A 288,358-nucleotide genomic window follows, 5' to 3' on the forward strand; every position below is an offset into this window, starting at 1 on the left:
TTTCTAGAGATGGGGTTTCATGATGTTGCTTAGGCTGGTTTCAAACTCCCGAGCTCAAGCGATCCACCCATCTTAGCCTCCCAAAGTGCTGGGATTGTAGGTGTGAGCCACTGTGCCCAGCAGGTTGAAGTTTTGAGGAGGAACAGGATATTTACACAGGCTCAAAGCATTTCTCCACAAATCACTTACACATCACTTATAAATTGCAAACGGGAAAATGATAACTTTAGAGTGGAGAAATGTGGTGAACATTACCTTAACCAAGTAATCAAAGTTAATATCCTCAATGATGGGACAAAGTGACATCGTGCATGTGCTGATGTGATGCACTGAGAATGATGCAGCATCACTTCTGTGTTGCCAAAAAAGTATAACCTGAGTGACGAGGAAACCTTAGAGAAACCCAAATTGAGGGATATTCTATAAAATAGCCAGCCTGTATGCTTCAAAAATGTCAATGTTATTTAAGTCAAAGAAAGGCTGAGGAACATTTCTAGATTAAAGGAGACTGAAAAACCGTGACAACTAAAAGCAGGATCTACATTAGATCCTGGATCAGAAGGGAACATTCAATAAAGGACATTAGTGAGACAGCTGTCTAAATATGAATGTGGACTGTATATGAAGTAGTAATGCATTAATGTAAATTTCCTTATTTTGATAGTTGTTATTTAAGAAACTACTCTTGTTCTCAGGAAAATGCCTGCTAAAGTGTTTGGAATGAAGGGACGGGATGTCTCCAAGTTACACTCAAATGCTTCAAAAATATATGTAAGGAGAAATAAGGCAAATGTGGCAAAATGTTAACAATTTGCAGAATCTGGACGAAGGATAAATGAGAGTTCTTTGTACTATTCTTACAACACTTCTGTAAGTTTGATGCTATTTCAAAATAAGTTTTTTAAAACCCTGCAATGGCTCCCTGTTCTCCAGAGTAAAACCAAAATTCTTAAAACAGCCTGCAAGCCCCTGTGTGATTTGGCTTTTTATCACCTCTCTCACATCTTCGCTCACCGTTTTCCCCTTAGCTTGCTCTGCTTCTGGCACATTGACCTCAATACTGCCCTTAGAAAGGCTCCAAGCACCCTGAAGTGCTCAGGTTATATCCTCCTGCCCAGAACACTCTTTCTTCAAGTATCCCCATGGCTGATTCCCTCATTTCCTTCAGGTCTTTGTTCAAACGTCACTTTTCAGTGAGGACATCATGGATCACCCTATTTAAAGTTGCATTCCCGGCTGGACGCAGTGGCTCATGCCTGTAATCCCAGCACCTTGGGAGGATGAGATGGGTGGATCACCTGAGGTCAGGAGTTCAAGACCAGCAAGGCCAACATGGTGAAACCCCATCTCTATTAAAAATACAAAAATTAGCCAGATGTGGTGGTGCATGCCTGTAATCCCAGCTACTCGGGAGGCTGAGGCAGGAAAATCACTTGAACTCAGGAGGCAGAGGTTGCAACGAGCCGAGATCATGCTGCTGCACTCCAGCCTGGGCCACAGATCGAAAATAAATATAAAATTGCATTCCCCACCCTCCTTCCAGAAATCTCTATATCCCTTTCCCACTTTGCTTTCCTCTGTGGCTTTTTTTCACCTTCTAATATGTTATATGCTTTATCTTTTTTTTGTTTGTTTATTGTCTGTCTACATCCAGTAGAACATAATTTCTAAAAATTGGTTAGTTAATTAATTTTAATTTTATGAACCAAAACCAAATAGAAACAGAAAAACCCCAAAACTGTTAGAGACTTTTCTTTACATTTTTTTTTTTTTTTGGCCTGTCAAATATTTACTCCACTGACATTATCTACAGAAGCACTTGGCCAGTTTTTACACAGTGATTCCTTATGCACACTGAAAGGGTCTCTGCAAAAATGACACTATATACAAATCTGTACACCCATCCTCCAGAGCAACTCCCCAGCTCCCAGAGGGAGTTATCAACTTAAAGCAGGATACCTGAGGTTTCATGTCTTTAGTTGCCTTATCATGATCCCAAATATACATTTCAGGGTTTGTTTTAGTTTTTAAAGACACTTTCCTTGAATATGTGCACTATGGTTAAAATTAAAAACAAAAGTAATAAAATAAAACTATCGCTGGAAGGAACTGACGCTCCCCACCCATCTGGAAGACTTCATCTGGCTGCGGCACAGCGAGGACTGTGTGTGTACCTGGACAGGCGACCGGCATTGGGGTGGCCCCCGGTGGCGCACCTCTTCAGTGGAGTCAGCGAAGGCTCTTGCTGACTTTTAAAAAGGAGGAGGATGAAGAAGAAAAAAAGGAAAAACAAAACCCCAAATGCCAAAGGAATTTCAGTGGGGTGGTTTCTCCACCACTTAGAGAATATTTGTGGAGCCGCTGCACGAGCTGGGTCACCATGGTGTCGGAGATGCCGGGGCACACCTCCTCCACCGGGTAGATGGCCCCTCGCAGCTCTTCAGTGGACCCCAAGTTCCCTCCGCACGCCTGGCTCTTCTTCAACTCTGCAAACAGAGGAGAAAAAATTGTAGATAAACACTGAGAGAAAGGCCTCTTTGGGAGTGCCTTATTGCGGCACTATTCACAATAGCAAAGACTTGCAACCAACCCAAATGTCCATCAATGATAGACTGAATTAAGAAAATGTGGCACATATACACCATGGAATACTATGCAGCCATAAAAAATGATGAGTTCGTGTCCTTTGCAGGGACATGGATGAAGCTGGAAACCATCACTCTCAGCAAACTATCGCAGGGATGTAAAACCAAACACTGCATGTTCTCACTCATAGGTGGGAATTGAACAAGGAGAACACTTGGACACAGGAAGGGGAACATCACACACCGGGGTCTGTTGTGGGGTGGTGGGAGGGGGGAGGGATAGCATTAGGAGATATACCTAATGTAAATAACAAGTTAATGGGTGCAGCACACCAACATGGCACATGTATACATATGTAACAAACCTGCACATTGTGCACATGTACCCTAAAATTAAAGTATAATAATAAAAAACAAAAAAGAAAAAACACCACAAAGCAGAATTCATAATATAACTATGGTTATATATATATATTTTAGGGCTCTTCCTTGAAATAATTAAGAAAGTATTGATACAACCTTTTGAAGAGAGTTTTAAATTTCATTTATTGAATATATATTCCTCTAGGTAATAACAAGAATACATGAAAGAAAAATTCATGTATTTTGGTCATTACTGCAAGAATTAAAGAAAGAGGAAAGAAATATGAAAGGTGGCTTGCCAGTTAAGACAGGTTTATTTTAAAGAAAACAAACCCGAGAGGAGCCTTTTGGCTGAGTTAGGTTAGAGGCACACTTTTTTACAGACTAAGAGTTTTTAAGGATTCAGGGTAGGAGAGTTTATTAGAGGCTTGGACTGCTTCTGTGTTTCTTTGTTGTGTTTATTTGGGAGGGAGAGTTGTGTGTTTGTTCCCATACATATTTTTTTGCAGCTGCAAGCATACACCCCAAGTCTGCTTTTAGCTTCCCTATCTTAGTGCACCTGAAGGGAGAGGGAAAAAAACCAAAAACAAAAAAAAACCTTTCTGGATCTGCCTTTAGGTTCTGCATGCCGGGCAGGCCCGACTGCACAGGGAGTGAGCCGTGACGCTCAGGACGTCCACTTCCTGGGACAGGACGGCCGGGTCAGGGATCCGCGGGAGCCGGGAGGCTCGCGGGCCACGCGCAGCCCTCGGGCGGCCAGGCAGGCCAGAGCCTGAGGCCACTCCGGGCTCAGAGGCGAGCGGCTGGCCGGGTCTCCATGCACCACGCCAGGGAGGGGCTGCGGGGGGCGCCGGGCCTCCAGCGAACTGCCGCCGCCGCTGCCCTGCCACTGCTGCTGGGCTGCAGCTGCTATGCCTGGGCCCGCCTAAAGCCTTTTCTTTTCTTTCTTTCTTTTTTTTTATTGTTATACTTTAAGTTCTATGGTACATGTGCACAACGTGCAGGTTTGTTACATATGTATACATGTGCCATGTTGGTGTGCTACAACCCATTAACTTGTTATTTACATTAGGTATATCTCCTAATGCTATCCCTCCCCCCTCCCACCACCCCACAACAGACTCCGGTGTGTGATGTTCTCCTTCCTGTGTCCAAGCGTTCTCCTTGTTCAATTCCCACCTATGAGTGAGAACATGCAGTGTTTGGTTTTACATCCCTGCGATAGTTTGCTGAGAGTGATGGTTTCCAGCTTCATCCATGTCCCTGCAAAGGACATGAACTCATCATTTTTTACGGCTGCATAGTATTCCATGGTGTATATGTGCCACATTTTCTTAATTCAGTCTATCATTGATGGACATTTGGGTTGGTTCCAAGTCTTTGCTATTGTGAATAGTGCCACAATAAACATACGTGTGCATGTGTCTTTATAGCAGCGTGATTTATAATCCTTTGGGTATAGACCCAGTAATGGGATGGCTGGGTCAAATGGTATTTCTAGTTCTAGATCCCTGAGGAATCGCCACACTGACTTCCACAATGGTTGAACCAGTTTACAGTCCCACCAACAGTGTAAAAGTGTTCCTATTTCTCCACATCCTCTCCAGCACCTGTTGTTTCCTGACTTTTTAATGATCGCCATTCTAACTGGTGTGAGATGGTATCTCATTGTGGTTTTGATTTGCATTTCTCTGATGGCCAGTGATGATGAGCATTTTTTCATGTATCTTTTGGCTGCATAAATGTCTTCTTTTGAGAAATGTCTGTTTATATCCTTTGCCCACTTTTTGATGAGGTTGTTTGTTTTTTTCTTGTAAGTTTGTTGGAGTTCATTGTAGATTCTGGATATTAGCCCTTTGTCAGATGGGTAGATTGCAAAAATTTTCTCCCATTCTGTAAGTTGCCTGTTTACTCTGGTGGTAGTTTCTTTTGCTGTGCAGAAGCTCTTTAGTTTAATTAGATCCCATTTGTCAATTTTGGCTTTTGTTGCCATTGCTTTTGGTGTTTTAGACATGAAGTCCTTACCCATGCCTATGTCCTGAATGGTATTGCCTAGGTTTTCTTCTAGGGTTTTTATGGTTTTAGGTCTAACATTTAAGTCTTCAATCCATCTCGAATTAATTTTTGTATAAGGTGTAAGGAAGGGATCCCCTTTCAGCTTTCTACATATGGCTAGCCAGTTTTCCCAGCACCATTTATTAAATAGGGAATCCTTTCCCCATTGCTTGTTTTTGTCAGGTTTGTCAAAGATCAGATAGTTGTAGTTATGTGGCATTATCTCTGAGGGCCCTGTTCTGTTCCATTGGTCTATATCTCTGTTTTGGTACCAGTACCATGCTGTTTTGGTTACTGTAGCCTTGTAGTATAGTTTGAAGTCAGGTAGCATGATGCCTCCAGCTTTGTTCTTTTGGCTTAGGATTGTCTTGGCAATGTGGGCTCTTTTTTGGTTCCATATGAACTTTAAAGTAGTTTTTTCCAATTCTGTGAAGAAAGTCATTGGTAGCTTGATGGGGATGGCATTAAATCTATAAATTACCTTGGGCAGTATGGCCATTTTCACGATATTGATTCTTCCTACCCATGAGCATGGAATGTTCTTCCATTTGTTTGTGTCCTCTTTTATTTCACTGAGCAGTGGTTTGCAGTTCTCCTTGAAGAGGTCCTTCACATTCCTTGTAAGTTGGATTCCTAGGTATTTTATTCTCTTTGAAGCAATTGTGAATGGGATTTCACTCATAATTTGGCCCAAATCTCCTTAAGCTGATAAGCAACTTCAGCAAAGTCTCAGGATACAAAATCAATGTGCAAAAATCACAAGCATTGTTATACACCAATAATGGACAAACAGAGAGCCAAATCATGAGTGAACGCCTAGAGCCTTTTCTACCTCCCCCAGCTGCAACATTAAATGCAGAATCTTTGCTTACTGGGCTCATATCTATTAATGTGACCTGTTCCAACTTTAAAACAGAAACTTTTTGAGGGGAGATAGAGTTATCTGTTTTGTTTGCTGCTGAATCCTTAGCATCTCAGAATGTTGCCTGTACACAGTGGGCACTCAAATGATTGCGGATTGTATGAATACTGTTATGCTTGAAAAATAAGTTGCAGAAGAATAGGTAATAATAGCTAATACTTAATAAAGCATTTATTACGTACCAGGTAGTGTTTTAAGTGCTTTACATATATTATCTCATTGATTTTATACAAATAATAGAGGTGGATACCATCATCACAATTAAATCATCATCATCATCATCATCATCATTTCCATGTTGCAGATGAGGAAGCTGAGGCAGTGAGACGTTAGGAAAACCATGTAGTCTGGCTTCAGAGTCTGTTTTATTAGCTACTATGGTGTACTGTATCTCTTGTGGTATGACCCCTTTTATAGTATGTTTAAAAACATGAGCCTGGTGCAGTGGCTGACACCTGTTATTCTGGCACTTTGAGAGGCCAAGGTGAGAGGGTTGCTTGAGGCCAGGAATTTGAAACCATATGGGCAATATATCAAGATGCCATCTCTACAAAAAATACAACAATTAGCAAGGTGTGGTGGTGGATGCCTGTGGTCCCAGCTACTCTGGAGGCTGAGGTGGGAGGATTGCTTGAGCCAGGAATTTGAGACCATATGGGCAATATAGCAAGATGCTATCTCTACAAAAAATACAAAAATTAGCCAGGTGTGGTGGTGGATGCCTGTGGTCCCAGCTACTCTGGAGGCTGAGGTGGGAGGATTGCTCGAGCCTGGGAGATGGAGGCTGCAGTGAACCTTGATTGTGCCAATGTGTTCCAGAATGGGCAACAGCCAGACTCTGTCTCGAAGGAAAGACAGACAGACAGACGGACAGAAAGAAAGAAAGAAAGGAGGGAGGGAGGCAAATTTATGTGATGTTTAAAAACATGTAGTATCACTATGCAAAATAGTACTACAGACTGTTAAGGAATGCCCACATATGTAGTGAAAGTATAAAGGAATGCATGGGAATGACAATGAGCAGGCAATCATTGGTAGTTGGGTGGTAGTTTTTAAGTTGGCAATCAAGTATAAGTAAAATTGTCCTTCAAAGTCTCTTAAGGAGTTGTCAGCATAGATGATTTTTCCTCCAGCATTGGACCCTTTTGCTGTTTCTATGGTTGAGCCCCAAATTCAATAGCTGGCTTGCTATTCCCCACCAACTGTCCTGGTGGGATGCTCACACCAGGAAAGGGAGAGGGAATGAAGAAGGCTTGGACCTTCAACAGATTAAGGGTCTGTTCTAGTGTTAGAAACAGGGACAGAGTTGCAACAAGTCAATCAGCTCAGCCCTCTCTGTGGGAGGACAAGTAAATCAGCAGAGCCATATGGCTATCTAGGCCTTTGAGTTTCCAGGCATGGATGGCTCATAACATCCTGTGATAGCCTTTTTTGGTGCTTATCAATTCCTATTGTCAATAATGACTTATTTATATCTAACTCACATCTCCCACTGCAATTTCAGCCAATTTCCTACTTCTCTGTAGATATGGAGAGCAGATGGTCAACATTCTCTTTATAACCTTCCAGGGAATGGAAGATACCCATTGAAGCCCTCCCAGGTGACAATTGTTTTCCTGACAAAAGAGTTCCAATTTCTTTTTTTTTGTACAAATTTAATTTTCTAGTCAATTATTTCATTTGTGCTATGTTGGATTTTTAACAAAACATAGCGTTTTTCTTTGAGAAAAAATAACTCATGCAAATGATTACAATTCTTACAGTACAAAAGCATGTTCAGTGAAAACTGAGGTTTCCTCCCACCCAAAACTCCTCAGTTTCCATCTCTAGAAGCAACTATTCTTACCAGGGTCCTTTTCCAGAGATATTTGATGACATATCTAAGTATATATAAATAATTCTCCTCTAAATTCTTTTCTTCATTTCAGCAAACATTAATTAAGCACCTACTATGTGTCAGGCACTGTGCTAACTCCTGGGGCAGGGCACAGAAAGAACAGGATGTGTTTCCCTGTCCTCAGGAAGCTTACACTCTAGTAGAGGAGAAAGGCATAGTTTATGAAGTATTGATTGAGCGCCCTCTATGTGCCAGGCAGCATGCGAACCACTGGAGAACTGGAGTTCCTGCCCTACCAGAGCTTAGTGTTGTGAGGGAGACAGATCAATGAGCAGGCATGGTGTGAAATATAAACACATGCCAGGCAAGTGTCAATATGTTTCTTGGTAATGGCTCCACATCTTCTTGTAGGCTGTGTGACCCCACGTTGGGGACAGGTCACAAAACCTAAGCCTTGTGCCTACTGGAAAGGAGAAGCAGTGGAGTCTTAGACAGGAGCAGTGGTGCTGGAACCTGGTGCTAGGCGCTGGGCCAAGCACTTTACATACTGTGTGTTATGTAATCTTCACAGCAATATGAGGTGAGTTCCACGGTCAGTATTTTACAAATGAGGACACTGGGGGCTCCAGAGAAGTTAGGGAACTGGCCACAAGTCACACAGGTGGGACTCAAACTCAAGCCTGTCTTTCCGCAGAGCCTGGGTTCTTATTCACTACTCTGATCACAATTTGTGGGTTTTGGGGTGAATCATGGATAATTCCAATACACCTCCTCCTTCTCCGTTCCCCTGTGAAGAATCCTGGCCTTAAGCTGGGTCGACTCAGCCTCCTATTAGACTGAATTTTCTGTTGAAGATATGAGATGAAGAGGAAAATGCACTGGTTTGGTAGTCAGGACACCTTGGTTCTAGCTCCTGCTTTACCTTTCACAAGCTCTATGACTTTGGATGAGTCATTCTACCCTTGGGACCCCAGGGGCCTCACCTGTGAAGTTCAGAGGCTGACAAGGATCATCTCTGAATCCTCCATGGGATTTGGTGGTATTTCTGTCACCCCTAAGGGGCTGTAATGACACCTTCTGGGACAAAAACAACATCCCCTTCTTGAGATGAACATAAAGCCAGTTCAATAAATCTATTTACTTTCGAGACGACTTGAAGAATAAATGTCCAGTGAGGGTAAATAGCTGGCTTCACCTTACTGATGGAGTAAGACGTGAATATGTTCATGCCTCTTTGGCCTTTGCTTTCTGCTCATAGTTCTGAACACTACACCTCCTCCTCCCCACTTTCTCAGTAAAGTGAAATGAGCCTTAGTCAAGTAAACAAGTACCCTTTTAATATATCCAATTTAATTAAAGCAATAATCAACTGGGAACTGAAGATAATCCTTAGTGAAAACTGGGAAAGAGCCCTCAAATTAATGGGTTATTGCAGGGTTGTAATAATCTGAGAACTTTGCCCATGCTGATTTTATGCTCAGGAGAGCAGCCCCATGACGTGCTACAAGCCGCAAAAAGAGGATCTACCCGGATCAATAAGCCCCATAAAGCTAAGAGCAGAGAGGCTGGTTTGATGCAGAAAAGAAGGTGACTGAGGCATGGACAGCAGAAAATGAGTCTCCTGTTTTGTGCTTCTTTCATTTCACATCAAACATAGGAATTTAGAGACAATATCTGGTCATTTGGGGGTGGGAAGTTAAAAGAGTCCAGTTCTCAGGTAAGTGTCTCTCTTCTTCCCTTCCTCCTTCCCTCCCTCTTTCCTTTCCTTCCTTCTTTCCCTCTTTCCCCCTCTCTCCTTCTTTCCCTTAAATTTTTCTGAACCACAAAATTAAGAAATACGCATCATGAAATAACCAAATTGCTTGAAATTGTGTGAGGTATAAAATTCAAGTCTTTAATCCTCACCCTTTCTTTCTCTTTTCCTTCCTCTTTCTTTACTTTTCCTCCTTCCTTCCTTTTATGTTTTTTCAAAATTGTGAAAGTAATGTATGCTCATTGTAAAAGCAAACAGTACAGAATCACAGGAAGTATAAAGGAAACATTTAATTCCCATTTTTCCTTCCTATCTCTTTCCTCCCCTTCCTATCTTCCTTACCTTCCTCTCTCTCTCCCTTTCTTCCTTTCTCCTTTCCTTTGATTTTTAAAATTATGTAACTAATTTATAATCTTTGTAAAATAACCAAACAGTACAGAACAGTATGGAAAAGTCGTCATGCCCCACTCCCTTTCCTCAACCCACCTTTTCTTGCCTTATATATAGACTTACCTTATTCCTTTTTTTTTTTTTTGGAGACAGAATCTCGCTCTGTCGCCCCGGCTGGAGTGCAGTGGCATGAACACAGCTCACTGCATTGTTTGTCTCCCAAATTCAAGTGATTCTCATACCTCAGCCTCTCAAGTAGCTAGAATTATAGGCATGCACCACCATGCCTGGCTAATTTTGTATTTTTAGTAGAGACAGGGTTTCACCATGTTGCCTAGGCTGGTTTCGAACTCCTGGCCTCAAGTGACCCAGCCGCCTCAGCCTCTGAAAGTGCTGTGATTACAGGCATGAGCCACCACGCCCAGCCTTTATTCCTTTTAATGGTTGCATAGTATTCTGTTGTGTAAATGTCCCATGATTTATTTATTGGGCACCAGGTAAGTTTCTGAAACATACCTTGAAGTTGTTATAAAAGTTTAGAGGAAATGGAAGAAAAATATAAATTGGATTACTTGCTGTTGAAAATCCCATTTTATAGATAGCAATCATATCCATTTCTATAGCACTTTATGCTTTGAAAATTGCCTTCGAAGTATCATCTCATTTGATCCTCTTCAGGAGCAGCTCTGAGAAATATGCAGATTATTATCTCCATTTTTACAGATAAGGAAACTGAGGCCCAGGGAAATTAAGGAACAGAAATATGTATGGCCTCACAGCCAGTTACTGATTCTTAGCCTAGTCCTCTTATAGCACTATAAATTTAAGCTGCATTTCATTTTGCAAGTCGTAAAAGATTTAGACACCCCCTTACTTCTAAGCTCATAGTTTAGAAAATCCATCCAACTCATACAAATTCTCTTATTATTCTAATGAGAATGGTGGTAGAATCCTTGGTAAATATGAAGAGCCTGATTAATGGCTGGCGTTCATAGCAAGCTCAAGATTCATTTGACTTCCTAATTGGCTTCTCTTACATTAAATGTAAAGTGGGTCTATTCATTCCAAATCCCACTTGGAGGTAGAAAGAAATACAATATGTTGCATTATCTTATAGAAAAGGAAATGTTTAAATCAGTAGTAAATCATTCAGAAGTATATTTTATTTAAAATCAGAAATGCCCATCAGCACCTTACTGCCAATTTTCTGTAACATGTTTCAGTAGGATTTGCAGTTTTAACACCATTTTGTTTGGAGAAAAGAGGGTTTTCAGTGCAATTTCCACATAAGACACTATAGTTACAATTAATTAAGGAGAGAAGCTGGGTGAACGTAATGAAATGGTGATTAGATTTCTCTAAACAGATCTGCCTTAAAAATACAAATGATTTGATGAGTTACTTTTGTCAACAAGGTCTTCTTGCATAACATTTCTTCAAGAAATTTAGGATCATTACAACTACAAGTAGTTGAATTGAAGTTTGTGCACTAGGGTTGAATGTATCACATTTTGGTTTTTTGTTTGTTTGTTTGTTTTTGAGACAGAGTTTTCACTTGTTGCCCAGGTTGGAGCTCAGTGGCGCAATCTCGGCTCACTGCAACCTCCGCCTCCCGGGTCCAAGCAATTCTCCTGCCTCAGCCTCCCGAGTAGCTGGGATTACAGGTGCCTGCCAGCATGCCTGGCTAATTTTTTTTTTTTTTTTTTTTTTTTTTTTTTTGTAGAGATGGGGTTTCATCATGTTGGCCAGGCTGCTTGCAAACTCCTGACTTCAGGTGACCGACCCGCTTCAGCCTCCCAAAGTGCTGGGATTACAGGCGTGAGCCACAGCTCCTGGCCTCACATTTTGTAATTATGCATTTAATGTCTGTCCTCCCCACAGGGCTAACTGTCCTATGATGGCAGATATCTGTGTCTTGTCTTCTCAGCACTGTATTCCCAGGGAGCAACACAGTGTCCAGCACATAGAAGGGATTCAATAAAATTTATTGAGCTAGTATATAGATAAATCCATCAGTGAGGTTTCAGCCAGGCTGGGTATCTCTGGTAAATGCCTATCATGTGGTTGGCTGACATGACTTTAAGCAATAGGAAAAACACCTTAGGTGGTATGCAAAGGAGAAGTGTGGTCACATACGCTTAGAAATTGTCTTTTCTGAATATCTGAGCTGGGAATATTTTTGACTTTTTAAACACAGACTTAGACAATGAAAGAACACATCATATATCAGAAGCTTTATGGATTGATTCTCATGTCGAGTTTTATCTTTCTCTCAGGTAAGAAAATGTATTCTTATTATCTCTTTCAATGTCTCATATATAGTAGGTTATAGAAATAAATCATTTGAAAAATACTACCAGTGGAGATTTGCTGGGCTGCCTCTTAATGGTCACCTTTTGGTCAATATGTCTACAGAAGAAGCTGAAGCATCAGTAAGTGAATTCATTCATTCAGTGTTCTGTTCTACTGATAGAGAGCTGGCCTCAAGCAGGCAGTAGCTTGGACTACTGCCTTTGACATTTCTTAAAGCAACTCTGAAATGCCATTTGGGGCTAATGCACACCTAACAGAAGATTTGGGTTTACTTTTGGGCTGTTTCTTCTCCTCCAAAATGCTTTATTTAAAGCTGTCTGAAGCATTGTGATATCATCTTTCTGTCTCCATTATATGTATATGGCAAGAATCATAGAATACAGATGGGGAAACTGAGGCATGCAAACAGCTGGTAACAGATTCATAAAGCAATGGGCATATATTCTGGAAGCACCCAGACCTTCCCTAGACTCTATGACAGGAATGAAGATAATTTGTCTCTATTTTGCAGTAGATAATTAAGACAATTCACTGAAGTAGCTGGTAATTTAGAGACTTCAGGAGAAAGTCTTGGTAAACTGCAATCTTGTCCATATTAAGTAAATTCAGTTGGTAACATTGCTTATTTAGCACGTAAGTACTTAGCTAAAAGGTCATAAATGCCAGTGAGTGACAACGCCTGATGAAATTGACCTGGGTTTAATTTGAACGGTCCTCAAGTATAAGAGCTAATCTGCAAAAATACCAAATCATCATCGCCATCAAGAGCAAACACTGGCTTCTTGCTGCATGCAGAGCCTGATGGGAAGCCATGTTTCTCATAATAGAGATTGAAATGGGGCCTGCGGGGTACAGTGGCAACTTTGTCACCTGGCCTGGCCTACCTGCTAAAAAGTTGATTTATTTTTCCTCTACCTGTTTCCTCAAGGGCAAGAAACTGTATTTTCCCAATTTCTTCGTCCAAAGCATCCAACACAGGCCTTGACACACAGTTTAGGTACTTGGTTCATATGTGCTGATTTAATGAATTCATGAAATTTGAAATGATGAAAACTTTCAACATCTGTATGGTGGTGGGGTATATGACACAAACTCCATTGGGTTTTTGTGAAGGGCTACAGGGCGTGGTATAGAGCAATCTAGAATAGTGGAATATGGGAATCTAGTGTAGTCATGGAATAAAAAGTGAAGAGTGTGTGGTACTGAAAAGTTTGCATGGGTTTGCCAGAAACGTCACCGGTCAGTGAAAATTATTATTATTATTATTATTATTATTATTATTTTGAGACAGAGTCTCGCTCTGTTGCCCAGGCTGGAGTGCAGTGACACAATCTTGGCTCACTGCAACTTCTGCCTCCCAGATTCAAGCAATTCTCCTGCCTCAGCCTCCTGAGTAGCTGGGATTACAGGCATCTGCCACCATGCCCGGCTAATTTTTATAATGGTCAGTGAAAATTATGATAGATGTGCAGGTCCTCAACCTGCAGAGGTCAATTTAAAGCAGTCACAAGGTTTTCCAGACTGTTTAAGTCTCAAATTCATGAGTCAAACAAGTTTTTTTGGTAGGTTATCAAACATTTAATTATAATTGTTCTTTGACTGCTGAGAAATTCATTACTTTTTTCTTGGAAAAAAAAGACCCTGTCCTTGGAAACAACAGCATAACTAAGGTTCAGTTCCCTTCAGGCTCCAGATGAGTCGCCAGCCTCCTAACTGTGAGGGTCATTATTGGGGAGAGATTAAGGCCAGATTAAGCGGAGGGTGACTCAGAGATGCTCTAACTGGGAGGAGCCAGAGTGTGGAGAAAAACTGTCTCCATAGAAGAATATCAAGGGTTGAGAAGGAGAAACCAAATCTGTATTAAAGTCTATGGGGTGAGAGCAGTGCCAGAAAGAAGAGATGAAGACTGAGGTCAAGAGTTAAATAGTTGCAGAATGGAGCAGGAGGTAAAAAACAAGGCATAAATGAGAGAAGAGGGCCTAGGACTTAGGCTGTATGTGGGACTCGGTTTCCTAGTGCTCTGTCTTAGTCTGCTCAGGATGCCATAACAAAATACTATAGATTGGATGATTTAAACCATGGGCATTTATTTCTCATGTTTCTGGAGGCTGAGGGTTCAAGATCAAGGTGCCAGATGATTCAATTCTTGGTGAGGGTCCTCTCCCTGGCTTGTAGACAGCTGCCTTCTCTCTGTGTCCTCCCAAGGCTGAGAGAGAGAGAGAGAGCTCTGCTTTCTTCCTCTTCTATAAGGGCACTAATCCCACCATAGGGGCTCCACCTTCATGCCCTCATGTAAACCTAATTACTTTCCAAAGGCCACACCTCCAAATACCAACACATTAGAGGTTGGGGCTTCAGCACAGGATTTTAGGGGAGGGGGAAACAAACATTCAGTCCATAACATGATTTTCCTCTTAATGGTGCTGGCTATTGGCTGTGTAATGGGTATGGGTAAGTTTGGGTTGAAGACATAGGGCTATAGTAGTTGTCGTAAGGTCTTGCTCATACCATGTATACACACACACACACACACAGACACACACACACACTCATACCCCAAGTGGAGTAGGACAGGCTTTGCTGGCTGAAAGAGTGTAAAATGTGTTCTGGAGCATTCTTGAGGTGGGAAGCTGGGGTTTTGTGACATTCTTGAGGTGGGAGGCTGGGTTTTTGAGGCACTTAGCCTCTACAGTCAGTAACTTTTGCTCCTATATTGGATAGGCAATTAGTCAATCTGGGCCAGAATCAACTTTCCTGAGAAGTTGTCACATATGCAGAGACAACCTGACCAGGAATTCTTTTGACACAGGAGAGCCCCAGAGCCATGTCAGAAAATCAGTCCTTATGCTGTAGAGACAAACTAGGCCAGGGCAGTCAGGACACAGCAGGAGTGTAGAGGTAAAGAAATTCTTCTTCTGGAAGGTGTTTGTGTAGCCAGGGTTCAGGAAAAGCCCTATCTTTTCTTTTTTAAAAAAATTTTATTTTTTAAATTGTAAATAGACACAGGATCTTACTGTGTTGCCCGGACTGGTCTTCAACTCCTGAGCTCAAGTGGTCCTCCCACCTCAGCCTCCCAAAGTGCTGGGATTACAGGCGTGTCCCACCCTGCCTGGTCTATCTTTTCTTGAGAAACTAATTCCATGAGAAAGGAGAAGTGGAGGATAAACTTTGAGCAGAAACTAAATTTCTGTATGAATTCAAGAGTTGAGCTGTCCAATACGGTAATTACTTGCAACATGTGGCTAGGTTTTAATTAATTAAAATTAAGTTAAAAATTCAGTTCTTAGTAATACAAGCCAGGTTTTAAGTGCTTAATAGCTACAGGTGGCTGGTTGCTACCATATTAGGCATTGCAGATACAGAACATTTCCATATCACAGAAGGTTTTATTAGACAGCACTGTTCTAGAAGGTTGTAGAGACTGGCATTTGAGAAAAGACATTTGTTTTAAACAGCTTTATTGGGCTGGGTGTTGTGGCTCATGCCTGTAATCCCAGCACTTTGGGAAGCCAAGGCAGGTGGATCACTTGAGCTCAGGAGTTTGAGACAGCCTTGGCAATATGGCGAAACCCCGTCTTTACTAAAAATACAAAAATGAGCTGGGCATGGTGGTATGCACCTGTAATTCCAGCTACTCGGGAGACTGAGGCGCAAGAATCACTTGAACCCAGGAAGTGGAAGTTGCAGTGAGTCAAGATTGCGTCATTGCACTCCAGCCTGGGCAACCGGAGTGAAACCCTGTCCCAAAAATAAAATAAAATAAAATAAAATAAAATAAAACAAAACAAAACTAAAATAAAACAAACATCTTTATTGAAATATAACTTACATACCATACAGTTCACCCATTTAAAGTATACAATCAATGGTTTTCAGTATAGAGTGGTGCAACCATCACTACTATCTAATTCCAGAGCATTTTTATAACCCCCAAAAGAAATACTATACTCTCCATTCCTCCCCCAGCACTCCAGGCCTTGGCAATCAGTAATCTGTTTTCTGCCTCCATGAATTTGCCTATTCTGGACATTTCAAGTAAATGGAATCATACGATATGCAGCCTTTTGTGACTGGCTTGTTCCACTTTACACAATGTTTTCAAGGTTCATCCATGTGTAGCATGCATCAGCAGTTCATTTATTTTTATTGCTGAACAATATTCAATGGTATGGATATACCTCATATTTTTTTCCATTCACCAGTTGATGGACATTTAAATTGTTTCTACATTTTGACTATTATGACTAATGCTGTATGAACATTTGTGTACAAGTTTTGTGTGGACATACACTTTCATTTCTTTTGTGGATATACCTAGGAGTGGAATGGCAGAGTCAAATGTAACTTTATGATTAACATTTTGAGGAGTTCACAGACCATTTTCCAAAGAGGCTGCATCATTTTACATCCCCACTAGCAGTGTATGAAGGTTCTAATTTCTCCACATCCTCACCAACACTTGTTATTGTCTATCTTTTTGATCATAGCCATCCTATTGGAAATGAAGTGATACTCCACTGTGGTTTTGATGTGCATTTCCCTATGACTATTAAGCATTTTTTCATGTGTAAAAACAGACATTTTGTCTAACAATACTCAAAGCCTTTCACCTGGGAAACTATGCATTCTAGACTCTGAAGCATAAGTTCTTTCTTTTTAATTTTTTCAGATACATATTTCCTTGAGTTGGCACAGGCATAGCACATTTGTCCAGCATAGGACAGATGAAAAAGGCTCATATGATAGCCTGTTTGAGCTTGAGCATGTCACTTAGGAGGGTGACTGACCACCATATTCTGTCTCAGGCTAGTAAGTTGTACAAATTTTCTTCAACAGTAAAAATATTGACAGGGAATTGCATAGGCTGAAAAGTACGTCTGAAACAGTTTTTCCCATGTTGTTCATTGCCCAGAGGTGGATGGGCTTCTAGGATCCTTGGCTTGGATTTTTGTTACCTAGGTACTTTTGAGTTGGTCTATCAAGGTAGGGCTTATGGGAGCTGTTAGCATCACAACATAGAGACCTCAGTAGAGGGCCCTGTAATTCCGCTGCCAGGTAATGATCAGTAGTCTTTCCTCTTCTGGAAATGGCTCCTCTGCACACACCATTATGCAAACTTAGGGGCTATGTTTCATTCTTCCCTTTCTCTGACCCTCCACATCTAATCCATTGAGTCTTGTTCATGCCACCTCAAAAATACATCCTAAATCTGACCGTTTTCTTTTCTTTTCTTCTCTCTCTCTCTTTTTAAACCATTTTAACTGCTTCCGCTATGGGCTGAGCCACCATCATTTTCTCTTGGTTGACTTCAGTAGCCTCCTAACGTTCTCCCTGCTTTCACTCTTGCTCTGCTACAGTCTATTCTCCACACAGCAGCCAGAATGATCCTTTAATGCATCAAGTCAGATCATACCTCTCTTTCACTCAAAACTTGCCAATAAGTTCCTATCAAAATTAGAATATAATTCAAACTCTTTAATGAGACCTAAAAAGCACTACATGATCTGATCTCTCACTGCCTCTTGGGCTTCACTTACTACATGCATCCTCTTTCTCCCTCTGCTCCAGACACACTGGCTTCCTACTATTCCATAAACACACCAAGCACAGTCCCACCAAAAGGCCTTTGCACGTACTGTTAGCCATGTCTGGGTCACTCTTATTCCACATCTTTGTACCCTGGCTCTTTTTTCATCCCTCAGGACTAAGCTAAAATGACTCTTTCTCAGAGAGGCCTTTCTTAACTATCCTACATAATGTAGACATTTCCTTTCCCCTCATCTCTGCTTTTCCCATTACCTAACTCATCAACTTGTCAATTTCCTTCAGAGTACTGTATGTAATTTGTGTTTTTTCCTTTACTTGTTTATTGACTGCATCTGTCCCTGGAATGTAAGCTGACGAGCTCAGGGACCTTGTATGTTATGTTTACTCTATTACTGCACTCTAACACTGACACATAGTCAATGCTCAGTGACCATCACTGTTGAGTAAATAATTTTTTTCAGGGAGCTTCTGGCTTTATGAGTAAGGACATCTATTTTTTTGGGTGAGACATGGGCCTTGAATCCAAGATTTGAAGGAACAATCACATGACCTATGTGAGGATAATTCCTCTGTCTCCTATGCCAAGAACTCTTGGCAGGCCACATATGGAGTCAGCAGCCTAGGTACTAGAGGAAGGGATGTGTTGGATAACCCTGTGGCTGGCGATTGGTGACAGAAATGAGGATCAGGGTTGGACGCCTCTATATCTGGTAGGCCTGGTTTATCTGAGGATTAGCCTGGTTACAAGACCAGTGGAAAGTGTGGGCAGTGGGTGGCAGATAGTAACTCTGATTCTCTGTGGTTGTGCACACTATGGCCATAGTGATGTGGGTAATGGAGCTCCCCAGTATCAGGCACCTATTGATTATATCTACTCAGACAGTCATGGGGCTGCTAGACCAGGGCCTCGTCTACAAAGTTTTTCAGTGCTCCTGGACGTTGAATTCCAAGAATTTGTGATTCTAAGAGCCAGAAGACTCCCTGCTCAGGTGAGTATATGCTCACCTGCCCTTTTATGAGTGGGTAGTAACACTTCCAAGATAAGGCAGGCATGGAGTAGCCTTGGTAGAATGCTCACTCTCAGAGTGGCCAGATTCTTCAAAGTATAAACACAACTGATGCCTCTGCTGGGCCCCTTTCCTCAAATCTGCTCTACAGCCTCACCTTGCTCTCATAGGTATTACCAGGTGGTTATCTGGGTTCTGAGCCCTACACAGTGTTGAGTCAAGTTGTGTCTTCCCAGCATTCATATGTTGAAGTCCTAACCCTCAGTACCTCAGAATATGATCTTCTTTGGAAATAGAGTCATTGAAAATATAATTAGTTAAGATAAAGTCATACTGCAGTAGGGTGGGCCCCTAATCCAATATTATTGGTATCTTTATAAGAAGAAAAAGTGTGGACACAGACATGCACACAGGGAGATCACCATGTAAAGATGAAGGCAGATATCGGGGTCATGTGCTTATAGGCCAAATAACACCAAATATTGCCACAAAACCACCAGAAACTAGGAAAAAGGCATAGAACAGATTCTCTCTCACAGCTCTCAGAAGGAACCAACCCTGCTGACACCTTGACCTTGGACTTCTAGCCTCCAAAACTGTGAGATGATACATTTCTGTTGTTTAAACCACCCAGTATATGGTATGTTGTTATGGCAGCCCTGGCAAACTAGTGACACAGACACTGATGCTCTGGCAGGCTCACCGGGTTAGAATTAAAAAGAGGAAAGCAGGTTACCTCATGGGGAAGAAACAGTGACCAGATCATGCTCAGAGTACCTGAGCATGGAAGAACCTCATTTGTCCTTTGCCCTGAAGGTAGTGCAGGACAGTGGATCTGGAATCACAGTCCCCCAAACTTTGAAACACTTGAACATTTTAAGGAGAAACTTTGCCTTCTAAGAAAGGGTAGAAAAACCTGTATAGGATATGTCTGATGTTACTTAATGGTGTCATAAGCAGAAAACAAAGGGATTTTGCTGAAAAAAAAAAAACATTCAGATTGTCTATCTCTTAGAGATTTAAACCATTTACTCTCTGACTTTTTATTTTATTTGTTTATCTATTTTTGAGACAGAGTTTTGCTCTTGTCACCCAGGCTGGAGTACAGTGGCGTGATCTCAGCTCACTGCAACCACTTCCTCCCAGGTTCAAGTAATCTCCTGCCTCAGCCTCCCGAGTAGCTGGGATTAAAGGCATCCGCCACCACGCCTGGCTAATTTTTTTATATTTTTAGTAGAGATGGGGTTTCGCCATGTTGGCCAGGCTGGTCTCAAACTCCTGACCTCAGGTGATCTGCCCGCCTCAGCCTCCCAAAGTGCTGGGATTACAGGCATGAGCCACCACACCTGGCCTTACTCACTGACTTTTAAAATGAATGTATTTACTACTTTTGGGGTCTGACAGGAACAGAGAATTCTCCCTTGATCTTTTGCTAAAAGTTCCCTAAAACAGAGGACAGAGCATGAGTTCAGTATACAGTTCAGAACTTCCTCATTCTATGCCAGATGCTTCGTCCCTGATACCTTTGCACAAGGGACAGCACTCCATCTGCCCACCCATTAGCCTCCAACTCAGTGCCCTAATACAGGATACAACTATTTATTCAGTAAACAGCTATAAAGGACCTACTCTGTGTCAATGAAGTTGGATCTCCCCATCTCACACTGTACATGAAAATTAACTTGAAATGGATGAAAGACTTAAATGTAAGAACTAAAACTGTAACATTCTTAGAGGAAAGCATAAGGGAGAATCTTCACGACCTTTGGTTTGGCAATGGATTCTTAGAAATGACACCAAAAGCGGCCGGGCACGGTGTCTCACGCCTGTAATCCCAGCACTTTGGGAGGCCGAGGCGGGTGGATCATGAGGTCAGGAGATCGAGACCATCCTGGCTAACATGGTGAAACCCCACCTCTACCAAAAATACAAAAAATTATCTGGGCGTGGTGGCACATGCCTGTATTCCCAGCTACTCGGGAGGCTGAGGCAGGAGAATTGCTTGAACCCAGGAAGCGGAGGTTGCAGTGAGCAAAGATTGCACCACTGCACTCCAGCCTGGGTGACAGAGCAAGACTCCATCTCAAAAAAAAAAAAGAAAGAAAAAGAAAGAAAGGAAATGAAATGAAATGACACCAAAAGCATGAGCAATAAAAGAAAAGAAAAATTCGATACATTGAATTTCATTAAAATTAAAAACTTTTACACATCAAAAGGCACTATCAAGAAAGTGAAAAGACAATACAGAATGGGAGAAAATATTTGCAGGTTATATATCTGATAAGGTTCTAGTATCCAGAATTAAAAATGGGCAAAAGACTTGAATATGTATTTCTCCAAAGAGTCTATGCAAATGGCAACAAACATATTTAAAAAAGTGCTCAATGTCATCAGCCATTAGGGAAATACAAATAGAAACCACAATGAGATACCACTCCATAACCTCTAGGATGACAATAATAATAGTAAGTGGAAAACAGCAAGTGTTGGCTAAGACGTGGAGAAATTGGAGCCCTCATACATTGCTGGTAGGAATATAAAATGGCACAGCTACTGTGAAAAATAGTTTGGCTGTTACTCAATAAGTAAAACATAGAGTTACTATATGGCCTAGCAATTCTACTCTTACGTTTATACCCCAAATAAATGAAAACATGTGTTCAAACAAAACAAATGACATGCATGTTCATAGCAGCACTATTCGTAATAGCCAAAAGATAGAAACAATCCAAACGTCTATTAACGTGAATCAATAAACAGAATGTGATATATCCATATAATGAATCTTATTAAGCCATGGAAAAGGATGAAGTACTTATACATGGTACAACATGGATGAACATTATGCTAAATGAAAGAAGCCAGACATGAAAGGACACATATTGTCTAACTCCCTTTATATAAAATGTCCTGAACAGGCAAATCCAGAGACAAAAAGCAGATTAGTAGTTGCCAGGGGCTGGAGGGGAGGGACAAATTGAGAGTGAGTGCTTAATGGGTACAGGGTTTCCTTTTTGGATGATGAAAATGTTCTGGAATTAGATAATGGCAATGGTTGCACAACATTATGAATATGCTAAATACCACTGAATAGTAGACTTTAAAATAGTTAAAACTGTAAATTTTATGTTATATGAAATTTCCCAGTACAAATAAAATGGTGCTTGGCACTCCTAGGGCAGTAACAGCCATTTAAGTGAGATTTATGATGAGTTTTTCCTAACACGGAAAACACTTAGGCTATGAGTGAGAAAAGCAGGGGACCCAATTTTCCTTACAATATGATCTCAGCCTCACAAAAACAAGCAAAGCCTGTGCACAGAGAAAAACTGAGGAAATATACCAAAATGTTAATGGTGATTATCTCTGGGTGGTGGGACTCTCTGGCTGGCTTTGTTTTCATCTTTTTACTTTCTAATACTTTTCAGTTTTTCTTTAAGAAAACATGTACAGTATCACTTTTATAATGGAAAAAACACCTTAAAAACAGTAAGGAAGACAATAAATGTCATTTAAAATAAAAGGAAACAGTGGATAGAGGCGAAGAGACACAGAGGAGCCAAATCAAGAGAGAACACGCTTCAGGGGAGCAATCATGCAATTTGGACTTGAAAATTGCCAGGGAACAGATGGCAGCATCTAAGCAGACATCTGCAATGGATAGTGAAATCATATGCAAAGACACAAGTGGCCTTTGAAGCAGGCCCTTGAGAGGCCCGGCAGAGAATGCTGCTTGCCTGTCCAAACAGAAAGGCAAAGCCCCTCTCTACCTTGTCACAGTCTGGCCTCCTCAGAACCCTGCTGGAGGCCCAGAGGCTGCGGCGGGGCTCAGCTCAGTTGGGCTTCCATGTGTGAGGGTGCAAAAGAAGTTGTGGAGGAAGGAAGAGGCTTCTGATAGTGACCTTGGCAAACATTGCAGCTGACATTTACATGGGGTTGCACAGTGTATAAACATTCTCACAAACATAACCTAAATGTTAGTCATGATTGCATCATCTTTTATCATGGCCCTATGAGGTAGGCAGTTATTATTCCCATCTTACTATGGAAGAATGAGGCATGGAGAAGGGATATGAGCTATTCACTTAACTTTTATGTAGTGTTCTCTATGTGCCAGACACTGTGCTGAGAGCTTTCACGGGCATCTGTTGCCTATGTTCACACAGCTAGTAAGAGACAGAACTGGGACTCAAATTTGGCTCTTTAGACTGCACTACACCACACTTCTGCTTATGTCTAAGCAGAATTTACCTATATCTGCAGAATCTTAAGTAAGGCCACAGTGATTCTATCTATCTATCTATCTGTCTGTCTATCTATCTATCTATCATCTGTCTATCTATCTATCTATCTATCATCTATCTATTATCTATCTGTCTACCTATCCATTCATCCATACATCTCTCCATCCATTCATCCATTTATCCATCTACCCATCCATCTTTATTTTTCTGATTATAGGTGTAATACATGATTGTTTAAAACATGCAAATATGCTGAAATAAGTAACATAGGAAGTAAAAAATTTCCTTAATCTCACACATAAAGATAACCATTCTTAACTGTTTAATATGTGCTCTTCCAGACTTTTTTCTATGGGCATACTACCTGCATATTTTTCTTTTACTTTTTAATAGGATAATACTGCACCTGCACTTAATGTAACTCCCATTTCACATAATAGTAAGCCTTGAAAAACTCTCCATGACTATAGAGGCCTATCTTGTTTGTTTCATTATTCTATTGTATAGAGGTAGCAATTTTCCTAAATAGTCACTTATTGATAGACATACAGGTTCGTCAATTGTTCTTGATTATAAACAATGCGGCAATAAATATCATTGTACTCTCATCTTTGTCTATCTGTATATTTGTCTAAAATGAATTGATAGAAATGAAATTGCTGGGTCAAAGGATACACACAATTATATACAATTAAGATTGCCATAGATAATGGCAAATTGCCCTTCAGAAAAATAATACTTAATTGGCACTCCCACTAGCAGCGTGTAAGAGTGGCTCATTTCCCCACAGGCTTGCCAACGCTGGATATTCTGTCTTCTAAAATTCTGTCAACCAAGTAGGCAAAAATGGCATCTCCTTATTGTTTTAATTTGTGCTTAAAAATAGTAAGGTGGCATCTTTTTATAGTATTGGCCCTTATATTTCTGCTTTTGTAAATTGCTTTTTCCCATCTTTTGGCAACTGGTTTTAAATTAGTATACTGCAGGCTGGGCATGATGTCTCACACTTGTAATCCCAGCACTTTGGGAGACCGAGGTGGGAGGATTGCTTGAGCCCAGGAGTCTGAGATCAGACCAGCCTAGGCAACATAGTAAGATATCATCTCTAAAAAGAATTCAAAAATTTGCCAGGCATGGTGGCATGCACCTGTGGTTCCAGCTAATTGGAAGGCTGAGGTGGGAGGATTGCTTTAGCCTGGGGGGTCAAGGCTGCAGTGAACCATGTTCATGCCACTGCACTCCAGCCTGGGCAAGAGAGTGAGACCCCCTCTTAAAATAAAAAATCAAAAACTAAATTAGTATACTGCAGAGAGGAGAGGCCCTTGTAGACCATATGAGATTATGATATATTCTCTTTTAAGGTGCAACTAAGCCCTGGAGATTTATGCTCACCGTAAAACCAGTTCTTAAATGTATTTGACGTCATTTCAGAGGGCTGAACAGAAAGGCAGTTAACCAACAATAATTGAGACTTGGGTTTCATATCACTTATTGTCTTGTGGGATTAACTCTTGATTTATTAGCCACACGAAAGATGATAAAGTAATATAATCACAGAAGCCAGGGACACAAATAAGCATTTGCTCATTCATCAATGGATAGTTCAGAAATAACTCCCTGGCGGGTGGATAGTATGAGTTCCTGCACATGGGAGTGTGTGATGCAGGTGGAATGTATATGAGTGTGGGGTGGGGGCAGGCATATGTATGTTATTGTTTGCTTTTGGAGAATGTCCACTAGAGGAACGGAGGGAGAGAATACTATATGGTCAGAAAATATCTGGAAGCTTTCATTTGGCGGCATCTCCCAGAAGCAGGGAAGTATTTACTTCCTGCTAGCCTCTGTAGTGTTCTGTTATGGCTGTCACTGTTTTAGAGTGGTGGTCCCAACGTTACAACTCTAATTCAGGGAGTGGTTACAATTCCAATTCTGCCACAGAGCTCTTTATCTTCTGGCTTAGGCTGTACTGGCACTGGAATTAGGTTGATAATTAGATAATCCTCAGATATTTACCTAGCAGACTGGGGGTGTAAGATTTGTAGTGGTGATAGTATCATCACTCATCTGTAGCTTCTTGTGAGACAAAGGGCATATCCAATGTAAAGTTTCAAAGATACTGCCGAACTACTTACCAAAAGACCGCACCCAATGGATATGTCCTTCAGCAATGTTTGACAAGGTTTTGCATACATCATCTCACTTAATCTTCAAATAATCTTGTAAAGTCATCAGGGAGAGGCTATTATCTGACATAGACTATAATGTGAATGGTGGCCTTTAAAGTTGAACGGGCATACAACGCTGTGGCCCCAAATCTCCATTTTACTGAAGCAAACATTGAGGTATCAGGAGGATAAGTTACTTGCTCAAAATTCCACAGCTGATGAGTGTCAGGGGATGGATTTCAACCCAGGCTGTCTGACTCCAGAGCCAATGGTAACTGGGGTCTATGGCCATCTTGAAACCACTGCAGCGCCCTTGGTGAGGAGACAGAAGGAGGCCATCAGGATGCACTCAGGGCAGTGCCATGTCTTCCATTCCCGAGTACAAACAAGTCCCAGGGTTTCAGTATCGTCCAGCTGGTCATTCTTCAGGCCTCTGTCAGTGCCTTTCAGTGAGAAGCAGTCCCCAGAGACAGAATAAATCAGATCATTTGGCTCAGGAAAAGGCATTGGAGAAACAAATTGCTGTTGCACCATGAATATAATAAGGCAGTTAGGTGGGCAGAAATAGTTCTCTTTTGATTATATGAGTGAGGATTATGTGTAGCAAATTTGAATTCCAAGCTGCCGTTTCCTTGGCCTCTTCCCTACCCTTTCACTAACCATACACTTCTAACTGCCTCTCCAAGCTGTCCAGCTGGTATGTGCTCTGGGAACACTAATCTAACTTTTCATATTAGTCCAGGCAAAATATAATTAGGAAGAAACTCTTCTGCCAAAACAAAAATCACATGCTAATGTCAAATAGAGATGATTTTCTACATCTACTATTTTTGTTTATTTGCACCAGTATTGACTCATAATTATATTGTATAATCCAGATTTGACTATATTGCCAAATACAATAAAACAATTTTTAACAGAAATTTCATTTGTTTTCTCTTTCCCCTCCCCCAAATTTGGACAGATACACTTTCACTAAAAGGAAAAAAGCTGGATTTTTTTGGAAGAGGTGACACATATGTAAGCCTGATAGATACCATTCCTGAACTCAGCCGATTCACAGCATGCATTGATCTGGTATTCATGGATGACAACTCAAGGTATTGGATGGCCTTCTCCTATATTACTAATAATGCCCTCCTGGGAAGAGAAGACATAGACCTTGGACTTGCAGGAGACCATCAGCAGCTAATACTATACAAATTGGGAAAGACCTTTTCTATCCGTCACCACCTGGCTTCATTTCAATGGCATACAATATGCTTGATTTGGGATGGTGTGAAGGGCAAATTAGAACTCTTCTTGAATAAAGAAAGGATACTGGAAGTAACGGATCAACCACACAACCTGACACCTCATGGGACTCTGTTCCTAGGGCACTTTCTCAAGAATGGGAGCAGCGAGTTTAAAAGCAGGATGCATAGCTTTCCTGGCAGCTTGTACTACTTTCAACTCTGGGACCACATCCTTGAAAACGAAGAGTTTATGAAGTGTTTAGATGGAAATGTCGTTAGTTGGGAAGAAGACGTTTGGCTTGTCAACAAGATCATCCCAACTGTTGACAGGACACTGCGCTGCTGTGAGTAACTTATCAACTTTTTTCCTTAGCAAGGGTAGTGTTGACACAGTACTCCTCTGCTCGCAGTGGCCCCAGGTTGCTAGTTTTGTCATCACTTTTTAGTGAGGAGCACATACTGTTTTCTTTTATCTTTATTTTGATATGATTTCAAACTTATAGAAAGATTGGAAGAATAGGATAGAAGAACACACACACACACACACAAACACACCACTTGTTTGTTTCTAAGTCATTTGAGAGTAAGTTGCAGGCATAATTCTTTGTTACCCCTAAATATCTCAGTGTGTATTTCCTAAGAATAAGGAATTCTCTTACTTAACCACGCTATAATGATCAAAATCAGAAAAGTTGATGTTGATACAATACTAACATCTAATTCACATTTCACATTCATATTTAGCCAATTATCCTAGTAATTTCCTTTATAACTATTTTTTGCTTGGCCCAGGATCCAGCTCAGGCTCACACATTACATTTAGTTGTCATGTCTCTTTAGACTAATTTGGAATACATTCTCAGCCTTTCTTTGTCTTTCATGACCTAGACATTTTTAGCATACAGTCCAGTTATTTTGTCTCTCAATTTATGTTTGTCTAATATTTCCTCATAATTAGATTCAGGCTATGAATTTTTGGTAAGAATACCACAGAAATGATGTTATATTCTTAGTGCATCACATCAGTAGACACACGGTGACAATTTGTCTCATTATTCATAATAACTTTGATCACTTGATTTTGGTGATGTCTGTCAGATTTCTGCACCATAAAGTTATTATTTTTTCCTTTGTAATTGTTGAGTAATTTCTGGGGAGATATTTGGAGGTTATGTAACTATCCCCTTCTTACCATACTTTCACCCAATAGGTTTTACACCTATTCATGATTCTTGCCTGATTCACTAATCACTATGATGTTTGCAAAATAATGATGTTTAAAATTCCATTTTTTTACATTTATTAGTTGGCATTCTATTGTAAGAAAGAGCTTTTTCTTCCTCCATATTTATGTGTTTATTTATTTAAGACACAGGGTCTCACTCTAGCCAAGGCTAGAGTGAAGTGGCATGATCATAGCTCACTGTAACCTCTAACTTCTGGGTAGGCTCAAGTGGGTTTCCTGCCTCATCCTCCCAAAGTGTTGGGATAACAGGTGTAAGCCACCACACCCAACCTTATTTATGTGTTTATTTATTTGAACATGAACTCATGGATTCTCATTTTATTCAATGGGTTACAATCTGTTACTATCATTTATTTTGATGTTCAAATTGGCCCAGGGTTGGTCAGTGAGAGTTTTTCAATCTGGCTCTTGTGTCCTTTTGACATGTTCCCCATCATTCTTTGAGCATTTTCTTACTCTCTGGCACAACAAGATGTTCCAGGCTCTTCTTGTATGTTTTCTGGTCAGCCCAAGGAGCAGTCATTTTACTAAGGCGTCCCTATTCCTTTTAGTGGGGAATGATATTTATAAACCAATTCGTTTTTTCTTCTGAGAGCAATTATGATATTGGAGAACTCTTTGGAATGGAGTTCTTGTAAGGAAACTGGCTTCTTGGAATTACACTTGTATTTGTGTCCTCTCGAGTTTGGGGAAGGAAAGATGAGATTGCTTTTCTCTGCATAATACCACTCTGCTCTCAAATCCAGTCCTCTCCACTATCAGCAGCAGCAGTCTTTAGCACAGGTAGTCAGTGATAATAGCATCAAGACAAGATTTTTTTTTGCATTTCCCGAAATATTCACTTATTCTTGAAGGAGTATTATTGACTGTTCTTATGGGTTTTTTCTTTCCAGGAGGAAGCTGTTAGGAAAGGAATAGGGGCTAGATCCATGCCTAAAAGGGCTCTCTCAGACTAAGGGGATATGTTTTCACCAACAGTCTGGATGCTGTTTGAGTTAACGGCAGAGGCACATTCCAGGGGATTTCTGTTTCTCTGAGATTAGACCAATGCAAAGGAACAGGAAAGCTATTCCTTTGTGCTACTACCCAAAGATATTTGGTTTTTCTCTTTTCTGGGGCCTTAAAAACAAAAGAGAATATTCCTAGCTGGCTCTGATTACAAAACTGAGATAGAGACTAGTAGATTAAGCCTGAACAGCTCACCCAAAGCAGTTTAAAGTAACTTTATCTTTGATCTAAGGAACCGGAAGTATGGCCTTATATCCATGTGCTCAGCAGTGGTCTTTTAAAACCACATCTGGCCAGCGAATGGCCATGAGTTTTCCTACCACTTTGTGGATAGATAGCTAAATCTAAATGCTGTGTTAAAGTACTAGACAACCCTCTTTTATTTTGCTCTTTTGTACACTTTTTTTTTTTTTTTTTTTTTTTTTTTTTTGAGATGGAGTCTCACTGCGACACCCAGGCTGGAGTGCAATGGTGCCATCTCATCTCACTGCAACTTCTGCTTCCTGAGTTCAAGCAATTCTCCTACCTCAGCCTCCCGAGTAGCTGGGACTACAGGCGCGTGCCACCACGTCTGGCTAATTTTTGTATTTTTAGTAGAGACAGGGTTTCACCATATTGGCCAGGCTGGTCTCGAACTCCTAACCTCAAGTGGTCTGCCTGCCTCGCCCTCCCAGAGTGTTGGGATTACAGGCGTGAGCCACTGCACCCGGCCTCTTTCATACACTTTTTAATGGACGACCATCCTCTGGGTCTGATTGAATCATGGTGGGCATAATGCACAATCTAACATAACAAACAAGGAAATTATCACCTCAAACAAACAAAAAAGGTAGTAAATGTTCTCTCTACTATTCAGATCTCTTCAAGTGTTCTTTCCAAACCTTGGACCCAAGAGTTCCTAATCTAGGGGCCGGAATGGCCTTGAAGGAGTTGACAAAGCCCCTGAAATTACAACACCCTAAAAATACAGGGCAGATTTTTTTTCAGAGGGTGCAGTCTATAGTTTCCATCACAAGCTAACATATTATGGTAATCGGTGCCTTTTACTAAGTTCTTACCGTGTGCCAGGCATTTTATAAAAAGGAAATAGGGGCTCAGAGAGGTTGAGTAAATTGCCTAATGTCACCAATCAAATAAGTAGTGTAGCTGGGATTTGAACAGATTGGTCTGGTTGCAAAGCACGTGTTCTTTTCACCTCCCACCATACAGGACTATCTCAAGTGAGTCTGTGGCCCCCAAAATGTTATGCTATATTACTATGTCTGGAAGCTTCCTTTGGAGGTGATGGCTGGTTTGATAATTCACCTGGGGAAATTAGGCTACTAGCTGCAGTCATTGCCTGCCTCACCACTGAAGGATCTGTAAAATACCATAGAATTTCACCTGTTTCGATTTTGGCTGTATGATATCTGGGACAAAGGGGGCAATATGTGAATAAATATGAGTGATTGCAACATGTCTAGCTTCAGCTTTTGCCTAATAAATTGATATTTATGGTCCATAGCAGGATTATGACCTTTAAAAAATAAATTTTAATGAGTACATTGCTAGGTTACAAATCTCAATAAATCTATTTACACATAAATTATATATATATATATATTTATATATTCATGAGAACAAGGCTTTTGGGGAACATTGCCTGAAAAACATGAACCCTACCTGGGTTTAATAAACAAGTATTCACTATAGTTGGAAATGTCTTGGAATATTAAACAACATGGTGATAAATAATAACTGAAATTTCTAGTCATTAGAAATTTAGTTTTCAAGTAGTTTTAAGCACCTTTTACTTATTTTTAAAAATTACAAATGTAATACATGTGTTTGTGAATAAAATATATTTAAACAATACAAAAGCATATGAAATATCAAGTAAAACCTACCCTTCACTATCCTCTTCACAGAGGTGTCTGTTAAAAAATTTTTTCCATGGGTTTGTAATACGTGTGTGCATGTATGTGCATGAGTGTGTACAGTTTTTAAAAAGAGATGGCATTGGGAGATATACCTAGTGTTAGATGACGAGTTGATGGGTGTAGCACACCAACATGGCACATGTATGCATGTGTAACAGACCTGCAAGTTGTGCACATGTACCCTGGAACTTAAAGTATAATAAAATAACATAAAATAAAATAAAATAAAATAAAATAAAAAGGACAGAGTGGGAAATAAAATGATAATAATAATAATAATAATAATAATAATAATATATACATACATGTTATTCTGCAACTTGATTTATTTTAACTTAATACTATCATGGACAGACACATAGGTATATTTAGATCTGTTTTTAGGGCTACATATATTCCATGCAACATAATTTACATGTAACATAATTTATTTAACTAGCCCATCATTGATGGCCATTTAAGTTGCTTTCAATTTTTTGCAATTACAAATAATGCTACAGTAAATTTCCTTATACACACATCTTGGTACATTTAGGTTTGCAATTTTGTAAGACGCGTTCCTAAGGGTAGAATTTCTCAGTAAAAGCCTATAAGCTGTTACAATTTAAACAGATTTATCATTTTTACTAGTTATTTTATTAATGTAACTATTCACTAAAAATTAATTGACCTCTAAAAGTAAAATTACTAGATATATACGGTAAAAGATTTAAAAATACATAAAAGTATAAATCTGAAGTCTCCTTTCACTTCAGTCTTTTACTCTATATGTCTCTCCTCAAAAGCAATGATTGTTAATAATTTCTTATATATCCTTGAGGAAAAAATGTAAAACTTGAATTTCCATGTAAATATATATTTTTTTCTTTTTCACAGTTGGGTTCATCATTATATGCATCCTTTTCTGCATCTTTTAAAAATTTAATAATATTTTTGGAGGCATTTTTTTGACCTGTGAATGTATGAAGAAAAAGAGTCTTCCAAAGACATGCAGATTAAATTCCTTTTAGATCTGCATTTAAGAAATCCCTTCTATTGAAAAGAATGAAATAACCTGAACTGAGTTCATCCTGGGAAATCTACACTGTATCAAAGCATAGCATCCCTATATCTGCGGGGTCATTGATTTGCTGAGGTTTGTTAATTGGTCTAATGCTCCAGCTTCTTTGAATTAGTTTATGAATTGACTATTCTTAAAATATGCAGAGATGGATTATATGGTCTATGTCCTTTATAAAGGACTTTGTTTGGCTCACTATTAATTCCTCTATCCAATTATCAGCTCTGATAGGAAAAGTTCATGGTGATGGGCTCTACTAGCTAAAAGGCAATTTGGTCTTGCCCTCATACATCAATTCTCTGTGCTACCCTCCTTCCTCATCACGAAAGGTAAGCATGAGCTGTTTGTAGTTCACTCAAAGCCTTCTTATTTGTATTCTCCTTCACAGGATGACATTCTCTATAGACTCAGAGATAGAAGCTCTAGCCTGTCTGTCTATTGCAGCATTCGTTTTTCATGCTTTTGCCTGGAAACTGAATGCAGACACCACTTTGAAAAAAAAAAGTTTCCTTTTCACCTTAAAGATACTCATTTCATATTTTTCTACCCCACAGGCAGATCTGTCTGTGGCAGTTTCTGGTCACCATTATCTCTCACAAATCTAATCAACATGCTGAATTATATTTATAGAGGTCCTGACTGAAAGAAAAACCAGATGTGATATGTGGGCTAGAACGACACATAGATTTAATATGAGGTGATATACCCAAATCACAACCAGAATTTGGTGCCTTAGAAAATGTTCTACTTAACATTCTGTTGGCAGGTACATCTGCAACAAAATGCCTCATAAATATTCAGCTACTCTATACCTCTGTTCTCCAGCTCCCAATGATTACAATAATACAATTTTGTGTAGAGTGAAAGAGCAAATGGCAATTAAGCCCACAGACCCCTGTGAATTAGCATGGATTATCTCCACTTTAAAATACAGAGACAGCAAGGCTTATGCAAATTATTTGTGCAAGTGATCACTTCTTCACAAACAGGAACAAAGTGAATATGGCAAATCATGTTTGTGAGCCCTCCAAGGATGGAGGCCTGATCTCACGGCTTCTGTCCAGTGTGAATAGATGGATATTCAGTCATTGCTCAAGCACAGTACCGGCTTTTGCATTTGATTTTTTTTTTTTTGAGATAAGGTCTCACTCTGTCACCCAGGATGTAGTGCAGTGGTGCAATCAGAGCTCACTGCAGCCTTGACCTCCTGGGCTCAAACCATCCCCCTGCTTCAGCCACCCCCCCCCCCCAGTAGCTAGGACTACAGATGTGTACCGCCGTACCTGGCTAATTTTAATTTATTTTTTATTATTTTATTTTATTTTACTTTTTGGTAGAGACAGGGTCTTGCTATGTTGCCTAGGCTGGGCATTTACTTTTTATTAACTGAATTTTTTATTGAGAGATAATTGTAGATTCACATGCAGTTGGAAATTCTTGTACACTTTGTCTAGTTTCCTCTAATGGTGACATTTTGCAAAGCTATAGCATAACAAACAGAACATTGACATTGATACAACCCACCAATCTTATTCAGATTTCTCTAGCTTTTATTATATTCATTTATGTCTGTGTATTAAGTTCTATACAATTTTATCAACTGGGTAAACTTGTGTATCTACCAGCATACTGATGCTGAGCAGTTCTAATACTAGTAGGATCCCTCATGCTGACCTTTTATAACCACACCTACTTCCTTCCCACCCTTTCCCCCTACCCTGCTTCATACCTAACCCCTGACAACACTAATCTGTTCCCCATTTCTAAAATTATGTCATTTCAACAATATTATATAAATGGAATCACACATTATGTAAACTTTTAGGATTACCTTTTTTTTTAAAAACTCAGCATAATTCTCTGAAGAGCCGTCCGGGTTGTTGAGTGTGTCAATAGTTTACTCATCTCCATTGCTGAGTAGTATTCCATTGTATGGATATGTTACAGTTTATTCAATTATTCACCTGTTGAAAGACACTTGGGCTGATTCCAATTTTTTGCTGTTATAAAAAAAATCCCTGCTATGGACATCTGTGTACAGGATTTTTTGTGAACATAAGTTTTTATTTCTCTGGGAAAAATGCCATGGTTTGGCTGTATGGTAGTTGCATGTTTAGTTTTTTTCTTAATTTTAAAAATAATTAAATTTCTGTGGGTACATATTAGGTGTACATATTTGTGTAGTATATGAGATGTTTTGATACAGGCATGGAATGTGAAATAATCATATCATGGTACCCATCCCCTCAAGTATTTATCCTGTATATTATAAACAATCCAATTATACTCGTTTAGTTATTTTTAAATAAACAATTAAGTTATTATTGACTATAGTCACCCTGTTGTGCAATCTAATAGTAGGTCTTAATAGTAGGTCTTATTCTTTCTAACTTTTTTTTGTTCACATTAATCCCCTCCTTCCCCTCCCCCAAGTCCCCCTCTACCCTTCCCAGCCTCTGGTAACCATCCTTCTACTCTCTATATCCATGAGTTCAATTGTTTTAATTTTTGTAGCCCACAAACAAATGAGAACATGTGATGTTTGTTTTTCTGTGCTTGGCTTATTTCACTTAACATAATGACTCCCCATTCCATCCATGTTGTTGCAAATGACTGGATCTCATTTTTTTGTGGCTGAATAGTACTCCGTTGTGTATATGTACCACATATTCTTTATCTGTTCATCTGTTGATGGACACTTAGGTTGCTTCCAAATCTTAGCTATTGTGAACAGTGCTGCAATAAATATGTGAGTGCAGATATCTCTTTGAAATACTTATTCCCTCTCTTTTGGGTATATACCCAGCAATGGGATTGCTGGATCATATGGTAGCTCTATTTTTAGTTTTTTGAGGAACCTCCAAACTGTTTGCACATTTAGCTTTATAAGAAACTGTCAGACTGTTTACAAACTGTCAGACTATTTTACAAAACTGTTTTGCAGTTTTACAAAGTAGCTCTATCACTTTATATTCCACCAGCAATGTATAAGGGATGTAGTTTCTCAGCATCCTTGCCAGCATTTGGTGTTGCCACTATTTTTCATTTTAGTCATTCTTGTAAATTTGTAGTGATATTTTATTGTGCTTTCAATTTGCATTACCCTGATGCTTCATGATGTTGAACATCTTTTCCTGTGCTTATGTGCCATCTTCATGTCTTCATCAGTGAAATGTCTGTTCATGTGTTTTGCCCTTTTTTAAAAACTGGGTTGTTTGTTCATTTTATTGTTGAGTTTTGAAAGTTAAAAAATATATTCTAATTTTTTTTTTTTTTTTTTTTGAGACGGAGTCCGGCTCTGTCGCCCAGGCTGGAGTGCAGTGGCGCGATCTCGGCTCACTGCAAGCTCCGCCTCCTGGGTTCACACCATTCTCCTGCCTCAGCCTCCCAAGTAGCTGGAACTACAGGTGCCCGCCAACACGCCCGGCTAATTTTTTGTATTTTTTTTTAGTAGAGACGGGGTTTCACCCTGTTAGCCAGTATGGTCTCGATCTCCTGACCTTCTGATCCACCCGCCTCGGCCTCACAAAGTGCTGGGATTACAGGCGTGAGCCACCGCACCCAGCCCTAATATATTCTAATTTTTTGTTGGGTATATCTTTTGCAAATATTTCCTTCTAGTCTGTAGATTTTTAGAAATTCTTTTTGTATTTATTTATTTATCTATTTATTTATTTATTTATTTGAGACAGAGTCTTGCTCTGTCGCCCAGGCTGGAGTGCGCTGGCACGATCTCAGCTCACTGCAACCTCCACCTCCTGGATTCAAGTGATTCATGTGCCTCAGCCTCCTGAGTAGCTGGGACTACAGGCACATGCCACCACGCCCGGCTAATTTTTGTATTTTTAGTAGAGATGAGGTCTCACCATGCTGGCCAGGCTGGTCTCGAACTCTTGACCTCAAATAATCCACCTGCCTCGGCCTCCCAAAGTGCTAGGATTACAGCATGAGCCACCACACTCGGCCTAAAAATTCTTTTTATATGGGCTTTCACAGAACAAAAGCTTTTAATTTTGTTAAAGTCTAGTTTATTAATTAACTTTTTTGATGAGTCATGCTTTCGGTGCTCAAGTTTAAGAACTCTTTGCTTAGCCCTAGATCCCAAAGATTTTCTCCTATATTTTTTCTAAATATTCCATAGCTTTGTACTTTATATTTAAGTCTGTGGTCCATTTTGAGTCAATTTTTGCATAAGATGTGTGAGGTGTAGGTTGAGGTTCATTTTCTTTCTTTCTTTCTCTTTCTTTCTTTCTTTCTTTCTTTTCTTTCTTTCTTTCTTTTTTGGTCTATCGATGTCCAGTTGCTTCAGTAATATTTGTTGAAAAGGTTATCCTTGCTTTATTGAGTTGATTTTGTACCTTTGTCAAAAATCAGTTGAGCAAATTTTTATGTGTCTATTTCTGAGTTTTCCATCTGTTCCAATCATCTACGTATCTATCCCTCTGCCAATACCACACTATTTTGATTGCTGTAACTTTACATAAAGCCTTAATATTGGGTAGAGTGATTCCTCTAACCTTATTCTTCTTTTCAAAAATTGGTTTAGTTATTCCAGGACTTGTGCATTTCCGTAAAAATTTTAGACTAAGCTTGTCTGTTTGCATATAACCTTGATGGAATATTGATAGGAATTGGATTATATCTGTATATCAATTTGAAGAGAGCTGACATCTTTACTATGTTGAATCTTCCAATCCGTGAACACAGTTTGCTTCTCCATTTTTTAAAGTTTTCTTTGATTTGTTTCATTAGCATTTTGTGATACATACACATGCTTTGTTAAGTGTATACCTAAGTATTTCATTTTCATTGGAGCAATTATAAATAGCTTTGTGCTTTTGATTTCAGTTTCTGTGTGTTCATTTTTAGGACATAGAAATGTGATTGCTTTTTGTGTGTTGATTTTGTATTCTGAACTCATTTATAAATTCTGGTAGATTTTTTTCTTGAAGATTGCTTGAGGTTTTCTATCTGGACTACTGCATAATCTGCAATGCCTTAAAAAATTTTTTTTTGCCTTGTTGGAGTGCCTCTAACTTCCAGTACCAGGTTGAATCACACTGGTGAGAGTGGACATCCTTGCCTTGTTCCTGATCTTAGCTGGAAAACATTCAATCTTTCACCATTACAGTTGGTGTTAGCTGTAGGTTTCTTGATGATGCCCCTTACCATGTTGCTAAAAATCCCCTCTATTCTTAACTTGCCCAGAGATTGTATCATGAAGGGATATGAGTTTTTGTCAAATGCCGTTTTTGGATCAGTTGATATAATTTTTCTTCCTTATCTTCTTGATATTGTGGGTTATACTGATAGATTTTCAAAGGTTTAGCCAGCTTTGCATATTTGGAATAGATCCCACTTGGTCATGGTATATAATTATTTTTATATATTGTTTCATTTAGTTTGCTCATATATTGTTGAGGATTTTTGTATTTAATTTCAGGAGAGATATTGGTCTGTGGTTTCTTTTTTTTTTTTTTTACTGTCTCTGTCTGATTTCAGTATCAGGATGACACTGGCCTTATAAAATGTGTAGGAAAGTGTTTGTTCCTCTTTTCTGGAAGAGATTCTATAAAATTGGTATTAATTCTTCCTTGGCAGCAAACTCCAGTGAAATCATGTGGGCCTGGAGATTCTTTTGTGAAGGCTTTTAAATTAGTAGTTCAATTTCTTTAATAGCTATAGGGCTGTTCAGATTGTCTATTTCCTCTTGATGGAGCTTTGGTAAATTATGGGTTTTGAGGAGTTGTCTATTTCTTCTAAGTTGTCGAATTTGTGAACATAAAGTTATTCATAATATTCTCTTATTATGTTTTTAATTGCTGCAGAATAAGTAGTGATATTCTCTGTTTCATTTATGATATTGGTGACCGACTTGTGCTTTTCTCTTTTTACTTTTATCAGTCTTGCTATAGGCTTATCAATTTTATTGATTTTAAAAAATCATATTTGCTCCACTGATTTTTCTCTATTGTTTTCTTATTTTTAATTTCATTGAGTTCTTTTATGATCTTGATTATTTTTTTCTTCTTCCTGCTTTGGATTTATCTTGGGTTTTTTTTTAGGCTCTTGAGGTGGGAGCTGAGATTATTGTTTTGAGATCTTTCCTCTTCTTAAATGTATGCATTTAGTGCTATAATCTTCCCTCTCAGCACTGTTTTAGTTGCATCTCCCAAATTTTTAAAATTAAATTTAATTTGATTAAAATAGTTTTATTTAATTCAATGTTTTAATTTTTTTTGTTAAAATGTCTTCTTTGATTCATGGGTTATGCAGAAGTGTGTTGTTTAGAACTTTTCTATGGTCTTTCTGTAATTGATTTCTAGTTTGATTTCATAATAATCAGAGAAAACGGTCTTATAAATTCAGTTCCTTTAAATGAGGTTTGTTTTATGGCCCAGTATATGGTCTATGTTGGTGAATATTCCATGAGTGCTTCAAAAATATATATATTCTGCTATTGTTGAGTGGAGTGCTCTATATCAACTAAAGTCTGTTGATTGTGTTGTTCAGAACTTCTATATACCTGCTGATTTTCTGTTTAGTAGCTTTATCACTTGTTGAGACAGGGGTGTTAAAATTCCCAACTGTAATTATGGATTTACTATTTTTCCTTTCAGCTCCGTCAGTTTTGCTTCATGTATTTTGAGGCTCTGTTGTTTGATATGTATGCATTTAGGATCACCATGTCTTCCTGGTGAAGCAATGCATTTATTATTATGTAGTGTCCTTTCTTGAGTCCAGTAATTTTCCTTGCTCTGTACTCTAGTGAATATTATTATAGCCATTTTTACTTTCCTTAAACTTACTGCTTGCATGGTATAATTTTTCCATTCTTCTACTTTCAACCTACCTATATGATGATATTCAAAGTACATTCTTTTGTAAATAGAAACATATGGGTTACTTGAGCATACTTTATTTTTATTTTTTTCATGATTTATTTATTTATTTATTTATTTATTCTTATACTTTAGGTTTTAGAGTACATGTGCGCAATGTGCAGGTTAGTTACATATGTATACATGTGCCATGCTGGTGCGCTGCACCCACTAACTCGTCATCTAGCATTAGGTATATCTTCCAATGCTATCCCTCCCCCCTCCCCCCACCCCACAACAGTCCCCAGAGTGTGATGTTCCCCTTCCTGTGTCCATGTGTTCTCATTGTTCAGTTCCCACCTATGAGTGAGAATATGCGGTGAGCATACTTTAATATTCCATCTTGATTTATTTATGGGGTTTTGAGTTTCTCTTTGCATGGTTTTCCTAGTGGTTGGACTTGGTATTACAATATGAAAATGTGATTACCATAGCCTACTGTTGTCAACATTTTATCAGTTTGAGTGAAGTATGGAAACCTCACTTCCATTTTGGTCCTTTGACCTTCCTCACTTTTCAGATTTTTTTTTGAAGGGATCTCGTTCTGTCATCCAGACTGGAGAGCAGTGGAGTGCAGTGGTATGATCATAGCTCACAGCAACCTCAAACTCCTGGGCTCAAGCAATCCTCCTGTCTCAGTTTCCCAAGTAGCTGGGACTATAGGTGTGCACCACCACACCCAGTTATTTTTTTAAAAAATTTTTTATAGAAATAGGGTCTCACTTTGCTGCCCAGGCTGGTCTTGAACTCCTGGCTTCAAGCAATCTTCCTGCTTTGACCTCCCAAATTTCTGGGATTACAGACATGAGCTGCCATATCCAGCCACTTTTAAATTTTGTTGTTTTAAATATCAGATGATGTTACAATTTTTGTCTCAATCATCAAATATGATTTATAAAGCTCATGAGGAAAAGGATCATCTATTTTTTGTACCCATATTTTTGTTCTTTCCTTTGCTCGTTTTTTCTTTCTCATTCTCCAAGATTCTTTAAAAAAAAAAATTCTTTCTGTTTGAAGTAATTCCTTTAGCTAATCTTTTAAAGATAGGTCTGCTAGTGACAAGGTATCTTAATTTTCCTTCATCAGAGAATGTTTTCATTTCCATTTTATTCCTGTAAGATAGCTTTGCTGTATATAGAATTCGTGGTTAACAATTCTTTTCTGTCAGCTTTTGAAAAATATTATGACAGCTTCTTCTGGCCTCCTTAGTTCTCTGGATGAGATATCTGTCATTTAAGTTGTTGCTCTTCTATAAGCAATGTTTGTTTCTTTCTGTCCACTTTCAAAATTTTTTGTCTTTTAGTTTTCAAAAGTTCAATTATGATGTGCCTTGCCACAGATTTCTTTGGCTTTTATCCTTCTTAGAATTTGTTTAGCTTTTTGAATCTCTAGGTTTGTGTCTTTTGTCAAATTTGGGAAGCTTTTAGTCTTTATTTATTTATTTTTTTTAATATACATTCAGCCCCATTGTCTTTCTCCTCTCTTTTAAGGCTATGGTAATATGAATGTTGGATATTTTGTTATTGTCCCACAGGTCCTAGTGGCTATCTTCATTTTTCTTTTCAATGCATTTTCTCTATTGTTTAGATTGGGTGAATTCTATTATTTTATCATTATGTTTACCTGTTCTATCTTCTATCATCTCTACTCTACTATTAAGTCCATCCAGCTCATCTTAAAAATTTGGTTTTGTTTTCTTTCATTCTATAATTTGCATTTGGTCCCTTTTTTTTTTCAATACAGAGTCTCTTTCTGTTGCCCAGGCTGGAGTGCAGTGGTGCGATCTTGGCTCACTGCAACCTCCATCTCCCGGATTCAAGGGATTCTCATGCCTCAGCCTCCTGAGTATCTGGCACTCAACACCACGTCTGGCTAATTTTTGTATTTTTAGTAGAAACAGGGTTTCATCATGTTGGCCAGGCTGGTCTCAAACTCCTGGACTCAGATGATACGTCTGCCTTTCCTCCCAAAGTGCTGGAATTACAGGCATGAGCCACCATGCCTGGCCCCATTTTTTTTTTCAAATAATTTCAAAAATTTTAAGTTCAGGATTTGCAGGTTTGTTACCTAGGTAAATGTGTGCCATGGTAGTTTGCTGCACCAATGAACCCATCACCTTGATTCTTTCTTAACAATTTTTATTTCTTTTCTGAGATCCTATTTTTTGCATTTCAAGATAATTTGTAATTGCTTGCAGAATTATTTATATGATGATTGCTTTAATATCATTTTCAGATAATTCCAGTGTCTGATTCATCTCGGTTTTAGCATCAGTTGATTATCTTTTCTTACTCAAGTTGTGATTTTGTTGCTTCTAAATATGACAGATAATTTAAAAAATTGTATCCTGGACATTTTGTGAATTAGGAGATTCTGGGTCTTATTTAAATCTTTTATTTTAGCAGTCAGTCATTCTGTTTAGGCTTACCACACAGGTCTTGGTCCATTTTTGTGAGCTGTGCTTCCAAATACCACTTAATTTTTAGAGTCTTTGTGATGTTACTTCATCTTGCTTGGTTTATCTCGTACCCCTGAGGCTTCCACCTGTCTCTGCTGGTGCTTCTTGGGTGGGGAGCAGAAGGCATCTCCTTAGGCCAGGCCTCCAGCTGTCTCTCAGAGGAGGATGGATGTGGGGGCATCCCCCTACCAATGCCTCTTGACTTCCGCTAGTCTCTGGACAGGAAAGGAAAATCTTGGGCTAGTTTTTGTAGACTTGGCCACCTGCTGCTGGAGAGTCCCTTTTTCTTGTTTCCCCTGCCTGCCTTGGTGTCTCTGGGTGAGGGAGGAGAATCTCAGTACTGCAGGGACAAAGAGACTTCCTAGATCAGGCCACTTGCTATTACTGGCTCCCTTTTTCCTCTTATGTCTGCCTGCCTTGGTTTTTCTGAGTGGGCGAGGAAAACCTTGGGTTGGCAAAAACAGTAGTCTTCCCAGACTGGGTTATGTTCAGCCAGTGTTTTTTGGTGGAGAGGGGAGATTCAGGCCTGGTAGGGAAGGAGAGTGCTTCTCTTGGTTGCTTATTGTTAGCAAGGTGCCCAGTCAGTCCCCCTTGCTGGAGTATCCAACTTGCCTGAAGTTGTCAGAGGGACTCCCATTTGATCCAGAAGGGGAATGAGCCTACTTGGACTGACTTCTGTTGCTAGGTTGGAGATTAGGAAGCATAGGTCCTGGGCCGCATTTTTATGTTGGGTTTGGTGAGGGGGAGAAGATAACTGCTACTATGTTGTTCCTTTACTCTTGGGGTCCCAAACCAGTTTGTTTTATTCTTAGCACCTTTCATAGTTCTCCTTTGGTTGTCTCTTACACCATTTCCAGGATTTATAGTTGTACCTTTTGGGGAGGAGCAGGGAAAAGTGGATCTATGCCATCTTGTTCAGTTGAGAAGTCTGCATTTGCTTTTAACATCAGTTCTCGGGCAGTAAAAGCTCTTGAGTGTGTATGCGTAGACAGATAGGGTGCGACAAAATGACAGAGATAATATCACTGGCATTGTAACTACCTTACTCACTTACAACATTTTCTTTTCTGAGAAGGACAGGCATTAAATTCAATGGAGATAAGTGTGCCATTTAGGATAAAAAAAAAATCCCTACCACATATAGGGAAAAGAGAAAGATTGATGAAGCAGAAGTAAAGTGAACCTCACTCATTAGAAATGATAGGTGCACAGAAAGTCTGAATTACTGAATTTAAGAAAAACAAAAGTATGTACAGATTAAGACAATAGGGTCACCAATAAACAAATTAAGTTATAAAAGAAATTTATATTCAGTAGCAGCCTACATTATACAAAATGATCTTGAATGTTCCAGATCATTACCCACTGTAATTAATTTCTAGACTTAAGGTTTATAGGAATCTTTAATTCCAATGGATCCTGATTCTAAAAAGCTACTGATTGTTTGATTGAATTGTCTTTATCTAGGATATGAATGATTATTCAAGGCAGATATTATATCAGGGAATGTCCATAATTTGGGATCCCCACTGAGTTTTGATTCCTGGGCCAGCAAAGTCACCTTGATGTTTTAGTTTAGCATTGCAATGCTGTCCTCTAAAGTTTGTTTCACTGTTTTGGGTGATTGCTGTTTCTTGCAGTGTTCAGCACTTGCAGAACTTGGCATTTAGTATCTAACTTTGTTTCTCCTTGGTACCTTCCGAAAGAGTCTCTTTCTTTCTTTGTTTCTCCTCGGATTGGGGTGTTTCCATGTAAATTGAGAGCATACATTTATGAGTGCTGGATAATGGAGGCATTTCTATATACTGTCTAACTTCTCCTCTAAATCTTTCATCTGTGAAAATCTCATCTCAACACTGCACTTCTCTGGGCCTCATCTGTAAATGAAAGGATTGAATATAATCTCCAAGTCCTGGCTCTAAAATTCTGGGATTTTAATGAATGAAGACTTTAGTCTTTATTAATACAGACTTTAGAGGAAAAATTTGATACAGCAGTCCCTCTGGAAGAAACCTTGCATCTGAAAGATTTAATGGAAGGTTTGCTGAAATATACAAACCCAGGCTTTAGGTTAAAACAGAGCAATGTAACATGCATTATTTCTTGAGATCTCTGGTACTTAAAATGCCACCTGCTTGGCAATTTGGCTCAACTCATTTGTTTTTATCTTTCTAAATCTTATATTCCTTCTTGAGATGCTTACTGGAAGTGTTAATAACAATTGCTACATTTATGGCTCAGCCCTCTCTGATAAAAATACCATGTCTAACTCCCATTCCCTGTCTTCTGAAAGAGTTTTCCACTACTTATGGATTACTCCAATAGTGCTCTTTGAATGCTGCATCAAAGAAGATAACTTAGACTTTTATGGTATTTAGTGTTTTATTGTTTTCCTAAAAAGTGAATGCAGTTCAATCATTAATCTTTTGTAAAGGAGAGGGAATTGTGAACTCTTCTCTCAACAATTAGTGCATTCATAGAGTGATTTCAGGCTCTAGGATGCCACACTCCTCAAATGTGCTAGAAGTGACACTTTCACGGAGGTTTGCCAAGCCAGTTGGCTGGTGTAAACCCACCTACAAAATTGGAAATGAAGATCCTGACAATTCTCCTTTCACGTGAAGTTATGGACAAATTTGAAAGCATAAAGCTTGAAATACACATTTGGCTGCTGAAATATACCAGTTTCTTGATAAGGCCTAACATAATGTGCATCTGTGGTAATTGGAAAAATGTCATAAAATTAAGTGGAAAAGTACTTTTTATATAGCTTTGACTTTTCCCCCTTAAAAACGTGTGTACTTTTATCAACTCATCTATACAGTCAGTTGGAGGATTGTTATTCATTCTACTTGCTAATGACCACAAAATCCTGAAGAACATCCTACACACACCTCAAAATTTCTGGATATGCAAATTATAAGTAATTTTAATGCTCAAGACAGTGAAACAAATCAGTAGATTGTCTACTATCACAATTATTCCTACATCATAGGTAATATGCTTCTCAGATGGATAAACTCAAAATACTAATTTCCCTAAAGTAAATATGGATGTTTTGGTGATTTCAATTGGAGAAAGATCATGACTCAGTCTTGAATTTTACTATGTACCATTTTCACTTGGATATTCACTATCATCCTAAATTCCACTTATCCACGTCTTAACTGGGTGTTTTTCTTCTGAGTGAGGCTTCTTCCCAATTTTTCTGTTTTTATGAAGATTACCGCTATTCTCCGAGTTGCCCAGAAGCAAACTTTGAGTTCTCTGAGATTTCTCTCTCTTCTTTATCTCTTAAACCTCTTTGTTATCATATCCTGTTAATTCTTACTTTCCAGTAGATATAGGGATAGGAATCTTCACATTGCTCTCACATCATTCCAAGCCTTTTTCTGTTATTCTATTAGCTTACAAATAGATACTAAACATCTACCATGTGCCAGGCACTGGGATAGACACTAAAGATACAATGGTGGGCAACAAAAGATGAGGACTCTGTCCATGTGGTCTAGCAAGGAAGAGAGACATTAAAAATCACATGCAAACAAAGGTAAATCTCCAACTATGATGCATTACATGAAGAAGAGGTATGAGGTGTCATAAGAGTCTGAAATAGATTGGTGTGAGCTAGTCATGGAAGTCAGGGAACGTAGGCTTCCCTGAAGAGGTGATGCATGAGCTGAGAACTGAAGGATTGGCAGAAGTTAATCAGATGAGGAAGGATGGGAAGAACATTCTAAGTAGAGGTTACAGCAAATGCAATGGTCTTGTAGTGGGAAAGAGCATGCCAAGTATTAGAGAACTAAAAAGAGGAAGACTAAAAAAAAACAGAGGGGACTTAGCACAAATTGAGACTGAAGAGATAGAGAGGGACCAAATCATGCATAGCTTTACATGCTTTATCAAGAAAAAATTTTCTTTTTATCCTATGAGCAATAGAAAGCAACTAAAGAGAGCTCAGTGTGTGTATGTGTGTGTGTGTATGTGTGTGTGTGTGTGTGTGTGTGTGTGTGTGTGTGTGTCAGAGAGAGAGAGAGAGGAAGGGGATCAGATTGGCACTTAAAAAGATCATTTTGGTTGTATTATTGAACAGATTAGAGAGGGTCCAAGAGTAGTGGCAGACAGTTCAGTTGGGAGGCTACTGCAGTAGTCCAAGTGAAAGATGATGGTGACCGGTTAGTGTGGTAAGTGATGGAGATAGAGATAAACTGGGGTGAGCCAAGAGATATTTAGGAGCTATGATCAATAGGACAAGATTATGGATTGGCTATGGCAGGTGAGAGAGAGAATGAAGGAGACAGAGGGAGAGAGAGAGAGTTGGAGCTTGCATAATTTAATGTATGATAGTGTAGGGCCGGTCACTAAAGGAATACCAGAAGAGGACCCAGTTTGGAGAGAAGCTAATGAGTTCAAGTTGGAGAATGTTGAGTTTGAGGTGTTAATGAGATATCCAAGAAATGATATCAAGTAAACAATTGGTTATATAAACGTGGAGCTCAAAATAGAGATCTGGTCAAGAGATATAACTTTGAGATTTGTCTGTGTATAGGTGTAAATTGAAATCCTAGGTGTAGAGAAACTATACAGCCAAATGAGAAGAGGTCCTGGGACAAAGCTTTGGTCAGGTAAAACAGGATGAGTCTAAAAATGAGTGGACAGAGAAGTAGGAGAAAACGCAGGAGTGTGTTGTGTAATGGAAAGCAATGAAAATAGTATTTTCAACTCATTACTTCTACTAAATAAATGTTAATTTGGGAGTTCCAGATTAAAACATTTTCAATCTAGTGTTTAAATGACTGATAGAAGTTTGACCAAGTGAAAGTCAACTGTTTTTTGAGCACTTACTCTATATAGGAAGCTATGCTAAGTGTTTTATGCACAGTAACTCAATCTCATAACGATTTTATAGGATAGGTGTTATTATAATCCTCATATTATAGAGGAGGAAACTGAAGCACAGAGAGGTTAAGCAACTAGTCCAAGGTTATGTAATGGGTGTGAAAGTGATGGAGCCAGAACTTAAAACTAATCCATTTGAATCTAAGGTTGATGTTTCTTTTTGGAATATTTTAAACTACACAATTCAATTTCTTTAATAGATATAGGACTATTCAAGTTATCTGTTTCTTCTTAACTGAGTTCTTATAGCTGTATCTTTCAAGGAATTGGATCCTTTCCCAAAGCTAATCTTCTTCTTAATCAATGCACTACTGTGGCATGCATCCCTTTTTCAGGAATGTTTATATATTTCATGAAGATACTACAAAATGGATGTCTTCCTACCAGTTACTTAACCAGGGTGTTATGAGTGCCATATAGAGATCTTAGAGAGTAGAAAATTATCTTAAGGAAAATCAAGTGATCTGATTATATCTGTGATACTTTCTTACAAAATGAAAAGAAATTATAGAGCTGTTTCTAGTTGTCTCTAATTTCCAAAGCTGAATCCAAAATAACACATTCTTTCTTATTTTTTTAGTTGTTCCTGAAAATATGACAATTCAAGAAAAAAGTACAACTGTTTCACAACAGATAGATACGACCACTCCATCCCAAATTACTGGAGTAAAACCACAAAAGACTGCACATTCCTCTACACTGTTGTTTCAAAGCATACCTATATTTGCAACTGATTACACAAACACAACCATATCATATTCCAATACAACATCTCCACCTCTGGCAACAATGACTGCACAAAAAGTCTTAAAGACACCGGTAGATGAGACAGCTACATTCGCAATGAATGTTTTATCAACTTCATCAGCCATCTCTCTGCCTACCCAGAGTATATCCATAGACAATACTACCAATTCCATGAAAAAAACGAAATCTCCATCTTCAGAAAGCACTAAGACAACAAAAATGGCTGAAGCCATGACTACTGAAATCTTTCAACCACCTACACCTTCTAATTTCCTATCCACATCCAGATTTACCAAGAATTCAGTTGTATCTACAACTTCAGCAATTAAATCTCAGTTGGCTGTTACGAAAACAACGTCTTTATTTTCAACTATTGAGTCAACATCTATGTCTACAACACCTTGTCTCAAACAAAAATCCACAAATACTGGGGCACTCCCTATCTCCACAGCTGGCCAGGAGTTCATTGAATCTACAGCTGCCAAAACTGTACCTTGGTATACAGTGGAAAAGACTTCACCTGCATCTACTCATGTTGGGACTGCATCAGCATTCCCACCTGAGCCTGTGCTCATCTCCACAGCTGCTCCAGTAGATTCTGTATTTCCTAGAAACGAGACAGAATTTCCACTGGCAACAACTGATATGAAAATAGCATTTACAGTCCATTCATTGACTCTCCCAACCAGGCTTATTCAGACCACACCTGCCCCAAGGACAGCTGAAACAGAATTGACATCTACAAATTTTCAGGATGTCTCTTTACCCAGAGTGGAAGATGTCATGTCTACTTCCATGTCTAAAGAGACCTCCTCTAAGACCCTTTCCTTCTTAACATCCTTTTCATTTACTGGGACTGAGAGTGTACAGACAGTTGTTGATGCTGAAGCTACACGTACAGCCTTAACTTCTGAAATCACACTTGCATCTACAGTGGCTGAAGCTATGCTTTCCTCCACAATCACAGGACGAGTTTACACCCAGAATACACCTACAGCTGATGGACACGTGCTTACTTTGATGTCCACTAGATCAGCTTCCACATCCAAGGCACCTGAGTCAGGTCCCACATCCACAACCGATGAAGCTGCCCATCTGTTCTCCAGCAATGAGACCATTTGGACTTCCAGGCCAGACCAGACCCTGCTGACATCTATGAACACAACCACCATACTCACATTTGTGCCTAATGAAAATTTTACATCAGCATTTCGTGAGAGTACTACTCATACAGAACATTTATCCGCAACTACCAATATCACCCCACTGAAAGCATCTCCAGATGGCAAAGGTACCACTACCAATGATGCTACTACAGCCAGATATACAACAGCTGTATCCAAATTGACATCACCATGGTTTGCTAATTTCTCCATAGTTTCTGGAACCACATCCATAACCAATATGCCTGAATTTAAATTTACCACTTTACTACTAAAAACAATACCTATATCTACAAAACCTGCAAATGAACTTCCTTTGACACCAAGGGAGACTGTTGTTCCATCAGTAGATATAGTATCTACTCTTGCTTGCATTCAACCAAATTTTTCTACTGAGGAAAGTGCTTCTGAGACCACACAAACAGAAATAAATGGTGCAATTGTATTTGGAGATACAACGACCCCTGTACCAAGGTCAGCAACAACACAAAGATTAAATGCCACTGTGACAAGAAAAGAAGCAACTTCCAATTATCTTGTGGGAAAATCAACTATAGCAGCAGTGGCTGAGGTTTCTCCATTTTCAACAATGCTGGAAGTGACAGATGAATCAGCACAAATGGTGACAGCTTCTGTCACTGTTTCCTCTTTTCCTGATATAGAAAAGCTAAGTACCCCATTGGATAATAAAACTGCAACAACTGAGGTGAGAGAAAGTTGGCTTTTGACAAAATTGGTGAAAACCACACCTAGGAGTTCATACAATGAAATGACAGAAATGTTTAATTTTAACCACACCTATGTAGCACATTGGACTTCAGAGACATCTGAGGGAATTTCAGCTGGATCTCCCACTTCTGGGAGCACACATATATTCAGTGAACCACTGGGTGCTTCTACCACAAGGATATCAGAAACCAGTTTCTCCACTAACCCTACAGACAGGACAGCTACGTCCTTGTCTGATGGTATCTTACCTCCACAGCCTACAGCTGCTCATTCCTCAGTAACCCCTATGCCTGTTACTCATATGTTCTCATTGCCAGTTAATGGCAGTTCTGTGGTGGCTGAGGAGACTGAGGTTACCATGTCTGAGCCTTCTACACTGGCCAGGGCTTTTTCTACATCTGTGCTCTCACATGTCTCAAATCTATCATCAACTACAATGACCACAGCACTGGTACCACCTTTGGATCAGACTGCTTCCACAAGCAGTGATATTGTGACTACCCATGGAGACTTGATTCGTACCACTTCAGAGGCCACGGTAATCTCTGTCAGGAAGACATCCATGGAAGTTCCTTCTCTGACAGAAACACCATTTCCTTCACTGAGACTCTCCACTCCTGTGACAGCTAAGGCTGAGACCACCCTTTTCTCTACCTCAGTTGATACAATAACCCCATCTACACACACACTCGTCTGCTCAAAACCTCCCCCTGACAACATTCTTCCTGCATCTTCCACTCATGTGATCTCAACTACGTCTACACCAGAAGCAACTCAACCCATATCTCAAGTAGAAGAGACTTCTGCCTATGCTGTCAGCTTCCCACATACTTTCAGTGGTGGTGAAGATGTTGCCAGCTTGGCTACTGGCACCACAGAGACCTCTGTTGTTGATGAGACCACACCCTCACACATCTCTGCCAATAAGTTTACTACTTCAGTAAACAGTCACATTTCTCCGTCTGCCACACATCGTGTACACACACCAGTGTCCATCCAATTGGTGACTAGCACCTCTATTTTATCTTCCGACAAAGACCAGATGACCATATCCCTGGGAAAAACCCCTAGAACTATGGAGGTGACAGAAATGTCCCCATCAAAGAATTATTTTATTTCATACTCCCGGGGTACTCCATCTTTGGAAATGACAGATACAGGATTTCCTGAGACCACAAAAACTTCCAGTCACCAAACACATTCGCCTTCAGAGATTCCACTTGGGACTCCCTCTGATGGAAACTTGGCTTCATCTCCCACTTCTGGAAGCACACAGATTACACCTACCTTGACCTCAAGTAACACAGTAGGTGTTCACATTCCAGAAATGTCTACCAGTCTTGGGAAAACAGCTCTCCCCTCACAAGCACTGACAATCACCACTTTTTTGTCTCCTGAAAAGGAAAGCACGAGTGCCTTTCCAGCATATACTCCCAGGACCGTGGAAATGATAGTAAACTCCACCTATATGACTCACTCTGTCTCATATGGCCAGGATACTTCATTTGTAGATACCACAACTTCCAGCTCAGCAAGAATATCAAATCCTGTGGACATCAATACAACTTTTTCACACTTGCATTCACTTAGGACACAACCTGAGGTGACTTCAGTTGCCTCTTTCATTTCTGAAAGCACACAGACTTTCCCTGAGTCCTTGTCTCTTTCCACAGCTGGACTATATAATGATGGTTTTACAGTTCTCTCCGACAGGATCACTACAGCTTTTTCTGTTCCAAATGTACCTACAATGCTTCCTAGAGAATCCTCTATGGCAACGTCCACTCCTATTTACCAGATGTCCTCATTGCCAGTTAATGTAACTGCCTTCATCTCCAAAAAAGTTTCTGACACTACCCCAATAGTGATAACTAAATCTTCTAAAACAATGCATCCAGGTTGTTTGAAAAGTCCCTGTACAGCCACTTCTGGGCCTATGTCTGAGATGTCCTCAATGCCAGTTAATAACTCTGCTTTCACACCTGCAACAGTCTCTTCTGACACTTCCACAACAGTTGGGTTATTCTCTACTTTATTGTCTTCAGTTACCCCCAGGACTACTATGACCATGCAAGCATCTACATTGGATGTTACACCTGTGACATATGCTGGGCCTACTTCAAAAAACAAAATGGTTTCCTCTGCTTTCACTACAGAAATGATAGAGGCACCTTCCAGGATCACACCTACAACCTTTCTCTCTCCAACAGAGCCAACTTTGCCCTTTGTAAAAACCGTTCCCACCACCATTATGGCTGGGATAGTGACTCCATTTGTAGGCACCACTGCCTTCTCTCTACTCAGTTCTAAGAACACTGGAGCTATTTCCTCCATTCCAAAGACCACATTTTCACCATTTCTATCAGCAACTCAACAGTCATCACAAGCAGATGAGGCTACAACTTTGGGCATATTATCTGGGATTACTAACAGGTCCCTATCTACTGTGAATAGTGGTACGGGGGTAGCTCTCACAGATACTTATTCCAGAATCACTGTTCCTGAAAATATGCTTTCACCTACTCATGCAGATAGTCTCCATACTTCCTTCAATATTCAGGTTTCCCCATCTCTGACTAGCTTTAAGAGTGCTTCTGGACCCACAAAAAATGTTAAAACAACCACCGATTACCTTTCTTCTAATACTAGAAAGATGACTTCCTTGTTAGAAAAGACTTCCTTAACAAACTATGCCACATCTTTGAATACCCCTGTTTCATACCCTCCATGGACCCCATCCAGTGCAACTCCACCCTCTTTGACATCATTTCTTTATTCACCTCATAGTACTGAAGCTGAGATCTCTACTCCAAAGACCTCTCCTCCTCCTACATCCCAAATGGTTGAATTTCCAGTTCTGGGAACAAGAATGACATCTAGTAATACCCAACCTCTGCTTATGACTTCCTGGAACATGCCCACAGCTGAAGGTTCTCAGTTTCCAATTTCTACCACTATTCATGTACCTACATCCAATGAGATGGAAACAGAGACTCTACACCTTGTTCCTCGGCCTTTGTCAACAATCACAGCCTCTCAGACTGGTCTAGTATCTAAAGATGTCATGGCAATGTCATCAGTTCCTATGTCAGGAATTCTTCCTAACCATGGGCTTTCTGAGAACCCTTCATTATCAACATCTTTAAGAGCTATCACTACCACATTGGCTGACGTTAAGCACACATTTCAGAAAATGACCACATCTGTAACTCCTGGGACCACACTCCCATCAATTCTTTCTGGTGCCACTTCAGGATCTGTAATTTCAAAGTCACCCATTCTGACATGGCTCTTATCTAGTCTCCCTTCTGGCTCCCCTCCAGCAACTGTATCTAATGCCCCTCATGTTATGACTTCCTCTACAGTAGAGGTGTCAAAATCAACATTTCTGACATCTGACATGATATCAGCGCACCCATTCACTAACTTGACAACACTACCCTCTGCTACTATGAGCACTATACTCACCCAAACCATTCCTACACCTACACTGGGTGGTATCACTACTGGCTTCCCAACTTCTCTCCCTATGTCTATAAATGTCACACATGACATTGTGTACATTTCCACACACCCTGAGGCATCCTCCAGAACCACAATAACTGCCAACCCCAGGACTGTGCCTCATCCTTCATCCTTCAGCAGAAAGACTATATCACCTTCTACAACTGACCACACTCTATCTGTTGGTGCCATGACTCTGCCTAGCTCTACAATAACATCTTCATGGAGCAGAATTCCAGCCGCATCATCACACTCTACTTTAATTATTCCTAAGCCCACACTGGACTCCATTCTAAATATAATGACTACTACATCCACTGTTCCTGGAGCCTCATTTCCACTTATATCCACTGGGGTGACATATCCTTTTACAGCAACTGTGTCTTCACCAATATCATCCTTTTTTGAAACAACTTGGCTGGACTCCACACCTTCCTTTCTATCTACGGAAGCATCGACTTCGCCTATTGCCACCAAGTCCACAGGTACTGCTCCATAATGCATGTGGTAGCCCCAACAGAATTCATGCACTATGGGTCATGTGTTCTCCAAAGTGGCCCATTCTTGGAAGGCAGAAAAGAATGAAGAAGGGTGCAGGTGTTTCTTATCTCCTTTAGACAATGGGTACAGTGAGTACCTTGTCCAAATACAAAATTCTCTAGCCATCTTTCTTGTCTTTGCTTTATTGAAATATAATGTAAATGTATATTTTCACTCATCATGACAATTTCTAAGCCTACTTTCCACCTGTTTTGTTCTTGACGGTCTGACTCTTATTCTGCCAATGTGCACATGGACTAGGAACCTCATCCCTTCCCAGTAAGAGAATCATATGGCCTTAGGTCTGAGCATGCTGACCACACACCAGAAAACACCAGAAAAAAACACCAGAATATATCTTATCTTGCCTTTTGAATTCCTTTTATGCAGGTCTCAGCCTTCTCCAATCCCTTCCTGCAGCTGACTAGGAGTGCTTGTCCAAGGCCAGGGAGTATTTGGCTTCCATATTGTTCAAATTTTGAATGTTCCTGCAACTTTTAACATTCTACAATAGAAATTTGATAGGATACACAAGAGCAAAAGGGAAAAAAGGAGAGAAAAACCTAAAGCAGAAAACAAGGCACAGGAGGAAAAAACAGTTATTTTCTCAGGGAAAATGATCTTCTGAGATAATGTTCAGTTTGGCCGTTGAGTGGACTGAAAGTCTGTTGGCCAATGAGAGTGGAGAATTGGTGGGATTTGTGGAGTGTCTGTCAACTAGAAATCAAGGAAGTGCCCAAATAATTAAAGCAAAATTGGGATGGTAACATCCTGTTCTGCTTTTTGATATGGAGCCAAAAGTGTTGGTTCTTGACCTTGGAGTTGAACTAAGCTAAGTTTAGGCATGAGACATTATTATTTGGTTTACTTTAAAACAGAGAACACTTTTCGCCAAATTTACAGAAGTCAAATTTCTTGAACTAAATGAATAAAATTAACCTCATTTTTAATTACAGTTTCCTTCTACAATGTTGAAATGAGCTTCTCTGTCTTTGTTGAAGAGCCAAGGATCCCTATTACCAGTGTTATAAATGAATTTACGGAAAATTGGGTAAAATAATATTTTGCATATTTATGGCATATATAAATATATGTGAATATATACATGTATATATATGACAGAGTATATTAAAACTAGGCTTTACTTTTTTCTTCCAATAATAAGTTTCACAGCTAAGTAGTTTTGATTTTTTTTTTTTTTTGCTGCAAATCTGTCTACTCTGTAAGCAACCTCATGAGAATGTATGCAATCTCTCTTTCATAGTGCCAATGTTGAAAGCTTTTATGGAACGTTATTATTTTCATTTGTTGAGATCTGTACATTTCCCTTTAGCGACACAAATTCTGAGTCTTTGCCAAATTTTCCTATTTAGGGGAAGTGGGAGAGCAGTGATAACAAAATGTATACTTAAATACAATGGTATTTAAGTATTATTGTTTTCTGCATTTTATTTTTTTCTTTTTCCAACACAATGCATGTTTTACTTATCCTTAATTTTTTCTTGATATGACTAATACATACTCTCTGTAACAAAATCAGACATTGACATCGAAAACCCAGAAAGTAAATGTCCTCTCTAATACTGCTCTGTGCATTAACTCCTCTTAATAGTTTAAGGTACATTCTTTAAGATTTTTTTTCTGTGCATATTATAACATTCATGCATGTGTGTTCTTTTACAAAATAATTGTAATTGTACTAGTTATGCTATTTTTCAACTTGCTGTCCCTCCTCTGCACTTAACCATGTATCTTTGCACATATTCATGCTGGTAAATATAAATCGTACACTTTAACAGATGCATAGGATTTCACTACATGGTTGTAGTATAGTTTTTTTTTTTTAATCCATTGGTGGACATTTAAGTTATTTCTATCTTTTTCTGTATTTAGAAACAATGCCGGGCTGGGCACTGTGGCTCATGCCTGTAATCCTAGCACTTTGAGAGGCTGAGGCAAAAGGATTGCGTGAGCCAAGGAGTTCGAGACTAGCCTGGGCAACATGGCGAGAACTTGTCTTCTTTTAAAAAAAAAAAAAAAAAAAAGTTTAAGAAAGAAACAATGCTGAAAACAATTCCCTAGAAGTAAATTTTAGGGCACTTAAGTATTTTTATAGGATAAATTCCTAGAATTGGAATTAGTAGATGAAAAGATGTGAACATTTCACATTTAAATAGCTGTCACTAAATGGCCTCCCAGATAGGTGACACCAACTTGCACCATCTCCCAACAGCAAATAATCATATCTGTTTCCCTTCTTTCCCTGTCAGCACTTAAGTGTCTATGGCTTGGTTATAAATCCTTGAAAATGGGTGGGTGTATTAGTCTACTCAGGCTACCATAACAAGATACCACAGACTGGGTGGCTTAAACAACAGACGTTTATTTTCTCACAGTTCTGGAATCTGGAAGTCTAAGATTAAGGTGCTGGCAGAGTTGGTTTCTGGTGAGGCCTCTCTCCTTGGTTTGCAGATGGCCATCTTCTTAACTGTGTCCTCACTTGGTCTTTCCTCTGTGCATACGCATCCCTGGTCTCTCTTTTTCTTCTTATAAGGACACTGGTCCTATTGGAGTAGGGCTCCACTTTTATGATCTTATTTAACCTTACATCCCCAAAGGCCTTATCTCTGAATATAACCACATTCAGGGTTAGGGCTTCAACATTTGAGTTTTGGAAAGACACAATTCAGCCCATAACAGTAGGTAAAATATAAATGGAAAAACTTAATGGAGCAGATGGAAATGTTGAGCCAGCTGAAATAATGAGTGCAGCTTAATGATCACACCATCCCAGGTGATTTTGCTGAGTTAAACAAGAGGAGCAGAATACTAAAACTGATTTTTTTTTGTCTTGTACAGTTGAATTCTATATTTCAGAATAGTGAATTTTCTCTTGCTAATCTGGAAACCCAAATTAAAAGCAGGTACGTGAATGACATTTACTGTGGGTGAAAGGGCAATTTGAGGGCATTTTGGGTCTGTTCCTATCTGGAGGGGATGTCCTATGTTTATATCTGAGATTTAGGGCTGCCACATTTTTAGTTGCATCTTCCTTCCTGAGTAGGTTCTTTTTGGCATGAGGAAAAAAAATGTATTACTATTGTAGGGTATAAAGCCAATGGTAGAACAAAACAAAAGAAAATCAATAGGGGAAGTAGTGCAGTTAGACTGAGTTACCTCTAATACCCTTTTCATCTCTAAGTTTCTATGAATCTGTGATTTATACAAAAATCATGCCTTGAAGTGCTATGTATGGACAATGCACGAGGATTTATAAGACCTTTTATTTTGGAATGATTCACTTTCAGAAAAGAGAAATTCCAAGGTGAACTTGAAATGTCTAAAGCAAGAATGTTGACTAATCCAAGATTTGCTTGGGGCACAAATTTCGAAAGGTGATTGCAGTGAAATGGGCAGGCACTGAGTAGTATCATGGAAACTATGGCAAAGGCAATTACTCACCTGAGAAGTATTTCCTGTATTCTTTCCCTGCACATATACTAGTCCTCTGTTAAGGGACACCCCCCAGAAGCTCTTTGAAAAATAGGCATGGCTCTGTTAAGCCATGGCAAACTGATTTTTAAAACACAAAATGCTACTGCCTGTCTTCTGTACACTGGGACTTTGGTTTCTCTTACATATCCAAGTATTAATTATTAATCAAGTATTAATTCATATAAGTATTAATAGGTTCAAGAAAATTCATATGAATGAATGGAGGTAAATCTATGGTAGGTTATTGTCTTAGTCAGTTTTGAGTTACTATAACAAAAATGCTATAGACTAGGTGGCTTAAGCCACAGAAATTTATTGCTCACAGTTCCGGAGGCTGGGAAGTCCAAGATCAAGGTGTTGGCAGGTTCATTGTCTGGTGATGGCCCTCTTCTTGCTGTGTCCTCAAGTGGGAGAAAGCAGAGAGACAGAAAGCTCTCCTGTCTCTTCTTATAAGGGTACTGCTTCAAAAAAAATCAAACTGTTTTTTTTCCTCTGTTGTCATACCAACACAACAATCAATATAGAAGACTTCTACGACCAAACGTGTGGGGATTTTCCCCCAACACACCAAGCAGCTGACACCAGCTGGTTGTTCTCTACTTCAATTCTATTCTGGTGCTATCCTCTCAAAAATAGCTTCAGATCTCATAGGTCCCCAAGACTGCCCCTCACCCCAGACAGTAGTCAAAAGTCCAGGCCTCCAGAACTTCTGACTAACTGACTTCAACTTGGGATTCCCATGACCCACTCTTTGAGCTTGATTAATTTGCTAGAGTGGCTCACAGAACTCAGGGAAATACTTATGTGTATTGGTTTATTATAAAGGATACTGCAGAAGATATGAATGAAGAGATGCGTAAGGCGAGGTAAGGGACAAGAGGAATGGAGCTTCTGTGATCTCCCTGGGTGCACCACCCTCCAGGAACCTCCATGTATTCAGCTCTTGGGAAGCTCTCCAAACCCAGTCTTCTTGGGATTTTATGGAAACATCATTATGTCAGCATTCCTTTCCCAAGTCTCATATGAGGCAAGACTCTTTCTGGAGAGGGTCTTAAGACTCACAATCAGAAAGGTGAAGAAAGATTAGAGTTCCGCCTTGGGGCAGGTGAAAGGAGGGTGGGAGAAGATCAGAGAGATTCTGTTTGCTGAAGCCAGCTTCTGAGGACTGGCACACCTAACATTGTAACAAAAGACTGTAACATGGGCTATGGGAGTTATGAGCCAAGAACTGTGGATGAAAACATATGTGTACACACACACACACACACACACACACATACACACACACACGTATAACACTCCAGGCACCGATCCCATTCATGAGAGTTCCACCTTCATGATCTAATTATCCCTCAAAGGCCCCGCCTCCTAATATAATCACACTGGGGATTGGACTTCAACATTGAATTTTGGGAGGACACAAACATTCACAACATTTAACCCACTAAACCAAAACTAGAGATGTCTGGGAGTATACAACATTCTTTTTAAAAACTGTGCCTATTATTTTTCCTCATTGCAAAAGTCATATGTGACCACTGTAAAATCTTAGAGCTTTACAGAAATATATATATATATATATAACATGGACGGTAAAAATCTCTGAATACTTGCCTTCCCCCACCCCTCCAAGAACTCCTGTTAACAGCTTATTTTATTGATTTTTCAAGATTTGTTTTCACGCATTTACTAAGAGAATAAGATTCTCCTCTACATACTGTTTGACAACTTTCTTTTCATGCTTTATAATATATCATGTATGCCTTTTCAGGCCAATACATGCAGATATAGCTCATTTGTTTTAATAATTGTACAGGATTATTTTATATGGTATGCCATGATGTTTTCCTCCAATTATCTAATGATGGACACTTGAGTAATTTCCACTTGTATGTCTATTTTTATGCACTTTTGCTGGTACCATTATGGAATAGATTCCTGGATGCAAGGTTAATAAGTCAAAGGCTTGCCACCATTTTGGTATGCATATAATAAGCAAGCCCATTGGAAGCGTTCCTCTGGAGCCTCAGCATTATTTGAATTCCAGGCTGGGAGAAGTCTACTGTTCTGCCTCAGTGTCGCCTTTCTCCTGATCTCGTGCCCTGTATACTTGTTACTATATTTCATTTTCCTATAATTTTGTAATGCTTTTGATACAGGGACATTTCTAAGGAAGAGATGGTCATGGATCGAGCTATTGTAAGTAATTTTTCAAAATGAATCTACTTGTGACCTATCCTATGCCTGATTAGATGTAAGTCAATAGCTCTTCCACCCAAGTGTGTATTATCAGGAGAAGCTCTGTTGTGACAATTGGGGGTCAAATTACATTACTTCCTTTGGGATTGGTACAAAAAGCCATCAAGAAAACCATCCCCTGCTTTTTTGAACTATCCATGTGGCAGCTTTTTGAGGCACATTTTCTGGTCTACAGGGATTGTAAATGGTAAGTGAATTTCTTCGTTATAGATGTCTTGCAAAAAAAAAAAAAAAAAAACCTAGCTCTTCCAAGAGTGACACAATTGTTTGCAAGACTGGCATTCACACAATAAATCCACCCTCTATTTGTCCAGATTTGAAGCCAGAGTGTGATAAAACTATCTCCCATCATCCTTGCCCCAATTCTCAGTTCTTGTTCCATTGCCTCAAAGCTTTACAATAGCACACTCTAAAATGAGTAGCAAGCACACAGCTTTCCAGGTATTTAAGTGTGAGGTAAGTATTTGATGATACAGAATACAATCAAGCCCACAGTACAGGGGCCAGAAGCAGTGACTCACACCTGTAATCCCAGAGATTTGGGAGGCTGAGGTGGGAGGATTGCTTGAGGCCAGGAGTTCAAGACCAGTCTGAGCAACATGAGGAGACCCCATCTCTACAAAAAATAATTTAAAAATATTAGCTGGGCACGGTGGTGCATTCCTGTAGTCCCAGCTACTGAGGAGGCTGAGGTGGGGGGATCACATGAGCCCAGATTTCAAGGCTGCACTACAATATGATTGCACCACTGCACTCCAGCCTAGGTGATAGAGCAAGGCTCTGTCTCAAAAAACAAACAAACAAACAAACAAACAAAAACCTATAGTGCATAGTGCATTCCAAATTATCCACTATCATTAAAAATATTTTCTGTAAATAGCTGAGTCAGAAGTTTTGATGTATACACATTATAGCATGATATAACTAAAATTCCTGTCAATAACAGGTATAAAATCCTTTTGGTGATAATGTGGTCAAGCTGCCTGGGTTGGAACCCCTGCTTTTCCACTTCCTGACTACGAGACCTTGGGCAACTTAATTAACCTCTCTGTGCTGGAGTTTCCTCATCTGTAAGATGAGGACTGTTGGAAGGATAAAATGAGATAATCTATGTTAAGTGTTTAACATTGAGCTTAGAACATAGTGAATGTTTGATAGTGTCTACAATTGTCAACAGCATGTTAATATCTAGATCCAGAAGGCTTAGATTCTGCTCCTAGTTCTGTGACTTGTCAACTGTGTGATACTGGGCAGACCATTTAACTTCTCTGTGACTCAGATTCCTCATGTAACAAACAGGGTGACAATCCCTGTGTTGCCCACCCTACAGGGTTGGTGTGAGGAGTAAATGCATTGATGTTTTTGAGGGTAGTTTGTAGATGGCAATGAATTACATAAATGTAAAGCATAATTATATAATTGTTATTAACAATAAGCCCTGTACTCAGTTATGACATTTGTTTAAAGATTTCAGTGACTATGTACTTTTCTTTTGCATTAGTTGGAACAGAGAGAAGGACAAGAAATGGCTACAATTTCCTATGTACCATACAGGTAGGAAGTAGGAACTGAGTTTATTAATAGCTGGCACATTTAGTTCTGATTTTCCTTCCATTTAATTCCGTATGTGTGGCCAGTTGGCCAGAGTTGTCAGAAGAAGATCAAAGTACCCAGTGATTATTTCACATATGCTGTAATTAGGTCCTTGCCTTCATGAAATATGATGTTTCGGTTGGTCATGGCACAGGCTAGCGGCCAGCCTGCTGCCTCTTTGCAGTGAAGAGAAAAAGGGGTGGTCATAATCTGGGACGGGGGAGTGAAGTGTTTGTTTTGGTCAAAAAGGTCCACGAAATACTTGGCAGGGAAATTGGAAACAACAACAACAACATGGAAAGTAGCTTCAGTTCTGTTCAGACTCGTAGTCCAGCTCCTCCTGGAATGCTGGCTATTGTTGATCTGTTCGATGCACATATATGATCAGGAAGAACACATAGTCAAAAAAGGCCCTTGAAGAGGTCTTTGAAATGGAGTAGATGGTCTGTTGCAAGCAGGAGGAGAGGTTTATAATGAAGACTCCTCTTCGGACTGGAAAGATGAAAGCTGAGAAGAGCTAGGCTCCAAAGGAAGGAGACAGGATGAGCAGGGACTTCACCAAATATAGATCAAGAGAGGGGCAGATATCACTTAGATTAGACATGGAGATAAGTTTTGAGCAAGTACACGTATGTCTAACTTGCAACAACTGGCAGGAAACTTAGCAAATATCTTCTTCAAAAAGCCGTGTCTACAAATGGAAATGGAAAAAAGATATAGGTAAGTTTTTGTATCTGAAATGTGCTTCCTAATGGAATATTAGAGGAATTCAGAATATTTGAGGATCTTGCTGTAGAGGATAGAGGATGAAGTCAAGGGCAGCTCTATCCTTTCATCAGTGATCTTTTAGTGGACATAAATACTGAGTGAGTCTTTGTGACCATGGGAAACATTATTTCCCTGAGGCTGAGTTCCATCATCTGTATTATGGGAATAATAATAGCATTACCTCATACGGTCGTTGTGAGAATAAAGTGAATCAGAACATGTGGAGGAAGGGTTTCACAAATGTTAGCTACTATCATTATCATTATCATCATTATTACTTATTATAGAAATGAGCCTTCTTCAGAACACTTCTTTATAGACTAACTGAGCATCATATGCCTATTTGCCTGATTTCAGTAATGATGGGTAAATTGGAGACCAGAAGAATAAAAGGTTCTCTCTGAAATAATAAATCCTGAAAACTCCATCTTCTCTATTAATTATTACAAACTCTTAGAGAAATCTCAAGGCTAGCAATTTCAACACAATGCATATGTTACTGACCATTCTTTTGAAAATAGGTTTTGCATTGTCTGTTTTGGATAAGAGAAAATTTATCAGAACATTTCAATATGCTGTCTTCCATCACTTCTTAAGATTGGCTGCTTAATAGCTGTAAAATGTTTGACATTTATGAACTACCAATTAAATCAGCTGTACAGAATTTCTGCAGTGCAGGCCAAGTTGCACTCCCTTGACATAACTGCAACAATCTTTCTTTTTTATTCTGCTTTGTAGTTGTGTTTGTCAGGTCATCATAAAAGCCAGCTCTTCCTCAGCATCCTCTGAATTGATGAGCAAAATCAAAAGTAAAATACATGGCAACTTCACACATGGAAACTTCACACAAGATCAATTGACGTTATTAGTAAACTGTGAACACGTTGCAGTGAAAAAACTAGGTAATTTTTCGGGGGGTGGATATTGCAGTATGAACTTACTTCCTTTATTATAAAACTCATAATGCATACTTGGTTAAGGATTCTGAGTTCAGAAAGGAGAGAAGTCATCTTTATGTTTTTATTTTCCATATTCTTGGTACCCACTTGATCTGATGACCTTTCTACCTTTAAGAACTTATGGAAGAACAGAATGCTGGAGGAGTTACCAGAGACTGCTGGTCAGCTCTGGATATTAGCAATGGTCAATCCGTCAATGGAATGGGAGGATTTTCTCTCTTGCATAAATACCCAGAGACCTGAAGAACTTCCTCATTAACACACAATAAATGCCTAATAGACACTTGCTAATTTATTGATTGATTCAGCCATCTTATTCATCTTGGCAAGTGATCAGGGAACTGTCCCAGATTTCTCTCATGGGGGCATTCTCTAATTAGCAAAGCTTTATTGGTAGAAATGCAAGGCTACCAGGCCACTCCACCTCCTTCCCAGTGCAGCTTTGTTCCTTTTCCCCAATAGACTGCTGTAGAAATCATTGAGCTCACACAGCTCTAATGCCAGATAACACACACAGGCATTAGAACGCACAATCCTTGGCAACACACTAATTAAGTATCAGAGGGCAGCCTGTGACGGTGCAGGGGTGTGAGTGAAATGGAGGTCAGAAACGTGTTGAAGCCACAGGCAGAGCCCAACATGTAAATGACACTAATGAATGTGTCCTAAGAATGAGAGGAAGGCACCTTTCACCCACACTCAGAATGGAGGCTGGGATAGCTGAGCAAAGCTGGCTGGGCCACTTCTCATAGCATTCTTTCAACACCTGAGGGAAATATTTCCAGAATCAGGGTCATGAAACCCAGTAAGTGCTCAGAAAAAAATGGGAACTTATCATATAGACTTAGCCCATGTCACATCTCCCTTCATGTGACAGCAAAACCTTGCCTTAACAGCCCTATGTGGAAGTTTGCCCTGTCCCTCAGCACCAACATCAAAAACAGAGCCCTAGACTGTGTACAGTGGCTTACGCCTATAATCCCAGAACTTTGGGAGGGTGAGGCAGGAGGATAACTTAAGGTCAAGAGTTTGAGACCAGCCTGGGCAACAAAGCAAGACTCTGTCTCTACAAAAAATAAAAAATTAGCTGGACATGGTGATGCATGCCTGTAGTGCCAGCTATTCAAGAGGCTGAGGCAAGGGGATCACTTGAGGCCAGGAGGTTGAGGCTGCAGTGAGCCATGATCAGACCATTGCGCTCCAGACTGGGTGACAGAGTAAGACCTCATATAACAAACAAACAAACAAAACAGAGCTCCCCTGTCTACATTGATCATGTCAGATACACTGAGTTTACTAAAATAAAATCCATCCCAGAGTCCATTAAGAAGGGGGCCATTCCAGAGAGAGAAGTTGGTCTATAGTCTCCTGTCTTTGGATATAAAACTGCTAACAGTGGGTATCTCAGAAGCTGGGCAACTGGTAGGTGGGAACTTTTGACTTTTGACTCTGCATTCCACCATGTGGCTTGAAATTTTTCAATTCATATATATTGTTTTAAAAACAAGACAGAACAATGTCAGGTGAGGTGGCTAATGCTTATAATCCCAGATCTTTGGGTGGCTGAGGTGGGAGGATTGCTTGAGGCCAGGAGTTTGAGACCAGCCTCTATAACATAGCAAGACGCTGTCTGTACAAAATTTTAGAAAAACCTATCTCATCAATTGGTTGTTTTAATGAAAAGGACTAAATATGTGGTTATACTGGGTGGTTTATTATTTAAAAAAAAAAAACACTCCATATAATGATATTTTCAATAAGGCCTGGTCCAAATGGCTAGGTAGAAAAAGTTTTCTTTTTTATTTGCTGATCTTTACGTGCAGCGTAATAATAACGTTCATAATAATATATAATATTATATTATTATATAGTAATAATAATAATGGATGTTCGTAATACTTTTAAGTGCCTCTTGCCCTTTAAAACGTGCATACATTTTCTCTGTAGAGCCTGGAAATTGCAAAGCCGATGAAACAGCCTCTAAATACAAAGGGACCTATAAGTGGCTATTAACCAACCCTACGGAGACAGCCCGAACTAGATGCATAAAAAATGAGGATGGAAATGCCACAAGATTCTGGTATGTACAGGCCAAGTTCTAATCGCTGATTCAGATATACAAAGATCTGCCTAATTGGGGACATGTTTCTATGTCATTTGTCTGAGCGTGCTCCCTTCCTCCACCTCTAGTGCCAGTCTTTCTTTCTATTACCTTTTATACCTGTTTAAACATACGCATGCAACATAACAAGAAAAATTTTCAAGGAGACAAAAGATAAAAGTTACCCATCATCCCATAAGAAAATTCAATAAGACAAAAGAGAAAAAAGTCACTCATAACCCCACTGCCTGAACACAGCTGTTTTTAGGTTGGCATATATTTTTCTCATCTAACCTTTCTCTGTATGTATGTAGCAGTAATCACTATTCTTGTATCAATAATGTAATTTACCATTTCATTCAATGGTTTATCAAACATTTTCCATGTTTTACATTTATTATCTTAATGTTCATTTCAAAAAACGACCTTGGAAACTATCTAGTTGATGGGCTATAGTAATTTACTAAATCACTCTTCTATTGTTGACTTTATCATTTTCCTTTTTAAAATAATCAGCCCTCTTTTCTTACTCTCTGCTGTTCATGGTTTATGCCATTAACTTAAGTGGCAAAACCAGAGGGGCAGTAGGTTTTGACAGAGGCTTAAAAGCACTCTTTTAGAAAGCAACATTAGGGGCTTTCCTTTTCCTCCCTGTGTCTAATCAGTCGGCAAGTCCTGCAGCTTTGACGGTCATAGTCAGAGCCCACATCCAGCCTTTCCTTTCCAACCCCACTGCCACTACCCTGGTGCAAGCCCTTATTGCCCACTATTAGAGCGGTCTCCTTTCCATCTAACTTAACAGTACCCCTTACCTGCCTCCGCCAACTATATTCTACACTGCTGCCAGCATGATTTTCCTGAAGTATGGCTGCTATCATGCCACCGTCGTGCTCCAGCTCCATATTGCCTCAAGAATTAAGTCCAAACCCCTAAATATAGTCCAGACCGTAGGCTTCCTCTCCTGCTGTCTCACTCAGCATTCTCCCCCGCTTTATCATATGCTCCAGTCAAAATGACCATTTGCTGTTCTGGGCTCAATGGGCGCTTCCTAGTGTCTCTTTCTCTGCCTGTGCTGTTTGCTCTTCTTGGGGTTGGGGGGAGAGATTTTTCTCTACCTCTGTCCTTTCAGCACACAGCTCAGCTCAAATGCTGAAAGTAACGTCTCTTTCCTTGGTAGTTTGATAGATTCAGTTTTGTTTATACAGCTTTTCATCTTATATTTGCCCTAAGTTTCGAGTAGTTACACTTAGAGTTTTTTTTTTCATTTATAATACATTTTATTTATTTTATTTTTAAATTATTATTATACTTTAAGTTTTAGGGTACATGTGCACAATGTGCAGGTTAGTTACATATGTATACATGTGCCATGCTGGTGTGCTGCACCCATTAACTCGCCATTTAGCATTAGGTATATCTCCCCCCTCCCCCCACCCCACAACAGTCCCCAGAGTGTGATGTTCCCCTTCCTGTGTCCATGTGTTCTCATTGTTCAATTGCCACCTATGAGTGAGAACATGCAGTGTTTGGTTTTTTGTCCTTGAACCAACCCAAATGTCCAACAATGATAGACTGGATTAAGAAAATGTGGCACATATACACCATGGAATACTATGCAGCCATAAAAAATGATGAGTTCATGTCCTTTGTAGGGGCATGGATGAAATTGGAAATCATCATTCTCAGTAAACACTTAGAGTTTTAAAGCCCCTAATTACAAGTTCCTTGAGGGAGGGATGAAGCTCTGCCCTGTTTGTCTGTGCTACCTATTACCATTCCTAGAATGGAGTGGGTGCTCAATAAATGTGTTAGCTGACTTGAAATGAACTGGTTTGAATTGGGTGAGGCACAGGGGAGGGTGGATGATGAGGGCCAATGGGCTATCGAGGGCTCCATATTAATTGTCTTAAGTTAATATGCTGAGATAGAGACCACATTCCAACAGGAATTTCCCCTTAAAAGAGGAGTAAGAAGGGACAGTGAGAGGAAAGAGTCATGTCTAGAGGGCCAGAATCTCTGTCTTGACGTTTCGTCAGCAGGACATTGCCATGCCCCATTCCCAGCTCGCTTACCTGTTTATCCACTCTCCTTCCCCCTTCCCACATGTTGACCCTAGATTCACTTGCTCCCTAAGAGCAAAATTTCTTCATTTCACAAAGAAGTACTGGGCTCCCACCTTTGCTATCTATGTCAGGAGGCTTGGGGCAGGCGAGGAGAAGGCATGCTAAGGATACACCCACCATTTGCTTTAAGACTATCTTTGCCTCATCCTCTGATGAGAAAGCTCTTTCCTCTCTTTTTCAGTTCAATCAGCATCAACACGGGCAAATCTCAGTGGGAAAAGCCAAAGTTTAAACAATGCAAATTGCTTCAAGAACTTCCTGACAAGATTGTGGATCTTGCTAATATTACCATAAGTGATGGTAAGATTGTTTTGTACATATAAGACAAATTATGGAACTTCAATTACTTTGCCTACTTGACCCCAAACCAGAGAGAGTATAGGCAAACCCCACTTAGGAAAATCCACCTTACGACAATCCAACTTCAGAACAAAGGTAATTAATGTTGGTGGAGGTGGTGGTGGGGCATGAGATGTTAGGACTATCAGTGTTTCAGTGATTTTTGTTTGTTTTTGCTACATATATGTATTTGAGATGGAGTTTCGCTCTTGTTGCCAAGGCTGGAGTGCAACGGTGCAATCTTGGCTCACTGCAACCTCTGCCTCCTAGGTTCAAACAATTCTCCTGCCTCAGCCTCCCGAGTAGCTGGGATTACAGGCGCCCACCACCACGCCCGGATGATTTTTTCTATTTTTAGCAGAGGCGGGGTTTCACCATGTTGGCCAGGCTGGTCTCAAACTCCTAACCTCAAGTGATCCACCTGCCTCAGCCTCCCAAAGTACTGGGATTACAGGTGTGAGGCACCGCGCCCGGCCTTATTTTACTTTCTTGGCTAATTATTGTTTTTATTTTATTTAAATTTTTAAAAAGTTTTAATAGGTAATACTTCACCGACTTCAATATTCAAAAAACAAAAAGGGTATATGTAAAACATCTCCCTCCCCACTGCTGACCTCAGTCATTCAGTTACTATCCACAGAGGTATTTTATGGATCCATAATGAAATGTGTATACACATTTGTGTATGTGTATATTGTATACACACATATACTCGCCCTCACTTTTTGTACGCAAAGTGGAGCATGCTATACACACTATTCTTTACGTTGCTTTTTTCTCTTAACAATATATTGCAGAGATTATTATATCAGCATATAAAGAATTTTCTCTTTCTTTTTTCCCCCTCTGCATTGTATTATATATACCACAATAAATGTGCCACAATTTATTTAACCTGTTTCTTATGGATGAGTATTTAGGTTGTCAGCACATTTTTCTTTGAAAACAAGACTGTACAACTATTTTTGTGTTTTTTTCATTGTAGGGAAAATACTATAATATATTTTTTAAAATACTCACATTTTTGATAGTGTATAAGATGTTTTAGAGTTGGTATTGTTTAAGCAGCTGATATAGAAGGTTGCATTTCTTTCAAAAATACATTTGTAGACCATATTAGCTTTTATTTTTGTTTGTGACACTATTAGCATAATTCATATTATTAGGTAAAAGAGATTCAAAATAAAGAGTATCTCTTTTAAAAAACCACTGCTTCGATGAATATTACATATATGTCAGAATTTTGAGAAAGTAGGGGTATACCTAAAGCATAAATCCTTGAATGTGGAATTGCTGGGTCAATCATACTTTTGATGGTGTCAAAATGCTCTCTGTAATAGTTACAGCAATTTAGATTCCCACTTGCAAGTTATGAAAAGCACCTTTTTCGCAACTCCTTCATCAACACAGCATGTTTGTTATCAGACTTCTGGATCTTTTTGCAATATGATAAGCAGAAATTGATACCTCAGTGTAGTTTACAAACTTTTTAATGGAGATATTTACATATCATAAAACTCGCTCATTTAATGTGTACAATTTAGTGGGTTTTTAAAAGCATATTCACTAGATTGTGCAACCATCATCACTAATTCCAGAATATTTCATCACCCCAAAAAGAAACCCTGTACCCATTAGCAGTCTCTCCATTTCTCCCCCACCCCAGCTCCTGGCACCCACTAATCTACTTTTTTGTGTCTATGAATTTTGCCAATTTGGGGCATTTCATGTTTCTGAGGTTCATCCAATGTTGTAGCATGTATCATTGCTTCATTCCTTTTTATGGATGCATTATATTCCATTATGTAGATATACCACATTTTGCTTATTAATTCATCAGTTGACGGATATTTCTTTTCCATCTTTTGGCTATTATTAAAAATCTAGCTGTGCACATTTATGTACAGATTTTATGTAGACATATGTTTTCAATTTTCTCAGGTATACATTGAAGAGTAGAATTGCTAGGTCATATAGTAACCCTATGATTAGCTTTTTGAGGAACTTCAAAACTGTTTTCCACAGCAGTTGTGCCATTCTACATCCCTGCCAACTCTGTATGAAGGTTCCAATTTCTTCACATCCTTGTAAACACTTATTACTATTGTCTGTCTTTTAGATTATGGCTGGTAGTAATGCCCCCCAACACACCTTTATTCCTAATTTTAGTAATTTGTGTCTTCACTTTTTTTTTGTCTTTGTCAGTCTAGCTAAAAGTTTTTAAATTTTGTTAATGTTTATAGACTTTATTTTTTAGAGCAGTTTTAGATTCACAGCAAAATTGAGTGGAAAGTACAGAGCTCCAGCATGTGCCCTCCCCCAACCACATGCAGACTCCCCCACCATCAACATCCCCCACCAAAGTGGTATGTTTGTTACAATTGAATGTACACTGACACATCGTTATCACCAATAGTTCATAGTTTTACATTAGCGTTCACTCTTGCTGTTGTACATTCTGTGGGTTTGGACAAATGTATAATGACATGAATCCACCATTACAGTATCATATGGGATATTTTCACTGCTCTAAAAGTCCTCTATGCTCCACTTATTCATCCCTCCTTCCTCTCAACCCCTGGCAATCACTGATCTTTTTACTATCTCTGTGTTTTTGCTCTTTCCAGAAGGCCGTATAGTTGGAATCTTACAATATGCAGCCTTTTCAGATTGGCTTCTGTCACTTAGTTATGTGCATTTAAATTTCTTCCATGTGTCTTTTCATGGCTTGGCAGCTCATTTCTTTTGGGCACTGGATAATATTCCATTGTCTGGATGTACCACAGTTTATTTATTCATTCACCTAATGAAGGACATCTTGGTTGCTTCCAAGTTCTGTTAACTACAAATACAGCTACTATAAACACCTGTGTGCAGGTTTTTGTATAGATGTTAAGTGTTCAACTCATTTGGGTAAAGAACAAAAGGTGTGGTTGTTGGATTGTGTGATAAGAGTATGTTTAGTTTTGTAAGAAGCTGACAAATTGCCTTCCAAAGTGGCTGTACCATTTTGCATTCTCATCAGCAATGAGAGTTCCCGTTGTTTCACATTCTTTCCAGCATTTAGTGTTGTCAGTGTTTTAGATTTTGGCTATTCTAATAGGTGTGTAGTGGTATCTCATTGTTGTTTTAATTTGCAATTCCTTAATGACATATGATGATGAATAGCTTTTCATATGCATATTTTCCATATTTATGTCTCCTTTCGTGAGGTGTATTCTATAGGCTGAATGTTTGTGTGCCCCCAAAATTCATACGTTGAAATTCTAACCCCAGTGTGATGGTATTTGGAGATGAGGCCTTTGGGAGGGGATTAGGTCATGAGGGTGGAACCTTCATGAATGAGATTAGCACCCTTATAAAAGAGGCCCCAGAGAGCTTCTTTGCCCCTTTCACCATGTGAGGTTATAGCGAAAAAATGGCGGTCTATGAGCCAGGAAATGAGTTCTCACCAGACATTGAATCTGTTCTTCATAGACAACTTGCCAGACATAGTTCTACTGCATAAAGTGGGTCCCTCCAATAGTGAAATGTCAGAAATTGAGGCACAGGCATTCCAGTGCCTCGCAGAAGGGCCAGGGAACTGGCCTTGAAGCAGTGAACTTCTCAGACCTGTTTTCCTTGCAGATGATGCAAGTTTGAGATCCTTGCTGAGGACTATCTAGAAGAATTAGGAAAGCAAGCACAGTTCTGATTATTTCTAGATCAGAAACCAAGAGTGAGGGCAATAGGAAATGTTACAGCTTGAAGTGAGTGGGCGAAAAGTTAGAGGGTTTGTGTTTCACACTGGCCTCCCTCCTTCTGAGTGACACATTTTCTTTAGACATGCTAATAGAATTTTCTCTTGTGGAAGAAAAAGTTAATAAACAGTCATAACGACAACAAAAACACTGCACTGGGTTGGGATTTTTAGAAAATTGACTGTGAGAAGTCATTTTATATATATAAAAAATCTACCGTGGAGTAAAGGAACAGTTGGATGATGATTGTAATGTATATAACTGAAAAGTAAACTATCAAGTTTATTATCTTAGGAAGAATCCTTCTATTCTACTTGTAAATTAGGGGCTTAATGAACAATGAATACAATATAAAGGAAAGAAAAATGTATTCACGTTGAAACAATTTATTTTCTTTTGCTTTCAATCTTGCTGACAAGCATTAGATATCTCGGTTGAAGAAAAACTCTTCAGCTCTCTCACTTAAATGCTCCTTTTTCTTAACTCTTTAATATCACAGAGTTAGAAAAGGTACTTTTATTTCAAAGCTCTTTGGGTTCTCTTCTATGCTCAATGTTTGTTACCCCATGATATTAAAGATGCATCAGGCTATAGTGAAGTTGACTAGAACTTTTCAGAAAACTTTTTCCTGTCTGTGTCAATTCCACCATCAGGGCAGGATAGTGAGTGCTTAAGAGAAAACAGTGGTATTCCCAGGAAGTCAGGTAGAAAGACTGCAAAGCACAGCTGTTCCAACCCCCAACACGGTGGAGAAAACGGCCAAAGGCACAGATGCTGTAAAAAGTGATATTGAATTTGTTCTTGCGATAGTTTACTGAGAATGATGATTTCCAATTTCATCCATGTCCCTACAAAGGACGTGAACTCATCATTTTTTATGGCTGCATAGTATTCCATGGTGTATATGTGCCACATTTTCTTAATCCAGTCTATCATTGTTGGACATTTGGGTTGGTTCCAAGTCTTTGCTATTGTGAAAAACCAAACACCGCATATTCTCACTCATAGGTGGGAATTGAACAATGAGAGCACATGGACACAGGAAGGGGAACATCACACTCTGGGGACTGTTGTGGGGTGGGGGGAGGGGGGAGGGATAGCATTGGGAGATATACCTAATGCTAGATGACGAGTTGGTGGGTGCAGCGCACCAGCATGGCACATGTATACATATGTAACTTACCTGCACATTGCGCACATGTACCATAAAACCTAAAGTATAATAATAATAATAATAATAATAATAATAATAATAAAAGAAAAAAAAAGTGATATTGAAGACCTCAAGCTTTGGAGTCAGCACTGGGTTAGAATATTTCAATGTTTTAACTTCTTAATCTATATAAAGGGGATAATGTGAGTACTTTCATGACTAATACAAAGGTTATTGTGATGAATAGATGAGAAAATGCACATATAATGCCTTGCTGTTGTTGTATCCTACCTCCAAAATGCCCACCGACTCATTCCCTCTTTGTCAATTGGGAATTGAATCAGGGCTGGCTTGTGACTGCTTAGCCAAGTAGAATTTGGGAGAAGTGGCTTTGCCAATGATGGGACTAATTTTTAAGGGGACTGGAAGTTTCTGCATCTTTTCTCTTGGTACACTCTCATTTGAGATGCTTCCTCAGAGCCAGACACCATGCTGTAAGAAGTCCAAACAATGGTGTGCTGAAAAATATTTAAAAACCAGCTCTACCCAAAGAAGGTGCTGATTTGTAGCTTTTGCCAATTTTCATGATATAATACCCTCTCCTCCAAGGCTGAATACAAACTACAATGTAATGTATAGTGACTGAACTACAAACTTGGCAAGAGATGCATGCACAGATATATTAGATATGTAAATAATCACAAAAATATAGATTAGTAAAATGTAGCAAAATAATTAGAAAGTGAAGAGGTTTCAGTATCATTTTAAAATATAATTTATGCAATTGTAAGTTTATATAATTTAATTTTTAATAATGGCCATGTTTAACAACTCGTTCACAGAATTCCTGAAAATTTAACAATTGGTTCTCACCAGCTGGTAAAAGTTGGCTCCAGCACATCACAAGCCAGACCCAGCACACTACTGAGCCCACACCACTGGGGGAGGCCATGTGTAGGGAGTACAGCCAACAGCCTCAACTGACCAGTCAGCATCAATTGACTGCCATGAGAGTGAGCCCTCTTGGACATCCAGCCCAGATTAGCCTTCTGATGTATTCAGCCTCAGCTGCTATCTGACTTCAAGTGTATGAGACAATCCAAGTGAGAACACTCAACTGAGCCTAGTTAACACACAGAACCATGAAGGATAATAATACATTGTTGCTTTAAGCCAGTAAGTTTTAGGGTGATTTGCTGTGCAGCAATAGATAACCTGGAACACTGGCTCATAGAAATTGCTCAGTTAATAGCAGATATTATTATTTTGAATGTTGCAATTACTGGCAGATTAACTGTAACAGTATTTTAAGGAATGAGGATCAATTTATTCTGCAACAAATAAAGGAGAAGTCCCTTTATTACTTTTGCTTGAGGACCAGGAATTTTTACACGATAAGTGTAATTTAGCTTGAATTTTCCTTAAAAACTATACAACTCCAGAGAAAAAGTCTGTAATTACTTTCCACAGTATAGTTAGTCTCCCATTGGCCTGCTGTTTACTTTCATTCTGCCACAGCAGGGACTACGTGAAAGTGAAATTGCACCACTGAAGCCCAAAGAATCATGACTAGGCAGCTCTTGCTATTCCATTTTCAACAAAGTCTGAGCGATTTAATAAGAGCAGTAGAAAGGTCCGTGAATGAGCTTACTATCTTTTTCTATCATGCCTAGTCTTAATATTTTCTCAGCTTCTTTAACTTACCAGAAGATAGATGTTAACTGTGACAAAATGTTAATTGAGAAACAACTACAACCTTGTTTAATCTCCTCTCCTCCTCCCATCTCCTCAGGAGAACTCTGTCTTTGCTAATTCAGTTCCTATGTGAGCCATTGTTGGACAAATTGGGGTAATGGTTGGGGAGGAATTGAGAGGATCTCAGTTATGATTGCTTAATTTACATTGATGAGAACAGAAAGTTGTTTGCAGGAAAAAAAAAAGAAAGAAAATAAAGAGGAAAAGGAGAAAGCAAAAAGTAGCCTGTGTAGGCTTTTGAAGGTGTTAAGTTGTGGGGAGCTTGGGGTAGGAGAAAGATTTGAGGAGATGCTGATAACTATGGAGGTCATTGAAAGAGAGGGAGGAAGAGAAATACAGACAGAGAGAGGGGGGATGAATTTTATGCTGAATTATTTTGTTTTCTGAAACAGAGTTGACTATTTGTAGTATAACCTGGGTTAAGTGTGTTATGAGTGTTAGCTCTCTCTGGAATTTTTCTTAACAAATGGTATTTTTTATTATTTTCCTTTATATTTTAGTTATTGGACTTGAATGTGAGTGCTTTAAGCTAGGAAGACACCACAAGAAAGCTCAGCTTTATATGTGTTATATTCAACTAAAATAGAATTTGTGCTGTATTCGTTTAACAAAGCTCTTCACTTTAAAAGTGAGTCGTGATTCAAACAAAACAACTATTTAGAAGAAGCATTTATGAGATAAGAACTTTTGGGCACTGACAGAATATTTGATGATTTTGAATATAATTGCTAATTTTTAAATTTAATTTGTTATTGTGGTTGTGACATGTAAAAATCATTTATTTTAGAGATACATACTAAAGTATTTATGGATAAAATGATATCATATTCAGGACTCGCTTTGAAATAATATGGAGTTGGGGAAAAGGTGAGTGGAAGTGTAGAGAAAATGAGATTAGCCATTCATTGACACTTGTTGAAGTTGGGTTATTCATGAGGAACATGGAGATTCATTATACAATTCTTTCTACTTTTGTGTATGCTTGCAAATTTCCATAATAAAAAGTGAAGAAAAAAGTGGGCGAGTTAATATCTATTGTTCTTACTCTCTGGAAAATCTAAATTAACTGCTTTTTATTATGACGTAGTCCATATTTGCTTTTTTTTTTTCCTGTGGTTTGATGGTTCTTGACAGGAAAATGTAACCATCACCCTTAATTATGAAAACATAGACTGAGTGTTTGCTGATATTTGAGTATAAGGTGGGATCTACTTAACACAATTCAGTACTCAAAAGTCTCAGTTTAATTAGAATCAAATTTCAAGATAATTCTTCAGGGACAAAACGATTTCCCTGGTGCATTTGAAAAAGGATTTAATGAATGAAAACTTTTTATGAATAAAAACTTGACTTATGTTCTACTTTCTGGGACTACACCTATTGTAGAAACAAAGGGCCAATATTTTCCTTCTGTAAACATGTTACCTTGGTAGGTATTCTCATCTCACCCTCTTTACTCTTTAAAGAGAAAGAAACACACCAGAATGGCAGAAGACTAAGTCATGCAGCTTTTATGTCTCAAATTTCCTTCCCCAGAGAATGCTGAGGATGTTGCAGAGCATATTTTAAATTTGATAAATGAATCCCCAGCCCTGGGTAAAGAAGAGACAAAGATTATTGTTTCTAAAATATCAGATATTTCACAATGTGATGAGATAAGTATGAACCTAACTCATGTTATATTACAAATAATCAACGTTGTTTTGGAAAAGCAAAACAATTCCGCCTCTGACCTGCATGAAGTAAGCAATGAGTAAGTACTAATACTTTGGTGACAGACATTATTTTTAAAAAATTTAAAATGCAGTCGGCCCTCTGTATCTGTGCATTCTGCATTTGTGAATTCAAACAACCACAGATTGAAAATATCCTTAAAAAAATCTTGCATCGTTACTGAACAAGTACAGATTTTTTTCTCATTATTCCTAAACAATACAGCATAACAACAATTTACATAGCATTTACATTGTATTAGGCATTATAAGTAATCTAGAGATGATTTAAAATATACATTGATGTGCATAGGCTATACAAAAATACGACCCTATTTTATATCAGGGACTTGAGCATCCTTGGATTTTTGTATTCATGGGAGTCCTGGAACAAGGTCCCTCAAGGATACGAACGGACGACTGTATATATTATCAATTTCTTGGCATGTAGTCATCATAAATTTTAAAAGTCAGGTAGTTACACATTGAAAGCTCAGTTAGTACAATGCAATGGCGTCACTTTACTCGAATGTTCATTGTGAAAGGATATATTCGAATTTGAATGGAATCTTAGTGATAGCAAGCTTTCAAGTACACAGTTACCCCAAACCAAACCCCGAGTCTATTCCCCCAACTTTTGTGCTCCTTCAGTGTTCTTAATGTCTATAAAATGTATCCAACCAGTGCTAAAGTGGAAAACTCGAGAACAGTACTAGTTAACTCCCTCTAACTCACAGCCAATTAATAACTAACTCTTGTATGCGGCACTGTACATCCATTTTTAAAATCCCTTAAATATTTCGGTGGACTTCATTTACTTCTGTCCATCTCCACCACTACCATCCTATTCCTAGCCCCATTTCTCTCACCAGACTGTCTATAATAACCTCCTAAAAGGTCTCTCTGCCTCCGTTCTTGACCCTCTACGTAGCACCCAGAGTAATCTTTTAATGTATATATCAGATCATGTCCTTACTTTGCTTTTAAAACCACTCGGTGGCTTTCCATTACACGTAGAATAAAATCCAAATGTCTTATAAAGTCCTATGAGGCCCTGCAGGGTCTGGCTTACATGTAACAATTTCATTGATTTTCACGACAATCTTTAGAGATGAGTGTAATATTACTTTTGACTTTGCAGGTGAGGAAACTGAAGCTAAGTGAGATTACTTCATTTGCCCACACAGTTAGAAATTAGAGGAGCTAAGATTTAGGTGTCAACTTGTCTGATTCCAAAGCCAGTGCTCTTATTTAATAATTCCTAAATGATATAAAGATAGTGATTAAAACTCAAAGAAAAGTCTTGCAATGAGGAAATCTTGCAAGGAGGATGGGTTTTCTTTTAAAAGGTAGGATGCTCTTCTCCATCTGTGGTTTCTTGCAGAATTCTGAGGATAATTGAGCGTACCGGTCACAAGATGGAGTTTTCTGGGCAGATAGCAAATCTGACGGTGGCCGGGCTGGCTTTGGCTGTGCTGCGGGTGGACCACACGTTTGATGGCATGGCTTTCAGCATTCACTCCTATGAAGAAGGCACAGACCCTGAGGTGAGTGCAGCTCAGGGAACTGAGAGCCAATCAGCCAAGCACTGTTTCAAGTCTTCATTCATTTACTCCTTGGGAGAGAGAGGGCACTCTGTTATGGTTTTAAGGGGACCTTATGGAAATACAGACATCCCAGGGAAGATTCGTATATAATCTTTAGTAGGCTAACGTCTTGGTTGGAATGGTGTCTGGGAATTGTGCAATGATACCACCTTTGGCCCTGTGACCCCAAATTATCTCAAATGTCAGTTTATTATTGGCCACCATTTAAGGAACACATTATATGTTGGACATGGTGCTACTGTCTCCTTTGCACAGATAAGGAAACAGAGAAGTAATTTGCCCAAGAACACATAGCCTAATGACTAAGCCAGGATTGAAACCTATGTCTGTCTGGCTTTAAAGCCTGGGCCCCTTCCACCATATCATACTACCTTAGCCTTTGGCATGTTATAGGCTGCCAACCCTACTCAAAACAATTTCAGAGGTTAGATTTTTTTTACAATTAAAAAGTAATAAAATGTACATATAAGAAAATGCACAAATGCTAAGTATACACCCTCTGAATTTTGACAAATGCATGCATCTATGTAATCCAAACCCCTATTAAGATATAGAATGTTGGCCAGGTGCAGTGCCACACCTGTAATCCCAGCACTTTGGAAGGTCAAGGTGGGAGGATCACTTGAACTCAGGAGTTTGAGACCAGCCTGGGCAATATAGTGAAACCCCATCTCTACAAAAAAGTTAAAAAATTAGCCAGGCATGGTAGTGTGTGCCTGTGGTCCAGTTACATGAGAGGCTTAGGTGGGAGGATCGCTTGAGACCAGAAGATCAAGGATGCAGTGAGCCCTGACTGCACCACTGCATTCCAGCCTAGGCAACAGAGTGAGATTCTGTATTTTTAAAGAAGATACAGAATACTACTATCACCTCTGAAAGCCCCCTTGTGCCCTTTGCAAGTAAAGCTCTGAAACTACTACCTGCAGCGGCAATCACTGTTCTTATATTTTTCTGCGATAGTTTTTCCTGTTCTACAACATTATATAAATGAACTCTTATAATATGTACTGTTTTGTATAAGGCTTCTTGTATAAGCATAATTTTTTTTTTAGTCATCCTTTTGTTTCAGTAGTTTGTTCCTTTTTATTGCTGAATAATATTCCAATGACTGGGTACACAACAGATTCCTTGTCTGTTCTCCTCTTGATGGACATTTGGATTGTTTCCAGTTTGGCTATTATGAATAATCCTGCTATGAACCTTTGTGTATAAGTCTTTATGTGATCATATTATTTTTATGTCTTGGATAAATACCTAGGAATGGAATTGCAGGCTCATAGGTACATGTTTATTATTTATTTATTTATTATTTATTTTTTGAGATGGAGTCTCGCTCTGCCGCCCAGGCTGGAGTGCAGTGGCACTGTATCTGCTCACCGCAAACTCTGCCTCCCAGATTCAAGCAATTCTCCTGCCTCAGCCTCCCATATAGCTGGGATTACAGGCACCCACCACAATATCCAGCTAATTTTTGTATTTTTAGTAGAGACGGGGTTTAGCCATGTTGGCCAGGCCGGTCTCAAACTCCTGGCCTCAAGTTATCCACCCACCTCAGACTTCCAAAATGCTGGGATTACAGGCATGAGCTACCTCACCTGGCCTATAGGTATATGTTTAAATGTATTAGAAACTGTCATAGTGTTTTCTAGAGTGGCAAATGATGTGGAGTAATTTTTCATGTTCATATTTGTTATTTGTATGTCTTTGGTGAAATATCTGTTAAAATCTTTTGCCCATTTTTAAATTGGGTAGTTTTCTTTCTTTATTGCAATAGTTTTTGGGATACATGTGGTTTGGGGTTACATGAATAATTTGTTTAGTAGTGATTTCTGAGATTTTAGTGTACTCGTCACCTGAGCAGCATACACTCCGTCCCCAATATGTAGTCTTTTATCCTTCACCACCCCCACCACTCTTTCCCTTGAGTCCCCAAAGTCCATTACATCATTCTTATGGCTTTGTGTCCCCATAGTCTATCTCCTACTTATAAGTGAGAACATATGATATTTGGTTTTCCATTCCTGAGTTACTTCACTTAGAATAACAGCCTCTAGTTCCATCCAAGTTACTGCAAAAGACATGATTTCGTTCCTTTTTATGGCTGAGTAGTATTCCATGGTGTATATATACCACATTTTCTTTATCCACTTGTTTGGTTGATGGACACTTAGATTGGTTCCCTATCTTTGCAACTGTGAATTGTGCTGCTTTAAACATGTGTGTGCATGTGCCTTTTTCATATAATGACTTCTTTTCCTTTGAGTAGATACCCAGTAGTGGGATTGCTAGATGGAATGGTAGTTCTCAGGTTAGTTCTTTAAGGGATCTCCATACTGTTTTCCACAGTGGTTGTATTAATTTACATTCCCACCAGCTGTATAAAAGTGTTTCCTTTTCACCACATCCATGCCAACCTCTATTGTTTTTTGACTTTTTAATTATGGCCATTCTTGCAGGAGTAAGGTGGTATCTCATGGTGGTTTTAATTTGCATTTCCCTGATGGTTAGTGATATTGAGCATTTTTTCATATGTTTGTTGGGTGTTTGTATATCTTCTTTTGAGAATTGTCTATTCATGTCCTTTGCCCACTTTTTGATAGGATCATTTGATTTTTTCTTGCTGATTTGTTTGAATTCCTTGTAGATTCTGGATACTAGTCCTTTGTTGGATGCATAGTTTGCAAATGTTTTCTCCCACTCTGTGGATTGTCTGTTGACTCTGCTGATTATTTCTTTTGTTGTGCAGAAGCTTTTTAGTTTAATTTGATCCCATTTATTTGTTTCTGTTTGTGCATTTGCTTTTGGGGTCTTAGTCATGAATTCTTTGCCTAGGCCAATGTTCAGAAGAGTTTTTTTCCAATGTTCTAGAATTTTTATGATTTCAGGTCTTATATTTAAGACTCTTACATTTAAGACCTTGATCCATCTTGCATTAATTTTTGTATAATGCGAGGGATGGGGATCCAGTTTCATTTTTCTCCATGTGGCTTACCAATTATCCCAGCACCATTTGTGGAACAGGGTGTCCCTTCTCCACTTTATGTTTTCACTTGCTTTGTCAAAGATTAGTTGGCTGTAAGTATTTGGCTTTATTTCTGAGTTTTCTATCCTGTTCTATTGGTCTACATACCTATTTTTATACCAATACCATGCTGTTTTGGTAACTATAGCCTTGTAGTATAATTTGAAGTTGGGTAATATGATGCCTCCAGATTTGTTCTTTTTGCTTTGAATTGCCTTGGCTATGTAGACCTTTTTTGATTCCATATGAATTTTAGAATTTTTTTCTAGTTCTGTAAGAATGATGATGATATTTTGGTGGGAATTGCATTATCTATAGATTGCTTTTGGCAGTATGGCCATTTTCACAGTATTGATTCTTTCCATCATGAGCAAGGGATGTGTTTCCATTTGTTTGTGTCATCTATGATTTCTTTCAACAGTGTTTTGTAGTTTTCCTTGTAGAGATCTTTCACCTCCTTGATTAAGTATATTCCTGGGTATTGTATTGTATTGTATTGTATTGTATTGTATTTTGCAGCTGTTGTAAAAAAGATTGAGTTTTTTATTTGATTCACAGCTTGGTCGCTGTTGGTGTATAGCAGTGCTGCTGATTTGTGTACATTGATTTTGTAACCTGAGACTTTACTGAATTCGTTTATCAGATGTAGGAGCTTTTTGAATGAGTCGTTATGGTTTTCTACGTATACGTTCACATCACTGGTGAACAGCAACAGCTTGACTTCCTGTTTTCCGATTTGGATGCCCTTTATTTCTTACTCATGTCTGATTGCTATGACTAGGACTTCCAGTACTATGTTGAACAGAAATGGTAAAAGTGGGCATCCCTCTTATTACTGAGTTGTAAGTGTTCTTTACACATTCTGGATACAAGCAATTTATCAGATGTATGTTTTGAAAATGTTTTCCGTATGACTTGCCTACCTATTTTCTCAATAATGTCTTTCGATGAGCAGTTTTTCACTTTCTTATTTTCTTTCCTTTTTTTTTTTTTTTTTTGTTGTAGTTGTTGTTTGAGAGTGGGTCTCGCTCTTTCACCCAGACTGAAATGCTGTGGCTTGAACACAGATCACTGCAGCCTTGACCTCCTGGGCTCAAGCAATCCTCCTGCCTCAACCTCACATGTAGCTGGGGCCACAGGCACACAACACCATGCCTGACTAATTTTTTAATTTTTTGTAGAGATGGGGCTCTCACTTTGTTGCCCAGACTGATCTCGAACTCCTGGGCTCAGGCAATCCTCCCACCTTGGCCTACCAAAGTGCTGGGATTACAGGCGTGTGCCACTGTGCTCACCAAAAGTTTTAAATTTTCATGAAGTCTAATTTATAGTTCTGTTTTCTTTTATGAATAACCATATATGACTTGTCTACGATACCTTTGTCTATCAGGAAGCCATGAAGACATTCTCTTATGCTTTTCTTTAAAAGCTTTATGATTTTAGCTTTTATGTTTAGAACTCAATTAATTAATTTGTGTATTGCATGAGGTAGGAGTTGAGGATCATTTTGTTTTACGTGGATATCCAGTATTTCTAGCACCATTTGTTGAAAAGACTTTTCCTTCCACATTGGCTGGCTTTGGTACCTTTGACAAAAAGTCAAATAGTTGTATAAACGTAAGGCTATTTCTGGACTTTCCTATACTGTTTTAAAAAAAAAAAAAAAAAAACTCGTATGTTATTACCAGGTCGTCTTGGTTCCTGAAGTGTTGAAGTCAGGTAATATGAATATTTCAACATTGTTGCTTTTCAAGATTGCTTTGGTTATTCTAAGCCTTTTGCATGTCCATATAAATTTTCAAATCTGCTGATCAATTTGTGTAAAAAACTTGCTGAGATTATGATTTGGATTGAGTTGAAGTTATTGGTCAATTTTGGGAGAATTTATTTCTTAGTAATACTGAGTCTTCTAATCTAGGAACATTTATTTAATTCTATTTACATTTCTCTGAGCAATGTTTTGTAGTTTAGGTGGGGAGATATTGCATGTCTTTTGATAAATTTGTTCGTAAGTATTTTGATTTTTGATACTGTTGAAAATGGAATAGTTTTAAAACTAGATATTCCAATTATTTGCTGCTAGTATATGAAATGCAATTGATTATATATGAAATATTATTTATATTATATGCTATATATATATATACACATTTTGTTTCTTATGCACTTGCTAAATTCACTTATTGCTTCTAGTAATTGTTTTAGAGATTCCTTAGAACTTTCCATGTAAGCCAACATCATGTGACAATAGAGAGTTTTATGTATTCTTTACTGATCTTTATTCCTTTTATTTCTTTTTGGCGGCCTATTCTGATGTTTAATACTTCCAATAAAATGTTGAATAGAAGTGGTTGAAGTGGGCATCCTTGTCTTATTTTTAATATTAGGAGAAAAGTATTCACTGTTTTCCCATTACTGTGATGTTACCCGTTTTTGTTTTGTTTTTTTAAAAGATGTTCTTTATTTGATTGAGGTAGTTACCGTCTATTCTTGGTTTCCTGAAAAAATTTATCATAAATTGTTGTTGAATTTTGTCAAAAGCTTTTTCTGTATCTCTCGAAGTAATCTTTTGGCTTTCCTCTTTATTCTTTTAATATGGTAAATTATATTGATTTTAAAATATTAAGCCAATCTTGAATTCCTGGAAGAAACCCTACTGGTCGTGATGCATCATCGTGTTTATGTATTGCTATTTTCTAAGTGCTTATGTTTTGTGAAGTATTTTTGCCCTTACATTCATGAAGAGTATTGGTCTGAAATTTTCTTTTTTTTTGTGATTTCTTTGTCAGGCTTTAGAAAGATTTTGGCAACATTCTAAAAGTGAGTTGGGAAACGGTCCCTCTTCTACTTTCAGAAAGAGTTTGTGTAACATTGCTGTCATTTCATTAAATGCTTGATAGGGTTCACTAGGAAACCCTCTGGGTCTGAAATATCTTTGTGGGAAGTTTTTTGATATCAAACTAGATTTATTTAGTGGATAGAGAGCCATTCAGATTTTCTGATTCATCTTGTGTCAGTTTTTGGATAGTTGTATTTTTCTAAGAGTTTATTTCATCTAACTTGTCAAGCTTATTGGCAATAATTTATAATATTTTCCTATTTTTTTAACATCTGTAGGATTTATAGCAGGAGTCAGCAAAGTTTCTGTAAAGGGCAGATAATAAATATTTTAGGCTTTGCAACCCACAGGTGGTCTCTGTCTGCTGAATGTTCTTACATGTTTGTTTTTGTTCTACTCTCTGTTCCTCTTGCCCCCTGCCCTCTCCTCCCCTTCTTTCTCTTCTCTCTTCTCCTTCCCTCCGTTCTCCTGTCTTCTCCTCTCCTCTCCCTCCCTCTCTTCTCCTCTCCTTTCCAGCCGTCTCTATTCCTCTCCTCTTCTTCCCTTGCTTTCATCTCTTTTCCTTCCCTCTCTTATTCTCTTCTCTCCCTCTGCTTCTTTCTTTGTGCAACCTTTTAAAAATGAAATGTATGTTGTGCAACTGTCACCACCATATGTCTGCAGAACGTTGTTCATCTTCCCAAAGCCACTGGGGAGGTCAGCCTCCTCAGTAGCTGACCCGTTGAATAACAAGTCCCCATTCGTCCCTTTCCTAGCCCTTGACAACCACAATTCTTCCGATCTCTGTGATTTTGACTACTCTAGGTACCTCATGTAAATGGACTCATACCATATTTGTCCTTTGTGACTGGCTTTTTTCACTTTGCAAAATGTCTTCAAGGTTCATCTATGTTGTAGCATGTTAGAATTTGCTAATTTTTTAAGGCTGGATAATGTTCCATTGTATGTATTTACCACACTTTGTCCATCCATTCATACAGGGGTTCTTTTTGAAGTGATGGAAATATTCTAAAATTGATTGTAGTGATAGTTGCACAACTCTGAATGTGGTGAAAGCCAATGAACTGTACACTTTAAATGGGTGAAGTATATGGTATGTGAGTAAAGTCTCAATAAAGCTGTTACCAAAAAACAAACAAACAAACAAACAAAAAAAACCGAAACCTAAAAGTGACATGTAAAATCTATTCTTAGCTCAGGGTAATATAAAAACAAGCCTTAGGAAGGATTTGGCTTGCTGATTCATTTGTCAACCTCTGATTTATAGTAATAAATCCTCTTTCATTTCTGATATTGGTAATTTCTTTTTTTGCTCCTTTATTTTTGATAGTATAGGGATTTTTCCATTTTGTTGATCCTTTTAAACAACCTTTGGCCTTGTTAATTTTCCCTATTACTTGTTTTCTACTTTTTGATATCTGATTTTATGTTTATTACTTCCTTTCTTGTACTTATTTTGGTTTTACTTTTATCTTCTTTACATAGCTGCTGCTGCTCCTGCTGCCTCCTCCTCCTCCTGCTCCTCCTCCTCCTCCTCTTCTTCTTCTTCCTTCTCCTCCTCCTCCTTCTTCTTCTCCTTCTCCTTCTTCTTCTTTTTCTTCTTCTTTTAAAATGAAGTCTGTCACCCAGGCTGGAGCACAGTGGTGTGACCGTAGCTCACAGCAGCTTCAAACTCCTGGACTCAAGCAATCCTCCCACCTCAGCCTCCCCAGTAGCTGGGACTACAGGCACATACCACCACACGTGGCTAATTTTTAGATTTTTTATTTGTGTTAAGATAGGGTCTTTCTTTGTTGCCTGCGGTGGTCTCGAACTCCTAACTTCAAGCAATCCTCCTGCCTCAGCCTCCCAAAGTGCTGGGGTTACAGGTGTGAGCTACCACCCCCGGCCTGTCTAGCTTCTTAATGTGGATCTATATATCATTCATTTTAGACCTTTCTTCTTTTCTAACATAATCCTAAAAAGCTGTAAATATCTTTCTAAGCACTGCTTTAGCTGTAGTCTACAAATTTTTATATGTTGTATTTTATTATGTCAGTTCAAAATATTTTCTATTTTTTTAGTCTGTGGATTATTTAGGAGTGTATTGTTTAAATTACAAGTATTTGGGGCTATCTAAGATATCGTATTATTATTTTTTCAGACAGGGCCTCACTCTGTCACCTAGGCTGGAGTGCAGTGGCACAATCACGACTCACTGTAGCCTCAGCCTCCTGGGCTCAGATGATCCTCCCACCTCAGCCTCTCGAGTAGCTGGGACCACAGGTGCATGTCACCACACCTGGCTACTTTTTAAAACATTATTTGTAAAGATGAGATCTCTCCATGCTGCCCAGGCTGGTCTCAAACTCAGCTTCTCAAAGTGTTGAGATTGCAGGCATGAGCCACCCCACCAAGCCTAAGATATCTTATTGTTATTGATTTCTTGTTTATTTCATTTTGGTCACAGAATATACTTAGTATAATTTCAATCCATTTACATTTGTTGAAACTTATTGTATTAGTCAGAGTTCTCTAGAGGGACAGAACTAGTAGGATATATATGTATGTATATATATATGTATATAAATACACACACACACACACACATATATATATGAGAGTTTATTAAGTATTAACTTACATGATCACAGGGTCCCACAATAGGCTTGAGGAGCAAGGAGAGCCAGTCCGAGTCTCAAAATTGAAGAATTTGGAGTCTGATGTTCTAAGGCAGGAAGCGTCTAGCACAGGAGAAAGATGTAGGCTGGGAGGCTAAGCCAGTCTCTCCTTTTCATGTTTTTCTGCCGGCTTTATATTTGCTGGAAGCTGATTAGATGGTGTCCATCCAATTAAGGGTAGGTCTGCCTTTCCCAGCCCACTGACTCAAATGTTAATCTCCTTTGGCAACACCCCCACAGACACACCCAGGATCAATACTCTGTATCCTTCAATTCAATCAAGTTGACACTCAGTATTAACAATTACGAGTCCATCCCTTTTCAAGTTGAACCCATACACATTTCCTGAGATCATACATAATCTTCAAATAAAGACAACAATAAGGTCATAATTATGCCTAACATAATACAACTATCCTTTGTACAACTGGAAATGCACAAATCCCCAACACAAATACTATTACATAAAATTAACAATACTTAAATGCTGATATGAAGTCAGTAAATCCTGTCACATGATAAAGGAAAAAAGAAATAAAATGAAGATATTTTCTTAGTACAAGTGTATACATGCACAAACATGTTTTCAACAAAAGAAGGAGGAAATATTCATGACAATTACGGTCTCCGTTTTTGTAGCTGGTCATGTGGTCGTAGCTGGTATTGATGACTACCTTCTTCTGCTACCCATTCTCTATTCCCTTTGCCTTCAGCAAGCACCTCTGCAGGACGTGGTTTTTTTCCTGGTGGAGTGACCCAAGCCTTCATTTTTGAAGAGTCTAGGCCATTTGTAGTCCTGCCTGGATTGGGCTGTTGTAGTTTCCCATTGACCTTAATCACAGGGCATGGTAATTCTGAGATGCCCTAGTGGATCTCCTGAATACCATGCATACCTTACCTCCGTTGTGGAGTAGTAGACTGATTTCATCTTGATAGTCCGGATCAATCACCCCAGCCAACACTGTAACTCCCTTCTTAGCCTATTGACTTAAAGGTAGGAGGAACACAAAGTGTCCAGGTGGCAATCTTAACTTCCAGTTTAAGGAGATCAATGTTGTGTCTCCTGGTGGCAGCGTTCCTCCCTCTGGAACTAAGACCTCTAGGCCAGCAGAATGTAATGTCGTGGGAACAGGAAGCAAAAATTTTGCTAGTGGATCATTAGGGTGATGGCGAGTGGTGCCACTTCCACTTCCAACTCTTGATTCCTGGAACTGTGAATCCTGGCTATGGGAAAAACAGTACCATATATTGGACGCTGATTTAGAGCACTTATTTTATATCTCAGTGTGTGATTTATTTTGGTGAATGTTTCACATGGACTTCAAAAAAAATGTGCATTCTACAGTTGTTGGATATAAATAGCAATTAGGTCAAGGTGCCAGCAGTGTTGTTCCAATCATCTTTGTTCTATCCTAGTTGTTCTCTAATTGAGAAGGGTGTTAAAATCTCTAACTTTGTGCAACTGTCTATTTCTCCTTTAGTCCTTTCAAATTTTGCTTTGTTTATTTTGGGGCTCTTTTATTAAGCACATATATATTTGTGTTGGTTTGTCTTTCTAATACTAATCCTACCCCTAAACATATTTATCATTATTAAATACCCCTCTTTATCTCTGTCTTGAAGTTATTTTATCTGGTTTTAATATAAAAAACCAAGTCATCCAAGCCTTCTTATAGTTACTCTAAAAGGTATATATGTATATTTTATATTCATTTGCTTCCTAGCTGTCTTTATATTTAAAGTGTACCTGTTGTAGATAGCATATAGTTTGTGTTTTATTTTTTATCCATCCTGATAATATCTGACTTTTATTTATTTTTTTTATTTTTATTTTTTTTTCTTTTTCCTTTATTATTATTATTATTATTATTATTTTACTTTAGGTTTTATGGTACATGTGCGCAATGTGCAGGTAAGTTACATATGTATACATGTGCCATGCTGGTGCGCTGCACCCACCAACTCGTCATCTAGCATTAGGTATATCTCCCAATGCTATCCCTCCCCCCTCCCCCCACCCCACAACAGTCCCCAGAGTGTGATGTTCCCCTTCCTGTGTCCATGTGTTCTCATTGTTCAATTCCCACCTATGAGTGAGAATATGCGGTGTTTGGTTTTTTGTTCTTGCGATAGTTTACTGAGAATGATGATTTCCAATTTCATCCATGTCCCTACAAAGGACGTGAACTCATCATTTTTTATGGCTGCATAGTATTCCATGGTGTATATGTGCCACATTTTCTTAATCCAGTCTATCATTGTTGGACATTTGGGTTGGTTCCAAGTCTTTGCTATTGTGAATAATGCCGCAATAAACATACGTGTGCATGTGTCTTTATAGCAGCATGATTTATAGTCCTTTGGGTATATACCCAGTAATGGGATGGCTGGGTCGAATGGAATTTCTAGTTCTAGATCCCTGAGGAATCGCCACACTGACTTCCACAAGGGTTGAACTAGTTTACAGTCCCACCAACAGTGTAAAAGTGTTCCTATTTCTCCACATCCTCTCCAGCACCTGTTGTTTCCTGACTTTTTAATGATTGCCATTCTAACTGGTGTGAGATGGTATCTCATTGTGGTTTTGATTTGCATTTCTCTGATGGCCAGTGATGGTGAGCATTTTTTCATGTGTTTTTTGGCTGCATAAATGTCTTCTTTTGAGAAGTGTCTGTTCATGTCCTTTGCCCACTTTTTGATGGGGTTGTTTGTTTTTTTCTTGTAAATTTGTTGGAGTTCATTGTAGATTCTGGATATTAGCCCTTTGTCAGATGAGTAGGTTGCGAAAATTTTCTCCCATTTTGTAGGTTGCCTGTTCACTCTGATGGTAGTTTCTTTTGCTGTGCAGAAGCTCTTGAGTTTAATTAGATCCCATTTGTCAATTTTGGCTTTTGTTGCCATTGCTTTTGGTGTTTTAGACATGAAGTCCTTGCCCATGCCTATGTCCTGAATGGTAATGCCTAGGTTTTCTTCTAGGGTTTTTATGGTTTTAGGTCTAACATTTAAGTCTTTAATCCATCTTGAATTGATTTTTGTATAAGGTGTAAGGAAGGGATCCAGTATCAGCTTTCTACATATGGCTAGCCAGTTTTCCCAGCACCATTTATTAAATAGGGAATCCTTTCCCCATTTCTTGTTTTTGTCAGGTTTGTCAAAGATCAGATACTTGTAGATATGTGGCATTATTTCTGATGGCTCTGTTCTGTTCCATTGATCTATATCTCTGTTTTGGTACCAGTACCATGCTGTTTTGGTTACTGTAGGCTTGTAGTATAGTTTGAAGTCAGGTAGTGTGATGCCTCCAGCTTTGTTCTTTTGGCTTAGGATTGACTTGGCGATGCGGGCTCTTTTTTGGTTCCATATGAACTTTAAAGTAGTTTTTTCCAATTCTGTGAAGAAAGTCATTGGTAGCTTGATGGGGATGGCATTGAATCTGTAAATTACCTTGGGAAGGATGGCCATTTTCATGATATTGATTCTTCCTACCCATGAGCATGGAATGTTCTTCCATTTGTTTGTATCCTCTTTTATTTCCTTGAGCAGTGGTTTGTAGTTGTCCTTGAAGAGGTCTTTCACATCCCTTGTAAGTTGGATTCCTAGGTATTTGATTCTCTTTGAAGCAATTGTGAATGGGAGTTCACTCATGATTTGGCTCTCTGTTTGTCTGTTATTGATGTCTAAGAATGCTTGTGATTTTTGCACATTGATTTTGTATCCTGAGACTTTGCTGAAGTTGCTTATCAGCTTAAGGAGATTTTGGGCTGAGACAATGGGGTTTTCTAGATATACTATCATGTCATCTGCAAACAGAGACAATTTGACTTCCTCTTTTCCTAATTGAATACCCTTGATTTCCTTCTCCTGCCTAATTGCCCTGGCCAGAACTTCCAACACTATGTTGAATAGAAGTGGTGAGAGAGGGCATCCCTGTCTTGTGCCAGTTTTCAAAGGGAATGCTTCCAGTTTTTGCCCATTCAGTATGACATTGGCTGTGGGTTTGTCATAAATAGCTCTTATTATTTTGAGATACATCCCATCAATTCCTAATTTATTGAGAGTTTTTAGCATGAAGGGTTGTTGAATTTTGTCAAAGGCCTTTTCTGCATCTATTGAGATAATCATGTGGTTTTTGTCTTTGGTTCTGTTTATATGCTGGATTACATTTATTGATTTGCGTATATTGAACCAGCCTTGCATCCCAGGGATGAAGCCCACTTGATCATGGTGGATAAGCTTTTTGATGTGCTGCTGGATTCTGTTTGCCAGTATTTTATTGAGGATTTTTGCATCAATGTTCATCAAGGATATTGGTCTAAAATTCTCTTTTTTTGTTGTGTCTCTGCCAGGCTTTGGTATCAGGATGATGCTGGCCTCATAAAATGAGTTAGGGAGGATTCCCTCTTTTTCTATTGATTGGAATAGTTTCAGAAGGAATGGTACCAGCTCCTCCTTGTACCTCTGGTAGAATTCGGCTGTGAATCCATCTGGACCTGGACTTTTATTGGTTGGTAAGCTATTGATTATTGCCACAATTTCAGCTCCTGTTATTGGTCTATTCAGAGATTCAACTTCTTCCTGGTTTAGTCTTGGGAGGGTGTATGTGTTGAGGAATTTATCCATTTCTTCTAGATTTTCTAGTTTATTTGCATAGAGGTGTTTGTAATATTCTCTGATGGTAGTTTGTATTTCTGTGGGATCGGTGGTGATATCCCCTTTATCATTTTTTATTGCATCTATTTGATTCTTCTCTCTTTTTTTCTTTATTAATCTTGCTAGCGGTCTATCAATTTTGTTGATCCTTTCAAAAAACCAGCTCCTGGATTCATTTATTTTTTGAAGGGTTTTTTGTGTCTCTATTTCCTTCTGTTCTGCTCTGATTTTAGTTATTTCTTGCCTTCTGCTAGCTTTTGAATGTGTTTGCTCTTGCTTTTCTAGTTCTTTTAATTGTGATGTTAGGGTGTCAATTTTGGATCTTTCCTGCTTTCTCTTGTGGGCATTTAGTGCTATAAATTTCCCTCTACACACTGCTTTGAATGCATCCCAGAGATTCTGGTATGTTGTGTCTTGGTTCTCGTTGGTTTCAAAGAACATCTTTATTTCTGCCTTCATTTCGTTATGTACCCAGTAGTCATTCAGGAGCAGGTTGTTCAGTTTCCATGTAGTTGAGCGGTTTTGAGTGAGATTCTTAATCCTGAGTTCTAGCTTGATTGCACTGTGATCTGAGAGACAGTTTGTTACAATTTCTGTTCTTTTACATTTATTGAGGAGAGCTTTACTTCCAAGTATATGGTCAATTTTGGAATAGGTGTGGTGTGGTGCTGAAAAAAATGTATATTCTGTTGATTTGGGGTGGAGAGTTCTGTAGATGTCTATTAGGTCCGCTTGGTGCAGAGCTGAGTTCAATTCCTGGGTATCCTTGTTGACTTTCTGTCTCGTTGATCTGTCTAATGTTGATAGTGGGGTGTTAAAGTCTCCCATTATTAATGTGTGGGAGTCTAAGTCTCTTTGTAGGTCACTCAGGACTTGCTTTATGAAACTGGGTGCTCCTGTATTGGGTGCATATATATTTAGGATAGTTAGCTCTTCTTGTTGAATTAATCCCTTTACCATTATGTAATGGCCTTCTTTGTCTCTTTTGATCTTTGTTGGTTTAAAGTCTGTTTTATCAGAGACTAGGATTGCAACCCCTGCCTTTTTTTGTTTTCCATTTGCTTGGTAGATCTTCCTCCATCCTTTTATTTTGAGCCTATGTGTGTCTCTGCACGTGAGATGGGTTTCCTGAATACAGCACACTGATGGGTCTTGAGTCTTTATCCAGTTTGCCAGTCTGTGTCTTTTAATTGGAGCATTTAGTCCATTTACATTTAAAGTTAATATTGTTATGTGTGAATTTGATCCTGTCATTATGATGTTAGCTGGATATTTTGCTCATTAGTTGATGCAGTCTCTTCCTAGTCTCGATGTTCTTTACATTTCGGTATGATTTTGCAGTGGCTGGTATCGGTTGTGCCTTTCCATGTTTAGCGCTTCCTTCAGGAGCTCTTTTAGGGCAGGCCTGGTGGTGACAAAATCTCTCAGCATTTGCTTGTCTGTAAAGTATTTTATTTCTCCTTCACTTATGAAGCTTAGTTTGGCAGGATATGAAATTCTGGGTTGAAAATTCTTTTCTTTAAGAATGTTGAATATTGGCCCCCACTCTCTTCTGGCTTGTAGGGTTTCTGCCGAGAGATCCGCTGTTAGTCTGATGGGCTTCCCTTTGATGGTAACCCGACCTTTCTCTCTGGCTGCCCTTAACATTTTTTCCTTCATTTCAACTTTGGTGAATCTGAAAATTATGTGTCTTGGAGTTGCTCTTCTCGAGGAGTATCTTTGTGGCGTTCTCTGTATTTCCTGAATCTGAATGTTGGCCTGCCTTGCTAGATTGGGGAAGTTCTCCTGGATAATATCCTGCAGAGTGTTTTCCAACTTGTTTCCATTCTCCCTGTCACTTTCAGGTACACCAATCAGACGTAGATTTGGTCTTTTCACATAGTCCCACATTTCTTGGAGGCTTTGCTCGTTTCTTTTTATTCTTTTTTCTCTAAACTTCCCTTCTCGCTTCATTTCATTCATTTCATCTTCCAGGGCTGATACCCTTTCTTCCATTTGATAGCATTGGCTCCTGAGGCTTCTGCATTCTTCACGTAGTTCTCGAGCCTTGGTTTTCAGCTCCATCAGCTCCTTTAAGCACTTCTCTGTATTGGTTATTCTAGTTATACATTCTTCTAAATTTTTTTCAAAGTTTTCAACTTCTTTGCCTTTGGTTTGAATATCCTCCCGTAGCTCGGAGTAATTTGATCGTCTGAAGCCTTCTTCTCTCAGCTCGTCAAAGTCATTTTCCGTCCAGCTTTGTTCCGTTGCTGGTGAGGAACTGCGTTCCTTTGGAGGAGGAGAGGTACTCTGCTTTTTAGAGTTTCCAGTTTTTCTGCTCTGTTTTTTCCCCATCTTTGTGGTTTTATCTACTTTTGGTCTTTGATGATGGTGATGTACAGATGGGTTTTTGGTGTGGATGTCCTTTCTGTTAGTTTTCCTTCTAACAGACAGGACCCTCAGCTGCAGGTCTGTTGGAGTACCTGGCTGGCCGTGTGAGGTGTCAGTCTGCCCCTGCTGGGGGGTGCCTCCCAGTTAGGCTGCTCGGGGGTCAGGGGTCAGGGACCTACTTGAGGAGGCAGTCAGCCCGTTCTCAGATCTCCAGCTGCGTGCTGGGAGAAACACTGCTCTCCTCACAGCTGTCAGACAGGGACATTTAAGTCTGCAGAGGTTACTGCTGTCTTTTTGTTTGTCTGTGTCCTGCCCCCAGAGGTGGAGCCTACAGAGGCAGGCAGGCCTCCTTGAGCTGTGGTGGGCTCCACCCAGTTCAAGCTTCCAGGCTGCTTTGTTTACCTAAGCGAGCCTGGGCAATGGCGGGCGCCCCTCCCCCAGCCTCGCTGCCGACTTGCTGTTTGATCTCAGACTGCTGTGCTAGCAATCAGCGAGACTCCGTGGGCGTAGGACCCTCTGAGCCAGGTGCGGGCTATACTCTCCTGGGGCACCGTTTCCTAAGCCCGTCGGAAAAGCACAGTATTCGGGTGGGAGTGGCCCGATTTTCCAGGTGCCGTCTGTCACCCCTGGAAGGGGAACTCCCTGACCCCTTGCACTTCCCGAGTGAGGCAATGCCTCGCCCCTGCTTCGGCTGGCGCACGGTGTGCTCACCCACTGACCTGCGCCCACTGTCTGGCACTCCCTAGTGAGATGAACACGGTACCTCAGATGGAAATGCAGAAATCACCCGTCTTCTGCGTCGCTCGCGCTGGGAGCTGTAGACCGGAGCTGTTCCTATTCGGCCATCTTGGCTCCTCCCCTAATATCTGACTTTTAATTGGAGTGTGTAGTTTTTTAACATTTAATGTAATTATTTATGTGGTTGGATTTGAGCTATCATTTTATTTTAATTTCTGTCTATCCCTCTGGCTTTTGTTCCTCTGTTCCTTCTTTCCTGTTGTCTCTTGCTTTATTTTAATATTTATTATAGTTGCTTTTTAATTGTTTACTGACTCTTTAATTATATATATTTGCCTTTCTTTCTTTCTTTCTTTCTTTCTTTCCTTTCTTTCTTGCTTGCTTTCCTTCCTTCCTTCCTTCCTTCCTTCCTTCCTTCCTTCCTTCCTTCCTTCCTTCCTTCGTTCCTTCCTTCCTTTCTTCCTTCCTTCCTTCCTTCCTTTCTTTCTTTCTTTCTTTCTTTCTTTCTTTCTTTCTTTCTTTCTTTCTTTCTTTCTTTCTTTCCTTTCTTTCTTCCTTCCTTCCTTTCCTTTCATTTCCTTCCCTTTCTTTTTGGAGTCCCTCTCTGTCACCCAGGTTGGAGTGCAGTGGCACGATCTGGGCTCAGTGCAACCTCTGCCTCTCGGGTTCAAGCAGTTCTCGTGCCTCAGCCTCCGGAGTAGTGGGGACTACAGGCATGTGCCACCACGCATGGGCTTTTTTTTTTTTTTGTATTTTTAGTAGAGACAGGGTTTCACCATGTTGGTCAGGCTGGTTTCAAACTCCTGACCTGAAGTGATCCACCAGCCTCGGCCTCCCAAAGTGCTGGAATTACAGGTGTGAGCCACCATGCCTGGCCTGCATTGTTTTCTTAATGATTGCTCTAGAGATTATAATATACACTTGTATTTTTTTTACAGTCTACTTAGAGTTAATATTTTACTGCTTCATGTAAAATGTAGAAACTTTAAACCAGACATGTCAATTTATACCCCCTGTTTTTTATGCTATAATTGTCACACACATATTTTACACAAGAAGATTATAAACTTCACAAGACAATGTTATAGTCATTACTTTAAAAAGTCCTATGTTACTTAAAAAATTGAGAGAAAAAATGGTTTTTTACATTTACCTAGATATGTATTATTTTTGATGCTCTTCACTCCTTCCTGAAGGTCAGAGTTCTATTTGGTATCACTTCCCTTCAGCTCAAAAAAATTCACTTAGGATTTATTGTAGTGCAGGTCTGATGATGATAAATTTTCTAAGTTTTTAATTTATCTGAAAATGTCTTTATTTTATCTTTATGCTTGAAGGATATTTTTGTTTGCTATAGGATTCAGGATTGGCAAGTCCTTCCCCCAGCCCCCGGCATTTTAAAGATGTCATTTCACTCTCTTCTGGCCTTTATGTTTTCTGAAGAGAAATCAGTAATCATTTGAGTTCTTGTTTCTCTACATAATGTGTAATTTTTCTCTGGCTTTTTAAAATATTTTCTTTGATATTCTGCAGTTTGACTATTATATGCCTGGGCATTTTTTTTCTTTGTACTTATCCTGCTAAGGGTTTGCTGAGCTTCTTGAATATGTAAATTTATACCTTTTACAGAATTTGGGGAAATTTTCACTGTTATTCCTTCAAATACTGTTTCCTCACCATTTTCTCTTTCCTCTCCTTTTGAGACTCCAATTATTTGTATGTAAGACCTTTTGATACTCCCCCACATATCCCTGAGACTGTTCATGTTTTTAATCATTTCACTATCTATTCTTCCGAAAGGATCATTTCTATTGATCTACCTTTAAATTTGCAGACATCTGTTGTTTTCGTGTTACTATTGGACCCATCCTGTGCAATTTTTAAAATTGTACTGTTTTTAGAATTCATGCTAAATGAATAGATTTTAGCTACTCTTGCCACAAAAACAACAAAAAAAGAGGTAACTATGTGAGACCATGGATATGTTAATTTGCTTCACTATAGTAACTTTTTACTCTCTATATGTATCCCATAATATCATGTTATATACCTTAAATACACACAATAAAATTTACTTTTTAAAAATTCCAATATTATACTCAAAGTTTAGAATTTCTATTTTGTTGTTTCTGTTTCTTTTTAACCATTATTTCCTCTCTCCATTAATTGTGAACATATTATTTTTTAAATACCTCAGTATAGTTATACTAGCTGCTTTAAAATCCTTGTCTGCTAATTCTGATATCTGGATAATCTCAAGGTTTAACTCCATTGATTGTCTTTTAAAAATGGGTCACATTTTTTCTTCATATATTGAGTAATTTTGAACTATGTCCTGGGTTTTATAAATGTTATATATGAACACTCTAGATTCTACTCTATTCTTTTGTAGATTATAGATTTTTGCCATAACAGGCAATTAACTTGGTTGGACTATACTGTAGACACCATCTCTTGATTGGCAGTTCAAATCTCAGTTAATTCCTTTATTCTTAGTGGAAGTATGTCCTGTACATATGTGGTCCAGAGGTCAGGCATATATTTGGGCAGAATTTATACTTAGAATTTTGGATCCCGCTTTCCATTCCAGATGTCCACCACAACCCCCATCACCTCCCAGTGGCTATGGTTGCCCTGGCTTTTGCTTCTGGTTCTTCATTCCACAAAGACTGCAATTAAAAAAAAAATCAAAGTTTTAGATGTCCTTCACAGCATTAGTTTTAGCCTGCCATCAGGCTACAAGATGTAAAAACGTACCCCACCTTGTGATGTTACCTTTTTCCAAGTGTTTACTCTTCTCCAGAAACTGTCTGCTTTTGGTAATTTTCCAGTGCCTTCAAGTCGTTGTTACTTTGTATTGTTGTTATATGCAGGAGGGTTGAGTTTATTAGGAGCTACTTAGCCATATTGAAACAGATTTTGAATTCTCAGTGTATTTTGTTTACAATGGGGTTTTCTATCATAAATCTTGGTGGAGAGACAAACCAAACAACACCAGTTGTATTCTTGGTACCAAACTGCTTACATATTGAAGCTAAATCATGACCTCTCCATGGTACTTGATTGCCCTAGCAGAGTTCATTTCTGCTTAGCAAAGAGCCATATGGGTTTTGAGACTACAAGTCATTTTTAGAAATATGATTCACTTTTAACCCCCATTATACACCCAGCTAGATAATAGCAATTTGAGAGACAGCATAGATAATTTTAAAAAGTGGGCCAAAATCACATATATCTTTGTTCACCCACATCCCAGTTGTGTGATCCTAAGCAATTCACTTCATCTTTCTACGCCATTTCCTGTTGCCATAATACAATGTACCTCTCAGAGTTGATAGAGAGATTAAATGGGAGAATGCAGGTAAGTGTGTCCACATATTCTGTTTTGTATGGGAGAATCCAGATTTACGGCTGTGGACTTAGTGTAATTATTAACAAAGCCTTTTTGACTCTTAAAAATGTTCCAGTACTTGTCAAATACTATTACCAATCAACTCAGCAAATACTTCTGATAGTGGATGTCTTATTCCATTTTGTGCTGCTATAACAGAATACCACAGAATGGATAATTTCTGATGAACAGAAATTTATTGGTTCACAGTTCTGGCGGCTGGGAAGTCGAAGATCAAGGGGCCATCTGCAGTGAGAGCCTTCTTGCTGTGTCATCCAATGGCAGATGTGCAAAGAGAGGGAGAGAGAGAACAAAAGATTGAACTCACAGCCTCAAGCCCTTTTATAATTGGCATTAATCCATTCAACAGGGTGGAGCCTTCATGACCTAAACATATCCCATTGTGCCTCAGCCCCCATTATTATCACATTGGGGATTAAGTTTCCAGTACATGCTTTCTGGGGGACATATTCAAACCATAGCTGTGAGCATGCAGCCGAATTGCTAAGTGCTAATACCTCACTTCCCTGCTTCACTTTTTAACCAAAACATTGCTCCATAGACTATGAGGAAAGTGTCTAATATCATTGTATTGTGTTTTTTGTTGTTGTTTTGTTTTTTCCTTTTAACATATGGAGGAAGGTAGCCTGATTTCCAAGACTGGTCTTTATTTCTGATAATCAGGGCAAATGACCTAATTTGTCATTTCCCTCTCATCTCTATTATTACCCAGGTGAAAGGAGATCAAAGGGAGAGAACCTCAGGAACAGGCTTAGAAAGGAAAAGATGATGTGTGTTTGTGTCTATGTCTGTGTGTACCAGGATCATGTCTTGGCCTGTGATTGTGTGTGTGTGTGTGTGTGTGTGTGTGTGTGTGTGTGTGTGTGTGTGTGAAAAGTATATCATCGCTTATGGAGCTAGTTCCTACCTTTCAGTCCTTTGAGTGATGTTCTGAGGCTGAGCTGGGGTGGGAGGTGGGCAGGACTTCACTATGATGAATGAAGACTCCAATTTTCATTTTTTGGCTTTTCTTGGCAGATTTTCCTAGGCAATGTCCCTGTGGGAGGGATTTTGGCTTCCATATATTTGCCTAAATCACTGACGGAGAGAATTCCTCTTAGCAACTTACAAACGATCTTGTTTAATTTCTTTGGCCAAACTTCACTCTTTAAGGTAAATTCTTGCCTGTGGTAACTGTGATGAACTGGCATATGGTGACTCATTGTAATTATGAACTCTTGCTATTTTCATGATGTTCTGCTTATTTTAGAATATGCTGATTGATTCCACAAGTCTTCCAACACAACCCCTGCCCCTTAACATGGATCAACATCTACTTTAATGATGTTCTACAGTTTTTAATTTTCACAATATCTCAGCTTTGGAAGGAAATTTAAGGATTATCTGGTGGCTAAACAGAGGCCTCAAGATGTTTCAAAGCCAAAAAAGAACAGCGAGTTCTCCTGATGAAATGATGTTTCGGCTTATCAGTGCTTTCCTCCCAAATCTCCCCTGGCTCCTCAAAGCCAACAAGACCACTATTGTTGGCCAATTCCTTTGAAGTTGGGTGGTATCCAGAAGGACATTTGCCTGCAGGCATTTGTTGCTACTTCCCACAGCCCTCACAGAACTTTCTCTGAAGGCTGCAGTCCTCACCCACTAGAAAACAGAGGCAGCATGATGTGATGCTGAAGAGTGTGGACTCAGGGGCAGGCTGGTTGAATTAAAAGCTGGCAATGCCATATTCTGCCTGTATGTCCTCAAGCAAGTTACTCAACCTTCATGTGCCTTAATTTCCTTCTCTGTAGTATAGAGTAATAAGAATTCCTTATAGAGCTATTGAAGGATTAAAGGAATTGGTGTATTTAAAGTGCTTACAATACTGCTTGGCACATAAGTACCATGTTAAGTATTTGCTCTACTATTATTATTATTTTCCTGTCTTAGGTCTCTGCCTAACAAAACGCTCATTCGTTTAGACCACTCTGTCTAATCTAGCTATTGGGAAGACAGTAATCAGAGTTTGCATGAATTTGAAGATAATGAACACTATTAATTGTTAATATTTACATTTATTATTTCATCTACTTCTCATGAGAAGCTGATACTCAAAAAGGTTAAGTAATTTTTCCCAAGGCCACATACCTAAAAAGTGGCATAGCTAGGAATCAAACCCAGGCTATCTGACTTCAAAGTTCATATATTTAAGAGGTCAATACAATAATTTTCCCAGATGTGTTTGTATTTCTAAAGAGGTTATCCAAAGTAATGAATTTCTAATGGTCAAATATTCACATTTCTTTTGAGGGAGCTTGCACTGGGCCAACTCAAAATATAGCACATACCCATACCACACGACACCTCAAATATACCATGTCACCTCCAGCTATGTCTGTAAGACTTTCTGTTCCCCTGGAGTTCTCTAGCCACTCCTTTCTCTGTCTAAATTCTATTTGTTCCTGTGGGCTTAGCTCAAATCCCACCCAGGATGGCTGCCTGGAGTAAGTGAGTCTCTGCTCTCCTTCCTACCTCCTGGGCAAAATATTTAATGGGCAAAACATTTTAATAAAAATTAAAAATATGGTCCATAACACTTTGACCCTTTTGGTAGGCTTACAATTTCTGTTTGTCACCTGAGATGCCATTATTTTGGTCTTAATTTCTCTCCTTTCTTCAGAGGGCTGTGCTTGTCTCATAGAATAAGAGATAAACTTGTTTTGCATAGATTTCACACTTAATAAGTCATTTTTATTCACTAACACTTTCTACTGGAAGAGATTAAAGATCTTTGCCAAAATTAAACTGCAAACGTCATAGTACCAGACGAAGAAGGATTAGAACTAGCCTGCTTCAAATTCAGAGTTGAAAGGGTCCTCCTAACTCATATCATCCCATCTATTCATTTTACCATTGGTAAAAGTAAAATGGATATTGAGGACCTCGAGACTCAGAGAGGGGTAGAAATCTGCTGAAGGTGCCACAATTTATTCATTCATTCACTCAATCATTTATTCATTCAGCAAATATTTATTTAATTCCTACTGTGTGTCTTATATGGTGCTGAATGCTGAGGATGCAATGCTAAGCAAGATACATAGTGCCTGCTCTCATGGAACTTCCAGTCTGCTGGAGGAGAAAAGAAACCTAAATGTTCTAACATTGAAGGGGTAACCCTAGGCTTGGATCTGTGCCACTGGTTATTGGGGAAAGAGTACTTACAAAAATGCTGCTCTTTAATTCTGTTTTTCTTGAATCCCCAAGTATCACAGCCTTGCTTTCACACTACTTTCTCTAACATTTTTTGATCAAAATCTTAAGTCATTATGACATATAACCTTAGACATTTGTTTGTTTGTTTGTGTCTTTTAAAGATGGGATCTCGCTCTGCCACCCAGGCTGGAGTGTAGTGGTGCAATCACAGCTCACTGCAACCTCGAACTCCTGGGTTCAAGAGATCCTCCTGGCTCAGCCTCCCAAGTAGCTGGGAATATAGGTGCTCACGACTGTGCCTGGTTAATTTTTGTATTTTTTTGTAGAGATGGGGTCTCACTTTGTTGCCCAAGCTGGTCTCAAACTCCTGGCCTCAAGCCATCCTCCTGTCTCTGTCTCCCAAAGCATTAGGATTACAGGCGTGAGCCACCATGCCTGGTCCACAGAAACTGTTGATAAGGCACCACTCTTGGATAATGTGTCTCCTCCTGCACGCCTCCACTAGCTGTGATTCTCAGGGAGAGGGACAGGTGCTAGGCAGTTACAATATGGCACAGGGGCTCTGGGTGCATAGAAGAGGGAATCTACCACTCATCTGGAAGATCAGGAAAGTGCAGTGAGAGAAAGGTCTCAGCGGAGCCCTGAAGTTGAGTAGGAGCTCAAAGATGAAATAGGGCAAAGAGAAGGAGGGAAGAGAGTTTCAGAGAGAGGGAATAGCTTGTCTAAAAGTTCAGAGGTGTAACAGATAAAACTTGAGCCTAATCCTTGATCTGCGTTTAGAATTCATAAAATTTATGGTTGAAAAAGCAGACCCACATGCCGAGGCTGTTCTAAACATACTTAAAAGCATTTCAGTGTTTAAGGTTATGCTTTATTAATTAAAATAAAAAATGGACTTTCTGAGTAAAAAAAAAAAAAACAAAAACTTGAGCCTACAGTGCAAAGGGTGGAAGGATGAGGAAGTTTCTGTTCCTTTCCTGGCATGGCTACCATTTTGTAGTAAGGGAAATGAAACCAGAGAAAAGGCTAATTAAGTTTTGGATCATAGTGTGTGTCTCCTCCTTTGGCCTTTTCACTACAGAAAACTGTGTCTCTTAGACTAAGTTGGGAGGATCATTGAATAACATCTAGTCTGCCATCTTTCCTAGTGTCACCAATAGACCAGGAAGGGGTAATAGGGCTTAGGAGGAACAAGAGAGCTAGGGTTAGCACTTGGCCTTTTGAGTGTCAGCAGGGCCCTTCCCATTATATCTTGCTGCTGGCCATCTCTAAATCAGGTTGCCCCAGGCTGGCTTTGAATGAACAGAACAGATCAGAAACAGGAAGTAAGCAGAGTCCTAGCAGAGCCCCAGGCTGAATTTGCAACTACCCAGGCTGCAGGGCTCAGGTGTGTAGGGTAGGTAGTAGGGACTGCACACTGTTTCTTCAGAAATATGAAGCCTTGGCATCTTCTAAAAGTGGCCCAGCAGGATCTCCAAGGAATATCATCTGGGTTCACGTCCTCTAGGCTTTTGTGGGGAAGTCCTCAGAGATTTTTCTTCATCTCCTTCTTGTTTGGTATCACCAGCCCTACCTGTGGCCACTTCACATGTGCCTGTGCCCCAGAACAGGCAGCATCTCAGCTGACTTGCATCCTGGAGCCTTGGCCTGGGGTACTTTGACACTGTCAGTTAGCAAGCCCCACTTCTCAACAGATACATTCTAGTTTGTTGCCTTTAAACCAACATTTATTAAGCATTCCTGCCCTGTCACCCACTAGCTGAGTGACCTTTATCCATTTAGGCACTGAGCCACTCAAGCCTCAGTTTATCTGAAAAATGCTTATATGGCTTCAATGAGGACTGCAAATGGCATGTGCATGAAAAGCACATAATAAGTGGCTCACTGTGGGCACAAGACACCTGCTGTGTGCTAGGATATGTGAGGAACACCAGGCTATACAATGCCTGGGCTCTGGCCTCAGAACTCACAGTCCCCTAAGAAGGCGATGACTGTCCTCTGAAATTTGTTTCAAACTGGGTGTTGATCAACCTGCTTCCATCTCTGTCAGAATAGAACAAGAAGTGGTTTATAACTTACACATGATAGATTTAGGTTTCTTATAGAGGAGCTCCCTAAAAGTAAGCAAGGATGGTTGAGAGTTAGAACTGGGATAAGTTGTGAAGTGTCAAGGTCCAGAAAGTTACCAAAATAGAGAATAGTTTCATTTTGTTGCTAGTGCAGTACTGAGTAGCAGGTGCAAAACGAATGCGTGCTAGATACACATTTGGTTGGATGATGGATGGATTAATGAATTGTTCTAGCTTGGTATAATGGAGACCTTATGTGAAGACAGGAGATGAGCTGAATAACCTTTGACCTTAGCTTGCAATTTTATTTTCCACATTTCTGTACCTAATGTTGTATGTAGCACTTCAAAATTCCAGATTGATTATTAACATGTAAGTAATTAGAAATTTAGGTCCTGAACTCCTCTTTTGTTTCATCTGCAGACCAAAAATGTCACTAAAGCATTAACCACATATGTTGTGAGTGCCAGCATTTCAGATATGTTCATTCAAAACTTAGCTGACCCAGTGGTTATCACTCTGCAGCATATTGGAGGAAACAAGGTAATATATCCATTTTCAGCTCAGAATCAAATGGCCTCAGGAACTCTTCATGATTTTTCTGTTAAAAGTAATTTGTTAATTAATAGATGTGATTCTAACACTTAATGAGGAATGTCCTATTCCAGGTAGCAAAAGTGTGTTATAATTGGAACCTTCTAGAAATAATGCCTTATCCTAAAGTGATAGGGAATGATGGGCATTCCAGCACTGTGACAGATTGGTGGGGCAGTGACTGGATCTTTTGGATGTCCCATCACACTAAATGACATGTGATTCCATTTATTTTTGAGTGAGACAAGCAACTTCACTCAAAATAATTGAATATTTGTATTACTTGAATTTCCATAAATTAAAATGTGTATGAATTATCACCAAAGAACTAAAAGCATAGTCATATGGCATAACATAAGGTATATATTACTAAATAATCAAATTTAGCCTAAGTACAAGTATGAATGACTATTCCATTATTTGACGTTAATGTATGGCCAGTGTGACATCTCAATATATTTCTCAGTTCCCAGTCTAAAAGACCGTGTAGTTCAGCATACTTTTCACTGGTCTTGATTCTAGAAGGGAAGAAGAGAAGGAAGAGAGGGAAAGGAAATTTAAAGAAGCAAATACCAAATGAAACATGTTAGATAGGTAAGATCTCTCAATTTGGTCTGGGCTACAGCACTTCAATTATCCCCAGTAACTAATTGCTCCTTGCCTGCAGTTTCCTGGAGACTACAGGAGCTGGTGAAGTCTTAGGAATGTTCTGTAGGCCTAATGATGGGGCAGATCAAATTTCTGTCCATAAGGCTTAATCTCAGCGGTGAGCCCCAAATTCCAAAGCTCTGGAAGGAACACATCAGCCCTGCATTGACTATCCATAGCCTTGTACCAGAAGGGCATGACAATTTTTAATACTACCAAATATTTTAAAGGGCATATCAGATCACCAGCCAGTGACATGCTGTTTTCTCACTTGTAAATCCAGAGTTAGATGGAGTTAGTTGAAAAGCCAATTCACAAATGGCCCAAATGTGTATATGTATGTGTGTGTGCATGTGAGTGTGTGCATGTCTACCATGGGAAAAAATATTGAGAAGAAAACACTTGTGTGTATATGTTACTATATAGTAAATATCACAAGGCAAGATGTTTACCTCTGATTTCTTTTTTTCCAGAATTATGGTCAAGTTCACTGTGCCTTTTGGGATTTTGAGAATAATAGTAAGTATTTTTGTTAGCAACTTTGGCTTTGCCCCAGACGATTTTCCCACTTGGCAGTTAAATAGCAGGGGGTTGTGCTGAAACTACTGTCTTATCAGACCCTACAGAGCATTCTGAATGACCAAGATACAGGATATGATTTTTATATCAAATCAGGGCATGGGAATTAAGACAACTTTCCTTTTTGATAGGTAACATCTCTCAATTTGTGCTGGGGCTACAGTGCTCCAGTCATGCCCAATAACTAATTGCTCCTTACCTGCAGTTTCCTGAAGATTATAGGAGCTTATTATAATCTTAGGCCCCAGAGATAATTATTTGGGAAATCAGAAAAATTACACAACTCGAGGGTAAGCAAAGTTGGAAGAAAGAAATTTGGAAGGCCCAGTGCAGAGTAGCCTTGAGCTGTTTGAAGAAAGATGAGGAAGGAATACCTGGTTCTTTATCTGTGCTTTCCCACAGGGTTTTGCAAGATCTATGATCTCCTTCCCTTTTTTTTTCCTCACCTCTTTTAGACTGACTGTGTGACCTTGGGTAGATAATTTACGCCCTCTGAGCCCCAGTCTTTTTATCTTTTCATTGAGGAGATGAAACTTCTTGGTTGGTCTCTAAGGACCCTACTTGCTTGAATAAGCATGAGTCTTTGGAGACAGACAGTAGAAGACTGGGAATGGTCATTACTGACTGGGTTGTTCTTAGGATTGCCATCTTCACTGGAAATATCCAGGGTTATCACCAAATCTCAGAGAATTTCCACACAGAATAAATTTCCCTAAGAACGCCAGGAGTGGCTAAGTGAGGAGTCCTTCTGCCTGTGGAAACTCTGCCTGGAACCTTTCCCTTTTTCACTATCCTTGGAATTCTGGGACAAAATGGAAATTCTCTTCCCATTCGGCTCCCTAGAGTATAAGAATACTACTTCTTTCTGACAAACAAAAATAACACTGCCCTTTCCTGATCCCCTCCAAGTCTCTTAGGATAAAACTCCTATAAAGTGATGAGCTTTGTCCCCTACAACCTCAATATGTTGATCTCTATGTTCATTAACGCAAATTGCTGGGGTACTCCCAGGTCACCCTTTGCCCCTGCACCTCTGCCTCGTGGATCTAGAACCTCTGGAATCTATGGCATTATCCCAGATGGACAAATGTTGACCAAACTTAGCTGCCTGCCCGGGGATAACCCCTTTGGTCTAGTGCCACTCAGGAAGTTCTACTTTCAATCTGATCTAGTACCTGAGATCTACAGGTTATGGAGGTATGAGTGTTAGTTCTAAACCCTGAGTGTGCTCAGAGGAAACTAGCCAGATGTCCAGTAGAGCAGAGGCTCTAACTGGCCCTGCAGCGCTCCAGACCACGATCTGACTTTGATTGAAAGCACTTGAGACCCTTTGAATTGCGGGTTCAGCTGGGTGTTCAGATGTCTATTCCAGTCCCTCTGAGTAAGGTCAAGTGCCAGCTTATATTCCATACGTCCATATCCTTAAAAAGATTCTAGATCTGCTTGCTTCCTATTTATTGGCTACTTAAAAAAAAGTTCATGGTGAGAGTCTGTCCTAATTTGTAGAGGTATGGTACAAGAACAGGAAAAGGGAGAGCTGAAGAAGTTATGCCATTTACGAAGTCCCCAAAAAGTCAATTTAGTCTATTAGACTTAATTTAATTTCAATGTTCAATTATACCCCTAATCTTGCTGTCTTAGCAAATAATATTAATTATAACACACGTTTGGATAGTGAATATAATGAAAAGTTAAACATTTCTGAGAAAAACAAAATTGCTTTGAAATTTCCTTCTGTCTCCTACAGATGGGCTGGGTGGATGGAATTCGTCAGGCTGTAAAGTAAAGGAAACAAACGTAAATTACACAATCTGTCAGTGTGACCACCTCACCCATTTTGGAGTCTTAATGGTGAGTTGTCGCTTAGTCACTCCTCGATGGAAGTCTGACAATTTTTATTAGACCAGTAATATATGTGTGAACTGTTATTAAAAAATGGTATGCATTTGGAAAAAAAAGCCCCCTTCAAATTTGTTCATCCAAAGTAGATCAGATTGAGACAAATATTTATTTATTTTTTCTCCTTATAAAATTAATGCTTGCTTCTCAAATTTCAAACAGTACAGAAAAGATCCCTGTAACCTCCCTCCCAAGTGATCACCACCTTTAACAGGCTAACATGTATATTCATTTAGGTTCTTTTCCTGTGTATATAGGAATGTATGTTTTTGTTTTATAAACATGGTATCAAATTATTCATACTGTTTTTACCAATTGCTTTTTTCATTTAACAATATATATTGCACAACTTTCAGGCAAATGTGTATGTATCTATTATACTTCAATTTTTAAAATATCTTTATAGTATACCATTGCTTGGGTTTAACACAATAAATTTAACTAATCCCTGACTGGTGGACATTGTAGCTGTTGCTGTTTTTCTCATTATAAATATTGCTGTATCTTCATGTATCTTCAAACATTGGCGTAAGCATTTTTGCAGGATAGGTTGACAGAAGTAGAATTGCTGGATTAAAAGGTCTGGTCATTAAAATATTTAAATTTAAGAAGGATCATAAGTATTTGCTGAGTTTTTCTTCCAAATGACTCTCAAATGTATTCCTTTTTCTCTACCCACATCAGAATACTTTCCTGGATTTCTTAGGTAACTTTATTACATACTGTTATCTGAATGTGTCATACGTTACTTGTTCCTACAAAGAATGGTTAGCTTTTTGAGGGCTGTGGGTCTGTTTTATATTTATTTATTTTACATATATATATATATATATATATATATATATATATATTTTTTTTTTTTTTTTTGAGACGGAGTCTTGCTCTGTCGCCCAGGCTGGAGTGCAGTGGTTCGATCTTGGCTCACTGCAAGCTCCGCTTCCCTGGCAGAAGTGGGAAGAATCACCTGAGTCCAGGGAGGTTGAGGCTGCAGTAGGCCATGGTCAGGCCACTGCACTCCAGCCTGGGCAAAAGAGTGAGACCCTGTCTCAACAACAAAAAAAAAAAAAAAAAGAGAGAGAGAAAGAGCAGCGTTCTTGTTCCAGCTCTGTCTGTAACTAGCTATGTGATCTTGGTAAGGTTGTTTCCCTCTTTTGGATCTTAGATTTTCTTCTGAAATGTGAATGACTGGAGTACACCAGGGTTTCTCAATCTTGGCACTACTGATATTCTGGCCAAATAGTTCTGTCTTTTTTTTTTTTTTTTTTTTTTTTAACAGAGGCTTGCTCTGTCACCAGGCTAGAGTGCAGTGGCGCAATCTCGGGTCACTGCAACTTCTGCCTCCTGGTTTCAAGTGATACTCTCGCCTCAGCCTCCCCAGTAGCTGGGATTACAGGTGCCCGCCACCACACCCAGCTAACTTTTGTATTTTTTAAGTAGGGACAGGGTTTCACCATTTTGGTCAGGATGGTCTCGATCTCCTGACCTCATGATCTGTCCACCTCAGCCTCCCAAGGTGCTGAGATTACAGGCGTGAGCCACCCCACCCGGCCCCAAATAATTCTTTGTCGTGGGGGGTTGTTCTGTGCATTATGAGAAGTTTGGCAGCATCCTTGGTCTTTCCCCACTAGATGCCAGTAGCACCCTCCCCAGCTGTGACAACCAAAAATGTCTCCAGATACTGCCAAATGTCCCTGGGAGAGGGGTAAAATCACTCCTGGTTGAGAACTACCAAAGTAAACACTGCTTCTTAACCTTTTATGAGTCATGAATCTCTAATCATCTGATGAAAGCTACGGACTTTGTTCTTAGACCAGTGCACACATATATTCAAATAATTTTACATGTCTTTTCAGATCTTTAATGGTAATTAATAAATCACTGAACCTTGTGATCTCTAAGGTCCATTTTGTTTTTTAATTTTGTGAAGGCTATTTAAGGTCTAAGGAAAAGGACCTTTTTTTTTCTTTGCTGTTCTGTGTAGTGTTTTGAGATGCTCAGTTCAGATAATTATTCACTTTGCATCCCAAATTCACATCTCTCAGCTTGGTTATATTTTAAATGTAGAACATGTTAATGATGATGAAACCAAGGACCAAATGTTCTTCCAATGCTATAGATGGCTCCCCATGCCCTGTACACAGTCAGTTGGACTAGGCATACTCAACAAACAATATTTGGTCTTATCATACATCCATTCACATAATCTGGTTTTAGAAGAGCTATGGCAGAAATGTTATACATCCTGGGAACTTCCTATTAGTGAACACTGGAAGCATTTTGCCATAAACTTGCTCTGGTGTATGTGTAAAACACAACACATTGTGTTCCTTAGGATTTATCCAGGTCTACAGTGGATACAGTGAATGAACAGATATTAGCGCTTATAACATACACCGGATGTGGAATCTCCTCCATTTTCCTGGGAGTTGCAGTGGTGACATACATAGCTTTTCAGTAAGTTGATACAGCCTTGCTCTGAGCACATTTAATTTGGTTTGATGGATGCTATTACCATTGTAACTTTGTTAATTTCATGAACACATCACAATAGGAAGAAGTCATATCCATTAGATTATGAAGTGGACAGGTTAAAAACAAAACGTCAAGGCTCCTCTAAAAATATTTTAATTGGATTTTTGTAAAACAAGGGAGTTGGGATAGGAAAAGATTTCTCTGTAGGATATAAGAGCTCCAACCCTAAAAGAAAATTTGATAAAGTAGACTTTATTAAGAACTTCTTTAATCAAAAGACACAATTCAGATAGTGAAAGGCAAACCTTACATAGAGAGAAGATATTCACAATGCATATATCAGATAAAAGACTTGTATGCAGAATGTATAAATAACTCTCACAAATCTAAAAGCAAAAGACAATAAAGTTTATAAATGGACAAAAGACTTGAACAGGCACCTCACAAAAGAGAATATCCATGCCTAAGCCTAACCTTTACCAAATGGCCAATAAGCATATGACAAAGTTCTTTACATCATTACTCATCAAAGAAATCCTAATTACAACCACAGTTATGTACTTCTCTGCACCCAACAGAATGGCTAAAATTAAAAATAATGACAATAGCAAGTGTCAACAAGCATGTGGAACAACTGGAACTCATACATTTGCTAGTGGGAATGTAAAATGGTTCGGACACTTTGGAAAATTCTTTGGCAATACCTGTTAAATATAAATATACATCTCGCTGTTGACCCAGAAATTTCACTCTTAGATATATACTCAAGACAAATGAGTACATATGTCCACTGAAAGATATGTACAATAATATTTATAGCAGCTTCAGTCACAGTAGCTTCAAATTAGAAACAACTCCAATTTACATTAACAGTTGACTGGATGAATAAATTGTGATATATTTGTAAAATGCAATGCTACACAGCAGTAAAAAATGAATTACTTCTATGCAATGCAACATAATATCTAAATCTCATAGACATAGAATTGAGCAAAGGAAGCCAGAAAAATAAGACAATGTACTGTGTGGTTCCATTTACAAAAAGTTCCAAACACAGGTGAAATCTATGGGGTTAGAAGTGAGAGTATTGGTTACCTCTGTTGGGTGATATTGAATGCAAGAAGCATGAAGGAGCCTTCTGGGATGTTGAAAATATTCTACTTCTTGATCTGTGTCGAAGTTCCACAGGTATATGCATATGTAAAGATCCATCAAGTTATATTGTTAACACTTGTGCACTTTAATATTTACCTCAGAAAAAAATTCACACAAAATGAAAACAGCAAAATTTAAATCAATAAATATTTAATAACAGTGTAAAATAATCAAAGGGGGTAATACATATTTTTTTATTTTGAAAAATACTGGGTGAGTTTCTGCAAAGTAAAGTTGCAATCACTTAATAAAACTTAAGACCATATTTCCATGAGGCCATATGTCGGGATCTTTAGAACTATCCAAGTAGCTCTACTTGGAATGGTTTCCATAGTCATCCTGCTATTTGGTAATATGTAGCTCCAGCCTGCTGAAGCAGTGGTGATAGACTTATAATACCCAGGAAACTCCTTCCTTCCTTCTAAAAGATAAAAAGAAAAATAATAGCCTCTCTCAACCGCATAGTTGAGAAAGGCTATTATTATTTCTGTTAGTTAAGGTCACTATATTTATTATGCTTTGACTCTACCTGGAAAGAGAATGAGGGACTTCAAAGTATAAGCAAAGATGAGTAATTCTTTTATTCTTTCACTTATTATGTAGATAAGATGTGGCGATGTTTAATTAAAAAAAAAACAGACTTTACCTAACAATATTGTACTTTCTCTTTTAGCAAACTTCGAAAAGATTATCCTGCCAAAATTCTGATCAACCTGTGCACAGCACTACTGATGCTAAACCTGGTATTTCTGATCAATTCTTGGTTGTCATCATTTCAGAAAGCGGGAGTTTGTATCACAGCTGCAGTGGCACTTCATTACTTCCTGCTTGTTTCTTTTACTTGGATGGGCCTGGAGGCAGTCCACATGTATTTGGCTCTAGTCAAAGTCTTCAACATATACATTCCAAATTATATCCTTAAATTTTGTCTAGTTGGTTGGGGTAAGTATATCTGCCATTGTTTTTGATATTTATGTCTTAAGCCTGTCTTTCTAATTCTAGCTCTGTTAGATTCTGTTAATATCATAGGTAAAAAATTAAGGATCGCCTTGCTGGTGTTTGGGCATGCATCTTTTTTTTTTTCTGCCTGTATTGCTCTATAAATTCAATTTTAACCTTTAGGGCGAGGAGTTGGTGCACAAATATTTATTGAGCACTTATTGTGTGTTGTGCTAAGTGCTGGCTCTACAGTAGTGAACAGATTTTATCTCTTCCTTTACAGAAGTTACAGTCACAACAAATACTGATAAAACAGCTAACACCTAGGTAGCACTTACATGTGCCAGATGCTATTCTAAGTGCTTTACATACGCATTTAATCCTCATAATATCTCCACGGGATAGATTCCATCATTATTCCCATTTAATAGATGAGGAGACTGAGGCACACAGAAAGATGAGGTAATTTGCCAAAACTCACACAGGTAGTAGGCAAGAGAGCTGGGATTTGAGCCAGGAAGTTTGTCTCCATAGTTTGGACTTCTAACCTCTATGATCTTGCCATATTGTTTAAAGAACAGGGAAAAGACTTGAAATGGGTGAAAGAGTGCCGGGTCAGCCAGAACCTGATTCTCATCACACCTCATGACTGTGATGATCACTGCTGGCCTTGGAAGAAGCCAGGAATGGTCCTCAGCATAGATCTTTCTGAATACAAATGTCATTTCATTGGCTTGCTTTCCTTTATTTCTAATTGACATGGTCAGCTCGGCTCCCTTGCTCGCTCTCTCTTGTGTATTCAAGGCAGATTTTGGGTTCAGAAAATGTATTAGATGTGTAGGAGATGTATATTAAGTAGCATACCTTAGGTACATAGGAACACAGATTTTATCTTCCACTGCCTTTGTGAAGACAATACCCTCCTAATTAGCTACTCATCCCTTTAATGAGTTCATTAACATAGTACATGCTTTCACTGGATACACAGTCAGTGCTATTATCTATGCTAATATGGGGAGCAGAGACAGGCAAATACTGAACAGATCATAATCTAAAAGCTTGCTTTAGTACACTTTGGAATCTATCAGAAACACAGAGACAAAAGCAGTCGATACACTCCCCTTAGTGCCTTGTGTCCCTCATCTTGATTCAATCAGAGGATTGAAAAATGTGGAAGAGGCTTCATGAATAATCCAAAAAGCAGATAACCCACATATGGCTAATTGTGAAAGGGCTGTAAATATCACTTCATCCTGGCTTTCTTTCTCCCTCATCATCACTCGTTCCCAGCTTCCTTTTTAAACTCTTCCTCCAGGACTCACTTCTTATCTCTTTGATCTTCTAATTTCATACACATTTCTTGGGTTACAAGGAGAGGCAGGAAAGGCTAAAGTTTGGTACTTGGAAGCAGGAAAACTTTAGTTATACACACAAGCTGAGAAGTCTGACTGGCTCAATCAGTAAAGAAAGATACAATAAGCCACTCTTACGTTCAGTTTATTACTTACATAAACTGTGAAAGGAAGAGTACCTAAAAGTGCCAGCTTTCACATTCTTGTCCCCCACACTAAAAAGAGCAACCCCAAAACAAAGGGAATGGATGACTGCCACGTGAGTTGTAGGATTCCCGGTGGCTGAGGAGCTAGTTTTAAATGGAAGTGATGCTGTTTCCTATTCTGCAGCCCTATTCTAAGGGGGCAGGGTACAAAGGCCCACACCTCTGCAGAACCCTGAGAGATGATGAGAAGCTGTCTCCTGACAGCCTCCTGGAGGAGATAGGGAGGTGAGTAGGAGATGGCCCCAGAGCACCTCCTCACAGGCCTCCCATCTTCTCGAATTTGTGGAGGCCCGCAGGGCACACCGCCCAAATTCAGATAAGCCTTTACCTGTGTAGTCTATGTGGATACATGCAAGGTCACCAGGGAGCCACAGCTGAGCTGTCCCACTACAGGGAGTTTTCGAGCATTTCAATATTAGACAAAAGCAATCAACTTTAAGGAAAATAGATATTAATATCTGTTTATGTTTGAAGCTCTGCCTTATGAATACCAAAGCAACCTGTTGGAAAAGTTTATTACTTTTAATGACAAAAACCACAATTACTTTTGCACCAACTTAATGAATCCCTGTCCAAGACAGTAGATTTGTTTATATTTTTAAAATAACAATAGAAGGGATCTTTTTTTTTTATTTTCAATATGTAAACACAGCTTGAAGACTGCCGCACAACTTCCATCCTAAATATGAGGACTTCCCCTGTCTCTCCCTTCCAGCCTTCTATTTTAAAAAACATCTGCAGCATTCTAGGTGCTGTGCTTGGGGTGGGCTATACAGACTTGAAGTCATCATCATGTTTATCATAGAATGGGACAGTGGAGGATTTTTCAAGATACTTGGCATTCTGGGCTTTGGAACAGCTTTGGAAAGCATGTAACAAAACCCCTAAAATGTATGTAGGTGCATGCGCTTAGTCTAGGAGAAATACAATTGAGAGATAAAGAAATCATATATTTTTTTTTTTTTGCAAATGTACAAGAAATTGGATTTTTAAACCCTGTGTCTACACTCTCCTCACGTTTGGCCATTTTGACTGAACTGATTGCTTTATTATAGTCTGACTGAATTGAGTGGTTGTTAACTGGTCGATCTAGTCAAAATGTCAAACTAGTAACGAGTGTGGAAACAGTTTCCCTGTCAAAAAAGCACTGAAGGCTGCAGCTGATTGCCTGTGCCCTTCTCCTAAGGTGACCTAGACAAAAAGCTATTGGGAACGAAGAGGTGATGTGAAAGGGAATAAAAATTAGGGGCTCATCATCTAAGAAGAAATGCTTGATGCGAACTTGCATTCCAATCAACTAGATACTTCTTTTGCCAAGTTGATTTTCTGGCACTTGAGCTATTTTTAATAACTAGTGGGCATTGTATTGGAGCCATTGGCATGCTGTCTACTTTAGCAGATTGGAGAACTCCTTGAAATGTTTAACTTGGAAGAATTCACAAACATTTTGCAAACAATAGTATTTTGATGCCCGCACATCTGTGGCTCATTTAAACAGTGTCTTAATGTATCATCACCCACAGTCATTGATTAGGTTGCCTCTCTGCTACCTGATGAAATGCCTTTGACTTGCTTTCCCACTGCAGGAATCCCAGCTATCATGGTGGCGATCACAGTCAGTGTGAAAAAAGATCTGTATGGAGCTCTGAGCTCAGCGACTCCATTGTAAGTACCAGCATCTCTGTTTCTCTGGTGGTGGGGCTCTGGCCCAGCAGGGTATGGTAAAGTGTTCTTGGCCTGGGATTGGTCTTGACCCTTGGCTTCAGGAAGAAATCAACCTAAGTCCTTTTGCCCTAAACATAGGCCACATTTATGTGATGGTTAGTTGCCCGGGTCCTCTATGACCTTGGGCAAGTTACCTTACCTTTTAGTTCAATTTCCTCTTCTGGAAAATGGGGATAATAATGTTTTCTCTTAATGTCCTGTGCAAATTAAAATGATATCATGTATGTAATGTGCTCAGCATATTGGCTGTTCTATGGCAAATGCTGTGTAACTGGCAGGTATTATGATTACAAAGCTCACACATCAGGTCATTGCAAAGAGTTAGTGGCCACTACAAGGAAATTCTGAGATGGTTTGGAAAACATTTTTTACCTTTCAACAACAAAGGTCTTCCCTGAAGAATGCTCAACAGCTTTCCTTTGTAAACAGCCTCGGCTTGGTTGTTCTCTTGTTTCTTTTCATTTTTTTCCTTTTCTCCCATTTGATGTATAAGCTCTTCTCTTTAGTTCTCTCAACCACAATCACATGAGAGTAGCAATTCACTTCACCCCACCTCTCCAGAACCTTCTTTTACAGGCGTGTAGGCGTGTAGATAGTTGCCCTGTGGTCCTTTAGGCTGCACAATCTCATTTTACACTTCTGATTGTTCCATTCTTTTTATCATTGCCTCTCAAGTTCTATTCCACTATAGATTTCCTCTCCCACTGGACTGGAATTAAATGTAGAAGGTCCTGCTCCAAGACTCCCCCATCTTTCATATTGAGATGACAGTTTCCATGGGGTCAAAATTATTTTGCCCTTTGCAGCAGATGCTTTCTAATTAAAATTCCTTGTTATGTTTTCTTTCTCTTCCATTTTCTCTTCCCTTCCTTCTCATCTCCCCCTCCATCCTCCCCCTTTGCCTGTTTTGTGACTTAAAAAGTCCCCAGTGTCTACCTAATGGTGACCCTTCTTGAACCATCAAAAGCAAGAGCAAAAGCAAAACCAGAACAAAATCAACTCCACTTTTTCCCAAAAGAGACTTTTCAGATGTGACTTGGTTAGTAAGAGGCCGACTGCTCTAACAGTTTTTTTTCAAATTATATTTTGAAGAAGTAATTCATGCACATGGAACAAAATCCAAACGTACAACAGGGTAGAGGATGAAAAGTAAGCCCTGCTTCCAACCCCTAGATACCCAGTTTCCCTCCTGAGGTAACTCTTATTGCCAATTTATTACCAACAATCAAATTTGTATGGATATTCTCTTGCACACTTTGTTACCCAAGTGGTAGATATACACCATTTGGCACCTTGGTCTTTCCACTTAACAATGTATCTTGGAGGTGATTCTTTACCCAAACATATAACACTATCTCATTTTAACAGTTTTCTATGGCATCCTTTAAGGATGCTGATGATATTCAGGGACCTCTAGGTGTCAGAATCTATTAGGAAAATTAAATGTTTTTTAACACGTTTGCAACACACACACACAAACTCACACATATGTGAAAGTATCCATGCCAAAATAAACAACATGACCAAAAGAGATTTTCCTGGTTTTAGAAAAGAGAGCTCAGCTAAGTTGACACACAGTTAAATTAGTCAAGCTTCTCTGTGTTCAAAAATCAGGGAAAATGCCTCCAGTAATTGCAAATGTTATTAAATGGAATATCTGTTCATATGAATCACTGCATATTTTTTCTTTAATAAAAACTGTAGAGTCGTTAATCAATCCAGTAACCAGTGTTGCCTTTGTCATCCAAATACATCATATTTTAAAGCAGTACACCTAGAGTTCTTCTCTTTTTGTAGCATTTTCATTAACTTTCATAATTTCAGCATTGTTTGATGTAGCTTTCAGAAAATCCATTCATTGCTCACATCCTTTCACTGTGATATTTATCATGTAAAGTAGAATTAATCCTGCAAATAAGAGCTTAGGTGTAAGGTGGTGGCGGGGGGGCAGGGCGTGCGGGGGCGGTGTGGGGAGCATGGCGACAGAGAGCCACTTTTGGGGAAAATGTATCATTCATTTTTCTGCTGTTAACGAAGAGAACCGTTTCCTAGGGAATTGGACTGACAGGTTTCTGCATATGTAGGGCAGAAACATCCTCTAGGATTTCTGACTTAGTCTTGGAAAGAACCCTGAACTGGGGCTCAGGAGATTGAGGTTCTTGTCCCAGCTCTGCCTCCAGTTGGTATGAGTGAACTCTGTCCAGTTCATTTCTCTAGGGCAGATGCCCTTAGGGTGAAATAAAATTGACTAGATGATCTTCAGTCTCTGAGAAATAGGACTTTATGTTTCCCTATCTCATGATAGTCTTTTTTGTTTCTTACAGTTGTTGGATTAAAGATGATTCTATCTTTTACATCTCAGTGGTGGCTTATTTTTGCCTCATATTTCTCATGAATCTCTCCATGTTCTTCACTGTTCTTGTTCAACTGAATTCGGTGAAATCCCAAAGCCAGAAGACTCGGCGGAAGATGATCCTGCATGACCTCAAAGGCACAACGAGCCTGACATTCTTACTTGGCCTCACCTGGGGGTTTGCCTTTTTTGCTTGGGGACCCGTGAGGAACTTTTTCTTGTATTCGTTTGCCATTTTTAACACTTTGCAAGGTAACTGCTGCTTTTTCGCCTTTTCCGTGGCCAGCTACACATCCAGCAAAGCTTTTGTTGCTTTGGAAAATAATCTCACCTGTTGGAAACATTAACTAGATGTTAGTCTTCATTAAATGCACACACAGCCCACTCTCTCTTGCTCAGTGGTATAGGGAGAAGCCCAGATAGGTAACCCAACTTTGGGTAGTTGGAAATGTCTACATCAAACACTGATTGGCAATACTTCTTACAGTGTTCATTGTATCAACACATTGTGCTAGAAAATGTACAGATTCATGCTCATGTTGACATTTTGAAGTACACAATCCAGCTAAACATAGCAATTAACTGGAAAGCAGAAACATTAAAGTTTTGACCCCGTAGGCTCTATCTGCATCTGATATCCTAATCTTTTGGGAAAGAGCCAGGCTAGACTATCATAGAATCATACAGGAATGAAGGTTAAAATCAAAAGGCCATGGGAAAGGCCAAGGTTGTAGCCTTGAGTTTGCTATAAAACAACCTTTAAAAAGTTACAACAATTGGTTGAATTAGATGATCCTAAGCTAAAGGCCCTAGAGCTCTTTTAATTATTTTCCTTTATTCTGATGAAATGAACGAATAATCAATGAGGTGATGAAATGGTAGACAAAAGATGGCATGAGAAGTAAAAGCTAGGGGCCAGGTGTGATGGCTCATGCCTGGAATCCCAGCACTTTTGGAGGCTGAGGCAGGCGGATTGCTTGAGGTCAGGAGTTTGAGACCAGCCTGGCCAACATGGTGAAACCCCGTCTCCACTAAAAAATATAAAAATTAGCTGGGCATGGTGATGTGTGCCTGTAGTCCCAGCTACTTGGGAGGCTGAGGCAGGAAAATTGCTCAAACTCTGGGAGGCAGAGGTTGCAGTGAGCTATGATCGTGCCACTGCACTCCAGCCTGGGCAACAGAGAGAGAGACTCTGTCAAAAAAAAAAAGAAAAAAAAAAGCTAGAGATCTGGTTCATATAGCTCTGAATAATTGCTGATGTTCATTTTAACTTGATTTTGCCTATTAAAAATATTGGGGGAAAGAGGCATGCAAAATGATTTTGTGTGAGTCTCTAATTCTACCCCATACTTTTATCCTCAAGTGTCGTCCAGTCCATTTGGGCTACTGGGACAGGCTGAGAGTCAAGTTGGCATTTCATTGAGTTAGAGTCTCCCTTCGTGCTCTCCACTATTTTTTTTTCATTCAATAAACCCTTATTTTCCATACTGAAGCCCACTGATGGTACCATGGGATGCTCCCACAAGGAAAAAGTTCTATGGTCAAATAACTTTGGGAAATGTGGCAAATTACATTCCCCCTTTCTTGGAATAGCACTGTATACATCAGCATGGTAAAAGCTCTATTACGAAAAAAAAATGCCTTTAAAAACTTGTTTTAATGTAGTGTCTTAAAAATCTCTGAACCTTTTATTGTGGTCATTGTTAATCCTTGAGGAACCCTGAGAAAAATAAATTGACATGCAGTTATTATATGACAGGCACTTGCAAAGTGCTGCGGAGTTGGGGGTGGGTGGGAAGCAATGTAGCAGAAGGCATGGTTTTTGCATTTATGTTTTAGGACTCAAGAAACCATCTTATTTTAGAGCAATGAGGTGGATCAATGGAAACTTTTTGTCCCACCAGATCCTGCCAACCATATACAGCCATGTTCTAATTGGAATGTAAGAAGTCACGAAATGTGTTGTTCTTCCTTCACATGCCATTTTTATTGCCTCTGGTAGTAGGAATGGAATTTTTAGAAGCTCTCAATACCACCCTTGCTTGGTTCCCTTTGAGGCTACTGGCACTTGGTTGAATTCTAGTGTAGAATTGAAGGTTGTATTCTAGTGTAGGACTGAGGCCCTGGTGATGGTTCTACACTTTTTCTCTGGATAGAACTGTCTGGCCCACACTACAGTATTCTAACCTGATGCTCTAACCTCAAGAACTAACCAGTCATGGTGTAGAATGTCCACGGAAACGGTTTAGAACCCAGGTGCCTGTGAAGACTTCATCCACAGTGGTAACTCCAGGCTTCTCTTTGGCTCAGTGATTCTGAGGAGAAATGTACTCACTCTGTGGAAAGAGAGGTTAAAGGAAAGCTGGCAAAAGATCAAGAAAGCTAGGCAATTTCGAGCTTAAAAAGGAGGGGCAGGGGTGTTTTCAAAACCACTCTTATGGTGGAAAGTAGCATCTAAGGAAGGAGCCTGCATGGGTAGAAGCAGAATTTAATAGGATATTTCTTTTCTTTTCAACTTTTATTTCAGATTCAGGGGGTAAATGTGCAGGTTTGTTAGCTGGGTATATCATGTCATGTTGAGGCTTGGGGTATGAATGATCCCATCATCCAGGTAGTAAGCATAGTACCCAATAGTTAGCTTTTTAACCCTTACTTTTTTCCCTCTTCTCCCCCTAATAGTCCCCAGTTGTCTACTGTTGCCATCTTTATGTCCATGTGTACCCAATGTTTAGCTTTCACTTTTAAGTGAGAACATGCAGTACTTGGTTTTCTGTTCCTTCATTAATTCACTTAGCGTAATAGCCCCTAGCTGCATCCATGCTGCTGCAAATGACATGATCTCATTCTTTTTTTATAGCTGTGTAGTATTCCATGGTGGCTATGTAGACACTTTCTTTATCCAATCCACATTTAATGGGCACCTAGTTTGATTCCATGTCTTTGCTATTGTGAATATTGTTGCAATGAACATAAGGGTGCATGTGTCTTTTTGGCAGAGTGATCTGTTTTCTTCTGGATATATACCCAATAATGGGATTGCTGAGTCAAATAGTAGCTCTGTTTTAATTTCTTTGAGAAATCTTCAAACTGCTTTCCACAGTGGCAAAACTAATTTACATTCCCACCAACAGTATATAAGTGTTCTAATTGGGTATTTCTTGAAAACTAAAATCAAAGTCCCATAGATCCAGCACCAAAAGAGCCAAGCTGTCTCTGTCTGTCCGATATGCCTTATGTCCATCAAGCACAAAGTCTTGCCAGTCTTGCCTAAAATGACTGCAAGATAGCATGTGCCATCTTGTAGCAAGGGAGTTTTCAGAGCTCAGAGTTTCAAATTCAAGACACACACACACACATACAACCCGAATAACCTCCAAAACAAACGGTGGAACAAGTGAACAAAGTAGTCATTTCAAAGACAAATGACAAGCTTGCAATACTGGCTGAAGGGGATGGGGGTGACCTGTGGTCAAGTGGGAAAAAATCATGCTCATGATGAGCTATTTGTGAAGGAGGAATGCACAAATAAAAATGCAGGTGACAAAAACCTGACATCTTCCCTCATGCCTGTGTTTTCCTAGTGAGTAAGCAGATCAATCTGTTATGGGAAGGAAAAGGAAAGCTGTCAGGCAGAGGGGGAGAGTTGGCAGGCAGCTCATTGGAATTCACAGAATAACCTTTTAAGTCTGAAAACTAAACTCCATGCAAGAAATCAGAGTAGTAATAGGTGCTTGATGTCACTGTCACCCCTTGTACATGCTGAAGTTGGAGGAGTTTTGCCTGCTCTAAGACTGTGGTTTGCTCTCCTCAGGGTGCTGCACCGCCTTCCAGGTGGCTGCTGCTCAGAAAAACAGCGAACACTGCTGAATTCATCCCCACAGTTGTTTGGTTACACATGGAGATAAAGCCCTTGGGAGAGTTAGCGAGACATGCCATTCCATTTAGCCTCCAGATTGCTGCCTCCCACCTGGAATCCGAGTCTCAGGGCTGGGGCTAGGGAGCCAAGATCTTCCCAATCAAACTTCCCATCGAGTGACAGGAAGTCACTTGCCTCTGCCTGAAACTTTCCAGGGACTAAGAGCTCACCATTCTGTAAGCAAAGCATTTAACTTCTTGTAAGCTCTGATGTGGTACCAGTTTTCCTTACCTGAGGCTAGTATAGTACAGTAGTTAAGCCCTTGTGTTCTATAGTCAGACTGCCTGCATTCAGAACTGGTGCTGCCAGCTCAATGTTAGCTCTGTGACCTGGGTCAAGTTTACTAGACTTCTTGGACTCTGAGTTCCCTCAACTGTAAAAATGAGACTAATAGTACAATGCCTGTCATATACTAATTGCTAAATAAACACTAGCTGTGATTTGTAGTACATAGTTGCTCTGAAACTTTCTTCCATTGCTCCTGGTTCTAACCGGGCAACTGTACAGATACAAGCCTAATTTGTCCTTTTCATGACAGCCCTTTCAGGTCTGTGGCTAAGTAAGCATCTCTTCTCACCCTATGTTTTCCACTCCAAGTTTTTTTTTTTAATCTAGTTGCAATATCCCAACTCTTTCAGCTTTTCTTCACTATCCTTCTTCACTGTATACTTGAATACTTCTGTTTGTCATCTTCCTCTTAAAACAAATCCTCCCAAACTGAACACGGTGCTGGTGGGAGGTATGGTCAAACAAGGACAGAATATGGCAGGAGACTGTCACTCGCCTCAATCAAGATTCTTTACTTCCAGTAGTGCTCTAGCTGAAATTTGCTTTGGGACATTTACAATAGACTGGTGCTCAGTTTACAATGGGTTAAGACCTCTTTGATACTAATCATTTACCTTCAGGACAACCGCCCAATGTAGAGGCAAGTTGAACCTGTATAGAGAATAAAGGTTTCCAAACTGCACTTGGATCAAAATAAATATATTGAGGCTCAAGCAGTTATCACTGTTGTAGATGGATGGCGAGTTTGTGTATCAAGTGTCTTGGAGTTCAAAGCAACATACATTTATTGAGCTGCAGCACTTAGTGTATTAAAGAGAAAGGGCAAAATGACATAAATATGAAAAGGAAACATATCTCGGCCCTCAAAGACTCAACAGCTAGGTGGAGAAATGGGAAATAGATGAATAATTATATGGCTACATATAGCAAATAATACAAGAAACAAAATGTTATGAGAGTTCAGAAGCGGGAAAAATGAGTTTCAGTTTGAGGCATCTGGAAAGATTTTGTGGATAAAGACTTTTTGTAATGGACCATAAATATAAGTCAGGCTATTGACAGGAGTTATTTCTGCCAGTCCTACCCCCAACTGCAGGAAATCTAATTGGTCCTCCAGGGAATTTGCAATCAAGATAATTTTTTTTTTTAAGACAGAGTCTTGCTCTATCACCCAGGCTGGAGTGTAGTGGCTTGATTCTGACTCACTGCAACCTCCGCCTCCCGGGTTCAAGTGATTCTCAGCCTCTCAAGTAGATGGGATTACAGACATGTGCCACCACACCCAGCTAATTTTTGTATTTTTAATAGAGACAGGGTTTCTCTATGTTGACCAAGTTGGTCTTGAACTACTGGCTTCAAGTGATCCACCTGCCTCTGCTTCCCAAAATGCTGGGATTACAGGCATGAGACACCACGCCTGGCCAAGATAATCTTAAGTCATATTTTTATCTTCCAAGGACATATTTTAGAGGGTGGGAACGAGAAATGGCCAGCACTGCTGGCAAAGACTTTCAGCTCCTCCCTCCCCCTTGCAGGACAAAATCAGGGCTGGCATTAGAAGTTGAGGGTCAAATCCATGGTTTCCACATGGTGTCATTATGCCAAAAAGCATGTGTAATAGTTATTTATTGCTATATAACACATTAACAATTGTTACCAGCCTAAAACAACAAAAATTTATTATCTCACACAGTGTCTGAGGATCAGGAATTCAGGAACAGCTTAGCTGGGTGTTTCTGACTCAGGGACTGTCGTGAAGTTGTAGTCAAGCTGTCATCTGGGCCTGCAGTGATCTGAAAACTTGACTGGGGCTGGGGAATGTGCTTGCAGGAAGGCTCATCCACATGATCGTGGACTGGAAGCCTCAGTTCCTCACCATGTGGGCCTCTCCACAGGGATGCCAGGATGTCCTCAGGACAAAATACTTGGCTTCCTTCAGAGTGATGAGAGAGGGCTCGCTCTTTTATAACCTAACCTTGGAAGTGACATGCCATCCCTTCTGCTATATTCTATTGGTACAATGTGGAAGTAAACTACACAAGGATATCAATGCCAGGATGTGGGGATCATTGAGAGCAATCTCAGAGAGGGGCTACCTTACCTCTCACACTCTAGGATGAACAGCAGCCCAGGGGCAAAACAGTGGTTGACATGAAGTCTTGATATAGACATTTTTGCCTTTGGGAGGGAGTCTACAAAGACAAGATCAGAAAGCCAGTAATGGCCCTGGGGTTCCTTGAAAGTAGTATCTCTCATGACAGGAGCAGGCCTGAGTCAGAGCATTGGTGACAGCTGGTGAAAGAAACCGAAAAAGACTGACCTTCTTCTCCTGGCTTAGGATTCTTCATTTTTGTGTTTCACTGTGTGATGAAGGAGAGTGTGCGGGAGCAGTGGCAGATACACCTCTGTTGTGGGTGGTTGCGATTGGATAATTCTTCTGGTAAGATGTCAGTTTGGATGAAGTTTTGAATTTTACGTGTTTTACAAAACTGATCAGATTAATTTATCTCCTAACTTGAGTACTTACAACATATCAGCATCAAAACACAGGCTGTTTCCATGTCATAAAAATGATTTGTGCTTTTGAGCTGAGATGAATGAAGTCAAGTGAAGAATGTGACTTGGGCCATATTTTAAACTAGGGATGCTTTTGTTTTGGCCCAGATTCCCTGGATTGCTTACCCTCACTGTCCACATCAGTCTCAATTCAATTAAAAGAACACTGAATGCGTGCCTACTGTGTTCCAGGCACTGGGTCTCAGGGGCTTCTGGCTGGTAGCCAACAGTGGGTTGAGTGGATGTAGGAAGCAAGGAGTGGTGGTGGAGATGGAGAGAACTTATAAACATTCCTAAGATGCCTGGCCAGTGGGCTGCACAAGTGTACTGATGGCCCACGAAACTGGGGGATGTAGTGAACTCAGATGTTGCCTCTTAGCACTGGTGCTTCCCTTGAGAATGTTTCCAGTGCAGGCAAACTGCTGTTCTATGTATCAAAAGGATCTTCCATTCAATTCAGGCAGCTTCTCTCAGTCTCAATACAAAGCCTAATCCATTTTCTTTAGTGAAGGCAGCACTTGAACTCTAAGATTCTACAAGTAGCACTGAGATTCCCTCCATTCCACACTTTATGCTGGCCATATCAGCAACTTGCTGGTCCTTGTGTTCTGGGAAAAGCAGGCATCCTTGGTATGTGAATTGTCTCTTCCTATACCACACATTACAGTACAAACCTACTTATTACAACTTCATAGAAAAGCTGACTCCTTCTGGTACTCAGAATGAACACTGTGCATCAAGCTTTGTTTTTTTTGTTTGTTTGTTTTTGAGACAGAGTTTCGCTCTTGTTGCCCAGGCTGGAGTGTAATGGCGCGATCTCGGCTCACCGCAACTTCCGCCTCCCGGGTTCAAGCGATTCTCCTGCCTCAGCCTCCCGAGTAGCTGGGATTACAGGCATGCACCACCATGCCCGGCTAATTTTGTATTTTTTAGTAGAGACCAGGTTTCTCTATGTTGGTCAGGCTGGTCTCGAGCTCCTGACCTCAGGTGATCCGCCCGCCTGGGCCTCCCAAAGTGCTGGGATTACAGGCATGAGCCACCGCGCCTGGCCTAAGCTTTGTATTTTTAAACCAGATTATTGAAGTGTAATTTATATGCCATACAATTCACTACTTTAAGTATAGAATTTCATGAGTTTTATATTTTTAACTTTTCTTGGTATCATTTCAGATGGGAGCAGCCGGTGTCAGATAAACGTTGGATATAAACAGGAGGGACTAAAGAAAATCTTTGAGCACAAACTGTTGACACCATCTCTCAAGTCAACTGCAACTAGCTCCACTTTCAAATCTTTAGGCTCTGCACAAGGCACACCTTCAGAAATAAGCTTTCCAAATGGTAAGAAAAAAAGGCTGTGTTGTCTACATTTATATTCCAGAGATATTGATTTAACGTGAGACCACATACTGGGTCTTGGATGATACTTCCTCTTCAAAACTAAATGCACATGTGCATGTGTATACCTTGACTCATTCTTGGCTGAGAAAGTGTGTATAGAAGCATAGAAACATGTACAGAAGTGTGTATAGGTGTTTCTGTGCCTAGTAAATTTAGTAAGCATGAATGTGTTATTAGACTAATAGAGGAAAGAAGAGATGAGAGATTAGAAAATTCATGAGTAATTAAAAACAATTGTCACAGACCGTTAAAACCAGAAGGAACCTTAGACATTGTCTAGTCCAATCCCTTCATCTTACAGTGGAGGAACCTCAATCAGAGAAAAGGAAAATGCCTTATTGACAGTTACTGAGCCCATCCTTACCATCCAGTAGAACTGGGGCCAGTCATTCAGCCTTCAGCCATCCAGCAGAACTGGGGCCAGAATTCAGGTCTTCCGGCTCTCAGGGCTAGTCCTATCAAGAAAACAGAGATACACATCACTCTTAGATGCTGAGCTTCTTCCATAGGAAGCCATATTCCTAAGCTGAGACAGATGTTCAGTTGGGAATGGGGTCTTGTACCTAATTATGTAAAAAGAGAAAGTGTAGGAAAAGGATTGGCCTACAGGCTTAAAGTAAAGAGAAAGGCAAAGTGAGCAAGAACTTAAGAACTTCAGGTTGACACTGTGATGATTCTGCATTGTGTGCTTCTAGTTAGATGATAGTGCAGTGGTCTTTGGTTGCCTTTCTTTAAGACCAGGGTATACTCCAGTTCACACACACTTTGGTGGCCTGGCTGTAGTCATTCTCCTGCCTTCTCAGTGCTGCAGGTAGAACTGCCTCATTCGCTAGTATTTTTCTTTATGTTGGCTCCAAAAACCAGTTCTATGTCCAAGGGCTGAAGGCAATCTGGAAGCAGCATGGTGGGTTAAAAAAGCATCAGACTTGGAGTTGGAAGGCTTTGGTTCAGGTTCCAGCTCTGTCAGTCACTCTGTGACCTTGAGCACATCACTTCTCTGCTTGGAGCTACATTCTTTCTACCTTTAATATGAGGGGACTAGAATGGATAATCTCTTAAGTGCCTGCCAGTTTCAGGACCATGTATGGGGCAACGCTATTTTCCAGTTTAGGCTGGTTGACTAGTGTATAGTATCTCAGTCTCCCATCTTTGTGTGGGAAAGCTAGTGATGCACATGAGAAAAACCTTTCTCTGGCCACAGGCATTTATCAAACTCTGGCCAACTAACCTGTGGATATGTCTTGGTGCTCATATAAAGTCACTGGGGTGCCATGACATAGACAAGGCATAGGTTGTGGAAGCTCCTTAGTAGATAATAGTTGGGGCTGGTTGGGAAATAACATTTTTCAAGAGGGTTATTTAGCATTGGATTTCTTGATGTCCCTGGGAACTATTTAATTAGCAAATATACAGCCCAATGTGTACATATTTTGCTTCAGAGGATCAGTAGCAAATACCATATCCAGGATATTGATGTTCTCTTACCAAGCAATCGACCTGGAAAACCAACATTAAAGTGCTCATCAGTTGAGAGGAACTGAGCCAGTGGGGCAGGTAGACCTGCCACAGGTTCTGAAACTGTAATCTGGGTCCTTCCATTGTACTAGTGGCAGCCAGAAGCTTGATTCTATTAGCAGAGAGTGAAAAATCATGCCCTCTGTACCACCAAGCATTCTCAAGCTTGAGAAATAGCCAGACTTTCAGTGCAAGAATATCAAATCCGTAAGGGATATAAATGTGTATGTTCACATTTTATGTCATCTTCTCTTGAAGGCCTCCAAGGTTTGTGCATAAATATCCTCTCCTAGGTTAAGGTTAATGTCAATAATGCTGCCTCTTATTCACAATGTAGGAAGAACATATGCACTGGTTGTCCAAACAGTGCTGTCAGGATGAATTAATTCACCCCAGATTTTATATAAAACAGTCCAAAGAAAGCACCGTATCCTTCCATTCTCTTCTAATTGCTTTATTTTTTCCTTCATTTGATAAAATTTTCTTATGCTTCTACTATGTGCAAAGTCCCTGATGCCGCAGCTGAAAATTTTCTTTTTTTTCTTTACTGCAGATGACTTTGACAAAGATCCTTACTGTTCCTCTCCTTGAGTTGTGAAGCTGTGCCTAATTATGTAAAAAGAATATAATACCTGTGGAAATAAAAATGAATTCCAAGTGTATACTTGCTCGGGTGATGGGTGCACCAAAATCTCACAAATCACCACTAAGTAATGTACTCATGTAACCAAATACTACCTGTTCCACCAAAACCTATGGAAATTAAAAAAAAAAAATAAAAAGCAAAACAAAAATCCCAAAATGAATTCCATTCACAAACAGAATTTTTCAATAAATCCCAGTAGAGATACTTGCCTCCTCCCAACCCCTGATTGGGGAAAATGTTGAATTTGTGAAACAATTTGCTCCAACCTTCTATTTTAATTATTATTTTGTAAGGGGAAGAATAACATTTGATAAATATTAAAGTCAGAATAATTCTCCTATTTGTCGTTATAGTTATTTCTTTTTTGGATAAGATTTTAGGCTATCGTTATGATACATTAGAGGAGAAATTTCTACAGCATTGGAAATTTTGTTTTAAAAGCTTTAAGTGTACACATCCTTAAAAAAATAAAAATCAAGACCAGGATCCTTACTTCCCTGCTGTGGGAGCCAAACAATTTCAGGTGGTCAAAGTTTCAGGATGCCCAGTTGGCCTGAAACCCACAGAGGAAGTAGTTAGGAAGAGCCACAAGGTCATACATTTTGGAAAAATACTCTGCCCTGTTGGCCTGTCATGACAAAGCACCTGAGATCCCCATTATTCAACTCACACTTTTGATTGAAGCTCTTATTAAAATGTAAACATGTTTTGTGAAAAGGGTGGGTCATCAATCCACAGACACCCATAAATTCCTTAGTAAGGATGAATTTTTCAGCCAATACAGCCCTTCAAGGAATAGCAAGCAGGGTCTTGAGGAATAAAACAGAACAGAAACTGTTGAAAGCTGGTGGTTCTCTCTAGGAAGGAAAGGCCAGATTGGGGTGAGCAGAACAGTAGAGGGATGGAGTGCAAAAAGGGCCACCCAAAGGCAACAGAGTGATCAATGAAGACGAATTTCGCCAGCTTTGCCTTCTGTGGCTTCCCAGTCAGGTGTGCTGCTCACATTTGTCCTTGGATAGAAATAAGTAAAGGAGGAACATTCCGGAAGGATACACAAGCAACTGGTATCAGTGGTTGCCTTCAGGAAGGGTAACTGGGTGTCTGGGGGCAAAGGAAGAAGAGATATTTACTTTTCACCCTATACCTCTTTGTATCTTTTGAATCTTGTATTGAGAGAATATATTACTGCTTGGAGCAATAAATAAATGAATACATAAATAAATAAAGATAACCAGACCCTTCCAGTGAGAAAGATAAACACCTACATTTCAATACCAAAAATCAAGTTCCCCAGGACCCTTGTGAATATGTATGATGCAGTGGGCTGTGGAGACAGCAGAGTTGGGTTCAAATCCCAGCTCTGTCACTTTCTAGATGTGCGACCTCGTGATGTAATAATGATCATACATGCATCCTAAAATTGAAGTGAAACTGAAATAAGATAAGGTCTGAAAATGTTCTAGCACAGTGTAACACAGTATATCTTCACTCCTTTCTCTTTCAAACCCCCATCAACTTACCACTCATCCCCTCATGGCCCCAACCTACCATGTCTACCCCATTAAAGGTATCACATTGATCTTCTAAGCAAAATTTAATGCTGACTACCAAACAGACTACAGCACTGGTGCCAGTCACTGGTATAAAACTCCTAGGTCTCCATTGTTCCCCCTAACACCTCGCACAATATAAAAATTAGGTTGGCCCTTAGGCCCCTGAATATCTGCCATCAGAGTCAAATCCATTGTTCCCCATGTGGCTCCATGTGTACTTTTTTGGTAGGGGAAGGTGAGTGAGTGAGTGTGAGTGTGTGTGTGTGTCTGTCTGTGTGTGTGAAGGGACTAACATGAATAATGATCAAAGTGTCTTGAATGTTACATGTCTTTGAACCGAAATATTAAGTCACTTTGACTCAAAAATAGATTTAAGGACAAGACTTGGTTGCAATTAGCACTTTTACAAATAAATGCATTTTGCAAGTGGTTTGGTTTGGGGGATCATTTTGGCTGTTAAAATGCCCACGATTGTATTTATTTTCAACAAGTAATAAAACCTTGATTGTTCTGCTGCTGCTGGAGTGATAAATGTACGGCCTATCTCTAATGACCTGACAGACTGTCGAGAACAGAAACGTTATTCGATAGAAAAGTTCATGATTCCTATCATGACACCCCTTGCTAATTAGGAAGCACAGCTTTCTGCAATTTCAAAGGCAGTTTGAAATTGCAGGGAAAACACTGATTGAATATCTTACTGGCATCCTTTGGCTTGCTTTTCCTGGGCACACAAAATGACTGATACTTGTGTCAAGGCGGACCCAAGTAATTATGGAAAAAAGACCCTAGAAACTTTGGACTGCTTTCAATCAACAATCAACTCCCAAGTATTCACAGAGTCCTGACATGGAGGGAAAGATACAGACACATCATACTTAGGCCACTACCTCCAGCAGCTTACTGTATATTTGGGGAGACCAGATGCACACACTGGAATAGTTAATGATTAGAGCAAGAATATGATAGAAGAAAGTGCTTTATAGGTAGGAAGTCACAGAGGATTTAGTCAGGCTGAGAGTAGGGTATTCCAGGTGGAGCCAATGGTGGTAGGGGGTGGACATTTGAATAAGACAGGACTCTATTTCTCAATACCACAGGCAAATTGTCTTTATTAAGCATTGATCAGCAAATTTACAAAGCCCCCTGGAGCCTCAGGGCATGGACTTTTCATTCTCTGTTGCACCCTGGGTACCCTGTGGGCAAGTGGCAAACACTGAATGGTACTAAACTCTCTCTGAGGCATGTCTGAGGAAGCTCCTGCCCTGAATCCTAATCCTTATCATTTTGTCCAAAGTCCCAAAGACGACAGTGACCATCTGTGATGGCCCACTTCCCCTGCACCCAGGAATATGGGAAGGTTGGGGAGGGGGCAGAAAGCTAAGAGGAGGTAAGGCTTGTATCTCTAATAGTTCAAGCCTATGATATGTTTCTGGTCCTGACCTTCAAGCATTTAGGGTACACAAGAAGCTTGGAGCAATGAAGGAAGGACTTAATTATACCTGTCTTGATTAGGCAAAACCAGTGGAATGGATTAAATTTATACTTATAATGTCTGGTAACTCATAGACACTCCATAAACATTTGTCACATGCCTGACTGGATAAATGGTCTAAAATACATGAGCATAGGAAAGCAATGGCTGACTTTTCCTAATCTAGGGTTTGTTATCTTAGTGCTGAGTAGACCTATGCTTTTCATTATTACATAAACTCCATTAGGGCAAGAACCTTGTTTGTACTGTTTACCATTGTACTCTCAGTACCTAGCACAACGTTTTACTCTAGGTTCTTTGGTTGCCAACCACATAAACCAAATGTCTTTGAGCTGACATTATTGTCAGTTCTGACTAACCAAGGGGACTTGTTGAAAGTGTTTTGGGAATTCAGAACATTTATGGGAAAGTTAAAGAAGAGGGCTAGACATTGTGGAAGACAGTGTGAAGATTCCTCAAAGACCTGAAGACAGAGCTACCATTTGACCCAGCAAGCCAATTACTGGTTATATACCCAAATAAATATAAATCATTCTATTATAAAGACCATGCATGCATATGTTCATTGCAGCACTCTTCACAATAGCAAAGAGAAGAATCAACCTAAATGCCCATCAATGATAGACTGGATAAAGAAAATGTGGTACATATACACCGTGGAATACTATGCAGCCACAAAAAAGAAGGAGATCATGTCCTCTGCAGGGACATGGGTGAAGCTGGAGGACATTATCCTTAGCAAACTAATGCAGGAACAGAAAACCAAATACTGCATGTTCTCACTTATAAGTGCGAGCTAAATGATGAGAACACATGGACACATAGAGAAGAACAAAACACACTGGGGCCTTGCAGAGGGTGGAGGGTTGGGGGAGGGAGAGGATCAGGAAAAACAACTAATGGGTACTAGGCTTAATACCTGGGTGATGAAATAATCTGTACAACAAACCCCCATGACACAAGGTTGCCTATGTAACAAGCCTGCACTTGTACCACTGAACTTAAAAGTTTTTAAAAAAGAAAGAAGAAAAAAGAACAGGTCTTGAAAAAGGCCAGGAGTCTACAAAGCAGGAACCATAGTGATTGTCTCCTAACAGGGAAGTAGACTCATGCGGGTGCCATTACTGGGAAGAATAAACAGTAATTTCTATGTTCATGCTACTAGCTTAAGACTCAAAGTCTTGTGAGCCTGTATCTAATCAGCTGAGCTTAAATTTTGTGCTATACTGAGCAGTGAGAGGAGGGATGGGGCAGAAAAAATCTTCAGGAGCACTTTGGTTTTGATAGTGGTAGAAGTATGAATTTACCATCCCACCAAGAATCTCCACAATGGGGAAGAAGTCATTCTACAAAAAGAAAGTAGGGTGTTAGGAATGAATGAGTAGGTAGGAAAAAACCCCACATGTTCACCTCACACAGTATAGGAGTGGATATACTTTGGTTGAATGATAACTAATTCAGTAGCACCCTTCTTCAGTGAGGGTGGGATAGTGCTAAGAAGAATAGATCCCTCCCCTACCCCGAGGCCTCATTCAGGTGAGAGGTGAAGCCAGCTGGACTTCCTGGGTCGAGTGGGGACTTGGAGAACTTTTCTGTCTAGCTAAAGGTTTGTAAACACACCAATCAGCGCTCTGTAAAAATGCACCAATCAGTGTTCTGTGTCTAGCTAAAGGTTTATAAACACACCAATCAGTACTCTGTAAAAACACACCAATCAGCGCTCTGTGCCTAGCTGAAGGTTTGTAAATGCACCAATCAGCACTCTGTAAAAACGGACCAATCAGTACTCTGTAAAATGGACCAATCAGTGCTCTGTAAAATAGACCAATCAGTAGGATGTGGGTGGCGCCAAATAAGGGAATAAAAGCTGTCCACCCGAGCCAGCAGTGGCAACCCACTGGGGTTCCCTTCCACGCTGTGGAAGCTTTGTTATTTCCTCTTAGCAATAAATCTTACTGCTGCTCACTCTTTGGGTCCGCACTACCTTTAAGAGCTGTAACACTCACTGCGAACATCTGCAGCTTCACTCCTGAAGCCAGTGAGACCACTAACCCACCAGGAGGAACAAACAACTCCTGCGGCGCCACCTTTAGGAGCTGTAACACTCAGTGGGAAGGTCTGTGGCTCCACTCCTGAAGTCAGCGAGACCATGAACCCACCAGAAGGATGAAACTCCAGACACATCTGAACATCTGAATGAACAAACTGCGGACACACCATCTTTAAGAACTGTAACACTCACCGTGAGGGTCCACGGCTTCATTCTTGAAGTCAGTGAGACCAAGAACCCACCAGAAGGAACCAATTCCGGACACACAGGTATTCACTAGTTACATTTTAAGGCTAAGGTGAATCAGGATGTGCTGAGAGAGCTGAAGTGTTAAAGATAAGCATCCCAGAATGATAGATAAGAGTGCTGTTAGAAAAGGTGATCTTTAGAGATACTGGGTACACAAGTTGGCCTCACTCTAAAGAAAGCCAATATATGAAAATGAGCTTCACTGTTTGTCTACGTTGTCACCTTGCCATGTCTCCAGACAAGCACCTTTTCAGCCCCAATACTAGGAAATACTCCCCCAACCTCCATTCTGCAACCTAATTACTTAGGTCCAATAAAGATCCGGATCATGCAGGCTGGGAAAGTGTGATTCATTATAAAGTATACCTTTATGTTTCTACACTTGAAAGGGCATTTTTTAATTACACTTTTTGGAGGTGCTTCACCATAAAGCTTTTTATGAGTTCCCTTAAATATTTGAAAATATATTTTGATCCCAACTTCCAAGACCTTTCAGCTCTGATTAAGGAGTGCTCTGTTGTCTGAGAAGGAAAGCTAGGAGGAGTGTTACTTCCATTCTCCACCTTACCAGGCTAATGGCATTATATTCACAAAGTGAGATTCCTAAAAAGGGAGAGGCAGAAGAAATCAATAATAAGTAGTAACTTCAAATACTGAAAAAATTTCATCTCATCTAAATGCGTAAGAAAAGTACAGATATTTCCTTAATATATGCAGTCCTATGCAAATGATTATGTAAATTAAACAAAAAGTTGGGACTGGCAGATTCCCAAGTTTGCTAAGACTTACTTATGTTAACCTAGAATCCATCATAGAAACAAGGGTAAGGATTGTTGTTTACATCTCCTTCACTTAGACGTGAGGGGAGGCAAGATTGAAGGATATGCTACCTTAATAAAGTGAAGACACTCAAATCCAGGGACATGCTAGATAGATGGTTAGATGAGTAGATAGACAGTTTTCACCTTCAAAATGTTAGCCAACTCATTCATCATGCTCAGTTGGTTGTGGGCAGCAATGGGACTAGAAATGGAAATGCATCTGAGTTGGAGTGAATTTTGATAAAGGCCTAGTTCATGCAAGAAAGATTTTTTTCTTTTTTACATCCTCAGCTCACAAATTCCCAGAGGAATGGAGAACTTTAGAGACAGTTACAGGGGAAGAATAAAGACCTAGTGTAACGGGCTATATCAAATCTTCATGCACTGGCCCTTTCAGAAGGAGAGACATAAAGATATACTTTATCATGGATCGCTCTTTCCTACCCTGCATGATCTGGGTCTTTAGTGGACCTGAGAAATCAGGTTGCTTAGGTTTCTAATTATAGATAGATAGTAACTAACTATAGATAGACGGTTAGGTTTCTAATTACAGATAGATAGATGAATGAGCTGGCTCACATTTTGAAGTTGAAAACTATCCATCTATAGTTAAAAACCTAAGAAACTGGGGCTGGTGACAGTGCAGATAGTGAGGGATAGAAGAGAATTTTTCTCTTCTCTCTGCCTCCTTTAGACCTGAGTCTAGAAATATGAGCAGGTAGAGCTCCGGTCTACAGTTCCCAGCGTGAGCGACGCAGAAGACAGGTGATTTCTGCATTTCCATCTGAGGTACCGTGTTCATCTCACTAGGGAGTGCCAGACAGTGGGCGCAGGTCAGTGGGTGAGTGCACCGTGCACCAGCTGAAGCAGGGGCGAGGCATTGCCTCATTCGGGAAGCGCAAGGGGTCAGGGAGTTCCCTTTCCAGGGGTGACAGACGGCACCTGGAAAATCGGGCCACTCCCACCCGAATACTGTGCTTTTCCGACCGGCTTAGGAAACGGTGCACCAGGAGATTATAGCCCGCACCTGGCTCAGAGGGTCCTACGCCCACGGAGTCTCACTGATTGCTAGCACAGCAGTCTGAGATCAAACAGCAAGTCGGCAGCGAGGCTGGGGGAGGGGCGCCCGCCATTGCCCAGGCTCGCTTAGGTAAACAAAGCAGCCTGGAAGCTTGAACTGGGTGGAGCGCACCACAGCTCAAGGAGGCCTGCCTGCCTCTGTAGGCTCCACCTCTGGGGGCAGGGCACAGACAAACAAAAAGACAGCAGTAACCTCTGCAGACTTAAATGTCCCTGTCTGACAGCTTTGAGGAGAGCAGTGGTTCTCCCAGCACGCAGCTGGAGATCTGAGAACGGGCAGACTGCCTCCTCAAGTGGGTCCCTGACCCCTGACCCCCGAGCAGCCTAACCGGGAGGCACCCCCCAGCAGGGGCAGACTGACACCTCACACGGCCAGCCAGGTACTCCAACAGACCTGCAGCTGAAGGTCCTGTCTGTTAGAAGGAAAACTAACAGAAAGGACATCCACACCAAAAACCCATCTGTACATCACCATCATCAAAGACCAAAAGTAGATAAAACCACAAAGATGGGGAAAAAACAGAGCAGAAAGACTGGAAACTCTAAAAAGCAGAGTACCTCTCCTCCTCCAAAGGAACGCAGTTCCTCACCAGCAATGGAACAAAGCTGGACGGAAAATGACTTTGACGAGCTGAGAGAAGAAGGCTTCAGACAATCAAATTACTCCGAGCTACAGGAGGATATTCAAACCAAAGGCAAAGAAGTTGAAAACTTTGAAAAAAATTTAGAAGAATGTATAACTAGAATAACCAATACAGAGAAGTGCTTAAAGGAGCTGATAGAGCTGAAAACCAAGGCTCGAGAACTACGTGAAGAATGCAGAAGCCTCAGGCGCCGATGCTATCAAATGGAAGAAAGGGTATCAGCCCTGGAAGATGAAATGAATGAAATGAAGCAAGAAGGGAAGTTTAGAGAAAAAAGAATAAAAAGAAACGAGCAAAGCCTCCAAGAAATGTGGGACTATGTGAAAAGACCAAATCTACGTCTGATTGGTGTACCTGAAAGTGACGGGGAGAATGGAACCAAGTTGGAAAACACTCTGCAGGATATTATCCAGGAGAACTTCCCCAATCTAGCAAGGCAGGCCAACATTCAGATTCAAGAAATACAGAGAACGCCACAAAGATACTCCTCGAGAAGAGCAACTCCAAGACACATAATTGTCAGATTCACCAAAGTTGAAATGAAGGAAAAAATGTTAAGGGCAGCCAGAGAGAAAGGTCAGGTTACCATCAAAGGGAAGCCCATCAGACTAACAGCGGATCTTTCAGCAGAAACCCTACAAGCCAGAAGAGAGTGGGGGCCAATATTCAACATTCTTAAAGAAAAGAATTTTCAACCCAGAATTTCATATCCAGCCAAACTAAGCTTCATAAGTGAAGGAGAAATAAAATGCTTTATAGACAAGCAAATGCTGAGAGATTTTGTCACCACCAGGCCTGCCCTAAAAGAGCTCCTGAAGGAAGCACTAAACATGGAAAGGCACAACTGGTACCAGCCACTGCAAAATCATGCCAAAATGTAAAGACCATCAAGACTAGGAAGAGACTGCATCAACTAACGAGCAAAATAACCAGCTAACATCATAATGACAGGATCAAATTCACACATAACAATATTAACTTTAAATGTAAATGGACTAAATGCTCCAATTAAAAGACACAGACTGGCAAATTGGATAAAGACTCAAGACCCATCTGTGTGCTGTATTCAGGAAACCCATCTCACGTGCAGAGACACACATAGGCTCAAAATAAAAGGATGGAGGAAGATCTACCAAGCAAATGGAAAACAAAAAAAGGCAGGGGTTGCAATTCTAGTCTCTGATAAAACAGACTTTAAACCAACAAAGATCAAAAGAGACAAAGAAGGCCATTACATAATGGTAAAGGGATTAATTCAACAAGAAGAGCTAACTATCCTAAATATATATGCACCCAATACAGGAGCACCCAGATTCATAAAGCTAGTCCTGAGTGACCTACAAAGAGACTTAGACTCCCACACATTAATAATGGGAGACTTTAACACCCCACTGTCAACATTAGACAGATCAATGACACAGAAAGTCAACAAGGATACCCAGGAATTTAACTCAGCTCTGCACCAAGCAGACCTAATAGACATCTACAGAACTCTCCACCCCGAATCAACAGAATATACATTTTTTTCAGCACCACACCACACCTATTCCAAAATTGACCATATACTTGGAAGTAAAGCTCTCCTCAATAAATGTAAAAGAACAGAAATTGTAACAAACTGTCTCTCAGATCACAGTGCAATCAAGCTAGAACTCAGGATTAAGAATCTCACTCAAAACCGCTCAACTACGTGGAAACTGAACAACCTGCTCCTGAATGACTACTGGGTACATAACGAAATGAAGGCAGAAATAAAGATGTTCTTTGAAACCAACGAGAACCAAGACACAACATACCAGAATCTCTGGGATGCATTCAAAGCAGTGTGTAGAGGGAAATTTATAGCACTAAATGCCCACAAGAGAAAGCAGGAAAGATCCAAAATTGACACCCTAACATCACAATTAAAAGAACTAGAAAAGCAAGAGCAAACACATTCAAAAGCTAGCAGAAGGCAAGAAATAACTAAAATCAGAGCAGAACTGAAGGAAATAGAGACACAAAAAACCCTTCAAAAAATTAATGAATCCAGGAGCTGGTGTTTTGAAAGGATCAACAAAATTGATAGACCACTAGCAAGATTAATAAAGAAAAAAAGAGAGAAGAATCAAATAGATGCAATAAAAAATGATAAAGGGGATATCACCACCGATCCCACAGAAATACAAACTACCATCAGAGAATACTACAAACACCTCTATGCAAATAAACTAGAAAATCTAGAAGAAATGGATAAATTCCTCAACACATACACCCTCCCAAGACTAAACCAGGAAGAAGTTGAATCTCTGAATAGACCAATAACAGGAGCTGAAATTGTGGCAATAATCAATAGCTTACCAACCAAAAAAAGTCCAGGACCAGATGGGTTCACAGCTGAATTCTACCAGAGGTACAAGGAGGAACTGGTACCATTCCTTCTGAAACTATTCCAATCAATAGAAAAAGAGGGAATCCTCTCTAACTCATTTTATGAGGCCAGCATCATCCTGATACCAAAGCCGGGCAGAGACACAACCAAAAAAGAGAATTTTAGACCAATATCCTTGATGAACATTGATGCAAAAATCCTCAATAAAATACTGGTAAACCGAATCCAGCAGCACATCAAAAAGCTTATCCACCATGATCAAGTGGGCTTCATCCCTGGGATGCAAGGCTGGTTCCATATATGCAAATCAATAAATGTAATCCAGCATATAAACAGAACCAAAGACAAAAACCACATGATTATCTCAACAGAGGCAGAAAAGGCCTTTGACAAAATTCAACAACCCTTCATGCTAAAAACTCTCAATAAATTAGGTATTGATGGGATGTATCTCAAAATAATAAGAGCTATCTATGACAAACCCACAGCCAATATCATACTGAATGGGCAAAAACTGGAAGCATTCCCTTTGAAAACTGGCACAAGACAGGGATGCCCTCTCTCACCACTTCTATTCAACATAGTGTTGGAAGTTCTGGCCAGGGCAATTAGGCAGGAGAAGGAAATCAAGGGTATTCAATTAGGAAAAGAGGAAGTCAAATTGTCCCTGTTTGCAGATGACATGATTGTATATCTAGAAAACCCCATTGTCTCAGCCCAAAATCTCCTTAAGCTGATAAGCAACTTCAGCAAAGTCTCAGGATACAAAATCAATGTACAAAAATCACAGGCATTCTTATACACCAATAACAGAAAAACAGAGAGCCAAATCATGCGTGAACTCCCATTCACAATTGCTTCAAAGAGAATAAAATACCTAGGAATCCAACTTACAAGGAATGTGAAGGACCTTTTCAAGGAGAACTACAAACCACTGCTCAAGGAAATAAAAGAGGATACAAACAAATGGAAGAACATTCCATACTCATGGGTAGGAAGAATCAATATCGTGAAAATGGCCATCCTTCCCAAGGTAATTTACAGATTCAATGCCATCCCCATCAAGCTACCAATGACTTTCTTCACAGAATTGGAAAAAACTACTTTAAAGTTCATATGGAACCAAAAAAGAGCCCGCATCGCCAAGTCAATCCTAAGCCAAAAGAACAAAGCTGGAGGCATCACACTACCTGACTTCAAACTATACTACAAGGCTACAGTAACCAAAACAGCATGTTACTGGTACCAAAACAGAGATATAGATCAATGGAACAGAACAGAGCCCTCAGAAATAACGCCACATATCTACAACTATCTGATCTTTGACAAACCTGAGAAAAACAAGAAATGGGGAAAGGATTCCCTATTTAATAAATGGTGCTGGGAAAACTGGCTAGCCATATGTAGAAAGCTGAAACGGGATCCCTTCCTTACACCTTATACAAAAATCAATTCAAGATGGATTAAAGACTTAAATGTTAGACCTAAAACCATAAAAACCCTAGAAGAAACCCTAGGCATTACCATTCAGGACATAGGCATGGGCAAGGACTTCATGTCTAAAACACCAAAAGCAATGGCAACAAAAGCCAAAATTGACAAATGGGATCTAATTAAACTAAAGAGCTTCTGCACAGCAAAAGAAACTACCATCAGAGTGAACAGGCAACCTACAGAATGGGAGAAAATTTTCACAACCTACTCATCTGACAAAGGGCTAATATCCAGAATCTACAATGAACTCAAACAAATTTACAAGAAAAAAACAAACAACCCCATCAAAAAGTGGGCGAAGGACATGAACAGACACTTCTCAAAAGAAGACATTTATGCAGCCAACAGACACATGAAAAAATGCTCACCATCACTGGCCATCAGAGAAATGCAAATCAAAACCACAATGAGATACCATCTCACACCAGTCAGAATGGTGATCATTAAAAAGTCGGGAAACAACAGGTGCTGGAGAGGATGTGGAGAAATAGGATCACTTTTACACTGTTGGTGGGACTGTAAACTAGTTCAACCCTTGTGGAAGTCAGTGTGGCGATTCCTCAGGGATCTAGAACTAGAAATTCCATTTGACCCAGCCATCCCATTACTGGGTATATACCCAAAGGAGTATAAATCATGCTGCTATAAAGACACATGCACACGTATGTTTATTGCGGCATTATTCACAATAGCAAAGACTTGGAAGCAACCCAAATGTCCAACAATGATAGACTGGATTAAGAAAATGTGGCACATATACACCATGGAATACTATGCAGCCATAAAAAATGATGAGTTCATGTCCTTTGTAGGGACATGGATGAAACTGGAAATCATCATTCTCAGTAAACTATGGCAAGAACAAAAAACCAAACACCGCATATTCTCACTCATAGGTGGGAATCGAACAATGAGACATGGACATGGACACAGGAAGGGGAACATCACACTTCGAGGACTGTTGTGGGGTGGGGGGAGGGGGGAGGGATAGCATTGGGAGATATACCTAATGCTAGATGACGAGTTAGTGGGTGCAGCGCACCAGCATGGCACATGTATACATATGTAACTTACCTGCACATTGCGCACATGTACCATAAAACCTAAAATATAATAATAATAATAATAATAATAAAAGAAATATGAGCAGGTAAAGGTTTCAGAGAGGCTTGGCAGTTTTTGAATCTGGTAGCTCTCTAAGTCCGGCATGCTAGTCATTACAGGCACTTTCTCTGTGCCCATTTCTATGCTAAGCTCCATAGAGGATACAATGAAGTAAAGGCCACAGTCCTACACACATAAAAATGGGCTGTCCTTCGTGTAATAAAACATCCATACCTACAACAGTTTGTCCACAGTAACGTATGTTAATTCTTAAAATTGTGTGGTAGAGACCTTGAAGCATAACAAATAGTAACTACTTAATTACTAGTCCAATTCCACAAATATTTATTGAGAATCCACTATACTTGATGTACTGAACAAGACAGTTCCTAAACTTGTCTGGGGAGACAATTAAGTGTGCAGTAACAATACACTATTTGATACTTTCATATGCTAGGAAGTTTCAATTTATACAACTGGCAGAAGGGCAAACATGTATAGCCTGTTTGGAAAACTGTTCTGTAGTTTCTAAGAAAGTTAAACACACCCTATGACCCAGCAATTCTCCTAGGCATATACACCCTAGAGAAATGCAAACGTGTCAACCAAAATATTTGCACACAAATGTTCATAGCCACATTATTCATAACAGCCAACATGGTGGAAACAACCAAAACGTCCATCAACAGGAGAATGGATAAACAAATTGTGGGACATTCATCCAATAGAATACTACATAACAGTAAAAAATGAACTATGCACACACACGACAACATGGATAAATATAAAACATGTTGAATCGAAGCTAGACACAAATGAGTCTGGCTTCTTTGACGGTACAATTTCACTTATATGAGCAGACAAAAAGAATCGACGATTATAGAAATTGGAATAGTGGTGATCTCTCAGGGAGAAGTCTGTACTGGGAAGGTTTAAAGATAGCCTTCTGGCCAGGTGCGGTGGCTCACGCCTGTAATCCCAGCACTCTGGGAGGCTGAGGCGGGCAGATCACGAGGTCAGGAGTTCGAGACCAGCCTGGCCAACATAGTGAAACCCCATCTCTACTAAAAATACAAAAAATTAGCCGGCCGTGGTGGTGGGTGCCTGTAATCCCTGCTACTCAGGAGGCTGAGGCAGGAGAATCGCTTGAACCCAGGAGGCGGAGGTTGCAGTGAGCTGAGATCACGCCGTTGCACACCAGCCCGGGCGACAGTGCGAGACTCCATCTCAAAAAAAAACAAAAACAAAAACAAAAACACAAAAAAAGCAGGGGGGAGCCTTCTGGGAGGTTGGAAATGGTGCTTTCATAGCTAAATACACATATAAAAGTTCATTCAGTTGCACACTTAAAATAATGTACTTTATGCATCTTATTGTAGTATGCTGTCTCTCAATTGAAAAGTAGAGGGAAAACCCCATTCAAGCTATTGAGCACACTTTAGCAATTTCTATCCAAACTTCAGTGTATATAAACTTAGCTCAGAAATTCCACTTATAGCATTCTATCCTAGCTCAACAATTCAAAAATTTATGGGCAAGGTTATTCAGTGCAACCCTGAAATAGTGAAAACTGGAAATAAGCTAAAGCTTTTCAATATCAGAAGGGTTAAATAAATGTGGGCTATATATAGTATGGAATAATAATGCAGCTAAGAAGAAGTTATACCAATTTGATTAATAATTCAAATATATCCACAATATATTTTTCTGCCATAAAGAAATTTGCATGACAGTACATGTAGCATGATAAAGTATGTGTAAATACAAAACTTTGTGTGTGCATGCATGTCCATAGTTATACAGAAAAAAGTAAGGACACACTCCTCATTGTTGATAGTGGTTTACCTCTGGGGAGAAGCATTGATGAGGCTTTCACTTTGTATTTTACATACTTCTGTATATGTTGAATTTTTATAGAGTATCTATAACTTTTGTAATTTAAAAGTTTAGTAATAATAGGAATATATGCAGTGTGATGAATTTCCCTGAGATGTAACAGTGAAAATGATCAAAGGGTTTTTGTTGACAAAGATGATAAATTCCGTCTTGGACATCTGGTTTTGAGATGCCTGTGGGACATTCAGGTGGAGATGTCTAGAAGGGAGTTGGATATGTAAGTCTGGAGGAGAGAAGAGTGGTTAGGGATGAAGATGGAGATTTTGGCAATATCAATGGTAATTGAAGCCACCTTAGGAGTGAATGCGATTCCCAAGGGGGAGTACAGAGAGGAAGAATGGAAGCAAGTAGGCCCAGAAATGAGGAGCACTGAGGGCCAGGCATAGGCGGATCATCCTGCAAGGGACATCCTGAAGGAATGGTTGGAGAGGTAGGAAGGAAACCAGAAATATGAGGTCCCATGTAAGCCAAGGAAACTTTGGTGAGATCCAAGAGGTTGAGCAGTGAGGAAGGAGAAGAGGGCAATGTAGCTCTTTGAATAAACGTAGCCATTAAGTTGCAAAAGTTGGTGGAGGGGTGGAGGTCACTGGAGGAGACTGAGGTTGAGAAAGGTTTTTAAAATGTAGTATTAAGATAAGAGAGAGATGAACGCATTTACATGGTTAAGGGAAGTAGCTAGCAGAAATATATAGGTTGAAATATTGAAGGGGGACATAATTTAGCCAGTAGAACAAGGAAGGAAGGGATGGGATCCACGGCACAGATGGAAGGATTCCTCTTAGACAGAAGGTGAGGCACTCCATTGTAACAGGAAGGAAGGTGGCAAGGGTGGGTGTGGATGCAGGCAAATATATAGATTTGGTAATCGGAATTTAAGGGAGCTCTCATCTGATAGCTTCTATTTTCTCTGTGAAGTGGGAGGTGAGGCAACCTGCTGAGAGTGAGAAGAGACTGATAAGATGGAGAAGGTTTAAAATAGCTGCTATAGAGAACAGGAGGAAGAGCTAAGTAGCAAAACAGAAAAATTTGTAGGTCTCCTTAAAGATTCACTTGAGGTGACAGACTATGGTCTGCATAATTTGGGGGGATTGTGTGGGATCATCCCCTGGGAGAGAGGGCAGAGGTGGAGCATCTACACAGTGTCAAAATCCCTCATCAAATGAGTTAACTGATTCAAATAACTAGTCAATTCAGTGAAGAAAACATAATGGCACAATTACTTGACACAAGAGCCCAACTTCTGATTACTGCCCCAGCTGAAGCATTTGGATTTAATTCCATTACCCAAGGTTCTGCAGCATGCTGGAGAAAAGGAAACCCTAACAGTAGCATTTCATCATTCCAGTCACAGCTCAGAAGCAGCTCCCTATTCGCATCCTCACCTACAATTCTTTTTAAAATGGAATGCTTCTCATTGCAGCAATATTTATGGTGACAGAGAGTTGAAGGCAATCTGGCATCCATCACCAAGAGAGTGGAAAGGCAAATGTGGTGGACACACGTTCTCGAGTAGTTTGCAGCAATTGGAAATAAGAAATTAGTTGTACATGGAGAAACATGCATAGATTTTTAAAACACAGTGCTGGGTAAAAAAAAAAAAAAAAAAAAAAAAAAAGAATAGCAAGAAGCAGAATAATATATATAACACAACACCACAATACACAGTTTACAGAAATTTCAGAAGACATTCATTCAAACTGATAATACACGTTTTGTAAGAACACATGCAAACAAAAATATCTTAATTAAGCAGAAGACAATAGTTGCTAATGAGGGAGGGAGGAGAATTTGAGTGAAGTGTGGGGATGACAGGGAATAAACAAATCAAGCAAGTTACCAATGATGATAAATGTGCCATGAGCTGAGTTTGATTAACTCAACCCTCTGCACCTAAGGCACTAACTAAATACAGAAATAAATAAATGAGTTGAAATGCTTTTCTAACCTCTTGTACATTTTGTTTCAAGCAACATCTTTATCTTCAACCCATAACAATTGGCCCACATAGGATCAGTGTTGGAGGACAGTATGCAGGTTATCTAGGGCTGCCCCTCACCTCATCATTTGTGGGTTTTCTTTGCAGCTTTATTGAGGTATAATTGATAAATCAAAATTGCATATATTCAAGGTGTGCAATGTGATGTTTCAATATATGTATACATTGTAAAATGATCTCCACAATCAAGCTAATTAACATACCCATCATCTTACACAGTTAACTTTTTTGTGTGGCGAGATAGTTAAGATGTACTCTTAAAGTCTACTCTCTTACAAATTTCAAGTATACAATATGGTATTCTTACCTATAGTCACCATGCTGTACAACAGATCCCCAGAACTGATTTATCTTATGACTGAAAATGTGTATCCTTTAACCAACATCTTCCCATTTCTCCAACCCAGTCTATCCCTAGATTACCCCCAGGTAGCCACCCTTTTACTCGTTAGATCCTACATATAAGTGATATCATGCAATATTTGTCTTTCTGTGTCTGGCTTATTTCACTTACCGTAATGTCTCCAGGTTCATCCGTGCTGTCACAAATGGCAGAGTTTTTTTCTTTTTAAGGCCTAATAATATCCCACTGTGTATATATACTACGTTTTCTTTATCCATTTATCCGTTGATGAATGCTTAGGTTGATCCCATATCTTAGCTATTGTAAATAATGCTGCAATGAACATGGGAGTGCAGGTATCTCTTCAACATACTGATTTCATTTCTAGTGGATATATACCGAGCAGTGGGATTGCTGGAGCATATGCCAGTTCTATTTTTTGTTTTTACCCCACCACTTATTTTATGAATGAGGAAACTGAGGCCCTGAGAAGGAAAATGACCTGGCTAAAGTCACACATTTAGTTGCAAAGCCTGGACGTCTCCTGGCGTCTACTACTCTTTCCCCTGTGTACCATGCATACTCATTTAGGGAAATTCTCACTGGCTTTGTGGTTGTGTTGTTGTTGTTGTTTGCTTCTTAAATGAATTAAACTCCATTCTATGGTTTCTGCTTCATTCATAATTTTTTAAATTTAGAAATAAAAGCAGGAAAAAGGTGTGTTGTCCTGCCTGGCCTACATGGCGGAAGGGTGGTTAAAGTCAGTAAAGCTTACCTGATGCCAAGGGTGCTCAACAATCTTTTAAACCTATTACATTGGCCGGGCCTGGTGGCTCATGCCTGTAATCCCAGCATTTTGGGAGGCTGAGGTGGGTTGATCACTTGAGGTTGGGAGTTCGAGACCAGCCTGGCCAACATGGTGAAACCCCATCTCTACTAAAAATACAGAAAAAAATTTAGCCGGACATGGTGGCACATGCCTGTAACCCCAGCTACTCGGGAGGCCGAGGCAGGAGAATTGCTTGAACCCTGGTGGCGGAGGTTGCGGTGAGCTGAGATAGCACCACTGCACTCCAGCCTGGGTGACAGAGTGAGACTCCATCTCAAAACAAAACAAAACAAAACAAAAACAAACAAACAAACAAAAAAAACCAAAAAGAAACCTATGACACAATGTTGAGTACTAGACTTTTTGTTAGTACACTTCAACAGATTTTAAAAATCCAATAAACAAGTCAGTCATAATAATAATAATAATGTTATCTCTATTGTACTCTAACAATGCCTCACAGGACCTGGCAAAAAATTGCTGTTTATCAATATGCCTCAGCCTTGTGTCATACTTCAAATAGAACAGTTCCCTGCCCTAACCATGCTCACTTATATGCCCATGAGGCAAGAGAACAGGCAGTCTTTCTGCATACCTGTGTGATAGTGTTCTGTGACATTTGATTTTTTAAGATTAAAAAACCCACCAATTTAACAGCTTTATTGAGGTATAATTGATACAGAAATAACTGCACATATTTAAGGTGTATAATGTGATGAATTGGAACATATGCACACACCTATTTGACCATCACCACTGTCAAGGTAATAGACATATCCAATACCTCCCAAGTTTTTTGTGTTCTTTCTTTTTGTGGTAAGAACACATATCATAAGATCTACCCACTTAAGATGTTTTGAAGTGCACAATACCGTATTGATAACTATAGGCACTATGTCATACAGCAGATCTCTAGAACATATTCATCTAGCATAACTGACGCGTTATACCCATTGAACAACAAATCCCCAGTCCACCTCCCTGCTCCTGCCCCTGGACACTTATTTGATGTTGCTGCACACCTCTTCCCCCTTACATCGAGTTGAACTTCACTGTATATTGTGTTGAGTGACACGTTCAACTCAATATTGTCTCTGAGAGTCTTCATAATACTTTGTATGCTTGGCTGTAGCAAGAATATATTGCTTCCTTGGCTTCCAAGAAGGGATCAGAGCGCCCCTGCTGAGAACCACTGCTCCATGATGCCATAGGATGAAGTTGTCAAGGGTATTGGCTTTGGTATCAGAGAGGCTGGAGTTTGAACACCAGACCTGTCACTGTGTAAGCAGTCTTTGGTAAGATACTTAAGCTTTCTAATTCAATCCCACAAACACGTATTGGATGTACTCTATGCTAAGTACTGTTCCAGGAGCTTAGGCAGTACAGTAGTGGATGAATAGATAGAAATCCCTGCCTTTATGATGCTTATGTTCTAAGAGGGGGAGATAAATGACGAACAATTAAATAAGTATACTATGATGTGCTAGGAGGTGGTAAGTGTCACGGATTAAAGAAAAGGTCAAGCAGGGTTTTCAGACATGGGAATGCTGGGGAGAGGGTACAGGCTGCAATATCAAACAGGGTGGTCAGGGTATGCCTTGCTGAGAAGGTGACATCTGAGCACAGAATAAAAGGGAACTAGCCACATGGCTATCTGTGATAGGTCGAAGCAGTACTGATGAGATCAAGCAATGGGGAGGTAGCAGAGGATGTGGTGAAGAATGGTTGACTTGTCAATTTTTGAAGGTGGATCCATCCTAATTTCATGATAGATTGGGTATGGTGAATGAAAAAGAAAGATATCAAGAATATCTACAAGGATTAAGATACTACCTACATCTGAGAAAGGGTATAATTTGGAGCAGGCTTTCCTTTGTTCTTAACCTTTTAAAAAAACTGTAAATTGGCAAATTATAATTGTTACATTTAGGGGGCACAAAGTGATGTTATGATATATGCATAAAATACTTTCTTACATTTTCATTGTGGGCAAAGATCAGGAGCAGTGTTTTGGACATATCAAGATGCCTATTTGAAATCCTTGTGGAGGCCAGATGTGGTGGCTCACACCTGTAACCCCAGCACTTTGGGAGGCCAAGGCAGGCAGATCACTTGAGGTCAGGAGTTTGAGACCAGCGTGGCCAACATGGCAAATCCCGTCTCTACTAACAATACAAAAAATAGCCAGGCATGGTGGCGCACACCTGTAATCTCAGCTAGTCTGGAGGCTGAGACACGAGAATCTCTTGAACCCAGGAGGTGGAGGTTGCAGTGAGCCGAGATTACGCCACTGCACTCCAGCCTACGTGACAGAGTAAAGACTCTGTCTCAAAAAATAAAATAAAATAAAATAAAGAAATTAAAGTGGAGATGATATTGAGTAGGAAGTTGGACACAGAAGTCTGAAGTTCAAGGGAAAAGTCCAAGCTGGAGATATAAATTTGGGAGTCATAGATATAGAGATGGCCTACAAAGTCAAGAGCTCAGATGAGACCACCTGGGAAGTAATAGAGATAGAGAAGAAATCCAATGACTGAGTCCCGAGGCCCCACAATATTAAGAGGTCAGAGAAGAGGCACAACTGGCAAAGGAGACTAAGGAGTGTTTGGTGAAGTTAGAGGAAAATCAAGGGATTATGATGTCCTGGAAACTAAGTGAAGAAAGCGTATTAAGGAGGAAGGAGTAATCCACTGTCTTAAATGCTGCTTCTTGGTCAAGGAAGATTATTACCCCCAAGCACTTAAAACAACACCTGGCATATAGCAGCCCTCATAAATGTTTGTTGGATTGAATTAAAATATTTAAGTGTCTTGCCAAAAGTTAGGTACATAGTGACAGGTCTGGCATTCAAACTCCAGTCCCTCTCATACCAAAGCCCATGCCCTTGATGACTCCATCATCTGGCAGCATGGAGCAGTGGTTCTCAGCAGGGGTTCCCTGAGCCCTTCTTGGAAGCCAACTTACAGATTGAGAATGAGGAGGTTATTGGTGACTTAACCAGAGCAGTTTTTGTGGACTAGTACAGGCAAGAGCCTAACTAGAGTGGGTCTAAGGAAGAATTGGAGACAGAGTAGAGACAATGCTTTAGCGATGTTTGCTGTGAATAAGAACAAAGAAATGGGGTCATAACTGATGGATGAAGCCTCAATTGTCTCCTACATAAAAAATATATTGGTAGGATTGCTCATCTCTTAGGATTACTGAAAGAATTAAGAAGAGAGTCAATAAAAAGTTTTTGAATACTATGTTAATACACGTATCATATCTATCACATAGTAGGCACTCAATATATGGTAGCCATTATTTTAATAATGTTTATGCTAGAATTAAAAGCATATTCTGATACCACTTAAAACCATATAGATTTTCATGTCTAAGACAAAGAGATGAGTCATTGTGGGGGGGAGCAAAACAAATCACAAAATAAGTTTTGCTGTAGTGCACATCAAACTACTTCTCACACGATGACCTCCAAAGAACACATCTGCTGAGCTTTCTTCGCATTTGTGTTCCCTAGGATGCAGTAATTACATGTAACTACCAGAGGCCTAGGAAAAAAAACTTCTTTCAAAAACACAATCTTCTCTCAAAATGAGAGAAGCATCTCCATGAACAAGCATATCTCTTGAATGTGACAGGGCCATAAAGTTTCCTTTTCTGTTTCTTGTATACACATTATTTTTTTCTCTCTCATTCCCCTAATTGCCAAGTTAAATGTCATAGAAGTAAACTGACATGTGAGAATTTTCTCCTGCCCAAACCAAAGCTCCTTAAATATTTTATAGATGGTGAACAAACAATATTACGTAAGCTACAAGTTATGAAAACTGAGCAAACTTAAGGAGAGTTTAGTTGTGAAACAAAGAAAAACTTAAAATGAAGTTATTCTGACAAGTATATATTGATATGCATAATTGTTAGGGTGCCATATGTTAATTAGGTGTAAGTGGTAAGAGACTGGCATGAGAGATTGGAATTATTCTTTTACACAACTGAGCCTGATTGCGCCCCTCCTCTTTGTTAATTATTCAAGTGCTAATATTTCTATTGAGAAAGATGTTTTCCAAACAACACATTCTTTAAAAATTTTTTTTATTTCAATAGCTTTTGGGGTACAAATGGTTTTGGTTACATGGATAAATTGTATAGTGGTGAAGTCTGAGATTTTAGTGCATCTGTCACCCAAGTAGTGTACATTGTACCCAATATATAGTTTTTTATCCCTCATCCTCCTCTCACCCTTCCCCCTTCTGAGTCTCCAAAGTCCATTATACCTTTCTGTATGCCTTTGTGTACCCATAGCTTAGCTCCCACTTGCAAGTGAGAACATACAGTATTTGGTTTTCCATTCCTGTGTTACTTCACTTAGAATAATGGCCTCCAGCTCCATCTAAGTTGCTGCAAAAGACATTATTTCATTCTTTTTATGGCTGAGTAGTATTCTATGGTGTGTGTGCGTGTGTGTTTATGTATATATATATATATATATATCACATTTTCTTTATCTAGTCGTCAGTCAAGGGCACTTGTGTTGGTTCCATATCTTTGCATCGTGAATTGTGCTGCTATAAACATACATGTGCATGTGCCTTTTTCATATAATGGCCTATTTTCCTTTGGGTAGATACCCAGTAGTGGGGTTTGCTGGGTCAAATACTAGATCTACTTTTAGATCTTCAAGAAATCCCCATACTGTTTTCCATAGAGGTCGTACTAATTTACATTCCTACCAGCAGTGTATAAGCGTTCCCTTTTCCCCAAATCCACACTAACATCTTTGGGTTTTGACTTTTTAGTGATGGCCATTCCTGTGGGAATAAGGTGGTATCTCACGAGTGTGGTTGTAATTTGCATTTCCCTGATGATTAGTGATGTTGAGCATTTTTCATGTTTGTTGACCATTTGTATATCTACTTTTGAGAAATGTCTATTCGTATCATTTGTTAACTTTTTCATGAGATTTTTTTTCTTGCTGATTTGTTTGAGAAAAACAACACTTTCTGTTCTGTTTGTTTCTTTGCTTATTTGTTAATTCCTTCCTGTTTCAAAGGGAAAGGTGTCCTTCCTTTTTAAGACACGTCCTTACCTCACCTCCCCAGGGACCTACCTCCATTAATGCCATTTTTTTCTCCCATCACCCAAATCTGTCCTGCTCTGGTCAGCATGCCCAAGCTTCTGGCATACTAAAAGTCCTTCCTGAGAATCTGTCTCCTCCTCAAGACACCAACTCATTTTTCTTTCTTCCATCACCAAACCCCTCGTAGTCTTCAGTGTTTCATTTTGCAGCCATTCTTTATTCTCCTAAAACTAGATCTTTCCTCCCCTGTGCCACTGAAACTGCTCTGGTGAAGATAACCAAGGACCTAGTAACTGACTAATCTGCTGATTTCCTTTCAGCCCTTATCCTCTGCAACCTCTTGTAGCATCCCAAACTCTTGGCAACCCACTCCATCCTGAACTCTGTCCTTTCTCAGCTTCCTTGATACCACTTTGTCCGGGCTCTTGTTGGCCTTTCCCAGGGTCCTCTCCTCAGTCTTCTCCTCTCCTTTCTCTGTATTCTCCCTGAGAGATGTAATTCACTTCTGTGGCTTTCATTATAATATGCTGATAATTTCCACATCTATATCTCCAGCCCAAACCCCTCCACTGAACTCCAGCCCTGTATTTCCAACTCCTGTTGAACATCAGCACCTACATTATTCATAAGCACCTCTAACTCAACATGTTCACATTCAAACTAATGATCTTCATCCCCTCAGCCCCAGCCAGTGCCCAAACTAGAGATCTGGGAATCATTCTCAGTTCTCCCCAGTCTCTGGCCATCCATGTTTAATTTGTTCCTCAATTCTGAAATACCTCTGAAATCCTTCCTTTCCTCTTCTCCACGTTCCATGGGCTTGGTTCACGACCTCTGCATCTTTTACATGAAATCTCCCCTCCCCTTCTCGGCCCCTATCACCTGTACTGACTTTAACCACGCTGAGCTCCTCAGTCTTCTCTGAATGCCCAATAACTTTTTTACACTAAAGAACAGAGTCTAACCTACTTTTCTGAAATGTATTTCTTATATTGCAGAAAATGTCATCTGCATTCAACTTACAGTATATGCAGACTCCAAGCCAATTATGTGCTATAACTGAATATTCAGTGCATGGAGGCTCTGGGGCAGATGGGTTACAATGTACTTTGTTGCACTAACAGGACCCAGATGAGTCCCTTCAGGTCTCTGGCTCACCTGCTTGTGACCCCCTCCCTCTGCCCCTCTCTGGAAGTATTATGCAGATTATATAAGAGGGAGACTAATGACTGGATTTCATTCGGGGAACTCTTGTCTTGTTCTGTGCAATGGAAATTTGTAAAAAGAAAATGTCCATTCTCTTGCCCAAAGCAAAATGGAACCCCACGGTGAGCTGGAGAAAGCAGGCTTAATTCCCTGGCAGCAGCCTTTCCCGGTGCCCTCCACTCACCCTATTTGGAGAGAATAGATCTGATTGCAGGCTCTCTCAGCTCATTGTTAAGAATTATTTAGATTTAACAAAAGTGTATTTTTTAAAGTCTCTGTCTCATTGTTACATTTTTCTTTCAGAAAAGAAACCCTAGCACAGTACACTGTTTCTTAGCTCTTTCCCTCATTTCTCCAGCCAGAGCACAACTGTAGATCTTAACCACATAATTCCTGGGAGATTATAAGGTCTTTTCACCTCCCATGGTAGTCTGTGGGACTCCTCTTTCCAAAGCCATTCATTCACTTTTTTTTTCCATTCAGTCTGTCGGTTCATCAGTGAGTTAGCAAGCATTAACAGCTGTGCATTGGCCACTGTTGTAGTCCCTGAGACAGGCGAAGGGGAGGGAGATATAAATGAAACTAGACCCCCTTTAAAAGGTCCACAATTCACTGAGGGAGATAGACACCTCTGCCTGGAGAGACACTCTTGTCCTCTGTGTGGGCAATTCCTTATCTTTCGACACCCAACTCAAATATCACAGGCAGAGTTGTTTGCTGCTACTCTGTGCTCCCCCAGGTGTTTTGTGTACATCTTCATTGGGGTGCTTGCTGCATTGGATTGAATGTTCTGTTATCTCTAGACAGTGACTTCCTTGAGAACAGGGACTGTGACATACTGAGCTTTAGATGTGTAGGGTTTAGTACATCAGAGATGTCTCAAACTATCTCTGTTGAATCAAGTAATGTAAGAACAGTAAAAGGTAACCGAGCTCAGTGGTTCACGTCTGTAATCTCAGCACTTTGGGAGGCCGATGTGGGGGGGGTATCGCTTGAGGTCAGGAGTTCAAGACCAGCCTGGCCAACATGGTGAAACTCTGTCTCTACCAAAAAATACAAAAATTAGCCGGGCATGTTGGCACGCACCTGTAGTCCCAGCTACTCGAGAGGCTGAGGCAAGAGAATCGCTTGAACCTGGGAGGCAGAGGTTGTAGTGAGCCAAGATTCCACCACTGCACTCCAGCCTGGGCGACAGAGCGAGATCTTGTCTCAAAAAAAAGAAAAAAAGAAAGAAAGAAAAAAGAAAACAGAAAAGCAAAAGGTAATGTTAGACTGTAGACTGAGTTCTAATCATATTGCTGTTGGAGGGCAGGGGCTCACCTGTGCTCTGAGTGCCCTCTTCTCCAGCCAGGCAAACCTGCTTGCAATCCCACAGCTAATCAGGGATTCACATTGCTCCAACTCCCAGAGATCCTGCTCTTAGCTTATCTCTCTGTTGGAGCCCAGGGCTTCTCAAATCACATGGGGGATCTTATTATAACACAGATTCTGAGTCAGTAGGTTTGGAAGTGGGGCCTGGGATTCTGTGTATCTAACATGCTCCCGGGTAAAAGCCGATGCTACTAGTCCAAGAACCACACTTCGGGTAGCAAAGACTCTAGTTAGCTTTTCCTAGTCTTGGGTCTTCTAGTCACCTAAGTCAGGACCACCATGTATGGTTATGTAGAAATGCTTTGTGCCAAAGCACCCAGCCAAGGAGACCAGTGCTGGTTGAAATCTAAACCATGCTCACCCCAGCCCTGCACTCTGGTACTGGCCACATCCAATGGGTGGAAGGGGCACATTTCTCCATTTTTTTCCAGTTCCCACAAGGGTTCTATAAGCTACTTCCACCCTCAGGACTGTATCCATTAGAAGTAAGCACCTTTTCTAATTCATACAAAGGTGCCATATGGTCCAGCAGCCTTGGCCATGGGTGACACCCCAACCCACCTCACCATTTATCCTTTGCTCCTTTCTGACTGATCCCTCAGGAGGATGGTTTTATATGTGATTTGACTCAGCTCTGTCTCTTTTATGTGCACACCTGCATTTGCTGATATGTGAAAACTAACAGGATGTAAAAGAGCACTGCACTCTTCATCAAAAGCCTTCCTTTTTTTAACTAACTTCATGACTACAGGCAAAGTACATAAACCCTCTGAGCCTTGGTTTCCTCATTTATCAAATGAGTATTGGTAAGATCTACTTTACTGGCCTCTCTAGGTTATTGTAAGGATCAAAATCAGTAACCTAGGGGAAAGCCGTTTGTAAATTGTAAGATTCTGTACGAAGTTAAGGATTATTACAAAGGGACTAGATGGCATATCTTTAAAGAGCTTTGCAATTCTCCCCAGCTCCAGAGCTCAGTGCCCTGCATGTGGTGGCTTCAGAGCCCACTACTGGTTGACTAACCCAGGAATGAGCACTCTCTGAATTCTTTCTAACAAAGCCCAGCTTACCTTGGTGAATAGTGCTGTGTGCTAACTTCTGTAGAAACTGTGACCCAACTCCATCAGCCTGCATATTCAGCAAGAAGATAACATCTACAATGTGATCACACAACAGTTTAATGGGAATTAGGCAGTATAGAAACACCAAAGTAAAGACACCAAATTCCAAATAGATGGTTTCAAGAGTAATCTTTCACTGCTATTTTTTTTCGGATTTGGAGGGTTGACTCACCTGTTTATATGCTAAAAAGAACCCCCTTATTTTGATTTCTGAATACTTTTTCTCCTAGTAGTCAAACTTATTATGGAATAAAACATTTTGATAATTGCTTTTTAATATGATGAGAGGTTGGAACCTTTCCCAATGACAAGGAAATGAGGGAATATAATGGAATGATGTCTTGTAATTTTTATAACTTCCAAATAGCAAATGAGAGAGTTGTTCATTTATTCACTGAAGTTTCCTTCCAGAATCACAGAATTACTCCTACACAGCAATTAGAAGAGGAAGATGAATGTTTAAGCGTTAGCTGTAGCTTGTCTTTCTGGGGAGGAGGGGACTAGGGTTTAAGTTATTGGCAATGGGAAAAGTTAATTAACAAATAGAAAATTTTAGATATTACTTATCTATATTCTGAAAGGGTTTTCTAAATTGAGAAATTGAATAAACCTTGACTGTAATTCTCAAAGAGTTTCTTTTAAAAATGAAGCCAAGGTAAGTAATCTAGATGTTTGTATTTTAAGTGTTAATTTTAGCTTTAAAAAATATGGTTCTTTTGGAATGGGGAGCTTTGCTACTTATCACTTTTCAGAGTCCACAGGTAGGCAGCTCAGTAGGTAGGAGCCACATGTTCAGTCCCCTGTAGGCCTCTCAGCTTCTGTCCATTCTGACATCACAGCCAACCTTGCCAGTGTGTGTCATGGCTCACAAAGGTACTGGCCAAGAGAGTGGGGAGGGCTTCAAACAGAAACCATTCTCACTTCTGAAGAAGCAGCTCAGAGTTGATGACTTACTCCCAGTGCCACATTTTCTTTACACAAGGAGAGATTTGTAACCCATCATGAATTATTTTCTTAATTGCCAGAAAGGTCAGAACGAATTTCAGCATTCAGTTGCAGTGACTTCTTTATCTTTAGTTCCTAGTCCATTCATGTTTCTCCTTTTCTGATGGAGTTATGGAGTTGCAGATATTTTTCTTATCTTTACTTTAACCCACCTGGCTATATTCCTATATTCATTCTCGCGCGCGCTCTCTCTCTCTCCCTCACTGTAAGCCGCTTCAATTCCTTTTTAGAAGTTGGTAGCTGTTAGATTTAGGGACAGATGACTCACTTGGTAGTGTATCTCAGTGGGCAAAGGTTACTTCATCTTTTACTTTGAAATTTTATTTCTTTTTGACACTTCTCTTCATCTCTACTTGATATTTTTTTCTCATCTGTGTCCTTTATCAGTTAGCTCTGAGAAAGGAATAACAAAAAATTAACGAAAAAGGACAACACTGTCTGTCAATATCCTGTGTTTTTTTTAGCTCCTCTGAGAGCATCACTGTTTTGCTGAAGGTTGTGTATTTCTGCTTAGAGTGAAAAAGCAAAAAAAAAAAAAAAAAAAAAAGAGCTTTTGAAGATGTATTTTATTTCTTCTTGCTCTAAACCAAGAGATTAGTTATTACAACAAAGTCACTCATTTGCTATTTTCTTCAAACACCTCCCTAATCCAAATATACATGATTTTCAAGCCACACAATTATTTTTTTCTGGAAAAAGATGGTGTCTAAATAAAAGAGATTTTCCCCCCTTTCTGCTGTTTTAGTGTTTTACATGCTATGGCTTGTCTCCATCATTTATTCATAAACTCATCCTTCAATAATCATTCATTCACTCAAAAACATTTATCAAGAGGCTCACTTTGTGCTAGGTCCTTTGCCAGGCCCTGAGCACACAAAGATAAATAGGACAGAGATTAAAAATCCCTATCCTGAAGGAACTGGGTATAAGGAAGAAACAAAACTGTCCTCAAAGAGTTTACACATCAGTCAGAGATACAGACACAGACATAAATCACTACAATGCAACATATAATTTATGTGCTATGAAGGATATAAGTAAAGTTTATGACAACACAGAGATGCAGTGACTAATGCTAAGTTGGGGAGGATGAGGAAGGCTTCACAGAGGAAGCAGTTTTTAAGTTGATTCTTGAAAGGTGAGTTCATCGTCAAAGTCCGAAGGTATGGGAGAAGGGCATTCCAGGCCGAAGGGGCAGCATGAGGAAAACCTTAGAGGTATGGAAGTGCTTGCTGTGTTCGTGTTGTTAGATGAGGGGAGGATGGTGAGAGAGGAGGCTGGGAAAGAAATTGAAGCATTCAGAAGGCCAAGCTAAGGTTTCTAAGGATCAGCTAGCACTCGGAGACCTTCTCAATTGGCTTTCAAACTTCTTTCCATCCTATACCAGTTGTTGTCTCCCATTTTCCATGCCATTGCTGTTGGTGGGTATAGTGAATGAACTGGATTCCATGGCTTGATTTTCAGTACTCATTAAGGACTTGTACCTTGGCTTCTTTTTGCTTCTTGCTGCCTTGGGTCATAACTCACTTTCGCCTCCAGCCCTTGGGATCCAAAGCCAACCACCTTTGGCCTGTATCCTGGTTAATTCTCTGCTCCTATCCCCAATTTTCCTGTATTCCTAAGAAAGGGCATGGAGCAATGTGTTCAGACAGAGTCTGTGCTAGTAGCATGGTGCTATGGAACGCTGACTAGTACAGTCTAACTTGCTGTTGCTAGAGGCTGGGTGTGTTCTTGCACCAAAGATCACCCCAAAAAGCAAAATAAAAGTGAAATGAACTTCATATTTTAGAAAATTGGGTTTTGAAACCTCAAGATTCTATTCATAAGGACAAATATCTCAATATCATGGCACCAGTTGCTTCTTGGAAAATAAAATAAGAAAATGTGTATGATTGAGCTGCAATAAAGATGGGCTAATTTTCATCTGAAATATATTTCTTTTATCTGCATTTTTTCGTTATATAGGGTGCATGGAAAAGTTTAAAAGTATGTATCTGTTCAGTACCATAAAGATATATATCAATTCAGCACTAAATAAAGGTATATGTCATTGATATCTTTAGGCATTTTAGTGTAGTAGTTCATATTTTGTCTTTTTTTTTTTTTAACTTTCTTTTCCTTGGTGTGGGTTTGAGTGAGTAAGACAGATCTGGATTTGAATTCAGGTTTTGCCACATACTAGTCATGTGACCTAAAGCAAGTCAGCTAATTTTTTGAAGTCTTAATTTCTTCTGTAATATGGAGATAATAAGTAGTACTTCATTGTAGGGATATTGTGAAGATTATAAAAGATAATGCATATAAGGCATTCAGCACAGTGCCTGATACATAGTAAGTATTCAGTAAGTTTTTATTATTGCTGTTATATTAGGGAGGCCGAAGGATTCAGAAACTTCACAGATTGAAGTAAGTATAAGGGTCATCAGTCATCTCTACTTAGAAGTTCAATACTATAACTGACATCAGTGAGAGAACAACCATGGATCGTCAAGTTCACATTAATTTCTCTGATGTTACCCCAAAGAGATAATCAAGAAGTACTGGATACCCAAAGACATCAAATAATATGTCCTCAAACTTTTCCCCACCCCCTGTATACCTAAGAAGCTCAGGAAAAATATATTCCAGACTTAAACCAGAAACACTTGTTTCATTGGCCAGAGTTACTTAAATAACCTTGCCAGGCCTCATAGTTTCAAGGGAGCTGTTACTACACCCTGGGACTCCTGCCCCAAAGGTACCCTGACTATTGAGCTCTTACCTAAGAGCACTGGAACTAACTTGTGTCAGACAGAATTGCTGCTTTGTCCAGGAAAGAATATTTGTATGGCCCAGGTAACTGGTCTTTGATAAAAGTATAGAACTCTCCCATACTCAAAAACATCCCATCCATTTTTAAAATCCCAACCCACTGTTAATGGAGCAAATAAAGGGCCACACATATTTAATGTGCTTATTTAGTTATTTCTGGATTATTTGAAAGCCTTGTAAACTAATGGAGCACATATACTGACTCACAATCATTCTTTACCAATTGACTTTCCCTCTTTATATTTCCTCAAGTAAACAATTATTGTAAAGCAATTATTCTCTTATTAGTAGTAGTGTTGGGCAAGTAGTGAGAGGTGCTTTTGCAAAATAGACAGGTTTTCTCTCCACCATTTATGTCAACATCCTAAAAAGCATCAGATATAAAATATGATGACTAGAATCATATCCTGTGTTTCTCCAGCCTTACCAGTATGAATGGACTCACATTGTCAGTAATAAACTGTATTTATTCCTTGGGACCTTGGGACTCCTTAGGAGATGCCTCACATGTACTCACAAGTAATTCTGCTGCCTTCTTGGCATCTTCTGGGTATCTATCTCCATATCTGCTGAGCACCTAATAGTCATGGCTATCTCCTGTTGCATCTGGCTTATGGAAGCCACACAGTACTCTGTTTTTCAGTAGGAAACGAAGTCTTGCTCACAGAGGAACTTATGCAGAGATGGTGGATCCCAGTGCCTCCCACTGGGCTCTTACTGTCATATAGATGGTCCTTAAAGCCATGGGACCAGGTAATATCACCTAGTAAGAGAGTGTAGATAGAGGGGGCCTAGGTCCAAACCTTAAGGAATTGCAGCATTAAGAAGTCTAGTAGAATGAGAGGAGCCTACAAAGAACACTGGAAAGGAAAGGCCAGTGAGGTAGAAGGAAAATCAGAAAGACACAGACACCAAGAGTAGAAAGAGTTTCAAGAGGCAAGTAGTCAATGGTCTTTAATGCTGCTGATAGATCAAGTAATTTGAGGGCCCTAAAGTGTCCACTGGATTTGTCAAAATGAAGATTGCTGGTGAGATTATTCATAACTGCCACAGTGGAGTGATGAGTAAAGAAGCCAGATGTAAGGCAGCCAAAGAATGAATAGCAGGTAAGGAAGTGGAGATGGCACAATATTTGAAGGCATCTATGAAGGAGTTTTACTGTGAAGGGGAGCGGGGAAATCTTGGAGGGGATATGAGGTTACAGGATTTTTTTTCAAGATGGGAGATAATAGAGTAAGTTCAAATGCTGATGGGAATGTTCTAGTAGGGATGGAGTAATTGAACATGTAAAAGAGGATAAGCAAAGGAATAAATGCCTTGAGTGGGTCAGAAGTTTTGGGATACAGGTCATAAGTGGTGAGGTTGGTCTTCAAGAGGGAAGAGTGGTGTATTAGTCTGTTCTCATGCTACTAATAAAGACATACCTGAGACTGGGGAATTTATAAAGGAAAGAAGTTTAATTGACTCACAGTTCCACATGGCTGGGGAGGCCTCACAGTCATGGTGGAAGATGAATGAGGGGCAAAGTCACGTCTTACATGGCAGCGGGCAAGACAGCATGTGCAGGGGAACTCCCCTTTATAAAACCATCAGATCTTGTGAGACTTACTATCACAAGAATACCATGGGAAAGACCCGCCCCCATGATTCAGTTACCTCCCACCAGTTTCCTCCCATGACACGTGTGGGAATTATAGAAGCTACAATCCAAGATGAGATTTGGGTAAGGACACAAACAAACCCTATCAAGAGGGCTTGTGCAGATAAAGATAGAATCATGGGTTTGGTAATGAAAATATTCATTCATTCAATGAACACATACGAGGCACTATTTTAGGCTATGTCTGAGGATTCTATGAAACAGACCAGTCCTCATTCTCATGTCATGGAGTTTTCAATCTAAGGGAGAATACATATGAAAACTTTAAAACATGTAGTATATCGTAGAATTTCAGAGAGACAAAGAGAAGTGTTATGAAGAAGCATAAAACAGGCTAAGGGGTTAGTGGGAAATTGAGTGTATGGGGAGTTGAAGTGGTTATTTTTAAAAGGGTAGCCAGAGAAGGAGACTCTGAGGAGTAGAGACCTAAAAGAATGTGAGGAAAGAATGTTTCAGGGAGAGGGAACAGTGAGCAAAAAACCTCCAGGAAAGGAACACATTAGAAGAACTTGTGGAAGAAGCCAAATGTGACTGGAACCTAGTGAAGAAGAGCTGGAGTCAGGATTGGAGAAGTGGGTGTGGGAAATTTATGAACATCCTTGCAAGCCATGGCAAAGACTTTAGATTATATTCACAAGCAGTGAGAAGCACTGGAGGATATTAAGTAGAGGAGTGACATGATCTGAATTACTCTTTAAAATGATCAGTCTGACTACTCTATAGGGAATGAATTGTAGAGGAGCAAGAGAAAAAGCAGGGAAACACTAGAACCTTTGGCAAAAATGTTAAGTGAGACCAGTCAGCATGGCTATGTGCTTTCCTCCAGAGAGGTTTATATGCTCAGGAGCTGGCACAGAGTAGATGAAAAGTTGGGCTTAACCACCATTGAGGTTTTGCAAGACAAGTCGATGGAGGGAGACAGGGATAAGTCATTTGAAAATATATGCAAGAGGGTGATCATAATATTGGATCGTGGAGTCTAAGTTGGGTAAGGAAGGAAGCAAAGACATGAGTGTTTCAATTGGTCCTTGAAAAAGTGATAAGTTTAATGGACTGGAGGCCTAAGTAAGAGTCAAAGAATAGTTGGAGAACTATAGGAAATGAGCTGGAATGGTTGGAGGTGGTAGTGTGCGGCATGCTTGAAGTTAAAATTTTGCAGGTGGTGCATTACATTTTTTCAATAACGTAAAGGTCTAAGGTATGACTGGGAGTAAATGGCTGCCGTGGGATGAGGGGGAAAAGAGATGAAGATAAAAGGAGAAAATTATGGATCTGAGTGGCCAGAGTGTTAGATGAATTCTATACTTTGAAGTCACCAGAAATACCAGTAGTTTTGGCTGAGAAGACACGAAGGCAGGTATTGAAATCTTCAATGAATAACTAGGAATGACTGGTGGAGGTGGACAGTGATGATCGATAACTGCAGTAAGGAGAGGATTCTTCTGTTATCTCAAGGAAATATAAAATGAGGTCATCAGCTGAGAATGAGGGGTGTATGAAGCTTAAGGAGACAGAGGATAAGGTATGAAATGTTATGGATAATGAGAAAATGAACTTACCAGGGAAATGTACCAGGATTGACTTGTGGTATTAAGTGCCATTCGATATCCGTGATCATTAATTTAAAGTGAAGGCAGGTATTCCAGTTCTGTGATTGTCTCTAGAAACATGTTGGCTCACGGGCTGGGTTCAATCAGAGTTGAGCTTTTGCCAGGTGAATACTATGGGGAAGGGGAGAGAGAGAGAGCCACAGACTAGGGTCGGGGGAGAAGAGCACAGATCAGGGAGTTGCAATGAAGTGATTATAATAATGGCTCATGGAACCTAAGATGGACAAGGAAGAGAGGACAGGAGGAAGCTGAAATTTGAGAAAAAGTGCTGAGTCACTGGATTGGAGGTCACGATGCAGTCAAAATATTTACGTGTTTCTGAATCCTAGCTTAGATTAAAACCTGAATGGCTCTCCCTCCGCATACCCCATTGACAGAGCCAAATCCTAGCATCTACCCAGCTAACTGGATCCATTGTGCAGCAGTTGATTGTTAAAACATTTGTACAATGGTTGATACAACGGAATATATACATATATATATACACACACACATATATATGCATATATATACTTATACATACATATACATATATATGTATATGCACATATATACATATACATATATATGTATATGCACATATATACATATATACATATATGCATGTATACATATATACATATATACATATATGCATGTATACATATATACATATATACATATATGCATGTATACACATATATACATATATGCACATATACACATATATGTGTATACATATATACATATACGTGTATACATATATACATATATACAAATATATGTGTGTATATATATACATATATACAAATATATGTGTGTATATATATACATATATACAAATATATGTGTGTATATATATACATATATACAAATATATGTGTGTATATATATACACACACACACACACACACATATTTTGGAGGGGGGACAGAGTCTCGCTCTGTCACCCAGGCTGGAGTGCAGTGGTGTAATCTTGCCTCACTGCAACTTCCGCCTTCCAGGTTCAAGTAATTCTCCTGCCTCAGCCTCCCTAGTAGCTGGGACTACAGACGTGTGCCACTACGCCCAGATAATTTTTGTATTTTTGTAGAGACAGAGGTTCACCATGCTGGTCAGGCTGGCCTTGAACTCCTGACCTCAGATGATCCACCGCCTCAGCCTCCCAAAGTGCTGGGATTACAGGTGTTAGCCACCGCACCTGGCCCAGTGGAATATTTTAAATTACTGGATAGTTACATATAGCCTTTGGCTTTACTTTAGCTATATAAACACAAGTCCTAATGAGCTCCTAAAGTCTATCGAGAGTGCCCTTTGGGATGGTCAAGCCCATTTAGGTTTTGTAAACACCCTTTCCTGAGGTCCATCAAACTTTAGGAAATTCACAAATTTTGATGATAATCATAAAGAAATTTGACTCTGAATCCTTGCATAATTTTGCTACTGAAACTGCAAAATCTCAATTCTCTGCTTTACAGTACACTCTGTGGAAGAACATGTTCTTCTAGGATCTGGGTTAGAGAGCATTTGGTTGAGATCACTTGGGTAACAAATGCGTTCATTGATGACTTCGAAGACAAGACCCAAGACCCAAGGTTTTGTTGTTGTTGTTTGTTTGTTTGTTTTTGCTCTTTTCTTTTTTAGGGTGAGTCCTCTGTCATCCTAGGGGATGACCCCACTTCCCCAGACAGAGGTTAGGCCAGTCTTTGGGATTTGTTTTTTTTTTAATCCCAGAATTTTAACCCTGCTATCCTGGAAGACTATCCGTTTCTTTGTGATTCCTCTCAAAAGGGGCCCAGGGGTCATCCTATAGATGATCTTGTGCTCTGGTCTGTCAGTTCAGAGTTTCTGATGTTCTGGAAGTTTCTGGACTTCTTATGTTCTGGCCTGTCAGCTCAGAGTTTCTGATGTTCTGGAAGTTTCTGGACTTCTTGTTTCTGGCCTGTCAGCTCAGAGTTTCTGATGTCACTTTGCAGATCATGTTCCTACCATACCCTTGCTTCTCTTAAAAAGAAACTATCGGCTGGGCACGATGGCTCACGCCTGTAATCCCAGCACTTTGGGAGGCCAAGGCGGGCAGATCACGAGGTCAGGAGATCAAGACCATCCTGGCTAACACGGTGAAACCCCATCTCTACTAAAAATACAAAAAATTAGCCGGGCATGGTGGTGGACGCCTGTAGTCCCAGCTACTTGGGAGGCTGGGGCAGGAGAATGGCGTAAACCCGGGAGGCAGAGCTTGCAGTGAGCCGAGATCGGGCCACTGCACTCCAGCCTCGGCAACAGAGCAAGACTCCATCTCAAAAAAAAAAAAAAGAAAAAAAGAAAAGAAACTATCAAAATACTGTGAGTTTTTTTTTTTTTAAGCCATTTCACTCTAACTGTATGCTAGCCAATCAGTTAGAAAGTCCTTATAAGGGAAGTAGTATAACATGAGTTACCACAGGAACTCTACAAGTAAACTGATTCAGTCCCCACCAATTACTAACTGTGACCTTTGTACCTAATTGGTAAGTCTCAGTTTTTTTATCTGTATAATACGGTTAATAATAGCTGGGAAGATTAAAAGAGATAAATCCTGTAAATTACATAGTGCAACCTATGGCTCATTGTAAGTGTTCTAGAAATGTCTGTCATTATTATTATTGCATTACACTAGAATGCAAGCACTACAAGAGCAAGAATTTTTGTCTGTTTTGCCCATTGCTGTATCCTCAGTGCCTGGAACATAGCTTAGCACACTATAGGCACTCAGTGATTATTTGTTGAATAAATTAATAATATGTGTCTTGTTTCTTGTAATTCCCACAGTTTGGTATATCTAAATAATTATTAAAACCCTGAATCCTAAAATATTATGGTTGGAAAAACCTGAAAAATCAAAGCCAAACTACATAGATTCAAATTTCGAATCTCCCACTTACTAGCTGTGTGACATGGGCAAAGTTACTTAACCACTCTGTGTGTCAGTTTCCTCATGTGTAAAATGGAGATGATGATAACAGCCTCTAACTCATTGGGTTTTTATGAGCATTTTACAAGTTAGTATATGTGCCTGGCATACAATCAATGCTGTATGTATTAGCTAGTAGTAGTAGTAGTAGTTACTGAGTTAGGGATCTTCTTACTTTCAGCCCAACATATATCAACTGATTGAGTCAGGTACTTCTCAGCTGGAATGAATGACACTTTTCCAGGTTTCTGGAACTATGTAATTGCTTCTGTGAAAGACAGCGGATTTGTGTGCCTCACATCTCTGTGCTATATCTGGTAGCTTTTCACTGTAACATTTAGATTTCAAATTCAGCATTGTTTACTTTGTCATCAAAATGAGAATATGTACTTTTCTTGGTGCTGGAAGTATGTTCTGTACCAACATTATTCAGAGTCTTCATCATCTTTTAATTTCCAGTGCCTGGCACATATTAAAGTTCAGTTAAATACTAGTTATTTGTTGAGGGAATGTACCTTTCTTTCTATCTTTGCCATATGATTTTACAGAGATAGCAGGAGTCAGCAAACATTTCCTGTAAAGTGTCAGAAAGTAAACATTTTAGGCCTGGGGGCCAGACAGTCTCTGCCACAGCTATTCAACCTGTGCTGTGAAAGCAGCCACAGACAATGTATAAACAAATGGCTGTGGCTGTGTTCCCATTAAAACTTTATTTACAAAAACAGGTGGCCAGCGCATGGGCCATCGTTTGCCAACTCCTGGTTTATAGGGTGGCAAGAAGCTTAGAGGCAAAAATAAATAAGAGTGGTAAATCTAGTTAAAAACATGTACTCAAATGGGTTGTAAGCATTGAATTTCCACTTAAACTGTTGAGTGGAGGTTTAAGTCATAGACAATTTCACCTGAATTCTAAGTTTTTCTATTGGATGTTGTCTGGATCTGTTTTACCTATATGGGTAAGCGAATCAAACAGCAAAGACCAAAACAAAATTAACTATCCATAAATGAGTTTGAAGGCCAAGAGTACAGTAGTTCACACTTAGTGCTTATTTATTCTCTTGGCTTGTTATACATACTTGATTCTTTTTGTGTACCAATAGTTGCACATCATATGACTTAGGGTGTAGCTGGTTAGTGGTTCACAGGTACAGTAAAGGACTCCTGGGGAATCTTACTTTTTTTTTTAACCTATTTCTTCTACCCTCAAACCTACACTATAAAGTCTCTACATACTCTTCCTTTTGAAAATGTGGCAGAAAACAACACGGAAAAATACTTATTTATTCATTCATTCAATAACCGACTAAGCGCCTAGTCTATGCCAATGTTTATAGAAATTAGAGGAGGAAGATAAAAGGTTGAAAAAAATGCACCACCTATTCCTGCTATTATAGAGCTCACAAGCTAGTAGGGAAGACAGACTGGAGAACAGGCAGTAACACTTACAATTCAGGGTGGTATTGTTAATGTCATTGGAAAGCACTAGCTAGTCCCAGAATTTTAAAATCATACCATATATTATTTGGATGCTAGAGACTTACGTTGGAACTCCAGGAAGTTTAGAGCTGGTAGCTGGTGTAAGTAAAATTAATCACTGTTACAGCAGTTAATTTTATATGCATATGGATGTGCTTTAAACTAAATCTTATCCCTAGAAAGAATCCACTCAGAGAATAAAGAATTTTTCTAATTTGGTTAGCTTATGAAGTAGCCATTAATGATCTGAATTTGTTTGACATTTGTGGGGAAAGGTTGTCTGAAGAAGATGACAAACCCAAAGGGACCTGGAGTTCGCGGCCTTCGTTCTCTCATGATCAATACCAGACTGCACAGAACAGAGTGCAGAAAATCAGGGGGAAATGTCACTTGTTATAAATATGTACCATGACTAACTGATGTATTTGGCATAGGAGAATAATTGGAAATTCTATTTATGGTCCTATTTACACTTCTATTGTCAAAATTAATGATTCACTATGAGTGAGAATTTTTGCCTATATTCATTACCAACATTGCCTGTGACTAAATTAAAATGTGTTTGTATTTCCACGAATCTTGATTTTCATGGCAAAGCTCCAGACTCAGTCACTTTTTATGTGCTAAGATTTCTGCCCAGTAGCCTACAGTCTTCCTTAAATTAAGAAATCCTTACCCTTCAAAAGAGACATTTATTTTTAATAAGTTTTATTAACTACTGAATAGACACAAAAGAAATGTATACCATAGGTATAGAGAATGACAATAGCACAAACTCTGAAGGAGCCACCATTAAGGAACAAGAAGTAAGCTCATATTTTAAAAATTAAAATGATTTTTGTAAGGGTAATGTATCACATGGTACAAATTCAAAATGTACAAAAATGTACAAAATGTACCAAAAAAACTGCCATTTTTCCTGTCTCCAGTATGTAAAGCATTTCCTCATTCTTTTTGTTAATAGCTGCATAGTGTTGTATATTTAGCATCACTTATTTAATCAGTCACCTACTGATTTATATTTAGGCTTTTTCTGATATTTTCCTGTTACCAAAAAATGCTGCAACGACTAACTTTGTACGTAAATCACACATATATGAGTACATCTGTAGAATAAATTTCTAGAAGTTGATCTGTTAGGACAAAAGGCATGTGAATTTTCATAGAAAGACAATTTATACTTTTACTACCAATGTATGAGGCATGCTTGGTTTCCCATATTTTCGTCCGCAAAATGTATCATTAAACTTTGTCAATGTCGTAGGTAAAAATATATTGTGGCGGAGTTTAAATTTGCATTTCTTATTATCACTGAAGCTGAGCCCCTTTTTATATGTCAACAGCCATTTGTATTTGCTCTTCCACGAGCTGCTTGTTCATCTTCACTTATCTTTCTATAAGGCTTATTGGTCTTTTACTGATTTGTAAACACAATTTATTTAGGGAAATTTGCTCCTTAATAATAATCCTCTTTCCTCTCAGTTTACTTGTATTTTCATTTTGTTTAGGTGGTTTTTGCCATGCAGAAATTCTTTTTTTTTGGTGGGGGTGGGTGGGGAGATAACATCCCGCTCTGTCACCCAGGCTGGAGTGCAGTGGTGTCATATTTCACTGCAGTCTCAAATTCCGGGGCTCGAGCAATCCTCCCACTTCAGCCTCTAGAGTAGCTGTGACTACAGGTGCATGCCACCATGCCCAGCTAATTTTTGTTGTTGTTGTTACGATGAGGTCTTACTGTATTGCTCGGACTGGTCTCAAACTCTGGCCTCAAGTGATCCTCCTGCCTTGGCCTCCTAAAGTGCTGGGATTGCAGGTGTGAGCCACTGCACCCAGCCAGAAATTCTTTATTATTATGTAATCAAGTGTATCAATCTTTATAAAAAAAGTTTTCTGGATTTAGTGATGTATCTAGAAAGACCTTTTTTACTCTGAGGGTAAAAACAACAGACATTTAAACAGAGTCGTGATTCATGAGTTTTCCTGCTGCAGAGTTAAAATACTATTTTACAAGTAGTATCTTTATATCTGACCTCCAGCACTGAATGGAATGAACTGGGTAGAAAGGATTTTGCACAGTGAACCTTCACTCATGGAAGCCAGTTGCTATGGAAATTTGATCCAGCTCTGTTGCTTAAGAAACACTTATTATTTGTCTATTATGAGTAAAATACTGTGATAGGCACCTTGTGAGATACCAATATGAAACAGAAAAAAACAGACGTTGTCCTCCAAAGAACTTGTACTGTAGTGTGGGAGATAGGTATATTTATAAAACAAGGAGGGAGTGAAGAGGGCAGTGTTGTGAGTGGTATATAGGGGTGAGTGGTTGGGCTCAATATAGGTTGAGTATAGACCTAGTTATTACTGATGAGTGATGTTCTTATGTAGAGAAGGGGTTAACAAGCTTTATCTGTACAGAGCCAGATAAATATTTTTGGCTTTACAACTGCTTAATCTGCATGAACAATGAAAGTGGCTGTATCCCCATGAAACTTGGTTTATGAACTGAAATATGAATTTCATGTAATTTTCACGTGTCATAAAATATTATTTTTTACATGTTTTCAAGCATTAAAAAATGTGAAAAGCACTCTTAGTCATTGGCCATACAAAAAAAGATGGCAGGCCAGATTTGGTCCACAGGTCATAGTTTGCCAACCCCTGATGTAGAGGAATAATTGTGAAATCTTATCCCCGGGGGAAATGATTTCAGAGCGACCTATCAATTACTGAAAGCCTCAAAACTGACTTGAAATTCATCCCTTTATTTAACTTGTGCAACAAGAATCTGGAAGCAATGAATGGGGAAGCCATGAGTATGTGACCTACTGCTGCTTAGCTAAATACTGCTTTGAGGTGGAGAGGATGGAGTTCTTTGAGTCGAATTCACCGATTCCTTCTGTTAAACTGCCTTTCACCTAATATTTCTGTCACAGGATCTAGAAACTATGGTGATTGATGCCATAGAAACACACAGCGAGAGAGCAGGGTGATGAGTTTGTGGATTGTGGCATGGCTGAGAGGCAAAAAGCTTTTTAGCTGCCAATCTTAAGGTAAAATAATGGAACAAAACGCAATGCAGCTAGCATGCAGGGAGCTTTTCTGTTTACAGAGCACTTTTACATATATTATCACCTTTAATTTTACTCAAAACTCTTGATAACTCTGTGGGGTAGATATTTTTATGATTTAATAGATAAGGATCTGAGCCTTTTCTTATGGTACTATTCACATTGCCTTAAGTATAAGGACCAGATATCCCTCAATGCTAAGGCTAAAACCACAATTAATAAATGATAGTGAGAAACATGATGATAATAAAAGCATGCTATTCATTGGATGTTGGCTGTATTTCAAACACTGAGCTAGGCAATTGACATGTGATGCCTCATTTTGGCCTCACAGCTGCTCGATTATGGAATCATTTCACCATTGTGCTTAGGATCACAAGCTTTGGAGTCAGAAAGACCTAGGTTCAAGCCTTGGTTCTGCCACTTAGAGCTTTGTGACCTGGGAAAATTTAGTAAACGTCTTGGAATTTCAGTTTTAGGATCTGTAAAAGATGGGTGACATAATATTACCTACTTCTAACTATAGTGGGAGATAATGAATGTAAAATGCTTAGCATGGTGTCTCACACCTTCTTAGTGCTCAGTAAATCTTCATTACTACTACACAGAGCTTAAAATAAGTGAGTGATTAAAATAATTTAATAGAATCCACACACTTGGCATTCAGACCTTTTTAATGTAGTCAAGTGTATCGACTAAGTTTGCAACTTCCTGGAAGTTGCAAAATAGTAGAAAGAGTCCTGTGTCCCAGTTTTCCCCAATGGTGACATCTTATATAGTTGTAGTACAATATCAAAACCAGAAATTTGACATTGGTATAATACTGTTAGGTAAACTAAAGATCTTATTTGGTTATCCACTTTTTAAACTGCACGCACGTGTGTGTGTGTGTGTATAGTTCTGTACAATTTTACCTCAAGTATAGATTCATGCAGCTACCACCACAATCAAGATACATAACTGTTTCCATTACCACAAAATAACTCCCCTTTGCTGACTCTTTGGATTTGCATGTAACTCCCCACAATCTTTGTTCCATGGAAACCACTAATCTGTTGTTTTTGTCATTTCAAGAATATTAAATAAATGGAATCATACAGTATATCAACTTTTGATATTGATTTTTTTCACTAAGCATAATGCCATTGAGGTCTATCCAAGTCATTGCATGTTATCAATTGTTCATTCCTTTTTATTGCTGAGTAGCTAGAGTTTCTACAACGGTCACCCATTGAATGAAATTTGGTCTGTGTCTAGTAATTTGCTATTACAAATAAAGATGCTATGAATAATAGTGTTCAATTTTTTGTGTGGACATACATTTCCATGTCTTTATACTCTGGAGGGTGATTGCAGAATCATATGGTAAATGTATGTCTAAATTTATGAGAAACTGTGAAACTATTTTCCAGAGAATTTGCAACCATTTTATATTCCCAACAGCAATGTTTCAGTGATCCAGTTTCTCCACATCTTTACCAACATTTACCATTATCGTATGTTCTATTTTAGCTGTTCTAATAGGTATGTTATAATATCCCTTTGTAGTTTTAATTTGCATTTTCCTAAAGGCTAGTGATGTTGAATATGTATTCTTGTGCTTATGTGATATCCATGTCTTCTCTATGGTAAAATATATTTTGATGTCTTTTGCCCATTTTACAACTGGATTAATTGTTCTTTTTACTGTTGAGTTTTGAGAGTTTTTTATATTATAGATATAAGGCCTTTGTTGAATATATGGTTTATGTTGTGGGCTTGTGTACCCCAAGAAGATATACTCAAGTCAAAACCCTCAGTACTTGTGAATGTGACCTTATTTGGAAATAAGGTCTTTGCAGATATAATCAAGTTAAAATGAGGTCCTACTGGATTAGGGTGAGCCCTAATCCAATGATTGGTGCCCTTATAAGAAGAGAGAAATTTAGGCATAGGAACACAGGGAGAAAACCATGTGACAAAAGAGGCAGAGTGATGAATCTACAGCCAAGGAATGCCAAATATTGCCACCAGCGACCAAAGGTTAGAAAGAGGCAAGGAAGACTCCTTCTCCAGCCATCAGATAGAGCACAGCCCTGTTGACACCTTCATATTGCACTTACAGTTCCCAGTACTGTGAGAGAATATATTTCTGTTATTTTAAGCCACCAAGTTGGTGGTAATTTGTTATGGCAGCACTGGGAAACTAAAATTTCCCGTATGTAAATATTTTCTCCCAGTTTCTAGTGGGTCTTTTCATTCTCTTAACAGGATTTTTCCAGAGAAACATTTTAATTTTAATGAAGTCCAATGTATTCATTTATTTCTTACATGAATTATGCTTCTAGGGTCATGTCTAAGAACTCCTTTCTTAGCTCTGGATCACAAAAATTTTCTGCTATGTTTTCTTCTAAATTTTAAAAATAATTTTATGTTTTCATTTAAACCTATTATCCATTTTGAATTAAGTTTTAAATATGGTGTGAGGTTGTTCTAACACCATTTGTTGAAAGCATTATCCTTCCTCCATTGAATTGCTTTTGTACCTTTGTCAAAAGTCAAAAATGAAGTGAGGCTGGGCGCAGTGGCTCATGCCTGTAATCCCAGCACTTTGGGAGGCCAAGGCAGGTGGATCACTTGAGGTCAGGAGTTCGAGACCAGCCTGGCCAACATGGTGAAGCTCTGTCTCTACTAAAAATACAAAAATTAGCTGGGCATGGTGGCAGGCGCCTGTAATCCCAGCTACTCAGGAGGCTGAGGCAGGAGAATTGCTTGAACCCAGGAGGCAGAGGTTGCAGTGAGATCATGCCACTGCACTCCATCTTGGGTGACAGATCACGATTCCGTCAAAAAAAAAAAAAAGCCCAGCACTATGGGAGGCCAGGGTGCTTGGATCACCTGAGGTCAAGAGTTCGAGACCAGCCTGGCCAACATGGTGAAACCCTGTCTCTATTAAAAATACAAAAAAACTTGCTGGGCATGGTATTGTGCACCTGTAATCCCAGCTACTCAGGAGACTGATGCAGGAGAATCGCTTGAACCCGGGAGGCAGAGGCTGCAGTGAGCCCAAATCGCATCATTGCACTCCAGCCTGAGCAACAAGAGGAGATTCTGTCTCAAAAAATAAGAATAATAATAATAATAATTGAACACATTTCTGTTCATCTATGCTACGATTCTCATTCTGTTACCTTGATTTACATAACTATTTCTTTGCCAATGCCATATTGTCTTGGTTCCTATAGCTATATAGTAAGTCTTAACATTAGGTAGAGTGATTCCTTGTAATTTATTCTTTTTAGCAACTGATTTAACTATTCTAGTTCTTTTGCCTTTCCGTATATATTTTGAAATAATCTTGTCTATATCTACAAAACATCTTTCTGAGATTTTGATAGAGAATGCATTAAACCTGTAGATCAACTTGGGGAGAATTGACATCTTTACTATATTGATTCTCCCAATCCATGAACAAGGCATATCTCCCTATTTATTTATAGCTTTGATTTTTTACACCAGCATTTTATAATTTCCAGCATAGAGATCCTATCATATTTTGTTTTATTTGTATCTAAGTAATATATTTTCTTTAGAGTGATTGAAAATAGTATTGTTTTAAATTTTCATTTCTGTATGTGTGTTTCTAGTACAGTAGTCCCCCAATCTATCAACCACAGTCTGAACAGTATTTTGAGAGACAATCTCTTACTGTGCCTAATTTATAAATTAGAATTTTATCATATGTGTATATGTATGTATGTATAGGAAAAAACATAGTATATATAGGGCTCAGTGCTGTCTGAGGTTTTAGGTGTCCACTGGGGGGTCTTGGAATGTATTTCCTATGGATAAGGAGGTGCTACTATACATAAGAATGTGAGGTAATTTTGCATGTTGATCTTGTATTCCAACACCTTGCTAACTCACCAATTTTATAAGGTTTTTAAAGATTTCTTGATGTCTTCTATATAGACATTCATGTCATCTCCAATAGAGACATTTTTCATTATTTCTTTCTTTCCAATCTCGATGCCTTTATTTCTATTCTTTCTTTATTGCAGTGGCTAGAACTTCTAGGACTATACTGAATAAGAATGATAAGACTGAACTTTTTTTTAACTTGTATTTTGATTTTATTTTTGTTTTTGTTTTGCGTGGGGGGAGGGGAGACGCAGTTTCACTCTTGTTGCCCAGGCTGGCATGCAATGGTGCGGTCTCAGCTCACTGCAAACTCTGCCTCCTGGGTTCAAGCAATTCTCCTGCCTCAGCCTCCCGAGTAGCTGGGATTACAGGCGCCCACCACCACACCCAGCTAATTTTTTGTGTCTTTAGTCTTGAACTCCCCTTGTCTCAGCCTCCCAAAGTGCTGGGATTACAGGTGTGAGCCACCACTCCTGGCCTTAACTTTTATTTTAAGTTCAGGAGTACATGTGCGGTTCGTTATATAGGTAAACCTGTGTCATGGGGGTTTGTTGTACAAATTATTTAGTCACCAGGTATTAAGCCTGGTACCCATTAGTTGTTTTTCCTGATACTCTCCCTCCTCCCACCCTCTACCCTTCAGTAGGCCCCAGTGTGCATTGTTCCTTTCTATGCATCCATGTGTTCTCATCATTTAGCTCCCACTTATAAGTGAGAACATGCAGTATTTGGTTTTCTGTCTCTGCATTAGTTTGCTTAGGATAATGGCCTCCAGCTACACTCATGTTCCTGCAAAGGACATGATCTCATTCTTTTTTATGGTTGCATAGTATTTCATAGTGTATATACACCACATTTTCTTTATTTGATCTACCATTGATGAGCATTTAGGTTGATTCCATGTCTTTGCTATTGTGAATGGTTAACTTTCTTGCCTTGTTGCTGATCTTTGAGGTAAAGCATTCAGTCTGTCACCATTATATGTGATGTTAGCTGTGAGGTTTTTGTAAATGTTCTTTACTAAGTTGAAGAACTTCCTCTCTATTTCTGATTTGCTTTTTTTTCTTTTTTTTCACCATGAATGCATGTTGTATTTTATCAAATATTTTTGTGCAGCGATTGGTTTGATCATGTGATTTTTCTTTTTTAGCATGTTGATATGGTGGATTACACTGAGTGATTTTCAAATATCAAATTTATCTTGGATCCCTGGAATAATACATGCTTGATCATGATGTGTATGATTTGTTTTATATGTTGCTGGGTTCTATTTGCTAATATTTTGTTGAAGATTTTTGCATCAAGCTTCATAAGAGAAATTGGTCTCAAGTTTTCTCTCTCTCTCTTGTTTGTTTTTTTTTTTTTTTTGGTACTGTCTCTATTTTTCATATTAGGGCATCATAAAATGAGTTGGGAAGTGTTCCCTCTTCTTTTATTTTCTGTAAGAGATTGTGTAGTGGCAGGGTGCAGTGGCTTATGCCTGTAATTCCAGCCTTTGGGAGGCCGAGGTGGGTGGATCTCTTGAGGTCAGGAGATCAAGACCAGCCTGGCCAACATGATGAAACCCCGTCTCCACTAAAAATACAAAAATAGCCAGGTGTGGTGGCACATGCCTGTAGTCCCAGCTACTCGGTAGGCTGGGGCATGAGAATTGCTTGAACTCGGGAGGTGGATGTTGCAGTGAGCCAAAATGGCACCACTGCATTCTAGCCTGGGCGACAGAGACTCTATCGCAAAAAAAAAAAAAAAAAAAAAAAAAAAAAAGAGAGAGAGAGAGAGATTGGGTAGCAGAACTGGTGTTAATTCTTCTTTAGATATTTAATAGGATTTACCAGTAAAATTATCTAGGCATGGAGATTTCTTTTCCAGAAGGTTTTAAATTATGGATTTGATTTTGTTAATAGTTATTGAAAGATTCAGATATCTTTATTATATTGGGTAAGTTTTAGTATTTTGTGCTTTTTCAGGAATTGAACTATTTCTTCTAAATTCTCGGATTTATATGTGTATATTGTCTGCAGTAGCCCCTTATTATTTTCCTTATGGCTGCAGGATCTGTAGTATCTTGTTCCATTCCTGATGTTGGTGTTTTGTCATCTCTTTCTCTTTGTCAGTCTTCCTAGAGGTTTACCAGTCTTGAAGAACCAGCTTCCCCAGAACTACTTCCTTCTGACTTTCATGCTTCCAGGTGACAAATACACTGTCATTTGAATTGTTGTTCCTCTGTAAGTAATGTCTCATTTCTCTCTGTCTGCTTTCAAGATTTTGTTCCTTGCCTTTAGTTTTCAGGGGTTTCATTATGATGTGTCTTTTCACGTATTTCTGTAGGTCTATTCTATTAGGATTTGCTTAGCTCCTTGAATCTGTAAGACTATGTCTTTCTATAAATTTGGGAATTTTTCAGACATTATTTCTTCAAATATTTTTTCAGTCCCATACTGTTTCTTCTCTCCTTCTGGAATTCCAATGATACAAGTGTTAGATCTTTTGTTATTATCCCACAGGTCCCTGATTCACTTTTCCTCCAGTTTTCTCTCTGTTGTTTGGATTGGGTAATTTCTATTGATTTATCTTTGATTTCACTGAATCTTTCCTCTATTATCTCCAATCTGTTGTCAAGTTTGTCCAGTGAGTTATTTATTTGTTTTTTCATTAATTTATTTCAGTTCTATAATTTCCATTTGGCTCTTCTCAGAATGGCTTCTATTTCCTTATTGAATTTTTTCCTCTTTTTTATTTGTTTCAAGAGAATTCATAATTGCTTGTTCACGCATTTTTATGATTTGTGTTTTAAAACAATTGTCAGATAACTCCAACATCTGGGTCATCTCAGTGTCAGCATTTGTTGATTGTTCTCATTCAAGTGTGATTGTCTTGACTTTTGGTGTAATGAGTGATTTTCTATTGTATCCTGGACATTTGGGGTATTGTGTCAGGAGAATCTGGTTCCTATTTAATCCTCCTTATTAGCAGGCAGCCATCTTATTTAGGTGTAGTGCTACTGCATCGGTCCCTGGGAAGGTGGATATTCAGCTCCCCATTGGGCCCTGCTGACATCACCCCAGCGAAAGTGATTGATAACTCACACTTCCTCATTGCAGATGGGTGGGGTGGAAGTCCAGCTCCTTCCCCACCTTGATTCTGTGACAAAAGCAGATCACTGTCTCACTCTGCCTTATTCTACTTGTTGACACTGGGTGAAGGTGGAGACTAATTTCCTCACTGGGTCCCACTGACCCAAGGTTGGGCAGCAAATCAGAATGCAGACCAGACCCACTACACCCCTACCTTATTTCGTCTCACTGATGCCTAGTTGCAGGTGGAGGCTCACCTGTCTGCTGGGCTCTGCTGGCCTGACCCTGGCAGAGAGATCAGAACACTGCCTGCTTCCTCTGGGTCTGGGGTGGAAGATGAATTCTTTACTCAGCCTTGCTGAAACCACAGGGGCTGGTGCAATTTTTCAACTAGTGTTTGGCTGGACTAAGGCAAGTATTTTCCGCTTCTTTTCTATTCTGTCAGACCACCCTTTTCCCGGTCTTTTGGCTAGGGGGAGCAGGCTTCTCTTGGAGCCCTTTTTTCTCTGTCTGTTGGCAGTGCTGGGTTACAGCACCCTTCTCCAGCACCCTGTCCAGGATACATGGGAGGCAATGGGGAAATCCAGGGGACTCACCACCATGAAAGCCTCAAGTCCCGAGGTCTTAAGATCGTCTACCTTCTTTCCAACTTTCAGAATCTTCCTATGCTTGTTTGTTGTGTTAATTTCAGTGTGTGTGTGTGTGTGTGTGTGTGTGTGTGTGTGTGTGTGTGTGTTTTAGAGACGGAGTGTCTCTCTGTCACCCAGATTGGAGTGCAGTGGCATGATTATGGCTCACTGCAACCTCGAACTCCTGGGCTCCAGCGATCCCACTGCCTTAGCCTTCTGAGTAGCCAGGATGACAGGCACATGTCACTATGCCCAACTAATTTTAAATGTTTTTTGTAGAGATGGGGTCTTGTTATGTTGCCAGGGCTGGTCTTGAACTCTTGGTCTGAAGTGATCCTCCTGCCTCTGCATCCCAAAGTGTTGGGATTGCAGGCTGTTCAGTAATTTTTAATTGTGAAAGGGAGGACCTGGGAGGAATGGGCTACTCCATTTTCAATCAGAAGTCAGCTCATGTCTGTAATCCCAGCACTTTGGGAGGCTGAGGCAGGTGGATCAATTGAGCCCAGGAGTTTGAGACCAGCCTGGGCGACACAGTGAGACCCTTGCCTCTCCACAAAAGGAAAAAAAAGAGTTTGAGTTCCCCTCATCACTCCCCACTCTTAAAAAAAAAATCAGATTTTTTAAAGATTATTTTTGTATGCTCCTAAATTTGAAAGTGTATTCTGTAAGTGGGTGGAGAAAATAATGTCTTTGTCCCTAGCTCTGTTGTCCTTCTTTTAAGTATGTCAATGTGGATACATTGGTGTGGGTAATGATGACAATAACAAAACTAACAGTTACTGAATTCGTACTAAGTGCCAGGCACCGTTGCAAGCACTTTCCATTAAGAAATGCCCATCATAGGTCCATAAGCTTATATCTACAATTCCAAAATCCAAAAGGCTCTGAAAACTGTAAGTTTTAGAAATGGATTTGACGGCAAATCTGTCCTGAAATGGCATTAGGCTATTTATGGTCTTTATTTATTCTATTTAATGTGAAGATACACACATTTCACTGCAGAAATATTAATGTGTTTTCTAATGGGATATTACCTCAGACCCCATTAGGGATGTTAACAAATATAGAGCATATATACCATGTTATCTTTCTAAAAGCTAAAAATTTCTGAATTCTGAAATGCAGCTGGCCCCCAAGGGTTTTGGATAAGGGACTGTGGACTGATTCTAGCTTATGGGCCTGCCTCAAAGATTCCATTAAGGGAACATTTTCACTAATGCTTTCAAAGCTCTTTTCAAATTATAACTATGGTAATAAAAGTGAACACAAAAGTAAGAAAGAGGTAAACTCAAGCAAATAGGCTAAGCAAATGTCTATTCTATCAACAACCCAATCTCCCTCTGAGGTCATAGGGTAAATGTCTGATCACAGTCTGGTGGTACTAAACACTATGACCCAATTCTTTTAATAATCAAAATGCAAGCTTGCACAGATCTAGTGGCACATACTCCAGGAGGAAGTATTAGAAGTATTGATGGAGGAACCCAGGGTCATAATTCTACCTTGTCTTCGCTTATTTTAGTCTTCTGAGGTGGCAGCACACATGAGAATTCTTAGTTACAATAAGTTATTTAAAAATTAACGTTAACCCACTGATATAAAGACAAGAGACCAGCCTTACATGCACAGGTCCCTAAACTAGAATATGTCCTGGCAGCTAAGCTCAGTTCCATTGATCTCTGTGGAGAGCTATATTCATTTCATTTATTCATTCATTCAACAAGTAATTACTGAGAACCTACTCTATATGAGCCACTGGAATAGATACTGTGGACCCAGAAATAAACAAGATAGACATATTCTCAGATGCATTTGCCAAGCAACATCTTGAGCTCAAAGTAGAAATTAAATAAAGGATGTTTGTGCTGCTTCTAATTTCCTGAAGATTGAATTATTCATTCTATTAGCCAGTGAGTTTCCAAAGTGTCTTATGATGTGGCATATCCACTGGGAAAAGCATGAAAAAGAACACTGATTACAGTTCTACTGACATAGTGCTGTATCTTCACAAGATAAGAGAAAAGGGGAAAGGGAACAGCTACCCTCCCAGTGGTTAGATCAATATGGTCATTTATTTTCCTCTCAACCCTACTTTGAAAGCCCTGACTCATTCCTAGAGTGTGCAGACCTCCCTTCTTAACAGGCAATGTTAATTTGACGCCCAAGACAGGCTTAGATACATTTCTAGGCCCTAATATTTGTTCTCAACTCTTGCTGCACATTAGAAATCACCTTGAGAGACTTTTTAAAACGTGGATGCTAGGAACCCACACCAGACTAATTGATTCAGAGCCTCTGGGGCTAGGCCTAGGCATAGGTGTATCTTAAAAGAGCCTCAGATGATTCTGAGGCATCATGAGGACTAACAACCGCTGTAAATCTAGCCCAACCCACTGATCATGGTTGCATAAACCCAGTCTTGTGAACCGCATTGTATAACCAGATTTTGTTAAGGTTTTTCCTACTATGTGCCAGGCGCTGTGCTTTACACACATTGTTTTGTTTTATCCTCACAAAGTGTTAAGTCAAGGGGCGACTCGAGAGATGGGGGCTTTATCTGCCCTCCCCTATCTCCATCAGATGCCTTAAAACAACATATATATATATATATATATATATATATATATATATATATATATATATACATATATATATATATATATATTCCATTACTCACCTCCCCATATATATATATATATGGGGAGGTGAGTAATGGGAAAGAAAAAAAAAAACACTGTACTTGCTAGGATATTCAAGATAAGCTCCCATTGGCTGTCCCCTCTAAGTCACTCCTATATGGAAATCCAAGAGCTGCCACTGCCTTAAAACAATTCTGTGAGATGGGCATTACCATCCCCATTTTACAGGTGAGAAGTAGTTGAGTCACTGGATGGTTAAGTGATTTGTCCAAGGCCACGTAGCTAGTAGTAGAGCTGGAGCCATTTCTATTCACCAACTTTTCAATCCAGTGCAACAGACTGGATAGTGTCCCACCGAAATTCATATGTTGACGCAGTAACCCCTAATGTGACTATATTTGGAGATAGGACCTATAAGGAAATAATTAAGGTTAAAAGTTCAATGAGTCATAAGGGTGGGGAACTCACCTGACAGGATTAGTGTCCTTATAAGAAGAGACATCAGAAAGCTCATTCTCTCTCTCTCTCTCATAAGCCAGGAGGAGAGTCCTCACCAGGAACTGTCCCTGCTGGGCCTTGATCTGGGACTTCCAGCCTCTAGAACTGTGAGAAAATAAATATCTGTTGTTTAAGCCCCCAATCTATGGTGTTTTGTTATGGCAGCCCAAGCAGACTAATACAGCTAAGACAGATATCATTCAGTCTTAGTTGTTACTTTGTGCTTGTCACCTAGCCCAGTACCTGCACTTGGCACATGCTAGCTGCTCTGAATGAATAGGAAGGTAGCAAAGCTGTGCTCTTTACCACTCTGCACATGCCTTGTCCCAGGGTCCAAGCCCAGGCCTTCCATGTACCCCTGTTCTAGGTTTACACCTCTTCCCTGAACCTGGCATTCTACTCAGGACTCTGGTTGTTACAGTCTGACTTAGCCCATTGCTGGGTCGGCTATTCGCTCCTGCTTTAAAGCTACTGGATGTCAAAACACACTACACAAGAGCCAGTGATCACAAGTAACTCAAAGATTCATTACTACATGTTTGTCCCCAGAACCAGGCATGTGCTCATACTTTCCTTCCTTCCTTTCTTTCAGAGGGAGTTTCGCTCTTGTTGCCCGGGCTGGAGTGCAATGGTGCGATCTCGACTCACTGCAACCTCCGCCTCCTGGGTTCAAGTGATTCTCCTGCCTCAGCCTCCTGAGTAGCTGGGATTACAGGCATGCACCACCACGCCCGGCTAATTTTGTATTTTTAGTAGAGACGGGATTTCTCCATGTTGGTCAGGCTGGTCTCGAACTTATGACCTCAGGTGATCCACCCAACTCATCCTCCCAAAGTGCTGGGATTACAGGCATGAGCCACCGGGCTGGCCCATTCTCTCTCTTTCTTTCTGTGCCTAAACATCAGAGAGCCCTCTTGCCTGAGGGCCCTTTTCCCCAGGGATTTTCCTTTTTCCTTGCTTTGTCTATCTTCCAGGGTGGGGAGGGGGTTGTGGGAAGAGAAAGAAAGACAGAACCAGTTCCTGAGGATATGTATAAAGAACAGGAGCCTGCCTGCAGGATTTTCAAATAATGTCAGAGGCTAATTTCAGGCTATTATCGTGCTGTGGATAATTAGAGATCAAAAGAAGCAGGGCAGGTTGCCTCATAAGGGACTTAATGGGCATAGTGAGTACAGCTGGTGCTTCTGATTTTTTTTTTTTTTTTTTTTGACCTGGCAGATGTAAATAGTTTTGTCAAATGTCATTTTGCTAAGAGTGACTTGGCTCATTTTGCTAAGAGGTGCTAAGAGTTTGGCTCCATTTTCCCACAATTCACCCCCTGACATTTGGTTCATTGTGCCAGGACTCTTTTAAATATACTTACATGCAGATGGTGCTGGTTGTCCAGACCCAGCTCAGTATGAAAAATCCACCTGCTAGCAAGAGGGACCCTGGAACAAGGTGTACAGCCATCATCCAAGGCTGCAGGGGATACCCAGGAGAAAAGGTCCCTGGGATCCCTGGGAGTTCAGGGAATTTTCTCGTGTAAAATTTGAGTTATGTTGTTAACTGTTTTAATTGGTGGTGCTGGGCTATTTGTATGGCCAGTTCTAAGGTGTCCTATAGTTCCAAGACAGTTTTCCCTTAGATTTAGTGGTTGAGGATACCTAAAATCTTGAAGTTTCTGGTGCCAGTGATGAGTCTGGGGAGGTGGGGTTGTCTTGTTTGGGGAAGTGGAGCTGTCTCGTCTGGGGAGGTGGGGTTGAATTTGGCCCCGGGGCCCTTATCAGCACTCTTTTGTTTAAAGGGCTTATTTCGTGTTAGGATGTGGTAGATTGTGGTATTGAGACTGGCCTGATGGTTGGTCAGTAATCCCTTCAGGGCCTCTTTTACAGGCCCTGCTTGTCCAGTTAGGAGTAGCGGGGATGCCCTGAAATTTGGAGTCCTTCTCCTGATAAATAGCTGTCAGGCATGTGCATCTAGGGAGGTCTTTACAGGGCTGGTAAGGGCATTTCTGCCTTCTAGGCGTTCACCAAAATGGTGGACCTATTGGACCATACCAGTTCCGTTGAGCAGTTGTCTGCCTTCCCCTAATGAGGTCTAGTTAGTAAGGGCCCTGACACTGAGTATTACTGTGCTGGGATGGGCTCTTAGTTGGGCCACAAAACTCCAAAGTAGGAGAGAGGGTGTCTCTTCAGGGAATATTGTATTTTGGACAGGCCCCTTTTAAGAGGTCAGTAGGGGCCTGCAATATGTTGCTAACTAACAAGTCACGTGAGATACTTATCACTTGGTGGATCTCGGAAGGGGACAAGTTTAGTTCACAGCCATTGTTGAAGAGGTATAATAGCCAATCAGTCCCTTTTTCGTTCTTCATTTGCATGTAACCTTTAATTAGATTTTGAATTTCCAATAGGGTGAGATGTTAGGTTTTATTTTGCATTCCTGTTTCTTACCTTCTTGTTGCTATCTTGTGGCTGATTATGGGGTAAGCTGCTGGAACTTTTACTTCTTGTTGTTCATGGTGGTGGGCTTCCTCCTCTGAGGAGTCCCAGTTTATATCCCCTGAAGCAGCGTTGCCTTCCTCGGCTTTCAGTTTTGCCATGGCAGCCAGGGTGTGTGATTTCATGTTAGATAGAGCCAGCACCTTAGCATGCTGGAATGCTGGAGCACAGCACTAATACCCAGGCTCCTTGGCAGCCAGTTGTGCATTGCAAATAGGATGCAGTGGTGACCTGAGTCCTCTTTGGCAGTGAAGGATTTAGGCATTCAGGGCTGGATTTCATCAAAGATTTTGTCACAGGGCACCAACGATGGGTCTCTACACCTGGGCGAATTTGGGTCTTTGTGACAGAGGCAGAGGCAGCCACAATAGCAAAAGCCGTTAGGGCTTTGCAGGGTTCTCTGTAGCTACCCCCCTTAAGTGGATATGTACCTCAGCATACTGCAGTCAAAAGAGCCAAGGGGAGCCCCACCAGCAACAATTGACAGGGAGCCAAGGCTTAGGTGGGACAATGCTACTTCACCCGGTCAGAGTGGCCTGGCTCCTTCTGCAATCCGGACTAGGTAGGACCCTACCAATTAGCAGAGTGCACTGCAACTAAGGATGAGTGTTCGCTAGCACTCAAGAAAGCTGTTCCAAACCTTTGGGGTCTTTGTGCTTACCCAGTGATATGGTTTGGATATTTGTCCCTGCCCAAATCTCAGGTTGAAATGTAATCCCCAATGTTGGAGGTGGGGCCTGGTGGGAGGTATTTGGATTATGGGAGTGGATCCCTCATGAATGGCTTGGGCCATCCCCTAGGTGATAAGCAAGCTCTCCCTCTGAGTTCACACTAGATCTAGTCATTTAAAAGTGTATGACACCTCCTCTCCCTCCCCACTCTCTCTGTTGCTCCTCCTTTTGCCATGTGATGTCTCTGTTCCTCCTTCATTTATCACCATGATTGTAGCTTCCTGAGGCCTCCCCAGAAGCTAAGCAAATGTTGGCACCATGCTTCCTGTATAGCCTGTATAACAGTGAGCCAATTAAACCTCTTCTCTTTGTAACAGTCTCAGGTATTTCTTTACAGCAATGCAAGTGCAGCCTAACACACCCAGCTAGTAAGCCAAGAGCAAGAAATGAATTGCAACCAGCCTGACCTCCATGTCATTCTGTGATGATCCCACCACATCATCCTTGCTCTTGCTGGCTCCTCTTACTAGTATCTGATACCTGTTAACAGTTTCCTGTCAGCCTGTCTGAATTTCTCTTGTATCTCACCAGATTCTTCATTGCCCCACTATGAGCCCCCACAACTCTCCCTTCACCCTTACTCCTCACCCCCCATCAGAGGGCACTTCTTTTGGCACAGATATTGATTCCACCACCCACTCACCAATTGCCTGTTGTGGTCACACTTTGCCTGATGGGCTGGCCTTTGCTCCAGGTCTGAAGTAAAGAAAAGCAGAGGTCTTTACATCCAATGCTTCCAAGTATCACCAGCTTGTGCTTGTCTCCGGCTCTACCTGGTCCCACTGTTTCCCTTGTGATGTCCCTCAAACACCACAGCCCAGGGCAGCTCAAGCACACCCAAGAAGTCAGTCCACCAAGACTATCCAACCCTTCTTTGGCACCAAAACTAGGAATGGAGAACTTTCTGGAAGAAGCCATACAGAGAAGGCCCCCTTTAAAGCACAGAGGCCCCACTCACCTTCAGGATGTCTGGCTCTAGGATGATGTGACCAGACCACTGGCCATAGCTAAAAAGAGCTAAGGCAGATTGCACATGCCATCACTGCCAGGCAAAGTGAGCCACTTTCCTGGAGGCGTTCCACTGGTCCCCTGGCAAAGTGCCAGGGTACCCAATACTGAGAGCTACTACCTGGTGATCTAAGAGCCGAGACAGCTTCACAGACATAAAAATAAGGGAAGGAAGGCAGAGAAGGAAGGAGAGTGGCAAGAAGGGAGGGAGAGAGGAAGAAGGGGAGGAATGAAGGGAGGAAGGGAGGGAGGAAAAAAGGAAAGGAGGGAGGAAAAAAGGGAGGAAGGAAGGGAGGAAGGAAGGGAGGGAGGGAGGAAGGAAGGAAGGAAGGGAGAAAGGAAGGGAGGGAGGGAGAGAAGAAGGAAGGAGGGGAGGAAGGAAGGAAAGAAGGGTGGGTGGGTAGGATGGAGGTTGGGAGGGAGGGAGGGACTGAACTCACACCACGACTTCCACTCTCCTGTCCCAAACAGACACAGAGGGCTGCAGCCACCTTAACCTTAGTCTCTTCTAAGCACTTTAGGGCTGGGCCACGTCCTGCTCACCAGGCTTCCCCTGAGTGCCAGGAGGATCCCAGGGAAGGGTCAGTTTAAGTCATCCCTGCTTTGCTGCACAAAGACATGGTTGGGAACACACTGCAAAGCAGGCCCTACAAAATTCAAGAAATCTGAGCCAAGCACCCCTGTTCATCACAAATTATCACATGTGTATTTCTTCCCTGATACCAGCTGGCCCTTGAGAGGGTCAGTTTTTCAATGGAGACCTCATGGTTAGAGATAATACACATCCACCCTATCCAGCAGGGAAAAGTCACCCTTGACCTAAGGCATCCACCGAAGTCTGCTAAGAGGTAAGGTCACGGTCTACACTAAAAGAGCCCCAGGACATAAAGCCTGTGAGGAGAGAACAAGGGGCACTGGAGAAGGGGCCATGGCTGGTCAGCCAGCAGTTGGGCAAGGCTGGTGGAGCTGTTCAACCAAGGTTCTGAAGAACAGATCTGGCACCCCACATGGGGCCTGGTTTGGCAGGGAGGAAGTGCACTGTGTGCAATTTCCTTCCTGATCTCAGGCTACGGCAGCCACACAGGACCAGCTACATAATTTGCAGGGCCCAGGAAAAATTAAAACGCGGGACCCCTTGTTCAAAAATTATTAAGATTTTCAAGATAATGACAGCAGAATATGAAACCAAACATAGGGCCCTTCTATGCAGTGGGCGCTGTGTAACTACCCGGGTCACATGCCTGTAAAGCTGGCCCTACAGCTGGAAAAGCCTAGAAATGTTCAGAAGGAGCTGCCAGAGGGAGAGAAGGGTGAAGCCCTTATTAGCAGAAAGTAGGAGAGGCCCACCTATGGTGTGTGAGGTACCAACTCTTCTATTGGGTATAGCCAATAGAGGTAAGGGACTGTCTCCTTGGGAAAAGAGGGTGAATTCTAGTCCTCAAGAGCTATCCTCTCACAGAAAGTGGGACCATGAAGCAAACCTGGGGTGGGAGGACCCTAAAGGCCAGTCTCCAGGCCTGCCCCTGTGGTATCCTGCTTCCCAATGCCTTAGCATGGAGGAAGGGGGAGTGCACGGTGAAGTGAGGGAAGGGAGATTTTGACCTTGGCATCCAGGCCAATGAGTAGGAGTAGCGAATAGTGGAAACTATTAAGAAGAAAGAGGCAAGGAGGAAGATAGGCCAAAGGCTGACCCCAGCAACCAGAGGAAATATTCCTTCTGAGCGTGGGCTCATTCATTTTTACTGGTTTTGGTTTTAGAGACGTCCTTATAAAATGGGACAGGGGTGAGAGTGAAGGGAAGTAAGATGGATGAGAGGTGGCACAGGTACCCTTAAACATGGCTAGCATTAGAATGAGTTGTAGTCTATGCATAATTTGCAGGGCCCATTATAAATCAGTCAAACTCTTTCTCTCTGTCCCTACTTCAATTCCATCATTGCCAATTCAGTCCTAAGGTAAATAATACTCAATTATCCCAGGGGTGCTTATTTCTTTGGACCCTTTTGAAAGCCCTAAAATAAGTAATCATTAACTAATCAATTTCCCTTATGAAGCAACACATGCTTTTCCCGGGGACAAAGATAAAGCGGAAAAATGAAGAAGAAGAAAAGAAAAGAAAAGAAAAAAAAAAAACCTTAGGTACACCCAGCCTCTGATTCTGTGTAAAAGACACAGAAATAGCAGTAAAGGGAAAAAGGAAGGTAGGTATAGAGTGAGTGAGTCTATTGGCACAATAGAGAAGGGCTGGAAAAGATGTGCTAGAAGGGACAGAGCAACAGCTTCCCCATTATTATTTCTACCACAGAATGCTTTCAGAGGTCCCTAAACAGGGGCAGCCTTTTTGGCAAACCAGCCTCCGAGCTGCGTACCAGCCCACCACACAAAGCATGGATCACTATTGATGCACAATTTTCTACCACAAATCACCACCCACACTTATGCTTCCACATAGTTAAAGCTTGAGGATGATAGAAAAGCTGTGAGTAATTCCAGGCGGCTGTCTGTAAAGGAAAGAACACAGCTGCTGCATCCCAGAAAAGGGATCTCCTACACCCTGTGTTCGGGGCTGACACGTGTTCTCCAATGTTTCTATCATACTGTGGAGGACTAATGTCAGAGCTCCCTATCTGGTCTTCACATTAAGCCTCCTCCTACATGGACAACCCCTATGAAGGGGCAGCTTGTGTGGACAGGACAGTGACTCTGTCTCTGTTGTTCCCACTGTTCTCTTGACTAATACCAAATCTCTCCATCTGGGTCATCCAACTCATTCTCCCTCTGGGCTTCTTCCAAGCCACCTAGCAAGGGAAGGATGTCTCTTGATCCATCTCCCTTATAATCAGTGCACAATTGCTCCTACTGGAAAGAAATCAGGCTCTGGAAAAATGGAAAAGCTGATGGTACTTTCAGTTCCCAGCATCATAGGAAACCCTAAGACAACTATTCAATTTCTGTCTTTCAGAGAGGAAGCCTCTGTCTTCAGAGGCCACAGGTGCAAAGAAGCAGAGGCCCATGAACTAGGTTCTGGACCTCACAAGGCAGCAACATTTCCTCCACCTCTTCCTGCTTTCTCTGATTCTCCTTTTGCGATGCCTTTCTGCACATCAAGTAATGGGAGGATGACTCTTGTTCTGCCCCCCTAATAATCAGTGCACATCTGCTTCTATTGGAAATAGATCAGGCTCTAAATGGAGCTGCCCTATCTCAGTCTACCCGAGAGAGGTGAGGTGTGGAGAACCCACAGTCTCGATTACAGAACAGAGGGAAGAAAATAGAGTAAAGGAGAGAATATAAGGAGTATTGATCCTTATGTGCAGAGAATGAATCCATTTAGGAAGAGTTTGAATCCTTATTTTCTGGCTTCTGTTTTTATGCTTCTCAAAGTTATGATCACATATCCTTCTCAAATCACCCTCATTGTAGGCCATTGAGTCACTGCCAAAGACTCAAGGATTAGTCCTGGCTTATTTGTTTTAGAAAACAAAAGAGATAGTGTTCCTTCATCCATAGTAAATGCAGCAGAAAGAGTAAAACGTTACCTTAAATCCAATACCCTTGCCCTGTAAAAGTCCTAACTACAGATGCTTTCAAGAAAATGTGAGCTAAAAAAATGGAGTGAGGTAGAGAACTCCAAGTGCTGAGGACTGTGAGAAGTGCAATCTAGACTCTAGAGGACTCTAGAGTAGCTACATTGGCAAATTATTGTTCCAGCTTCACTAACATATCCCTCTTTGGTACTCGTGGTTGTTGCAATCATATAACCTTTTCAAGATCTGCCAAGAGATCATCTTTGAGATTATGTAACTTTGCATAACTTGATGTGCAGTCAAGCATGTGGGGCGTGTGAGATAAATCTCTAAAACAGTTCATTTCGTTGTGCTTGTAGGAAAACTTGTTTCCCTACTCTAAAAGACAAGGAAAATTGGAAAGGGGTGATGATAGAGGGGTCTTAGTTTGGAAGCCTTTTTCTCATCCCACCTCTGTTCACCAACCTCAGGTTAATCGAGGGAAGCTTGTCCCCCAACCTCAGGTCTGCACTGGGCCCCTAGTTAGCTAAGGGCCATGAGACTCAGACTGGCATCTAAGTCCACGCAGCAAGCCCAGTAAATAGCCTGGAACACGGAACTGCCTCCCTAGCCTCACGCCACTTCAAGGAGCAGGCCTGGCCAACTGCTCCGAGGATGTGTCAGACATACTTGAATGTAAACAGGAAGGAAGATTGAAAACTTTTTGCATTTTGCTGCAGTAGGAAGCTATCTCTTGGGTGAGGTTGGCTTTGGAGTGATAAAGGCCTGTTGTGCAAGGAACTCCCAGCTTAGTCCTACCTCTTCCTAAACTCCCCCTGCTGGTGCCAAGGCAAGGTGCTCTCCACTGGGGAAGGAAAGGGGCTGGCCCCTTGGCTTTTTACACATGCTAGGGGATGCAGGGATCTCATCACCTCCTCACTCTGCTAGAAGGAAAGTGGAGAGTGTGGGAAAACAGGCATCTTAGAAGCAATAAAAGAAAGAAAATGTGAATTGAAGCACAATAACATATTCACCATGCCACAGCAGTTTGTTTTGCTTGTCAGCAGTCTATAGTCCACTTCTTATTATTACAGAATTTGTGTGCATCTCCCGAGCTTCAAACTATTTTTGTTATTCGCATCTATTAACTCAGCTCATCTACGTGTTTATTTTCCTAGAACTGATATTTAGTTTGTCTCATGGTGTGCGGTGTTTTATTATTCAGATCCTCTGTACTTCTACTAGAAATGTGTTTTAGACACCCAAATAACACTCAGTAATAAAGACACCATAGACATGGTCCCTAGAGACTGGGAGTCTGTCTTCCAAAAGAGGGCTGTTTGGGTGATAAACACTGCTCAGGAAAGTCACTTGTCTCTTGTACCAGACCATAAGGGGTTTACATGGCCTGGGAGAGGGATAGTGCAGATCCTGTTGTATCTTGGACTATGACATCCTCCTGTCCTCACTCCTGGGAATATATGTCTCCCATCTATGCATTCAGTCCCACCCCTCAGTCCATATGACCAGCCTTGGCTTTGAGGCAGAGGGGTATTTAAGGAGCTTTAGGGGAGCATTCTGACTTCAGCTTCAAGCTACCTGTCTTACTTCTGTGGCTCTGCCTCTGCTTAATTTAGATGACTTCAGCCCTACCTTTTGTCTACCTTTCCTAAACTTGAGCCCATGTCCTTCTCTTGATAATTTACAAGATACACTTCATCTCCCTCCTTAGATGAGGAGTTCTGTTGTTTCTTGGTGGGGTTGGAGGTGTGTGAATCGTAAGTCTGAGTATTGCTGTGAGAATTCTGGAAGAATCCCCTGAAACAGCAAGGAATAACTGATCCTCCTCCTCCCATTCCATATATCCCATCTTCTCTGATTTATGTACTTCCATGTCTTCCTAGAGCCAGGTAAGAAGCTCTAGCTTCTCAGCTTTATTGTCTACTACTCCCTTCATCACCACCTGCCCCCCACACAAATATGAGACCAACTCATAGAAACCAGACCAGATCCAGCTATTCAAAACTGCTCATCAAGGCCTTGGAGGTCCCAACTTAGTGTTATAGGAATCTCAGTTGAAGATCATCCAGGTTGCTAATCAGAAAAGTAGAGGGAGGGGAGGATGAATAGAGGTTGATACATCTGTACAAATATACAGTTAGAGAGAAGAAATAAGATCTAGTCTAGGGTGACTATAGTTAACAATAATCCAGTGTACGTTTGAAAAAAGCTAAAAGAGAATAATTCAAATGTTCTTAGCATAAAGAAAAGACAAATAAGAGGCCAGGTGTGTTGGCTCACGCCTGTAATTCCAACACTTTGGGAGGCTGAGGTGGGCGGATCACTTGAGGTCAGGAGCTCGAGACCAGCCTGGCCAACATGGTAAAACCTCGTCGCTACTAAAAAAAAAATACAAAAATTAGCTGGGCATGGTGGCGGGCGCCTGTAGTCCCAGCTACTCAGGAGGCTGAGGCAGGAGAATTGCTTGAGCCCGGGAGGCAGAGGCTGCAGTGAGCCAAGATTGTGCCACTGTACTGCAGGCTATGTGACACAGCAAGACTCCGTTTCAAAAAAAAAAAAAAAGACAAATATTTAAGGTGATAGATATTCCAATGACACTAATGTGATCCTTACACATTATATGTATGCATCAAATTTTCTCATGTACCCTCAAAATATGTACGTCTCTTATGCATAAATTAAAAATAAGTTTAAAAAGAAAGGCCAGGGTTCTAGACAGTAGATCTTTTAAATAGCCACACCTGCCTGTGCACCAGATACTTTCACAAACAAAAGGTGCTCCAGCACTGACTCAACTATAAACAGCCTTCATTCCTTGTATCTGATTTTGCCCTGCTTCCAACTCATCCTTGTGGTTCTTCCTTTTTTGTCTGCCCTTGTAGATGAATAAAAAGAAAATGCAACTTGGTACTAGAAAGCTCTGGATTTGAACTCTGGCTCTTCCACTTACAGATGTGTATGACCTGTCATGCCAAACCCCTATCAGCTCCAGTGGGAATGGCACCAGGCTCCAGAGGCTGAAGAAGAGACCCAGAGCTAGTGAACAAGACATAGGGTTTTACTGGGGCTTACGTATGGGGAGATAGTCCAGTGGTGGTGGGCTAGGCAGGAGAACTGCAACCATTTGCAAAAAGCATGCAGTTTATATAGCATTTTCATTTAGCATCCTTTCCCTAACAACCTCCATCTGGCAACCTTTACGCAATCCAAAACTTGGGCCCCCAAGCCCCTGTATGGTCCATGTTCCACGGGACAGGCAGGGGGCTCAGATGCTCCTCATAGACAAGGAAGGAATCCCCAGGCTGGCCACTCTCTAGCTGGGAACACACACTCAGGTGCATGTGCTATACAGGGTGGTTCTCTGGGAATGCTTGTTATTGCTTAGGTGCATTTACCATACATGACCTTAAGCAAATTTCTTTACCTTCTAAGACTTTCTTTCTTCACCTCTAAAATGCAAAAGAATATAATCTACCTCTCAGAGCTGTCTCAGGATTAAATGAGATAACGTACATAAAGAATACCTATAGCACCCAGCATACAGTAGATGCTCAGTACCTGGTGTCTGTCATTCCATCTCAGATCAAGCCATTGAGGTGGCACCTCTTCCACCTATATGCAAGGCTAGTGTAATCTAATGAGATGACAAAGGAAAATGTGTATTTTGGTCTTCATATTTGAACCTAGCTATGATTTTTATTTGAGCTAGAACACTTTCCTTCACAACCATGTGGCTTATCTCTCCCAGAGACAGCTCCAGCAAACAGATTTTTTTGTTGACTTGGCCCCAATAACCAACTTTTGAAGCCCCTCATTCCCAGTCCCTCACTATGCTCCAATAAGCACTGCTTGTACTGGGTGGACCCAGAAGATGGGAACTGGAAAAGCAAAACAAGGTCAGGCCTTAAAACTAAGTAAGACTTAGAGGCAGTGTGGTCAAAGATGGGATGAAGGACGAGCAGGTCAAAATAATGTTCAGACGTGATTCCAGGGACACAGCCACTCTGCCATGGTACACCCCTTAGGTATGGTTCAGTGCACTTCTTGAAGGACAAGGTGTGCCTCGTATGTTTTTAAAGGAGCCAAGCAAATCCAGACACCCACTTTAGTTCACTCAAGTGCACAGCCCAACCACAAGCGTAGTGTGGCTGCTACATTCCTAAATTGTCAACCAAAATATATGAGAATGCCCCTGGGACCTCTTCCGAGATTGTGGAGAGGGGTGGGTCCAAACCAATCACTCTTCTGCTCAAAAATTAGAAATAATTTCTTATTGACTGCTGAATGAACTGCAGACTCAGCTCACAGCATTCAAGTGTTTCTCACAAGTTAATGTCAACCTGCCTGGCCAGGCTTACTTCACCTTGCTTTCCTATCCACACCCACCCTTCAGCCACACAGCACTGTTCATTCCCTGAACATGCCCCCACACACTCCCACCTCTGTGTCTTTGATACTTATTTGTGACTTCTTCCCTGTCCTTCGTCTCTACCTGCTTCAATCCTTCACAGTTCCTCTGAAAGAATGGACTGTCCCATGAGTCCTTTCCTGATCCCCCAAGTCTCCTCCAACTGGCCTATTTTCTCTGAACTATGATAGAATTTACTTCTATCTCATTTGTGGCATGGATTCTAGTTTGTGCCTAGGTTGTGGCCCTTGCTAGGGTTCCAACATCGCAGGCAGGTCTGGTAACTTGGAGGAACAGTGGTAGGGCAGAGGGCCTCCGAAGAGATAAAGTCTCCTGACAGAAGGCAACAGCCAAGTGCAACAGAGCTGACTCAGGCACGAATCTGCCTCCAGCCCAGAATCCTCGAATGCAGGCCGGTGTCCTATCCAGGGACTTATTTGCATCCATGAAGGAGTCTCATGACAGTAATGGGAATGAGATCCCTAACCCGGCCCACTGAGCTCAAAGGTGTAAGTGATGTCTGTCTAATGGCCTCTCTAATGGTCCCAATGAGGCCAAACTGCAGAGAAGGAGCAATTGTTGTGCCTTGAGAGGACACTTTCCATGGAGGGGGAATTGGAGTCCAGATCACTGGAGAGGGTTCTGGTTCAGGACACTCGGTGGATGCTCCTCAAAGGCAAGAGCTGCATCTAAGCCATGAGAGAGTCAAAATCCTCAGGAACCCAGGCAGGTTTTCTTTAGGACATCTAAGCCTGACAGAGTACAGATGACACCTTCAGAAACCATCTTGATGAGGGTGGATCAAGTCAGCATTCTATGCTGGAACCAGTTGAAACTGGTGGCTGGACTGAGGCCACCTCTGTCTGATGGGGTAGTGGTTATGAGCACGAACTATAGAGCCAGCTCTCTGGGTTCAGCTTGAGAACTTGATTTGCCCTGTGTTTCAGCTTCCTCATAGATAAACGGGAATAAAAGAATCAGTCAACTGAGAGCAGCAAGTGAGACCTCCTTGATGTCAGTAGTTGTAAAGTCCATTTCAAGAGGCCCAGCAGACTGTATCAAATAGAGGACTGATTTGTGGCTATGTGGATATGCAAAAGCAACCTACAGATTCTTGGCTCTGTTTAAAGGGTGAAACAACAGTTCTAGAAATTTCTCTAGAAAAAATGGGGGAGGGTCTTGATGCCATTATAATTTGGCTATTAAAGGATAAGACCTTACTATTTTTTTCTTTTTTCTGTTCTTTTCTCCTTTGTTGTTGTTGTTGTTGATTGTTTGTTTGTTTTGAGATAGAGTCTCACTCTGTCACCCAGGCTGGAGTGCAGTGGCTCGATCTCAGCTCACTGCAACCTCTGCCTCCTGGGTTCAAGTGATTCTTGTACCTCAGCCTCCTGAGTAGCTGGGACTACAGGCACCCGCCACCATGCCCAGCTAATTTTTTGTAATTTTATTAGAGATGGGGTTTTGTCATGTTGGCCAGGCTGGTCTCGAACTCCTGGCCTCAAGTGGTCTGCCTGCCTCGGCTTCCCAAAGTGCTGGGATTACAGATGTGAGACACTGCACCTGGCCTTCTCTTTTCTTTTCTTTTTTTTTTTTTTAATTATTTTTAGACACAGGGTCTTGCTGTTGTTACCCAGGCTGGAGTGCAGTGGTGTGATCATCATTCACTACAGCCTTGAACTCCTGGGCTCAGGCAAGCCTCCTACCTCAGCCTCCAAAGTAGCTTGGACTATAGGCACATGCCACTATGGCAGATTAATGAGAACTTATTTTTTATTTGCAAGCTTATCATACCTTGTCATACTGGCAATGCTCAGCAAACTAGTCGTGATCACTGGAGAGGGACTGCTGTGATTGGTGGAACAATGCAAAAGACTACAAGTCTTGGCAGAGTAACATAGAGACTGCAGGGCAGAGCGTGGGGCACCCAGTGGAACAGCAACAGTGCCAGTGAGAACATACTGGCAGGACTCTCATTGTTAGGGGCTCCTAGAAGTGCTTGAGGTGAGGGCATTGCAGGAAGCTAAACATTATGTGTGAGCAAGTATGTGCTGGAGCCAGAGAAATTCAGATTTTCTGGCTATTTGTGTCCTTGCTTTATCTCTTTCATTAAGCTCTTTGAGGACAGGTGCTAAGCCTTACTCATCTCAGTATCTCCCAAGAGCAAGAGCCCTAGTCCTGACAGAGGCTGTGGAGACTGCAGGGTGGCCTGATGCCCACTGAATCAGCAGCAGCACTAGGCAGAGCCGGCTCCATCCTGTGCACAGGTGAGACTTGCTAGAAAATGTCCCACTCATCCCTATCCCTCAATGGCATCTGGCCCAGGGCTTACTTTTATTCTCCCCATTTTCAGCTTCATTGAAGCATAATTTATATACCATAAATTCACCTATTCTAAGTGTAAAGGTTGAGTTTTAATAAATGTATACAATCATGCATCCATCATCATCACACCACATAGTTTTGGAATACTTCCATCTCTCCTAAATATTCCCTGTACTGCTTAGCAGTCATCCCTGCCCCAACCTTCAGACCCAGGCAACTATTTGTGTGTTGTCTGTAATTTATGGTTTTGTCTTTTCTAGAAATTTCATATTCAGGACTCATATAGTATATCTGGTGTCTTTCATTGCATACGTTTAAGATTCATCCATGTTGTAATAAGTATCAATTGTCTTTTTTTTATTGCTGTGTAGTATTGCATTGCCTGGGTAAGCCACATTTTGTTAACCCAATTGCTAACATAACAGACAGACATTTGGGTTATTTCTCATTTGATTTTACAAAAAATGCTTCAATGTTCATTTTTCTTACTAGTCTTTGTGTAGATGTATGTTTTCATTTATTTTGGGTAGAAGCCTAGAAGTGAAATTGTGGAGCTATACGGTAAATGTATAATTTTCACTGATTTGAGGTACCTGAACAGGATTAAAAAGTAGGAAGCTGAAAGTAAGCCATATGGGAATGGTACACATGGTTGAGGACATAGCAGAGAATTCCAGGAAAAGGCAGATTACTGAGAAAAAAGATAGAAATGCATTAAGAGAAAAATTCATCTACTTAATAGTTTGTAATTCAATATATGCAGGAAGCCTAAACATTTTATGTAATTACAAAATTGTCTCAATCTATCATAATAGTAGAATTTCACCTGGATCGTAGCATACACCATTAGGCATGTGTGGATGGACAAGTACAGTGATAAGGGCATCTATAAAGGCACCTAAGTCTGCCAACAGCCTACATGGTTGTCCACTTTTACAAAGCCATTAAGTTTAATCATGACAAGAATTTGCCTTTAACAAAAAATTCCATGTCAAAGATTGAATTGGAATTTCTACTCTTTGCTTCTGCCTCTCGGCTTTCTACTCTACCAGGTAGAGTAGAATAGTACAACTGTTCCATGGCACAGTTGTATTTATTTTACCTGGTCTCTGCAGAGGCCATTCTGAATAGTAAGCTCCCCTTGGAATATGAAACTCTACCAATCAGGTTTTAGGACCAGAAGTAATGAAAGAGAACTCTGTGACAACAGAAATAATTACTACATAGCTCCAAACACACCCACATGTCGAATTATATTATCCTATAATTGATCTAACCCAATTAATCTATAACAAAGAAATCCATCCGACTTCCTAGTGCAAAAGTATAAAAGAAGAAAGCCTGATCATTAGAGACTTAAAGATTGAGAGTTCTAGTCATTCAATTTTCAGTTCTTAAATATACAAACAGATTTTGAAATTGAGTAAGAGGCAAAAAGTTTATGCACTTCATCTTTCTCCCATTGGAGAGATCACCCCAAGCACCCTGGATGATTTGGGCATAGGTGCCCAAGAGTTCAGTGAATCTGGCTTACCAGGGATTGAGATATATAGGGAGAACAGCTAGCTCCAGGAAGGTTTTTGACATATCTATCACAGCAGAGAGTACCTTTTTCTTTAATGAAGACCCACAGAAATATCTGTTGCACCTCAGTATCAGGAAAAAAAAACCCATGATCCTCTTGGAAGAACTGAATTATTTTTATCCTAAGTGGTTCTCAGAGTTTGGTCCCAACCAGCAGCATCCTCATCACCTGGGACCTCGTTCAAAATGCACATACTCAGGTCCCACCCCAGACCTACCAAATCAGAAGCTCTGGAGGCGAGACCCAGCAATCTGTGTTTTGATAAGCCTTCCTGATGATTCTGGGGGAAGCCAAAATTTGAGAACCACTGTCCTGTTTACTGATGGCCGAGAATCTTAGAACCAAATTGCCAGCTTCTCTCTAGCAGCTGCTTTCTAACCCCTCTCCCCACCACCTGAGAGGTAGAGAAGGCTTCTTCAGCACCCTTAGATGCCCAGCTCCTTAGAGATTTAAAAAAACATTTTTACAACACCAACTAAATTGGGCTGTGAACCAGAAAACACAACTTCAGAAAATTGGTAACTTATTCATTCAACTTCTAATACTTTTTTGAGTTAAAAAGCTGCATTAGGATTGTATTACAATTCCTTAATCTAGAACCAAGTAGTTGTTTTGAAAATCTTGGATGATAATATTGACCACTTATGTACTAAAAACAAAAAAGGATTTCATCATTTTGCATAGGCCAAGTGCCTAGCTAAAAATGATTAACAAGACATGGTTATCTTTTGCTAGTGAATTATAAGGTTGTAAAAGAGATATAAAAGCAAATGCATTTAAATTATCTATCATGAATCACTGGTTAGCCTGGAAATCTCTTGTTCTTTGGTTAATAGAACACGCAGAAAACCTAAGCCTACAATGCCAAATGAGCAAATATGGCTCATTGTCAGGAACTGAGTGTTTTTCAGCTCTTGTCACTGATTTTTAACCTTTCAGAAGCCAAAGAGAATCTGTGTTTCATCTTAGTTCTGTTGGGAACTTGTGAGACCTTGGGTGAGATACTTTGCCTACTCTGGACCTCATTTCTGCCTCTGCAAAATGAGAGCATTTGATTTTATCATGTCTAGGGTCACTTCCATCTCTGATTCTGGGATTCTGGAATTCTAGAGATCTAAGATCCCCACTGCTCCAGTACTACTCCGATACAACTACTCTCTCCTGACCGCTCTTGATCAGAAGGAAGAGGGAGAAGAAAAAGTATTCCAGTGGCTGCAGCCTGCTGATAGCATGAGTGAGATCTGGGAATTCAGATAATCTCAGAAATCACATGCAAGCATTACAGAACTTACAAAACAGTGCTGTGTGGAGATCGGCTGTGGTGTGAATTGGGAGACATGGTTTGCTCCTTGGTAAATGATACACAGGAGTCCCAGGGAGATTTTATCATTAGTTTGCTGAGAACAAGATGTGAACCCTTTAAGGAGCCCTTTTCTGTAGAGACAATCTTGAAGAACCAGCCCAGTGTATGAAATTACTAAAGTGTATATATCTGAAAGCTTAGGAACTTAGGTTTATGCAAACACTCCCCCGCACCCCCATTCCCATCAAAGGCAGTTATTTAGCTGAGTGATTCAAGCTGTGGCGATAACTTATAAAGGGTGGGGGATAGGTGTGGTTAGGGGGACTTAAACCACATCTGTCTTCCACCCTTCATGAAATTAAGCAGGTAATTGATTCAATTCATCCACTTCACTTTCTCTGAAGAACTGATCGCCCCTACTAAGTATAAAGAACAACCTTTGTTGTTCCCCCTGTTCATTAGCTAGCCAAATACTTTGCTCTTTTTCACTTCGCTCCCCAGACTACTTTCTAATATGGTTATATTTATGAACACCTCACTACATGGTTTCTAGCTGAGAGATTATGCATTGCATTTGATAATTTCAGAGACAATTTCTTAGCAGCTTCAATTAGTAACTACACTCCAACTGCTAGCTTCCTGCTCCCAAACAGTGCCCCCACCACAAACACATACATATAAAGCACATGGTTATGTTTTCTGTAAAAAGTAGCTTCTCTGGCTGGTACTGAGGTGATTGCCTTAAATGTGTACTTCTTTCAGTTGATGTAAACATCATCTACATGCCCATCATCCCTGGAGTCACCTATGGCATTTCTTCATCTGCAAATGATGATTTTCATTCTTAAAAGTTATTTTGTGTTAGGAGCTTGAGCAGTGATGTTCTGTATTGTTTTGTTTTGGAATAAGGCAGGTGAGGTTCCCTTTAACCATTTCTAGAGAGAAAAATCCTAAACAGCCCCTTAAAAGAAAACATGGCATTAAAACAGACAGTCAAACAGAAAAAGTGGTTTTATTAGGACATTTAGAGACAAAGCAACTGGTGCTGTGCCTGGATTTTTCATCTCTTAAAGGTTGTTTTGGCCGGGTGTGGTGGCTCATGCCTGTAATCCCAGCACTTTGGGAGGCCGAGGCAGGCGGATTGCCTGAGGTCAGGAGTTCGAGACCAGCCTGGCCAACATGGTGAAACCCTGTCTCTACTAAAAATACAAAAATTAGCCGGGCATGGTGGCAGGCGCCTGTAATCCCAGCTACTTGGGAGGCAGAGGCAGGAGAATTTCTTGAACCCAGGAGGCGGAGGTTGCAGTGAGCCGAGATTGAGCCACTGCACTCCAGCCTGGGTGACAGAGTGAGACTTTGTCTCAAAAAAAAAAAAAAAAAATTAAAAAGGTTGTTTTGATATTGTACAGCACAGCCTGGATAACTGCAAAGTTGGGGTTTACCATGTGACAGAGCTAGGTAAGTGACCTGAATTATCACTCCTTGGAGGCGACATCAACCTTGTCAAAGTGTAAATGATTTGTGGCTTCACCATCTCTCTGATATTAAATTTTGAGGAGTGGGTTCAAGGTTGTGCTTCAGGGGACACCTACACTTACTTATCATGTAAAACAAAATGCACTACACTACCATGTGATTGCAGGGGGATAAATGGTTTTTTTCTAAAAAAAAATTGACAAAACCTATATAGACCATCCTGGGTAGATATGAAAACAGGGTGATTCTAATAATAAATAAGATGATTTAATAGGGTCTAGTTGGTCCCAAGATTCCCCAGCAGGGAAGAATAAGCAACTGCAGAGCATTTCCCCAGCCCCCTCCCTCTCCTTATGACAGGACACGCCAATAAAACTCCACCTCCTACTCTTCAGTGCCAGATGGGTAAGCATTTAGCCAAGCATGCTGGGAGACACACAGAACTGAAGCAAAGGAGTATCCGGATGTCTTGGATTTTCTTCCCATTCTGTTCTGTTCTGTTCTCCTAATACCATCTCATTACTAGACGTAGGCATTGGACGTGACAATCAACTGCATTTGAACTGAGAAGAAGAAATATTAAAGACACAGTCTTCAGAAGAAATGGCTCAAAGGCAGCCTCACTCACCTAATCAGACTTTAATTTCAATCACAAATGACACAGAATCATCAAGCTCTGTGGTTTCTAACGATAACACAAATAAAGGATGGAGCGGGGACAACTCTCCAGGAATAGAAGCATTGTGTGCCATCTATATTACTTATGCTGTGATCATTTCAGTGGGCATCCTTGGAAATGCTATTCTCATCAAAGTCTTTTTCAAGACCAAATCCATGCAAACAGTTCCAAATATTTTCATCACCAGCCTGGCTTTTGGAGATCTTTTACTTCTGCTAACTTGTGTGCCAGTGGATGCAACCCACTACCTTGCAGAAGGATGGCTGTTCGGAAGAATTGGTTGTAAGGTGCTCTCTTTCATCCGGCTCACTTCTGTTGGTGTGTCAGTGTTCACATTAACAATTCTCAGCGCTGACAGGTGAGTTTCTTTTCTCTGTTGTATTTGCCAGGATGTGAAATTGGGCAAAAAGAAAGGAAATCTTGTACTTAGCATTTACTGGCTACTATTTTGCTTTTCTCACACTCTGTAACGTGGATGTGAGATTGGAAAATCTGGTGGCATTTAAAATAAAAGTTAGTGTAAGAATGTTAAAATTTCTGTATTAGCACGGAGGAGAAGTTGAAATTGCATGCTTTATGGATAATTTATTCTTATTGTTTGCTCGAATGTATACTGAATGGGGTTTTTATTTTTCTCCAGTTTATTAAGTAAAGCAAATTGTTCCAGGTGTAAAAGAAAAAAATTCATGCTTTATACATTAGTGCAGCCTAGTGGTGCAACATAGTCAACATGAAAACCAGGATAGGTGTGAAATTGACCACATATGTATTACTGTATATCGGAAGAGTGGTAAAAAGACACAAGCATCTAATTTATTTGAAATTCATCAAATTAGCTAATGGCAGAAAAACGGTGAGGTTTTCAACTCCCTGGTAACTTAGTGTAATGTCATCACGTAATTCTATTTGTTTTCTCTATAGGCATTCAGTGACATTATCATTTCCAGAGAAATAAATTAATCTTGGTTGACTTTTAGAGCTCTGTGGAGAAAGCGTGTGAGATCCTCTTGCAGTCAGGGTGTTCAGATTCTGTGTTAGGATATTTTCAGTCCAAGTACTCTGTTTTTCTGTGTTCCTATTGTAGAATAACTGTAAAAACATGAAAAAACTTGAGGCTCCAAATGTTAAAAGTGATGCTTTAAAAAGCCTGCAAGAATCCTGTAAGTAATCGATGTTTGGCAGTACCAGAAGGAATAGCTTCTTCAGATTCTAGAATCTGAGAAGAGGAAAACCTTTCCCTGTGTCTTTTTACGATTTTTGCTTTGACTGGTCTTATATTCTATTTGAGGGCAGACTGGCTTAATGACTGTAGATTTTAAGGTGCATTTGTTTGAATGAGGAGGTATCTCTGTACCAGCACAGGACTTCTGATTGCAACTTTGCCTCGCCCTAAATCTGTCCACTGATCAGCTTGGGCAACGAATTAACACTTACAAACGGGGAAGAAATTAATCCTCTCCTCTTTACCACATAAACCCTTGGAATTCTTTTCTAGGAAGGTTGATAACTGTTCACTCATGAAGAAAGGAAAATTAATTCAGTTTAACATCAGTCACTTATACAAAAGAAGTCTTTTAGGTACCTTAAGTGTATTACACCTAAGGTAATACACAGGTGGTGAATTACTCTCAATCACACATGAAGTCATGCTGATAAATGTTTATTTGTCCTAAATAGAGAGTCTATACATAAAATTATAAAATTGCAAATCTGGAATATCTCATAGGAGTGAATAATGGAAAAGGTGATTAGCATAAATAAAAATATTGAGATGTATTATCTGCATTTAAAACCATAGCCAATTCTAGTTGGTTAACGTTGACTTGGTTATACACATATGCATGGAGGGTAGAACTGGATGACCACTAAGGTCACTTCTCACCCTAAAATTTGGTGACTTTGACATTTATTTGGACCTTTGCCTCTGATTATGTGTTTCTAGATACAAGGCAGTTGTGAAGCCACTTGAGCGACAGCCCTCCAATGCCATCCTGAAGACTTGTGTAAAAGCTGGCTGCGTCTGGATCGTGTCTATGATATTTGCTCTACCTGAGGCTATATTTTCAAATGTATATACTTTTCGAGATCCCAACAAAAATATGACATTTGAATCATGTACCTCTTATCCTGTCTCTAAGAAGCTCTTGCAAGAAATACATTCTCTGCTGTGCTTCTTAGTGTTCTACATTATTCCACTCTCTATTATCTCTGTCTACTATTCCTTGATTGCTAGGACCCTTTACAAAAGCACCCTGAACATACCTACTGAGGAACAAAGCCATGCCCGTAAACAGGTATGTATTAATCAGTACTCATGCAAATCTAGTTTGAATTTAGAAGTGAAGTTCCTACTTTTGCACAGTGAGTAACTGTGTATCTTCCTGTGTATAAATGCAATAGCAGTGTAGTATTTTTGTTATGAGCATAAGCTCCGGTTTGAATCCCAGTTCTATCACGTACTAGCTGGGTAATCTTGAGCAAGTTACCTAACCTTTCTGAGCCTCGGTTTCCTCATGTGTAAAATGAAGATGATTACTAGATGATATAGATGAAATGCTTAGGTGCAGAGTAAGTATTTCAATAAATGGTAAGACTACTACTATTAGAGAGGGGACAATTGAAGTTTGAGAGTAGTCAAAATTTTTTACCCCATGGAATAGTGGGGAACACTGCATAAGATGATACTATGAAGAAAAGCATCTTTTGTTTTAGAAAGTGTAACAGAATAAAAATACACAGCATATAGAACTGGCAAGAATCCATAACACTATTCAATGCAAACCACTTACACACAGATGAGCAAACGGAGGTGGGGAGGAGTGAGGGGAAAGAGTGGAATGCAAGTAGCATGAGAACACAGTGACTCACAGAAGCTTGATTAAGACCACTGCAAGAGCCACGTGTGCTCCCCCCATAAATATGGACAGAATAAAAGGAATGTTGCCAAAACATAGTTCCATTTGATTAAAAATATTTTTCTAACCTCTGGGGAAGGAGGAGAGAGGATTCCATTAACCCCTTGATCGGTACACAGAGAACTGTGCCTTTTTTAGAGCTAGTCCATTCAGTTAGTTTAACAATGGTGCTCATGAGACTGAAGTTGCATATTTAATGCCCATGTGAACCAGTTACCTTTGCTCTATTTGTGACCACGGGCTATATATTCACCTAACTTGGCTCATTTCTCTTATTAATAGATGTAGGTAGGATTATCTTCACATAAAAAGGACAGCACATTTTGGGTTTACTTCTTTGACTATATGGTTAGAATTCCTATAAAAACAATTTTAGATACCAGCTTGGCAACTTTCATAGACCTCAAAAGAATATTCTGACCTAGTCAGCTTCTGCTGATGCAGTGAAAGCAATTTTGTATAGTATCTCTCTGTTTTTAATTACATTAAATTGTGGAGAATTCCACAGCATTCTTTGAGTTAACTGCAGACATCCTAGAGTATCTCGAAATTAGGGGGAAAGGTGTCTCTGAATTAGAGTTAATGAGTCCAAGATCAGAGGTTACCATGCCAATTGACTTGCTGTGTTATATAGTAACAGGCTGACTTCTTGCACATCCCAGCCAGTTAGCATACAAATGCATGTTCAAAGGGAAATCAGCTGTAATTAACGGTACATTTCTATGTAAATTTATAGGATAACTTTTTAAAATCTCTCACAGCTAAATGATTTTTTTTTTTTTTTTTTTTTTTTTTGCTGTTTCTTCCCCCTATAGATCGAATCCCGAAAGAGAATTGCCAGAACGGTATTGGTGTTGGTGGCTCTGTTTGCCCTCTGCTGGTTGCCAAATCACCTCCTGTACCTCTACCATTCATTCACTTCTCAAACCTATGTAGACCCCTCTGCCATGCATTTCATTTTCACCATTTTCTCTCGGGTTTTGGCTTTCAGCAATTCTTGCGTAAACCCCTTTGCTCTCTACTGGCTGAGCAAAAGCTTCCAGAAGCATTTTAAAGCTCAGTTGTTCTGTTGCAAGGCGGAACGGCCTGAGCCTCCTGTTGCTGACACCTCTCTTACCACCCTAGCTGTGATGGGAAGGGTCCCGGGCACTGGGAGCATACAGATGTCTGAAATTAGTGTGACCTCGTTCACTGGGTGTAGTGTGAAGCAGGCAGAGGACAGATTCTAGCTTTTCAAGGAAAAATGCTGCTTCTCCTCCCAGCGTGTGTATCCGACTCTAAGCTGTGTGTAGGTGTATGGTGTCCAGATTTTTGTTGTTTGAAAAGTGTGTTGAAATCTTAGGAGTGAAGGATCCCTATAAGTAAGTAAAATACAAACCATTACTTTCTTCAAAGTACAAATAGTAATGTCATCAGGCTTTCTAAATAAAATGAAGCCCCACTAAGTGCAGAAAGACAAGTTTATATATGCCAGTGAATCGTAAGGGAAGTCGAATGGGAAGGAAGGTGTAATAAACAAGATGAAACTTAAAAATCTCATTTGTTGTTTAATCACATCTGTGATGCTTCTAATTCCTCATATACTGTGATTTGCATAAAATTGTGTTTGTGTTTACTGTGTGGTGTAAATCTAGAGATACTTTGTATGTGAAAAGCGGATCACAAAAGAGAGAAAGCATCTCTTAGGCTATTTTCTTAAAAATAAACTTCACAGAATGGCTGCCCTTTTCCATTAATCTGTATTCCATTGTAGCTGAATCTGTGCAGTTGAAATGAAAATGTTTTGGAGTCAGCGAATATAAAGCACTGAGTAAAGATCTGGGGCACAGTGCTTGCCTTACTGGGTCAACACTTACAACTGCCATGGATTAATAACTGGGCTAAGTTATCATTCACAAATATTGTTAGGAACTTGCCTTATTCATAGGCAGAATAAGTGGCCATGTTTATGGTGTCATTTGAGGACCCCTGTTGAAAAATCTGCAAACCTGCCACAGTGTCTGAAATTCTTCCTTTACAGAAATTCGTTTCTTTCTGGTAAGCAGTGCCCTCTTTCTAAAAACATGCAGAAGTACCATATGAAATCCCTAACCCCTGGGTGTGCAATTGTGATCAGATCATCTTCCTGCTTGACTTTATTAAACCCGATGGGTGCCTAAGTCCTGTAAGTGTATGGCCTAATTAATCTCTGCCCATGGAAATCAGATGGAAAGTTCTGATTTTCTATCCTGTGCTCCTACCTGCTAACATCATTCACTTGTTAATAATTATTGTTTAAAAAAAAAAAACTCTTGTCAATAGACGTGTCAGATTTAGATCTGTGGTTTCAGAAAAATTTTTGGAGCAAATTTAAACATGTTTGGCACTATAGGTAAATTTGTATTTTTTTAAAAAAACTTGATGTTTGAGTGTGCTTTTCGTAATGCTGAGCTTTCTTTAAATGGCTTGTGGAGTCGTGAACTTTCGCTAATGATGTGGCTCCAAAAGGTAATAAATATTAACATTAGACTTTAACTTTCTGTAAAATTGGTTTACTTAAAGTGGGGGGGGGGGTGTGATACTCTATTAGTATTGTTTTAAAGTGGACACTGTAATAAGTGTGGAAAAACAAACAAATATGAAATAAAGTTTTAAATGACTCTGTGTAACTTTATATTCTAAAAACAGTATTTCTGACAGAATATAATGGAACCCATTTTAATTCCAAAATGTTACTTTCAAGTCACAGAGCCCTAAAACAATCTTACTATTTTCCTCACTCTAAGTAAAAATTACATCTTTACTCTCCTAAACTCTAATAACGTTTCAGATATAACTTGATAAAAGTACCAGAATACAAAAGTGAAGACAGCTTTTTGGCAGTTTATAAAACTAGAACTCAAAGAACTTTTTTTTTTTTTTTCCATTCTCAGCAATCCTTAGGTTAGGGATATAAAATAATTCCCTAAATGGCTGTGTAGGGCATCAGCCTCCTTCCATCCGTAGTTGTAGTTGGCTTAAAATTCACAGCTTTGCTTTGATTTTTGAGAGGGTGGTCTCTTTTTCAACAGATTATCCTTGTCATGGCTAACCTTACAAGTAGGCCCTAACAGCCACAATTTTTTTCACACTGCCTATTGTGGTTCCAGAAATGTTTCTATGGAAAATTTCATTTCTTTGGAGAGAATTCTAAATGGTGGGGATAGGTGGGATATATACAAAATAAATTCTGTATACATCTCAATGTTGCTCAGGGTCTTCCCTCACCCAAGACTTAAAATATGGACCATAATACAGTAATACTCCACAAAGCATGAAAACACAGTCACGACGTTAGCCATTACCAAAACGTCCAGCAGGTAAGTCTTCATCATTGAAGGTGAAAGCACTACAAAACACTTACCACTCGCTTTTCTGCTGAAAATAGCAAATTTGGGTTTGCAGAATTTCTGCAGTTTGAGTCATCTTAGGTCAGAAATTCATCGATCTTTTTGTCAGAAAGGCAGAAGTCTTTTTATTTCCACTAAGTCTTGAGATTACAGGATGTGGGGATAGGAAAATTCCTGGACAGAGTGGGCTTGAAGGGACCATTTAAAAAAAATCTGATTTGGTATAGTTCAGTAATTTTTCAGAAAGAGTTCTTTTTTTTTTTTTGCAGGGAAACATTAATTTTATTAATACCTTAATTATTTATGTAATTAACAAGCAAGCATACAAATAAATATCACTGAGGGAGATATTTGTGAAATTTTTTAATGGACATATTTTGTGTTTTCTGTAGGCCAGATAGGTGAGTCCTATCTGGAGTGCAGTCTCTGCTTTTGTAGGTTAATGTATATTTATCCACCAAGAAGGCTGCGGCCTATTAGGGCAGAAGTACAACACAGATCACCCCATACAAAGGTCAGAGGGAAGAATGAAGCACATATTCAGAGAGAAGCCGGCTGTGTAGATTCTTTCTAGGTCCAGCATCCCTTTATGTGGCCATCTACACTGCAGTCCTGGAGTTTCAGTAGCCACCCCAATCTTTATAACCCACTCCCCTTTTTTTTGTTACCTCGAGTGTTTCTATAACTTGCAGGAAAAAAAAAACTTGAAAAAGACAGGTTACAAAGACAGAGATGCTTTCAGATTACCTCAGTCATTAGGGAGTCATTCTACGAATATGCAGGGAAATGAGAAAAAATAGGAACCAAGCCTCATAGAGACCACAGCATTGTGCAATTATAACTGTCAGATCTCACGACCAAAAAGAATGCCATTACAGGTACAATGTGTTTACCTCTCAACTCCACTGCCTCACTAGTATGGTGACTCAGTGACCCTCCTTCACTGCTTCAGCTGCTCCTCTCACCCGTGGGGAACTTCTCCACAGCAGGCCTCTGTTCTGCCTTTTACCTTCCCTGGGAGTATCTCCTTGCTTCTTTGCTACTCTGACCACATCCCTGTATGTTCCATACTCAAACTTTCTGGGAGAGGTTCTTACTGGCTCAGTCAAATCCAGTTTAGAATGCAGAGCTATCTGCCAGGTCACCACACAGGCCCTGGGCAGCCTTTGGGCCAGGATGGCTGGGTGACATGGGACATAAGCATAAGGAACCCTTTCAGTCACCTGCTCAAAAGACGGTTGTGGTAGAGCCGGCACTCAATGATATGTGCAGTAGGGTGGTGTCGCATATTATCACCTATGCTGTGAACTCGGGAATGAAATGGGAGCCCAATAACACATTGCTGAAAACAGCTGTATGCTATTTTTGGATCCAGGAAAAAATATTTAGCAAAGTTTAAGCCTAATAAAACTCACATTACCTATATCATAAAAATGCACACAAATTCAGTTCTCCAAGAGTTCCTACCAGAACGAGAACTTCATGAAAAAGAAATGTAATTAAAAAAAAACTAACCCAAACTATTAAAAACTGTTGTTATCGTTGAAACCATAGATTCACACAACTGGTGTGTGGGGAGCCAGGATTTTCTAGAAGCAGTACTCAACTGCTATGTTTAGAAGTGAAGGTCACTGGAATAGTGAAATAATTTCTTCTGGTAAGGTTTTCCCGACCCTCAAGCCCGGGTTATGATATTTATGTTTACACTAATAGGTTCCTTATTATTTTAATGAATTAATATTTTTTAACAGCCGCTTTAATTTTTGTGCAGAAATATCGGTAAGTATAAACCACAAACAAACGTTTTTTGGGGTCTTCAATGTTTTAATGTAAAGAGGACCTGGAACCAAAAAGTTTGAGAACTGCTGTCCTCCAGCATCTCAAATCTGTCATTTGCCAACCATCCTAATTCTGTCTCCTCTGAGCTGTGCCTGTCTTGTCGACTCCTGGGTCGCCAGAACCTCATGCACTGCCCTGCACTTAGTAGGGGCTCAATAAATACCTGCCCAACTTAAAAATATGGACCTTTTCCTTTTCAGCAATGAGTGTAATTCCTGAAAACAAAGTTCTGTTTAGAACAAAAGTATGCTGTGTCTTTCTAAAAGAATGACAAAGAAGCGGAGTTTCCCGGCCAATAAAGCTGGTGTTTACACTGGGATGTTTACATTTATGCTTAAGTTTCAAGTTCGAAGCTCGAGCGCCACTGAAATCTGCAGTACAAGAGGCAGGCAACTGCTGCCCCTCCCATCCTTCCCATGGAGTCGAACTCCAGCCAGAGGAAGGTATGAGACCGATAAAGGAGAAGGCTGACACCAGAAAAAGAAAGTTGGCCCTTCTACCCCTCATTCGTTCATTCATTCGCTCATTCCGCATTAGACACCAGAGCCGGTGCCAGGAGTTTAGGCTACCAAGATGAACAAGATCCGGTGTCTATCCCAGGGAGTCGTAAAGAAACAAGTAAAAGACGCGGTTCCTGAGCGGGGGAGGGGCCCTTGGGCGAAGGAGGCGCGTCGTTTTCTCGAAGCCAGAGAAATTTGTCCTGTCCGCCCCACCCACTCCCCTAAGATGGCGCCCTCGCGAAACCCGCCCGGCCACCTCCGCGAGGGAGTATTCCCACGCCTTCCTTCCGTCTCCCTCCCCGGCCGGCCGATCCGCCGGGGACCCCGCGGAGCTCAAAGCCCTTGAGGCGCCGAGGGATCCCAGTGGCCCTCGCCCCGCCCCAAGCCCGACCCCGGTGGGCGTCGACGCGCGGCAGCAGTGCGTCCCCCCAACCCCGGTGCCCCGCCTCCCCGGGCCTCGCGCCGCGTGCCGGCGTCGGCGCTTTTTGACGCCATAGTGGGCGTGTCAGCGCGACCCGCGACGTCGCGACGCGCCGACAATGGTGGCTGCGTCGGCCTGAGCAGGGCTTAAGTTTACAAGTAATTTCCTGACGTTGCCGAAGGAGCCGCAGTCGCCTCAGATCCGGGCGGCGGCGGCGGCGGCGGCGGCGGCAGCGCGCCTGCGCGCTCCCGCAGCGCCCTGGACCTAGCAGCGGTGCCGAGGCCCGGCGGAGCAAGCCAGGTGGGCGGCGGTGCGGCCGAGCTCACAGCATCAGCGCGCGCGCGCGGTGGGCGGGCAGAGAGGGGGGCGGTGCGGCAGCCGAGCGGCCCCGATTTCCCGGGGACTGCTGGGGCGCAGCGGGGAGGCGGGCCGGGGGTGGGGGGGCGGCGGCGGGGCGCGAGCAGAGCGCGGTCGACCTCCCTTTCTCTGCTCAGCTCCAGCGTCATTTCGGCCTCTTAGTTCTTCTGAACCCTGCTCCTGAGCTAGGTAGGAAACATGAGCGGCACCAACTTGGATGGGAACGATGAGTTTGATGAGCAGTTGCGAATGCAAGAATTGTACGGAGACGGCAAGGATGGTGACACCCAGACCGATGCCGGCGGAGAACCCGATTCTCTCGGGCAGCAGCCGACGGACACCCCCTACGAGTGGGACCTGGACAAAAAGGCTTGGTTCCCCAAGGTAGGAGAGTGCCACGGGCGCCACTGCAGAGCGGGCCGCCTGGCCAGCCTCGCGGGGCACTCCTTTTACGTTTGCTTTGCTGAGATCTTTGGTCCTTGGTCCTAGCCCCCTTGGATAGCGACGCTTCTTTTTGTTGTGTTTGTTGGGGCACCGATGTGTAAAGGAACGTAAATCTTTAGGGTGGTGTCTTAAATGTAATTTTTAAGTCTTTTCTATGCTTTAGTAATCTTGTCTGTGAAGGTCACAGTTGATTATTACATGACTGCTTTTTATTGCAAAGAGGAAAAATACCAAGAGCAAATGTAGTAGCTGTCCATTTCTGGTAGCCAACCCCACTTGTCCTAGGAACTCAGATGTTTAGCTTATGTACTATGTGCAAAATGCAGTTTCTTGATTTCTTTTTTAAAGTAGCTGTTTATATATCTTTACTAATTGAACTTTCTTTGAACCTTGCTTTACTTTCCTAGTAAATTTTGTCCCTAGGCATATATGTTTGAACCATATAACCACAGGAATAAGACTGGAGATGCACAGAATACAGATGGAAAATCTGTGTATGTTTGTTTGGAATACTTGGAAATTGCTAAGTATTTTTATTTCAGCTTCGAAGTAAAATAACTAATGTTAAACTTGATTCTGTAAACTTTGTGGTAAAAGTGCCCTTTTAATCTGGCTCTCATGAGCAGGAAAGGGCACACTAATAGCACACAAATTGACTTTCAAGCCAATGAATGATACAAAACCTGTCTCCACTGCGCGACTGGACTACTATTTTAAAAATTCTTTTGCAACTTTTCTTTCCCATTCTGTATTTGTATATATATTCCAATCCCTCCAGATTGTTAAAATTTACGATTTCACTTCTGTATTGGTAGTGCTAGTTTGAGTGCAGATTTGGTTTCTTCAGCATTCTGAATACTTTTAACAAAGGTGTGATAATGGATTAATGTGTGACTTTATCCTTTTATGTTATTGAAGCCCATACCTCTTCAAACTTTGGGTTTTACATTTTCCCCATTCCATGCTTGCCTAATATTGATTGGTATGATGATATAACTATATTTCTTTCGTTTTGCAATAACACTTTTCCCCCAAAGAGGAGGAAGATAGATATGAGTTGGATTTGTCTTTAATTTGTTCTGATACTAAAATATAACGTCATTTAATTTGTGATAAAGTTAAAATGAGCATTTAGTTTTACAATTGTTAACCCCATTCTTTATATACCAAATCAGAGTTCTGTTCTATGTGCTCTCTGCATACAGATATTTAAGTACTTATTGTACATGTATATTTGTGCATCTGTACAGCAAGAGAAAATTGGATTCTGTGGTTAGATTATTCATTGACTGTTGGTTTTTATTGTTTTATTATCTGGTTCTTCCTTCGTTGTATGTATTTGTAGCCTTAGTCAAGTAGACTGTAGAGAGGTAGTAATTAATAAATGAAACAACTAGAAAAGGTGCCAGCATCACTTAAAAAGCTTTAAATCGTATCTCAGACTTTTGCATTGATCATCTAAGTACTTGTGTCTTATTTTTTTATCACCGTATGCACAATTTTCTGTAGAAGGTGACTATTCTTGCATTTGTACTTTAATAACTACAACTATTATCCACAGAAACACTTCTGTGTTAAGTCATATAACTATGCTGTAAAAACACAATTTAAACTTCTTATGGGTGGAAATAATTTTGAATTTCTTTGTCCGGGTCTATTGAATTGCTTGTTTAGATTACTGAAGATTTCATTGCTACATATCAGGCCAATTACGGCTTCTCTAACGATGGCGCATCTAGTTCTACTGCAAATGTTGAAGATGTCCATGCTAGGACTGCAGAGGAACCTCCACAAGAAAAAGCCCCGGAACCCACTGATCCCAGAAAGAAGGGAGAAAAAAGAAAGGCTGAGTCAGGTAAGTGGTTCTAGCTTACAAATTTTAAGTGTAAAAATTAAAAATATGGGTGTGCATATGTACAGTTGCTTTTTCGAGAATTGTAATAGCTTTGAAGGAATAAGGTGAGTTTTTTCTTTAAGGTAGTGTCAGTTATAAAGAATCAAGATAAACTGGCCATCTTTTTTCCAGAAAGGGCTCTAAAACTCATTATTTGTCAAAAGATTTAAATCCTTTGAAAGCTGGGTAGTGATTTGAGTTAGTTTATCTTGGTCTTTTAAGAGGAACAGAAAGGTTGTCCTGGAAGTTTCAAGAAACTGCTGCTTTGTCAAGATTCCATAATATGACTCTTACCTTTTTTTGCAAGTGTTTTATTTATTTAATTAATTTTGATTTCTAGGATGGTTTCATGTTGAAGAAGACAGAAATACAAATGTATACGTGTCTGGTATGTATAACTTTTTAAACAGGTTTAAGGTAGGAAATACTTAATTTTGAGATTTTTCACGAAGTGATTTTTAGCTTTCAGTTTCTCCAGAGTCCATTTTTTATCATTGTGTCATTTTTTGTTCAGCCATTTATATTAGTAAGGAATATGTGTTTTCATTACAGAACCAAGAAATTTAGTGTGTAACTTTGCATACCAACCTTTGGGCCTGGTTAATGTAACTTACAGCAGTGTGTCCCTTCCCATTCAGTGAGGCCCTCAAGAAAGCATAATTTTAATGTATATTTGAACACACAAGAATGTGAAATTTCTTCATTTCTGTAAATGTAAAACTTTTACATATATTTAGAAAATCAACATTGCATTCACCTAAGTTATAGATTTCTAATTGGTAGAATGCTAAGTAATTCACCTTCATTATCAATTATAAATGTTTTTTAATTTTTCTTAAATGACAGGTTTGCCTCCAGATATTACAGTGGATGAATTTATACAACTTATGTCCAAGTTTGGCATTATTATGAGAGATCCTCAGACAGAAGAATTTAAGGTCAAACTTTACAAAGATAATCAAGGAAATCTTAAAGGAGACGGTCTTTGCTGTTATTTGAAGGTAAGTTGTATGATCAAATAAGTTTCTTGTATCTTCGTTTTTAACTCAGGAACCAGGGCTATAATTTCTATAGATGATAACTAACACCAAGAACTGTTCAAAACAGGATATGAAGAAAACTGAAATTTCAGTTAGTACCTGTGTGTATCACATTGGTAAGATTATTCACTTGTTTTAAGAAAATATGTTATGAGGTTAAAGTATTATATAAATATGTGACTGGAGTGCTTCTTCTGTCTTGAAAAATTCTCACTGGAAAGATTTCTTTATTGATGTGTATAGTCAATTCAGACTACATTTTAAAAATTCAAGAAGAAAAAGCAGTAACATTTTAGTTGTCCATTGGAATGAATTACACCAGGGTTCAGCAAACTCGAGCTCTGTTTTGGTAAATACAGCTTTATGGAACACAGCCACACTAATTCATTTATGCATTTGTCTGTGGTTGCCTTTGTGGTTCATTGATAGGGTTGAGTGGTTGTAGCACAGACCTTGTGGCGTACAAAGCCTAAAATATTTACGAACTGGCCCTTTAACAAAAGGACTTTTCTGACCCTTGAATTAGACCATGAAGGAGACGATAGCTTATTCTTACTGCTTTAAAATATTTTTTTGAATGTGAGAAAAGATAGAGTGGTATTAAGAGAAATTTGCAGAACTGCATGTAGTCATAGTACCATAAATTACACAAAAAACCCTCAATGCCAAAGGCAGCCATCATTTCTGGAACACCTGCCACCTTAGGAGCATGTGTTATACATTATCACAGGGTACAGAACAAATGATGACATGTACATAAGTCAAACCTGAAAATAATTACAGAGTAAAATCAAAATGGTAAAGCAAAAGTACAAACACCACAGCTGTGTTGTGAGTATACAGTATTCCAGTGAGATCAGAAGTGAGTAGGATTAAGCTGGCACCTTTTTGGGAAATAGGTTTTTGACCTGAATCTTAAACGTGATGGTTATGGGACATGAGCATGACCATTTTAGGATGGTAGTTTTGTAATGTTCAAATGTAAGGAGATTTGAGAGTTTTATAAGTTTTTTAAGGATTATTAAAAAATCTGCGAACAGATTCTTAGGGAGTTCTGTTAGATTTTTTAAATTTTTAAAGGAAAAAAATTGAGTTTTGAGACCCATAGAAGTACAAGATTGTCAAAACAGTAAATTGAGTTCCAGGAAAATATAGTGAATTATTCCAGGACCCATATTTATGTGAGCAGCTGAGGTCAGTTATCCATTTTTGTTTTCTACAGGTCCTCTGATCTTTGACTCTGTTTGTATAGGGCTGATAACTGTCCTTTCTCTAAGACCTGGAATCCATACATGTATTTAATATAAAGTACAAGTCATCAGATAATTGTCTTCTACTTCTCAGTGTATTACAGACTTACAATTTAATGGATGAACCAAAAAATTAAAGGCTGGCTATGGTGTTTCCAGTTCCTTGAGTCATCTAGTCTTAAGTAAGAGTATTATAGGATTTTAAAAGAAATACACCTTAGAAATCACGCAGATTTGCTCCCTTCATTCTGCAGATGAGAAATTGTGGCCTCAAGAGACAAAATTACCCAATAATAATATAATTTATTGAACACCTACCGTATGCTAGTCCTTATCCTTTCCATGCATTATTTCATTTAATTTTGTCAAGAACCTTGTGATGAAGGTATTAACTATTTCCATTCTACATATGATGATACTGGGGCTCAGGAAGCTTGAATAATTTACCCAAGTTCACACAGCCGGTTAGGGACAGCTGTGTCTCAAATGCGGGTTTCCTGGCTGAGATTCTAGAGTTCTTTATCTCAGAGAAAGAGATCTCATATATTCATAATATATAAATATAAGAATTTAAATTATTTTATGTATAATCATTGTTCATCTAAAAAACTCCTGAAGTTTTATTTCGTTGTATAACTGACTATATTTTATCTTACATTTATAAAGAGAGAATCTGTGGAACTTGCATTAAAACTTTTGGATGAAGATGAAATTAGAGGCTACAAATTACATGTTGAGGTGGCAAAGTTTCAACTGAAGGGAGAATATGATGCCTCAAAGAAGAAGAAGAAGTGCAAAGACTATAAGAAGAAGCTGTCTATGCAACAAAAGTTTGTAATTTTTTTCCCTTTTGAAAGGTTCCATATATTCTAGAGTATATTTTTGGTAATAGCCATCTAGTTTTATTCTGTCAAGTGTGCCTACACATTATTTTAAAATAATTTCATTAGCTCATCAGGTGCCTTTAGCAATCTATACAATAGGTTTAGATTAGCAGTGGTGGGGATTTTAATTTTCCGGAGTGTTTATTTGTAATATAATAAGGGCTTAAAAGAGCTAAGAGAAGCCATCTGTTTGGAAAACGTTGAACATCAAATTAAATAAGATAGTTTAGGCTTATGTACCAGAACCATTTACTTTCTGTGTGGATTGAAATCAGTGGTACCAGGAGCTAAATTTTTTTATACAGGTTTGTTATAGGAATTAGAAATGACAGGATTTTATAATTGTATTTACTGTAGTTGTATGTGGTATATACATAATATCATCAAGTTTCTATTATTATTCTTTTTAATATAGTTTGAAATATACTAGTTTTAAGAAATTAGTCAAAATGATAAATACTTTTATCAGAGTAAATTCTAATGACACTTCTAACACCATGCTTAAACTAATTAAATATCATAAAAGCATTTAGTTGTGATGTCTCATTGTTTTTGCAAGTGTAGGTAAAATTGATAACCACATATTTTTTAAACAATATCAGTAAAATTTATGATTGTAACAGTGAGTAGTTTTATGTATTTGAGTGCAGTTTGTTTTTTATAATGATAAAGTACCTAAAAACCAATACAATTAAAAAATACTTTTTAGCTTCAAGGTATATCTTTCTGAACTCATAAATACTAAGAATTAGAGATTCTTCAAGGGTCTCATTGGAATATTTGTATAATCAGACAACAGTTGCCCTGAAAAACATTTCATCTGGGGATTTCAGATACTGGGGCCATTTTGCCTCTGCCTTTTATTTTATTTTGTTTTATTTATTTGAGGCAAGAGTCTCACTCTGTCACACAGGCTGGAGTGCAGGGGTGCAATGTTGGCTCACTGCAACCTATACCTCTGGGGTTCAAGCTATACTCATGCCTCAGCCTCCCCAGCTGGGATTACAGACGTGCACCACCATGCCTGGCTGATTTTTGTATTTTTAGTAGAGATGGGGTTTCACCATGTTGGCCAGGCTGGTCTTGAACTCCTGACCTCAAGTTATCTGCCCGCCTCGGCCTCCCAAAGTGCTGGGATTATAAGTATGAGCCACCACACACGGTCCCCTGCCCATTATTTTTATTTCAGAAAGTTTTCTGACTGGAACTATGACTGAAATACAGTTTGTTGTTGTAAAATCCAGTAATTATCTTTATTAAATACTCAATAAAGTATTGTATGAACAACTCATTCTTTTCTCTCTCCGACAAGTCTGAAGCAAAATTTACAATTTGTTGTTACTGCTTCATTGCCTCAGGCAGTTGGATTGGAGACCTGAGAGGCGAGCCGGACCATCCCGGATGCGCCATGAGCGAGTTGTCATCATCAAGAATATGTTTCATCCTATGGATTTTGAGGTAGGAAGTGGTGTGCTTACTGATAGAAATGCTGATAGGCTTTCTTTCTCTCAAGGGATCCTGGAGCTTGCCTCGCCTCATCTTTGTCATGTCACCTCCTGCGTGTTTGTGCAGCGAGTAGTAAAGGAAGATGGAGCCAAGAAGCTACTTAAGTCTTTTGATTTCCCTTCCCTTTGTTTAGCCCAGTATTGTTTTAAAGTGTATCACAGATAAGACTGTTTAATAACCATACTGCCCCCAAACAGCAGCTACTTGGTATGGGAAACCATTGAAAAATATCATCATTAAAAGATTTATGGGAACTGCTTGTGGATTTTCAGTGCAAGCCAACAAGTATGGGCTGATTTTGGTGGGGAGTACCAGCTTCACAATTGTAAATGCAAACTTCAGTTTGGTACTAAAAGTTATAATGCTTAATGTCCGTGGAAAATTCCAAGAACAGCAAGTAAAAGTGAATAAGTACATCTGTTGTGTATCAACTTTTTTAAGTGATTTTTAAAAAAGTGAATGGAACTGTCCTTCCTCCCCTCAAAAAAGTGAATAAAGGAGGAGCAAAGAACAAGGAGTTCTGAGGAATATTGTCATCAAAGTACCTTGTGTTACATTCTGCCTCTATTCTTATCTCTGTCTACTGGCGTAGACTGACTTTATTGTTGTGGAGAAACAATTCTTTATTCTCTCCCTGGTTCTGAAATTAGTGATAGCAAGTTATACAGAAAGCAGGTTATACAGATAGCAAGTTATACAGAGAAAAATGTTCATAATGTAAAATTCCGTTTTTACCAATAATCTAGTTGTAATCAGTGCCCATTCCTGACCCTTTTGTGCATTTAAACAGTCAAAATGGTAATATAATTGTAGCTCCCTTAGAGAGGGCCCCAAAATGGACAGTTCAGCTCTATCTCAATGAATAGTGTTGTGATAAGGTTTACTGTGTACCTATGGAGTTTGGGCATCTTTTGAGGTCATTGGAAATATACGTGTGGTTTATTTATGAGATTGATTGATTGATGTCTCTTCTGACTAGAAATCTGGAAGAATTTTGAAATATAACAGTTTATAGTTTTACAGTTGCAGTGATAATGAAGTATGGTTTATAAACACGTGCACACCAGTTGCATTTTGAAATACTGTTTTTGCCAGCAATAACTTTAAAATAAATGCATAGAATTACAAAAATACTAGCTGGGCATGGTGGCGCATGCCTGTAATGCCGGCTACTCAGGAGGCTGATTCAGGAGAATCACTTGAGCCCGGCAGGCGGAGGTTACGGTAAGATCGCGCCACTGCACTCCAGCCTGGGCAACGGAGCGAGACTCCATCTCAAAACAAAACAAAACAAAACACCAGATCATAGTCATTAAAGTAGCATATAAAATAAATGCATAGATTGATCACAATATTTAGTCTGCTAAATACAACTCCGGGATTTCCTATTATTTATTACATTTTATCCCCCTGCTAAATAAGTGATTTGTTCATTAGGTGACATTTATTTCTGTGACTTGAGGTCTTTGATTCACACATTTCATACTCCTGCCACTCGAGTGTGAATGTAAATGCAAACCTAATTCAAAGTATCTGGAACCTCTGCAAGTAGAAGTCTGTTGTGTAATTTTATCTATTCTTGTTTCTCTCTCCTGCCTGGCTCATTGAAATACCTTATTTGAGTCTAAGGATCACCCCAGGCAGACTTAGCGTTTCCTAGCTTAACAAATATTCTTTCCCCAAAACCACATTTATTCTACCTTGACCCCTGTACATTCCCTCCAGTGAATATTTTTAAAGATACAAGTTTCATGCTTGCAAATTCCTGATTTTTCTTTTAATCTTCTTGGTTTAGTATAAACATTACTTTGGAGTTACAGAGCCTTTATACTACCCTATTTTGTTTCCTTCATAGCATTTATTATTATCTGAAGTAATTTTGACTCGTCTGCTAGAATGTGAGCTCCATGACACCCAGTATTTTGTCTACCTTGTTTGCTGCTATATTCTCAGTACATAGAATTGTGCCTGGCACACAGTTGGCCCTTAATATTTATGTGATGAAGAATTGAAAGGATTGCTAAATGAAACCCTTGTTATTTACGAGCCAGAGTCTTTTCATTCATCCAGTGGATAAAACATTTTCTCTTCAGCATCTTTGCAAATGAAAGCAAATTTTCTTTTTAGATGCTTATGCCACAAAGGATGGTAGGACATTGTCTTGGCCGTGGTGGAATTAGTTCACAAAGAAATGCTTGGCGATGCTATCCTTGTTTGCCCACCTTCCTGGCCTCACATTGTCCAACTAGCTTGCTGAGAGCGTGTCAACAAGAAGAGTGACAAATAATCTTGCTTTTGTTCACTGTCTCTGAGCACCTGAACCTCAGTGTAGACCTGTGCTGTCAGATATGGTAGACTATAGCCATGTGTGGTTAAATGTAAGTTAATTAAAATGAAATAAAATTCAGTTCATCGCTTGTACTAGGCACACGTAGCTAGTAGCTACCATATTGGATAATGCAGATATACAACATTTTCATCATCACAGAACCTTCTATTGGACAACACTGGTATAGACATTATATAATTTTTGATAGAAGTGTCCAACAGGAAACCCTGCTTTTATTGCATGTTCTGGGGGAGTGTTTGATTTGACTGAAGACTCCATATGAACCTAAAGAACACACAGCAGCATTGAGCTTTTTAGTGGAAAACAAAAACCGAATTGTCAGGTTATCCTGAGATATCTGAAAGGAGTCAGATTTTGGGTGGAGGGGTATATTTTGATTCCAAACAGTTAGAAGCAACATACCTAAGAATACTGTCTGATATCAGGGTAAATATTGAAGGCTAACATTTTTAATGTAACTTCAGATGGTCTTCAGTATTTAATTCAAATCCTTATTTTAAAATGCATTGCCTGGCAAATTTGAATACCAAGACATGAAGAGTCAAAACTCAGATGCACTAGCCGGGCGTGATAGTATGCACCTGTAATCCCAGCTACTTGGAAGGCTGAGGCATGAGGATCACTTGAGTCCGGGAGGCAGAGGCTGCAGTGAGCCAAGATCGCACCACTGCACTCCAGCCTGGGCAACAGAGTAAGACTCTGTCTTCAAAAAAAAAAGCAAAGCAAAGCACTGAGACATTGGTGTAGAAATAAACGTGATGCCTACCCCCACCATGGAATCACACTTCAATTTAAAAGTTGTTAAACATGTTGACACAGTTTTTTTGTTTGTTTTTGATATAATCCTGATTTTCCTTGGTGGATAAAAGAGAGGTATTAGAAACAGTTTATCAAATTCTTAAAAAGATTTTCTTGAATATTGGCTTTGTACAAAAGTCTGTGCTATTTTCTGTGAGGTATCTGAAACTCAATAAAACAAAGTTCCTGCCTTCTGAAAGCACTCACTCTAATAGAAGCTACACACACACACACACACACACACACAGAAGCTACACACACACACACACACACACACACACAGAAGCTACACACACACACACAGAAGCTACACACACACACACAGAAGCTACACACACACACACACACACAGAAGCTGCGCGCGCACACACACACACACACACACACACACACACACACACACACACACACACACACACACACACACACACACACACACACACACACACACACACACACACACACACACACACACACACACACACACACACACACACACACACACACACACACCCAAAAGCCATAAGTTTTATTCTCTACTCCTTATTCTCTACTCCTTATTCTTCTCAGGTCTGATCATTTTGTATAAAGCAAATTGGCTGCTTCTCCAAAATTGAGTTTTATAAGTGGGGAAGTCCAGAGTTCTGCCAACTGTAGTTTTAGAAGCCTCAGATTTATGCAAATGAGTACGATTTTATATTTTTTATTTTAAATCAGATTTCAGTAACTCCCTGCCAGCTTATTTTTGCTTTTTGAAGAACCTTACGGGAGGAAAGCCACAATTCTCTATAGTTCCTCTTTAGCTGATGAGAAAAATGAAAGCGTGTAAGAAAGATAGATGCACTTAAATGTTTCCTAGAAAGTGTAAGTTACCTTCAATAGAAATTTGTAGATAGGATATCTTCATTTATATTTGTATGTAGTTGAAATTCAAGCTGATAATGTAGCTTTTCCTGAGCCCTTTTTATGCATTGGTACTTGGAGAGAGATTTGTTAATTCCCAGAGGGAATCTTAAATCATTTTGTTGTTATAGGGAGATTTCCACCCGAACTCTAGGCTACTAGAAACAGCAATACTTGAATGTTCTTAATAGGCTCATAGTTGCAAGAAAGCAACAGCTAAGAATGTATTTTATTCCATGCTTAGTAACAGCTCCTTATTTGTATGGTTCTGTTACAGTGTGGTAGGAGACAAGACGAACAGTAATCCTTACAATGTTTATTCTGTGAGTTAAAATAGCATCTTGGAAGCGCAAAAATCAATCTTAGGACACTTAGTCAATAAAAGGGATATATCGCTCTCTCTCTCCATTACAACATTTCTGTAAATAGGAATGTATCCAAAACACAAAGCAAAGGGCTCTTATCAGTGTGATGTTGATGCCCATGCAGAACATAGGAATTAGCAGTCTGACTGAATATGCGCCACAGGACTTCCACCATCTTCTCCTGCTCTGCCACTGTAGGCCCCTTCTGCTGCCTGCCATACTTGTCCATTTCCTTTGTTTAAAGTAGGGCAAACCTATAGGAGTAGCAGTGGATGTAGTAGTCTAATTTTATTTGATTTTGAGTTTTTAAAAAATTTTATAGAATGAAAAACACAACTAACCTTAAGCAAAACCTTTTTCTGTTTGTTGATTTATCAGAACAATAAATTGGATTCTCAGGATTTATAGTTAAAGAAGGGAGCAAACCCATTTTAATCATGCATATTTTTCAGGATGATCCGTTGGTGCTGAATGAGATCAGAGAAGACCTTCGAGTAGAGTGTTCGAAGTTTGGACAAATTAGGAAACTCCTTCTCTTTGATGTAAGTTCATGGCTTGGACATATGGATCCTAAAGCAGTCATTCCTCCACCTTATAAGTTCTTCTCAGATGTTAGTATACCCCTGAATTTTAGATTAATGTTTTTATATAGTAGTCCACTATTTGTGATAATCATCTATTAGCAATAATGAGATGAACATGGATTACAAGCCAAGGATTTGATAGATTTGGTATGCCTTGCTTATTTTCCATCTTCATTACCCTAGAGTACATGATCAGGTGAAAGAAGGTACAAGAAAAATGTATGAGATCTCTGGTTCCCTATTAGTCACATTTTCCCCTCTTTGTGAATTATTCTCATCCTCCATATTTGGAACAATCAGGGACAGTATTCTCCTGTATATTTCTTCTTCTCACCCTCTTTTTGCTTCCAAAATTGACACCCAATAATTAAGAGTCACCATTTATTGCTTGTGTATTACAAGCTACTTTACATGTTATCTCACTTCTCAAAACCCTTTGAGGCAGGTTAGCACTATTATACCCACTTTACAGATGAGGAAGCTAACACTTTAGAAATTGAACACCTGGCTCAAGGTTGTTCATCTGGTAACTGACAGAGCCAGGATTTAATCCCAGGGCAATATGACTTCAGAGTTTACACTCTTAACAATTATACTGTCCTGCTTCTCATTAGACAGGGATATCAGCAGAAACATTTCCAAGGACATTGTGCTTGGTTCTTGCTAGGTAAGATTGAGGTAAAGAAGCAGCTGACTGCACGTGACTGGCTGGGATAAAAGGGAAGAAAGACTTCATACATAAAGTCTTTTACTTCAGAGTATCACAGAGAACACTACTACTTACCTACTTTGTGAAATGTATGTGTTTTATTTTTAATCTTATCATTCATTCCTTTTTTTTCTTGTCTTTCTAGAGGCACCCAGATGGTGTGGCCTCTGTATCCTTTCGGGATCCAGAGGAAGCTGATTATTGTATTCAAACTCTCGATGGAAGATGGTTTGGTGGCCGTCAAATCACTGCCCAGGCATGGGATGGGACTACAGATTATCAGGTAAATTCTGCTGCTTGTCAAGGGCACACACATTGTTTCATTACCAACAAATACTGATCCTTCAGATCTAAATTTTGGGTTTGGTTTAACCTATTTAATGTAACAAGGCTTCTTTTATTTTTATTTACTTATATATTTTAATTTTTTACTCTTCCTCTTAATTATTTACAATGCTTCTTTTAAATAATATTTTGCATTCAGAAGATAGAGAAATGTTTGAGTCTTTCAGTTTCTAAGTCTGAAAGTTTGAGGCTTGTTCAGAATAGTGATAAGAAAAGAACACATTCAACCAAATGTTACTCTTCCTTTGTATGCTGTAAAGTATGGACAGAGCTCAAATACTAACTTTCTAAGAGATGAGACATTTCTGCAGTACTGTGATATTTGGCCTTTATTTAACTGATCTTATTTAAGGTCACCTCTAGTAAATCAAGATGTAAAGTTTTGAAAACTGAAGATGGAATTGCTTTCATTTCCTAATAACAGATGCTTTATAAAATTAAGGTTGTTTCATCAATATTAGATATGTTCAGAGAAGTAACCTTTTGCCTGAAACTTATTTTAATGGCAGTCTGCATTTATCCACAGGTGGAGGAAACCTCAAGAGAAAGGGAGGAAAGGCTGAGAGGATGGGAGGCTTTCCTCAATGCTCCTGAGGCCAACAGAGGCCTTAGGCGTTCAGATTCTGTCTCTGCTTCCGAAAGGGCAGGGCCTTCTAGAGCAAGGCATTTTTCAGAGCACCCCAGCACATCTAAAATGAATGCTCAAGAAACTGCAACTGGAATGGCGTTTGAAGAACCTATAGATGAGAAGAAGTTTGAAAAGACAGAAGATGGGGGAGAATTTGAAGAAGGTGCTTCTGAAAACAATGCTAAAGAAAGTAGCCCCGAAAAAGAGGCTGAAGAAGGCTGCCCTGGAAAAGAATCTGAAGAGGGCTGCCCCAAAAGAGGGTTTGAAGGCAGCTGCTCCCAAAAAGAGTCTGAAGAAGGCAATCCCTTAAGAGGATCTGAAGAGGGTAGTCCTAAAAAAGAGTCTAAAAAGAAGACACTCAGAAATGATTGTGAAGAGAATGGCTTTGCAAAGGAATCTGAAGATGACCCCAACAAGGAGTCTGAAGAGGAGGTTGGCCCCACGAAAGAGTCCGAAGAAGATGACTCAGAGAAAGAGTCTGACGAAGACTGCTCTGAAAAACAGTCTGAAGATGGCTCCGAAAGAGAATTTGAAGAAAATGGTCTCGAGAAAGATTTGGACGAGGAAGGCTCTGAAAAGGAGCTTCATGAAAATGTTCTTGACAAAGAGTTAGAAGAAAATGACTCTGAAAACTCCGAATTTGAAGATGACGGCTCTGAAAAAGTGTTAGATGAGGAAGGCTCTGAGAGAGAGTTTGATGAAGATTCAGATGAAAAGGAAGAAGAGGAGGATACATATGAAAAAGTATTTGATGATGAGTCCAATGAGAAAGAGGATGAAGAATATGCAGATGAAAAGGGGCTTGAAGCTGCTGATAAAAAGGAGGAAGAAGGTGATGCAGATGAAAAGCTGTTTGAAGAGTCAGACGACAAGGAAGATGAAGATGCAGATGGAAAGGAAGTTGAAGATGCTGACGAAAAGTTGTTCGAAGATGATGATTCCAATGAGAAGTTGTTTGATGAGGAGGAAGATTCCAATGAGAAGTTGTTTGACGATTCTGATGAGAGGGGGACTTTGGGTGGTTTTGGGAGTGTTGAAGAAGGGCCCCTATCCACTGGCAGCAGCTTTATTCTCAGTAGCGATGATGATGATGATATTTAATCCCTTAAACTTGCTTTTTAGGGAGAGTCCTCCATCTACATTTGCCTGTGCTTCAGGGTAATTACTAGTAGTGTTACATGAACATGTGCATAGTGGTAGGATGCCATCAGATTAAAGCATTGAAGTTTTTCATTGTTACCTGTACCTAATGGTTTTAAATATATGTTAATTGATTGTTTAGTTAAAATGTCATAGTTACAATGCAAGTAAACTGGATACTTGTTCTTTTGTCAGATTTGTTAAATGCATGCAGAATAATATTTTTAAAAGTATTGATTGAAGTTTGTGATATTCATCAATAAAAATAAGTTGATAATATGCAGAAACTGAAAATTTGACTTGAGTTAAATTGCATTTTAAATTCTTGATATTGCTGTATTTATACTGAAGGTTGGCTTTTCTGAGGACTTGAAGAATCTCTTTGGAGTCTCCTTGCTTCCCGCTGGTATTAGCACGTATGTCTCCATTTCCTCTCTATAAACCAGAACATGTTCCTAAACTCAGAAAACAACCCTGTGGGTTTTTTTTTTCTGCCCAGTCCTTGCAAGTTAACTCTTGTTTGTTTTCTACCCTCTTTCCTTAAAATTGACTCTCAGATGTGCAAAGTGAACTTCCTGCAGTCTACAGCTCCCATTATTATTAAAAATCTAGAGAAACAGATAGAATTCTACCTTGTACTGTTAGCGTCTCTGGGCCCCTTTAGAAGTTAATTCAAATTGGAGGACCTCTTCCCAGAAAAAAATGTACACACTACACTACACAACTTGTGTACTGTTTGGGGAGGTTCATGGATTCCCTGAAGTTGAAGAACTTCATGCATGCTTCAGTTGTTCGTTTTTTTAGAATCATAGTTCCTAGCACTGCGCAAAGTTGTGTAGTCCCAATAAAGTTGTGGGTCTTTCTTGATTATGCTTTCCAAATTCAGTAGTGATGAATTTACTTCTGATGTAGCATTAAGAAGCTATTCTCAGAAATTAGGAGCATTAAAATAAACTGCGTTGGTGCTCTTTCATTACAGTATATGTAAGTGTAACCCTCTAGATAGAGAAGAGTTCCTATACTTCAAGTCTTTTTATTTTGAGAATTTTTTACTTGATGTCTGGGATTTCATAAAATCTTCAGGATTTTCACCAGGGATAAGTCAGTAAACGAGATGAAGAAAGTCAAGTATAGAAAAATTGCAAACCAAAATAGTGTTTCCTTTAAAGATAAGCCAGAAGCATTTAAACTTGAATTTATTGGAAAATTAGTTTTCTAAATGAAAGGAAAAGAATGCTTTACCTTCCATACACAGTGGTTAGGATGCATAACTCTACAACGTAAATTAGCTCTGAGACCATCAGGAGAATTCGTTTCATTCTTTACATTAAAATTTATAATTTTGGAAATCCAGAATCTCTCAAAAGAATATACTATCCATCTAGTCTGTTGTTTTAGATACTAACTGTTGCTTAGTAAAGACTCCCTGCCACAATTTTGGGATGGGAAATACACTAAAAATAGAGTAAACTTTCACTATTTGGTGGGTTTTGTCTAAAGTCATTGCCACCCCTGGCAGGTTAACCATCTTCTCTGTGAACTCAAGTGTGTGTGTTTGTGTGTGTGTGTTCGCAAGTGTGTGTTAGTGGATTTCAGTTATGCGATACTGTCCCGAATATTTTGACTTCAATTTGGTTGATATCACATACTCAGGTTCTTTTTGTATAAACACACTGGAAGTGAAAATCACAAACAGCTGTAAAATGGTAAATAATTTATGAGGTGATATAAACAACAGAAATTAGAGTAATAAAGCACACATAGCTACCTGTTTACTGAGTAATCAGATTTTATTAGTCCTGAAAACTGAATTTAATGTGAGGCAAGAATACATCCTATCATCAAAAGAAAATGGGGGCAGGATGGATTTTAAGCCCAGCAATGCTCCACTATCACCTGACAACTACTAAGTTTAATGCTCCTTACAGCTATAATTTACACAAAATATTAGTGCATTCAGTCCTAAATGTATAAACCAGAAGTGGCTTCAGGCATAACTTTGAATGGCTTGAATGCCCTGCTGTCTGAGTCCACAAGTACCTTGTACAAGAACAAACATGAAACTTCATGTTAGAAAAAACTATTTCTGGTCTTTGCAATATTAATGAAATATTGAAATTATTACTGCTTTCTACAAAAGAAATAAGGGCAAATTTGGAGTAACTCAAGTATCTGTTTCCCTTCCTTCTCAAGTAGTAATAGTTCTGGGCTCTTTGTGAAGCCCTGAGGAGCGAAGTCCGGTTCATTTGGAAGCCACTACCTCTTCCTTTTCAGAGTATAATCTATTTTCCTGACATAAATTATTTGGTCATTTCTGAGGCTTGGCAGGAAGGTAGGGATTAGCTAATATTCTGATTATGCCTTTCTCAATCATGTGAGTGATTTTTTGAAAAGTAAACCAAATATTTCTACGTAATGCAGAGAAGTGCTCTTAATTAGTTTGAACAAAGCCATGGCCTAGAGAACAGTAGAAGGCTTACAAATTTGCCCTTTGTGAATATTTGTCAATTTTCTTATAGATTTTTCCTTATTGAGTCTCTTTCAGATACAAGCTGTATGCCTTTCTTTGGATGGTAACTTCATTTAAAATGAGTTTGCTCAAACGATTTTTGCCTCTTATCACACCTCGTTTACATGATGGGTTTTGTGTACATCTTCCTAGTACTTCCCTGATGGAAGAAAAAAATGTTAAAATTATTTCCTTCTAAAATCACAAATTGATACTGCAGATAGCCTAAATTCTTGGATGCCAGTTATTACAGGGGACGATTGCTTGAGAAAAAGACTTCATAGTATAAAGTTGACTTTTAGCTATTCAGAGCCCCACAGGTCTGTTTCACTTTCCATTCAAAACCAAGAAGATACTGCTCTTATGGTATGCCAGATGTGTTACACTCAAATATCACAAACAGGCTGGCTTATAAACATATTTGAGTTATCTGTGAAACTTCAAGGCTGTGCTATTAAGATGCGCTGGTCGTCCCAGGCTAAAGAAAGCTAGGCCAGCAGTGGAGCACAAAGGTGGCTTTTTTGCTTCCAGTGTTCTACTTTTTGCACCACTTCTTAATGTTAAATAGTGAGAATTAGAAGAGTCAAGCTCTAAGAATAAAAGACCTTTTGATTTGCCTTTTTCCAGGTTTATAATAGAAATTAGGCTTAAATAATGATAAACCTGCAACATATTCATGTAAACATTTCTACACTCAACTATGTGTCTGACTTTAAAGTTTGAAAATGTGATTATCTTGACCCCTTCTTTCTTTTTTCTTATTTTTATAATACCTGTTAAATAAACAGCATAAACTTTGTTTTTTTAGGTGATTCTTAAGAAATTAGAGAATAGGTTAATAAAAATGTATACAGCACTTGGATGCTTTTAATGTCACGTTTCACTGGGAATATGTTGATTATCATATTGAAACACTAGTAGTGTTAGGCTATTGATTTAGCATATTTACACTTACTATAGCATCTATTTAATGTGGTTCAATTAGCAAGTTATGTATTTGGCTGGTATGTACCCAATAATATGCTAGATGAAATGCGGCAGTGAAGAAAACGTGGGCCCTCCTCAAATGGCAGTTGTAATGTCTAGATTGAGACAGCCCCCCCAAAAAAAACCCAAAAAAACAAAAGCCATCAATCCAGCAATAGTGCTTCTATAGCCTAGAACAGTGCCTGGCACATAGTAGGGGCTCAATAAATGTTTCTTAAATGAATTAATTTATCCCATGGATAGACTTACACACTCATTCATTTGATGAGGTTCATTTATGTCACTACCACCTTGTCATTATTCTTGTTGATTTCAATATCAAGGTAATTGATTCTATTCTTCCACTAGTCTTTCCACCTCAGCAGCCCAACTCTTCAAACCAGAAATCTAGGAATCATCTTAGATTTTTTTCTCTCTCTTTCACCTCCCCCACCCCACATTCATTTCCTGTTGGCTCAAACTCCAAATATATCCCGCATCTGAATACTTCCCATGTCTACTCCCACCACATTAGTACGAACCACCATCATCTCTCACCTGCTTGCCTAAAAAAGCCTCCAAGATGGACTCCCCATTTGTTCTCTTGTCTTCTTCCAAATGATTTATACAACAGCCAGAGAGATTTTAAAAAATCACTGCCCCAAATGCCCTGATGTTTTTCTATTACTATGCTTTAATAGTACTTGAAATCCAAACTCCCTCCGATGGCTGGGCAACAAGGCCTTGAATGATTTTGGCCCTGCCTGCCTCTCCAGACTCATCTCAAAACTTTGCCTAGTCCACCACTCTTCAGTCACACAGGCATTATTTCAGTCTCTCATGCCTACCTCAGGACCTTTGCACATACCTCCACCTGGGATGCTCTTTTCCCAGCCAAGCTGGGCCTTTCTCATCTTTCAGACTGCTGAATTATTACTTACTTAGAAATCCTCACTATGGTAACCCATCACTCCTCCCCACCCAAATCTCCCTTGATGCTATTACTGATGAACCTTCTCAGAGTAATTATTACACTCTCAGATTATCTTGTTTGTTTACTTGTCTTCCTCTTGCTCCTCCTTCCACCACCCTAGCGGCATGCCAGTTCAAACAGCAGGGCTTTGTCCCAGTCTCTGCTGTAACTCCAGTGCCTGGAATAGTGACTGACACATAATCAACGACCATTTTTTTTTTAAAGGTTGAGAATAATCATCATGAATGTGTTGTATTCTTTTAGGAGCTCCACGTTTTTAGAAGAATGTGAAGAACTTTGAGTAGGTCAAGGAAAAGGGAACAGTAACAGTTATTTCTAACATAAAACCAATGAGATAAGATTTCGAAAACACAAGGCTCACAAGTAGAGTTAGTCACTGAGGACAAAAAATTATATTATTACAGTTTTATTCTTCCTAGGGAACTGGATTTGAATAATGGCAAAATGTCTTGGCAAGATGTATTAAGCTTTTGGATAGCTAATCACTAGGGCTTCTCAGTGGGGAGCTTATGGAATTCCTCATTTCTCTTACTAGATGTAAAAATGTCTTTCTTAAATGAACTATGTGAAATTTCTTTTGGAAAACCCCTTGGTTTGATTTCTAAAATGATTTGATTCTCTGATTTCCCCACACTCTTCTTCCCTGCCATTTTATTCTATCTGCTCTGTAGAAGACAAGAAATTTTACCAAAATCATGTTATTTACAAACTTGTTTAGATCCCTTTCAGCCTGACAACATTTATTATCTCTAATCATTAGAAAAGTATACACATGTTTGATTAAAATGAAGAAATAGGAGCTCAATTCAAATCCAAATGTTTTATTACTGCAGGAGAGTAGGGAGTTGGGCCAATTGACAATAAGACTATATTTCACGTATTTATTTACCAATATTTCTGTTACAAACTTGGTGTTCTCAGTACCAAGGTACTGAGCTTCATTCTCCATTCCACTTGATATTGAAATCGCCAAGAATGATGACAAGAACAATGGTGAAATCAACAAGCCACTTCCAATGAATGACTAGGAGTGAGCATGAATATCCGTGGAGTACAAGAACAGACCTGCGAATCTTAGAACTGTAGCCTGTTTATATCTGAGTTTTTGGGAGTTTGCTTATGAAACTTTCAGAAGTGCTAGTTAGACTGTTCATTGATACAATGAATACAGGCTGTGAGCCAGGCATTGTTCTAGGTCTGGGCGTACAAGAATCAATAAGGGGGAATTGAGAAAAGATAGACAATATGCATATATTTTTAAAAAGATAAATTCAGATGGTAAATACTGGGAACAAATTCAATCAGAATGATGCACTAGAGACAACTTGTGAGGAGAAAATTCTTAAGCTGGGGAGATAGAGTGAAGGTTGCTGAGGAGGTGACATTTAAGCCAATACCCAAATGATGAGAAAGAACTTGCCTGGTGAAGAGCTGGGGGAAAATGATTCTAGGCAGAGAAAGCAAATGAAAAGACACCGAGGCAGGAAGAAGCTTGCTGTGTCCAAGATCCAAAACAGGCCAGTGTGGCTGGAGCAGAGTGAGTGATGGATAGAGCGGTGGAAGATGAGGTTTAAGAGGTAATGCAGGCCAGACTGGGAAGAAGAGGGACTTGAAAGTCATAGAAAGAGAATGGTTTTTATTCGGAGTGTAACGGAAAACCAACAGAGGGTCTATTTTTAAACAAAGCAGTGATGCAATCTGATTTATGTTTTAAAGGGATCTTTTTAACTGCTGTGTGGAGAATGAACTGGAAGAAGGAGATTAGAAAGGAGGCTATTTCAGAAGTCCAGGCAAGCAAAGATGGTGGTTTCAATGAAGGTGGTAGCTATGGAAGTAGAGAGAAGGGATTGGATTCAGGACATATTTTGGAAGTAGATATAACATGAGGGGATGAGGATGTTAAGAAGTTTGGATTTTACAATAAGTACAGACGTTTCTATTATAATGATACCTCTGAAAAACTTTATAGTATGCAAAAGTGTGTGCTAAAAATAATAGGGCTTATAGGAAATGTAGGGTTAGGGCAAACCCTCAAAACCCATGGAAATTTGTAATAGAACATTAAGAAGAACAATAGCAATTGCAATAATTGTAAAAATGAAGTTTTCTCTCTGTTGACGTTTGCACCCCACATCCCAGCCAGTTAACGCATCATAGACTTAAACTCTGGGTCAGCTTCCTCCTCCAAGATGTGAGTCCTAGAGGACATTCACTTCTAATAGAGACCATTTTCATCAAAGTTAAGAAAGTGATCTAGGACATCGCCTTTTTCATTTTTCATGGTTTAACAAGGGGTTTTAAATGTTAACATCATTTAACATTTATGGCTTTGCATCATCTTCATCTGTACTCGCAGCCTTGTCAGATAGCTTAACATAGAAAAAACTATAGCCAATACTTAAACCATGTAATTAGCCACACTAGTACTAAAGAAAGGTCTCTTTGTAAATTTCCTGCTTTTTGCTCAAGATCTCCATATATTACTAAGACCTTCTTTTTAATGGTGTGAAAGTTTGCCACAGATCATCTCAAAATGTTAACGTGCTAGAAAAATGATGTGTAAACCAACGCTTTCTATGTTATACCAATATTATTTCCCTAATGCTTATTAAGTATAAAGAAAGCCTTTGGACCTGTTAAGCAGAGGAGTGGTATGATCTGATTCGTGCTTCAGGAAGATCATTCTGACCGCTGAGAGGAGGACAAACAGTGAAGGGCTGGTGGGAAAAGGTGGCCGCAAGGGGTTGCTGCAGTAGTCCAGTTGAGAGGTGATGGTTAATAGATGGTTAGGCAAGGCTAATAGTGGAGATGCTGAGAAATGTCTGTATTCATTCTGGATATATTTTGGAGGTAGCAGTGATAGTATGTGCTAATGGAGTTAAAGTAGAAATTAAGGGAGACAGATTAAGGGAAAGGATTAAGGGTAAGAGATCAAGAATGACTTTCTAGGATTTTGTCCCGGGCAACTGAGTGACTGACGGGTGGTTTTAGTAACTGTGGTAGGGAAGACTGGGGAAGGAATAGGTTTGAGGAGTGGAGCAGCTGAAGGCTTCTGTCTTGGCCATGTGAAGTTTGGGATGTCTATATGACATCCAAGAGAGAAGCCAAATAGGCAATCAGACTTAGACTTGTAAGTCTAAAGCTCAAGGATGAAGTCAGAGCTGGAGATATAAACTTGGTGACATTAGCATGTTGCTCATATTTAAAGCAAGGGACTGAGGAGCTGTCCTCAGGAGAGAATACAGAGAGAGAAGAGGAGAGGACCAGACCACCTCTCCCACACTTGAGCATTTGGAGGTGAGACACAGGAGAAGGGGCCAGAAAAAGAGATCGAGAAGGAGTGCTCAGTGATGCAGGAGAAAAAGATGAGAGGGTGAGTTTCTGGAAGGCTAGAGAAGAAAATATTTCAAGAAGGAATGGTCAAAGAAAAAAAAAAAAGGAAGGGTCAGCTGTGCCAAATGCTGCTAGAAGGTGAGACTGAGGACAGAAAGCTGGCCATTGCCTTTGTCAAGTGGGAGGTCGTTGGTGATCTTTGTTAAAAGTCATTTCAGATCAAGCGTGGTGGCTCGTGCTTGTAATCCCAGCACTTTGGGAGGGCAAGGCGAACGGATCACTTGAGGTCAGGAGTTCAAGACCAGCCTGGCCAACAAGGTGAAACCCAGTCTCCACTAAAAATACAAAAAACTAGCCAAGTGTGGTGGCATGTGCCTGTAATCCCAGCTACTCGGGAGGCTGAGGCAGGAAAATCACTTGAACCTGGGAGGCAAAGGTTGCAGTGAGCCAAGATTGCACCACTGCACTCCATCCTAGGTGTCAGAGTGATTCTGTTTCAAAAAAAAAAAAAAAAAGTCATTTCAGCAGAGTGCTGGGGATTCAACCCAAATGGAGGGAGTGGAGAAGAGAATGGGAGGCAAGGATGTAGAGGCAGCAACCATGGGCACCTATTTTGAGGAGTTTTGTTGTGAAAGATAATAGAGAATAGGGCAGATTCTGGAAGAGAATGTAAGGTTATGGGAAGGGTTTTTTTAAATGGGTATTTATTATTGAATCCGGTTGCATCATGATGGGATACTGCAGAATAGAGAAAGGGCTGTGCAAGAGAAGAGAGGACAATTACAGGGTTGGAGCCCTGGAGTAGACTGTTTCCATTGGAGAGATGCAACCAAGTTGCTTTTGGTTTGGCAATTCAATTGATCAACGCAACTAATAGGGTGGCTAACATCATGTTTAGCCTTGCATTGTGTCCAGCAGTTTCTGCATCTCACTCCATCAAGCCATCACACATTTTGTACTTCTGTTCAGTTGCAGGACTGGACTAAGTTTTAAGGGGATTCGTGCAGAACTATCTGCTTAAGTCACCTGTTGAACAGCAGTGGAGACTAGGCACAGCAGAGGTGAGCAGCAACCCTCATCAATTCAGGAGCATGTGTGAACACACCCTAGGGACTTCTAAAAATACTTTTCAGGAAGAAAATAGACCTTGAAAGGATTTGGAAGCCTTACAAATGTAGGTGATTAAGGGATCTAGTGGAATTTGCACACTGATATAGAGGTGACCTCACTTGTACCCAGAGATTCAGAGGCTCTGGTAAAGTGAAGTACCCTTAGGTCAGTGCTTCCTAAACTTTAGCATGCAAAATCCAAGGGGCTGTTAAAACACTGCGCTCACCCCCAGAAGTTTTGACTTAGTAAGTTTGAGGTGGGGCCTGAGAATCTGTATTTCTCACAAGCTCCCAGGTGGTGCTGCTGCTGCAGAGCCAGAGACCACACTCTAAGAGCCACTGGCACAAAGAAGGGGCTGATCCCTTCTTGATGGGGGGAGTGAGGAAAAGCTTCATAAGAAAGGCAAATGAGCTGCAAAGATGCATATATGTTGGACAAGCCAAGAACAGGAGGAGAGGAGGCTCTTATTTGTTCACTTTGGTGGCAGCTTAAGCTAAATTGATCATGTGGCGATCAGCGTTGATTGTTAGCAAAATTAATGAACACATCTGCTGTGCTACCAACCTCCCAAAATTTCCTCTTGTCCCTTTTATTATTATTATTATTTGTTGTAGGAACACTTAACATCTACTCTCTTAGTGGATAGAACATGAGCTAAATTTTCTCAGCACACACTCACAGGTAACTTTGTAGATGTTAACAGATATGTTAATTAGTTTGATTGTGGTGATCATGTCTACCTATATCAAAACACCAAGTTGTTGGCCGGGCGCAGTGGCTCACGCCTGTAATCCCAGCACTTTGTGAGGCCGAGGCAGGCGGATCACCTGAGGTCAGGAGTTCGAGACCAGCCTGGCCAACATGGTGAAATCCCGTCTCTACTTAAAATACAAAAAATTAGCTGGGTGTGGTGGTATGCACCTGTAATCCCAGCTACTCGGGAGGCTGAGGCAGGAGAATTGCTTGAACCTGGAAGGCAGAGATTGCAGTGAGCCGAGATCACGCCATTGCACTCCAGACTGGGGGACAAGAGCGAGACTTCATCTCAAAAAAAAGCAAAAAAACAAAACAAAACAAAAAACAACAACAAAACACCAAGTTGTACACCTTTAAAAAAAAATCTTATTTTAACAGAGATAGCCTATGACTTTCAAGACATCACGAAGAGCCACACCAACCTCTCAATACCAAAAACTAAAGTGAGATGTCCTCCCTAAACAAAGAACTAATAGATTTGATGTTCTAAATTAGAAAATGAAAATGAAACAAAACTTCAGAGGACTCCATCTTCTTCTCCTAGCCATTACCAACTCAGGGTTATAAATATCCTCTTTAAATAAAACTCAAAACTGTAACTTTAAAGAAAGATCTACCCTTTTAGCAGATTTTAAGTATACAATACAGTATCATTAGCTATGGGCACTATGCTATATAATGGATCTCCAGAACTTATTTATCTTACATAACTGAAATTGTCTACTCTTTAATCATCAATGCTCAGGGGTTCTTAACGAAAGATTTGCCTTAATCTCTCTTGAGTGTGCAGCTTGATATTTGCCCATTATTATAAGGAGTGAAGATTATGAAATACTGATTTTAAGTAATGCAGTCTTAATGGAGATGTTAGTTTTACCAATTAACTATGATGTAAAAAGATTTGGATGATGCTCGGCTATTTCTGTACTGCAAATTTAGATTCTGTGAATCTCAATTGATTTATAAAGGAGGAAAGAAGGGGGGATAGCTGGGCACGGTGGCTCATGCCCGTAATCCCAGCACTTTGGAAGGCCGAGGCGGGCGGATCACGAGGTCAGGAGATCGAGACCATCCTGGCTAACACAGTGAAACCCCGTCTCTACTAAAAATACAGAAGACTTAGCCGGACGTGGTGGTGGGCACCTGTAGTCCCGAGGCTACTCGGGAGGCTGAGGCAGGAGAATGGCGTGAACCCGGGAGGCTGAGCTTGCTAGTGAGCCGAGATCGCGCCACTGCACTTGAGCCTGGGCAACAGGGCGAGACTCCGTCTCAAAAAAAAAAAAAAAAAAAAGAAAGAAAAAAAGAAAGGGGGACACATGTGTTCCATTTCCTACCATAAAATATAATAGATGATTAATAAACATTCAGAAAAATAACCACTGTTCCCTTCCTCTTATTCCAGAAAACCTTTGCTTATTTAATAGCTTAAGGGTCTACCCATCCTATGAAGACACAGTTTTACTGTCCCTTGCTATAGACTGATATTCTTTTGTTTGGTTTAGTTAAGTTTAGTTTTTAAATGAAGCAAAGAGCAATAGCATTATTAGTGTCTTTGGAGGTTTGCACAGATGAACACTGTTCATGCTGAAACATCCTAGTTGACTTGCAGTTATCTTATTACAAATCAGAATTTTTTTATTAAATGCAAGTTTCTCTTAAAATATCTTTTAATATATTTAAAGAAATGGTATTTCTTTAAAATAGATTTCATAAAGTGGGTTTGCCACATCATAAATCAAAATTTATGTATTTATGTAAAATTTATGTAAACAAACTTTAAATTATTTTAAATTTTGATAGATTTTGCCAAATTGCCCTCCAGAAATGTTGAATTAATTTACAGTTACAAGTGTATGAGAGTGTTCTATTCCCATATTTTTGTTAATACTAGGTATTACTGACCTTCCAAGCTTTTGCCAATCTAATAGTTGAAAACGGCTTCTTATTTTAATTTGTACTTTCCTGATAAGTAGTTAAGTATTGTTTGAAATGTCTGTTGACTCTGTATTTTTTCCTTTTTGATTTGGTTGTTCATATCTTTTGCTCAGTTTTTTGATTTGGTTGTTCATATCTTTTGCTCAGTTTCCTGTTGGCTTATTTGCCTTTTTTAATGATTCATAGAAGTTTTTTATATTATGGATAGAAACCATATGGATAGGTACTGCAAGCAGATTCTCTCAGTCTGCTCTTTGTCTTGTAACTTTATATTGGTTTTAGGTACACAGAAGCTCACCTTGTGTCAACTGGTAAATCTTTCTCTTTATGATTCCTGAGCTTCATGTCAGAGTTGGAAAGACCTTCCCCACTTCAATATTACATTTATTGTGATATATTTCCCATACATACATTTCTATATATTATTTTAGCAGTTTAACAGTTTAATTTTTTGTGTTTACATCTTTAACCTTATGGTATTTCCTTTCATGTGAAGTATGAGAAACAAATTTGGGTGCGGAGAATTAAGAGCTCAGTTTTAGACATATTAAATTTGAGATGCCTGGGCTGGGCGCAGTGGCTCACGCCTGTAATCTCAGCACTTTGGGAGGCCAAGGCAGGCGAATCACTTGAGGTCGGGAGTTCGAGACCAGCCTGACCAACATGGAGAAACCCCGTCTCTACTAAAAATACAAAATTAGCCGGGCATGGTGGTGCATGCCTGTAATCCCAGCTACTCAGGAGGCTGAGGCAGGAGGATCGCTTGAACCCGGGAGGCAGAGGTTGCGGTGAGCCCAGATCGCGCCATTGCACTCCAGCCTGGGCAAAAAGAGTGAAACTCCGTCTCAAAAAAAAAAAAAAAACAAAACAAAACAAAAAAAAAACAGTTTGAGATGCCTATTAGAGGAGACGTCTGGGCTGGAGATGTAAATTTGTGAGCCATAGTTACATAGAAGATACTTAAAACTTTGGGCTCAGATTGTCAAAAGAGAGATTACAGAATCAGAGGAGAGATCCCAGAACCAATCAATTCCTGAGGTAATCTGAGATTTAGGGTTTGAACAAAGGAGACTGAGAAGAAAGCTAGTGAGGTCAGAGAAAAATAGTACAAGGTGGTGCCATAAAGCGAATAAGAGAATGTTTGAAGAAAGGAAAGTGATCAACTCTGTTGAATGCCTCTAAGAGACTGAGTAGGATAAAGACAAAGAAGTAGGAATGGATTTAGTAACAGTGAGATGATTGGTGACTTTGACAAAAGTAGATACATTGGAAAATGGAAGTTTAATGGAGTGGGTTTAGGAGTGAATGGAAGTGAGAAGTAGAGATAGTGACCAACCATGGACAAGTTCAAGAAGTTTTGCTACAAAGGGGATCAGAAAAATGAAAATAGAGATGTGGGAGGGGTATAAGAAGCGGGAGATACATGGGCATATTTGAATGAAGATGGGAATGATCCAATAGAGATGGAAAAATTGAGGGGGGAGAGAAAGGGGATAATCGAGTTTTAAGATAGGCCTTAAACCTGATGCTTTTCCCCAATGAATAGCCAGTTGTCTCGATATCATCAGTTGATTAATCCGTCTGTTCCTTGGTAATTTGAAACCTCTAAAAATATGAAATTCCCATATATATTTGTACTCTATAATCTGTTCCACTGATCTTCCATGACTTGGTCTTCCAAACTGCTAAGACAGTTTTCAAGTTATTTCCATTGCTATTTATCTATTTTATTGAGTTATTTTATTTCAACAATTATGTTTTCAATTTGTAAGAACTCTGTCTTATTCTCTGATTACTTCTTTTTCATAGCACACCAATTTTGCCCTATGAATGCAATATTATCTTTGACATCTCTCAAGATGCTAATTAGGATTTTTCAAACATATTTGCTTCTGTGTTCCACATTCACTTTTCCCTCAGAAGTCCACTATTTTCCCTTGTCATCTTAGTGTTTCTGTATCATGCTGTCGGTTTTTCTTAAATGTCTGGTGACTGGCCATTGATACAGAGGTCTAGATTGCTATATTTTGGTAACTGGTTTGGGGTCCTCAGCAGTTATGGAGGTTACCATTCACCTGACAGGCCTCCTCTCTGAATGTGACAGAGTTGTGCAGGTGAATGGTTGGGGGTGAGCCAACAGGAGGGCTCCTATTTATGAAATGTGGATAGGCACATTTGGGTTGCAGTTTGGGTAGCTAGTAGCTTAGAGGTTGGGAAAGCATCTTATTGGATGTATACTGCTTTAGAGGACTTAACTGCTAGACCTAGATGGCTTTTGTCTCCATATCCTTATGATGGCCTCTAAACTACCTGGGCAGTCCCACTTCACTCTCCAACCACAAAGTCCACGCTAGGCTCCCTGTCTATGCAAAAGAAGAGCTTTATTTAGAAAGCTATTCTCACTGGCTATAGCCAGGGGTGAATACTACAGCAAGACACTGTGCACAGAGTTGGAACATGGCCCAGAAGCTTTGGCAGACCTTCGACTCACTTCTCTGCTTTCTGCTCCATGACTCACTCTAGCTTCTAGCCCCTGCTAACTCTGAGCTTTTTCTGGTGCTTCATTTGGAAGATACACGAACATTTCTCCAATATGCTTCTCCTATTTCTATGTTAGCAGGGCACGGGTTCCACATTATAATTTTCAGACATTTCCTACTATTTCAGTGAGGTCACATAACATAGCGCAGACCCTAGAGGTCAGACTGCCTGGCTTGGACAAGCTATGTAACTTCTCTGTGGCTCTGTTTACTCAATTTTTAAAAATGAGATAATAATAGTACCTGCTTTATAGAACTATTTAAATGCTTTAATACATGTCAATTGCTTAGTGTAGTACCTAGCCCACTGTATTTTTCTGGTCTGCTGGTGATACCTTTTCTGGCTTTCCAGCACTGCTCTAGATTATTTTCTTCTTATTTTTATATTTATTTTGGCATTTTAGTGAGATTTTGGAACGAACATGAGATTAAATACAGTGGCTTCATTTATCTCCTTAAACTGGAAGCAAGCACTTGTATTTGAAAACATAATGGAATGAACATTCTAAGTTAGTTTTCTAACATTTTGGACTTTACCCTCTCTTGATTTACTTAGAGTAGCTATAAGAAACCTTAGAGATCATCTAACAGACCACCCTCACTTAAAAAAATGGGCAAAGGAATGAGAAATAACTTCCCCAAGGTTGAAAATCTATTTAGGAAAAGATCTCAGACTAGAGTCAAGATCTCTTGCCTCCTAATGCAATTTCCCTACCACTAAAAATAAGTAAATAAATAATGGCTAACACATGTACCAAGATTAGAAACTCCATTATATCTGTGTGCGTCCTATGTCTTTCCTCCTCTTAGAACAGCGCCTCCTTCTATTGAAAGCCAATCCTTCCACCTGAACTTTGATCCCATCCTCTCCACCTGCTTTCTCCAGAATTTTATATTATTAATAACACCTTATTTCTGTGGTATATTCAACCTCTTGCTCTCAACTGGATCCTTTCCATTGGCCTTTAATGATGTCAATACCTATCCCTTTAAGAAAAAGAAACAAAAAACTCATTTAGCACCCCCTAATCCCATCCCCAGATTCTCTTCTGTCTCTCCACTCTTCCACCTCCAAATTCCTACAAAGTACTCTCCATATTGTCAGTACCAGCTCTTCCTCTCCACTTCTCTCATCCCACTTCAATCTGCCTTTGGCCCCAACACTCCAGCAAAGACTTCTCACTAAGGTCACTTAAGCCCTCCATGCTGCTGAATCCAACAGACATTTTTATTAGACTGTTCTACTTCTCAGCAGCATTTGGTACAGGTGATCAGTTCCTCCATCTTCAAATACATTCTTCTTTAGGCTTTAGGATTCTAGCATCCCTCTGCTTTTCTTCCTACCTCCTTGCCCATTCTTTATCAGTAATGTTTGCTGGCTCATCACTTCCATGTGGCCAGTAAATGTTGGAGTTACACAAAGCTTGGTCTTATCCCTGTTTATGTTTCACTGTCTGCTCTCTCTGGGTGAGTTATAGCCCAAGCCTTTAACAGCCATCTATATACGGCTGGATCCAAAATGTATATCTCTAACTCAGATCCCTCTCCTGAATAACTGACTTCTGTTATCACTCAAAATCAACATGTTCAAAATGGAAGTCTTTATTCCCTCTCCTAAACATGACACTCTTCCAGTGTTTCATATCTCCGTGAAAGGCACACTCATCAATCAACTTATGTAACCCCCAAACCTAGGGATTATCCTGATACCCCTCCTTCCTTATGTCAAATTCAGTACCAAATGTGTCCATTTTCTCTTTTCTTTTCTGCTTTTCTTTTCTTTTTCCTTCCTTCCTTTCTTCCTTCCTTCCTTTCTCCCTCCCTCCCTCCCTCTCCCTCTCTCTCTCTCTCTTTCTTTCTTTCTTTTCTTTTTTTGAGATAGGGTATGACTTTGTCACCCAGGCTAGAGTGCAGTGGCGTAATCATGGCTCACTACAGCCTCAAACTCCTGGGCTCAGGCAATCCTCCCACCTCAGTCTCCTGAGTAGCTGGGATTACAGGCATGAGCCACCACGCTCAGCTAATTTTTTAATTTTATATTTTGTAGAGATTGAGATCTCACTATGTTGCCCAGGCTGGTCTCAAACTCCTTATCTGAAGCCATTCTCCTGCCTTGGCCTCCCAAAGTGCTGGGATTACAGGTGTGAACCACTGCATCCAGCCAATTTTATTTTCTAAATGTCTCTTGAATCCATCCTCTTCTCTCTACTTCCAACTCCTTTTCCCCAACCTCCAGATGCAGCTACTGTCGTCTCTTCCCTAGACAATGAGAACAGTTCTCTAACTGGCCTACTTACATTCACTGACTCCTTCAATCTTTTCTCCCCACTGCAGCCAGACTGGTGTTTTTCAAAATGCACATCTGATTATTTCATTCCCACTCCCACCACTTCCCCACACTCCTCAGCACATATATCTTTAAACCCCTTTAAAGGCTTCATATTATTATTAGGAATAAGACAAAACTCTTCAACATGGCCTGCAAAGCCCTGCTTGCTCTGGCTCCTGCCTGCCTTCCCAGCTCTTCTCCCACTGGTTCCCTCTCATTGCCTCCACTCCAATCACATAGCTTCCTCTGCTCCTGTCACTCAGGTTTGCCACGCCCCTCCCATTACACTCCTCCCTCCCCTCTTTGCTTGGCTAACTCCTCATCTTATCAGATCTGAGCTCAAGCATTACTTCCACAGAGAGGGTACCCTGTCTTCCCTGATGAAGTCAGGGATCCTTATCACAGGCTCTTCTTTTACCAGGCATTGAGTCCTCACGGTTGCAGTTGTACATTTACTTGTGTGAATACTGGAATAATTTTTCTCCCACTGCCACTTCTCATGTGTCCATTCAACAAATATTTACTGAGTCCTCACTACTTACCAGGCATTATTTTGGAAAGGGTGACAAATTGTAAACAAATAAATGTGTAATATGATACCAAGAGGTGAAAAGTGCCATGAAGAAACACGAAGTGGAGCAACAGGCCAGAGACTTTGAAAGGCTGCTACTTTGGATAGGATAGTTAGAGAAGGGGAGCTAAACACTGAGTACACATGGACACAAAGAAGGGGACAACAGGCCGGGCGTGGTGGCTCACGCCTGTAATCCCAGCACTTTGGGAGGCTGAGGCAGGCAGATCACGAGGTCAGGAGTTCGAGGCCAGCCTAGCCAATATGGTGGAATCTTGTCTCTACTAAAAATACAAAAATTAGCTGGGCGTGGTGGCACACACCTGTAGTCCCAGCTACTCAGGAGGCTGAGGCAGAGGAATCGCTTGAACCTGGGAGGCGGAGGTTGCCGTGAGCCGAGATCATGCCACTGTACTCCAGCCTGGGTGACAGAGCAAGACTCTGTCTCAAAAAAAAAAAAAGGGGGGGGACAACAGACACCGGGACCTACTTGAGGGTGGAAGGAGGGAGAGGATAGAAAAACTACCTATCAGATACTCTGCTGATTACCTGGGTGGTGAAATAATCTGTACACCAAACCCCCATGACACACAGTTTACCTATATAATAAACCTGCACATGTACCTAAAGTAAAAATTTTTAAAGAAAGGATAATTAAAGAAGGAAGACGTGACTGAGCACAGATTTGAATGGAGTGAGAGAACTCATCACAGGGATGCCTGGGGGGTGGGCATTCTGGGAAGAGCAAATGGTGAGGGTAAAGACTAGAGGGTGTTTAGCCTGTTCAAGGAGGAGCCAGGAAGTCACCAAGGGGAGTGGAGTGAAGGGGAGAGTGGTAAGAGATAAGAACAGAGATGGAGGCAGGGACCGGGTCAGGGAGGGCCTTGTAGGCCATGCTGTGGGAAGAGAAGCAACTAGAAGCTTTTTCTAATTGATACATAATATTTGTATGTATTTATGGTGTATATGTGATATTTTGCTACATGTATAGACTGTGTAATGATCAAGTCAGGATATTTGGGATGTCAATCACTTTGAGCATTTTTGTTTGTTAACTTTGTTTTGTTTTGTGTGTGTGTGTGTGTTTGAGACAGGATCTTGCTCTGTCACCCAGGCTGGAGTGCAGTGGCATGATCTAGGCTCACTGCAGCCTTGACCACCTGAACTCAAGCGATCCTCACCCTCCCCAATAGCTGGGACCACAGGCGTGTGCCACCACACGCAGCTAATTTTTTTTTATTATTTGTAGAAACGAGGTTTTGCCATGTTGCCCAGGCTTGTCTCAAACTCCTGGGCTCATGCGATCCTCCCACCTCAGCCTCCCAAAGTGTTGGAATTATAGGCGAGAGCCACTGCACCCAGCCTCCACCTTGAGTATTTAGGTGTTGGGAACATTTCAAGTCTTCTCTTCTAGCTATTTTGAAATACGTAATACATTGTTGCTAACTATAGACACTCTATTCTGCTATCAAACAGTAGAAGGTTTGTTTGAATATAGAAGAATACCTTCTATTTAACTGTAGTTTAGAGCCTCTGTTCTTCCTGCTCCCACCCACACACCCTTCCTAGTGTTTGGTATCTATTCTCTACCCCCATGAGATAAACTTTTTTCATTATAATATTTTAAACAAGGAGTGACTGCATTCCATGTTCTAAAATGGTCACTATGGCTGTCTTGGGATGAATGGTTTAGAAAGGGGTAAAGGTGGAAGTCAGGAGTCCAGTTAGGAGGCTGTGGTGGTGGTGGTGGTCCTGGGGAAAAATGATGAGGGCTTGGACTACAGTGAATGTTGGAGAGGTAGTGAGAAAGCACAGATTGGAAAGCATCTGGAAGGTAGAACTTTCAGGATATGTGGATGTGTTCCTCCAACCCCTCCGGTGGGTTTCCTTCTTACTTACAGGAAAAGCCAAAAGCTGTAGCGTGGCCAATGAGGTCCCACGTGACCCGGTCCTCATCTTCTTTTCCCCTCACTCCCTCTCCTCTAGCCACACTGGCCTGCCTTTCCGTGAACAGATTAAGCACTATCTCACCTTTTGAATTTGATGTTCCCTCAGGTATCAGGAAAGCAGGTGTCCATGTGGTTTTTCCCCCTCAGGGTTCTGCTGAAGTGCCACCTTATCAGAAAATCCTTTTTTGGCCACCCTCTATAAATTAGCACCTAGCCTACCACTCCCTGTTCTTCTACCCTGCTTAATATCTCTTTATAGTACTTATCACCATCTGGCATTGTAGATATAATGTACATATGTGTATATATACACAAACATATAATATGTGTATGTATTTATTCCATGAGGACAGGGATTTGGTATGTTTTGTTCACTATAGAACACAACCCCCAGAACAGTGCCTGGCACAGAGCTGGCATTCAATAAATATTTGTTGAATTAATATTGATGAAGTAGACAAAGAGCGGAGCAAACAATGGTTCCAGGATTTGGGGCCTGAATAATGGTGCCACTTACTGAGGTAATATTGAGGGGTTTTTTAAATGAGGATTAGGGTCCCCTCCTCCAAACCTCCTGCCCTGAATTGCTTTGCGTATTGCAGATTGAGAGAAGTCCTTTCTCCCTCTTTGGCCAATGGAAGCCTGTGACAAGTCCAGACTCCTAGGGGTCTGAGCTCTCCTTTTCTTCCCATGGAGAGAGAGGGAAAAACTAGAGATAAACCAAACTGACTCTCAGTTCCTGAGACTGATGTGACATCGGCTTGATCTAAACCCCAAAACTGATGTTTTATTTGTTGTTGACTCTGTGTATGGTTTTGGACAAACAATTGGCCTCCCAGTTTAAGAGACAATCTCACAAAATGCTTTTTTTAACGCAAAAAGAAAGAAATGAAAAAAAAAAAAAAAGAGCTACCATGTTCCTCATTCCTGCAGGTGCCCAACCAGGTTGACTTGTTGGAGTACATTTTCTGCATTCTTAATAGATAGCTAGCAGGAAACGCCTTGTACAGTCCCAGCTAGAGGGGCGGAAAGTAACAAGGAGGTGGGGGTACAAATCCTCAGCTCCTGCTTCCGCAAGCACTAAGCTTCTCTGAAGTGAGCCAGGCAGCTCTGGCCATCTTTTCCCAGCCATAGAATCAGGTGATGGTCCAGAATTAAGAGGTAAGAGAATGTGGGGATTTTTTTCTGGGGAGAAGGAAAGAAACTTAACTGGGAAGAAATGGGGGTAGTCATCAAATACTTTGCTCAATGAGATACAATCTGGTCCCCTTGGGGATTTCGTTCCAAGTGATTGGTTTGACAAACTAACCCCTCTGACTTCCCACCCTGCCCCAGACTGCTAGGTACCATTTTGGAGAAGTGCGGTAAGTGCGTCCATGCAGGCAGATTGTGGTAGAGTTCTGGCCAAAATGCTGGTTTGGGATTCTGTGCTCAAATATTTTTTTTTTCTTTCTTTCTTTCTTTCTTTTTCTTTCTTTCTTTCTTTCTTTCTTTCTTTCTTTCTTTCTTTCTTTCTTTCTTTCTTTCTTTCGTTTTTCGTTCTTTTTTTTTTCAGAAGTGTGGGCAGTATTTGAGGGAACACTTTCTGTCTTTGTATCTTGTGAGATGGGGAAGTTGCAAACTGCCTGTTGTTTAGTAATTATGCCGTTCTGGCAGTACCACTGGTAAAACTTGGCCTTGGGGTTTTGTCTACTACGAGAGGCTTTTGTTATAAGCCAGGCACTGATATGGAAACATCTTCTCTGGGAGACAGCCACCCTTTCTTCAGCCTCACTGACATCCCCTTCTATCCAGCTTTGCAGCATCTCTTTCTCCTAGGCGAGACACACCCCAGCAATTAATTCATGAATGAAGAGACCTCTTATGGAGGGCTCATTTGAGGATGAAGCTCCTCATGTTTCTCCAGAGGCAGAGTGAGATGCAGTTCTTCATAGGACTAAGCCAATGACAGTTCTCAGAATTTTAATATTCCTCAAATACAGTTTCACTCTACTGTGGTCCAAGTGCAGCCCAGGGAGTTGCTTGTGAGCCGACCCAGAGAAGTAGCCTATGGCTTTCCTTCTGATTGTGTGTGGTGTGGTTGGGGAGGAAAAGAAGGGCATAGGTAGTACTTATTCAGTGAATACTGAATTTATTATTCAGGATGCCCAATTGCCCACGGACTGAGCTCTCCAAGGTGAAGGGGCTGAAACACCACTTCTGACTTTCTCCATCTCTAACATTTCCTGACTGTAGCCAGTTGGCCTGGGGCATCTGTGGATTCTACCCAAGGACACTAGGCACATGCTTCAGGGCCCTAATGTCCTTAGGGTCCTACCAGCTCCTTCCTTTGTGGCTTCAAGGGGTGTTAGCAAAGAGAGATTGCAAGCTGTGTCAAGCCTGAACCTTGAGCAGTGGCCACTGGAAATTCTGAGAATGAGAGGGTGAGCTCTCCAAAGTTGTTCACTGGCCCCTCCAGCAGCAGGCAGAGGCTTCAAGGAGAAGCCCTGAGGGAGAAGACAGAGTTGAGAGTTGCTGCCTGCGTTATCTGAAGGAAACCAGATGGCTGGTTTAGGGTTCTGGCTTGAGGGCCCCTAGGGATTAGGAGATAGATGGAGAGACTGAGGCCCATAGAGGAGAAGGGACTATTAGACCCAATGGGTAGTCAATAAGTGATGGTGAAGGTAGGACAGACGTTAACGCCAGAAAGACCTAGGTTGAAATCCCAGCTCTGCCACTCCCTAGTTGTGTAGCCTAGGCAGTCTATTTCACCTTCTTTAAGACCCAAATTGCTCATCTGTAAAATGGGGATAACAATACCTAATTTGAAGATTATGAAGATTGGAGAAGATAGGTGTGTAGTTTCTGGCACACAGTAGGTGTTCTGTAAACTGCAGCTTTAAAAAAGTACTGCCTCCATGCTTCTCATTGCTTTATAATTCATAACACCTTGGTTTTTATTTCTGTCCCTTCAAGTATCAGAATAGATCATGAGCTTTTTCTCTAAATAAAGGAATAATTTACCTACAGTGAAATGCACAGGTTTTACGTGTAAAATTTGATGAGTTTTAACAAATTTATCCATTCATGTAGTAACCATCTCCCTCATCAAGATGTATTACCTTTCCAACACCCCTGAGGGCTCTCTCATGCCCTTTCCTAGTCAATCTCTCAATCTCTACCCTACAGGCAACCACAGTTCTGAATTTCATCACCGCAGATTATTTGTGCTTGTTTCATGTATGTGAAATTGTACAATATGTGGCCTTTAGTGTCTGGATTCTTTCACTCAACATGTTTTTGAGATTCATACATGCTGTTGTGTAGATTGGTAGTTTGTTTGTTTGTTCTTTTGCTGAGTAACATTCCATTGTATAAATATGTCACAGCTAGTTTATTTATTCTCCTGGTGATGAACATGTGGGTACTTTCCATTTTTGGTTACTATGAAGAAAGCTGCTGTGAACATTCGTGTACATGTCTTTGTGTGGACACAGTTTTTATTTCTCTTGGCTATGTGTACCTGGAAGTGAGACTGCTGGGTCACAAGATAAGAATATGTTTAACTTTATAAGAAACTACCAGTTTCTCAAAGCGTTTGTTCACATGTTTTTGGAAAGTAAGGGTGCAATGGATTCGTTTTTGAGCTAGTACCTGGTTGTGCTTAGCATGACTGTCAAACAGGGGAAACATCGGTTACTTAACACCTACATTATGCTAGGTGCTAGGAATAAAGAAATGAATATGAAATGCTGTTCTCAAGGATCTCATAAACTAGAGAAAGACACAGTCTATTAAACTCTAGTCATTGTCATTAAATTGACACGAATGAATAGCTCAAACCCATCCTTAGCCAGAGCACATGGCAAGTCAGATTCGGTGATCAAAGGTAAAGAAGCATCCTGACAGGCTACTTCCCTAGTAAAGGAAGGCCACAGCATGTCTTGAGGGCCCACTGTGTGCCAGAACCTGGTCTGGATGCAAATAGCCAGCCTCTGCCCACAAGGAACTCTCAAGGTGGGATATAATGATACCAATGATGGAACCCAAGTTTAGGGCAGTTCAATACACAGCTATTGAGCATCTACTCTATTCCAGGCACTGTTCTAGATACAAAAGATGTGCTGGGGAACAGAGCTGACAATCTTACAATCTTTCAGGAGGTTTCCACCAATGGTGACAACATTGGTGTAAAAATGTTTTTTTGTACATCTGCATTTTGTTCAGAATATATCTGTTGGAGTCCTTGGAGATGGTGTTGTTTGTAATTGCTAGTTTCTAAGATGGGATGCGGATAGGCGCAGGACACAGTCTTACATAGATTAAGGCATCAGGGGAGTAGGAGAATTTGATGTGTTTACTCCTCTGTGTGCAAGTGGTCAAGATGGAAAGCAATGCCTACTATTGAAATTGTCAAGCACCCACTGGATTGCCTGGTCAAGCTCTCCATGGGAGCCCATGCCTACAGGTAGTTCTGGGCCAACCTTGGCTCATTCGTTTAGGAGAAAGGCACTTCCCCAGGAGGCAAGTTACTCTGCTATTTGGCCTCAATGTCCTCCCACCTCCCCGTTTCCTGATGCTCTCTATAGTCAGGTTGTCTGATCATTCTCATTTGTAAGAGAAGGCCCCTTCTCAGCACTTCATGGAGATTTGTCGTGTTGTCCCTTGAAGGCTGATTAGACAAGGCTTCTCAACAGCATCGTCATTGACCTTTAGGAACTATGTGGCTCCCTGGGGCCCCAGTGAGCACGTGTACCTGGTGGGAGCAAATTGCTTGCCCCCAAGGACACTGCTCACCAAAACCACAGCCAAGCCACTTGGTAAAATAGTGCCAGTGACATTTTGCCTTTGGTCCACAGCTATCACCTGTGTCATTCACTCACAATGGAAGAAATGAAGAAGACTGCCATCCGGCTGCCCAAAGGCAAGCAGAAGCCTATAAAGACGGAATGGAATTCCCGGTGTGTCCTTTTCACCTACTTCCAAGGGGACATCAGCAGCGTAGTGGATGAGCACTTCTCCAGAGCTCTGAGCAATATCAAGAGCCCCCAGGAATTGATCCCCTCGAGTCAGAGTGAAGGTGTGATGCTGAAAAACGGTGAGCATGTGGGGAAGGAGGGAGCTGGGATTCCCTATCAAGGCTGCCACGGACACACCAGTTCTTTGATGTACTTGACACACTTGGACACGTATATGTTTGCTAAAGGCAAGTTGCTCTGACTAGTGAGAAGCCACACCCCTTCCTAGAAGTTTAATGTCAAAATGGGGCTGCCATCTACTGCTCCAACCTCACCTCCCCAGCACTGTCCTCCAGAAACTGGCTTCCTTCTGTCCTTCATGTTCGCTTTGATTTCTTCCTGGCCTTTGCACAAATTGTTCCTTGTCTGCAAAGCTCTTCCCTCCCTTCTCCTAATTAACCCACATTCATCCCAAGATCACTTCTTTAGGGCAGCTTTCCCTGGCCACCCACACCCCCAAGCATTCAAATATCCTATTACAGATTCTCCTACCATTCTTTAACTCTCCTTCACAGCCCTTGTCACAGTTGCAGTTTTTACACTTGTATAATTATTTGACTATTGCATGTTCCTCCATTAAATGAAAGTTCTGTGAGGGCAAGGACCATTGCTGATTTTCCTTAATATTGTGTTTCCAGCATCTAGAAACAGTGACTGTGACATAGGGGACAACCAACAAGGATTTGTTGAATAAGTAAATGAACATACAAATATGCAAATTTGTAAGCACTGTATCTAGGTACAAAGAACCTTGAAATTTCCATAAAAGACTAAAACATAGATTAGAATCTTGCTGAATAAGCCATTAGAGCAGAAGTATGTTATGATAGTTTTTAAATGTTGATAATATTTGCATTTTATATAATTTATTTCCATAAATGGAGTGTTCCCAGTTGTAGAGAGGTGGTTTTGAAAAGTTTTGAAATCAAAGCTGGCTGGGTGTGATGGTTCACACCTGTAATTCCAGCACTTTGGAAGGCCAGGGCAGGAGGATCACTTGAGGTCAGGAGTTTGAGACCAACCTGGCCAACATAGTGAGACCCTGTCTCTACAAAAAAATTTAAAGAAATTATTCAGGTGTGGTGGCTCATACCTGTATCTCCGGCTACTAAGGAGGGTGATGCAGAAGAATCACTTGAGCCTGGGAGGTTGAGGCTGCAGTGGGCCATGATTGTACCACTGTACTCCAGCCTGAGTGACAAAGCAAGACCCTATCTCAAAAGAAAAAAAAAAAGTAAATCTACTGGAAAAAGAAAAAAAGAAGTTTAATGTAAAAATGGGTGCTGTTTAATCAAATCAGTTCACCTATTTTATCATTTCCTTAATCATGTTAAATGCTGGGTTTACTGCTCAGCACACAATGAAGCTCTACAACTATTTACTGTAATCATTATCAGTATTTTTCTTCTTCTTCTGTTTTTTAGAGACAGGGTCTCACTCTGTTGCTCAGGCTGGAATGTGGCGGCACGATCATAAGTCACTGCAGCCACGAATTCCTGGGCTCATGAAATTTTCCCGCCTTAGCCTCGCAAGTAGCTAGAATTACAGGTATGCGCCACCACACCCAGCTAATTAAAAATTTTTTTTTTTTGTAGAGACAGGATCTCGCTATGTTGCCCAGGCAGGTCTTAGATTCCTGACCTCGAGCGATCCTCCCACTTCAGCCTTCCAAAGTGCTGGTATTACAGGTGTGAACCACCACACCCAGCTAGTATTATTATCACTATTATTATTACTATTGGCCTGATGGGGCAGGAACACCAAACCATCTATGAAAAGAAAACGCATGTCCCATGTAGGTACTCCCAGCCTCTTCTCGACTAATAGTGCATGGTTTGGTGAGCAAGGGCAGGGGCCAGAGGGAAGTAGATGAATAGTCTTGCCACATCCCTTTCCCACCCTTCACAGGGCCAGGTGTGTCTATTTGGTAATTGTTAAGAAATAAACAGTCGTACATCTCAAAACAGTTACTTCAAGATAGCTAAGTCAAAATGTGCACATCAAAATATCCAGGTTTGAAGGAAGCCTTAAACATCACACTAGCAGGGCCTGTAGTATGACTTTCATGGACCCTGGACACTTTTGTCTTCATGGACCTCCTTCCTCTGCAAAAACATTAAAAGTTACATTTTATGACTGCATTGGTATAAAGATGAATATAATCCAATCTGGGTTCATGTTTTAAATATATTCAGTATCATTGTCATATTCATTTTTTCTTCCGATTTAAAAACATTTTTGTGAGCCCCTAAAACTATTAAATGGGCCCTAGGCACTGTGCCTCCTGTGCCTAATGGAGAAGTCACCCTCGCCAGCTGGATGTCACTCAATATGGCTCTCTTTACCTTTTTGGAAAGTGAGCAAATATATCAGGGTCTGGTGGATTTCAAGAGCTCTTTATTGGTGTTGGTGAGTGCACATGTTGAACGACTTGCTCCCACTGGAAGACATACGTACCTCCAACTGGGGACTTTTGTGTAAAGTGGACAAGTGGGGCCTCTGCCTCCAGGCAAAGAGCTCCCCTGTTTCCAGATGCCATCATTCTGGCTTTGCTTTTTGGGACTGGAGAGGGAGTTGATGTGTACCTGATGTAGTCACCTTTGCAGAATTTACTTCTCTCTTAGAATTTACTTTTGCAGTCAATCGATGTGGTTTTCTCAGAGAATCTTGTGGGTTAAATAAATATGTGGAAGGGCATGGGGTAGCAGCAGGTACTAAAGGAAATGATGTGGAGCTTGCTGTTAAAATGGGCAGGAGGGGGTGGGTGGGGAGCGAGGAAGTGATGTCTAAGTGTGCTGAATAATCACAGCAGAAGCCGGAATGACTATGGTCTTGAATCATTTGGGGGATTGACATGTGGTAAGAGCTGAGAAATGTGGTGTGTGGGATTCAGAAGGTCTAACTGGCTCCTTGGAACTGTCAAAATCTCGGGCAGTTAATACACAGACAAGTATACTGACTTCGGCTATTTGACTCTGATTTATTTCTGAACACATTGGCTTGGATTCATTATAATCATTCCCTTGTAAGCACCATCAAGCCATGGTCTCACTTTCTGTATTCTACTTGCCTGGTAAAACCCAAGCTGGGATAAAACCAACTCTTGGCCTATTGCCCCATTTCTCTGCTTCATTTTGCAGCAAAACTCAAAATTGGTATTTATGTGTACTCTGTCCTTTCCTCTCATGCTCTCTAAACTCCATTCCACTCATGCTTTCAACCTCATCACTCCTTGAAATCGCTCTTATCAAGGTTACACAGTGACCTCCACTTTCCAAATCCAATTGTCCCTATCTGTCCTCATCTGATTTGACCTATCACAACATTTGCTGCAGAAGATTGCTCCCTCCTCCTGAAATACCTACTTTGCTTGCAGTCAGCCCATAACATTATGCTTTCTTGGTTTTCCTCCTGCCTCCCTGGTTACTATTTCTTCTCAGTCTCCTTTGCTATATGTCCTTCTCTCTCCAACTTCTAAACATTTCAGGGCCCCAGTACTCAGGTCCCAGACAACTCCTTTCTCTATCTACACTTACTCTGTTGGTCTTAAATGTCATCTATATGTTGAGCAATTCCAAATGCATATCTGCAACCCAGAATGGATTTCAGACCTGCCTGTCTAACTGCCTACTTGATCCTCACTTAACATCAAGTAGGAAACTCAAACAAAATAGCTCCCAAACTGAATAAATTCTTAATTTCCCCCTCAACCTGCTCTGCCCACAGTCTTTCCCGTCTCAATAAATGAGAGCTGCACCCTTCCAATTCTTGAAGTCATGCTTAACACCTCTCTGTCTTAACACTCCACATCCAATCCTTTTGGAAATTGTGTAGGTTCTATCTTCAAAATATCCAAGATCTGACCGCATCTTCTCACCTCCGTTATCACCTGGGTCCTAGAAGCTATCATCGCCCCCCCGCTGAATTGCTGCAGTCACCTCTTAATTGGTCTCATTGCATCTTCCCTTCCTCTCTTTCAGTCTATTCTTAGGAGGGCAGTCAGAATGGTAGCATTAAAATGAAAGTCACACACTAGCACTCGTCTGTTGAAAACCCTCTGACAGCTTCCCATGTCACTTGGAATCATATCCAAAGTCTATAATGGGGCCCTACCTCATCTGGGCCCCCGTTGTCTTTCTGATCTCATATCTTACCACTTTCTGCCTCACCCGCTCCAGTCTAGGCTCCTTGGTATTCATAAACTATGCCAAGGACAATCCTGCCTCAGGCCTGCCCTTTGCACATGGTCTCTCCTATCCCTGGAATGCTCTTTCCCCAGATACCTGCATGGCTTCACCTTTCTCCATTCAAGTCTCCACCTGGATGTCACCACTTCAAACAGTCCTTGTCTGAGCAATCTATTTAAAAAATGAAAGACCCCACCCTCTCACGTCTGTCTTCTTACCCTGCTTCATTTTTCTTCTTAGCATTTGTCACCACCGGGCACATTATATGTTGTATTTCTTTCTTGACTCTTCTCTCCCCTTACCCTCTGAGCTCCGTGGCAGTAGGGACTCAATCTGTTAACTGCTGCTTTCTAAGTACCTACCACAAAGCCTGACACATGGAGGCACTCAATACATAGGGCTTGAACGAATGAAATTATGATTTTGATCACAAGGTGTTGACCCTACAGATGGGGGTCACCGTAGAGAGGGGGTATGGTGTGGTGTACAGCTTTAGAACCACTCAGCATGGGGCCAAGCCAGCTCCATCACTTACTAACAGTGTGATCTCCAGACATATCACTTCTCCTCTCTGTACCTCAGTTTCCTCATCTCTAAAATGGAATAGTATTGAATTATAGGACAGTGCTTGCGAGGAGTCAATGAGATAACGCATGTCAAGTGGTACATAGTAAGTGCAATGTAGTCCAAAGCTTGAGTTGAGTTTTTGAACAGCTAAGATAGATGTGAGGACCTGTGCTTAAAACACCAGGTTCACAGAGCAGCAGGCATCTCCCATAAGCCTCCAGGTTTTCAGGGGATTCTGTTGAATGGCTGCCATAGAGTTTCCTGGGCCTTCTGATTTCACCTCGACCTTCTGTGAAGCCCCTGCCTGCTGAGGGTAGTTGGGCATGGCCCTGTTCATTGCCAAAGCCAGCTTTCACAGGCCAGATAGAGAGGTGGCTTGGTTCTCCATCTTCCTTCTTGGTTGTTGCATTTTCCCTATAAGAACTCCACAAATCCCTTGACTGTGAAGATGTTGTCTCCCTCACAGATTGTGGTGCGGGCTAGGCAAATATTTGTCCGCTGATTGAGCAAATGAAGGAAAAACTGCCTCCCTCAAAGCCTCTCTTATCACCACTAGGAGTCAAGTTTCTCATGAGCTCTGCTGCCTCAGGGGATGGCCCCATGAAAGGCTTCCAGTCCCACAGAGGTTCTCACTGGAGGTGTTATATGACATACATACGGCTTTGAAAATGGTGGGAAATCTTTCAAGTGGCCTTTCATTACTGACTGTTAGTATCCTCTCAACCCCTACAGACCAGCACCAGGCCATCCAGCCCAGCTAGGCCACTCCAAGGAGAACAGGCTCCCATTCAATGGCTCCCATGGCCAACTCGCCCACATTCTAAGGGCTCTCTGTTGAGCCAAATATGCAAAGCCCAAACACAGAGACCCACGTGGCTAGGAAATGCCATCAAATTTCCTGGCTTCTCTTCCCCAATCGATGTTGTGTTTTTATTTACTTATATATAATTTATACTGGCTGTACTTCAGAAAAGAAAATACAAGTTGAAGGTATCTTTGAATTATCTCCCTTTTAAAAGGACATTGGGAATTTTGGAATCAGTAACTAGAGAAGCTTCAGTAACTATAGTTTGTAGGGGGCATGGTCCTGGTACGTATGCCATCCTCTGTTCTTCTTGTCCTGTCCCCAGCCCCAGTCCTGAGGCCAGCCTCAGGCCTGGCGACATTGCTCTAGGGCTGCTGAGAGAAGGTGAGAGGGTATATACGTGGGCCTTCAGAGGTCTCAAAGGATCCAGCCTCCTTCTCTCTCCCCTCCCGTCTGCCATAATCAGTAAGGGTAGGGAAGAAATGCTGGCTTTTTAAAAAAAAAAAAAAAGTATAAATATCTATGTGAGGTATAGTCATGCTAGTTGTTTATGGCCCTTGTAAATACTGACAGTTTCCTGTCCTCCTTTCCCGTAAGGAAAAGGAATCCATCTGCGCAAACATATATGGAGCTTCCAGCGAATACCAGACACCACACTAAAATTAGTGCATTTTACTTCAGTCCACGAAATCTACTGTGATTTATAAAGTTCAAAGACAGGCAAATCGAACCTATGGTGTCAGAAGACAGGATATGGTTACCTTTCGGGGGTGTTGTGACTGAGAGGGTACAGTGTGCTTCTGGGGTGGTGGTCAGGTTCTGTTACTCGAGCTGGGTGCTCATTACACAGTTTATGAAAATTCCCCCAGCTGCACACTTCCATTTGTGCATTTTTCTGCATGTCGGTTGTGCTTCACAAAACCATTTCACAATGGATATTATTATCCTTATTTTACAGAGCAGGAAACTGCAGCCCAGAGAAGGTAAGTGCCTAGAGATGGGTCACACAGCCAGTGAGTGATAAAGATTGAAACCCAAGTCCATCGATCTCCAGAGCCAGTCTCTTGAATACCCCATTGTCTTGCCTTTGTACACTCTGACAATGCCCCAGCAAGAGGATTTAATACCTATAAGGACTATCACTAATAATGTGTATAATGGCTAACACTTTTTTAACAGTTTCTGTGTTGCAGGCCCTTTGCTAGGGTCTGTCACGTGGATTATCTCACTGAATCTTCACACCAACTCTATGTCCATTTTCCTGATGAGGAAACTGAGGCTCAGACAGTCAAGTGACTTGCCCAAGATCTCTCAGCTAATATGGGGAGTCTATAGTATTTGCCGGCAGATGGAATTGATTTCAGATCTTAGCCATTCAACATTTCAAATACTAGCTCATATTCTGTGTTTGATCTCTATTTTCAGTTGGGAAAAGGAACCTGGATATTCATCCAAAGACTAGGTACACCAAGGAGGCAGCTGTGAAAGAGGGGAAGGAACTGAGAGGCCCCCCTAGTGCCCTGGAACAGCACAATCTCCTCTAAGCTGTCCCTCCACCCCCAGTGTTATTTTGACCTCAGCTAATGCAAACAATATGCTTTTTGTACTTGGGGGTGAATGAATGAAGTGCAAGTGCCACCAGCAAAGAGGGCAGAGAGGGAAAGTCAATGTGTGCAGATCATGCAGGCCAAAGGTTGGACTTTCACAGTGCAAAGTGTGCATGTGTTCAGAGGGTTCTTGGTTTCAACTTCATCGTAAAATGAGATTTGTAGGCCAGGCGTGGTGGCTCACTCCTGTAATCCCAGCACTTTGGGAGGGCCAGGCATTCAAAACCAGACTGGGCAACATAGGGAGACCCTGTCTCTACAAAAATATTTAAAAATTGTCCAGGTGTGGTGGCTCACACCTGTATTTCCAGCTATTCAGGAGGCTGAGGCTGAGGCGGGAGGATTGCTTGAGCCTGGGGAAACTGAGGCTGCAGTGAGCTATGATCTTGTCAGCACACTCCAGCCTGGGAGACAGTGAGACCCTGTCAAAAAAAAAAAAAAACCCACAGCATTTGAATTAAAAGATGCAGAAAGAGGAAGAAGAGAAGGAAGGAAAGAAGAAATAATAGATGGAAGGAAATCAGGCAATCATGGATTAGTCATTCACAGCTGTGACTCATTTTTTGGGAGCTTCACGTGTCAAGTGGTTTCTTACGTTTTTGCTTAAAACATAATCTTTACTATTTACAAACATAAAATATACTCCTTTTTGGAAATTTAGAAAACACAGATAAACATTCAGGAAACAAAAACCACATGTGCATCCATGGACATGTACTAATTTTTACAACGTGACATCATTTTGCACAGAATGGGTTGTAACCTGCTTTTTAAAAAAATTCAACAATGTCATATCCACTTCTCCATGCCATTAAATGTTCTACTACAACATCATTTTAATGGCTTGAGTATCATTTTATAGATGTACCAAATTTATTAAAATTTTTGGATATTTAGGTTGTTGCTAATCTTTCACTATATTATACAAATCACTTTGAACATCCTTGTAGGTACATTTTTACATGCATCATTGACTATATCCTTAAAATAAATTGCTACAAGTGGAATGCTTGGGTCAAAGAGTACACACAAATTTTAGGGTTTTGATATATACCGACAAATTTCTTCCTAGAAATGTTATGCCAATCTGCCAGCCCTCCAACCCAAGGAGCATGTAAAAGTGCCCACCTCACTGCATTCTTTGCAATATTGGGGAGGCATAGTTGGTAGGAGCATAAGGTTTGGAATCAGACACCTCTACCACTTGCTAGCTGTGTGGCCTTAGACAAGTCAGTTTAACCATTCTGGGTCTCGATTTTCTCATCTGGGTTGCTGTGAGGATCACATGTATGCAGAGTCCTAAGTGAAGTGCCTGGCCCATAGTGAGTACTCAATATAACAAAAACTACTATATGTTTACAAATTGTTCCTGCCCACCTCTGATGTGTTATTCCCTGGGAATGGCCACAGACTGAGCAAAGACTTCTGAAATCCCTCTCTTATAGCCAGTATCTACTCCAGCCTCCAAACCAGCCCTGAAATGCTGCTGCTGCCTCTGCTGCTGTTATGGGCCCGTTGGTTCAGTCCTTTCTGCCCCTGCCTTCTCCAGCACTAGGTGACTGTTGGCAGGGAGGATTCTCAGGCCTCATACATTAATGACCATCTTGCTTTTTCTCACGTTGATTGTACTGAGTGTTGCAAACCAGTAAAGAAACCCAGAGTGGCTTTCTAAACTGAAATGATGAATAATAACAACAGCAACAGCTACCACTTATTGAGTGTTAATTGTGTACCAGGCACTGTGCTAAACCTTTTACATGGATGGTCTCATTCAATCTCATAACAGTCTCAGAGGTGGGAAGGGACTTGCTCAGTGTCACACAGCTAGGAAGTGGCAGATCTGGGATTGGATTCCAAGCCTCTCTGACTTCAAAGTCTGTGCTTTTAACCACTTTCATCCTGCTCTCTTTGATTTAGAAAGGTTCAGTGGGGAAGGGTGTGTATGTGTGTGTGTGTGTGTGTGCATGTTTGTGTTTATGAGTGTGTACATATTTGCAACTGTGCACATATATGTGTGTTTGTGTGTAAGCATGTGTGTGCAGTCATTAGAATAATACTTTTTCAGGGCCACTATGTGCTAGGCACTGTGCAAGTTCTTGGGGATATAATGGTGAACAAAAGAGAAATGATCTCAGCTCTCGCCAAGCTTACTGAATGATAAGACCAATAGTGAATGAATGAATGTAAGAATTAAGAAATAAATAAATTACAGAATTACTGCCATGAAGGAAATAAACAGGGTGCAGTCACAGAAAGTAACAGGGTCACAAACTTTAGATTGGAAGTTGAGGGAAGGCCTTCCTGAAAGGGTGACATTTAAGTTTGTATGCCGAAAAACTAATCTGGAATAGGTAGTCAGGGCCTCCATACAAGGATAAAGTGGAGGGAAGGTACTCTGGAATGAAGGCAAACTCATAAGTGCCTGAAGATGTTTTCTAGAGTTTCTGGGACTCCCAAAAGTGTATATGGGTGGAAATGTGTGGTGCCTCTGGGTATGCGTGGAAGGCAGGGGGAATGGCCTGCCAGTTTCACCGAGAAAGAGCAGTGCAGGAAATGGAGACCAGCTCTCTCTGGACAGGTTTTGTCTCAGGACCAACAGCATCAGGAATTCTAGAGGGATGAATGGGACTAAGAAGTAGAGTCTAGATGCCCAGGGTTGAAGTAAGTGGAGTGGAAGCCATTTATACTCCTGCTGAAAGAAAAATCCTAGCCTGCCCCATGTATACCTGCATCAGGGTGTTTCTCACCTGCTCTCCACTCATTCATGTGGCCAGGGGTTTGAGAAGGCAGCAAATTCTGCCCTGGGGCTCCCTCTCTCACTTCTAGAGGTAACTAATAGGGGGCACTTGGATGAAAAAAATGTCACCAAGGTCACTTTTAGTAGCAGCAGCAGCCTTGAGCCAGTGCAGGTTTGTAGTTTAAGAGGTCTTTACCCATCCACAGGGTAGGTGGGAGTGGCTGCTGGAGCAGTTGGCCCAAGAGGCCTGAAAAAGAGAGGCCCACTCAAATCCAGGGTCTCCACTCCATGGGCCACTGACTTCCAAGCCTAATCTGGAATGATGTGTTTCCCCAGGCCACCCAAGGCCTGCTGTTGGATCACTGTGAATTTGGGGTTAGGACACCCTGTGCATGCCCAAGAGCTCCCATCCAAACTGTGCTCTGGGGCACCCAGTGACCATATAGGACTTTGGACTGTGGCACACCAACCCACTTCCCTTAACATTTCAGAGAATTCTAGAAAGGAAGCAGTTGAGAGAAATATTCAAAACATTCTGGGGCTCTGCTTTCCACATTTCAAGCATTCAGCCCCTAAGTCGTATGTATGAGATCTGTAAGGCCTGTTCAGATGGAAACTGCCTAGTTGTCAGGGGCTACGCTTTGTTTCTAATTTGTGCTTAGGACATGCAGTACCCTCATTCAATATGAAACACAGACTGTGATTACACCAAATTAGCTTAATCACTCTCTTTGTGCACTGAATTGCTTCTGGCCTGGAGATATCAATTTTCAGAAGTAGCATTCACCCTCACCAAAACAAATCTTAATATATTGTCTTGCCTTTGGTTTCATAAGAAGGGACAACCATCCCCCATCACTCACTGTGAATGGTGTGAGATGTTGGGGAGAATGTCTGTGCCGTGAGGGCTTGGACTTCTGTTCCTATCCTTTGTGTCACACTGAGTGACGGCACTCCAGTAACACTGTGCAGGCCTCTCAGAATTTTTTATCTTGTACACAATCCAGTCAAACCAAACATTCAAGAGCGCTAGGAGAGGTTTGTATGGGAAAGAGGACCAGTGTCCCAGACATCCTCTCCAGCCGGCCAATCTTGCTTTGTCTCCACACCCACCCTCTCTCCATTATCTTGGATAGATGATAGGCTCCAGGCTTTAAGAACTGTCTGGAAGAGCTCTTTCCCTCTTCCCTTCTTGCCTGAGTGGGTGTTGAGAATGGGGAAAACATTCATCCTTGTCCTAAGCTATCCTGGACATTTGAGATCTCAGATTCGGCGGCTATCATAGGCACAATAAGAATAGTGTCTATGGGACCAAAGGACACTCCATCCCTCTTAACCAATCCACATGAACTTCGCAAGAAGAAACTAAGTCACCTCTTGACCCTCAGAATTCTGCTTTTGCAAAATGGGGTCCAAGCAACTACTTCCCTCCCCATTACTTATCGTTCCAGCTCACTTCCCTTCTTGGCTAATCTGTTTTTTCTACCTTGATTCAGTCTCTTAACATCCCTGTGCCTCATATTACTCTGGAAAATGTGGTTTTAGCTCCTAGAGTTGTGTGAGTGACCAGCACAGGTAAGTGTTAAGCCCTTTATAAAGTTCTGTGGAGTCCCCCTATTTGGTGTATTTAAAACACCAGCTGTAAAATAAGGCTAGATGATAGCAGCAACCAAACACAAATCAAACATGTTTACTTCCAGAAAAGTATCCTTAAGGAGCTAGTTGGATCCAGGAGCAAAGGTATCTATACAAAGATGCTCATTGTAATGCTGTTAACATAATAGAAAAAGATGGAAATAACCAAGCAGTGCACAAATATGACATTTGTTAATTACTGCCTTACCTTGGACTACTTACTGTACAGCACTTTAAAAAGCTGGTGTTTGGCTCTCCCCCTTCCCTTCCTTTCCTTTCCCTTCCCTTCCCTTCCCTTCCTTTCTTTTTCTTTTTTTCTTTCTTACTGAGTCTCATTCTGTTGCCCAGGCTGGAGTGCAGTGGTGCAATCTCGGCTCACTGCAACATCCGCCTCCTGGGCACAAGTGACTCTCCTGCCTTAGCCTCCCGAGTAGCTGGGACTACAGGTGTGCACCACCACACCCAGCTAATTTTTGTATTTTTAGTAGAGACGTGGTTTCACCATATTGGCCAGGCTGGTCTCGAACTCCTGGCTTCAAGTGATCTGCCCAACTCGGCCTCCCAAAGAGCTGGGATTACAGGCATAAGCCACTGTGCCTGGCCTATTCATTTCTATAGGAGGCTTTTCATGGTATTTTAATGAAGCAAAAATGGCTTGAATAACAATATATGTTGTGAAAACAATGCATACATGAATAGAAACCAATCCTAGAAACAGTACACCTACGGAGGACAATGGCTGTTTCTGGATATTATCATTAGGATGATTTTATTTTAGCTTTTCTGTATTTCATTCAAGTTAAAAAAATAGAGTATGTATTTAAAAAAAAAAAACTACATCCATTTTGAAAACAATAAACACCTAACAGGTCTTCTAAATCTTTCCTTCTCAGATGATAGCATGTCTCCAAATCAGTGGCGTTACTCTTCTCCATGGACAAAGCCACAGCCAGAAGTACCTGTCACAAACCGTGCCGCCAACTGCAACTTGCATGTGCCTGGTCCCATGGCTGTGAATCAGTTCTCACCGTCCCTGGCTAGGAGGGCCTCTGTTCGTCCTGGGGAGCTGTGGCATTTCTCCTCCCTGGCCGGCACCAGCTCCTTAGAGCCTGGCTACTCTCATGCCTTCCCCGCTCGGCACCTGGTTCCAGAGCCCCAGCCTGATGGGAAACGTGAGCCTCTCCTAAGTCTCCTCCAGCAAGACAGATGCCTAGCCCGTCCTCAGGAATCTGCCGCCAGGGAGAATGGCAACCCTGGCCAGATAGCTGGAAGCACAGGGTTGCTCTTCAACCTGCCTCCCGGCTCAGTTCATTGTAAGGAAATGCCTACAGATACTTGGAGGGGTGCCTCTGATTGGTTGTGGTTGAGAGTGAGTTGGCATGAGATGAGGTGCCAAGACTAATTGCTGCCACTCTGGACATAGGGCTGCTGAGGGAAGGGATGTTCTGCTTAAATGTTCCATATATCTTCACTAGGCTTCATTGACATTCACAGTTTAATAGCTAAAGGGTTACATAGATAGCCAGCCAGATGGACTTGCCCGAAGTACTCACCCTAGCCTGTCAACTTGGCCTTACCTTAGAAAAATGATGGGCTGCTGCGTAATATCACAGGGTCCTGTGTTTACCTCATTGGGAGCAATTAAATAAGCCATTTGCAGAACAGAGCTCTGTGACGTACCTACAGGCTCAAACTGTAGCCTCCAAACAGGTCGGCAACTTGCAGTGATGTCAGGCTCCAGGCAAACAACAAGGGCAATCTATACCAACCATCTGCTCCACACATTAAAATTCAAAGCCACTGTAGAGGCAGCCCCATTGCTGCTTGGAGACCTAACAGTGCCTGGCTGTCCTTGGCTTGCTCCTGCACTCTGGGATCCTCCTGCTTGGTTTCCCTTGGGTTCCTGCTCCCTGACCACCACCCCTCCCCTGAACTAAAAACACCCTTAAGGCTCACTCACTTCTTCATTCACTCATTCACCCAGCAAATATTTAATTAGCGCCTACCAGATGCAAAATATCCATCAGAAAACAAGGCTCCCTTCTTTGTAAAAGGATGGGGAAGAATTGGCATTAATTATACTTCCACCAAAAAATCAACCTACTCTGTTGCAAGATTTGCCTTTCATATGAAACACTTATAAATATATATATTTTATAGTTTCATGGAACCAAGTCTGCATCCTCTGTCATTCTGTACTCTGGATGAATTTTCTTTTGCAGCTTCCTTGTCCATACATAGTGTGGTTCTAGTGTTCCATGCCTGAAAGAAATTACTAGAAGCTGTCTTTACACTGAACTAACCATATAGTAAACAAAGGGCCTGTTCAGCATAGCCTGCCTAAGTCAGGCACTGTGTTCTATTCTAATGTGGAAAACAAATTTCCCATTAAAATACCACCCTGTCATTTCCAGAATTTGATTAGGAATGTACTTAAGGAGTAAATCATGGAAGTGTCATGTTTGGGAAACCTGTGAAATTTCCTACCCCTCTACTCTTTTTCAAAAGTCCTTTCCTACTGGATTCACAGGGAAAATTAGGCCAACTGTGCTTGTATATATGCCTGTGCATACACACAGCAGAGCCCTGTTTCGACAGTTGGTTAGAACACAGATGGCTGAAATCATCACCTTCCAAACATAGCAACTCTTTACAGTTCAAGTCCAATTCAGCAAATATTTAGTGAGCATCTACTGTAAGCCAGGCACATCATGGTGAAACTATAATGCAGGCATTGTCCTATTCCTGAAATCTCAAGACACATTCACAAACAAGTGGTTATCACCAAAGTCTTCATGCTCTATTCATGTTGACATGAGTTGTATTAATTGGTGACTGGAAGTCCAGGATCTGTTGAGGAAGTCAGTGACCCTTAATCAGGAACACTGCCTTGGAAGATGGTGGACCTTAAAAACAGAAGCTTCTCAGTTTTTGTAGCATCTGATAAGAGAGAATATGCCAGATATTCATAAACTTAGGGCCAGGCAATGTGGGGCCCCTGGAATGCTACTGGGCACTCTCTAACCTAGTCCTAGAAATTTCAGTTCCAATAATGTTTTCTTCTTCTTTTCTAGATAAGAAACTATATGTATCTCGTGGATCTGCCAGTACCAGCCTTCCAAATGAAAGTAGGTATCTGGTGCAGCCTTTGATGGTGTGTGTCTGTATCCTGAGAATGAACTTGAGAAATAAGCCTTCTGTCTACTACTGGAGACACTGGTAGTATAAAACCCAGAGTCTCCAGTAATGGACGGGAGCCTTATTTCTATCACTCAGTGTTTTCATAGATAGAATTTGTTTCATTTTAGCCTCAAAAAAGAGTATATGCACTTCCTATCTTGTAAAATTTTATTTTGCTATAGAAGCAACTCTCCTTAGTTTCTTTTTTCTTTTCTTTCTTTCTTTTTTTTTTTTAACCTGAGTTTGACTTAACTGAAGTAGCCAAGGTGACTGAGAAAAATTAAGAAATTCATGAGGATGAGGATTAGCTTGTTGTGTCCCAGATGTTCAGTTTTCAGCCTAGTATTCTTTTATTTATTTCTTTTTTTTTAACCTGAGCTGGACTTAACTGAAGTAGCCAAGGTGACTCAGAAAAATTAAGAAATTCATGAGGATGAGGATTAGCTTGCTGTGTCCCAGATGTTCAGTTTTCAGCCTAGTACATAGGGCCACCCCAGGACTCTGCAGTCAGGGAAAATGTCAACTGAGGCGTGAGGCCAGGACTCTGAGCTCCACACTCGATTTGAAAGTGGTGTCAGTGGGAACTTACAAAAGAGGACAATCTGCGTGGAATGACAGGAGGATCTTCATGACCTGGGTTCAGGGTTCAAATGCCAGCTTTATTATTTACCTGCTTCAGGAACCTGGTCACATTTCTTAACCACTTCATGCCTCAGTTGCTTCATTTTGTCAAATAAGCATAAAATAGTGCCCACCTCATTGGGTGAGGTGTGAGGAGTAAATGAAATAATGTATACCAATGCTTAGAATAATGGCTGGCACATTATTCTAAGCATTGGCATACATTAAGCCATCAAGAAGTCTTTTTGGAGGGCATCCTATGTGCCCCAAGCTGTGCTCTGTGTGCTGTGTTTAAGAGAGGACTCAAGCCGGGTGTGGTGCCTCACACATGTAATCCCAACACTTTGTGAGGCCAAGGCAGGAGGAACACTTGAGCCCAGGAGTTAGAGACTAGCCTGGGCAACATAGCAAGACCCCCATCTCCATAAAAAATAAAAATAGAGAGGATTCAAAGGAAGAGCCACTACCACAGCCCCTGATCTCAGGCATTTGACAGTCTGGTGTGAAGCAGGGGTGAGGGCAATCTATAGACCCCACTAGAATGTCAACCCTGTGAGGACTGAGACTTTGAGAGGTATACCACTGTATCCCTAGCACCTTGCACAATGGTATACAAATTTGTTGAATAAATGAATGAGTGAATGCTGGAAACAATAAAAGAGCATTTAACAAGGAAACAGTAAGAAAATGTAGTAATGTAGTAAAAATTATTCCAATGTAGTAAAAATTATTCTGTTTGATGCCCTTGTGTGAGAGACAAAACAAAAACCAACCCTGGTGATTAGTTGGCCATGTCTCCATGAGCAGATTCATTTAGAGCTGGTTCAAAAGCCTCAGCATGGCCAAGGCAGGCATCACGTTAAGTCCCTGCCCAAGGAAATGAGTTCTGCTGGCCTTCTAACTTATGAAAGGCAAGGATTGTGGTGTTTCCTGAGTACTTGTTAATAGTTTCTACATTTGTTTATTGTGAGTCTCAGAATTACTGATAACTTGATGCTTAAAATTGTTCATAGACTAAAACTAACAGCAACAACAACATGTATTGGGTGTTGACTATGAGCCACATACCACACACTCCATCTTGCTCAGTCCCCACCATGACCTTGTGAGGTGTATGTGAATATGTCCTAGGTGCTTTACTTAACTGATATTCAGTAAATAGTGATTGAATGAATGAATATCCCCATTTTATAGATGAAGAAACTGGATCTCAAAAAGGTGAAAGGACTTGCCTTAAGTCACACAGCAGCAAGTGGCAGATGCAGTATTATCTCTTTGCTCTCACAGTGTCATAAAATTATCAGAAATAATTCCAAGTTAAATCAAGTCTATAACAGTGAAAATTAGTCACTGGTGAGATTATTTTACCACACATGAGTTCACTGTCTATCTGGGACCAGGGCACTATCCTAAAATAAAGGAAGGGGGGTGCAGAAGGCTCAGAAAGCAAGCAAAAGAGCAAAGAAAAATATACCTTTGGGAAAGGGGGTAGGGGATGTTCTTTCCTTGCAGAGAGTAGTTGAGGAAAGGTGGCTATGCCAACAGGCCCAAGTCCGCCCTTCTAACACTGTGGCCCTGGGCAGAGGGAGGTAACATGGAGCTGAGAGGAAGAGAAGGGACTTCCTAGGGCTCCAAGTAAAAGGACAATGGAACCCAGCAAAGCCCATGCTCTTAAGCATGACACCAGTCTCCCAATCTTGCCTGATGGTACGAACCACCTGGGGAGCTTGTTCACTGCCCAGATCCGGCTCCCCCACTTCCTGGGGGAGTAGATTTGGCATGAGACTCAGTTGCCTCTTCATGTTTTATTCTTTTTTTTTTTTTTTTTTTTGAGATGGAGTTTTGCTCTTGTTGCCCAGGCTGGAGTGCAGTGGTGCAATCTCAGCTCACTGCAACCTCTGCCTCCCGGGTTCAAGTGATTCTCCTGCCTCAGCCTCCCAAGTAGCTGGGATTACAGGCACCCGCCACAACGCCTGGCTAATTTTTTGTCTTTTTGGTAGAGACGGGGTTTCACCATGTTGGTCAGGCTGGTCTTGAACTCCTGACCTCAGGTGATCCACCTGCCTTGGCCTCCCAAAGTGCTGGGATTACAGGCGTGAGCCACCGCGCCCGGCCTCATGTTTTATTCTTTATATAATTTATATTAACCTCATTTCAAAGTGAACTACATGAACCTTTCAGTGGAAATTTAGGTTGTTCTGAAAGATTTCCTATGTGAGCCTCCAGAAAAATATTTGTCAAGGAAGGGAGGCAGAGTGTCCTCCTGCCCCTCCGATATGGCCCTAGTCCCCTCATGTGGGCTGTCATGCATCTATGAAGCAGGGGCATGTGGAGCAGAAGAGTCATCAGAGCCAAAAGGATAGTCAGAGAGACCTTGGAGAAAGACATTCTGGAGGTTAGTCTCACAAACGTTGGTCAAAAGTTTTAGTGAATTTGATTTTATCTTTTGGTCGGTAGAAATAGATATACTGGTTATATATTGCTTCAATGGCTACAAATAATAATAACAGTTGACATTGCTAATTGCCAGACACAGGACTATAATATACATTGGAGATATAACAGTGAATAAAATTGTCTTGGTCCCTGCCCTCATAGAGTTAATAGTTTCATGGGGAAGACATGCCCACCCCCAAAGGGAAAATACAAAATATTTGCAAGTTATGATAAGTGGAGTGAGGAAAACACATGACGTGTTGAAATAGGGAAAAATGGGGGCCAACTTTAGATAAAGTGTTCAAGGGAGGCCTTTCTGAGGAAGTGACATGTGATCAGGGACCTGAATGAAGTGAGAGAGCCAGCTCTGGGAAGAATTAGGGCAGAGATGGAGGGAGGTGGAGGAAACTGTCCCTGCAAAAGCCCGAGATGTGTGTGAAGAATGGAAAAAAAAAAAAGACCAGGGTGACAGGAGTGGAGTAAGAAAGGAGAGAGTGTGGTACAAGACAAGGCTGAAGAGGTAGGCAGGGGCCAGGTGGTGCAGGGGCCTTATGGGTCACATTGGGAGTTGAGATTTCATATTCTAAGTGACATTGTGAGCCATGGAAGAATTTTACGTGTGATCCAATTTGCATCTGATAAGATCGCAAAAGCTGTTCTGTAGAGGACACATTGGAGAAAGGGAAGAATGAAAACAAAGACGCAAGAAGCATGAGAGGATGATAGCCTGGATTAGGTGGCAACAGCAGAGATAGGGGTATTCGAGATCTATGTGGGAGGGTTAGCTCTTAGAACTTGGTAATGGATTAAATAGGAATGGCAAAGAAACGGGAAGAATCCAGGTTATCTCCTAGGTTTCCTGTTTCAGCAAATGGATAGGAGAACACAACCGTTTTGGCCATGTCAATTCTGAGGTGCCTATAAGACATCCAAGTGGATATACCTTTTAAACAGTTGTATATGTAAGTGAAAAAAGTCTGGGTAAACATTTGGGATGTATATTAGTCCTGTACATAAGTGGTATTTAAGGCCATTTGATGTAATCACCTAGGCAGAGGATGTAGACATAGAAGAGAGGAGAGCCGCAGAAAGAGGCCTGGAGGGTGCCAGTATTTAGAGACTGGGAACATGAGGAACCAACGGAGGAGACCGAAAAGGTGTAGCCAGCGTGATAAGAGAAGAACCAGGGCAGTGTGGTATATAACAGAAGCTAAAAGAGGTGAATGTTTCAAAACAGAAGGAGTGATCAACTGTGTTAAAGGCTGTGGAGAGATAAAATAAGAGAAGGTCAAATAAGGAGAAATTCCTATTGGATGTGGCATCAGAGATTTTTGTAGACTTTTTAAGAGCAGTTTTCATTATGTGATGTGGACAGAAGCCAGACTGAAGTGGGCTGAAGAGTGAACCAGAGATGAGAAAGTGGAGATAGTAAATTCAAGGAGCTTCTTAGAGAAATTTAACATTGAAATGATAAAGAGAAAAAAGGTGTTAGCTAAAGAGGCTAATGGGGTTTGAGAAGGTCTTTTTATAAGAAGGCAAATATTAGAGCCTCTTTGCATGATAATGGGAATGATCCAATATAGGAGGATGAAGATAACTTGAGGGGTGAAGTCATTGAGAAGACAGAAGGGACATGTAGAAGCATTGACCTTTCGTAAGAACAGGAGCTGTTCTGCCATTGAAAGTACACAAAAGAAAGCTAATAAGGACACAGATGCAAATTGATTTTCAGGCTTGCTTGTGAGGAGACTAAAAAGTACTAATCTAATGATTTCTATTTTCTCAATCAACTGTGGAGCAAGACAGCAAGAGTGTGGGATATTTAAAGAGAGTGAGAAAGTATGAAGAAGTCTTCTTGGGCATTGGGAAAGCAAGCCTGATAGTAAACAAACATAAGTAGGATTTCTGGGTGGTGATCTGAAGTCTGAGCTCATGAATTTCAACTGCGAACTCTCAGTTGTGTTGTGCAATTTTCATCAGTGATGTTAGCTTAGTGTAATGTGCAGAGAAGGCAAATGGGGACGCTCATCTAGGGGTGAGGTTGTGGCAAGTGAATATGAAGGATAGAGAATAAGGAAAAGGAGTCGAGGGTGGGCAAGACCCATTGAGAATAGGTTGAGGCTGTGGGTTTCCTATGTTTTCAAAGTTTGAAAAGAAGCTGAAAAGTCTCAGTCTGGTCCTGATGAATGACACACTTTCACTTGAAAACTTTGGTTTCTCAATCCTAACAAAGTGACCCCCAAATGCAATTGTTGAGAAATCTGATAACTTACTTATTAGAAATTGAGTAAACTGCCCATCACAAGTTGAATAAATTCTGTTGTGGCTGCAACAGAATTTATTCTGTATCCAGAGCATTTCTTGGATGCAGTTCCATGAGTTTCTGTCTTCCCTTCCTCTGAGGTTGAGGACTCTGGTATCTGACATCCCACTGGTGTTCATCTGGACCCTGGAGGAGACTTACAGCCTTCCATAGGGGCCTAACTGGCTTTCATTAACCATGTAACTTCTCCTTTAGCTCTTTCAGAGTTAGAGACACCTGGGAAATACTCACTGACACCGCCAAACCACTGGGGCCACCCACATCGATACCTGCAGCATCTTTAGTCAAGTTGGAGGAGAAAGACAACACTTGGTCTAAGACATGACAGCAAGACATCCCTGAAGATTGTTCCAGATAAAAATGAAAGCTGCTCAAACCCACTTGTCTCCCCAATCTGTTAAACAGCTTCGTGTCTAGTATGAGCTCAGTACTTGCCCCGTGAAAATCCCAGAAGCCCCCGCTGTCAATGTTCCCCATCCACACCCTGCTTGCTCCTGTGTAACAGCCCAGATGATGAATAATAATAAAACTGTACTTTTTTGGATGGTGCTATTCTGGGTTCTAATTTCTTTCACATCCATCATTTCATTCAAATTTTCCAGCAACCCTAATATTGGCATTATTATCTTCATTTAATATATGTGGACACTGAGGCTTAGAGAAGCTAAATGACCTGCCTAAGATCACATGGCCAGTATCAGGGCCAACACTGAAATCCAGGCCTCTGAACTCAGTGGTCTTTTCTCACCACTGGAATACTTAATATCAGGATATTAAGTTAATGTCAGGATGGCTCTTAGATATTTTCCCCTCCCATCTGCTATGTAAATAAAGAGCACAACTCTTCTATGAGTGGATTGGCGATCTTGGCATTAATACAGTAATTCTCCTGTCTCAAGAACAGTTTTTCCAGTGTATTACGTATGTTTCCTAGATTCAGTAAGAGGAATAAAGGCTTAAGGAGTACATTTTCTTTCAAAGTTATTTACTTTCAAAATCCATGTTCTTCTTTAGGTGATGGTTGGAAAAATTCAGGGTGGAGGCTGATTCTAGAGCACTTGTAGCACATAATTATGGAAGTGTGTGTTTATCTTGGCTGACTCTAGAAAGATTCATCTGTGTTAGAAGATAATATATACCATCAGAAGTGAACTCTTAACATGCAGTTTAGGGAAAAGAAGAAATTATTCCAATAGAATTGGCATATTATGTAGGTTGGATGATCTAATAACATTTCCCTGCAAACCCCTGGAAGCTCTCTCTTGAATAAAACTGAAGGCAGTAATAATTTTTCTACTTTCATAAAAAGGAAAGAAAAGATTCCCTGTTCCTAAGAGACAAACGCTCGCTCCTCTGACATAAGCAGGTAAATTCCTGCTCACATCAACTGATACTAATCTCAGACTCAGATTTCTGGCTTTTCATATCTATCTTGTTTTTCCTTTCCCACCTTACTTCCAAAGAGCTAAGGGGAAAATTATTTCTTTGTGTCACTTTGGCATTTTACTCTTGCAATTAAAAAAATACTCCCTCCCCTTACATATAAGGTATATACCACCCTTTACACACAAAGGTGGGGTAATTGACCTCTGTGTGTTGTCCGTGTGACTTCATCTACATGCTAGTTGATAATCTTGTGAGATGCTAACTTGGGCAGAGAGCAGGGGAGATGGGGTTTTTTTTTCCACCAGGTCAATCAAGGTCTTGAAACTGTGGAAAGTCAGGGCCCCATAGGGCTAGAGCCTATAAACCTCATTCACCTCTTTCTCTACAGTTTTGAGAAATTTACAAGTGACCTGATTGGCTTTGACTTAGCAGCTGCCTCTGCCCTCCACACCGCCCCCCATCACACCCCCAACACCCACCCATTCCTGACTTTACAATCTGGAAGAATTGAAATTGCTTCAGATAGACTGGATACTCACATACTCAAATGATGCCTGTCTCTGAAAAGCAAAAAGGTGGCAATTCCCTTTTTCTGTTAGCAAAGATTATCCTTTAAAAATCTCAGCTAAGACTGTTGTTTGCAGATCCAAATGAGACTTGTGTTTAAGAACATTTCCATTCTAAAAATCAATGATCATGTTCAACACTGAAAATAAAATCACTCCTCCACAAATAAATGCTAAATAGAATATAAGTTATTTTTTTCTATGTAAACAATGAACACTGACCTTTCCCTAATTATTTCTCTAGCTTAACATAATTAATTGAAAATAATTTTGTAACCCATTTGTGTATACAATGGTTTCTTTCAATTAATTTAATGTGTAAGATTTTAAAATAGCATGCTACTATGAATTTTTATAGATTAGTGATTATAGAAATGAACTAGGCTATAGCATTCTCATAAGGATTACAGTTTTATCAGTATTTTTATTTTTATTTTTTGTGGGTACATAGTGGATGTATATATTTATGGGTTACATGAGATATTTTGATACAGGCATGCCACGTATAATAATAACATTAGGATAAATGGGGTATCCATCACCTCAAGCATTTATCCTTTGTGTTACAAACAATCCTCTTACACTCTTTTAGTTATTTTAAATTATTTTTGACTATAGTCACCTTGTTGTGCTAGCAAATACTAGGTCTTTCTCATTCTTTCTAACTATTTTTTTGTACCCATTAACCATCCCCATTCCCTCCCACCCACCACCAACTCTCCACTATCCTTCCCAGGCTCTGGTAACCATCCTTCTATTCTCTGTCTCCATGAGTTCAATTGTTTTGATTTTTAAATTCCACAAATAAGTGAGAACATAAGATGTATGTCTTTCTGTGCCTGGCTTATTTCACTTAACATAATAATCTCCAGTTCCACCTGTATTGCTGTAAATGACGGGATCTCATTCTTTTTATGGCCGAATAGTACTCTATTGTGTATATACACACATTTTCTTTATCCATTCATCTGTTGATGGACACTTAGGTTGCTTCCAAATCTTGACTATTGTGACTAGTGCTGCAATAAACATGGGAGTGCAGATATCTCATTGATAGACTGATGCCTTTTCTTTGGGGTATATACCCAGAAGTCGGAATGCTGGATTTTATGGTAGCTCCATTTTTAGTTTATTGAGGAACCACCAAACTGTTATCCATAGCAATTGTACTAATTTACATTCCTGCCAGCAGTGTATAAAGGTTCCCTTTTCTCCACATCCTCACCAGCATTTGTTACTACCTGACTTTTTGATAAAAGTCATTTTAACTGGAGTGAGATGATATCTCATTGTAGTTTTGATTTGCATTTCTCTGATGATCAATGTTGAGCACCTTTTCATATACCTGTTTGTCATTTGTATTTCTTCTTTTGAGAAATGTCTATTCAGGTCTTTTGCCCATTTTTAATCAGCTTATTAGATTTTTTCCTATACAGTTGTTTGAACTCCTTATATATTCTGGTTATTAATCCCTTGTCAGATGGGTGGTTTGGAAACATTTTCTCCCATTCTGTGTGTTGCCGCTTCACTTTGTTGATTGTTGCCTTTGTTGTGCAGATGCTTTTTAATTTAATATGATCGTATTTGTCCATTTTTGCTTTGGTTGACTGTGCTTATGGGGTATTACTTAAGAAATCTTTGCACAATCCAATGTCCCAAAGAGTTTCCCCAATGTTTTCTTTAGTAGTTCCATAGTTTGAGGTCTTAGATTTAAGTCTTTAATCTATTTTGATTTGATTTTTGTATATGGTTTTGTGGGGTCTAGTTTCATTCTTTTGCATATGGATATCCAGTTTTCCCAGCACCATTTATTGAAGAGACTGTCCTTTCCTCAGTGTAAGTTCTTGGCACCTTTGTAAAAAATGAGTTCACTGTAGATGTAGGGATTATCTCTGGGTTCTCTATTCTGTACCCTTGGTCTATGTGTCTGTTTTTATCTCAGTATCATGCCATTTTTTTGTTACTATAGCTCTGTAGTATAATTTAAAGTCAGGTAATGTAATTTTTCCAGTTTTGTTCTTTTTGCTTAGGATAGCTTTGGCTATTCTGGATCTTTTGTGGTTCCATATAAATTTTAGGATTGGCTTTTCTAGTTCTGTGAAGAATGTCCTTAGTATTTTGATAGGGATTGCATTGAATCTGTAGATTGCTTTGGGTAATATGGACATTTTAACAATATTGATTCTTCCAATCCATAAACGTGGAATATCTTTCCATTTTTTTGTGTGTCTTCTTCAACTTCTTGCATCAGTATTTTATAGCTTTCATTGGAGAGATCTTTCAATTCTTTGTTAATTCCTAGGTATTTTATTTTATTTGTACCTATTGTAAATGGGATTACTTTCTTGATTTCTTTTTCAAATTGTTTGCTGTTGGCATATAGAAATGCTACTGGCTGGGTGCGGTGGCTCACGCCTGTAATCCCAGCACTTTGGGAGGCCTAGGCAGGTCGATCACGAGGTCAGGAGATCGAGACCACAGTGAAACCCCGTCTCTACTAAAAATACAAAAAAAAATTAGCCGGGCGCGGTGGCGGGTACCTGTAGTCCCAGCTACTCGGGAGGTTGAGGCAGGACAATGGCGTGAACCCGGGAGGTGGAGCTTGCAGTGAGCCGAGATCGCGCCACTGCACTCCAGCCTGGGCGACAGAGCGAGACTCCGTCTCAAAAAAAAAAAAAAAGAAATGCTACTGATTTTTGTATGTTGATTTTATATCCTACAACTTTACTGAATTTGCTTATCAGTTTTAATAGTTTTTTGGTGGAGTCTTTAGGTTTTTCCAAATATAAGATCATACCATCTGCAAACAAAGATAGTTTGACTTCTCACCGCGTATTCTCACTCATAGGTGGGAATTGAACAATGAGAACACATGGACACAGGAAGGGGAACATCACACTCTGGGGACTGTTGTGGGGTGGGGGGAGGGGGGAGGGAAAGCTTTAGGAGATATACCTAATGCTAAATGACGAGTTAATGGGTGCAGCACACCAGCATGGCACATGTATACATATGTAACTAACCTGCACATTGTGCACATGTACCCTAAAACTTAAAGTATAATAATAATAAAATTAAATTAAATTTAAAAAAAAACAAAGATAGTTTGACTTCTTTCTTTCCAATTTGGATGTTCTTTACTTCTTTCTCTCATTTGATTGCTCTAGCTAGGACTTCCAGTACCATGTTGAATAACACTGGTGAAAGTGGACATTCTTGTCATGTTCTTTCTTAAAGGAAAGGCTTTCAGTTTTTCCCCATTCGGTATTATACTATCTATGGATCTGTCATATATGATGTTATTATGTCAAGGTATGTTCCTTCTATACCCAACTTTTCAGGGGTTTTACCATGAAGAGATGTTAAATTTCATCAAATGCTTTCTCAGCATTTGAAATGATTATATAGTTTTTGTCCTTCATTCTGTTGATATGAGATATTGCATTAATTGATTTGCATGTATTGAACCATTCTTGCATCCCTGGGACAAATCCCACTTGCTCATGATGAATGATTTTCTAATGTGTTGTTGTTGAATTTGGTTTGATAGTATTTTGTTTAGGGTTTTTGCATCAATATTCATCAGTGATATTGGCCTGTAGTTTTCTTTTTTGTTGTGTCTTTGTCTGGTTTTGGTATCAGGGTAATACTAATCTCATAGAATAAGTTTGAAAGTATTCTGTCCTCCTCTATTGGAATAGTTTGAGTAGAATTGGTATTAGTTCTTCTTTAAATGTTTGGTCAAATTTAGCAGTGAAGCCATCAGGTTCCAGGCTTTTCTTTGCTGGGAGACTTTTTATTATGGCTTCAATCCCAGTACTTGCTATTGGTCTGCTCAGGTTTTGGATTTCTTCCTGGTTCAATCTTAGTAGGTTGTATGTGTCTAGGAATTTATACATTTCTTCTAGATTTTCCTATTTAGTGATAGATAGTTGCTTATAGTAGCCACTAATGATCCTTTGAATTTCTGCAGTACCATTTGTAATGTCTCCTTGTTCATGTCTGATTTTATTTATTTAGGTCTTATTTCTTTTTTTCTTAGTCTGGCTAAGGGTTTAACAATTTTGTTTATCTTTTCAAAAAGTTGACTTTTTGTTTCTTTGGTCTTTTGTATTATTTTCTCAATTTCAAATTCCTTTATTTCTGCTCTGATCTTTATTGTTTATTTTCTTCTACTAATTTTGGGTTTGGTTTGCTCTTGCTTTTCTAGTTCTTTAAGATGCATCTTTAGGTTATTTGAAGTTTTTCTTCTTTTTTGATGTAGGCACTTACAGCTATAAGCTTTCCTCTTAGTACTGCTTTTACTGGATCTCATTGGTTTTGTTATTTTGTGTTTCCATATCATTTGTTTCAAGAATTTTAACATTTCCTTCTTAAGTTCTTCATTTGCCATTTTGTTATTTGTTTTCTGGCTGTTTTGTGGCTTTCTCTCCCTTCTTTCCTTCCTTCCTGTCTTCCTTTCCATGAAAGGTGATTTTCTCTGTTGGTATGATTTAGTTTCTTGCTTTGATTTTTTGTGTATCTATTGTATGTTTTTTGATTTGAGGTTACCATGAGGCTTGCAAATGGTATCTTATGACCCATTATTTTAAGCTAATAACAACACCGTTTGCATAAACACACAAACAAGCAAAACGAAAACTAATAAAAACTCTACAACTTAACTTTGTCCCCCCTGCCCCCCGACCTTTAAACTTTTTGTTGTTTCTATTTATATCTTATTGTATGGTCTATGTTTTGAAAAATTGTTTTAGTTATTATTTTTGTTTGGTTCATTTTTTAGTCTTTCTACTTAAGCTAAGAGTAGTTTGCACACCACAATTACAGCGTTATCATATTCTGTGTTTTTCTGTGTACTTACTATTACCAGTGAGTTTTGTACCTTCAGACTTCTTATTGCTCATTAATGTCTTTTACTTTCTGGTTGAAGTACTCCCTTTAGCATTTCTTTCAGGACAGGTCTGGTGTTGATGAGATTCCTCAGCTTTTGTTTGTCTGGGAAATTATTTCTCCTTCATGTTTGAAGGATATTTTCACTGAATATCCTATTCTAGGGTAAAAGTTTTTTCCTTCAGCACTTTAAATATGTCATACTACTCTCTCCTGGCCTGTGAAGTTTCCACTGAAAAGTCTGCTGCCACACATATTGGAGCTCCACTGCATGTTATTTTCTTCTTTTCTTTTGCTGCTTTTAGGATCCTCTCTTTATCCTTTACCTTTGGGAGTCTGATTACTAAATGCCTTGAGGTATCTTCTTTGTGTTAAATCTGCTTGGTGTTCTACAATCTTCTTGTATCTGAATATCATTATCTTTCTTGAGGTTTGGGAAGTTCTCTGTTATTATCCCTTTAAATAAACTTTCTACCCCATCTCCCTTTCTACCTCCTCTTTAAGGACAATAACTCTTAGATTAGCCCTTCTGGGGCTATTTTCTAGAACTTGTAGGTATGCTTTATTGTTTTTTATTCTTTTTTCTTTTCTGATTGTGTATTTTCAAAAAGCCTGTCTTCAAGTGCATTAATTCTTTCTTCTGATTGATCAATTCTGCTATTAAAAGATTCTGATGCATTCTTCAGTATGCCAATTGCAGTTTTCCACTCCAGAATTTCTGCTTATTTTTAATTATTTTAGTCTCTTTGTTAATTTATCTGATAGAATTCTGAATTCCTTCTCTGTGTTATCTTGAATTTCTTTGAGCTTCCTCAAAACAGCTATTTTGAATTCTCTGTCTGAAAGGTCACATATCTCTCTGTTTCTGTAGGATTGATCCCTGGCACCTTATTTAGTTTATTTGATGAGGCCATGTGTTCCTGGATGGTCCTGGTACTTGTAGATATTCATCTGTGTCTGAGCATTGAAGAGTTAGGCACTTATTATAGTCTTCACAGTATGGACTTGTTTATATCCATCCATCTTGGGAAGGCTTTCCAGGTATTATACCATAATTGGTATTGTGTTATGATCTTGGTGTTGTGATCTAGGCCATATCTGCATTAGGGGCAACTCAAGACCAGTAACACTGTGGTTCTTGCAGACTCATAGAGGTATCACCTTGATGATCTTGGATAAAATCCAGAAGAATTGTCAGGATTACCAAGCAGAGACTCTTGTTCTCTTTCCTTACTTTCTCTCAAACAAATGGAGTCTCTCTGGTTCTGAGCTGGCTGAGGCTGGAGGTGGAATGACAAAAGAACCCCTGTGGCCACCGCCATTGGGACTGCACTGGTTCAGACCTGTAGCCAGTACTGCACTGGGTCTTGCCCAAGGCCTGCTGTAACTACTACCCGGCTACTGCCTATGTTCACTCAAAGCCCTGGGGCACTACAGTCAGCAGGTAGAGAGCTTAGCCAGGCTTGTATCCTTCCCTTCAAGGTGGTGAGTTTCCCTGGGCCCTTGGCAGGTCCAGAGGTGCCATCTGGGAACCAGGGACTTGAATCACAAATCTTAAAAGTCTCCCTAGTGTTCTATTGTACTGTGGCTAAGCTGGTACTCACACTATGAGATGTAGTCCTTCCCACTCTTCCCTCCCCTTTCTACATGCTAAGGAGCCACACCCCATGGCCGCCACCAGCACAGGCCCATGGGGAGTACTGCCAGGTTACCACCGATGTCCTCTTAAGGCCCAAGGGCTCTTCAGTCATCTTGTGGTAAATGCTTCCTGGCCTGGGACTCAGTCTTCAGGACAACGGGCTCTCCTCTGGCCCAGGGCAGGTCCAGCAATGCCACCCAAGAGCTAAGGCATAAAATCAGGGACCCCAAGAGCCCACTTGGTGCTCTATGCCCTTGTGGCTGAGCTGTTACCTAAGGTTCAGGATAGAGTCTCCTATACTTTTCCCTCTGCTTTTCTGAAGCAGAAGGAATCTTACCACATAGCCACCACAGCTTGGAATGTGCTGAGTTTCACTTGAGGCCAGCTAGTTTCAGAGTGTCACCCAAGGCCATGGCATCCTACCTGGGTATTGCTGCTGGTTTTCAGGGCCCAAGGGCTTTTTAGTCAGCAGGTGATTGGTCCTGCCAGGACTGGGTCCTTCCCTTCAAGGCAGTGGGTTCTCTTCTGGCCCAGGGTGTGTCTAGAAATGCTGTCTGGGAGCTAGGGCCTGAAAAGAGGGCCTCATGACGCTGAGTAGTGCTCTATCCTGCTGTGGCTGAGTTGGTATCCAAAATGCAAGACAAAGCCCTCTTTACTCTTCCCTCTCCTCTCAAGTGGAAGGAACGTGTCTCTTATGGAGCCATGGGCTATGCAGCCTGGAGTTAGGAGAGGAGTAATGCCAGCACTACCTTAGCCACCCCAGGTGGTGTTTCAGTAGATCATGTGTCCTTCACATCCACCGGCTTTGAGCCCAGTTCAGCACTAGGGGTTGCAGTCCTTTTGGCGTAGGCTACCTTTCAAGTTTATTTAGGGTTCCAGAGCCCTTGAGCCTATGGTTGCGAGGCTTGCCAGAACTCAAGTTCCAATTGCTGGGATAGGTGATTGCCCTCCAGCTAGGGCTGGTTAAATATACCCTCCATGGGCAGTTGTCAGTTGACTTCAGTCTGGTTTTGCTTTCTGCTGTGACAGGGCAGCACGGAGTTCAATCCAATATCTCACAATCCCTGTGCTCTTCCTCTCCCAAGTGCACAGATTCTCTCTCCACACCACATAGCTGCTCCGTGGGGATGGGGAAGGGGTAGCATCAGCGATTCAAGACTGTCTTCCCTACCCTTTTCCAGTGCCTCTTTCAGCGATATGAAGTTAAAACCAGGTACGGTGAGTGCTTGTTTGATTTTTGGTTCATATGAAGATTTGTATGTGTGTGTATATAGATAGTTGGTAAATTGGTGTCCTTGCAGGGGGTAGGAATGATTGGTGGAGCCTTCTATTCAGCCATCTTTCTCCATCCTCTATCACTATTTTTTTTTCTGTTTTTATTTAGATTCAATAGGTACATGTCCAGGTTTGTTAAATGGGTATATTGCATGATTTTGAGGCTTGGGCCTCTAATGATTCCATTGATCAAGTAGTGAACATAGCACCTGATAGGTAGTTTTTCAACCCTTGTCCCTCTCCCTCCTTTCCCTTCTTTGGAATACTCAGTTTTTATTGTTCCTACCTTTGTGTCTGTATGTAGCCAATATTTAGTTCCCAGTTATAAGTAAGAACATGCCATATTTGGTTTTCTGTTCCTGAGTTAATTTGCTTTGGATAATGGTTTCCAGCTGAATTCATGTTGCTGCATAGAACAAGATTTCATTACTTTTTATGGCTGTGTAGTATTTCATGGTTTATATGTACCACATTTTCTTTAACCAATCCACTGTTGATGGGTACCTCGATTGATTTCATGTCTTTGGTATTGTGAATAGTGTTTGGATGATCATATGGGTGCATGTGTCTTTTTGGTAGAACGATTCATTTTCCTTTGGGTATATATCCAGTAATGGGATTGCTGGGTCGAATGGTAGCTCAATCCTTAGTTCTTTGAGAAATCTCCAAACTGCTCTCCACAGTGGCTGAATTAATTTACATTCCCACAAACAGTAAAGACATACACAAACAGTGTATGTCTTTATATATTTATAAATTGTCTCTAAGTTCTACTCAAATACATTTAGTTATATTATTCATCATTTTAATAATTCTGTATGCTTAGGAGTAAGTCAATGAGCCTATTTATTATATTTACAGCAGTTATACTTACCTTTTAGTTGAAAGCTGTGACCTTCCAGTAATCTTTAAAGATGAGAAGCCTTTTCATAATGCTACTGCAAACCTGGACTGAGAGTTAGGACAGCTGGGTTCTGGCCCTGACTCTTCCACTAGCTAGCTGTGTCATCTTGAATCAGTCACAGCCCCTCTTCCCTGCTTCTCCAAGTCTCAGTTTCTGTATGTATAAAATAAGTTGATCCCTAAGGTCATTTTCAACTATGTGAGCCTGTATTTTGAAATAAATGTTGTAGCTATGACAAAACCTATCAACAGTTGCCATATTGTGTCTCGAAGAAGAAGACGGGGTCTGGATAACTCAGGAGCAGAAGAGAGAACTGTGGCAGCCATGGAGGGTGCTGCCAGGAACTCCCTTCAAGAAAGAATTTGCCATTCACTTGCAAGAAGTGTCGTTAGTTGAGTACTTCCACCTATTAGCACCTTAGGATCTGTTTCAGCTATGCTGTTTGTGGGCTTTCCCAGCCAATGGTTGAGCATTATATGGGTACTAGGGCCTGGCCATTTGTGCCCCAATGTGGCACTCCTCTAAGGGGCAATATTTGTTCCAGAGCCCCTAGTAATTTGGCTGAACTTTTGTCAGATCTGCATCTTGGTCTGAGTCTCTCCCTGCTCAATTCTTCTTCTTCCTTTTCTCTTTTGCAGGTGTTACTTACCAGGCCCCATAAACCCCTCACACCTTTAACTCCTCAGCTCCTGCTTTCTGGAGGACCAGCTGATACAAGGATATAGCAGCATTTTAAGAGAAAATATAAAGGGAGAAATCCCAAGACTTATTGAATAGATGGTGATTAGACTAGTCTGGCTTAAGCGGAGTATTTGGGTTGATGAACAGTTGAAATTTAAGCTGGCAAGATAGATTAAGGTCAAACTGATGGGTTGAATGACAGTGTCACTTAGGAGGCAGAGTTAAGGTTGGTGCCAGATTGGAGCCCTGGGCCAGCCCCAGACACATCTGTAGTCACCTACCAAGATCATCTTCCAGGCCAGCAAGTGACTGTCTCCATATCAAGAGATGGTTACTGTTGCAGACCTATGTGGTCTATATCAGTGGTTCCCCAAATCCCCACTAGACACATCAATATCACCTGGGGAGCTTGTTGAAAATAAAGGCCCCCTGGCTCTTCCCTAGACTACTGAATCAGCATCTCTGTGACCACCCCCTACTCCTGCCATTAGTCACATGTGCAACCAGTTGTATCAGTTTTCTAACCTGCTGTAACAAATTACTGCAACCTTGGTGGCTTAAAGCAACACATATTTATTACCTTACAATTCTGGAGATCAGAAGTCCTCCTACATGAATCTCACTGAGCTAAAATCAAGGTGACCTCAAGGCTGCATTTCTTCTGGATCTTCTAGGGAGGATTTGTTTCATTACCTTTTCTAGCTTCTAGAGGCTGCCCACATTCCTTGTCTCATGGCCTCCGGCCTCCATCTTCAAAGCCAGAAACATGCATCTCATTCTTCCATAATCGCACCTCCCTAGGACTCACTTATTTTGCCTTCCTCATCCATTTTTTAAAAACCCTTGTAATTACACTGGGCCCCAGATGATCCTTCTGTTTTAAAGTCAGCAACCTTAATTCCATTTGCACTCTTGGTTCCTCTTGCTATGTAACATAACATATTCACAGGTTTTGGGGGGATTAGGATATAGGAATCATTTGGGTTATTCTGCCTACCATATCAGGTTTGGAAACCAGCAATCTATGTGGTATAAATGTTTTTCCCCAAGGCTATCATATCTGAAGACATTTGTTCAGCCAATCTGCATAAATGTATTGACAACCTTTTCCTTTAAATGAAGTGACTACTCTTAAAAGTACGCATGCCCTTTGAGCTGACAACTTCACCTCTACGGATGTATCTAAAGAAAATAAATTTGACAAATGCACAAAGATTTAAATACACAGATGTTCAACACTGCAGTGTTTATAATAGTGAAAAATCAAGAACAACGTGAATGTCTAACAGCAGGGCATTCATTAAACAAACTAAGTTTCATCCCTCTGATATAATATACAGCCATTAAAAATGATGCTATAGATCTGTGTTTATTCATTAAAATGCAGATTAAGTACAAAAAGTTATATACACATATACTGCACACACACATGCACTTTAAGCTCATTGTAAAAATATATATATATAATTTGAATAGGTATAATTATTTATTACAGCATTGTTAGTAGTAGCAAAAAACACTGTAAATGACCCCAATTTTTATCAAAAATAAATTGTCTAAATAAATTATGATACATCTATACAACTGAACACTATGGAGCAGGTAAAAAAAATCAGGTAGATTCGTATACACTGATATGGAAAAATATCTAAGATATATCATTAATTGAGAAACGCAAGTTATGAAAGTCTATTTAGTATTACTGCATTTGTGTTTTTTTTTAAAGGGAGATGTTAATGTGTGTGTGTTTGTGTGTGTGTGGAGTTGTTGTTTTGTGCAATGCTGCACAATTCCAAGGGAGACCATTCACATTCTATCACATGATAGTCTGTGTGGCAAAGACTTTATGAAACACAGGGTGTATGTATGTATATGCATGCATGTACGTATGTTTATGTGTGTATACATACACACCATACGTGTATACAGTATATGTGTATAGGAAACTCATAGCGAATTCCAAAAAATCTGTTCACAGTGGTCTCCTTTGGGGAATGTGATTGGGGAGACTGTGTGTGTGTATGTATGTGTGTGTTTGTGTGGTGGTATTGGTCAGGGAAATTTTACTTTCACATTATATCCTTCTGTGCTGTTTAAAATTTTTTACAAGCCTGTGTCACTTTCATGAGAAAATATATATTATATATATATACATATATATAATATATATTTTTTTGAGACAGAGTCTTGCTCTGTCACCCAGGCTCGAGTGAAGTGGCACGATCTCTGCTTACTGCAACCTCCATCTCCTGGGTTCAAGTGATTCTCGTCTCAGCCTCCGCAGTAGTTGGGGTTACAGGCGCCTGCCACCACACCTGGCTAATTTTGTGTAGTTTTAGTAGAGACGGGGTTTCGTCATGTTGCCCAGGCTGGTCTTGAACTCCTAAGCTCAGGCAATCCACCCACCTCAGCCTCCCAAAGTGTTCGGATTAACAGGTGGGAGCCACTACGCCCAGACGAGAAAATCATTTAAGTATGTATCTTATTCAGAAAATTTTTAGAAAAATGAGCAGTGGCTATCTCTAAGTAGTTGTAATAATTGTGAGGCAGTAAAATATGCTCTGTTCTCTCCAAGTTTCTCTGATAACCCAGACCACTTCATCTTTCCTGTCCTGTTCCTTTTGTAAGACTGGAAGAGAATCATACACTCCTGGGGGCAGCTACAGCATCAGGAGATTATCTAGGCCAGGCTGCTGCCTTCGTACAGATAAATTATTTAAATGATCCAGGAAAAATCATTGCCTATCAGGAAAATGTCAATAACTTTCTTTGCGAAATACTAATCAAATACTAATTACCTGTATTCAGTGATTATTTTCTTTTTTGCTTAGTTATAACTTTTGTAGAAATAAACTTGAATTAAAAAAATTTATTGAGTGTCCATTATGAAGTTATTTTCACATACATTGTCACAATTTAAACCTCACAGTGACCCTGTGCAATTGGCTGATGAGGAAACTGAGGCCCAGGCCTCAAGGAGATGTGTATATACTGCTAAACTGGGGAGAGAAGATGGAACCAACATTTATTTAGCACCTACTACATACTAGTTACAGGATAAAACTTACTTCTTTTTCTCTTAACAGCATATAGAAGTTATTGTTCCCACCTTGCTGATGAGGAAACTGAGGCTGTGAGAGGCTCAGTAACTTCCCCCAAGGTCACACAGCTTGAAACTTGACAGAGCCAGAATTCCAAGCCAGCTCTTTCCTCCACCTGCTACCCCCATTTTTTGTTTTGTTTTGTTTTTTTAGACAGGTTCTTGCTCTGCCACCCCAGATTGGAGGGCAGTGGTGCAATCACGGCTCACTGCAGCCTCAATCTCCTGGGCTCAAGCAATCCTCCTGCCTCAGCCTCCCAAGTAGCTGGTACTACAGGTGCATGCTACTATGCTTAGCTATTTTTTAAAAAAATTTTTGTAGAGACAAGGTTTCACTATATTGCACAGGCTCGTCTAGAACTCCTGGGCTCAAGCAATCCTCCTGCCTCTGCCTCCCAAAATGTTGGGATTACAGACATGAGCCACTGTGCCTGGCCCAGCTCTTCCTCTTCTGAGAAAAGTGTTCTCCCCATTAGCTTGATGGGATATCTCTGCAATTTTCCCCTGGGGGGCCTTGAGTCCCCTTGACGTAATCCTGCAATCTTAAAAAAAATCAATTTTTAAATTTCACAGATTACAGAATCCTGCATTTGAGGATCTCAAAACTTCTGCTCCTAAGCCTTGTGAGCAATGATGGTTACAAAAATAAACTCAGCTCTGAGATTTAGTTAACAAAAGATAAAAGCATTACTATTTCAAAATCATTTTTTTGTCCCTGAGGTGATGGGCAGGGAAAAAGAGAGAGCTGTTTATTTTTGTGGTAATTACTGCTTTGGGTAAAAATACTGACCCATATAGGAATGTCTGTGAGTGATCCTTTGATATAACCATCAGAGTAGGGAAAGGAAAATGAGGAGCTGCTGTTTAATAAATACAGAGTTTCGGTTTTGCAAGATGAAAACTTTCTGGAGGTCTGTGTTGCATAATAATGTGAATATCCTTAACATTACTTAACTTGACACTTAAAAATGGTTAAGATTGTAAAATGTATTTTTTTTAATTTTTTTTTTTTTTTAGAAACAGGGTCTTCTCTGTCACCCAGGCGTGCTGTGATGTGATCATGGCTTACTACAGCCTTGAACTCCTGGGCTCAAGCCATCCTCCTGCCTCAGCCTCCTGAGTTGCTGAGACTACAGGCATGCATTACCACATCTGGCTAATTTTTTATTTTTCTGTAGAGATGGGGTCTCACTATGTTGCCCAGACTGGTCTCAAATTCCTGGACTCAAGTGAACCTCCACCTCGGCTTCCCATAGTGATGGAATTACAGGCATGATTTTTTTTTTAAAGACTAGTCAAGTGCAGTAGTGAGAAGGGACAGGAGGAAGTAGAACAAGGAGTTCGATCTGTAACTGTGAACAATCAATTGAGATAACCCACTATCTTCAGACGAGCCAAGATGGCAAATTTTATGTTATGTGTTTGTTACCTCAATTTAAAATCAAAAACAAAATATATTAGAGATTTCTGGGAACTTTTAAACAATGTCCAAGAAAGAGAAAAATGAGAAAGAGAGGTGATAAGCATGTTATTTTCTTCATTTTAACAGTCTAAGTTTATTGCTTGCCCTTACCCTTGTAATAAATGAAGATCTAGAATCTTCAAATTTCAGACCTAAATCTATGTCAAGGTGAGGAATCAAGACACAGAGCTCATGGTTATAGCGAAGAGTAAGGGAGCTGACCATTTATTTGTACCTATAATCTATATATGAAACAATCCACAATGACCTGAGCCCTCAAGGATTCTCTTAAAGAATTATTAACTTAAAAAATATTTACATGTCAGCTATATTTTGCCGTACCACTAGATGGTACAAAAACCTAGTTTTCTGGTAATGATTCGCTCACGTTGTGAAGGCAATGGCAGAGTATTTAATGTGAAATACTCCCAATATGTTCTTTGTGATGTTGAAAAGTAAAGCATGTTGGAGTAACACCTGGAAAAAATAGCATTACACTCTCATTTTCTGTTAGTTTGCTTCCAGCTTGCTAATGACAGAAAAGGCACATTCAGGAAGATAGTTTATACATGTCTTTTAAATCTCCCAACCCTTTGACTAGGATTTTGTATCTCAGATCTAGTTTTGATGGTGATATGTCTACTCTGTCTGGCTTAATCTCAGTAACTTCTAGAACCGTTAAAATTATGGTAGAAACATCTCCAATTTTAGGTCAGAAGTGCTTGATACTTTGAGAATATATTGGCTTTTCTGAAAAGAGAAATGCTTTGAAGTTCCAAAAGAGGATGTAGCAGTATTTTGTTTAGATAAAGATCAAAAACAGGTTAAACAAATCTGTGTTAAACATCAAGGTTCTAAATGAAATAAAACTAGAATTTTAAAATAAAAACTAAAAAGGCCCTTCAATCTGGAAGTTTTAAAAACTCTTGAGTGAAAGGGGGGAAAATCAGAAATTATAGATTTTCTGAAAAATAATGGTAATGAAAACACTACACATTAGAATTTATGGGATTTAAAGCAGTGGCCAGAGGAAAATTCATAGCCCTGTACATCTACAACAATGAAAGGAATAAAAACAAATGAATTAAATTCTCAACTCAAAAAAAAAAAAACTGGAAAAAGAACAAGGCAAACCAAAAGAGAGTACAGGAAAGGACATAACTAAGATAAAAATAAAAGTGGAGGTTTCCTTTGGAGGGAGTGGGCAGTGACTTGAAAGGAGGCCTTGGGGAGGAGTGCCTCGGTGGTGCTGGTAATGCTCTATATCCTGAGCTGGCTGTTGATTCTGACAATCCACTGAGCTGGAATTCACTCTCTCTAGAGAAAGAAAGTCTAAAAGGGCACAAATATTAAGTGGCCATCTCAGTGAATATATATATGTATAATATATAATATATAATTTATATATTATATAATATATATCTTTAATTTTTTTAACAGAGAAGACCCTGTTTCTAAAAAAAATTTTTAAAAATTATATATTATATAATATATTATAAATATTATATATTATATAATATATTATAAATATTATATAATATATAATATTATATAATAATTAATAATATATCATATATTATATAATAATATATATCATATATAATTATATATGATATATAATATAATAATATATATCATATATCATATATAATATAATAATATATATCATATATCATATATAATATAATAATATATATCATATATAATATATATCATATATAATATAATAATATATATCATATATACTATAATAATATATATCATGTATAATATAATAATATATACCATGTATAATATAATAATATATACCATGTATTATATAATATATACCATGTATTATATAATTATATATAATATTAATAATATATTATATTATATATTAATATTATGTATAATTTATATTATATATTATATATTATATATTATATTATTAATATTATACATTTATAATATATAAATTTTTATATATTATATATTATATATAAATTTATATATAATATATAAATATATTATATATTATAAATATTATATATTATATAGTATATTATAAATACATATTATAATATTATATAGTATATTATAATATATATTATAATATATAGTATATAGTATATTATAAATATATATTATAATATATATTACATATGTTATATATTATATATAATTTTATATTATATATTTATGTATTATATATTATTTATATTATATTATACATTTTATATGTATTATATATTCTCTCTATATATTCTCTATATAGAGAGAGGGAGGGAGGGAGGGAGATATTTACATTTTTATGGGTACATAGTAGGTGTATATATTTATGGGGTATGTAAGATGGGGTACATAAGATGTTTTGATATAGGCATGCAATGTGAAATAAGCACATCATGGAGAATGGCATGGTACTGGCATAAAAACAGACACATAGACCAATGGAACAGAATAGAGAACCCAGAAACAAATCCACACACCTACAGTGAACTCATTTTCAACAAAGGTGCCAAGAACGTATGCTGTGACCTTTTAAATTTCATTGAAGAGTTTCCCCAAAAGGAGAAACTGTAATTTTATTATTCTGTTTCCCCCAGTACATTGTTCTCCCTCTGATGCTTAGCATAGTATCTTTCACAGAGCAGGCACTCAATAAATGTGGAATTGCCTTTAATGGCTTTGTATGTTTCACCATTGAACCTGCCATTATTGGAATGTGAGGCCATAGATAATGAGAGTAATAGTAATGGTTTAAACACATACAGCACTTTATAATTCAAAGTTCTGAATCCCTGACTTTCATGTAAGTGGAACAGGTTGCCTGGATCCGTTAATTATGTGGATCAGATGTACATGTGGAGGTCTCCTGACCTGGAAATGGTGGCTATTCTAGTGATAACGACAAAGTAGGGTAACAATGTACTTATACTCATCTAGGTTGACCACCCATCCTGGTTTGCATGGGACTACCCTGTTTTTAGCATTAAAAGTCCCATGTCCCAGGAAATTCCTCATTCCCAGGCAAACCAGGACAGTTGGTCACATTATATCACTTTACGTGCATCATCTCATTAGCCTTCATAATAACCTTATCAGGGAGGGACTATTATTATGTTTATTTTACTGATGAGAGACTGGAGGCTCAGAGGGGTGAAGTCACCTGTGTAAGATCATGCAGCTAGAAAGTAGTGGAGTCTCGACTTTAGCCCTCTTTGGACTGAATCTAAAGTCAACATTCTTTCCACTCTCCTGCAGCTGCAGAGAGCCAAAACAGATAGGCGACCGCAGTCAGTGGGGACTGAATTACTGAAGTTCTCCTATTGGAAAGGACATTCTTCAACTTGTCCAGAGAATGACAGAGAGATTCAAGACCAGTTGGGAGAAGTGCAAATTGGGATAGCTTCCTTGGCCCAGAGCCAAAAGCTGTGGTTTAGTGCAGTCATTCTGGACAAGGGGTTGATTAAAACCTTCAAATATGAACAAATGTTGCAGAGTTCTCCCTAGGTAGAGAAGCAAATCCCAATGACCTATTAAATTCATTAGCAAAGAGCTAAATTCCCCGAGGACTTGGAGCAGCTCCTCTGAGTACAGTTTCTAGATAACTTACCAAACAGGGTGGCCAACTCCACCCAGAGTGGAAATTCAGAATCACAGTTACGGTTTGAGCTAATTGATGTCAATTTTTTCCAAATGACCCGCAAAGACTGTTTTCTGATCTTTCAAGTTCATTAAGTCCAGGTTCCTATTATAGACCCAAAGATTCAGGAGGAAATGTAGGGTTGGAAGCTCCAGGATGGAACTTTCAGGAAGCACCTGGACAGAAATAGCGAAAGATGAACATGATAACAAGTAAACAAAGGGCACAGAAGCAGCCATGCCTTCCCAAACCAGCGAAAAGAGCATAGAAAATTATATTCAAGAGGTGCCCTGGTGGGATATTCTGAGGTGTGCAATAAGCACATCATTTGAACCTCATTAGTTTCCCAGAAGCACAGCTGGGAATATCTCAACTCTCCATTAATGCAATTTAGCATGTCCTACCTAAGTGCTCTGCCCCCTGGCAGGTAGAGCAAATCTCAGTATTAACATGCCTGTTCATATCACTGACATTAAGTTTCATTTCACCCTCAAAGGCCAAAGGAAGATCAGTCTTCAATATTCTGTTAGCTAATCCCAAAACATATAATCATGAAGAAGATTTCAGAAATTCAGGTGTGCTTTCCTGCTTATAAGCCAACACAGTTTGTGACACAAATAATAACAAATAATCAACAGATATTTTAACCAGGCAGAAATCCATCCAATGGATTATTCAGCCTTGGTTATTGTTCTCTGTTACCTGAAGCTGATGGAGTTGGTAATTCCGAATAAACTGAAGAGCATCATTGTCACCCACTTCCTAAAGTACCAGCTTTCAGAAGGACAATGCCCATGTCTGAGCCACCTCTGTATTTTATCATGCCTAGCACAGCAACCTAGTTCAGTAAATTTTTTCCCCAAAAAATAGATGAATGAAAATAGCATTGTGTCACTGACCAATTGATATTACTCTTGGCCAACAAATAAAACAAATGAACTTTACAGATTGTTTTTGGACCTTCTCAAGACTGGAATAGCTAACCTCCTCTGATATCCCATGGCTCCCTGGGCTTCCCCTATCTCCTTGACACCAAGTCACAGCACAGGTCACATTGTGTTTATCCCAGGTGACTATTTCTTTGTCTGTCTTCCCCACTAGACTGTGAGCTAGGTCTGCCGTGACCATCACTGCATCCCCAATGCTATGTTTGTGAATGACTGGTTGCGTGAATTATTAATTCTACTCTATGTTCCAGAAGCACTAGTCTGAGGCTAAGGAATAATCAGTTTACCTCTCTTTCCCCAGGTGCCCTTGCCCATCCAACTGTGTGACCTTGGGTAAACAGCTCAGCTTCCTGGGAGCCAGCCTCAGTTAGAGTAGTGGGCTCGGGGATGGACCTGCAAGGGGGTGCAGAGCATTCCCTGATACTAGGGCTCTGAGGGGGGACCTAAGGCTGGAGGCAAGAGTAGATTGCTCCTCCCGAACAAAGTTGAAAGGGGGAGGCTTGGTTTTCTGGTGATAAGGTACAGAACCTTTGGCTTCAGATAGATGAAGGCTTAAGGTATATCTCCAGCACTTATGACTAACTTTGGACAATTAACCCCATCCCTCTGAGCTTTATTTCTTCATCACGGCTCATTTTGACATCTTACCCTAACCATTGTGTATCCTCAAGGTGAATTCATAATTTTGTGTGCATGCGTATTTGGAATTTTAAAATAATATTTGAACAATAAAGGCTACCATTTACTGAGCACTCAACATATGGTGGGCTCTGGGCTAAGTGCCTTAGATGCATCATCTCATTATATCAGCAAAATAACCCTTGGAGGCAAGAATTAGTGTGCTATTTGACAGATAAAGAAATTAATTCTTGGAGTGGTTTAGTAAGTGGTCCAGCCCATGCAGCTGGGTAAGTTGAAGAGCAGGGATGCAAGCCTGGTTTTGTCTGACTCCAAAAGCTCATCCTCTTAACTGGTACACTAACTGCTGTAATTAAAAGATATTAAAACGGAAACATGTAAAAGCCAAAGTACAAAGTAAATAAATAGAAGAGCTTTTGCTTTCTGTTGAAAGGCCATTAGTTCCAGGCCCATTCTGATGTCAAATGGAAAAAATAATAAGGTTGGTCCATCAGTTAGCAGAAGCAAACAGACCACTTTTCCAGTATGCTGGTCCTTTCTCCCCATTACTAGCTAAAATGATTACCATCCACTCAACCACTTTAATGACTCCTGACTCAGAGCTTTCATTTGGCTCTCTTTTTACCCATAAGATATCAAAATATTATGTAGCTAAAAAGTTCTCTCTGAAAGACCTTTGCAAACATTGTTTGTTTGTTTGTTTAAAGCAGAAGTCATCAGTTATCAGTCTTCTAAAGCCAGGAATTCTTTCAAAATTCTATAAGGTCTTTGGTCAAATGCATTTAGCTCTGAATGAAGGAAATACTAAGCGCCCTTTACACTGTCCTTCCCCAGAGAGTTTCAGACCTCATGGACGCTGTGTAACATTGGGAATGACTTTGGTGACTAAAACTGGTCCTGTTGCCCTAGTTTCAGGGCAAAATCTGCAAACTGCTTAGGTGTCAGGGGAAGCACATTTTAGTCAAACCAAGCACAATTTCCATCCTGTTAGAGACAAGCCAATTACTGTGCCAGGTTAGAGAAGAAAGGAGACAGGCCACAGGCACAGGGGCTTGCATTGTCTATGCACAGGTCTATGCTTTGGGGGCTCTGCTGCTCTCTGCTGGCCACAGGCTGTTGCTGTAGTCGCCGAGAAAGTGATTCATTCAAAGTGCTGCTTCTGGGATTTCTCCTACTATTGCTACTACCACTAAACAGTACCTTTTATTGAGTGCCCTTTCGGTGCCAGGTCCTGAGCTAGGTGCCACGGAGTCAGAGATGACAAGTCTTGGTCCTCATCCTTGGCAAGCTCAGTCTAGTGGGGAAGATAGATTCTCAGAGAATTATAATAAAGTGCAGCAAATGTCGAAAGAGAGTGTGAGAAAAGATCCTTGCTTTCCCTCAATCAGCAGTACTGAGTTCCTACTCTGTGTCAACTGTCTAGTGAGGTTCTGGGAAAATAAGCACAGAGCTTTATAGTTGTAGCTGTCCACTCAGTACATGTCTCATCTCATTTCATCATCACAACAAATCCGTGAGGTTTACAGGGCAGATAGTAATAGCCCTATTATATAGATTAGGAAGCTGAGACTCAGAGAGGTTGCATGAGTTGCCAAATGTAACACAGCTAGCTGCTAAGTTATAGAGGCTTGGACTCGATGGACTTCAAATTCACTCTCTTTACTGCTGCACCACACTGCTTGGTGCTGCTTACTGAGAGGTTGGTAGGGTAATGGTTAAGACTAAGTGCTCCTAGAGTCAGGCTGCCTGAGTCCACTCTGACTCTACCACTCTCTTGCATCAGGCAAATTACTTAGCTTCTCTGTGCCTCATTTTCTCCATCTTTTAAATGAGAAGAATAACAGTACTTAACTTATGAGATTATTTTGAGGACCAAATAAGTAAATGCTTATGTCAGTCATATAATAAACAATAAATGTCAGCTCTTTTATTATTATTATTATAAAGATGGGGGTCTCACTATGCTGCCCAGGCTGGCCTTGAACTACTGGGCTCAAACTACCCTCTCACCTCAGCCTCC

The 288,358-nt window shown here is 40.1% G+C and overlaps 4 protein-coding genes across 6 annotated transcripts; all 4 read left to right on the forward strand.

Annotated features, from left to right (window-relative positions):
• The first annotated feature begins 4,275 nt into the window (after positions 1 to 4,275).
• Positions 4,276 to 125,705, forward strand: ADGRG4 (adhesion G protein-coupled receptor G4). Its single transcript, XM_002832161.3, has 26 exons — positions 4,276 to 4,313; positions 7,452 to 7,526; positions 8,174 to 8,342; positions 12,103 to 12,181; positions 26,146 to 26,760; positions 46,468 to 52,515; positions 53,527 to 53,621; positions 55,430 to 55,494; positions 58,225 to 58,264; positions 59,826 to 59,878; positions 61,424 to 61,587; positions 63,592 to 63,724; positions 66,050 to 66,168; positions 74,392 to 74,608; positions 75,952 to 76,114; positions 96,883 to 97,017; positions 101,547 to 101,666; positions 102,839 to 102,884; positions 104,692 to 104,795; positions 107,176 to 107,297; positions 109,144 to 109,412; positions 112,554 to 112,632; positions 115,017 to 115,297; positions 121,588 to 121,689; positions 122,976 to 123,143; positions 125,272 to 125,705. The coding sequence occupies exons 4-26, from the start codon at positions 12,112 to 12,114 to the stop codon at positions 125,307 to 125,309; spliced, it is 9,246 nt and encodes a 3,081-aa protein (XP_002832207.3). The 5' UTR covers positions 4,276 to 4,313; positions 7,452 to 7,526; positions 8,174 to 8,342; positions 12,103 to 12,111; the 3' UTR covers positions 125,310 to 125,705.
• A 70,945-nt stretch (positions 125,706 to 196,650) lies between these two features.
• On the forward strand, positions 196,651 to 202,444 carry BRS3 (bombesin receptor subtype 3). Its single transcript, XM_002832162.3, has 3 exons — positions 196,651 to 197,252; positions 198,837 to 199,188; positions 200,625 to 202,444. Exons 1-3 carry the CDS (start codon positions 196,819 to 196,821, stop codon positions 201,036 to 201,038), a joined length of 1,200 nt encoding a protein of 399 aa, XP_002832208.1. The 5' UTR covers positions 196,651 to 196,818; the 3' UTR covers positions 201,039 to 202,444.
• Positions 202,445 to 206,036: 3,592 nt separating this feature from the next.
• HTATSF1 (HIV-1 Tat specific factor 1) lies at positions 206,037 to 221,428 on the forward strand. Of its 3 annotated transcripts, none has more exons than XM_054544010.2 (10): positions 206,037 to 206,237; positions 206,432 to 206,678; positions 208,413 to 208,593; positions 208,973 to 209,020; positions 209,479 to 209,633; positions 211,589 to 211,752; positions 213,165 to 213,264; positions 218,181 to 218,270; positions 219,167 to 219,304; positions 219,893 to 221,428. In XM_054544010.2, the coding sequence occupies exons 2-10, from the start codon at positions 206,493 to 206,495 to the stop codon at positions 221,093 to 221,095; spliced, it is 2,265 nt and encodes a 754-aa protein (XP_054399985.1). In that variant the 5' UTR covers positions 206,037 to 206,237; positions 206,432 to 206,492; the 3' UTR covers positions 221,096 to 221,428.
• Positions 221,429 to 241,205: 19,777 nt separating this feature from the next.
• On the forward strand, positions 241,206 to 265,765 carry VGLL1 (vestigial like family member 1). The gene is made up of 5 exons (XM_002832163.2): positions 241,206 to 241,287; positions 244,965 to 245,203; positions 257,555 to 257,974; positions 259,736 to 259,789; positions 265,417 to 265,765. Exons 2-5 carry the CDS (start codon positions 244,990 to 244,992, stop codon positions 265,503 to 265,505), a joined length of 777 nt encoding a protein of 258 aa, XP_002832209.1. The 5' UTR covers positions 241,206 to 241,287; positions 244,965 to 244,989; the 3' UTR covers positions 265,506 to 265,765.
• Positions 265,766 to 288,358: the final 22,593 nt, after the last annotated feature.

This window comes from Pongo abelii, chromosome X, assembly GCF_028885655.2.
Source record: "Pongo abelii isolate AG06213 chromosome X, NHGRI_mPonAbe1-v2.0_pri, whole genome shotgun sequence".
In the NCBI taxonomy this organism is placed as follows: Eukaryota; Metazoa; Chordata; class Mammalia; order Primates; family Hominidae; genus Pongo; species Pongo abelii.

What these genes read in the sequence shown, in the direction of transcription:
- ADGRG4 (XM_002832161.3), top strand. Translation starts at nt 12,112, where the DNA reads ATGAAAGAACACATCATATATCAGAAGCTTTATGGATTGATTCTCATG. An exon ending in AGCATATTGGAGGAAACAAG is followed by an intron (nt 101,667 to 102,838) that starts GTAATATATCCA and finishes CTTTTTTTCCAG; the next exon opens with AATTATGGTCAAGTTCACTG. An exon ending in TTGGGATTTTGAGAATAATA is followed by an intron (nt 102,885 to 104,691) that starts GTAAGTATTTTT and finishes TGTCTCCTACAG; the next exon opens with ATGGGCTGGGTGGATGGAAT.
- BRS3 (XM_002832162.3), top strand. Translation starts at nt 196,819, where the DNA reads ATGGCTCAAAGGCAGCCTCACTCACCTAATCAGACTTTAATTTCAATC. An exon ending in ACAATTCTCAGCGCTGACAG is followed by an intron (nt 197,253 to 198,836) that starts GTGAGTTTCTTT and finishes ATGTGTTTCTAG; the next exon opens with ATACAAGGCAGTTGTGAAGC. An exon ending in AAAGCCATGCCCGTAAACAG is followed by an intron (nt 199,189 to 200,624) that starts GTATGTATTAAT and finishes TTCCCCCTATAG; the next exon opens with ATCGAATCCCGAAAGAGAAT.
- HTATSF1 (XM_054544010.2), top strand. Translation starts at nt 206,493, where the DNA reads ATGAGCGGCACCAACTTGGATGGGAACGATGAGTTTGATGAGCAGTTG. An exon ending in AAGCTGTCTATGCAACAAAA is followed by an intron (nt 211,753 to 213,164) that starts GTTTGTAATTTT and finishes TCATTGCCTCAG; the next exon opens with GCAGTTGGATTGGAGACCTG. An exon ending in GGAAACTCCTTCTCTTTGAT is followed by an intron (nt 218,271 to 219,166) that starts GTAAGTTCATGG and finishes TTGTCTTTCTAG; the next exon opens with AGGCACCCAGATGGTGTGGC.
- VGLL1 (XM_002832163.2), top strand. Translation starts at nt 244,990, where the DNA reads ATGGAAGAAATGAAGAAGACTGCCATCCGGCTGCCCAAAGGCAAGCAG. An exon ending in AGGTGTGATGCTGAAAAACG is followed by an intron (nt 245,204 to 257,554) that starts GTGAGCATGTGG and finishes TTTCCTTCTCAG; the next exon opens with ATGATAGCATGTCTCCAAAT. An exon ending in TACCAGCCTTCCAAATGAAA is followed by an intron (nt 259,790 to 265,416) that starts GTAGGTATCTGG and finishes CTTCTCCTTTAG; the next exon opens with CTCTTTCAGAGTTAGAGACA.